At 42.6% G+C, this 288358-nt stretch overlaps 3 protein-coding genes and 3 long non-coding RNA genes across 8 annotated transcripts; 3 read left to right on the top strand and 3 right to left on the bottom strand.

The window, feature by feature from the left end:
* The first annotated feature begins 18488 nt into the window (after window positions 1-18488).
* Window positions 18489-124600, top strand: FAM193A (family with sequence similarity 193 member A). The gene is made up of 22 exons (XM_030563092.1): window positions 18489-18557; window positions 55353-55418; window positions 60692-60937; window positions 73819-73985; window positions 74220-74387; window positions 76322-76556; window positions 80162-80286; window positions 84510-84654; window positions 88786-88863; window positions 89531-89643; window positions 89836-90078; window positions 95601-95754; window positions 95848-96027; window positions 97164-97412; window positions 100754-100952; window positions 102748-103020; window positions 103477-103759; window positions 105990-106176; window positions 108205-108435; window positions 114960-115797; window positions 121723-121804; window positions 123718-124600. Exons 3-22 carry the CDS (start codon window positions 60848-60850, stop codon window positions 123809-123811), a joined length of 4134 nt encoding a protein of 1377 aa, XP_030418952.1. The 5' UTR covers window positions 18489-18557; window positions 55353-55418; window positions 60692-60847; the 3' UTR covers window positions 123812-124600.
* LOC115651858 lies at window positions 38678-51590 on the bottom strand. The gene is made up of 3 exons (XR_004000472.1): window positions 51286-51590; window positions 46029-46030; window positions 38678-38689 (listed from the first exon to the last, which is right to left on the bottom strand). It is a non-coding gene; the product is annotated as an uncharacterized LOC115651858 (long non-coding RNA).
* Window positions 124601-131484: 6884 nt separating the features above from the next.
* On the top strand, window positions 131485-136295 carry LOC115651857. Of its 2 annotated transcripts, XR_004000471.1 has the most exons (5): window positions 131485-131788; window positions 132400-132543; window positions 132998-133096; window positions 135281-135441; window positions 135680-136295. It is a non-coding gene; the product is annotated as an uncharacterized LOC115651857 (long non-coding RNA). The 2 variants fall into 2 exon arrangements; XR_004000470.1 differs by lacking the exon at window positions 131485-131788 and having other exon boundaries at window positions 132211-132543.
* A 57432-nt stretch (window positions 136296-193727) lies between these two features.
* On the bottom strand, window positions 193728-204462 carry TNIP2 (TNFAIP3 interacting protein 2). Its single transcript, XM_030564322.1, has 6 exons — window positions 203858-204462; window positions 199413-199715; window positions 196837-196926; window positions 196212-196475; window positions 195640-195759; window positions 193728-195000 (listed from the first exon to the last, which is right to left on the bottom strand). The coding sequence occupies exons 1-6, from the start codon at window positions 204353-204355 to the stop codon at window positions 194716-194718; spliced, it is 1560 nt and encodes a 519-aa protein (XP_030420182.1). The 5' UTR covers window positions 204356-204462; the 3' UTR covers window positions 193728-194715.
* On the bottom strand, window positions 201179-202012 carry LOC115652379 (histone H2B 8-like). The gene has a single exon (XM_030564323.1). It carries the CDS (start codon window positions 201695-201697, stop codon window positions 201320-201322), a length of 378 nt encoding a protein of 125 aa, XP_030420183.1. The 5' UTR covers window positions 201698-202012; the 3' UTR covers window positions 201179-201319.
* A 1109-nt stretch (window positions 204463-205571) lies between the features above and the next one.
* LOC115652165 lies at window positions 205572-211552 on the top strand. 2 transcript variants are annotated; one of them, XR_004000569.1, is made up of 4 exons: window positions 205572-205658; window positions 209005-209127; window positions 209230-209447; window positions 211475-211552. It is a non-coding gene; the product is annotated as an uncharacterized LOC115652165 (long non-coding RNA). The 2 variants fall into 2 exon arrangements; XR_004000568.1 differs by having other exon boundaries at window positions 210121-211547.
* Window positions 211553-288358: the final 76806 nt, after the last annotated feature.

The raw sequence follows: 288358 nt of genomic DNA on the forward strand, positions 1-288358 counted from the left end.
CCAGGCTTAATACTTTCCAAGCACAGTGTGAATTAGTTAAGGTCCATCTGGCATCCACTTCCTGATTTCTCAGTTACACACCGTTGTTTTTATCAGTGGTGCATCCAACTGCCAAAGCGATAATGCAGATTACTAAAAGTGCCTGTCTTTCCTGAACGTGATTGCTTGGTATGTGCTCTTGGAGCCATTGATATCCACTTTGAAAAGAAACGTGTGGCATTTTCACGTAAACGTTTAATGTACTGTATTTCTCATAGTAGCAAGTTACATTATTGAAGCACATTTTATGGTATACATTGCAAACTGTATGTACACCTGCAGTGATTTAAAGAAATGCCATTTATTTAAAATGAACTTGAACAATTAGTTGCAGATAATACATTTTTCTTATCTGGTACATCTGCACTGCAGACTTAAGTTTTGAAGGAGATCACAAAAACCATTTCAATAGATTTTTTTTCAATTAGCTTTGACAAACTGTTGTGCGTCAAGCTGTGTTGTGAAAGCTCTTCACTGAAGTAGGAAACACAATTTAGGATAATTTCTTAAGTTTCCACAGTGTCTGACTGCTGTTCAAAGGCGCTCAGATACTATGGTGGTAAGTATAGTCCAAAGACTAAGATCTAAGCACACAGAGTGTCCTTGTCCTAAGGAGCTTACAATCTGAGGGCCAGATCCTTCAAACGCTTAAACAGGTGAGCTGTTACGAGATGGGTAGACTCACTCAAATCAATGGAGCTATTTACATGGGTAGAATGACTTGTATGTATGTACAGGATCACGTCCTAAGTCGGCTGGCCAGAGCCACGTGCAGCTCTTCAGAAGTTAATAGACACTGACTCAGGGGCTCGAGCTACAGGCACCTACCTTCCAATGTGCCGGGGGGAAGGGGGATGCTCACTGCTCAACCCCTGGCTCTGCCCCAGGCCCTGCCCCCACTCCACCTCTTCCCACCCCCTCCTCTAAGCCTGCCATGCCCTCACTCCTCCCTTTCCCACCCCCCAGAGCCTCCTGCATGCCAAGAAACAGCTGCTTGGGAGGTGCGGGGAGGGAGGGGGATGCAGTGATTGGCAAGGCTGCTGGTGGGTGGGAGGCGCTGGGAGTAGGGGTGGGGAGCAGATGAGGGTCTGCTGATGTATTACTTTGGCTCTTTGGCAATGTACATTGGTAAATTCTGGCTCCTTCTCATGATCAGGTTGGCCACCCCATCCTAAGTGCTCAACATTATAGTTTTTAACATACTGTATACATTTTGCCACGTGTTGCCCTTCTGATTTCTCACTCTCTCACACACACACACACACACACACACACATATCCCACCCTTGGCAAACTAAGAGCTACTCAGCTGGATGGGTATGTTGGCTCTGTGATATTCTGATTTTTAAAAACAAACTATTCCACACAACAGTGCCCTGATTTCTCTGTGAGGTTTTGCCAATGGTTTATTTGACTGTAGATGCTAAATATGAGCAGAGGGATTAAGCTCCTTTTTATCTATACAAGCAAACAGTGCAGCACGCACACACACACACACACACACACACGCCTGAATTAATTAGCCTGCCTCTGCCAATGCTCTTGATACTGCTATAGCAAACGAAGACTCAGATAAGTGAAGCTGCTCAGAAAATGTCTCTGCCTGCTTCACTAATGCACAAACTGCCTTCTTGCAGTGACATAATTACCTCTTAAAAGCACATAGTGTGCAAACATCTCAGTGTTTTTTCAGCCTGGACCTGAGGTGCTGAGCAACCTCAACTCATGTGTAAGCCAGTGAGGGTGATACTCAGCACCCTGCAGGAGCAAGCCTCTTACTTGTAAATAATGCTAGATTCTCCTCCTTCATAAGACAGATCACACATGTAAAGGGAGTCTCACATTCTTGGATTTGTGCCCGTCTCTGCCAAATGTGACCTGGCCTAAGGGGGATTCCCTTGAATGTTTTCCACTGTGGGATTGAGAGAAGCCGTAAGCTATGCTACCCTGTATCAATGCACAAACTCAGAGTTGGCTACAATGTAACTTTTAACTGACTATAAATATGACCAAAAAATCCTACTTCACAAATGACATTAAGCAAGCAGGACTCTGAGCTGCTTTTAAAGTATTTTGGGTGTGAACAGGCGAGTGCTTAAGTACTATCACCCCTATTATGAAATTTGTGGTGCACAATGTCTTCTAGGAGTGCATCATTACAAACTAAACCACCCCAAAGTTCTCTGAGGATTATCCAAATAAAGTTAAAATATGCTCCGGATTTTAGGAGACATTATAAAAATGGCTCTACACTCTAGTCCATTCAATATCAATAATCTCATCAAATAAACAAAATATTTAAGTAGATGCAAAAAACCTTACCTACTGGGGAGTTTCAAGCAGGGTCGGAAATTCACAGCTATCTCATTGCTCTGGCTTGGGCCTGGACCAAAAACCAGCTCCAAACAACTTAAAATGTTGGGAAGGTTCACCTCATGATCCAGTCTTGGTCCATCTCTACAAAGCAAAGTCAATGTCATTGGTTTATAGGAATAAGCGTTTCTCACTCCAACTGGCAGTTTCTTTGTGATGCAGTATGAGGTCCTAGTTCAAGATGTGTCCAAGAACTTCACTCCACATGTTGGAACCTGCATCTTGCATGGTTATAATTATAAACAATTCAGAAGGTGAATTGAAAGGGGCTACTTCCCAACCTCTTCCAGGCAGGGGGAAGATAAAGAGAGAGACAAGCAGATTCCAGAAAAATCAGAGAAGAGGAAGAATATTAAAATACCTAAATCCTGGCCCTGTTAAAGTCCAGAACAAAATTCTCATTCACTTCAGTGGAGCCAGGATGTCCCCAAACCAAAGGACTGTTACTGCCATGTTAGTCAGAACTTCCTTACAGAACATCTGACTCCAGAGGAAGTCACCAACTCACAGGTCTCTAGTTGTATCTCATCCAGCTAGGGGCTAGTTGTTGAAATTTGAAATGCAGGAAAAACACACACTGGACAGAAGTGAAATGGGCACTGAGGCCCAGATCCTCAAAGGTATTTTAGACACCTAACTCCCACAAACCAAGAACAATAGGTGTTCAGCTGCCCAAGTGGCATGCTGGGGCCCAATCCAGTAGACAATCTTTGAAAAATATCTACTAGGTCCAGCCCCTCAGGCAAATTCACACAAAACAGCTCGGGTATGTGGGCGGGGGAGGATGCCCTCCCTCAGAATATTTAGCCTAGTAGTTAGGGAATTCACCTGGGATGTCAGAGACCCCTCAAGACCCTTCTCCTCCTGATATAAACATTAGTGAGAACTCATGGTGAAAACATGAGACTAAAGCTATGTCTAAACTACAAAGTTAAGTCGACTTTAGTTACATCGATGTTCATCCACTGCTGTAATTAAACCACCTTTGCATGTCCACACAACATGTATTGTAATGGCACAGTGCTTCCAGAGTTGGTGCCCATGCATCGAGAGAGAGAGAGCAGTGTACTGGGGATAGCGCAACTCAACCCCATCTGCCACTGGTGTTGTGGGAAGTGATTGCAGTGCCTCAGGGGGGTGGACTCAGTGTCCCATGATGCAGTTTTCTCCACCTTATCCTTCCATGGGCTTCCAACTACATTTCACACCACTTTTCAACAGCCCCTGTAAACTGTGTACCTGCCATTTCTGTCTGAAAGCATGGATCCTGCACTGCTTCTCCAGTCTTGCGATAAGCATTATGAACACATGACTGATCCTGTGGTATTTCATGAGCTGACAATCTGATAATGACGTCGTGGTGCCTGCCCTGCTGTGTGCCATGAACAGAAACAATTAAAGATTGCTGTTGACATTCATGGAGCAGCTGCACATGGTGGACTGTCGCTACTAGGCTTGGAAAACAAGCACTACATGGCAGGATCGCATCATGATGCAGGTATGGGATGGCAAGCAGTGGCTGCAGAACTTTCAGCTGTGCAAAGCCACTTTCCTGGAACTGCCTGAGAAGCTTGCCCCTGCACTCCAGCACAAGAACGCCAAAATGAGAGCTGCCACAATAGTGGAGAAGCAAGTGGCAAATGCTGTGTGGAAACTGACAATTCCAGACTGCTACCGATCGGTAGTGCAGCGGAGCGATGGATGGCATCCAGGTCACCTTGTGATGGAGTACATAGGCAGAAAGGACTACTTTTCTATGGTATAGCAAGCTCCGGTGGAGCACTGGGGTTGTTTCACCGACATCAACACAGGGTGGTCTGGGAAAGTGCACGATGCATGCATTTTCAGGAACACTGCCTGGAAGGCAATTGTATGGGCTGAAGGAAAAGGTGAGAACGGATGTGTTCTACTTTCAGTTCAAGCAGGGACCTCAGCACGTATGTGTGGTTCTGGAGCAGCTGTATCATCTGCGCCTGCCCCTGTTTCCTATCCAGTCACAGTTTCTCATTGATAGCCTCCTCCGTCCTCTCTGCTCACAATCCAAAGCATCAGAGGATTGCAATACAACTGTCTTACTCCTCATGTTCCGTCTTCTTAACAGATGGAGCCGCTTAGCTGGTGTGCAGGAGGAGACCCTCAAGGGCACATCTCCAGAACCTAAAGAGACCATAGACAGAGGCACTTTTGTGAGTACACTCACAGCCTTGATCCAAACAAAACACCACTTTCTCACTTTCCCTTGGCAGGCACACAGCATGGTAGGAGCCCCAAGCATGGTGCGGGTATTTTAGAGGTGTATCACTACAGGTGCCAACAACCACTATTCTGAATACTGGTACTGTTTTCCACAGGTGGGGGTGCTGGAAGCTGATATCTCACTCCTGAAGGCAACCAAAGATGCAAGGGTACAGCTCCTGCATGCATGCAGCTGCAGACCAGGTCCCTGTGCTGCTCATCTATGTGCTGTTTTGGTGTCTGCAGAGGTAATTGCTGATTGGCACGGCAAAGTTTCTGACTGCAGGGGAAGAAACAGGCAGCCTGTCATGGTATCTTTCCCCAATCTGAACCTTAGAGTCCAAAAATTGAGCATGAATTCCTCTAAGTTTAATTACCAGTTTAGATCTGATAAGCTGCCACCAATCAGGAATTTCAGTGCCTAATACACTCTGGTCTCCCCAAAACCTTTCCTGGGGACCCACAAGACCCAGATCCCCTGGATCTTAACACAAGGAAAGTAAACCCTTTTCCTTACCGTTGCCTTTCCCAGCCTTCCCCTCCCTGGGTTACCCTGGAAGATTACTGTGATTCAAACTCCTTGAATCACAACACAGAGAAATTAGGTCTCCTGGAGAGACAGACAGATTCACACTCTGTGAATCTAAAACAAAGAGATTCCACCCTTCCCCTCTCTTCTCCTTCCCTGTTAAGTACAGACTCAATTCCCTTGAGCCTCAACAAGGGGGAAAAATCAGATAAATCTTAAAAGCACAACTTTTAATAAAAAGAAAGGAAAAAAAGTAAAAGTTTATCTCTGCAATTTAGATGGTAAAAAGTTACAGGGTCTTTCAGCTTATAGAAACTAGAAAGAAGCCTCCCCCCCAGCAAAATACAATTTAAAATACTTCCAGCAAACTACACATTTGCAAATAAAGGAAAACAAATAAAAAGACTATACCGCCTTTCTACTTTTGTAGTCACAAAATTAGAATAGAAGGTTAGAGAGCCTGTAGGTACGTGTGGTCACTCTCAGAGCCCAGAGAGAACAAAGCAAAACCCAAAACACAAACAAAGGCTTCCCTCCACAGAGATTTGAAAGTATCTTGTCTCCTGATTGGTCCCCTGGTCATGTGTTTGGTTTCCTGTTTATTAACCCTTTACAGGTAAAAGAGACATTAACCCTTAACTATCTGTTTATGACACAGCTCTCCCAAGAAACCTTCGGCAGAGGATTCCAGAGTACCTCCAGGAAAGTTTTCTAGAGATCTCTATGGAGGATTCCCAGGACATCCTCTCGAGGTCCCTTCCAGTCCTAGAATCCTAGAATCTATGAATTTCCAGCTGATGGCACTCAGTTAGTCAGCTGATGGCACTCAGTTAGAGTGAACTGCAAAGAATAGGGCAGACAATCCCCAAAGCTGGTGGGTATTCCAATACTTAGATTTACCAAGACAGCACAAAACGGCTTCTTTATTACCTCACTGGTTGCCTAGTAACAGCAACACATAAGAACATAAGAATAGCCATGTGACATTATTGATATAATCTGGGACCATATAGAACATAGTTGCAACCAAGGTCCTGTAGTGGAGCCAAATCTTATGTAAAGGGGATCATATAAGGTGTCTAAGACCAGGTTATGGGTTGCTGGTTATGATTATGCTGTCTATATGTATGTATCATTTTGTAGTTGAAGTTATGAATATTGGCTCTGTACTGTCTGTACTTCAAACTTATGCTGTGCTTCTGGGAGACATCCCAGACGAGTTGGTGTTAGCTCTGCCTAGCCTGCTTGATGGCCCATTAAGGACCATCAGCTACACAATTGACCCATTGAGAGAAGGCAGATAAGCCTTGTAACTCAGCAAAGTATGCAGGGACTTGCCCATGTGACTCCAGACTCCATTTTGCTGTAATTTTCCACAGTAAGAACAAAGAAGTGTTCTTACACCTGGAAAAGCCTGGAAAAGGCTGATGCCTCATCTCCATCTTGTCTTCAATCCTGCTTCTTACCTCTGGAGGGACTTTGCTACAAACTGAAGCTCTGAACAAAGGACTGAATGACCCATCCCAGCAGGGGATGTACTCCAGAGACTTGATTTGAACCTGCAGTTTACTTCATCACTGCTACAAACCTGAACTAATAACTGTGCCATTACTGTATGTAATTGATTCCATTTAACCAATTCTAGCTCTCATCTATATCTTTTTCCTTTTATGAATAAACCTTTAGATTCTAAAGGATTGGCAACAGCGTGATTTGTGGGTAAGATCTAATTTTGTATATTGACCTGGGTCTGGGGCTTGATTCTTTGGGATCGAGAGAACCGTTTTCTTTTTTGGGGGTATTGGTTTTCATAACCATTCATCCCCAGGACGAGTGGGATTGGTGATTATACTGGAAAATTGGAGTGTCTAAGGAAATTGCTTGTGTGACTTGTGGTTAGCCAGTGGGGTGAAACCAAAGCCCTCTTTGTCTGACTGAAAGAATAGGAGTACTTGTGGCACCTTAGAGACTAACAAATTTATTTCAGCATGAGCTTTTGTGAGCTACAGCTCACTTCTTCAGATGCATAGAATGGAACACACAGACAGGAGATATTTATACATACAGAGAACATGAAAAGGTGGAAGTATGCGTACCATATTTCAAGATTCTAGTTCAAAAGGCCATTGAAATAGTTAAAATTCTCTAGAACGGCTGATGACCTTTTGGTGAACTCCAATAGGAAAGTGGAAGTTCAAATGTTGGATCTTCTTTTTTCCAGTATTCAGAGGCCCAGAATGTGTGAGTGCCAAATTTCAATCTTCTAGTTCAATGGGAACAGGACATTAATTGTGTCACAGTCATCTTTATTGTATAGCTACGTTTACTATGAAAGATATAGATGAGAGCTAGAATTGGTTAAATGGAGTCTGGAGTCACATGGGCAAGTCCCTGCATACTTTGCTGAGTTACAAGGCTTATCTGCCTTCTCTCAATGGGTCAATTGTGTAGCTGATGGTCCTTAATGGGCCATCAAGCAGGCTAGGCAGAGCTAACACCAACTCGTCTGGGATGTCTCCCAGAAGCACAGCATAAGTTTGAAGTACAGACAGTACAGAGCCAATATTGCAAAACAGAATTCCGAGAAAATGACTTAGTATCGAATTACTGAGGCAGCTGAACGCTGCTACCTTGACTACTAGAGGGGTCAGCAACCTTTTGGAAGTGGTGTGCCGAGTTTTCATTTATTCACTCTAATTTAAGGTTCCGCATGCCAGTAATACATTTTAATGTTTTTAGAAGGTCTCTTTCTATGTCTATAATATATAACTAAACTATTGTTCTATGTAAAGTAAATAAGGTTTTTAAAATGTTTAAGAAGCTTCATTTAAAATTAAATTAAAATGCAGAGCACCCTGGACTGGTGGTCAGGAGCTGAGCAGTGTGAGTGCCACTGAAAATCAGCTTGCGTGCCACCTTCGGCACCCGTGCCATAGGTTGCCAACCCCTGGACTACTACCTGGTTCCAGCTGGTTTGGTGCGCAAACACCTTTTCTTCCACCACCAGGGCCATCCCTAGGAGGGTGCCCCACGAGGGACAAATTAGCCTGGACCACCCCCCACGTACGGTGTGGCTCCTGCTCACTCTGCCCCTCATGCCACCCAACTTTCCGTCTGCCAAGGACAAGGGTCTGAGCAGCCACCTGTGTGCCTGGGGTCCCAGCTGCCTCCCTGCCCATGATGGGGCTCAGGTTGCTGATCCTGCACCAGGGTCTGGGGCTGCCGGCTCCGCACTCTGCGGGGCTCGGGCTGCTGGCCCCATCTGCCCGGCCCTGTGCTTCATGGGGCTCGGGCTGCTAGTGCCTCTGCTGACCGGGGCTCGGGCTGCTGGCCCTGCGGGGCTCGGGCTGCAGACCCCACGCTGACTGGGCTTAACTGCCCACTCAGCACTCCACAGGGCTTGGGCTGTCTGCTCTGCAACTGGGTCACACCTGCTGCATCCCATGCCCAGGGTCCTCTGGCTGCCATTAAGGAAATTTTTCTGGTGAACCCCCTGTAACATTGTGCGAACCGTCGGGAGTTCACAAACCACTGCTTTAGGCTGATTGGCCAAGTGATTGACTGCATGAGCTAAGGGATCAGTTATAAACTGAATGTCATCAATGGAGTAAGCAACCTGTGCAGAGTCAGCAGCAAAGAAAAGTTCCTTCATGACTAAATCTCCTACTTTCATGAGAAAATGGAAGCACTGCAAACTGAACAACTTCCCATCGGTGCAGAACTGGATAAATACACCTCTACCAATGTCATGAAATGCATCCCTAAGCATAGCCCAAAAAAAGGATGGAAAAAAGCATGGGATCCAGCATACAACCTTGTTTGGTGTCATTGCTGATTAGAAAGGGGTCCAATATCATGCCATTTTCTACTGCTCTTGCCATTGTCCCATAATGGAAGAACCGAGTGACAAAAATAAACTATGAAGGGCATCCAAAGATGAACAAAAGTTTCTAAAGTTCCTCATGATTTACAGAGTCAAAAGCATTAGCTAAGTTGATGAACACTATGTACAGACCGTGTTTTGGTCCAGGCACTTTTTCTGAAGCTGACAGGATGTGAAGATCATGTGAATATTGTCCCGTCCAGATTTAAATCCACATTGAAACTCGGCGAGGATGGTTTCCACAAGATAGGTATTAAGTCTATTCAATATGACGCATGAAAGAATTTTCCCAGCAACAGAAAGTAAGGAATGCCATGGTGATTATCACAGTTTCCCTATTGCCTTTATTTTTATAGAGATGGACAATGCTGACATCCTTGAAATCCTGTGGCACCGACTCTTGCTCCCAGATAAAGCAGAAGAGCCATGTGAGATATCCTACAATGTGGGAGCCCCCTGCTTATACCACTCTTGTGGAATGCTACCCAGTGCAGGTGCTTTCCTTTGTGACATCTGCTTGATTGCTTCTCTTGTCTCATATAAGGTGGGTGCTAGTGCATGCTCTTCTTTTAATGGACTTTGTGGAAGAGCAGTAATTGTTGGAAAGATGCTAATTCTCTGTTTTTATGTTCCCGTGTTTATTATTTATTAGTGCAGAATAATGTGGAAGGGTCTTTCAGCACTTGCACTGTCGCCTGGCACACAGAGCCTGCAATATTAATCTAATCCAGAAAACAGTCTACACTAGCCTACCAAAACCAAACTCTTTAAATTTGTCTCCACTGGGATTTATTATTATTCATATCCCAGTAGTGACTACTGGTACCAACTCAGATTGGGGCCCCATTGTACTAAGCACTGTACAAATGCATGGAAAAAAACAGTCCCTGTCCTGAAAAGTTGGGTCAAGAAACCGAGACTTGCCCAAGGTCACACAGCAGAGACAGAATTAGAACCCAATCCTCCTGAGTCTTAGTACAGTGGACTCTCCAGGGCTACTCCAGGTTCTAAGTCATTCTTCCTCAAAGGATGATGTGCTGGAAGAGAGCTGCTGTTCTTCAAGGCTTCTTACACCAGTACTTCAACGTTATAATTCAAAGAATTTAGCAACCTGCTTGAAAAAAATGACCATTCTGCACAGTATGGTCATGTAGCCAGGGGTGCAGCCAGGTTCTAAGAGCAGGGGGAACAAACATAAAAAAGGCGCCCTCCCCGGCTCCTCCTCTGGCCACACACCCCTTGACTCCTCCTCCGGGCACTCTGCACCCCCACCCCTTGGCTCCTCTGGCCATGCTGCGTCCCCCCTCGCTCTTCCGGCCACGCCCTCCACATGGCTTCTCCAGCCATGCTGTGCCACCCCCATGTCCCCCCCCGGCTCCTCCAGCCATGCCAGCCGAGCTGAATTCTCCATTTATGGACAGAGACAGAGTGGCTGGTGCTGGGCGTCGGCTACACAGGTGGAACAGTGGCGGGGGGCTCTCACTCCCACTCCTGGGCCAGGCACACACCAGCTGAGGAGCCTAGTCCCCTTCAGAGCATGAGAGGAGCCTCCAGCCTCTGAGGCCGCTGACACCCACCTGCCCGCATGGGGTCTGCGGTGGCCTCACCTCTGCACTGCTATGGTGCCGAGCACCCCACTTGCCAGGCCCCCCAGGCAGGGGGAAGGGGGAAGGAGGCTGAATGTTCCAGAGCCCGGCAGGGTTCTAGAATGCTGGAGGGTTCTAGAATGCTGGACGGCAGCTTCAGTCCCTTGGACATACTATCTCCCATGGCAGCCTGCCCCCTGCCTGCCCCCTGCTGCACGGTGAGTCGGCGGGGACACACTTCCACCTCGAGAGCAGCAACGCACTCCCTGCTGTAGCAGCAGCACTATGCCAAGCGTAGAGGCAAAAGCTGACACCAGCGCTGGGGAAAATGCACCTTGCCTTGATAATAATGGGGTGGGGGCCGCCCCTCCCATGACTCCTCTGGCCGCGCTGTGGCCATACTGCACTCCCCCCTCGCTCCTCCGGCCATGCTGCCCCCACCTCGGCTCCTCCAGCCGTGCCACCCCCACCCCTCACATGGCTCCTCTGGCTGTGCTGCCCCCTCCTTGCCTGAGGAGCGCAGCACCGGCCCAGCAGGCCAAGCTTCAGAGTGCAGCGTGGGCCCCGCTCACTGGTGCCATTGTAACCCCTAACTAAGGCACTGCTTTTGGAAAATGTGCTGAGGGGAAGTGGCTGCTTCCCCTGCACCCCCCTAGCTACGCTACTGCATGTAGCTTCTGGGCGTACATCCAGGTTCTCATCAGACATAAGATGAGTTTTTGTTTGTTTTGTCCCAGACTCTCCCAGCATCAGGCAAGGTGCTCTTGGCTAAGGTATGTGGCTACAGCACAAACTTGCAGAAGAGATTAGGAGAATCCAGAATTTGACTGTCTTTAGGAAATGCTACAGAACCTTCCGCTTCAGAAAGATCTTTTGTAGGTGACACTCACAAAACTGACACCTCCTTTCACCCATTAAATCCTAACTAGCCAATCAGCCAGACAACCAAAAAAGAAACTAAAATCTAAACATATCAAAAACCATAACTCTACCTCATGCACAGTCTTTACCCTAAAAAGGGAGATGTGTCAGAGACTTCATGAAGTCCACTTGGGACTTCACTACTGATATCAATGTTATGTAAAATGGACTGAGATACTATGGTGATGGACAGCAGGATAAAACTCTTAGTTAGATTAGACAGCATTTACATTGATGCAGGTATATCCTGTAATACCTTCATAATGTCCTGTCTGATGTTGTGTGATGTGGACAATATTAGAACATGGTCACTGCAGCACTTGTCTATGACTTTAGGACTCTTCACAAACAGATATTTAGGACACAGTTCTTTGGCATGTGGGGGAAGCTTTTTTGGCCACAGAAAGCTACCTTACCACAAGGGGATCCTTAAATGGCAAAGAGCTGCCATAGTGGCACTTGAAATTCCCTTCTCAGGCAACAGACTAGGAGGCATGGCCATGGAAAAAGGTGAATAGCTGGCCCCTAGAGCTGGTAATCTCCAACTGCTCTAATTTATGGGGTGAAGTGGACTAGCACTAAGAACGTGTGTGTGTGTGTGTGTAGAGATATGCTCCCTTCCCTCCTCCCCACCCCATACCATAGAAAAAGGGGTTTTCAGAATGAAATTGCTGTTAAAGATGACTGAGCTTGCTGGGTAAAATGTCATTGGCTCGCCTGAGTCAATGGGTGTCTCATGAAGTGAGCTCACCTAATTTTCAATAGTCCAACCAATGACTAACTCAGGTTGACCTTCCTGGACCTTACACTCACACATATTAAATCAAGAAACCTCTCTATTACGGTACCTAAACACAAACTGTGGTCAGCAATAGGCCCTGACCTGGCCTGGCTTCTTGAGTTGTGGTAGAGGCCAGTCAGTCTGTTGGTCCATTCCCTGGCTCCACCCAGGAACTGCCTTTTAGAAGCTGCCAACCCTTTATATTTGGCCTGCTGGGTCCTGACTGGCTGCAACCTGCTCCCAGCCCTTCTAGCCCTGGGAGGGATGCAGCAAGTGGTGGGGACCTCCGGAGACTGGGGCTGGAGTGGAGGAGAGGAGGGACCTAGCTGGCAGCAGTGGGCAGTGCGGGCCTTGGGAAGAAGCAGAGCACAGGTGGGGCCACTACGGCCCAGGTGTCTGGCACCAGGGCAGCGGCGGCTGTGCCAGGGCAGGCTTAGCCTTCCCTGCCCTATTATACTTGCCGCCCATGGGAAAAGACCCCCACATTTTCAGTGAAACCAAGAAATAATTTGGGAAATATAAATAAAGCCTTTACATAATGTACAAAACAGTGGAGAAAAAAATTACAGCTTTAAAATCCCATCCAGATGCCTCTGTTACTCTAAACATCCGTGAACTCTTGGACATCTGACTAGTCCCATTGACTTCAATGGAACTACACCTCTACCCCGATATAATGCGACCCGATATAACACAAATTCAGATATAACGCGGTAAAGCAGTGCTCCGGGGGAGCGGGGGAGAGGGCTGCACACTCCAGCAGATCAAAGCAAGTTTGATACAATGTGGTTTCACCTATAACGCGGTAAGATTTTTTGGCTCCCGAGGGCAGTGTTATATTGGGGTAGAGGTGTACTTATGGCTGTGTTTGCAGGATTGGGCTGAAGGGCCTGATCCAAGGCCCACTGCAATCAAAGGAGCCCTTCCATTGTAATCACATTGTGGCAGACACTAATTTCTATATATATCTGTACAGCACCTAGTACACTTTGGGTTGCTATGAACCAATTATTTATTATTAATTATGTAGATAGTAAGATCTTTGGGGGCAGGAACTGTCTCCTTGTTCAGTGTTTGTATGATGCCTAGCCTAACTGGGTCTTCGTCTATGGCTAGGGCACTTAAGAGCTACAATAATACAATTAATAAATGATAAATTATAAATAACAATAGGCAGTAAGAGACTTCTCTTTACGTATAATGATGGACTCACTGAGTAGTAAAATTCTACAGATCTTTGTCAGGTGTATCATAGGACACAGCCACAAACCTTCCAATTAAACTGTAAAAGCTACATTGTGCTTTCCTATGCTCATGTGAATTTTGAAGACAGAATCTGACCCTAATTGAGCCCTGTGGAACTCTGCACACAGCTTTTTATAGCCCATATGCCCCAAAGACTAATCTACAACACTGTGGAAGACTGACGTGTTCAGGTGGCAAAACATTGGAATGCACGACAGTATTCTTACAATCCCTTGGTTCATCAGTCCTACTGTTTGTGACTGTTTCGGGTGCCATTCTGAGCAATTTTGAAATTATTAGCAGTCTAAATAATATTGTTTTGCACAGGAATTCAAAGTGTAAAGCTCTGGTGAAAAGCAATAGTGAGGCAAATTAAAGTTAATTCTCTCAAATGTTTTAGGCGAATGATTTTATTTTCTTAGTGATGATGCGCAGCACTGCAATCAAGCTGATTCAAGTAAGGGCAAGAAACAAAGGTGTAGGTCTTTTGAGCAGTCACAGCCACATGAGTTTGGTCACATCATCTCCCCACCCCATTTCACTCTATACACATTTCAAATTCGCCATTAAATTGGCAAAGTGATTTCTAAAGCAAGCCAGGCCTGCATCAGGAGCTAAGATTGGACTGCAAGTTACAAATGAGGTGTAGTGGCAGAGCTGTGTAGGAAACCACACAAGTCTCTCATTTTCATGGGCAGTAAATTCACTCACAGATTTAAAAAAAAACAACCAAAACCACAGCTCTGCTTTTCAGTTTATAAATATTCACAGCCCCATTCAGGCATGGGAACTGATTTTAATTTTGAAAACTGAATTAAAAAAACATGACCTGCTGGCCCTTTATAGTCTGAAGAGTAAAAGCAAACATGGTGATGCTTCTGTAACAAGGGAATTAAGCATGCTGATGACAGAATATTATTACTCTTACTGCTGCAGTGTTGGCTGCTTTTTATTATAATAGTTCCCCAGATTAATGCATTTTATCTGCAACACATGGGGAATATACAAACTGACAGAGCTGTAATCATTTCTTTTGGAAGCACATGGTTGGATGAATGGGGACAAGTGTAAATAAAATCACTAGGAAAAGATAAAGCTGGCTCCAGATCCAATTTAAATAAGAGCATGCCAAAACATCAAATGAAAGATAGGAGCTCTCTAGATTAAAAATAATATCCTATGTAAAAATGATGCTTTATGAAGTAAAATCATAATGTCTGCTGTTATGTATATTTTTTGCCTGAAATAAAATGCTGTTTGTGAAGGTAGGACAAGGTGGGCAAGGTAATATCTTTTATTCGACCAACTTTTGTTGGTGAGAGAGACATGCTTTCGAACTTACATAGAGTTCTTCTTCAGGTTTGTGACGGTGTGCATTTTGTATAATGCTTATTGTTTGTATAACACTAACATTCCACTAGGACAGGGGTGGGCAAACCATGGCTCATGGGCTGGATCTGGCTTGCCAGTCATTTTAAGCTGCCCCTTGAGCTTCCACTGGGGAGCGGGGTCTGGGGCTTGCCCTGCTCCAACCAGGGAACAGGGTTGGGAGCCACTGCTTGTGGAAGCAGCTGCATGGCCCCACTCCAGCACTCCAGCTGGGTAGCAGGGTCGGGGGCTGCTTCACGCAGCTCCCAGAAGCCACAGCATGGCCTCCCTCCGACTCCAATGCACTCCAATGGCCCTGTTTCAGTGGCCCACTCCAGCGCTCCAGTGGGAGCTGCAGGGGTGGAGCCTGTGGACGTGGCAGTGTGCAGAGCTGCCTGACCGCACCTCTGCATAGGAGCAGAAGAAGGGACATGCTGCTGCTTCTGGGAGTCCCTTGAGGTAAGTGCCACCTGGAGCCTGCACCCCTGAGCCTCCCCCCATGCCCCAACCCCCTGCCCTAGCCCTGATCTCCCTCCTGCTCTCCAAACCCTTTGATCCCAGCCTGGAGCACCCTCCTGCACCCCAAATCCCTCACTCCCAGAGCCTACACCCCCAGCTGGAGCCCTCACCCCCCCCATACTCCACTCCTCTGCCCCAGTCCGGAGCCCCCTCCTGCACCCTGAACTCCTCATTTCTGGCCCCATCCCGGAGCCTGCACCCCCAACAAGAGCCTTCACCGACTCCCGCACCCCAACCCCAATTTTGTGAGCATTCATGGCCCGCCATACAATTTCCATTCCTAGATGTGGCCCTCAGGCCAAAAAGCTTGCCCACTAAGACAAAGGCCTAGCTCCAAAGAACTCACAATCTAACTAGCCATCATACAGAACAAGGTGGGAAGGGGATATGATATCAGCAGTGAGATTCAAGGGTGAAATACAGCACATGTGTTCCTTCTTCAATAATTGCATGTGTGAACATAGAGATATCTTTTTCAATAGACTGAGAAAGGCTAGTCACAGAACAATTTCACTGTAGGCAGAAGGTTGGCTAGAACGGAAACACCCTTTGCTCATTACAAGACAATGAAACAACTGTGCACTTTCAATCCACACCACTATAACCTAGAGTTGCCCTTTTTGTGAGTAGGAGAGGCTAAGTGTAGTCATTGTGCCAGTGGGGCCAAAAACATTAGTAAACTGTGATGCAAGATTGCTTTGAGTGAAAAAAAAATCTGCTTCCAACACTCATCTTCAGATTATCATACATTGTCATCTTGAATTGCATCAAAATATAACGCTACGGTAGTCTGCCACTGGCTACAATACAGTATGATAAATCATCAAAACATCATGTGGTCCTATCAATCCATCTGCATGCTGCAATGCTATTTCATCATATTGTGTCAAAATATAGTGATGCAATGTCACATGATTCATGGGCCTTTGTTATGCCACAAACATGGATAATCCCAGAAAAGTATGCCGACCTACTAAGGGGTTGCTGATTTAGAAATCCACTGATAGAGTATTAGCTAGAGTGATGGGCTTGCGGCATGTGTATCACTGCCCTCACTGGATGGAATTAGAATGTCTCCACTGTGTGTAATAAGCCTGTTCCTACAAAGAATTAATGGAGATTTTCTATAAGCACAAGTGATAGGGGCCTGTACTTTTGCATCAGGAACCAGCTGTGATTTATTCTTCTGTTATAAAAAGTTAAGAATGTCAGTGTTGGAAGCACAGTGATAAGTAGGAAGACCCAGATCCATAAAGGAACTTAGACACCTGAATCCCAATTTTAGGCTTCACTGCCATGCACAAAATTCCTTCTCGGCTGCCACCTAACCCTGTAGGTGCCTAAACTTATTTGGCACCTAAATTCCTCCCTCTGGGCATGTACACTGCTGCCTCATATGCTCAGACACCTATGTCCTGCCTAAGCCCCAGCGTGAGCCACAAACAGGAAAACAGGTGTTTTCCTGCCTATCCAGTAGGCAGCCTCTAAGCACCCCTACAGGATCAGGTCCCATTCAAAATCTGGCAAAGGGAGGAGGTGGCATTCGTGCCCACCTTATAACTGTGAAGATGCTGTAATAAAAATTAACTATTGAAATGATTTGCTATTGTGTATTTAACAGTTTAAAATAATGCTTCATTTAAAAAAATTGTTTTGTATTATACAATGCATTTGCAGAAGGCTCTTAGTAGTGTGGTTGAGATTTTGACTGCATTTTCACTGGAAGACTCTACCTGTGTAAGCTCCAAAGGGTCAGACTTCAAGTTAATAAATATATATTTCTGGAAAACAAGCCCTATATTTAAAGGTGTAAAAAAATCCACGACAGCTTTGATGAGGTTAAAAGGTGTCATCATCCAGTGGATGTTTGATGGGCCGTATTTGCGATGAGTGTAGTTGGTTTTAGCTCCCATATTCCAAACTCATCACTGTGCTTTGCACTAATTGGAAGACTGAGTAGAGGTCAAACCTGCATGCACCGTGGACACTGAACTACACTGAACGGAGATGCATTCAAATCATGTTCACTGCATGGGGGTTCCATTCTGGTGAAAAACACTGCTGCAGCTCAGCTACCTCAGACTTCACATCTGGAAACTGTAGTACCATTAGAACCACCCGTATTAGGTGCACAGCTGGGAAACGACATTGCACCTAATAAAGTAGCTACACTGTGTTATACACAGAACTGTCCTGACATACCCTCTGCCTGTGCAAGGGACTCTTGGAGGGCTGCCTAAGGATTCTACCCCTTTAAAAGCCCCTGTATCCAACAATCACGTGGTGCTGTTAGACTCCTCCACTCCGCTCCTTCTTTGAGGCTCTGTAGTCCCCTGACAAGGGTGGCAACGTTGGTCAACCGAGCTAACGGCTGCGAAGAAAACTACAAATCCCATCGAACGCTGCGAAGCGAGATGACATAACCGACCGCTCCCGGATGGGCAGCGCAACGCACGCCGGGAGTTGTAGTTCCATCCCCTCCTTCTGCTAGAATGCGTTGCCGAAGTGGCAGCAGATTACGACTGCATTTCCCGGTGTGCCGCGCGGCGCGGGTTCCCGTCAGCGCAAGGGGGAGCCCCCCGACGTAAGGGGGGATCACTTTCCCCTTGTGTCCGCCATATTGGACGGTAACTCTGGTCAGTGGCGCTGGGGCCAAGGGAGTCCCCGTTACAGTGACAGTTCGCGCGCCCCTGCTCCTCGGTGCCCGGGGCGGCCTGTGCCCCGGCCTTCCCCGCTCCCCCTTCCTGGCGCTGACGGCGGCTCCGACCTCCTCGCTGCCCCCTCCCTGCCCGGGTGTCAGACACGATGAGTCCGGCCGACGCCAAGCGAGGAGCCAAGCGCAGAAAGACCAAGCGGGGCGGCGGCCTCGGCAGTACCGGCGGCCCCGGACCCAGCGGCGGGGCAGGAGGTCTCAGCAAGAGCGGGGCCGCCTCGGCATCGGCCGCCCTGCGGGCTCCAGCCCAGGCGGTGGCTGCCACGCCGAGCGTGGTGGGCGGCCTGCTGACAGCGCCGGCAACGGCCACCGGCAACGGAGCCCTGAGCGGCGGCGCTGGAGGGGCCGGGGCGGGACATGGCGAGGTGAGGGGGGGCGCTTCGGGGGAGGCCTGGCCGCACCCACCCCCTTTCCGAGAGCAGGGGCCGCCGCCCCTGGGTGGGAGCCTCTACCAGGGTTCGCTCCGCGGCCGCAGTGACAGGCATCCCGCCGCCGCGGAGCCCCGCGCACGCCAGCGGGAGGCGGGGTGGGGGAGCTGGGCAGTCAGCCACGGTGATGGGAAGAGCCCCTTTTGGCTGGTTCGCAGCCCCCCCGTAGTGGGGAGCCCCGGAGTGTTGCCTGCCCCCCACCCTCGCAGCGAGGATGCGGGGCTGGGCACGGCCCTTTCCCCCCACCCCACCGGGCAGGGCGCTGCAGCATGGAACGTCCTGGTGGGGAGGCTCGGGGAGCAGTTTGAGCATCCCACAGGGCTTCCCATGCCAGGCCTCCCATCTTTCTGCGTCCCCAGGGCTTGTGCTGAAGCTTGCTGGAGGAGGAGCGAGAGAAGAGGTTTGAGGCGTTGCCACCTAGGACACATGTTACCTCCTTAAAGTGAAGTTCCCTTTTCTCCGAAAATATTTTCATTGAAAAGTTGCATGTTCGTTGTTAGTGGGGTTGCAGGCTTGCATATTGAGCTGCTGAAACAATTTGGGCATGTTTGCTCTGTATTACTAGTTTCACTTTAGTGAAGTTTATTGTAAGCATACTATATTGTGCAATGACACCTGTCTTAGGTGACTGACCAAGGGTCAAGCAAAAATCAGTTAAATTATTGATTATTTTTTGAGAGATACTCTCCTGTCTTGTTAGTTATGACAAGAACGGAGGGAGGTTGACTTTTTTTCTTTAAAGGTTGAACAGATTTTTGTTGAAAAGTGCACTGAGGTTAGATTTAGGTGCCCCACTTACAGGGGGGGTTGCCTGTTGGCAGTGTCCTTACTTACAGGTTTCAGTATATACCTCATTTGTCACTTTCATCTTCCTTCTCCATAAGGAAATTGTCAAACACATGGAAGAAGAAAGAAGAAATGGTTTCTGTGGTGTGAGAGGGATCCAAAGTACTTAATGATGTAACCAACTGGATTTTAGTTCTGTGTGTGGTGTTATCTCCTGTTTGTTTTCCTAAGGCAATGAGAATTCATCAATGATAAATATAAACTTACAGACGAGTCGCATCTTAGGTGCATTTAACACGCGCGAATTCAGCTTTGCGTGGTTGGCAAAAACGAGGGGAAAAAAAGAAATAACAATATAAAAACCGCATCTGTAGTGCGGGCAATTCCGCCTGCCATTCAACTCGGTGCGTGTTTCGCTATACGCAGTTTTCGCTTTACACGCTAACCACGAAATGGAACCCCCATGTAAGATGAAACTTGCTAGTATTTTCTTTATAACCACAGCCACCTTGCCCTCCCTCCTCAAAACCCCCCACCCAGCATCAGCTGCAACTTTGCTTCATAGCTGTCATAACTATCATGCTAATTCAGTATTTATGTCAAACATAATTTCCATTTGGGACAATAGGTGCTAACACAACTTGTGAATATCTAGAAGTGATATAGATTTTACTGCTACATTGAGAGGATGCCCTCAAACTCTACTGTTATCCTAGAAAATATCTAGTGAGACGCTGAAGTTCAATTTAAAAATCAGTATAACACTTTAATAGAATGCAGGTGCTTCAGGGGTAGTGTCTGTCTACTACAGTGTGTAGCTCAATGGGCCCCCAATGTTGGCTGGTCCCTAGGCACTGTGGTAATACATGTGATTGGTAATGCCTGAGGAAAATGGAGAACATGGTAGATTGAAGTGATTAAACCAATGAAGGGGTTTACTGTCCCTAATAACTTGGGTTGTCTATAAATTGTGCATCTGCAATATGCAGAATCCAGAACAGTATTCTGCAAGTGGCTTTCTTAAGTTCGTAACTGACTAAGAGATCTCTTGCAAAAGCTGATCTCAGGAGAACAGAATGGGTTGGCCATCCTTCTGCTTAAGGGCTGCCGTTAGATTTTAGACTTGATAGTTATCATTTATATGTCTCACTTTTAAGATAGACCACTATTTTTTTGAAATTGTACAGTATTAAAACTTTAAATAATTGTGAAAACACTTTCACATGTTACTGTATGCACTCGTTCATAGTAGAGAACTTAAAATAATTTGCCCTTAAATGAGAGTCCTCTATTATACAAGTCCATTATTTTGTAAGTCAGTTCCAAATATGACAAATTTATTTTACTACTTTTCCTTGTACTTTTAAATACACTCACAGGTTATTGCAATGTTTTCACAACGTTTGATTAACAGTATGTTACTAACGATTCTGCAAGCTGGTTGGCAAATATCAGTTGGATCAACTGGTTAAGTTGGAAGTAAACTCATGAGACTGGATTTATATATACAAGGTAGCAGACATTACAATTAATTTATGAGAGCAAGCATAATCCACTATGCCATGTTACTGAAAGTCATGTATAGTTAATAGTTTTATATTGGCTCACTTGCCTCATGTCATATACACTGATTTTTCTTGACACATTTAAAAAAATTTTTTTGTGGTAATGCAACAAAATTGCCAATACTTTGTCATTTAATGCCATAGTTGTTTGAAGCATATAAGCTAAAATAACTTGACATTTTCTAAATGTCACTCTTGCTCCAGAATGTAATACTCTAAATAGTTAATCACTCTGAAACTAAAAAATATAGGATAAAGACAAGCTTTGTGATTGTCATTCACCGGGGTGATGACTTACCATGAGTTGCTTTCCTTCTCTCCATAACCTAGAAGCTCTGTATGCCTTTCATGAATGACCTGTACAAATCAGGTGCGGGATTTATGTTGGCTGAGTGAAAAGAAAATGGCATGCTAGTATCTCTATGGTTGTAACCAGATTTGCATTACTTTCATCTTGTACAAAATGTTGCTGAGTGTCTGAGAGGTAGTACGAAAAATCAAAAGCCATTGTTCTAATTTACAAACTTTAATGGCTTCTGATCTCTCAGAATATATATTATAAAGTCCTGTTACTGCTGACTGCTTAGCTGGGACTGCACCCCGGAATATAACGTAGTCAAGTTGCTAGCCCACTAATGCTGCTCTGTGTCAGTTGTGTGCCCCGTATATTAGGTTCTCCATTGTTGGAAAGGCTATTGTTATGTTGCTGAACTATGGCGCAACCTCTCATTAGAATTCTATTAGTGTAAACTCCCTTTAGAATACATGATTAGATTTAAACTACACTTTAGCAAACTTGTGCAAAACAGTTGCTAATTATCTGGTGATATATTGATAAAAGATGTTTTATAAGCAAAGTTGGATTGAGTTTTAAGATACATCCAATTTTATATTTCCAATTAAAAAGCCCTTTTCTTAATTTTCAAATTCTAGCTAGGATTTTCATAGCTAATGAACATCATAATTAAATTGAGATTTTTATGGTTCTTAGCCTGAGTCTCATTTCCGTTTAGTTTCTTCATTAAATATATGCTAAATCTTCTCCTGCGATACGAACAAACAATTCTCTAAAAAAAAATCATATTGGAAGTTCTTTTGGCCCTATATACATACATGAAAACATCAGAATTCCTGTCTTCTAAACAATATTCTGCAAGTGTTCTGCAGAAACTAAAGATGTTTTGCTTGGTGTTCTTCTAGTAAGGAAACTTGTTGGTGACACTAGTTTAACTGGAATTGGAAGCTACGCAATTTACACTTGCAGGGTAGGATCATAAGACTTTACATATATCTTTGTAATATAAAATATGGCTACTGGGGATAGTGTTGTGGAATGGAGAATAAAGTGTCACATTAAAATAGAATAATTTTTTTATCTGAAGTTTGAGCATATAGACCAGGCATTTTAAAATTTAATATTTCATTTATTATGTGAAAAGAAAAATGAGCGTTTTTAAAAATGTGATTATACTGTGTTCTGTGATGATGAAATATTAAGATTTGGATTAATAGTTGGAATTTGACTTGAATCTGTAGGATATATTTGGAGTTGCTTTTTATTGGTCTCTGCACAATACAGGATTCTGTGGTGAGGAAACAAGTTGTAAAGTTGGCTTTGTGTGATAGCTGGGTGTGAAGAACTGTCTGTGACTGACCTGTTCGAGTAGACCTTACTACAGATCTGAGTGAATTTGTGTGCTTTAACTAGAATGAACAATTTAGTAAGCCAGAGAGGGGAGAAATTGCCATCCTGCACACTTAGAAATATTGTCTGTAGATAATGTGTACTAATATGATCAATCTTTGTACAATTAAGAACCTTCTGACACAGACAAACTTAAAATATTTTGTCAAAACTCTGTTAGGTATACTCCTTTTACTTTCTCTCAATATCAAAAGTATAGGCTTAATGTCCCCTTTATACTGACATAAGAATGGCCTTACTGGTTCAGACCAAAGGTCTGTCTAGCCCAGTATCCTGTCTTTCAATGGTAGCCAATGCCCGGTGCCCCAGAGGGAATGAACAGAACAGGTAATCATCAAGTGATCCATTCCCAGCTTCTGGCAAAAGTAGCTTTTGCTTTATTTGTTCCCTGGGCTAATTGATTCTAATTCTATCTGATAAATCTAAGACATGGGAAGAGTATATGTATGTATACATGACATTGATGGATATCAAATCCAGATCTGTTGGCTGCATTTTTCTCTCACTATACATGTGTTAGCGTGAGCAGATATCAAGAGTAATCAGACTTGAACTGCTACATTAAACATACAAACAGCTTGTCTAGAACAAATATTAACACAATTGAAGTTTCACATGCGTCAGATTCTGGCTCTAATGTTTCATATTACTAAGGTATCCTATGGCTTGCAATATGCAGTCAGAAGGAACATTTGTCTGCCTTGTTGGACAAAAAATTTCTGAGAAAGCTAAAATTAGATTTTTTTTGTATTTTCTCTACTTTCAAATATACAATGCAGCTGCCCCAAAACTCAATTTTTTGGAAAAAACTTAAATCCTGTTGTAGGTCACTACATAATGATTAGATTCAAATTCACATGAAAAAATGGTTTCTGAAAATTAATGGGTGCAGATAGAAAGCAAGGTAAGGTATTATCCAAATCTCAGTCTAATCACAGTATAAACTAATACGGTTAAATTTTTAACCTTTATTTTGTGTTTTGTGCATTAACAAAATTAAAAAAAAAAATTACACTTTTACCTTTCCTTTGGTAACTTGGGGGGGGGGGGAATTGGGCCCCCTTACCTTTCCAGTTTACAGGTAGAAGCAACTCATAGCTGTTTAAGAGGAAAATGTTGGGTCCCTAAGGCAAGGGTTCTCAACCGTGACCCCCTTCTGACAACAAAAATTACTACATGACCCCAGAAGTGGGGACCGAAGCCTGAGCCCGGCTGCCCTGAAGGAGAGGGCTGGGGCCAAAGCTGAAGGGCTCAGCCCCAGGCAGGGGGGGCCTGCAACCTGAGCCCTGCCACCCAGATCTGAAGCTGTTGGTCCTGGGAAATGGGACTTGGGCTTTGACCTCGGGCCCCAGCAAGTCTAATGCCAGCCCTGGTGAGCCACAGTTAGAGAACGGCTGTCCTAAGGTATCTATCTGTGATTAGAGAACCTTCCTGAGGATAAAGATCCATTGAAGTCATGCTTTCAAGGAGATGGGGAGATGATTGGGGGCACAGACCTGCTGAGGTTGTACAGGGTTTCCTAGATGTGTTCTGTGATGTTCTAGGAAGGATCTTTGTGGAACCAGAGAATCCATGGATTTATGATTTTTAGTTCAGCTCCTCATTCCATGGTAGAGGGATCAACCTTCACCTTTGATGGAAAGTGAGGAGGCTCTGCTTTTTCTTCCTTTTGAGGTGCCCTTTGCTGGGTTTATTGCAGTAAGGGGCAATCTAGCCTCCGATTACCAAAATCTGTGAAGAAATATTCTATCTGGAATATTCCTAGAATAGTTGATATCTGAGAGTGCTGGTGTCCACTTCCAGTAGTATCATAGTCCAAAAGTTGGGAAGCTGGGACCTGATATTTCCAATGCTTATTTTTTAAAAAAAATTTATTTAGAAGGGGAACTGCCAAAATTCCAATGCTGTGTTCTTACAAGACAAGACAGCAATAAAATAAGTATTCCACTATTTCTTTTTCTGGCCTGATTTTTACTAAAATTCATACTGAAAACTCCCCAATCAATTATTTGGTATTAGACTGTTGTCTTATATTCAGGACATGGCTGTGTTAAAATATGTAAGGGGGGGAATTTTTCTACTATGGTGGGGAACTTTCCTGGCTTCTGTATTACCCCAGTGGAATTGAGTAGCAAAAGGATCTGACTCCCTACACCCGCATGCCTTGAGGACTCCTCTTTCACTTTGTAACACTGATAAGACTTGACCCAGGATTCCTGGGAGGCTTAAACCGCAGTCTCGTTGTGGTCATTTAGGACAGGATAGCACAGTGCTTTTCAACTTTTTTTTTTTTTTTTTGCTGATACCTCAAGCCACCATGGGCCCCTACCATAGAAGAATACTGACTGAAAAGAATTAAACTATAAGTGTTGCATGTGCTCGGCCCAGCATTTGATGCAGTGTGATGCACTAAACTGTGGGTTCCTATGGTAATGACAACACTTCCAGGTTTTGACCTGAAAGTGGAGGTATTCACATACTTTTGAATGATCAGAAAACCAGGATCTGAAACTTTATTTTCATAATCACCTTTCACACACCCCTTACACGTAGTCTGCGGACCCCTAGGTTTGAAAACCACTGGGCTAGTATGTCCCCACTCTGGGATATTCTCTCCACAGTGGCCACTTCCCAGCCCCACTGATCACTACATTAAGTTTGAACCAAATCCAATTTATTAAACAGCAACTGTAAGAAAAATAAGGGAAAAATGGAGAAGGTTAAAGGAACATGGAGCCCTGCACTATGGGTGTAGAGAACACCATAAGCAGTAGTCTCTGTGACTTAAGAAAAGTTCACAGTTTATTCCTCACATATTCCGGGCCTCTTTCCCAAGGCCTGGCTGTGCTGCAGTGATACTGCAGATCAGACACTTGCTTTGGTCAGAGCCAGATTAATCTTTTGTGGACCCCAGTGCCCGGACTGTGGCCCTGCCCCTGCTCAGCCTCTTCCCCCACAATTCCCTGCCTGCCGCTCGCTCCTTCTTTCCCTCTCTCCCCCATGCGAGTGGCAGACAGAGCTTGGGGGGGGGAAGAGGCTGAACTGGGGTGGGGCCATGGTCTAGGCATCAGAACCCCTTTTGTATGTGGTCCCAGCGCCGTTGTAAACCCAGTACTGGCTCTGGTGGTGGCCGCATGCCCTCAGGCTCCAGGTGGCAGGGCCCTTCTCCCCAGTGTTGGCCCTTCTGTCAGTTTCATGTCCCCTCCTCTAGTCCAGCCTGCAAGGCCCTCATGTCTGGCAGCATCTCCCTCTGCTTGGCCCTCTCTGATTAGGGCCCCACCTTGCTCTCTCCTGCCACTCACTGTGCCTGACTCCAGTGATACTTGTGGCACAGCTGGCATCTGCTCCCCAGCTCTGGCCCTGCAGCTCCCTGCTGTAGCTCAACCCTGGCTCACCATCAGAGCTACTGGTCTGTGCTACTCCAGCTCCCCAGCTCTGCCTCCTCTGGCTCAGTGCTACTGTTGCTGCTTTGCCCCCAGCTCAAGTCTGGCTGCTGAACTCTCCTTAGTTCTGCTCTAGTTTGCCACTGGCAGTCCCAACTCACATGGGGTATGGGTCCCAGGCTCAACTCCCTCATTGGCCTACCTGCCTGTCAGTCTTGCTGACTTGGAGCACTGGCCTCTTCCCATTTACCCTGGGCACTGTCAGTCTCAGGATCCTGATTTTTCTCAGTCCTTCCCCTTTCTCATGGTATTGGGAGAGGACCAACCAAAAAAGAACACACTAAGTTTCAGTACGGGGCCAACAGTCCTGTTACATATCCATTTGACCAATATACTAATTCTGAGTTCTAATCGATTAAATATGTAGAGCAAATGAGATATATAACACTCAAAAAACATTTGTAGTCATTACTGATGCATATATTACTTTAGACTGACCACTAATTGAGGCCAATTTTTTTCTTTTTTTTTAAAAAAGCACTCGTGTTCTGTACTGAATTGGGCCTGATTATAGTGTTGAAAATGCCCATTCTATTACATTTCAGTCTTTATAAAGAGGTAGAAACATGAAATTTTTAGCCGTTTCTCTAAAAGCTGTCTTTGGAATGAATCAAATTAGAAAAATATATTTACTAAAACACTGTTTTATGATACTGGAGATTGTGCCTATTTAGTTTCCACCCATTTACTCAAAAAGTGTATTCATGGCATCTTTCTAAGACATGTAGCATGCATTTGTTTTTTAAAAGTGGAGAATGTTAATTCTGGGTCCACTTTAAAACTAAAATTCCATTGATACTATGTTTCTTAAAATTTTGAAATAAAAGAAGTCTGCTAACTTAGTTCACTCCTTGTAATAGCCTACAATTTTACTCAGTATTTTTCTGAAGCAAAGTTATGATAGTACAGCCATGAAATCTTGCTGTTGCTAAAATCTTTTTCCTGAAGCCAGTGAAATAAGATGGGGAGGGAGTATAAAGAGGTAACAGGGAGTATAATTGAACTTCAAGAATTGTCTTCAAGTGCAATATTCTGCACAATAGAGGTCTTTCAGTATATATATAATGACCCATTGAACTGAGCCGTGATAGCTTTGTAAAAGAGCTAATTTTAAAGTACTTTAGAATAGTAAATAATAAAACAGACATTTAATTCTGTTCACTCACGAAGTATGAAATTCATAATTTTTCAGAATTGAGATCTTTGTTCTTCATTCCATTTCAGATCCCTTAGGAGGAAAGGAAGGAGCATTACTTGTCTAAATTATTGAAATAATTTGTTGCTTTTGTCACAGTGTGTCAGTTTTGTTCACTTTCATATTTAGAATCAGTAACCATTATTTTTCACTGGAGGTTAGAGCTGAAATTCATATTCTTCTAAGAAGTGTACCTGATCTAGAAGGATGAAGTAAACTACTCATTACAAGTACTTTAAGCTGACTTATTTGAAGAGCTCTTGTCTAGAGAGAGTGAAATTTTATCTTTTTCTGCTAGATTAATGAGATCCAATGGCTGGAACAGCAGAAGCTAGAGAAAGTCACAGTAGAAATAAATGTCTTTTTTTTTTTTTTTTTTTAAAGTGTGGATATTGACCATTAGCATAAAGTTTTCCTGGGTCATCACTTCTGCAGAATATTTCTTATTTTTTTTATTTTTGCACACGCCTACACACCACACTAGCATGGGATGTTAAAATTATATCAAATATATATATAATAGATTTATATTAAATATACATGCCCTTAATACTGTATGATTGCTAAATGTGACCAGAATGTAAATTTATCCAATCATGGTATGCCGGAGTTTGCAGACAGATGGCTCTAGTGCTGCGGTAGCTGGTGGTAGCTTTCCAAGCTGTGACAGACTGAGAACTGACAAGGTTGTTTTCACTGCTTCTCTTGAAATCCCTGTGGCTGCTGTTAAGTAAATTCTAAGTCAACTCTGAATTTTGGGAAATCTGTAAGCAACGGGAGATGCAAGCACACTGAAACTGTTCATTGGAAAGCATAACTCACAAGCAGGCTGGGGAAAGGATTGAATATTGGGCACATCCCTCCACAGCATCCATTAGCGGGTTGTGGAGGGTGATATAGTAGCAGAAACCCCACTCACAGTTGCAATACCTGGGAGACATCAGGGAGAGGGGAAACATAGAATGCTCTTCTGTTCTGGCAATGCAGGTAGTGGGAGGAGCTTCAAAGGCAAGATGGAACCACTGATCAAATTCCAGGGACAGCATCCTGGCAGGAATTGAATTGTAACAGTCCCTTTTCCCAGCAGCTGGTGGTTTTCCCCTGGATGAAGGGGACGAGGGGGAGGTTATATCTTCTGTATATTATGTTTGATTTAGTCCCCTGGCTGTTAGGAGTCTGGTAAAATCTCTAAGCCCTGTCTGAGGGGCTCTGTAGGTGATTGAGTATAGGGATGGATGGGCGGGTAAGGAAGATGGACTAAACTGAAGAGACTTCGGGGGCAGACTAAATAGGCTTTCTACCTTGATGTAGGGAAAGAGATAATAGGAGAGGGGGAAGAGAATGAAAAGAGAAAACACTAACAAACCAGGAAAAGATGGATAATAATCAGAGATAAAAAGAGTTGATGAAACCAGGAAGGGAAAGAATCTAAACAGAACTAAATTTTTTAAAAAATTGTATTGAAATGTGACTGACAGTGCTATAGAGTTCATAGATTCTAGGGCTGTAATGGACCTCGAGAGGTATAGAGTCCAGTCCCCTGCCCTCAGGGGCAGTTAAATGCTTTATTCCTTTGTTACTGGGGATATGGCCTGAGGGACAAGGGTGCATGTGTCATGGCATTACAGGTATTTTTTTTTACGTTAGCTAGTAAGATTAGCCTTTGGGTTCATAGGTGTTAGATAATAACAGAGCTTAAAACATTTACCTCTCAGTGCCTGTGTATTATAACTAATCACGGCCATTCACTTGGTAAAACTAATACAGATCCAAAATGGGCAGAGAGTCTATTATATTCTCAGAAGAATTTTTTTAGTGTGAATTATGAGTCTTCATAATCTGTGCATTTAATTATTGGGGTTTAGCATTCTGTTACAAATAACTATTTTTATATCTTTGAAAACAGTCAGTGTTACTGTGACATTCTGCAAAGTATTCTGAGTCTCCATTGACTTGTATTCCATTTAAAACCTCATACTGTCAGAATGCATCTATGGCAGTACAGTGCAAATGAGAAGAGGTGGCATTGCTGGCTTTGGAATGCATACTGTCCTCAACCACTTGTTATCTTCAATGCTTTTTTGAGGCGAGGAAACTGGTGTCAAGTATCTTTATGCTGAGGTGGCTTCTGAGCCAATAAATAAACTATAGCTGTTGTGACTTTCACTTCTCTTACACATCAAGAACTAAGTGTTACTGCTCTTAAATGGGGCACTAGTTTTTATTTGAAAATTAGATCTGCTTCATTTCTTACTTAACCAGTATGCGGAAGTGGTAGTTTTAACTCCCAAAGGTAAGCATACAAAAAGCTCTGAGGATGGTGCTAGAATCAAACGTGGTGTGAAAGCATATATAAACTGTTTACAAACTATCATTTTTCTCTAGTTTTTAATTATCTTAATCCAAAAAAAATTGTGTGGAAACTCCACCTGATTAAAATGCTTTGAGTTAATGATCTTTTGAGAGCATATTTTGATGCCTTTTATGGCAGTTAAGGCAAAATATGGAAACAAAATTTTGGCACAGTAGTGTAGATATTTAAATATTAAACTGAACAATTTACATGGCTCAAACTTTTTATAGCCGGGGTTAGAATGACCTGTGAAGCTTTGTGATTTTAATTAGAATGCTACCATTGAGTATGAATTTCTGGACTTCTGTCACTAATAGAAAATTGTTATCTTAAGTAAGACTGTATGAACATCATGGCATGTGTAGTACATTCTCTCCTATATGTATTCCTGTACATTGTTATTTTTGGGTAGAAAACCACTTATATAAAAGACATCATTTGAGTTCTTATTAAGCAAAGGTTTTGAAATGGCTACATAAAGACTAAAGCTACTGTAGTTCCTTGCTAGCCCTGCTCATTTAATCTCATTTGTAGTATTTAGCAGCCTTTGGAAACAGAATACTTGCCTTATAAAACATTCATCTTGCCACCAGCTTTTTAACCATGTCTGGGCTAGTGTACTGCTTTGTCAGTCTTTAGTGTTTATAACTTACATGAAGTTAGTGACCAAGTAATTGCTTAGCTTTCTGAACTGTTACAACTACTCCAGGCTGTTGATCCTCAATAAGCTGCTGCTACAGCAGGTGATAAGTTAATGGTATTGTTTGGGGTTCATTAGAAGTGCTTCATGCTCTTGTTGTAAGATAGCAGCGACTTGTGTAGATATAGGTAAATTGCTACAGAAGAAAGATGTTTAGTGTTGGAAGCACAGGTCGTCTTCAGTTTGACTTACTGTAATATAAATCAGTTTTGAAGTTTTACTGTGTAGATGTATAGGAGATAAAGGACTTCTTCACTCCTGAATGGGCGACAGGATGGTTCACTTGATGGTTACCTGTTCTGTTCATTCTCTCCGGCGAATCTAGCATTAGCCACTGTCTGAAGACAGGAAACTGGGCTAGATGGACCTTTGATCTGACCCAATATGGCCGTTCTTATGTTCTTAAAAGATATATTCTCTCTTCCCAATCCCCAAGATTATTCTTGTTGCTGCAGTTGTATGTTTGGTTGTCTTTATTCTGTGTTCTCCTCTCCACTGGGCTGTTGTGAAGGTTTATCTCCATTACCCTATTCCTTTCCCTAACTTCAATTTGTGGAGTTTTCTTGGTTAAGTAGCATTAGTGTCTTCCTCTGCTTCTGCTCATAACTACTCCAAGCAATAGTGGAGGGAAACTGATTTTTTTCAGTTTTATTGTTACCCATAGGGTTCTGAATAGGTGTAGTGAAAATGAACAAGACTACTCCTTCTTAGTCTACTGATGCTCAGAACTTTCCCAAGTTGTTATAGGGGCACTGGAGCTGTCTGCAGATTTAGGAAGACAAAAATGCATCCGATATACTTAGCTTTCCAAATGTGAACCTTCATCACAATGATAAGAGTTGGAATTATTTTAAAAAGAAAACTTCGATTCTGCAGAAGCTGATGATACTCTCAAGGAGATCTTATCACTTTTTATAGGATAGAGGGTTTTTTCAAACCATGAATTCTGATTCTATATTGAGAACTGGCTACCATACTTACTTCAAGTTCATGACTACAGAATATTGTAAACATTCTATGGTGCAGCTGTTACACCTCTCTTCTGCTCTGCGCTGCGCCCACCGCCCCGGTAAAATAATCCCAAAAGAATAGGTAACATAAACAAATATGAGTTATCTATTATATTACGTTTTTATCTTGAGGGGGGGGAGGGACACAGTTTCATTGGTTGCATAGTTTAGAGTTTTGTGATCCACCGAGGTGATAAACAGTAATATTCAAGGTCACCGAACAGCTTTAATGCTAGTCTGGATTTCAAAATTCTAACCTTTTACTTTAGTGACAACTGTGGAATAGGTATTTAGGTCTCTTCTAAAAATCTCTTCCATCTTATCACTACTTTTTAACATGGCTGACATTGCCTCATAGCAGTAGTGAATAGGAACAATCTTGGTTTATGCTTCCAGATCTATTTGTTTGTTTTTTAATCAGAGGAAAGTATTAGATCATCTGTTCTTCAGCAGGTTATTGAAACACAACTGGTAATCACCCAGTGAAGATATGTTTCTGAAATATCTATGGGTACAGTTTCCCAAGAAAAAATTAAAAAACAAAAAACAAAAATTGCTTTTTTTTTTTATAAAAAGCAGTTGTCACAATTGCAAGAAATCTAACCCTACCCCACCCAAAAGACTCACAACTCAGAGTGATTGGTTTGGCAATGTTCATGCTTCATCATGTGAAACAGCCACATTTGCATTCATATAACTTCTGATTCTTAAAATGGAGATCCACTGCCTTAGATGGCAGAGTCACATGTTAGAGACTTCAAATTCAGTAGCACAAAACCTTAAAAATCCAGAAATCAAGAGCTAAGATTATTTAGCAGCTAGACTGAGTAGATCTGTGGAGAAGGGGAAAGGAGAGGGAAGTAGAGCTGCCCAGTGAGGTGTCTTGCTGGTAATCCCAGTCTCCCAACCCAGTGTCTAGCCTGCTTGCCTCATTTCTTTTCCTGTTCTTCTCTAACAGCTAAGCCTTTGTTTGGGAACAAGGAGCTGGGCTATGTAATTGGCCTGGGAATGACAACATAGTGTGGGGCCATGGAGACAGCAGCGATTCCACAGCCCAGACCTGTTTCTTCCTTTGCCCTTCCTGACATAGATTAGAATGACCCCATGGCCCCCAGCTCCCTACCCATTTTTCTCTCTCTAATATTGATAATGTCAGTGTGGTTAAATATCTACTTTGACACCTACTTAGTAAAAACCTAGAAAATTCCCCTACAAGATGTCACTAATTTGCACTGTAGTATATTTATCTGACAGTAAATTTGACTTGTAACTGCACATCCTTTAGTGTAGTCACCCAAACTGCCAGTTCTGTCAACATTCACAACTACACTAATCTCAATTTGCATACCTTGCTATTCGAACCTCATAATAGCCAAGCAGTCAAACTCAATTTTAGTCTAAAATAACCACCCACAATGCACAAGCAGAATTCACCACAATTACATTTAAATGCCCAACCTTAACTTTGGCCTTGGATAGAGTAAGAGAGATATGTTGTGGTAAAAACTGTTAATAGTCTCTGTACATAAACGTCTGTTCTGAGGTTTCATAGATTGATAATTTAAGGTCAAAAGGGACAATCATGTTTGACCTGTATATCGTAGGCCATTAATTTTCACTCTGTTTTCCCTGTAGTATAGAATCATAGAAATGTAGGGCTGGAAGGGACCTCATCTAGTCTCATTCCCACCCCTCGTTTCCCAATGCTGAGGCAGGATCAAGTATACCTAGACCATTCCTGATAGGTACTTGTCTAACCTGTTCTTAACTTTCAGTGATGGGGATTCCACGGCCACCTTTGCAAGTTTATTCCAATACTATATCTAGATTTTAGGGGAAAAAAATTTAATCTAAATCTCCCTTGCTGCAGATTAAGCCCATTACTTCTTTTCCTACCTTTAGTAGACATGAAAGCCGTTGATTACTGTCCTCTTTATAAGAGCCCTTAACATACCTGAAGGCTTATCAGGTCTCCCCTTCAGTCTTCTTTTTCAAGACTAAACATGCCCAGTTTTTTAACCTTTCCTCATATATCAGGGTTTCTTAACCTTTTATCGTATTGGTTGCTCTTCTCTGGACTCTCTCCAATTTGTCCACTTCTTTCTAAATGTTATGCCCAGAACTGGACACAGTACTCCAGTTGAGGCCTCACTAGTGCCAAGTAGAGAGAGACTGTTCTCTCCCATGTCTTACATATGACGCTCCTGTTAAAACACCCCGGAATATTAGCCATTTTTGCAGCTGCATCACCTTGTAGACATAATCAATTTATGATTCACTCTAACCCCCAGATCCTTTTCTGCAGTACTACCACCTACCCAGTTATTCCCCATTTTGTAGTTGTGCATTTGATTCTTTTCCCCCTTCCTAATTGAAGTACATTGCACGTTATTGAATTTCATCTTGTTGATTTCAGACCAATATTCCAATTTGTCACAGTCATTTTGAATGGTAATCCTGTCTTCCAGAGTGCTTGCAACCCCTCTTAACTTGATGTCATCACAAATTTTATAAGCACACTCTCCACTCCATTATCCAAGTCATTAATTAAAATATTGAATGGTACTGGTCCCAGGACAGACCCCGTGTAATTTGACTAGATAAATCCTCCCAGTTTGAAGCAAAACATTGATACCTACTCTTTGAATGTGGTCTTTTAACTGGTTGTGCCTCCACCTTGGAGTAATTTCATCTAATCCATATTTCCATAGTTTGCTTTTGAGAATGTCAGGGGGGTCAAAAGCCTTTCTAAAATCAAGATCACATCTCCTGCTTTCCCCAGCCACTAGGCCAGTAACTCTGTCAAAGAGAGAAATTGGGCTTATCTGGCATGCTTTGTTTTTGCCAAAACCATAGTGGCTATGCCTTATAACTCTATTCTCTAGATCAGGGGTTGGCAACTACGGCACGCGTGCCAAAGGCGGCATGCGAACCAATTTTTGATGGCATGTGGGGTGGGCTGAGCTGCTCAGCCTGCTGCTGCTCTGGGGGTTCTTGTTGCTGGCATCTTGCCAGCTAGGGCCCACTCAGCATCTGCTGCTGGCCTGGGGGAAGGAACCCCAGACCGGCAGCAGGCTGAGATCCCAGCTGGCAGGAGCCAGTGGCCGAAACGTGAGAGCAGGGTGGGCTGAGCTGCTCAGCCCACCCCTGAAACCCCAAGAGTTGGGCAGGCTGAGGTGCTCAGCCTGCTGCTGCTCTGGGGTTCCGGCTGCTGGTCCCTTAGAGCTGGGGTCCCCGCCACAGCCCCACTCAACTTGCTTCCGGTTGGAGTTCCAGTGCAGGCCCACTGCCAGACAGGGTCCAGGCTTCTGGCCCTGCTCAGCCCTACCAGGCACCAGCTCCACTCACCTCGGCTGACGATCTGGGGTTTCAGGCGCTGATCTCCTGCCAGCTGGTTATCAACTAGTAACTCAGAAGCCTGTGTACAGCTTAAAGTATCCAAATACATGCCACCAGACATTGGAAAACTCAGCAAGGAAAAGCAAGGGCAAGGATCACACTAAACTAATAAGATCTGCATTTTAATTTAATTTTAAATAAAGTTTCTGAAACATATGAAAACCTTGTTTACTTTACATATAATAGTAGTTTGGTTATATATTATAGACTTGTAGAGAGACCTTCTAAAAAACGTTAAAATGTATTACCGGCATGCAAAGCCTTAACTTAGAGTGTATACATGAGATTTGTCACACCACTGCTGAAAGGTTGCCGACCTCTGCTCTAGACTGCGGCAAATTGTTTATAATTTGTTCCAGTATCTTTCCAGATATCAAAGTTAGGCGGATTGGTCTGTAATTCCCCAGGTCCTCTTTGTTCCCATTTTTAAAGATAGATACTGTGTCTGCCCTTCTTCATATGTTCTTGAAAATAATCTCAGATGGTTCAGATATCGCTTCAGCTAGTTTAAGTACCCACAGGTGAATTTTGTCAGGCCCGTCTTGCTTGTTTGCATCTAACTTGTCTAAATATTCTTTAACCTGTTCTTTTCCTATTCTGCGTTATATTCCTTCCCCCTTGTCATTGATAGTAATTAGTGAAGACTGAAACAAAGTAGGCATTAAACATCCCAGCTTTACTGATGTCATCTGTTGTTAGCTCACATTCCCTATTAAGTAGTGATTCTACACTATTCTTTGTCTTTTGCTGATGATGTATTTCTGGAACCTCTTCTGTACATAGGGATTTCCCTGTGTACATAACCAAAGTGCTCTCCATACCTCCCCCCATCCCCGCCTAATCCATGAACGAAATGAGTGAATGAAAAGCAGATGCCAGCTCTACTTCCGTTTGTTTGTAGCTGAAATTCTTCTTATACCAGCAAAAGAATGAACTAGATACCTTTTGTCTTAAATTGGGAGTGGGTCAGGTGCCATCTCTAAACATTGTAAAGGAAAATTCATGCAGAAACATACTCAAGTTCCCTTCTCCTTCATCAGGCTCATCTGCACTCATTAGCAGGATTGGCTAGACAGTGCTGGAGTCTCAATCATGTCCTGGCTCATAGCCTGGCTAGAGTCCCCTGCTGCACTCCCTACGCCCTTGCCCCCCTTCCTGGCCACTGTTCATGGCAAGGGTTTCTGTCTTGGGTTCCTCCAAGGTATCCACATGGTCTATGGGTTGCTGATGGGATCTTCGTGAGCTATGGCGTGCAGTTCTAAAAGCAGTAGGTCTGTTGGGCAGCACCAGATCTATTATTGGCCTCCCTGGCCTTATGGCACAGCCCCTTCAGTTTCATGCAGTACTGCTGCTGTTTCCCATCATAGCCCTTTACCGTATGACTCGTGCAATCTTCCTGTAGATGTTGATGTTTCTGGTCTGTAGCTGTGGTTGCACAGCCTGTCCTGGGCCTGTGGGAAAAGAGATCCAATATTTCCTGTCTCTTCCAGGCAGGAGTATGTCTAGTGCATAGAGCCAGCATGGTCAGTCGGTCAGTTGCTCACAACATGGGTGAGCTGCTAGATGTGGTTGCCAAGATGGGCAATCAGGAAAAAGCATTTAAAAAATGTGAAGGGCTTTAAAGGGGGTTGTGGCTTCCAGTCTTTGTAACTCCTGAGTGGTGAAGTTTAAAACTGTGACCAGAGCGGTCACTATCGCAGGGAGTATGGGGCATTGTGGGATTGCTCCTGGAGGACTGTTGACACGCAGGTCATGAAGTGTCTACACTTGGACTTTATAAACCTCAGTAGGTCGACCAACCATGGTTCTGTGCAGTTTGGAGAAGTGCTTTTACTGCATAGCTATAATGGGGAATCTTATGTCAGCTGGAGACAAATTTGGGTGTCGATACACCCAAATAAGTCAGTGGAAGGTGATTTATGGGATCTAACTTTGTAGGGTAGACCACACTTTAAATCATAATTGGGCATCTGAGTTGACATCTTAGACCTATTTTTAGGCTTTTTGCAGACTTCCATAGACAACTGTACATCCGTTACTCGGTGCTCACATTTTTTTTAGGTTTTCTTCACAACTGCTAGAGACTTCCTTTCTTTTTGGATCTTTTTTATTGGTTTTTATTTTTGTTTAAATGAAAGCATGCTGGCATTTCCAAGGTAACAAATCAGTTTAGCCAGCCAATAGATTAAAGAAACAGAAAAGCCCTTTCATTCTCAAGGAACATATCTCAACCCTCTCTGAAAACTGTTATCAAATACATGAAGTAATTAACTTACTGATGTCTACTTTTGTAAGTAAAATACCTCCTTCTGTTGGTATGGCTTCATAATTTTAACTCCTGTGTTCCATTTTGGGAGATTGCAGACACTTAGCTTTTTATTTAGTATGCCTAACCATAACTTCTGGCAAAATCATCTTTTCTTGGCAGAGGGGCTTAGGGATCTGCCTTTTAGTCAGAGAGTTTTCAGTTACCCCATTCTCCAGTAACCATAGCCTACATTTTCACCTGTCCCAGCATCTGAAAATTAGGCAGAATGGAATTCTTTCCTTTTTGTCTTGCCTTATACTTTGTGTTAAGAACATAAGAACAGCCTACTGGGTCAGACCAAAGGTCCATCCAGCCCAGTATCCTGTCTACTGACATTGGCCAATGCCAGGTGCCCCAGAGGGAGTGAACCTAACAGGTAATGATCAAGTGATCTCTCTCTCCTGCCGTCCATCACCACTCTCTGACAAATAGAGGCTAGGAACACCATTGCTTACCCATCCTGATTAATAGCCATTAATGGACTTAACCTCCATGAATTTATCCAGTTCTCTTTTAGACGCTGTTATAGTCCTAGCCTTCACAACCACCTAGCCTTCACAACCAGGCAAGAAGTTCCACAAGTTGACTGTGCACTGTGTGAAGAAGAACTTCCTTTTATTTGTTTTAAACCTGCTGCCCATTAATTTCATTTGGTGGCCCCTAGTTCTGATATTATGGGAACAAGTAAATAACTTTTCTTTATTCACTTTCTCCACACCAATCATGATTCTATATACTTCTATCATATCCCTCCCTTAGTCTCTTCTTCTCCAAGCTGAAAAGTCCTAGCCTCTTTAATCTCTCCTCATATGGAACCTGTTCCAAACCTCTAATCATTTTAGTTGCCCTTTTCTGAACTTTTTGTAATGCCAGTATATCTTTTTTGAGATGAGGAGATCACATCTGTACGCAGTATTCAAGACGTGAGCGTACCATGGATTTATATAAGGGCAATAAGATATTCTCTGTCTTAATCTCTGTCCCCTTTTTAATGATTCATAATGTTCTTTTTGCTTTTTTGAGTGCCGCTGCACACTGCATGGACGTCTTCGGAGAACTATCCGTGATGACTCCCAAGATCTTTTTCCTGATCAGTTGTAGCTAAATTATATTGTATGTATAGTTGGGGTTATTTTTCCCAATGTGCATTACTTAACATTTATCCACATTAAATTTCATTTGCCATTTTTTGGCCCAATCATGTAGTTTTGTGAGATCTTTTTGAAGTTCTTCACAGTCTGCTTTGGTGTTAACTATCTTGAGCAGTTTGCAGATGATACTAAACTTAACCACCCCTTTCTCCAGATCATTTATGAGTAAGTTGAATAGGATTGGTCCTAGGACTGACCCTTGGGGAACACCACTAGTTACCCCTTTCCATTCTCAAGTCCTCTACGTGCTCCTCGAGTCTTGGTGGGTACTTTGTGATTTGGATGGTATTTCTTAAATTCAGGCAACTCAAGTCACAATCCAATGCACTTAACTCCCTAGTGATTAAATTGTCTTGGGGGGGGCAGGGTCTTTTCTACAGCTCGTTATAATTTTAATATTTGGAATTCTGTCTCATTGGTTTAAAAAGTCTGTTTTGAGCAGTCTTATCTGTCTCTGTCTAGGGTAGATAAGTGGCTCAATATATTTAGATGAGGTAGGCTTTTTTTAAACTGGTGGGTTTCTCTTATTACAGGGATGTTATGTATGTCTACAAGCTATTACATTGAGAATAGTAAAGTTCCATAGTTAAGTATTTGAGTCAGAAAGTAACATTTTAAAGTTGTATACATAATCTTTCTTCTTCTTCTTATGCTGCATATGCATTGTTAATTTATAGAATTTTTTCTTCTAGTGCAGACACCTAGCATCTTGTAACTTTTTTCATTTTTGCTCACTTACATCATTTTCATAGTAAGTACAGTCGAACCTCAAAGATATGAACACCAGAGTTATGGACTCACCTATCAACCGGACACCATGTGAAACCGGAAGTAACCAATCAGGCAGTAGTAGAGCCAAAAAAGACAAATACTGTAAATAAATAAATAAATAAATAAAACACTGTACCGTGCCTCTGTTGCACCTTAAAGGTAGGCACATCTGGGCTGCTTGTCCTCACCCACTGGATAAAGAGCTTAGCTACTACCGAAGCCTGGCCCAAAGTGTCAGCTGCTGGCTCAGGAGCCCGAACTGCTCTTTGTTCAGTGTTATGAACATTTCAGAGTTATGGACAGCCTCCATTCCCGAGGTACCCATAACTCTGAGGTTCTACTGTACATCTGACAGACTTTGTATAGCAGTCACCTGCTATAATATATGTATTTTAATAATTTTAGTCCCTTCGTCTGGAAAACACGCATGTGCTTTAAATATTTTCCTGAATAGGGACACTTACTGAACTGGATGTCTAAGTTAGCAGCCATGTAACATTTGTTTACTTTTTCCTGGCAATGCAGTCTTTCTCAACTCTTAGCCGCAACGTAAGGAAGCCCTATATGCCATAAAATTTAAATTATTCTATTACTTTATGTATTATCAAATCAGTATAAGTGTAGGTCAGTATTTCATACACATGAGTTTTGTGGAGTAATGCACAGTACTGTAAGATGCGGCAGATGTGTTTTAAGGTTTGTGTAGAAACGGAGGGAATGTTGAGCTGCTTAACTAGACCAGTGCATGGTCACAGGAAGGCATAATTAAGATTGTTTGGACAACTTTCTAACTGTCAGTTCTTGGCTTTAGCTTGCCTCGCTATCTTAATGTAATTTTAATGTGATTTCTTAAAAAAATACCTTTAGAAGCTGTTTATAATATACCTGTTCTGTTTATAATATTTTACATGATCTATTCTAGGAATCATTTTTAGTTTTGCTAAACTATATTGGTACAATTTTTCACGTTTATTTAAAACTCACTATGAACTGAAAACATTAACAAAAATTATCTTCATCTGTATCTGTGTGCTGACACTAACAAGGCTCCCCTTCCCCAACCCATAAAGCATTAATTTCACAGGTTAGTGAAGTTTTGAAATGGCATCACTGCAGCAGTGGTAGTGAGAGAATGAAATGTTGCAGGATTAAATGTTTTTTATTACAAAAACTAAACAGTAAATTTGGAATTAAAATGTCATTTCAAGTTCACAAAGTCTGTTAATTTATACAGGATTTAAAAAACTTTCAATAACTTGTAAATATGATTAGACTTCTGGTGTATCAGCTCTGAAGCTGTTTTGTTAGAGAACTAACAAAGTTGGTAGCACACTTATGAGATGGTTTTGAATCTTTTTGTAACAACATGCTTGTTTAAATGTCTCTGGGGAAATATTGGTGTTTTTTTTAAACTAGATATAAAATCTGCCCCAGTGAAGATAAAAATGTGATCTCTAAATGTATTAGTGGCTACATACTGCTAATAGGCTGCTGCTAGGTAACATCTGACTGTTTCCCAAAGGGCTAAGTAAGTTACCTCCTCAGCACTCCCAGGCCCCGTCACCTCGTATCTGTGTAATGGAGAGCTATATTTAGGCTCTCTCCCTGGCATTTTCCTTCTTTTACTTTCAGGTTAGGTGATTCTTCATTGCTTGGTGCCAGAGTTTGTTTTTCCTTGAGGCAACATTTCCTCTGTGTCACCAATGAACATGTATTTCCTGCAGGCTAAACATGCTGGAGGGCTTTGGCCACGTATACTGTTTACATCACAATAGATGGAGTGTACACTAGCATGGCAGACCTGATCCTGGCATATTCAAATACGTCACACAAGGTATACATTTATATAGTAGCCATGTCAACATCTTGCCAGTTACCATAGTTGTTTCACTGGATGGTTCAGTGATCAGAACATTAACCTGGGCCCTGTGAGATCTGGATTCAATTCGTGGTCTGCCACAAACATCCTGTGTGACCTGGGCAAATCACACTGGATGTTTGAGGCAGAGCAGGAATTGCATCTGCCTCCATTCCCTATTTGTAATTAGAGATAATGGAGCTTCCCGACCTCTCAGGGTTGATATGAGGATAAGTATGTTAAAGATTGTAGAGCACTCAGATACTATTGTGATGGGGTGGCTATAAAAGCACCATCGATAGCTATCCTAAATGTAGAAAATAACTTGTGTACATTGGATATCATTGTGATAACCAAAGGCAAATTTTTTGTGGCAATTGATGTATCCATGTTTAACAGTTTTACTGACATCTTGAAGTGCGATTAAATTCTTCACTAATTTTTATTTTTCCCTTTCACCCAGGGAACTCAGCTTTTCCCTACTGAACTTCTTTTAGTTATCTCAGACAAAAAAGTCAGATCGGCTGCTTTTGAGAGTAATGTAGTTGTGGATGATGATGATGATTTGGTTGGTAGGTGGTTAAGAGTAGGTCTTCCACTGCTCTTCTCTAGATACAAGGGCCTCATTTCCTGACAAGAGCCCTCATCTTTCCTGAATGCTGTGCCTTTTTTAAGTAAATCATTAGAGAGCTGCTGTTGGTTCAGATCACTCTCCATAGGATAGATAGTCTTTTTTTTGTTCAAGCTTTATATTTTCATTTTCTCTGTTCAGAAGATTAACAGAAGCTTGGGATTTTGTGTATGGTGGTTTTGTTTTGTTTTTTGTTTTTGTTTTGTTTTTTAAATTGTTGGAACTTTTTTTCCCACACACCATATGTATCAATTCTTGCTGCTCAGGCTATTGAACTAATAACCTAAATTATTTCCTTGAATCATAGTAAAGGGATGGTCTAGATAATGCTTATTCCTGCCTTCAATGCAGGGGACTGGACTAGAAGACCTCTTGAGGTCCATTCCAGTTCTTTGATTCTAAGATGTTAGGAATTATTGACCCCGAAAAGCATGGTTTCTTCACAAGAGATGGTCCCTTAAACAGATTCTCTTTCACAGCTTAATTCTTATGGATTGATTTTTAACATTAATATGCAGAATGAAACCTAAGTCACCCTGGCATGCTTCAAAATAATTCATAAATAAATAGACACTACTTGCAATATATTGATTTAAATGTCTGCTGAAATCTTAGTGTTTTTGTTTTGTAGCAGATTTCACTGACTGTTAGGAACTCTGAAGTCCCTTATACAGCTAAAAGAACTTTGTAATTTTATTAGATGCCTTTAGAACTTAGTCTTTTGGTTGGCTGTAGTCATACTTGACATTAGCAACCAGTAAATATTCTTTTTGGCTCTTTTTTTTTGGTTTTGTTTTGCTAGTTTCTACGCTATAGTAGTGAGACACTCTGGCAAGAGTATGTGTTAGCAGAAATAACTCTGCCTTCTGTTCGCCATCTGAGGTGAGCAATTATCACCCAGAAATGCACTGCCTATAGTGTCGCCTTTCTTAATTAAAACATCACTAGTTCTCAGTCTACGTTTTTATGGACACTTTTTACCTATAACGTACAAACACTGTTTTTCAGAGCTCTTTATTTGAATATGAAGAACAAAAACCATTATTGCAACAATAAAGTATTATTGCACTACTTTGTCAACAAAGTATGATAATATATCAGAGCTGAAGCTCTAGTTTTGATTGCCGCTACTGAAAAGTTTATTTTGGGATGTTGGCCCTTTAAGGGATGCAGTAGTCTTAAATTGGCCCCAAATTTAAATGCTCTAGAGACTTTTATATTACTGAAGAGCAAAAGGAATGTAATAACTAAAATCAAAATAAAAAAATTTAAATGTTTTTTTAAAACTGTGGTTTTAAAGTGGCTAGAAACTATTAGCCTGTTAATGAAACTGACTCAGGGCCGGCTCCAGGCACCAGCTCAGCAAGCAAGTGCTTCGGGCAGCCAACGGAGAGGGGCGGCATGTCTGGCTTTTTGGTGACAGTTTGGCAGTAGGTTCCTCACTCCCTCTCGGAGCGAAGGACCTGCTGCCGAATTGCCGCCGAATAATGAAGCGGTGGCGGTAGTGCCGTAGATCGCAGATTTTTTATTTATTTTTTTTTGGTCCTGCTTGGGGCGGCAAAAACTCTGGAGCCTGCCCTGAACTGACTTCACTGATTTTTGTTTGTATTTTTCATTGTACAAGCTGAGAGAAATATTAAAAAACAGTGTTGTGACAAACTGGATTTCTTAGGCCTTGCACTCTTCATAATATAGGGTGTAATTGTAAAGAGATCTTTGTGTTTTTTAATGTGATTTTTTTTTTTTTTACTATGCATCCCTACAATTGGGCAACTTGTGGCTGCAGGACCTCTATAAGACTTAAAAGCTTTCAGTAGCACCAACTATTAAATAATGCAGTTTTAACAAGCAAAAATGTTAACTAATTCCTCACTTTTGGAGAAGATGAGGTGGTGATAAAGCCTTGGTATGGTTAACGACCAGTCCCTGGCAGGGCAGACAGACAGTAGCTCTGTTGTCTTCTCTGAGAAGATTCAGGAGAGTAGTCTTGGGTAACTGCTTATCTAACCTGAGGGCTTTAATCTGTCAACCCTCTTTTAACTTGTATTTGAGATCATAAGGGTAATGGGTGACATGAAGAGTTGTCCCTCCAGAACACAGATTAGTCAACTCCCTTTTTCATGTAACCTGGTTTATATATATAGCTTAATGTCTTGTTGGGATTGTGGAGTTTTCATGGGTGATTTTTAAAACATGTATTGTGCTTAGAAAACTGATTTGCCCAGTGAGGAGGAACCTTTCCCAGACTGTTTTCTGCAGAGTCTAAACATTCATTTAAAACCACCTTATTTCTTATGGAATTTGGAACATTATTTTTAGAATGACCAGTGTGTGAGCCCATGCTATGTTTCTAAGTCTTACAAGTCATAGCTTCCAAGGCAAGAAGGGACCAGTGTGATCATCTAGCCTATTGGAGGGCAACCTGCGGCTGGCGGGCTATGAGACAGTTTGTTTACATTGACTATCCGCAGGCACGGCCGCCCACAGCTCCCAGTGGCCACAGTTCGCCATTCCCGGCTAATGAGAACTTTAGGAAGCAGTGGTCAGCACATCCCTTCAGCCCACACCACTTCCCACAGCTCCTATTGCTGGGAATGGCAAACTGGGGCCACTGCTTCAGCCCAGAGTTTGTTTGCATTGATACTATTGGGAACCCTGAAAACAGAAGTGAAATCTATTCAGTTCCATTCTACTTGTGCTTCAGAAGACTGAGTGGCATCAGAGTTAGGCACTATAGCTCGTAGCTGGGCAGAAACACTCAAAAAATAAAGCCTAGAGAAAGAGTAGAATATTGGTGCTGATCTCCTGTAAACATTGTAACACCTGTGATGCCTTTGGCTGCATCTGTGGAAGATCAGATGTACAGCAGAGTACCTGTGGCATATTATTGGTACCAGAGTCCACAATGTGACTTTACTTCTTCTGGTGGTCTCAAGTGGATACTGAAGGTGGTCGTAAGTAGATGAAGAGAAATGACTGGGGACAGGGTGGTTCCTTGTTACTTGGTAGGTGGAGACTCTTATCAAAGAGCACTAGTTCAGACTAGTGCTGCCCTATGGATTGTTGGAAAAAGATGATTGAAGGTAATGTGCTGTTATCATATTTACTTAATAACACAGCACTCATGTTGGAACAGTATGAGCACTGAGAGCAGGCCTCTGGTTGTCAAGACTTGCTTTTTGTGCTTTTTCAGGGAGATTTACTGGGCTTCCTACCCTGAAAGGAGACGTTGACTTGTTATCGTAGTGAACACAGTTCAGTGTTGTCTCATCCATCCAAGAGGATGCATGGATCTGTTGTAGGTAGTGTCTTAAATATTCCTGAGAGGTTTTTAGGAGCTCTAAAACCATGTGTGACTTGTGCTAAGCTTCAGTCAGGCTGGTAAATGTCAACAGGACCAGTTGTAGATAGTGTGTTTCTTATTTTAGTCTTGTAAGTCCCTGTAGATAAAAACTCAATAAATTTTCTTATTTCTGATCCAAAAACTTAAATTTCTGTTTGTACCGTTCTGCAAAGTATTAGTTAGAATTGAAGCTGATTTAGCTCTGAAATAGGATTAGAGAGGAGAGAGCTCAGCCTCAAAGTAGAAATGTATCAAGTTTGTTTTTAAAAGCATAGGTTATGTAGCAAGTGGCATTAATAAAATATTCTGATTAATGAGTTCATCTGACGTCATTTTAATCCTGTCTTTATCACAGAAAGAAGGAAAGACTCCTCTATTGTCGTAACAATTTTTTTTAAAAATGCTTGCTGGATAGTAGTTTTACTAAGTTGTTTCCCCTCTCAGTAAAGATAAATGTTGAAATCTATTAATCCTGTGTGATTTTTAGAATATCCTCAAAATATAAGGCCATATGGGTCAGTCTTACATTATTTTTACCAGCTTGAATTTACACTTGATAGCATATCATTTCCTCAGGGTGTGCTACCTGTCCTAATGTTATTTGATGGGAACATACTCAACTCCAACTTTTATAACTTTCTTATATCAGAGCGTTCACTGATTGAATAGCACACATTTTCCTTTTTTCCTAATGTAGTATTAACCTCAGCACAATCTTTGTTCATAAAGAATATATGCACTCGTGGCTACTTAAGAGTGGAGCAGGCTGTTCTTATATGACTGACAGATCATGTGCCACCAGACTCCTCGTTGTTTTTGTGGATTCAGACTAACACGGCTACCCATCTGATATGACTAACACTGCTATTTGGCTACTGTCACCTTAAACACTCTCTCCATAAATAGTTTTATGTTTTTTGTAATAATGTAGTACTATTAATATTTATAAAAAAGCTTTGCTCCAACTTTCTTAAACGTGTGTCTTCCATTGAAAAAAATATTGGAAATTGAAAGATTAACTTAAGATTTTCAGACAGCAGTAGACAAATTTGTAAGTTGCAAAATCAAATTTTTCTATAGAAGTGCTGTAGAGCTTAGTAACAAGAATGTCAGATTAAGAAAGCCTCTCTGCAAGTTTTTTGTTCTCCTGCCAAATATGGATAAGTGACTGACTTTTCATTTTCTGGCACATCTATTTGATTCGGCATTGTTTTATCATTTTAAAATGAGCTAAGATAGCATTTCAGAATCAGTAACTTGGTGTTCAACTCACTGAAACTCTGATAAAATCACCGCTTCATTATCGTTGATAGCAGTCAGCAAATTATGACCCATGTCTAACCTTGTATGTATTACTCCTGGGAGAATTCTGCACATGTGCAGAATTTACATCCCCCACAGATTTCTTTGCTTCCCTGCAGAAAAATGACTCTGACAGGAACACAAAGGGAAGCCACAAGAGCGGTCATGCGACCCTCTCCAGCGGTATGTTTCGGGGACCCAGGGCAGCTGGCAGAGAAGTAAATCACTGTGGGGCAGGAGGCGGAACTGAGGAAGACCCAGCTGGTTGTTTCTACCCTGCACTGGGCTCAGCTGCTAGTCCTCGCTGGGCCCAGGAGAATGGGAGTTCTTTTTTTCTTGCACAGCATCGAGGGCCTGGGTCAGACCCACCCCTAGATTTCTACCCCAGCTGAAGGAAGTGCTGCAAACTCCCCTCCCCTCCCGCCCATTCCTCCTCAGCTGCAGGGGGAGGGATCCCTATACAGGGAGCTGCTCCCCTATCTGCCCAACTCCTGTGCATCCAGACTCCCTCATTGGAGTTGCAGCTAGCAAGGGATGTTAAGAGTAACAAGAAGGGTCTCTACAGGTATGTTAGCAACAAAAAGGTGGTCAGAGAAAGTGTGGGCCCCTTACCGAATGGAGGAGGCAACTTAGTGATAGAAGTTGTGGAAAAAGCTGATGTACACATTGCTTTTTTTGCCTCTGTCTTCGTGAACAAGGTCAGCTCCCAGATTACTGCACTGGGCAGCACAGTATGGGGAGGAGGTGGCCAATCCTCTGTGGAGAAAGAAGTGGTTCAAGATTACTTGGAAAAGCTGAATGAGCACAAGTCCATGGGGCTGGATGCGCTGCATCCGAGGGTGCTAAAGGAGTTGACTGTTGTGATTGCAGAGCCATTGGCAGTTATCTTTGAAAACTCATGGCAATCAGGGGAGGTCCCAGATGAGTCGGAAAAGACTAATGTAGTGCCTATCTTTAAAAAAGGGAAGGAGGAGGATCCAGGGAACTACAAGCAAGTCAACCTCACCTCAGTCCCTGGAAAAATATGGAGCAGGTCCTCAAGGAATCAATTTTGAAGCACTTAGAGGAGAGGAAAGTGATCAGGAAGAGTCAGCATGGATTCACCAAGGGCACATCATGCCTGACTAACCTAATTGCCTTCTATGATGAAATATCTGGCTCTGTGGATGTGTTATTCCTTGACTTTACCAAAGCTTTTGATACAGTCTCCCACAGTATTCTTGCCAGCAAGTTAAAGAAGTATGGGCTGGTTGAATGGACTATAGGGTGAATAGAAAGCTGGCTAGGTCATTGAGCTCAGTGGGTAGTGATCAACGGCTCCATGTCTAGTTGGCAGCTGGTATCAAGCAGAGTGCCTCAAGGGTCAGTCCTGGGGCTGGTTTAGTTCAATATTTTCACTAATGATTGCACCCACAGCAAGTTTGCTGATGACACTAAACTGGGAGGAGTGGTAGATACACTGGAGGGATAGGATACAGAAGGACCTAGACAAATTAGAGGATTGGGCCAAAAGAAATCTGATGAGGTTCAACAAGGACAAGTGCAGAGTCCTACACTTGGGATGGAAGAATCCCATGCACTGCTACAGACTAGGGACCGAGTGGCTAGGCAGCAGTTCTGCAGAAAAGGACCTAGGGGTTACAGTGGATGAGAAGCTGGATATGAGTCGACAGTGTGCCCTTGTTGCCAAGAAAGCTAACGGCATTTTGGGCTATATAAGGAAGGGCATTGCCAGCAAATCGAGGGACATGATCATTCCCCTCTATTCGGCATTGGTAAGGCCTCATCTAGAGTCCTGTGTCCAGTTTTGGGCCCCACACTACAAGAAAGGTATGAAAGAATTAGCGTACAGTGGAGGGCAACGAAAATGATTAGGGGGCTAGAGCACATGATTTATGTAGAGAGGCTGAGGGAACTGGGATTACTTAGTTTGCAGTAGAGAAGAAAGAGGTGGGATTTGATAGCTGCTTTCAGTTACCCGAAGGGGGGTTCCAAAGAGGATGGATCTAGACTGTTCTCAGTGGAAGCAGATGATGGAACAAGGAGTAATGGTCTGAAGTTGCAGCGGGGGAAGTTTAGGTTGGATATTAGGAGAAACTTTTTCACTAGGAGGGTGGTGAAGCACTGGAATGGGTTACCTAAGGAGCTGGTGGAATTTCCTTCCATAGAGGTTTTTAAGGTCAGGCTTGACAAAGCCCTGGCTGGGATGATTTAGTTGGGAATTGGTCCTGCTTTGAGCAGGTAATTGGACTAGATAACCTCCAGATGTCTCTTCCAACCCTCACACACCTAATCCCACTGCTGAGCTTCAACCACCTTCACCTGGACCCCCGAGAGTCTCATTACTGTTGCACCCAGAACTCCCCAACAAGCCCCTGTGCATCCAGATTTCCCCTCCCCCACCTGGACCTGGATCCCCCGCTGAGCCGCTCACACCCAGATTGCTCCACACAGAACCCTCTTAACCCACACTAAACCCCTCCACACTTGGATCCTGCCTTGCTGAGCCTGCCTGCCACACATGATGCACCTGTCAGAGAGGGGCAGGGTCCCAGATTGTTTCTGGGGCAGACTCGGTCCTTATCCTGTGTCAGGGTTGGGTGCAGCCTCACCACTGAGTCCATATCCCTGGGGGAGCTGCACAGTGATCTCCCACCTCTGTGCAGCCAGTGGCCTGTGCTCCCTAGTACCATGCTGGAGCTGTAACATTTATTTGTCAAAATTTTCAGAATTTTAAAATATTGTGTGCAGAATTGGGTTTTTTTGTTTTTTGTTTGTTTTTGGAACAGAATGCCCCAGGAGTATGTATGTATAAATGCCAATTACCCAGTTAGTGTTCTCCAAATTCTGCAAGCTAGATTATTGCAAGCACTGTGGTTGTAGTTGGGACTATCTATCTTTTGGGTTTGATTTTTTTCATGTTCTATGTATATATTCAGATTATACTACTGAATAACTTATCCTGTAATTGTGCTCTAGAAGCTAAGTTTTAACAAGAAAAATTAAAGGAATGCCAACTTAATCATGCTACTAAACATTTTGTTACAAATAACATTAATACAACGAATGGAAAGAGGGAAATTCTTTTATTCCTGTTTTGTACCTTTGATAGCACTTCCTGTGTACTCAGTTTCACTGTTCCCCTCCTGTTGGGGAGTGCCTCTGTGTCTGAGGCTGGCAGTACCACCTACTGGCAGATATCCAGGGCCACTTTGCCTAGCTGCTGCAGTTCATGGGAGTGTTGCCCAGAGTCAAGAGCCACTCTGCCTAGTGGCTACAGTCCCCGGGGGGGCATGGGTAGGAAACTCAAGTCCAACCAACTCCACTGGGTTCCAACCCAGGGCCTTTCAAAGCAGTAGGACATATACATGGCCTAGGACCTATTACCCTTACTCACACTCTGTGGGTCGCTTCTTACCTGTTTCCTGTACCTCCGCTGGTATCACAGTTCAGTCTTCCTGCCTGCCTCCCAGGTTCATCTCTGGAGCTCCTTCCCCTGGCGACAGTGAGTCTTTGCCCTCTGCTCCCACAGTCCATGGATTTCCAGAAGCTTGGCTAGATAGACTGTTGCAGCAGCTTCTCAGCAGGAGGCTGCTGAACCCAACTGCTCTCCTCCTCAGTCAGCCCAGACTGAGCTGAGCTGCTCCCTTTTGAAAGCTCCCGCCAAGCAGAGATGAGGGGGTGTGGCTTCCTGTGTTTAGTGCAGCTCCTTCACCCTTGCCTTACCAGTGCGGGATTGTGCCAGGGTGTATTACCTCCTCATAAGAATCTTTCTCACAACAGAGGAGAATTTTCAAATAGGTAAATCTGATTGTAAAACTAGAAAAACTAGTGAGCGGGGACTGGGCTGGGCTTTTCATACTGCAGAGGGGATGCAGAGCTCTCTCCTCCCTCCTTTTTTAGGCAAGCAACCAGCTGAATGCCAAAAACTTAACCTAGCTACCACACCTTCAGCTGTTAGAGCTGCCAGATTTCCTGAGACAACTAATACAGTTCTTCATTGTAAATACAAAAATCATTAATACACTGAAAAAAATATAATTTGTGACTGTCTAATTAAACATAATGTCAAAATGGAGATCACCGCACCCCTCTACTGTTTGAATTGGACTAAGGGAAGGACAATGCTGAATAATTTGTCTGTGATCACTGGGCCTTGTAACTGTCACTAATAGCCTGTAACAGTAGAGTTTAACATTATCAAGGTGCTAATCTTTGCGGCATCTCTTATGAGTTGGCATGGAGCCACTTTTTTTTTTTTTTACTGGTAGGAGGGAGAACAGTTTGTAGAAATCTTCTTCAAGGCCATCCAGTAAGTAGGCATCATTGGTCAGAAATTCTTAGTTCTATTGATGTGCAAGAATAATGGACTCTAGCTCATACTGTAAGTTTGTGGCCTCTGTTGTGCTAGCAGGAGTAAAAACATATTCTCTTCACTTAAGTGAGCAGATCTGACACAATAACATGCTCCTCTTGAGTAAGAGGGGTGGTGTTTAGTTAACTACTTATCATACTAATCTCACTCAATATTACATAGTGGGGTGAGGAAAACAAGAAAGGATAAACAGAAATGAGAAAAGGGAATGATGAAAATAAAGTGAAGACCTGTCTGAAATCTTAGAGGGTAGGCAATGCCCAAACAAAGAGAAGAGAATGGGGCTCAATCTCCTTCCTCTCGCCCAGTAAAAAACCCACTGAAAAGAATTAACATTTGAAAGTTCCCATCTCATCCTCCCCCAATGTACTTTGCTTCTCTCACAGAAGACTGGGAGTGGTTTGGTCATTACAAAACCTAAATCTAATTTCCCCCATACTAATTTCCCCCTACTGTTATTCACACCTTCTTGTCAACTATTTTAAAATGGGCCACTCTCATTACAGCTACAAAAATTATTTTTCCTCCCTCGGTATCCTACTGTTAATTGAATTGTCTCATTAGACTGACCTCACACTTTGTAAGGCAACTCCCATCTTTTCATGTATTTATACCTGCTTCTGTATTTTGTACTCCATGCATCTGATGATGTGGGTTCTAGCCCACGAAAGCTTATACCCAAATAAATTTGTTAGTCTCTAAGGTGCCACAAGGACTCCTCAATGTTTTTGCTGACAGACTAACACAGCTACCACTTTGAAACCTGTCACCATGCAAGGCACTGAATTTAGCCGTATGAAGTAGAAATCCATCAACTTCCTGAAAAAACTTGTGCAGATACTCTTACCCGGCAGAAGAGTTTGTCCTATCTCGAGGCCTCTCCTTCTTCCCTACCACTCCCACAAACATGATACAGTTCTGTGGTGATCCAGAATCCTACTTTCAACGTCTCCAACTCAAGGAATATTTCCAACACACCACTGAACAGCACACTAACTCAAGAAAGCTTCCTACCAACCCTACAAGAAGAATTCTGCATGGACTCCTCCTGAAAAGTCAAAAAAGCAGACTGGACTTCTACATAGAGTGCTTCCACTGACGTGCACAGGCTGAAATTGTGGAAAAGCAGCATCACTTGCCCCATAACCTCAGCTGTGCAGAACCCAATGCCATCCACAGCCTCAGAAACAACTCTGACATATCAAAAAGGCTGACAAAAGACGTGCTGTAGTAGTCATGAATAGGTCAGAATATGAATGAGAGGCTGCTAGACAACTCTCTGACACTACGTTCCAGAGGCCATTACTCTTTGACCCTGCTGAGGATTACCAACAAACTACACCATCTGCTCAAGAAACTCCCTAAAGAAGCACAGGCACAAATCAACACTGACACACCCCTAGAGCCCTGACCAGGGGTATTCTATCTGCTACCCAAAATCCATAAACCTGGGAATCCTGGACACCCCATCGTCTCAGGCATTGACACCCTGACAGCAGGATTATTTGGCTATGTAGACTCTCTCCTCAGGCCCTATGCTACCATCACTCTCAGCTGTCTTTGAGACACCACTGATTGCCTGAGGAAACTACAATCCTTTGGAGATCTTCCAGAAAACACCATCCTAGCCACTATGGATGTAGAAGCTCTCTACACGAACATTCCACACGAAGATGGACTATAAGATGTCAGGAATAGCATCCATGATACTATCATAGCAAACCTGATGACTGAACTTCGTGACTTTGTCCTCACCCACAACTATTTCACATTTGGGGACAACTTATACCTTCAAGTCAGCAGGACTGCTGTGAATTCCCGCATGGCCCCACAGTATGCCAACATTTTTTATGGCTAACTTAGAACAATGCTTCCTCAGCTCTTGTCCCCTAATGCCCGCCCCTACTCTACTTGCGCTACATTGATGACATCTGGACCCATGGGAAGGAGGCCCTTGATGAATACCACCTGGACTTCAACAATTTCCACCCCACCATCAACCTCAGCCTGGGACAGTCCACATAAGAGGTCCACTTCCTAAACACAACAGTGCTAATAAGCGATGGTCACATAAACACAACCCCATACTGGAAACCTACTGACCGCTGTACTTACCTACATGCCTCCAGCTTTCATCCAGACCACATCACTCGAAACATTGTCTACAATGGGTAGGCAGCCTATGGCATGCGAGCTGATTTTCAGTGGCACTCACACTGCCCGGGTCCTGGCCACCTGTCGGGGGCTCTGCATTTTAATTTAATTTTAAATGAAGCTTCTTAAACATTTTAAAAACCTTACTTTACATACAACAATAATTCAGTTATATATTATAGACTTATAGAAAGAGACCTTCTAAAAACATTAAAATGTATTACTGGCACGTGAAACCTTAAATCAGAGTGAATAAATGAAGACTCGTCACACCACTTCTGAAAGGTTGCCAACTCCTGGTCTATACACAAGCTCTAAGATAAAACCACATTTGCTCCAATCTCTCCGAGACAAACACCTATAGGATCTCTGACAAGCATTCTTAAAACTACACTACCCACCTGGTGAAGTGAAGAAACAGATTGACAGAGCCAGAAGGGTACCCAGAAGTAACTTCCTACAGGACGGGCCCAACGAAGAAAGTAACAGAACGTCTCTAGCCGTCACCTACAGCCGCCTACTAAAGCATCTCCAGTGCATCATCAAGGATCTACAGCCTATCCTGAAGGACTATCCCTCACTCTCACAGACCTTGGGAGACAGACCAGTCCTCGCTTACAGACAGCCCCCAACCTGAAGCAAATACTCACTAGCAACTACACACCACACAACAAAAACACCAACTCAGGAACCAAACCTGCAACAAACCCTGGTGCCAATTCTGTCCGCATATCTATTCAAGAGACACTGTCATCAGCCACACCATCAGGGGTTTGTTCACCTGCATATCTACCAATGTGATATGTGTCAGCAATGCCCTTCTGCCATGTACATTGGCCAAACTGGACAGTCTCTACGCAAAAGAATAAATGGACACACATCTGACATCAGGAATTATAACATTAAAAAACCAGGAGGAGAACGCTTCAGGCTTCCTGGTTACTCAATAACAGACTTAAAAGTAGCAATTCCTCAACAAAAAAAACTTCAAAAACAGACTCCAACATGAAACTGCAGAACTGGAATTAATTTGCAAACTGGACACCATCAAATTAGGCCTGAATAAAGACTGGGAGTGGTTGGGTCATTACAAAACCTAAACTTAATTTCCCCCATACTAATTTTCCCCTACTGTTACTTTCACCTTCTTGTCAACTGTTTGAAATGGGCCACTCATTACCACTACAAAAGTGATTTTTCCTCCCTTGGAATCCTACTGTTAATTGAATTGTCTCGTTAGACTGACCTCACACTTGGTACGGCAACTCCCATCTTTTCATATACATCTCTTCCCCAATAGAACGCTACCCAATATAACACGAATTCGAATATAACGCGGTGAAGCATCATGGATCCCTGGTCTCTTTAAGGTGCCACCTGAGCCCCGCTGCTTTATCACGTTCTATCTGAATTCTTGTGGAGCCCCAGGCCATTTAAATCACTGCTTGAGCCCCGTTGCCAGAGATCTGGCGGTGATTTAAAGGGCCTGGGGCTCTGGCTGCTGCAGGCAGCCCCAGGCCCTTTAAATCCCCACCCAAACCCCGCTGCCAGAGCTCCAGCGGTGATTTAAAGGGTCCGGGGCTCCCTGTAGCAGCTGGAACACTGGGCCTGTTAAATCCCTGTCGGGGAAGCTCTTGTGGATATGCTGTACCAGACCAAACCCGATATAATGCAGTCTCACCTATAAGGAGATGAGTTTTTTTGGTTCCCGAGGACGGTGTTATATCTGGGTAGAGGTGTATTTATACCTGCTCCTATATTTTCCACTCCGTGCATCTGATGAAATGGGTTCTAGCCCACGAAAACTTATGCCTAAATAAATTTGTTAGTCTCTAAGGTGTCACAAGGACTCCTTGTTTTTCTTGTTCTTAGATAATTTCATAACCAGGCCATCCTCTTTCTTGAATGTTGTCATTGACTTCTGGTTGTGTCCTATTTTCACTTGATTCTGGTTTAGTGACATATAGTGTCATTTGTGGCTTATCGAGCAATGCTTAGTTCAGGGTCTTCAGTGTGTATGGAGAAGAGAGCGGAAAATTAATCTTTCTAAAAGATAACTTCTGGTTAAACTTTAGACTATGGGCTTAATGCAGATGTTACTGAATGAAATTCTATGGCCTGTGTTATGCAGATCAACCTAGATGATCCAAGTGGTTCCTTCTGGCCTTAAAATATATCTAATTTCAAAATGTTTTTCCAAGGGGAAGAAACTTGCTTAGCTAATACGTGAAAACCTGTTTTTCTAAGCTATATTATGCAGAATCTCCAAAAAGGTGAAACTCTTGTAAATTGACATGATAAAAATACAAAATCCAGAACAGTTAATGAAAGGTCTACATGAACCCGGAAACTTGAAAAAATAGGCAATCATATTTTTGGTCCTTATATCCATTTCACTGGGTGACTTTGCTTTATATTTGGTGTTTGAATTGCATTTGCAATAGATCCATTCAATTCCTACTCATACGGCAGTACTTTGAAATGGCCACATTATTAACTTCTGTATCTGGAGAATTTTAACAGAAGGGGAAAAAATGTGTGTGCCAAGTCCTCTGGAAAAAGGCTTATAATGCTATAGATATAGGCTCAGTTGTGGTCGTAGCAAGTGTCATTCTCTGTAAGATGCAGTAGAAAACAAAAGATACTTAGCTGTTATAATCAGTGTATTCTCGTTGTTTTCTAGGTTTCATTAAATGGTACCCAGTTTACAGACAGTTCCGTTGGATCAGAGTTCACAGGTGTTTCTCAGGTAGGTACAGTCAAGTTTGGTTGGTCCATAGTCATTGAACGATTTATGGAAGAACTACTGAAGTGCAAAAATGAGGCGGGGACCTCATTACAGCGTTCAAGCCAAAAATATAGGTTTTAGGGCTTGACTCTCTTCACTGAAGTCAGTGGTAGCCCTGGTCTACACTAAAAAGTTAACCGACCAAGCTCCCGTTGTAGACAGGGCTGTGTTGAAGGGAGGCTTCTCCCTTCAACGTAGCTATCTCCTTGTGGGGAGATGGAGTACCTACGTCAACAGGAGAAGCTCTCCCATCAGCATAGGTAGCGTCTTGACTAAGCACTGCAGCGGTGCAGCTGCACTAGTGCAGCACTGTAAGTATAGACTAGCCCATAAAATTTCCACTGACTTCATTGATGCCGAATCAAATAGTAAAGTATTATAAACCCTAATAAAATTTTTCTTTCCATGAAACAATGTAAAAAAATTCCTGCAAGATTTATATCCCAAAAGCAATGTTTGGGATACAACTGACTAAATGGTTTCGTTGTGCCAGCTAACAAAGTACTTTTCACCATTCATGCTGTCATTTTTGCAAACTAGATTTTAAAATAATTATTGAGCTAATAGTCTTTGAATTGGAAACATGCATAGGGAAAACTTTAAATGATTATCTCGACCAGCATCATGTTAATTTTGTTCTGAAGACCAAAAAAAAATTCTTCTTGGAAACAAATTTAAATGGAATATTTATTAATCTATTTAAAGCTGATGTTTCTATTCTTCCAAACTTGTTAACAAATAACATTATAAGTAAACTTGTACAGACATCAGATAATCTTCCTCATTGAACGCTGTGGCAGGTTTTTGAAATTTGATTAGCAAATGCAAACTTTTTCCCCCGCAAACTTTTTCCCCCACAAGTGTATACTTTTTTACCTAGAAAATCTGACTTGTGAAATGCACATTTGTATGGATCTAGATTCAAGTTCATGTAATAGAAAAAGAGCTCAGCTGTTATTGTGGATGCTTTTACATACAAGTATGCATGCACTCTCCACCTTTGGGCTGAAAGCATGAGGGATTTCAGCCTCATGTTTCTGAGAAAGTTGCAAAGATATGAAAGTATGGGTTTAGAATTGACTGACTGCTTCAAGGTATGTTTGAGACTAGTTGGAATTTTACTGTGGCAGAGGTAACAGGAAGCTGGCATCTTGGATTGCCCATAATCAAGATAAATGTAATTTTGTTAAAATACAAAATAGTTTAGAAACTACGACTGTGTATAAAGTCACCCCACCTATCTTTCTGAATATCAAGAGATGGTTCTCATTTTATGAACCAAACATTTGTAATTCAACTTTTAAAACTGCTGTAAAAGCAGATTCATTTGTGAAATTCTGGTTTTGTAAACCAGATGGCCAGCCAGCCTTCGAAATTATTGTTCCTGCTGTTTATTGTAATGGTTTTCCTTTAAATAATACTGACTAGTTTTATTTTTGCTTGTACTACAATGCAGCAATCTAGACTGAATCTACAAATCCTTCTATAGGAAGGCTGGAAGCCAGCTTCCCTGGCCCTCACCTGTTTAAAAGTTTGAAGGTCCGAATGTGTTGATGCATACCTTTTCATTATTGTTTGAGATCTTTACACTTCTGTCTTCCTTTTTGGAAGCAAGAAATCCTGCTGCTGCTGTCCATAAGGCTCTACTGGTAAATAGCTCTGCACAGATCCTCATGGCAGCATCAGGGAAGCAGCCTGACTTCTGAAAAAAATATAATCTTTAACAAGGAGAACTGCAGGGCCAAAGAGATGAGCAGCTAGGCCACCTGCTGCAAGCTTTTCAGACTGGTTCCAAGTATCAACAAAACTCAAGTCTTGCATGCTGAGGTGGGTCCAGGAACAGGGCTGCTAGGAAGAGTGGCTGACTAACCTCACTGCTCTTGAAATCTGTTGTTTGACTTGGCAGAGACAATGAAGGGACAAGCCCAGCCCATAAGGAGACACAGAGGAGGCCCCTTCACTCTCAAAAGTCCTCCAATGGAAGTTTGCATGAGGAAAAAAGAACACAATGCTTTTCTCCTTTTCCTCTAATGCAAATTACTATGGAAGGAAATGGTGAGGTGTCTGCAGCTTGCAGGTAAGATCAGGAGGAGGCAGGTGACCTTGTAGACAGTCAGTTTTACAGGTATTGGAGAAAAGCTGGCTAAACACCTTAGGACAGTAGAGGGAAACCTGTGGCCTGCAGGGCGCATGCAGCCCATCAGGGTAATCTGATTGTGGGCCGTGAGACATTTTGCTGATGTTGACCATTTGCAGGTGTGGCCCCCCGCAGCTCCCAGTGACCGCGGTTTGCCGTTCGCAGCCAATGGGAGCTGCAGGAAACGGCGTCCAGCATGTCCCTGAAGACTGCTGCTTTCCATGGCTTCCATTGGCCGAGAACAGTGAACCGTGTCCGCTGGGAGCTGCGGAGGGTCATGCCTGCAGATGGTCAATGTCAGCAAAATGTCTTGTGGCCCGCAATCAGATTACCCTGATGGGCTGGATGCGGGCTGCAGGTTGCCCACCACTGCCTTAGGACCTTCCACTTCTGGAGAAAGTTTGGAGTAGGTGAAGAGGATTGATAGTACAACATGACTATATGAAATCACTGTGTTCTTATGAAGGCCTGGGCTTGTTAATTCTTCCCCCACAGCCACTTTCCAGAATGGCTGTAGGAAGCTTCTGATGCTAGTCTCAGCTCTGTGAATCTTCTGTTCCTGGCATTTGGACTGCCTGATGCTGCAGTGAGGAAAATACAGGCAGATTCTGTTCAGATATCAGCATTAGGGGATGGAGGTTGTTGCTGCAGTGAGGAGGGGAGTAGGATTAGTGGGACACAAATAAGATTGGTTTACATCTTGATATGATCCTCCTCCTTGTGCCGAAGTGAGTGTCAGAGATTTACCCATGCTCTAACCTGGCGAACTTTCAGTATGTTTCGAAAACAGTACCGGTTATTTGTTAATGCCAAAGCATGCTATTTGGCTATGTGTTTTAAAAAGAATACAAACACCAAATGGCATTGAGAATCCCTAGTGCTTCCATGCTTTGAAGAAAGGCTCTGAAATTTGATAGGGGTTGGCCTTGATGTCAGAAATGTGCCCCTTGCTCTTCCCTGGAAACACCACCCAAATCTCATTCAGTTACAAGCTTTTGAAAAATCTGAAATTGAACAAGCTCAGTAATGGCTTATTGTTATAGTTTGGCTGCTAAATTCTTTGAAGATTCCATCTGCACCGACCCAGGGCTGGAGGGGATGAGCAGGACTATCCATGTAGTTGTTGCTGTCAGCTGCTGCAGTGCCAGGAATTAGAACTGAAAGCAGGGAATGTCTGTGTCTCCAGTACTATGGGTGCCAGAGAGAGTAGGTTTAGCCAAGCAGGTTATGGGGAGATGGAGACTGAAAGCAGTGGAGCCTGGAACTGATTATAGAGACCGGGAGGCAGGCAGAAACCAGCTGCTAGAGGGAGACTGAGATCAGACAGATTGCCCAGCCAGACCCTGTGTCCCCTACCTGGCTAAGAGGCTGTGACTGGCAAAGAGTGGGGGAAGAGAGAGACTGGGAGCTTAGGATGTGGGTGGTGCAGGGAAATGGGAAGAAGCGGCAGGGGGGAAAGGCAGTTGGATGCGGAGATTGGGATTGGGTGCTGGGGAGAATGGATGACTGAAAGTCAGTGAGGTAGGGAAGGAAGACTGGCATTGACTCGATGGGCAGAAGAAGTCAGGCTTGTGGGGAAACCGGCAGAAGGGTCTGTGACCCTTAGAGAACTCTCCCTTCCATAATCTTGATTGGAACCCAAGATTCCTGAGTGTCCCTATTCTTCCACTGTCATGAGTTCTCAGTGCGATGCTGTGGCTAAAAGGGCTAATATGATCCTTGGATGTATAAGCAGGAATCTTGAGTGGGAGTAGAGAGGTTATGTATTTTACCTCTGTATTTGGCATTGGTGTGCCTGCTGCTAAAATACTGTCTTCAGTTCTGGTGTCCACAATCCAAAAAAGGATGTTGACAAATTGGAGAGGATTCAGAGAAGAACCATGAGGATGATTGATTAAAGGATTAAAAAACATGCTTTATAGTGACAGACTCTAGGAATTCAGTCTATTTAGTTTTATAGAGACCAAGTTAAGGAATGACTCAATCACAGTCTGATTGTCTAAATGGGGAACAAATACTTAATACTAGGCTCTTCAAACTAGCAGAGACAGGTATAACAAGATCTAATGGCTGGAAGTTTAAGCTCAACACCTTCAAAATTAAAATTAGGCACAAATTTAGAACAGTGAGGGTAACTAATCAGTAGAACAGTTTACAGGGTCCTAGTGGATTCTCCATCACTGATTTTTAGATCAAGATTGGATGTTTTTCTATAAGATTCACTCTAGGAATTTATTTTAGGAAAGTTCTATGGCCTGTGTTGTACAGGAGGTCAGATTAGATTATCACATTGGCCCCTTCTGGTTTTGGAACCTATGACCAGATAGGTAAGAGAATTGACACTTGACTCTATAGACTGCACCTTTGAAGAATCAGTGCTCGGTTGATTGAGCCTTTCTGGTACTGACCCCTATATACACCATTTTTGGTTAGTGCATAGTAGGCATTTTATTGCTGGAAACTTGTTCCTTTTAACATCCACTGTCCAAAGGAGGGTATTTAGAAGAAAGGGATAGCTTTAAGATGCTAAGCTGACTTCATTCCAAAGCAGTTTGGGGCCCTTTTGTAAACCACTTCAGATTTGTAAAAGCTAAATCCAGTATTTACAGCCAAATTAGTTAAAAGTGTTTGGGCCACAAACTGTTGCTGAAAGAGCAGCTGGGCCTGTAGCAAACAGAAGGGAATGAAGTCTAAGGAGCCATTCTATTTTCCTAATTTCTTTCTGTTTAAAACAAAAAACAACAATAAACATTGAAAATAATGAGAAGTTCAAATTTTCCCTACTATTTTTAACTTCTACTTTGAATCATTTAATAGTGGAAAGCTATAGTACATACCTCCAAAAGTATATTTTTATTTAAATGAAATGTGTAATTATGGGGCCTTATTCATAATAGCAATAAGACCTTCCAGGATCTGTGTTAATAGAATGTTCAGTGTTGGGAGTTTCAATGGACCCAAAGCACGCATCAAGTATTAACACAGACTTTGTTGCTCCTCCTGAATACTTTGTAGAATAAGAAATATAAAGATGACATTTTTGTCTGTTAAGCATGGAAATAACTAGTTATGTGTCTATTTAAATGTTTGTTTGTAGACTCCATTTACTTTTGGCTTGGGTCAAAGGGCACCATATACAACAGGCGAGCATTGTCTTCTTTGTAGAAGTGAACGGAAAGACTCCTTGCTTTCAGAGAGCGGGATTAAAAATTCTACCAAAACAGCACTTTCTACATCTCCAAAAGCAAATAGTATGCTGCATCTTCCACTGTGGGTGTGTCCAGATTGTCGACGAACAGTCGAGAAGGAGGAGAGGCATGCCACGCTAGAGCAATCTCTTGTGGTAAGTTTCAGTGAATGAGTTGACTAAATTGAGATGACACCATGATGGGCTAGACGCTTGCTTTTTTTTTTTTTAATCTATGTAATATATCCATTTGCTGGGGAGTTTTGTTCTAGAAATGAAACTGAATGTGTCACCTGGTTCACTAACTTTGAAAAGGAGTCTCTTAAGAATCTTTTGGGCTATAAGATAGAATTCAATCTTGGATCCTCTTACGTGATTTGTGTTAAGCCCTTTCAACTTTTCTTCTCCTACTCTTTGCCTTTTCCCTCTTTTCACTCAATTTTCTTTTTTACCTTCTTCCATTCCTTTTTATATGATTTCCCCCCCGCCCCTCCCCCAACTCTTACCTTGTTTTGTCCATTTATGCGTCATCTTTGACTTTATTTTCCCACTCATCTGTTCTTCAGGCTTGTCTTTTCAGTCTTCCTCTCAGGTTACTATTCTTTCATTGCTACTTTTCTTCAGGTTTCTGGTTTTATCCGTTCTGCTCCCCTTAGAGAGGCTTTTAGACATATGCCTTTTTGCATGATATGCAGCCAACAAACACCTGTGCCATCTGCAGCCTACACATTCAGTATACTAATTTGAGACTCAAGTTTTAATTCTTTAATTTTAACGACTTTTAAATTGAATCTTCCTTTTTAGATAGTAGCTCATGTACACCAAGTAATACAGGAACAATGCATATATACCATGAAGAAATATATTAGGACAGAGGTTTTCAATGTGTGGTCCACGGGTCCCTGATGGTCCACAGACTATCTAAGATTTCCAGAATGGGTCTGCACCTCCATTTGACATTTTTTAAGACTCTATAAATGAAAAGAGGATGAAAACCGCTGTATTAGGATATAAGAAGTTGAATGAAGGATCCAGAAAAGCCCCAACTAAGTGATTTAGTGTTCTGAGCAAAATTCTACTAGCTCATAGAATAGAATTTTTATTGAAGTCTCAGATTTTAGATTAGGATGAAATTCTGTAACGCTTCCAACTAGCTTGATATTGAAGGACCAAAGGGCATCTATTGATAAATCAACAAGCCAGTTTTAGAATGATGATCTGTTTTATACAAAAGGAATCTAACTCAGCTATAATTTTAGTTTTAAGTTAATGAGGTAGACCTAAGCATATTTTACCCATATTAACCATAAACAGTGTTTGATGTACTTGTCATTAAATGTTGACTAATGAGATGAGAATTACCGTAGACAGGCCATCTTCAGAGAGGAGGTAGCTTAATTGTAGGCCTCTCCTAAAAGTTACAGAAAACTGTGGGCTCAAAGGACTGTCTTGGCCAAGTCACAAGGCCTGGGCATTGTTTTTTTTTTAAATTCATCCTAAAAAGAATAATGAGGGAGAATAAACAGTGAACCAAACACCAGGAACACCAAATTTTGAAGAATGATAGCAAAGAAGTTGAACTCAATAGTATCAAATTCCAGTAAGTCAGGTGAAATAAAAATATATAAGCCCCTAGATTTAGCAACCATTACACTTATCACGCTGTTTGCAGTGGCTCATGACTGTGAGTGCCAACCTCAGGGTAGAATGTCAAAAAGCTAGGCAGAAACCGCAAACTGGTTGAATTATGTATAATTAGATGTTACTGAGTTGGTGACAAGTGTGTGAACTCCTAAAGCACTGTAACAGTTTTACCATGGAGTCATAGACAGTCCCCTTGGGCCTTCCAGTCCATCTTGCAAACCAGGCAAGCTGAACTATGTGATAAATGGTCATGTTACACCCAAAATCCCAAGAATATTCAGCTTACTTCCAGTCCCAAAGGACCAGTCACTTACCAAGTCAATTGTACTCAGACCTCAAACCAAAGACAATGCCTGTAGCCAATATTGTAATAAACTAACTAAAGATTTATTAACAAAGAAAATAAATGAGTGTTATTTACAAGGTTAGAACAGGAAACACACACACAAATGAACAGCAAGGGGTCCAGTGGCACCTTAAAGACGAACAGATTTATTTGGGCATAAGCTTTCGTGGGTTAAAAAACCCACTTCTTCAGATGCATGGAGTGAAAATTACAGACACGGGCATAAATTTGCAGGCACATGAAGAGAAGGGAGTTACCTTACAAGTGGAGAACAAATGTTGACAAGTTCAATTCAGTCAGGGTGGATGTGGTCCACTCCCAGTAATTGATGAGGAGATGTCAATACCAAGAGAGGGAAAATTGCTTTTGTAGTGAGCCAGCCATTCCCAGTCCCCATTCAAGCCAAAATTAACAGTGTTAAGTTTGCAAATAAATTGTAGCTCAGCAGTTCCTCTTTGAAGTCTGTTTCTGAAGCTTTTCTTGTTGAAGGATGGCTACTTTTAAATCAGTTATTGAATGTCCAGGGAGATTGAAGTGTTCTCCTGGCTTTTGTATGTTACCATTCCTGATGTCTGATTTGTGTCCATTCATTCTTTTACATAGAGTCTGTCCGCTTTGGCCAATGTACATGGCAGAGAGGCATTGCTGGCACATATCACATTAGTAGATATACAGTTGAATGAGCCCCTGATGGTGTGGCTGATTGCGTTGGATCCTGTGATGATGTCGCTAGAGTAGATATGGGGACAGAGTAGGCAACGGGACATGTTGCAGGGATTGGTTTCTGTGTTAGTGTTGTGGTGTGTAGTTGCTGGTGAATATTTGCTTCAGGTTGGGGGGCTGTCTGTAAACAAGGACTGGCCTGTCTCCCAAGATTTGTGAGAGTGAGGGATCGTTTTCCAGGATAAGTTGTAGATCGGTGGTGATGTGCTGGAGAGGTTTTAACTGAGGGCTGTACATGATGGCCAATGGTGTTCTGTTTTCCTTGTTGGGCCTGTCCTGTAGGAGGTGACTTCTGGGTATCTGTCTCACTCTGTCAGTCTGTTTCCTAACTTCCCCAGGTGGGTATTGTAGTTTTAAGAATGCTTGATAAAGATCTTGTAGATGTTTGTCTCTATCTAAGGGATTGGAGCAAATGCGGTTGTATCTTAGGGCTTGGCTATAGACAGTGGATCATGTGATGTGTCATGGATGGAAGCTGGAGGCATGTAGGTAAGTACAATGATCAGTAGGTTTCCGGTATAGGGTGGTGTTTATATGACCATCATTTATTTGCACTGTAGTGTCCAGGAAGTGGATCTCTTGAGTGAACTGGTCCAGGTTGAAATTGATGGTGGGGTGGAAATTGTTGAAATCCAGGTGGAATTCTTTAAGGGCCTCCTTCTGGTTGGTCCATATGATGAAGATGTCATCAGTGAAGTGCAAGTAGAGGAGGAGCACTAGGGGACGAGAACTGTGGATACAAACTAACATGACTACGTCTCTGATACTTGACACGCAAATGAGTTAGTCTTATTTATAAAAGGTAATGTAAGCTTCCGTGATAAACAGCTCGATACTTCCTTTAGGGCTGACCCATGCCAAGCAGCATAGGGATCTCTTGCTTATGTTTAGGAATCTTTGCTCCTCCGAGTCTAGACAGCATGAAGAGACCATGTCAGGATTTTTATGTCCCCTCATCTCAGAATCCAGTCTGAAGAGATGAGTTCATGTATAGGTCCCCCTTTCTTGGAGTGAGTGAGAAATACAATCACCAAAGCTCTGTCCTCTGATACTACACAGTGCCTCATTTGCCTTCAATGGGCCATTTTGTGTGCAGGGTGAATACTTTACCTTAATTAATTCTGCTTTTCCTGTTTGGTGAGTTACATAATTACAGAAATTTACAGTGCAAACACTCAATATAACTTTATACCAACGGATACAGATATTATAAATAGGATTAATATATGCAACATTCTACAAGCATTCCATAAAGCATAAATACCAAACACATTCTTATAACACTAATATCTATTTTAACTATACTAACCCCACACATAAGCCAGACTCGTTTCCAACTATGCATTTATCAGTGTTCAGTGAGGCTCTGGGTCTTTGTGCCTGCCAGCATTGCAACATTTTTAAAAATGTATTTTAAAGGTACACCTCTCCCCCAGTAAAACATGACCCGATATAAGGCCAGTTCGCATACAATGTGGTAAAGCTCTGACACGCCGCTCTGAGCAGTGTATTAAGGATACTGGGCTGGGGCTGAGGCCAAGGGGTTGGATAAGGGGCAGAGGGTCTCGGGGGGCGGTCAGGAGCTCCCCCACCCCAGGGTTTGGGAGGCAGGAGCTGGGGTGGGGGAGCACTTTTGGAGGCCCTGCAGGCCCAGAGTGGCCCAGGGGATTAGCAGGGGGTCGGGAGCAGCCTGCTCCACTTCCCTTGCCCCGGCCCCAACCGCGGCTCAGGGGAGGGAGCTTAGGGGAAGGGATCCCCCCTGCACTAACCGGCAGCGGCAGAATCGGAGCAGCCCGGCCCCAGCCCTCTCCACTCCGCCAGCTCCCAGCTGCAGTGCTTTGCTTCCTGCCGAAGGTGAGTGCTGGGGGTCGTCCTTTCCCCAACCTCCCCACACTCACCGGCAGCAGGAAGCAGAGCAGCCTCGCTCCAGCCTTTTCTACTCTGCCAGCTCCCAGCTGAGGCACTCCATTTCTGGCCGCAGGTGAGTATGGGGGGCGTCCTTTCCCCAGCCTCCCCGCACTCACCGACGGCGGGAAGCGGAGCGCTGCAGCTGGGAGGTGGCGGAGTGGAGTGGGCTGGGACTGCGTTGGTGTGAATTGGGGTCAGAGCAGTCGGGACAGGGAGCAGTGGGGTTGGGTAGGGGGTGAGGTGCTGGGGGTAATTAGGGACGGGGCGTCTCTGGAGGGGGTGATCAGGGAACAAGGAATGAGGGGGGTACAGCAAGTTCGATATAACGCGGTCTCACCTATAATGCGGTGAGATTTTTTTTATCTCCAGAGGACTGTGTTATATCTGAGTAGAGCTGTATCTGATTAAAGAAGTGTCTCAGAGTTGTCTGAATTAAACTTAATGAAGTTATCAATTACAGTTAATTATCAAACAAATTGTAGGTGGCGGCTAACAATTCCAGACTTAGATATGATATCAGTCAGTGGGGGCTCAAATGTAGATGGCCTCTTACAGCAGCTCCATGGTCTCAAGGCTACTAACTGTTATTACCAAGCACCTGAAAAACAGCATCTTTCCAGCAGCACTGTCTGTAGAGTAACATCTGGTTATTGGAAACAGCAGGATTTTATGCATTTAGCTAGGATAGGTTATCAAACTATAGAAAATGAACTGCACACTGTCAAATCCAAACCATAGACTAAACAGGCTGCATGATTAATTCCAAACCAGAAATTTAATTTATAATATATCTAGCACTTTACATAAGAACAGTCATACTGGGTCAGACCAAAGGTGCATTTAGCCCAGTATCCTGTCCTCTGACAGTGGCCAGTGCCAGGTGCTGCAGAGGGAATGAACAGAACAGGTAATCATCGAGTGATCCATCCCATTCCCAGCTTCTGGCAAACAGGCTAGGGACACTATTCCTGTCCATCCTGGCTAATAGCCATTGATGGACCTATCGTCCATGAACTTATCTAGTTCTTTTTTGAACCCTGTTATGGTTTTGACCTTCGCAACATCCTCTGGCAAGGAGTTCCATAGATTGACTGTGAGTTCTGGGAAAAAGTACTTCCCTTTTGTTTTTAAATCTTATGCCTGTTAATTTCATCTGGTGACCCCTAGTCCTTGTGTAATGAAGAATAAATAACACTTCCTTATTTACTTTCTCCACACCTGTCATGATTTTATAGACCTCTATCACATTCCCCCTTAGTCGTCTCTTTTCCAAGCTGAAAAGTGCCAGTCTTATTAATCTCTCCTCATATGGCAGCCGTTCCATACCCCTAAACATTTTTTGTTGCCCTTTTCTGAACCTTTTCCAATTCCAGGAACAAAGAATCTTATGGCACCTTATAGACTAACAGACATTTCAGAGCATGAGCTTTCGTGGGTGAATACCACTTGGTAGGATGCATGTAGTGGAAATTTCCAGGGGCAGGTATATATAAGCAAGCAAGAAGCAGGCCAGAGATAACGAAGTTAGTTCAATCAGGCAGGATGAGGCCCTCTTCTAGCAGCTGAGGTGTGAAAACCAAGAGAGGAGAAACTGGTTTTGTAGTTAGCAAGCCATTCACAGTCTTTGTTTAATCCTGAGCTGATGGTGTCAAATTTGCAGATGAACTGAAGCTCAGCAGTTTCTCTTTGAAGTCTGGTCCTGAAGTTTTTTTTGCTGCAGAATGGCCACCTTAAGATGTGCTATTGTGTGGCCAGGGAGACTGAAGTGTTCTCCTACAGGTTTTTGTATATTGCCATTCCTAATATCTGATGCCAGCTCTGCCCACATGTCTACACCAGCGACACCATCACAGGACCTAACCAGATCAGCCACACCATCACCAGTTCATTCACCTGCACGTCCACCAATGTAATATATGCCAGCAATGTCCCTCTATGTACATCGGCCAAACTGGATAGTCTCTACGGAAAAGGATAAATGGACACAAATCAGATATTAGGAATGTCAGTATACAAAAACCTGTAGGAGAACACTTCAGTCTCCCTGGCCACACAATAGCACATCTTAAGGTGGCCATTCTGCAGCAAAAAAAACTTCAGGACCAGACTTCAAAGAGAAACTACTGAGCTTCAGTTCATCTGCAGATTTGACACCATCAGCTCAGTATTAAACAAAGACTGTGAATGGCTTGCTAACTACAAAACCAGTTTCTCCTCTCTTGGTTTTCACACCTCAGCTGCTAGAAGAGGGCCTCATCCTGCCTGATTGAACTAACTTCGTTATCTCTGGCCTGCTTCTTGCTTGCTTATATATACCTGCCCCTGGAAATTTCCAGTACATGCATCCGACGAAGTGTTATTCACCCACGAAAGCTCATGCTCTGAAACATCTGTTAGTCTAGAAGGTGCCACAAGACTATTTGCTCCTTTTACAGATCCAGACTAACACAGCTACCCCTCTGATACTTTTCCAGTTCCAGTATATCTTTTCTGAGAAGGGGCAACCATATCTGCACAAAATATTCAAGATATGTGCGTACCATGGTTTTATATAGAGACAATATGATATTTTCTGTCTTATCTATCCCTTTCTTAATGACTCCCAACACTCTGTTTGCCTTTTTGAGTGCTGCTGCACATTGAGTGGATGTTTTCAGAGAACTGTCCACAATGACTCCAAGGTCTTTCTTGAGTGGTCACAGATAATTTAGACCCTATCATTTCATATGTATAGTTGGTACTATGTTTTCTAACGTGAATCGCTTTGCATTTACAGCTTATTGTAAAACATTATTTATATATAGTGAGGATGTTGTTAATCATATTTTAGGGTTAGTAGAAGAGAAATTCTAATTTATTCCCACCTCTGGAATTCTTTGTGAATTCTTGTGCTTGTGTCTTAGACCATAAACTCTTCAAGAAAGGGAGTGCTTTTAGTTTTGTATATGTAGTGTCAGCCCTAAGGGCTTGTCTGCACTTATAGTGCTGCAGCTGCACTGCTGTAGTGCTTAGTGAAGGTGCTACCTATGCTGATAGGAGAGCTTCTGCCATTAGCATAGGTACTTCACCTCCCCAAGAGATGGTAGCTATGTGAACGGGAGAAACTCTTTTGTCAACATAGTACTGTCTATACCATGAGTTCAGTTGGCATAAGTGTGTTGCTCAGGGGACTGGATATCCACACCCAGGAGCAACATAGTTATACCAACATAAGTTTGTAGTGTCGAACAGGGTTGTATAAATAAGCTGTGAAGTAAAGTTCATTTTGTTGTTCTTTGAGTGCTTGCTCATATAGATTCCAATTAGATGTGTGTGCGCCACGTGCATGATCGTCAGAAGATTTTTACCCTAGCAACTCTTGGTGGGTTAGCTGAGGCATCCCCTTGAGTGGCGCCTTCATGGTGCCGGATTTATGCCCCAGCCAGCCCAGTGCCCCCTCAGTTCCTTCTTACTACCCATGACGGTTGTTGGAACTGTGGAGCACAGCTTCGCTGATCTCCACTCTCCCTAGCATTCACTTAGTACCTGTTAATAGTTGTTGATAGTTGTTACTAGTTAGTTAGGATAGTTAGAATTAGTTTACTTAGAGGGGTGGAAGAGGGTCTTCTCCCCTCTCCCCTGTCCCGGTACTCTGGTCCATGCCTGGGTTTCCGGGCTTCAAACCCTGCTTGGCTTGTCTGAAGCCGATTCCAACGGGAGACCCCCAGACTCTTGCCTAAAGTGTCTGGGGGAATCCCACCAAGTGGACAAGTGCTGCATTTGTAAAGCCTTCAAGCCGAGGATTAAGAAGGAATGGGACATTATACTGAAGAAGCTCCTTATGTGGGCGGCACTTAGCCTGATTTCTTCCTCCACTCACCGGGACTTGGCACTGTTGTCTTCGGTGTCGAGTGCTCCTGTGGCACTGACTGGCCCTGTACCGCGTTCGGACTCTACTAAAGTCTTGTGGCGCCAGATCTCTCTGGCACCTCCACCACAGCGCTGGTCCTTGTCTTGGGGCCAACTGCTCCTTGTTTGCTGGCTTGACAGCTACTAACGCTTCCCACACCACAATCGAAGGCACTTCCTTTGCCGGAGGGCACAGGACAACTAACGGCTCCGGCACTGTCAACTCCGATGCCGCAAAGGCCGTCGACTCCGGCGCATGTAAGCTCTCTGGTGCACACTGCGGTTGAACTGAGACTGCCCTCCATTCCAGAGACCTTCTGAACAGCACGGGACCTGATCGCGCTCACAGAGCCTACTTCGCTGCAGCCAGCTGCACTTCTGGTGCGGACGGTGCTGTCGAAGGGAAAACCGTCCCTGATACGACCATTATCGCCGAGCGAAGCAGGATGGCACCGGACCCGGTCCTGATCATGGTCCCGGCACCCATCACGGCATCGTTCACAGTTCCAGCACCGATCTTGTTCTTGGCGCCAGTCGCACTGTGACACTGCTCTGGCTCGTGGAGATCCCGTGGTACGGCCAATACCGATTGGACTTCTGGTACCGATCAGAGTGGCACTCGTCCTGGAGCTGATCCCGGCTCCAGTCTCGCTGGAGGTCACCATCGAGATCCAAATCAGGCCCCCAGTACCGATACAACCGCAGGCACTGATTGCTGTCTTGGTACCGCTCTGCATCACGCCACCAGTCCCCAGCACCATGGCACCGTACAGCACCGGAGGACTCGGCGCCGTCATGTACGGCACCGCCTTGGCCATCTCGCTCTGCCTCGGGGTCGTCACACTCACAAGGTGACTATCACGACCATGGCGAGGGTGGTGCAGGCCAGTGGCTGGAAGAAAGCCAGGACCTGGGCCAGGAACCCCCACAGTGGTCCTTTTGGACCCCCTGGACCTACCAACAGGACCAGGAGGTTCCTTTGGGGGCTTATTCTTCTGCCCCTTCAGAGCCCCAAGTACTGGAGGTCATGGTGTTCCCCCCCCCCCTTCCTCATGGGGGGTTCTGAGTCAACTGCTCCAGTGCCAATACAGGCCCATGCTCCTAGCATGGTGGACCTTGAACAACAAGATCCTCCACAAGAGGACCTCACTATTCCCTTAGTCTCGGGGGTAACTGCTTCATCCTTGCCTGATGAGGCAGTCGCAGGAATTACGGTTTTGGGCCCTCCTTGTATGGACCTCCATTCCCACCATGAGCTGCTCTGCAGGGTGGCGCGCAATATGAACCTCCAGGTAAAGGGGATGGTGGAGGTAGAGGACCCTGTGGTGGACATTCTGTCGGTGGAGACACCATCCAGAGTGGCCGTTCCCGTCATATGGACTATACAGGCCAATGCCAAGACAATATGGCAATCGCCAGCCTCTATTCCACCTACAGCTGAGGGGGTGGAAAGGAAGTACTTTGTCCCCTCAAAGGTATAGGGGTACTTCTACACCTCCCCCCCAACCATGCTCCCTTGTTGTGGCTTTGGTCAACGAGAAGGAACAGCACGGCCAGCAGGTCCCTGCGCCTAAATCTAAGGATGCAAGACACCTAGACTTGCAGCTCAGAGTGGCCAGCTAGCAGGCACTCCTGAGCCAATATGACTATAATTCATGGCTCTCTATGGCAAAATTCAAAGAGTTAGTTCTACAGGAGTCCAGAGAGGAATTTGGGGTTCTACTAGAGGAGGGCAACAAGGTGGCCAGAACCTCCCTACAAGCCTCTCTGGACGTGATGGACTCGGCGGCTAGGACCCTGTCCTCGGGCATAGCCATGTGCCGCATCTCATGGCTGCAGGTCTCTGGCTTACCACCAGAGTTGCGCCAGACTCTCCAGGACGTAGCCTTTGACGGCCAGGGCCTATTATCTGAAAAGACAGACTCAAGAGTCAGAAGGGCAACCAGGCCATCATGCGTTCACTGGGCATGCATACGCCGGTAACACAGAGAAGGCCCTTCAGACCGCAGCCTCAGAGATCCTATCCTCTCTCTTGGCCAAGACAGGACTTCTTTAGAAGATGCAACCGAGGTGGTAAAAGAAAACCAGACTAGGCACCAAGCCAGTCAAGGCCAGGGCCCTCCCAAGCCATCAGCAAGGCCTAAGCAGAACTTTTGAAGGTGCGCCCGAGGACGGAGCTCCAGTCTCCATTCAGAATTCTTGCCCTCCTTTCCAGAATCGTCTCTCCCACTTCCTCAGTGCGTGGTCTCGCATAACATCAGACTGATGGGTCCTATGCACAGTGGAAAGGGAATACTCCCTCCAATTTGCTTTGTCTCCCCTCTCCCACCCTCCTTCCCTGTTCCTCTTCAGGGGCCCTTCTCACGAGCACTTCCTTCTACAGGAGGTCCAATCACTCCTACATGTGGGGGCGATAGAGGAGATTCCAAGAGAGTCAAGGGATAGGGGCTTTTACTCCCACTACTTCCTAATCCCCAAGGCCAAGGACAGGCTTCGGCCCATGCTGGACCTACGTGGACTCAGTAAATTCATAGTAAAGTTGAAGTTCCGCATGGTCTCACTAGGGACCATTATTACTTCCCTAGATTCTGGAGACTGATATTCTGCCCTCGACATGAAGATCGCATACTTCAACATTGCGATCTACCCAGTGCACAGACACTTCCTTCGCTTTGTCATCCACTCTGTCTTCCGGAAATGGAGCTTTCCCCTGATAGACAGCCTCCCGCAAGAATCGGAAATGTCAGGTGTTCTGCTCTCTCCAAGGATGCTCCCCAGGTTCCCTGTCGGACGCCTTCCTAATACAGTAGAAGTCTCACCTATACTACGCCTTTCCTCCATTCCCGCTAGTCCACAGGGTCCTGCTCAAACTGCACAGGGACAGAGCCTGTCTGATTTTGGTCGCCCCAGCATGGCCCAGACAGCACTGGTATTTCACTCCCACTGTGGCCAGACCTGATCACTCAAGACCACGATGGCTCTGCCATCCTGACCTGCAATCTCTTCAGCTCACAGTGTGGATGCTGCACGGCTAACTCAATCTGAGCTGTGCTGCTCTTGCTCTTGGTACAGCAGGTCCTTTTGAGTAGCAGGAAGCCCTCTGTGAGGTCCACGTACTTAGTGGAAATGTTTTTCCTGCTGGTGCGCTCAGTCATACGGTCCCTCTACAGGCATAGGTACCTATCACCTTGGACTACCTCCTGTCTTAAAGCAGTAGGGCTTGGCAATATTATCTATCAGAGTACACTTGGCAGCTATTTCAGCTTTCCACTCTGGTGAAAACGGGTGTTGTCTTCTCCAATCCCAGAGTCACTAGATTTCTCAAGGGATTGGTGCGCCTGTTCCCACGAATTAAGCAACAAGTCCCTATGTGTTATCTTAACCTGGTCCTCTCCAGACTCCTGGATGCCCCATTTGAGCCGATGGCTTCCGGCTCACTCCTTTATCTTTCCTGGAAGATAGCCTTTCTCAAAGCTATCACCTCTGCGAGGCTGGTGTCTGAGCTCAGGGCACTCACATCGGAACCACCGTATACGGTGTTCCACAAGGACAAGGTACAGCTGTGACCCCACCCAGCCTTCCTCCTTAAGGTGGTGTCTGCCTTCCATGTCAACCAGGACATCCTCCTCCTCCCTGTCTTCTACCCAAAGCCGCACGCCTCTAGATGGGAACAATAGCTGCACTTCCTGGACTTTCACAGGGCCCTCGCCTTCTACATCGAGCAAACAAAACTTTTCAGGAAAATGTCACAGCTGTTTGTTGCTGTGGCAGACCAGATGAAGGGTCTTCTGATCTCCTCCCAGTGCATCTTGTCCTGGATCACATGCATTCATGCGTGCTATGACTTAGCTGGTGTCCCAGCTTCCAGTCTTACCACCCACTCCATGTGGGCTCAGGCTTCATCCTCTGCTTTCCTAGCACACATGCCCATACAGGAGATATATTGGGCAGCGACTTGGTCATCGGTGCATACCTTCATCGCCCACTGTGCAATAGTTCAGCAGTCCAGGGGTGAAGCTGCATTTGGTTCAGCAGTCGCTCACTCCGCGACATCTCACTCCGACCCCACCTCCTAGGTAAGGTTTGGGAATCACCTAATTGGAATCGATATGAGCAAACATTCAAAGAAGCAAAAACGGTTACTCACCTTTGTAGCTGTTGTTCTTTGAGATGTGTTGCTCATATCCATTCCAAACCCACCTTCCTTCCCCTCTGTTGGAATAGCCGACAAGAAGGAACTGAGGGGGTGCTGGGTCAGCTGGGGCATAGATCCGGCACTGTGAAGGCGCCGCTCCAGGGGGCGCCTCAGCCAACCCACCGAATGTTGCTAGGGTAAAAATCTTCCGACGATTGTGCACACGATGCGCACACACCTAATTGGAATGGATATGAGCAACACATCTCGAAGAACAACAGTTACAAAAGTGAGTAACAGTCTTTTATTAAAGATTTGCCTGCTTGTCTACCTTTCACATTTCTCTGTTTTGTAAGGTATGTTTTTTTTTTGTTTTGTTTTGTTTTTAAACAGAGCCAAGATTTCCTTTTGCACATGCCTCTTGGAAACAGTGGATCACAGCAGGAATCTGTAGGAGGAGGGAGAATAACTGTTGGAGCACAGACAGTACCCTCTGCAGATCTCAGTAATTCCTCTCCTTCTGATGTAGCATGTAACTGTGAGGCCTGTAATGAGCGCAGGTGAGACTTGCAGCGAACTTAGTAATGTTGCAACTTATTCATATCTGCTCGTATTTTGCTTATTAAAATAAGAATTTTTGTAATTCAGTGGTAATTCTATTTTTAATTGGTTTTCTAATCTAATTTAGTTGATGGATAGGCACTCTGTTGTTACTGAAGTGCATCTTTGAAATAATGTGGTGGTACAATAACCTTAGTTTGCATGCTATATTAACCTTTCTGGCATTGTTGCAGAGAAATTTCAGCAGAGACTGAACGTGAATCTCAGCAGCTTCAAAATTACTGGTCAGAAGTAAGATATATGGTCCGATGTGTATATCGCCAAGCTGGCACCCCATTGGCAGATGATCAAGACCAATCCTTGGTACCAGATAAAGAGGGAATGAAGGAGTTGGTGGATAGGTATAAAAAATTTTATGGAATTTTCTTATGTAGATTAGTACTGTTCCTCTAGTTTAAACGATCTTTATTATGAAGCTGCAAATAATTCAGAATCACTGATTTCTTTAATAGAAGTATATTTATCACCTCTTAATCTGTGGCCATACTTTTTAAAATCATCAATCCCTTATGTGTCCAAATATTCAGAATTTGTCATTGGAATGAGGAATCAGAGCAATTTTAACTAAAACTCCTGCATACGTATGTTGAACATTGGCTTGAATGTATCATATGAAATTATTAAACTCTGACGTACTAATCTGCAAGAGGGCTATTGATGCATAAATTATGGATATGTCCTAAAAAATCATCTCTTCAAAAGAACATGAGATTAATAATATTAAAAGCTGACATACTACTCTCAGCTGATATTTCCATACATGATACTTTGTCCTTATTTAGTGCATTGGATTAGAATGAACAGTGGTGGATTCTTAAAACCACGATGACAGTTAAAATATTACCTCATTCAAAAAAAAAGAAATTAGTACATACCAGTGGATTATTCAACTAGGAAAACTGAGATTTGTAGACACTTAAAAATTAGTTGCATATCTGGAATGGGAATCCCTTTTTAGTATGATGTAGAGAAGATTAGCTTAATGTGATCACTGAATATTCATGCTATTGAAGATAATATAACAATTTGAGTGTCTTTAAACTGCCCCAGTATATTGGGTAACTATCTTTAATTTTTTAGCCTCACTGTAAATGTGAATCCTAGAATAGCCTATTGGTCTACTGAATATTTAAAATATTAGTGGGTCAGCTCTCCTGGTACCTGAATGACAGTAGCACTATGAGCAGCGGGGGAGGGATAGCTCAGTGGTTTGAGCATTGGCCTGCTAAACCCACAGTTGTGAGTTCAATCCTTGAGGGGGCCATTTAGGGAACTGGCGTAAAAATCTGTCTGGGTATTGGTCCTGCTTTGAGCAGGGGGTTGGACTAGATGACCTTCTGAGGTCCCTTCCAACTCTAATCTTCTATGATTCTATGAGTAAGAGCTTCTGGCTGGAACTAAGGGCTTGTCTTCACTACTGATGCAATCAATGCAGCAGGGATCGATTTTAGCGGGTCTAGTGAAGACCTGCTAAATCCACGGCAGAGCGCTCTCTGGTCAACCCTGGTACTCCAGCTCTGTGAGAAGAGTATGCAAAGTCAACCGGAGAGCATCTCCCATCGACGCAGCACAGTGAAGACACAGTGGTAGATCAACCTAAGCTATGTCAATTCCAGCTGTTATATACGTAGCTGGAGGAGCATAATTTAGGTTGACTTTCCCCAGGAGTGAAGACAAGCCTGTCCGAGAAAACAGAGTTCTCGCTCTCTGGTTGGGTGCAGCAAGTCAGATACTTTAGTCTCTAATTGCATGAAGGGAGAGATTGCACTAGGACACAGGGTTTCCCCCACCTAGGCAGGTCTCTAAAGATAAACAATTAGAGCCAACATTTATATCTTTTTTACAGACAATAATGAGCAACAGCTGCATATTGTTTATTCATATTCCTTCTTTCCATCTTATTTCTCTCAACAATTTCTGCTCTAGTCTGCATTCCATTTTTGTCTTAACACAAGCCCTAAATTCTAGCAAGATATTGTGTGTTATGGTGGGTAGAGAGAAATGTTTTGAAGGACTTCACCATCAATTGAGTACCATCTTTTATCCATTTGAGAAACTGAGGCACAGAGAGACTAAGTGACTTGCTCAAGGTTACACAAAAAATCGGTTGTAGAGCAGGGAATTGGACCCAGGTCTCAAAGTCCTAGATTAGTTCCCTAACCCCTAGACCATCCTTCCTCCAGAATACTTTCCTAGAAATATTTAGGACACAGTGAGCATTAAACACTATTTTGATTGTGAATTTTTGGTCACAATTATTATTCCAAAAATGCAGGCTTTGTGAAAGAGATCCTTATCAGCTTTATCAACGATTGGAACAGCAAGCTCGAGAATATGTGCTTGAAATGAAGGTTCGTCTGCTCAGGCACTTGTCGCTGGGATCTAAAGTTGCATCAACATTATCAATACCAGGCCCACCGCAGGCACATCAGTTCATCTCACTCCTTCTTGAGGAATACAGTGCACTCGGTCAGGCAGCATGCACAATCAGCACCTTTCTTGTCACTCTGGTAAGATACAAACAAAATTCCTGTGTGCTATTGATCTGTAGAGATAATACAAATTTGTAAGAAGTCGTGTTGTGAGTTCTTTCACAATCCTTTTGCGGATTGCAAAGTATAAGCTTTTGTGTGTTTGGGCGGGAGAGTGAGGAATACACTTAACTTCTATGTCCTCATATTGAAATCTAGGCTGGGACATCTTTAACAAAACAGTTTATTCACAAATGGGTGAGATTGCCAAAACTGTCCATTTGCGGGGGATGGGGGGGAAGGGTGAGCTTCTACATCATCTGAATGATCAGGAGGAAGCTATTAAACAAGTACTGCAAATGGGTAATGGGACTAACTAGTTTCAAAACAAAACTTGTGAGGAATCTATTCAGTTGCCATATTTTGAATTATTTTATTTTAGACAGCCCCATATCTAGGATGGGTAGAATATTACACTAGTGAGCTTCAGTGATGTCTTAAGAAAAGTATTATGAAAGCTTTAATGCCCTTTCAGATGCATTAATTCAGATATTTTGATTCTACATATTTTCTTTTCTCTTCCCTGATCATCAGAGACACTTACTTGAGAAGACTATCTCTTGCTTAGGAATTAATCTGCTCCTGTTACGTATTACAACCAAAGTCATCATTCTCTTCGATATAATCCTTTGCTACCAACCAATTCTGTTGTCACACTTCAGGTTATGTTGACAGGTAGAGAACAAGCAGCTGGCAAAGGTCTGCCAGAAGAGAAGAGAAATACAGAAAATATAAGTAGTAGAAACAGTTCTTTCTAACGTTTTTTTTTCACTTTTCTTTGAGGATTTAGGTATTTACAGCCTTTTTGTTATGCTGTACTCTTATTTCTTTTCATACTATGTACATGCTGAAGACTGCCAAGGGAATTTTGGCAGAGTAGAGTTTGGTTTTGCTGTAGATGGACTGGAGAGGTGTGGGACAGAGTTATAGAAAGGAATGAAATGGGCAGAAAGTGGTAGACAAAAGGGAAGAAATATAGAAGGGGATAGTGTTCAGACCTCTTGGGAAGAAAAGGTTCTCAAAGAGAAAAGGAGATTCATAGAATGAAATATTCAAAATAAAAACATAATTTATTTGTGTTCAGATATACAGAAATATTATAGTTGACTGTTTCCTGCCCTCCCTGCTCTGTGCTCGCTATTTTCTCATCTTCTTTCCCTGCCCTTAGACACAATGCACTTTTATTAGAAATAATTTATTACCAGCCATTCATTGACATAGGCCTATATTAGTCAAGTCTTAGCATTTCTCTCTTGAGAGGATGGTTTTTAAAGTTACTGGGTTGCTTTACTGTTTAAAAACATACTTGACTGCAGAACAGATTTATTGCAACATGAAAATTAAATTGATGCCACTGAAACTAGACAGTTTTTACTTTCCTTTCTAAGAATCCACTAATTTTGTACTCTGGTTGTCAAGAAGATATAGCTAATCAGTCATTTGATGTTTTCATGTTTAGCCACTCTCCTTTTCCTGGTCTCTACTGTGGACCAGTAGTAGTAAAGTCGACATGTGTAAGAGATCAGATTGACAGGAAATGCTTAGAATAGACATGAACTCTCCAACCTACCAGTTTTTGCCCTACTGAAGTGGAAAGGATACTTCATTCTCCAAAGAGTTTGAGTGGATATGGTATTTTTACGGTAACTCCTTCCTTATGTGTGATTGGTTTAGCAGCTCAGTCAGTATTGAGAACAGCCATTGTTCCTCTAATAGGCTTCAGTATTCAGAAATTGAACTATAAGCTGTAGTAGGAACACAGGATATTGTTCCTGTGGTGGCTTTTTATATAGATTTCTTGGGTTGCTACAAGGCCTTCTCCTTAGGCATGCTAATATTTAGAGCTTGGAAGCTGAGATTTAACAGCAGAGAAAAAGCGTAAGGAAGTACTCATTTGGCTTTTTTAGTGCATATTGAATGCATTTTGTTAAGACTCTATTGCACTGTTTGAGATCAAAAGAAATCCTTTTAGCCTCAAATACACGCGTGTGGCTAGATCATCATATTGTCAACTTTGTAATTCAGTCTTCCACTTGGCTAAGGTCCAACCTTTTTGTGTAGCCTGCAGTATGATGGCAGGAAGAGGCTTGAACCTCCATCCATGTGGACTTAATTTCTTAGTGAAATTATGACTGATTTTCCTTCCTTTCAAAGGAGTCCAGCTCTTTGGAGAGGTTCAAGAACAAGCATTAAAGCCTTTTTGCCCCACCAGGGGATGAGACACCATACCAAGATCAAGATGGAGAGACTGTGGTCAGTACAGAAAAGTCCCTCAATCCCCAATTTAGAGGTCTAAAAGAAAAACTTGCCTGATACTTTCTGTAGGCAGTACAAAACCTGATCAACTGAACTAGGGATGTAAGCTTTCTAAAGAAGTTTTGTCAGTTTTGTTCTCCTCAGACCTATGGAACCTACCAGAAGGCTCACTTGTTTTCAGGATAATCAGGCTAAAATTTAAGTTTTGTTAGTAATGTGTAGGAACTAAAATCTTGTAAACTATTTATCATCCGAAGCAAGGGAGTATATTGTTTCATTGCACACCTCAGGAGGGAGAGGCTATAAATTTATGTACAGATGAGTGTTTTCCATTGTTTTCTTTGAGCAGTGCTAGCCGGACTAGAAGTGCTTGATACTGAGGTCTGACTTGGAATACATAACCCCCCATTAGAGTTTAAGATCCATAAAATAAGATGACTCTGTCCAATGCGATGCATGTATTACTGATTACTCAAAGCCATAGTGCAGGAGATTCACTTGCTGGTGTGACAGCCAGAATGCCTTCATTTACTTTTGCTGAGTGTGAGGTCCGGTGACAGAAGACAGACACTCGTGTTTGTTCCAAAAAAAGAAACGCTTGCTGAATTGGTGGTTAGGGGATCTCTCGTAGAGGGTCTGTTGTTCAGCTGTCAACACTGAATTACTATAACCATAGATGTTAACTCTTCTGTTTAGAAGTACCTCAAGGTTGGAAATGGGTAGATGGTTGCTAGTCCGGAAATCAAGATGCACATTTAGTATGCTAAACAGATGAGTAAGTAGGTTATTGCTTGCTTCAGGAAGAACATTTCTGAGTAACCATACTTAGAAAGTACAACTTCTTCAGTGTTTTAGTTAAACCTTGTGGGAAAAGCAGAACTTACTAGGAGAGCGGTATCTCCTGCTTGACATGGTAAAGAAGAACCTAACATTGATAAGGGATAGCAAATCAAAACCCCTGGAAAAGTCTGGCTAAGATGATATACTCTCTGTTGAGATAGAAATTGAACTGTGAATTTGTGGAAGGCCTTTCAACAAGATAATGCCTTCTTCTGATTCCCCCGCCCCTTTCCTATTCCCTGACTATGCAGAAAGATGAGAAGAGAAGCTAGAGTGACTTTTAGAAGTCAGTGGTGGTCCTGATTCATAGATCAGTGGTAAAATAATATATTTGTTAGTGTTAAAACTGGCTAAGGTCTAAGCTGAATAACCCATCATCTGGGCTGGTGGGTTTAAAAGGTTACTAGCTAAAGAAATTTTCTTTCTGGCATCTGAAGAGTTCTTTAGAAATATGTTAGATTTATAGAAAATTTAAATATTTTTAATAGGAAAATGAACACTTGAAGAAATTTCAGGTGACGTGGGAATTGCACAATAAGCATCTATTTGAAAATCTGGTATTTTCTGAGCCACTGCTGCAGAACAGCTTGCCAACACTGGTGTCACAGCTAAGGTAAAGTGTCTTTCAATATATCTATATACACACGTTAAGTAAAGAGAATAATAGTTTAGATAGTATCTGTAACAAAATAGTTAGATACTTTTGATAAGATTAATGGTAAAACTGTGACTTCTTTTTTTTTTAAAGAATTCGATTCTGTGATTATTTTTTTGGCTAAGCAAACCACTGAAATATCTCTGCACATTCCTCACAAACTACTTTAAGATGAGGTGTAATGAAAACATCTGTTCAGTTGGTGCACTTGCATGTAAATTGGGTTTTCTTTTCATTACTGCATGTTTATTTAGAATCTTTAGCTGGTCTACTACTGTAGGTACACTGAAAAACACAAACCTTACAAATGTAGAGCTCAATCCTGCAAAGGTTCACACCTGAGGATGGTACATATTGTCATGATTGGATCCATGAGTGACTTCACAGTATATCCCTGGTGGTAAGTGTTAGCAGAATTAGGCTCTCGTAAGCAACCCTCAGATGATGATATCTTTAGCAGTGGCCTACATGCCATACTAGAACAATTACTAATCATTTGCCACTATCCTAAACAGACACACCAAAAAACATCAAACAAATTAATGGTCATAACATATTAATATTAAACAAAAGCAATCAAATGGACAAAACCCTGTTAAACACAGGTTTCTAAAGCATTGCTGCTGCTCCTCTGAGTTTTGCTTTCACAGAGGCCTTTAAAAATGAGTTACTTTCTTAGTCTATGCATCTGTTGTTTGTATGTGAAATTGGTGGTGCACTCTAGGGAATGTAGTAGCACGTTTGAGTAATAGATTTGATAGATTTGCAAAAGCATGTGTTTTGACCCAAATATGCTAGGAATATTTGCTGTCTGTCTTGGATCCCATACAATTGAAAGATTAAACTCTCTTTTTAGTAACTATTGCCCTACATTTGTCTTAAATATATTTGTAAGTGTGTACATGCTAAGTATTGTATTATAACTCCTGATTTTATACAGGTATAAATACTGCAGAATTGCCAATGGAAAATGTTAAATCATGAGTTGGCCTTCAGAAATGAAAATTTTGAAAAAATTATGTTTTGGAAGTTTTATTTGCCTTTTGATTTTTTGAACCAGTGTAGGTTTCATTGGGGTTAAATTTTCATGTTCTTCTCTGCAATCACAAAGGCTAGAAACTTGCTATTTTATATAGGAGGGGTGAGATTCTCTAGAATTACCATTACTTCAGGAGCCAGGACATGAGTATAAAAATAAATTTCATGAGTATCATGATAAAATCATGAGAATTGGCAACACAGATTACTGGTAGAATTTTAAGCACCATTGAACATTCCATATAGTTAGCCTATATTCTTGATGCATTTTTACGTCTTCATGATTTTTGGTATGTAGAAATTATCTCCTAAAAAGACTATAGCTGAGGTTTCTGTAAATAAATAAATAAATAAAATACCTTGATCTTGGGTGAAATGAAATTAGTGGCTTTGGTTTAATACTGGACAGTAGTTGTCTGCCATTCACTTTGTTCTTAGTTATTTTAGATACTCTATGTTGGGATGGAGAAATTTCTTACAATTGTTGCCAGATGGTGGTAGGCAGTATTACATAGCAGTTAGAACAGAGAACTTGGTTTGAAGTCCTGACCCCATTAAAGTAAACGGCAAAACTGTGTGACCCTCACTGTGATCAGGATTTCATCCTAGGAGTCGAGATGCCTGGTTCTGACACTAACTTTTCACTTAACCTCTTTGCCTTAGTTCACCAATTGGTAAAATGGAAATACTTGATTGAGTGGCATGGCTGTCATGAGTCTTGGTTTATATCTGAAGGAACTCAAAGACCTTTGTAATGAAATGCACATTAGAAGTGTGTAACATACTATAATCTCTACCTTACTTGGTTCTGAGACCAAAGTTCAGGATGCTGACTTGGTAGTTTGAGGATGCTTGCAATGATGATGTATGGCAGACCTCAAAGGAATAAGCAGGAATAAAACTGCTGATTCCACAGTAGTAGGGGAGCAGGAAAGCCTCTGTCTTCCATTCCTGAAAATTCTCCTCTGAGGGAGAAGTGTCTTTTAACCTATCAATCTTAGAACAGATGCTGCCTCTAATGAGTAGGAAGTGAGTTTACTCCTGAGGGAATTCTGCACACTGTTTTAAAATTCTGCAAATTTTATTTGTAATAAATAAATGCAGAGGCTCTAACATGGCAGTGGAGAGCACAAGCCAGTGACTGCACGGAGGTGGGAGATCACCCTGCAGGCCTTTGCCCCCATCGTCCCCATCCCGGGAGATGGACTCAGCAGTGAAGATGCATCTGACCCTGACACAGTGCAAGGGCTAGGCCAACCCCAGAAACACCCAGGGCCTTGCCCCTCTATGCCAACCATACTAGATGTAGGTAGGCAGGTTCAGCCTAGCAGGAGCCAAGTGCGGAGGGCCTGAATGTGGAGAGATGCAGATATGGGGTGATAGGGTTCTGTGTGAGGCAGTCTGGGTGCAGCCAGCTTGGTAGGGAGTCCAGGAGTGGGGGAATCTGGATGAACAGGGGTTCATGGAGGGCGGGGGCAGATTCTGGGTGCAGAGACAATGTGACTCTGCGGTGGGGGTTAGATGAAGGTAGTTGGGGCTCTGCACGGGGGTCTGGGTGTGGAGGGCTTAGCTAGAGGGGGAGGGTCCAGGTGCTGGCTTGGTGGGTTGCAGGTCTGGGTGCTGGCTTAGTGGGGCTCAGTGGGATGGGGATCTGGATGTGGGGGACTTGTCAGGGTGGTTTGGGTGGGGCAGGGTTGAGTGCAGGGAGTGGTCTGGGGGCAGAGGTAGGGTCCAAATGCAGAATCATAGAATATCAGGGTTGGAAGGGACCTCATTAGGTCATCTGGTCCAGCCCCCTGCTCAAAGCAGGACCAATCCCCACTAAATCAACCCAGCCAGGAATTTGTCAAGCCTGACCTTAAAAACCTCTAAGGAAGGAGATTCCACCACCTCACTAGATAACCCATTCCAGAGGGTGAGGCTTGTCAGGGCATGAGTTCAGGGGCTTGGTGGGGGGGTTCTGGGTGTAGGGGGTGTGGCTTGGTGGGGTGATCTGGTTTTGAGGCGGGTCTGGAGGCACAGGGGCTGGGTGGACGGGGGAAGCAGCTATCCGTAGCGAGAACCCCTCCCCTATGGCTGAGGAGCACTGGGGACAGGAAGAGAGTCGGTGGTGGTGCGGAGTTTCCTATAGCCTGAGAGGTTTCTGGGGGTAGGTCTGACACAGCCGTGGCCACTCCTTGTCGGGGAAAAGGAAGTCTCATCCTCCCCAGCCCAGCTAGGACAAGCAAGGTAGGAGCCACTGGCTGAGGCATCCCCAGCCCTGCCCCCTTCCTCCCAGCGATTTAGCTCTCTGCTGACTGCTTCGGGTGCCTGAAACAAAGCATGTGTGCTGCTGGGGAGCAACAGCATGACCATTCTTGTGGCTTCCCTTTGCTTCCCAGTCAGAAAGTCATTTTGCTGTGGGGAAACAAAAAAGTCTGCGGGGGACATGAATTCTGTGCATGTGCAGTGGCACAAAATTCCCTCAGGAGTGTGAGGTACTATGTATAACCAGGTTTTGCAATAGCTTGATTTCATGTCTGTTTCCCCAAGTGGAGGGCCAACAGCCCTAGCTATTAAATAATTAGTGTCATGCTTAATCATTGTGCTGATTAACGCTTCACCAGACCTGGGTGTCTTTGCTATCCAGCTCTTTGGTAGATGGTCATCTGTACTTAAAGCATATGTGGTTCAGGAAGATAGGTATATCAAGCAATAAAGCTGGGTGAATAAGTATGGCTCAGTTGTGATGACCCCATTTTGCTATGGAAATGTTACGCTTCTTATGTACTCACTACTATTGCTTACACTAGTTACAGAACATCAAGAGTGAGCTGTTGTCAGACCTTCGTTAAAAATACAGATCAACATGTTTTGTGGAACTAATGGCCAAATAGCTTCTGTTTCAGTTACTGTAGTTATATTCATCACCTAAAGCCTTTTTTATCCTAAAGCTATTTTAAGATTTAGTTGGAGTTGGTCGTGCTTTGAGCAGGTGATTGGACTAGATGACCTCCTGAGGTCTCTTCCAACAATAATCTTCTATGATTTTAAGTGGTGGTGTATATCAGAAAAATTAGTGGACACCAGTGAATCATTCTGATTCTTAGGTGGATGCCTCTGCCTCTATTTCATACTCTAATAATTGCTGTTTAAATTTTTAGGCTTGGAACAACACACGATTCCTGTAGTGAAGATATGTATAGTACCTTGCTACAAAGGTATCATCAATTGGAACAGGAGATGGGTCAAGTGGCTGAAGCCTGGCTTGAATGCCAGAAAAAAATAGATGATTATGTAGATGAACAGGTAAGGACCATATAAGGTATTGCCTGCCTTGCAGTAAATGTAAAACATACAACATTATATACTGCATACATGTACTCCAAAAGTCCTGACCTTTAGTCAAGATGGTATAACAACTATGGAATACAGGTGCTGATAAAAATGAATTATTACTTAGTCTGAATTCCCGTAGCATACACATGATACATCAGTGTATTTTAATTATTACTTTTGATTAAGAAACAATTGTCTTTATAAGATGAGTTTTGTTTGTTTAAAAACTTAATCCCCATGTTTTGTGTACATTGTCAGTAAAGTTACTCATTTCTGCGTAGTTAACAACCACTACAATCCACTGTGGGATGTTGCAAGAAAGTCTGTTAGCAGTGTCTTTGTTAAGGTCTTGCATAAAATTTTGAGGATAGTTTCAAAGCATCTGAAGAAAATTCTTGTTGCCAAACTCTGCCCCCTGTAAAGCTTGCATGCTCTAATCCTAGGTATACTAAACATGAAAAATTGTCATTTTGTTAAAGAAAAGTAGGCACAGCAAATAATGAACATTTGCTAGTGTTTATAAGAATCAGACAGAAGTAACTGTGTTCACAGTAATTGCCTATCTGATTTTACCTTATTTGAATTCTCTTGTAATATTCATGTACTAACAATGAATACAAATGGTTAAAGGCTGTATTGCATCTTTATTTTATAAAGTATAATTATAGGCATCAGAAAAGAAGCTCTTGAGCGTGAAGTGGAACCTATTTCTGCATATGTAAATGGCAGTGTCTCTTCTAAAATTCAGTCTTTCTGGGGCTTGAGAGGTGTAGATCTTTGCAGGATCAATTTATAAGCAGGAAATAAGCACCCTAGGTATCACTACAGCAAAAATATCCATCATCTTCTGACTTAAAGTGTAGCACTGGAAAGGTGGGCCTGTCAGAACAGTTACTCCTCAGGAAAAGACTAACATAGACCATCTCAAATATGTCCAGGTTTCTTCCCACAAACAGATTTTAAGATGATCCTGTTGACTTCAAACGTTAATCTGTTATGCTATCAGCAGCTGGTATAAAGAACATTTAAAAGTCCTAAAAAGGAATTACAGCATGTGATCCTCATTTATTTAATGAAGTAACATTATTCTGGAAACAGAGCTTCTTTTTCTTTAATGATTAAATTCTCACAGAAACACCAAAAGCAGTTTCAGGCTATTATGGTATGATTAATTTGCATACTGAAATATTCAAAGGCTAATGACTCTGAAGTAGCCTTTATGCCATTGCTTTAAGAACATGAATATGAGGATGTCTGGTAGTACTAGTGCTAATGTGCATTTGTCATACTTTGCAATCTTTATCCATTTGAAAGATCATATTAGTTTGTGAGAGTCCCTATACTTAAAGCCCTGGATTTTGTCTTGAAGAACACAGCCCTTGTGTAGAGAGGAGTGTGGAATCTAACCAGGCCAGGAAGAGAAATTATGCCTGTTTGAGGCACAATCACAGGACTGCTGCTTGAATATGAGGTCCTGGTAATCTGCTCAGTCTTGTATGCCAGCCAGGCTCCATAGGCTGGTGCAAAGTGAAGGGGCCAGAATAATGACCCCACTCCCTTTCCACCCCTCTTCACTGGCTTGCTCCCATGGAGAGGAAAAATACAGCAATTATTGTTGAGATGCACAAGTGTGTAGGAGAGGCTTCTTGCTTGTCCATTCACTCCTGTGTGCCTAAGCGAGGGCATCTCACAGTCTTGCCCAAAACAGTGAATACAGTAGAAGTAAAATTATCTCTCAAATTAGTAGAGATTAAATGCATTCGCTATAGTGTTGTGGTTGCAAAGCACTGTACAAATGTGAATGGTTGATCCACACAGCACCCACGTAAGGTAGGTAAATAAATATTTCTAGGTGCCTGGATTTAGGAGTGATAGGTGCTACTTGAAGGGATGGATAAGTAGGTAGAATAACTGATACAGAAATTAAGTGACTGCCCATGTCCAGAGCCAGGAATAGATCTTGAGCATTCCTTATCTTTGGCCATATAGTACATTTTAATCCCTCTGAAAAGTGGAACAAAGGATGGTCCATAAGTGTTCATGCTTACTATTTCTCTTAACCATTTAAAAGCATTACATGAATTACCATATTGCTTTTAGTGTAAACTAACATATTCCCTTCAGAGCAAGGGAATTCAAAATTGAATAGTAATAATCCAAATTACATTTGATACTATCGTCAAAGAGCAAAATCATGCTGAGTGACGTTCAAATTCAAGTGTTGAGGTGTAGCGGGGATAGTTCAGCATGGTATTTCCTGAGTGAAACAATATCCTATTGTAATCTTTTAAATTCACATTCATGTTTGAATTCTATGTTCAGTCCTTGAAATATTAATTTAAGGTGATATTACAAATTGAGGGTTATGACATGAGCTAATCATAATAAATTCTGGTTCATTTGCTGCAAATTTTGTTCCATGAATATGTAACCTCTGAAAGGTTTTGAATTTCTAGTACTTGTATGCTAAGTGTTAAGTGTTGAAAGAAACCTGGATAGGTGCTTTTCCTGACCTACTGAACCAGTTCTTTCAAATTGATTTGGGAAACAGATAGAGAAACTGTTTTTGTACTTCACTGTTTTAAAAAAAAAAAAAAAAAAAAATTACTGTATGTAGTATTGCATGCATGTTGGTCCCAGGATGCTAGAGACAAGGTGGGTGAGGTATTAGTCAAATAAAAGATACAGGTCTGTCGCAACTTACGCACATTTAACATGCGCGATTTCAACTTTACACGTATGGCTGGAGGGGGGCATGGCCTCAGGCGAGAGGGCATGGCCTCAAGCTTTAAAGATCCTGGGGCACCAGCTGTGGCTGGGTGTCCCAGGGCCTTTAAATCACCCAAAGGGCTCCCAGCTGCAGAGGTGGCTGGTAGCCCCCGGGGCGAACTAAAGGGCCCGAGGGTCCAGCCGCTGTGGAGCTCCAGGCCCTTTAAATGCCAGCCCCAGCCCGGCTGCTCCCCATCGCAGCGGGAAGCCCAGTGGAGCCCTTTAAATCCCGCGCACAGCTCCGGCGGCCAGGCCGGGGCGGCATTTAAAGGGCTCCTTCGGGCTGCGGACGGAATTTAAAGGGCTTGGGTATATAATTTTGAGTATACGCGGTTTTCGCTTTACGCGATAACTGCAGAACAGAACCCCCGCGTAAGATAAGACTTACCTGTAACTTCTGTTGCGGAGAGACAAGCTTTCAAATTTACAGAAGGCTCTTCTTCATGTCTGGGTGCTCTCTCACCAACAGAAGGTGGTCCGGTAAAAGATGTTATCTCACTCACCTTGTGTCTCAAACATATACGGATTTTTCTTTTGTTTGTTTTATGTTTGTAGCATTGTTTGTTAACTCTAAAAAGTGTACTCTTCAGACACAAAATGTAATCTGATTTTAATAGTGCTTTTCCAGTAATGTGCCCCAAGGTGATCTATAATTAATAAAAAAGTATCTTGCTGAGTTAGTTAAACCATAGGCAGGGAGTACGTTTTAAGCTCAACCTTAAACACTGACAGTATAAATCATTACATGTGAATGGCTATAATTTTAAACTTGATCTTTTCTTTTTATATACACTTACAAAAAGAAGTCCAGCTTCAGTAGCAGATATTCTTCTGTGATTGAATGATGAGCTCTAGGTCTGTTGAATACCACAAGATTTGCTATTGACCTTGAGCATATATCTGGGACTTGCCAGAAGTCCTGTATTGGTAGAGCTTCACACATGGATCAGGAGATGAGATATTGGGTATCTGATGCAGAACATTTTAAATGTTATCAGAATTTTGTATATAGTATAAAATGGAGCTTAATGTCTGTGTAAAGACTTAACTGGAGTGTGGAGGGTGCAAGGGGGGAAGATTGCCAAAATGGTTTTATATTTGCATAGAGTTTAAAATACAGTGGCTTTACTAATGAAATAAGAAGAGCACTTGGATAAGATAGAATTTATCTTTAATATAACTTTAACTTTCTTTTTAATTACACAAGATTCTTGTGAGTTTTCTGAAATAAACATGGACAGGATGAATAAAATAAAATGTGATGGGGACCGAACAAATACAGTGTAGTATTTTCATGTTTAAACCAATGCATCTTCTTCTATCCTGTTTTAGATGGCAATGAAAACAAAACAGCGCATGCTAAAAGAAGACTGGGAATTCTTTAAACAGAGGCGTTTTATTGAAGAGCAGGTAGGATTATGGTGTTTTAGCAATTTATATTAGTAATTTGAATATTTTCTGTATACTGTGAGAGACAGACACTTGCAGCTGAAAGAGTCATCTGTATATTGCACTAACCATATGTGCTCTAATTCTTCAACCCTATGCCTAGAGCTCACTTGGATAAATGGGAGTTAAGCACAGATCAGCTACAAAATTGGGCCCCTATGTTTTTTCTAAACTTTAAGGGCAATTGAGTTTGTTATTACATGTTCATCCCTTTGTGTATATCCATAAAAGGAATGTAACTGCCGAAGTGAAAGAACTGTGTCGTGATCTAATAAAAATAATATACAAAACTCCAGTTATAACTGGGTCAAAGAGATTGACTTCGCCATGTGATTTCTTTAATATGGAAATACATTTTCTTTGAGCTAACATATTTTTGAATGCCAGGTGTTTACTGCTTCTAACTTTTTAAACTTTTATAGGTATAAATGTTTTTGACTTTGGGTATTGTGATAGATGATCAAAAGGATACTTTTATCAAGTTATTACTTGCCTTATAATTGTCTTTTTAAGTTGGGCATTATAAAAGGAAAGGCTGTTTTTTGCCATTAGTTGTGCTATAAACTGGTTACAATTTTAGTGAACATTTATTTGCAATACTAAAACAGTGCCTTAAAATTTATTTTAGTTAAATAACAAGAAAGCACTAGCTGGTGAGAAGAACTTCACAGACACAATGAGGCATATGTTGTCATCACGTTTGAGCATGCCTGACTGTCCCAACTGTAATTATAGAAGAAGGTGAGCTGATGTTTTTAATTTGAGTTCATAATAAAACATTAATCTTTTGGGTTAGAGAAAAGGGGATATCAAATATTATAACTGGCACAGTGAATTTAATAAAATGGAACGCAACTTCAATACCTTTAAACAATACCTTTTTAAAAATCTGTGACACTGATAAATTTTATTACTATCTTGATTCTTGAGCAGATGTACTTGTGATGACTGCAGCCTTTCACACATTTTAACATGTGGCATCATGGATTCACCAATAACAGATGACATCCATATTAACCAGTTACCACTGCAAATTGATTCTACTCCGGATTATCTGTCTGAGATCCGCCCACCTAGTATGTCTTCAGCAAGCTCCGAATCAGGTTCCAGCTCTCCTATCACAATTCAGCAGCACCCAAGACTCATCCTTACAGATAATGGCTCTGCACCAACTTTGTGAGTTGCTGTTTTTATTGTAAAATTTGGAATCATAAGGAAATTGAGAGAACTACTGAAGACAAGTTACAGAAGGTTGATAGTTTCATTTTAAATTACTGTCCTTGTTTAAAGATTTAACTCTTTTATATTTGCAGAAGTGCTTGGCCACATTGGGGAACTTACTCAGAGGTATCAACTGCCTGAATTCATTACAATGAAGTAGAAATTCTTGAACATATGTCTTAGTTTTATGCCTCCAAACAGCTGTATATTCTGGAGTTCAAGGAGACATCTACGACAGAACACTGCTTACACATTTAGCCAGAGGCAGTGGCAAGGGTAAACTTTCTGGATGGTGACCTGTTAGCTAGAGGACTTGTCCGTTCCACACATTTTGTTACATCATTTGAAATCTTGCTTTAGACATCTACCCTAAGTGAAATCAGGGTGGATTGATTCAAATCACTGATTTTAATCATTATTTAAATCAGCAAGCAGGAAATCTTGACTTAAATCATTGTTTTAAATTTGTTTTGCTTTTGAACTTTTTAGGTATTTTTCCAAAGAAAATTTGATTGAGTGGTTGGTAACCATTAAAACATGTTGGTTTGCTTTTATGCCATATTTGTTGCTGCTCTTGCATACCAAGAGGATATGCTATGTCTATACACATTACATTAATAGCAATTCTTACTTATATATGAGGGAGATTCCCAAACCTGATCTGGTCTTTTTAGGTGACAAATCTGAAGAACTGACACGGATTGAGATGTCACTAGAGGAGGTTTTGGAACAAATTGATAAACTAAACAGTAATAAGTCACCAGGACCAGATGGAATTCAAATGTGAAATTGCAGGACTACTAACTGTAGTCTGTAACCTGCCATGTAAATCAGCTTCTGTACCAAATGACTGGAGGATAGCTAATGTGACGCCAATTTTTAAAAGGGCTCCAGAGGTGACCCCGGCAATTACAGGCCGGTAAGCCTGACTTCAGTACCGAGTAAACTGGTGGAAACTATAGTAAAGAACAAAATTGTCAGACACATAGATGAACATAATTTGTTGGGGAATAGTCAACATGATTCTTGTAAAGGGAAATCATACCTCACCAATCTACTAGAATTCTTTGAGGTGGGGATCCAGTGTATATATTGTATTTAGATTTTCAGAAAGCCTTTGACAAGGCCCCTCACCAGAAGCTCTGAGGCAAAATAAGCAGTCATGGGATAAAATGGAAGGTTCTCTCAGGGATTGGTAACTGGTTAAAAGATAGGAAACAAAGGGTAGGAATAAATGATCAGTTTTCAGAATGGAGAGAGGTAAATAGTGGTGTCCCCCAGGGGTCTGTACTGGTCCAGTCCTATTCAACTTATTCATAAATGATCTGGAAAAAGGGGTAAACAGTGAGGTGGCAAAATTTGCAGATGATACAAAACTACTCAAGATAGTTAAGTCCCAGACAGACTGCAAAGAGCCTCAAAAGGATCTCTCAGAAGTGGGTGACAGGGCAACAAAATGACAGATGAAATTTCATGTTGATAAATGCAAAGTAATGTGCATTGGAAAGCATAGTCCAAACTATACATATAAAATGTTGGGGTCTAAATTAGCTGTGACCACTCAAGAAAGATCTTGCAGTCATTGTGAATAGTTCTTTGAAAACATCCACCTAGTGTGGAGCGCCAGTCAAAAAAGCGAATAGAATGCTGGGAATCATTAGGAAAGGGATAGATAATAAGACGGAAAATATCATATTGTTTCTATGTAAATCCATGGTACACCCACATCTTGAATACTGTGTGCAGATGTGGTCGCACCATTTCAAAAAAGATATATTGGTTTTGGAAAAGGTTCAGAAAAGAGCAACAAAAATTATTAGGGATATGGAACGGCTATGGTGAGATTAATGAGACTAGGACTTCTCATCTTGGAAAAGAGACGACTAAGGGGGAATATGATTGAGGTCTATAAAATCATGACAAAATGAAATATTTTTTCACATGCCACCCAGTCAACCTGTGGAACTCCTTGCCAGAGAATGTTGTGAAGGCAAAGGCTATATAACAGGGTTCAAAAAAGAACTAGATAAATTCATGAAGGATAGGTCCCTCAATGGCTATTAGCCAGGATGGGCAGGGATGGTGTTTGCCAGAAGCTGGGAATGGGCGACAGGGGATTGATCACTTGTTGATTACCTGTTTGGTTCATTCCCTCTGGGTCACCTGACATTGACCACCTGTCGGAAGACATGATACTGGGCTAGATGGACCTTTGGTCTGACCCAGTATGGCCATTCTTATGTTCTATATGTTATGTTAAAAATGGTGAATAATGTATTATTTACAAGATTAAATTTTTACTTGTAATTTGTGCCAAGGTTAGATGGGAATTCAGATGTGATTAAAAATGTACAAAATCAGCATTTTAAGGTTGGTTTTTAATTAATTAAATCTACCTTAAGTCTGTGTGATATATAAGAATACTTATCAAAACAGGTTTTGAGTTTTAAAACTAACTGATTTATTAAACAAAGGGAGTATTATTTGTAGTTAGTGAATTAAACCAATTGTTTCTGGTCACCATGTCCTTCAAGATTTTAGCAGTAGCAGACCTCATCTTCCTTCGCCTACATTTTATTCATAGGTTGGAAAAGGAAAACAAGCTTTCCTGCTTTTTCAACTCTTTTGACTTATTAACTTTGAACTAGTCATTGAACTGAACAATTAAATAAACTGAAATGAAGAAAAGATTTTCTCTGCACCTGCAGAAGAAGCTAGTGCTATCAAAATGTGGCTTAGCATTTCAACAATGTCTGGTTCCAGGTGCTTCACCAGTTCAGGGATTTAACTTCCTTTAAAACTTCGGCAGAAAACATGTACTGCGTAGTGTTTTGGGGTTTTTAAAATTTTTTTTATGCTTAATCTAAATCATTTTAATAGATTAGAGTAGGGCCTTAACATAAGTTGTCATTAGGGCTGGCTTCAGGCACCAGCTGTGCAAGCCGTGCTTGGAGCAGCCAATGGAGAGGGGTGGCACGTCTGGGTCTTCGGCGGCAATTTGATGGTGGGTCTCTCACTCCCTCTCAGAGCAAAGGACCAGCTGCCAAATTGCCACCGAAGACTGAAGCGGCAGCGGTAGAGCTGCAGATTGTGATCGCGGCTTTTTCTTTTTGCTGCTTGGGGCGGCAAAAACCCTGGAGCTGGCCCTGGTTGTCATGAATTCAAATTTAACTTTAAATAGGTTTTATTTTTAATGTAGTTTAAATAAAAATCTGATTTTTAAAATTTTCTTTTAAAATTGGTTTTAATCCTCTGTGAATGAAGTATTGTTACACATGCACCACATGCCTAATACAACCTTATCTGTCATGTACTAACCAGACACTCCTCAGACAATCATAACTGGTACTTTTGTGGTTTGCCTTACAAAGAGCAACTATAAACCTGAATATAAGAACTGCTTAATGATTTTATTTTTTTTAGTGTGAGAACAGGTGTTTTTTTGAAAGGTTAGTCACCTGATTACAGGTAACTGACTTCTGACTCTTCTGTCAAGACTGTTGAGTTGACATTAATTTGAGACTTAGAGCGAAGATTGTTGTGCAATGAAAAAAGTTCTCATCTCCTCTGAAAATCATAGTGAATTTAGGAATGGAGGCATATGCTATTGCTGCCTGACCCTTCCCCAAACCAGAAAGAGGTAAATGATTTTTAAACTGGGGGAGTAGATTGAATTTCTTCCCCACCCATCAAGCGTTGATAGCAACTAACTAACTACAACACCCTGTTACAGTATGTGACACGTCCGCAACCATGAAGAACATTAAGTTGATTCTGCTATAGTGATCAATAGTGAAATAGCTAACAGGTATTTTAGGGAGTTGTTATTAAGATTCAGTATTAACATTTTATTGAAATGAATAGGGATAGCGCAGATTTGTCAAATATTGTTTCAGGCTAATATCACTTAACTGATTTATACCTGGGTCTCATTTCAAAATTTATCTTTGCATTTATTACGGCTAAAGTCTTACTACTTTCAAATGAAAGCATAGATTCTGGAACATAAAAGGGCATTTATGTGGCAAATTATGCAGTGGCACAATTGCATTATACTCAATGTTTCTGATCACTGTAATTATTTTTCTGTTTGAAGCAGTTAAAGTGCCAGAAGTCAATTCAGCTTTTTTGTTTGTTTTGACACACATTAAATCAGCATGTGTCCAAAACATTGTACAAGTATTTCAATTTTCCTGTCTACTTAAAACTATCATCTATATCTGTGTCTGTTTGTTGTGTTGATGCTAGCTAATGCCTGAATAGACCAAGACAGCTGTTTGGGTAGTTTTACAATGTTGCATTGTGGTGTTATGAAAAATTTCAGTAGGTTTTCTTATCCTGTATTTGAATTATCTATACCCTCTAGTTCTTCATCTTTGTAAAAGTTTCAAAGATGATGGAGGGCTTTTGTAATATTACAGATCTGCTTTTGCCAATATTTTGCTATATTATCTCAGAAGTTCTTAAGCTAACTTCAGTTCTCCAGGAATGAAGATCAATAATATTAACTGTCTCATGAGATGTTAATTTAAACAGCACTTACTAAAGGCAATGTCATCTACAGACAGAGGCTAGTTCACTCTTCCTTCAGGGGAGGATCATTCTGTTTCTCAAATTAGGGCCTAAATAATCTCTTAGATATTACTGTCCCTGTGGCACATGTGACTTATGGCTAATGGTACTGTATTGTAATTAAGTCTCAGCAAAAAGTCTTACTGGAATGCAAAAGGACATAATAATACACTTAAAGAGCTCTTTTATGTGTTTGAGTACTGTACAGAAATTACCGAATTAAACTTTGCAACACCCTTGTGAGGTAGGTAACTAAGCTTGCATACTTTTTGTCTAGTGGTGTCAGGAAAAATTTCTAGTCCTCTATTCAGGAATTGCGTGAATAGGCACTATGAGAAGGCCTGAAGGATGAATGCTTTTTTTAACATAGTCGTAACCAAGAATGTGCTGTTAGGAGAAAATTTTAAATGATCATTAATCAAAAAATGAGATTGTTATACTTAGTAATTCATGTAGGGAATTCTGGCTTAACGCTGTCAGTGCTTGAAATATTTGTAACTTTTACACATTACACATTTTCTACAAAGAAACTCATTTGAAATAAGGCTTTTGTCTCATCAAAGGAAAGACTGGATTTTACCCTTCATTATGTTTTGGCATGTTGGAGTTATTGGATTTCTTGATGGCATAGTATTAGGGAAAAATTACATATAAAAATACTAGAAAATCTTTTTAGCCCAGACTTTCTGCTGAGGAGTTTAGCTATTACCTTAAACAGGCTAGATGGTAGGTAGTAAGTCTTGTGATTTTAAAAAACAGCCGTCTAACTATTTTGAAGCAGATCAATTTAAATTGAAGTACAAATTATGTATCTCTATTTTATTTCATTCCAATGTTTTGTAACTACTTTCACAGTGGCTTAGGTTACTGATTATCATCATTTATATAAGCCTCTCTTTCCCCAGTGGTAGTGATGATGAAGATGTTGCACCATTATCAGCAAAATTTGCTGATATCTACCCATTGAATAACTATGATGATGCAGAGGTCGTAGCCAACATGAATGGAATCCATAACGAACTAAATGGTGGAGGGGAAAATATGGCATTGAAAGATGAGGTATAGCACTCTAGAGACACACAATTCATGTAATCTGTCAAATGAAACTATCATTGGAGACTGGTTTATCTCTTTTTTACTACGGGTTTTCAGTCTCCTCAGGTGAGCAGTACTAGCAGCAGTTCTTCAGAAGCAGATGATGAAGAAGCAGATGGGGAAAGCAGTGGTGAACCACCGGGGACTCAGAAGGATGAAATAACTCTAGGAAAGAGAACATTAAGGAAAGATGAGGCAAAAATGGATAGTCCACCGCCGTCTTACCCCAGTCAACAGGTATAGATCACTGAAGTCTTATACTCGTTGTAAATTACCTTTGAAATCTTGACTATTTGAGACTATTTGCAGTGAAAATAGTTTAATTAGAAGGTAAGTTGCAGATATAGGGAGTCTTTTTATCTGTGTAGCTGTCTTTATGAGACTTATATATTCAGCTGTAAAAATAATTTAATAATTAGAACCTAGTGATGACTGGCCTTCCTGAAACCTAAATCTGAGACCTTTTGTAAGGAGTTGTACTCTTTGCTACTGCTGTCTTATAAAGACTGCTTCCTGGCTGAAATAGTACTTTAGTCAGTATGAACTTAGGATGAACTCACTGTTCTGAGCTTTAATGGTGAGAACATTTTAGTTAAGTGACGGAAAGTGATTTTTCCTCACTGGTTGTAGTAATTAATGGATATTTTAATAATGTATCTAAAACTGATTTGCAAATGTAGGGAGTATAGGATAGTGCTTCATAATTACTTTATATGGATGTCTTGCATGTAGATCTGTTGTGACTCAATATTTTATTGGATTGCTAATTTGTTTACTAAAAATTCCCAAATATCATACTTGGATTTCTGCTCATCATGTAATGGTTTCTATTTCAATGAGTAAATAAAAAAACTTAAAGTCAGTTATGTGTGAGCTAATTTTTTTTAAGACAGTTGCTACAAATCCAAAGGAACCTGTATGTCCTATTGAAGAAAACAGCCATTATACTCTGTTATAAATCTGCTTGCTTGCATTCATAATGCCATATTCTAACTGGATCATTTCCACACTGATAATCAAGCTTTTCAATAGTTTGCTTGTGGAACAAAATCAGTCACCTTCATTAACTCCTTCCAAGCAAGAACCAAACCACGCCCCATGCCTTTGTAGTCCTGACCATAGGAACCACCATAAAAAGGCTTTGAATAGCTCTAGGTTGCCTTTGCTACAACTCTGGACCTGTGAACTCTGATGAATATTGAACTTTAGTTTTAAAGCTGTATAAATGTGTAAATTGCTCCTTACCCATTCTCCTTTATTATGCAAGACTAAACAATATTTAGACTTGGCTGTTTTGTGACATTTAAAAGAAATAAAACGACCTGAATTCCTTGTCTGACAAAACGAGGAGAGTAACTTTTTATTCCTTACAGGCTGACCAAGGTCCAAATACTTGTGAATGCCATGTTTGCAAACAAGAAGCTTCAGGTCTGACTGCTTCAGTGCTCGCAGCCGGACGTCTTCCTGCTGGCCATCAATTTATGAAGCCAGAAAAACCTGCACATCCTGCACTTCACCTTTACCCCCATATACATGGACATGTACCATTGCATACGATTCCTCATCTGCCTCGTCCACTTATCCACCCGACCTTATATGCTTCCCCCTTTACGCACAATAAGGTAAGTGTGACTGAAAAAATGCTTTCTAGTTTCAGGAAAACAATTGTAAATTTGTGTTCATTACAGTAATTTAACTTCAGACCTTATTGGCACATTACACTTAACTTTTTTCCTAATTTATAAAGGTATCTACTCATACATTCTGTAAAAGGGAAATCCAAAATTGAGAATACCCCAGTTCTGATGGAGTTTGGCCATCACTGGATTACCAGTTGCAATCATCAGGCTAATCTTGGTAAAGATTTTCAGTTTCTTATCAGTTGGAATGGATATAGGGACAAGAAGAAATCTTTAAAAGATCAGCATAGTTACATTTAATGTAATATGGATGTGCTAAATTTTAAATTTATATATATTTGAGGTCAAAAGTGAATAGAAGAAAGGCAGCTGTTGTTCCTTTTCAACATTGCTGTCCTGGATTTGGGTCAAAATGATGATACTGTGAATAAGGTCAAGTGTAGAGGACTACTTGTTGAATGTTTTTGTGCTTTTAGGAGAGAGTAAATTCAGCAAAGCACTTCAGCAAAAGAGCATGGTTAACTAGCAAGATAAGGGTATTGTAATTCATGTTCATCTGGAGTCAAACAGTCTGACACTATAGTGAGTGGGGCCAGATAATTGCCTGGTTTGTTTTTCAGAAGTTCCTCTGATTTAAATGTTAGGTTTTTTTGCACTTAATGAAGACTGAAACAAAAAATGTGATTCACCCTTGCAGTACAAGTCTGCTCTGAAAAGGGATTCTAAAAATTAGCTCTGTGGAGTGCCACATAATTTTATTCAAAATCAGTTAGTTAATTTTTCATGTGTAAAGTATTCTAATCGGCCTCATAAACTCAGTCTGAACTCTGCGAGGTAGCAAACAGCGCCGGGGGGGGAGAGGGAGGTTCCTTGTGCTCTCATGCATAATCACCTCTGAAATGACAGGCTAATAGGGTTGTGTAAGTAGTGTGGAAAGGTTAAGTTAGCCTGTTTCATGCTGTCTGGAGTGGCTCACAATTGTGAAGGTCTATCTTAGGGCACGCTGTCAGAAAACAGGGCAGACACCCACGCTGGTGTTATGTTCTGTAATTAGATTTCACAAAGCCAATCACAAATGTGAACTCCTGAATCATTATACCAGTCCTGCTATAGATGATAGACAGTCTCCTTAGGCCCTCCGGTCTACCTTGCCACCTAGACAAACTGGACTTTGTGATTAAACCAAAAATCACAATACACTCAGGTTGCTCCCAATCCCAAGAGACCAGTCAATCAATTGGTATTCTCAATCAATTAGTATTGTAGATCTTACACCAGTGACAGCTCTGGTAGCCAATTGTATAGTAAACTAACTAAAGGTTTATTAGCTATGAAAAGGAAGTGAGAGTTATTGAGAGGTTAAAGCAGGTAAAAATATATGTACAGGTGAGTCAGTCTGTAATTCCAAATGGTGGCAGTGATAAGAACAGATTTTAAATTTTTATTAAAGTTAATGTTTAAAATTGATTAGAGACAAGGTAAGAGGGAAGGTACTGTACGTCTAGGGTCAGGCTTGAGCTATGAGGGATTACAGGTATCAGTTGCAAGGGTGAGGAGACATACATATCACATAACTGGCATAGACTCAGATTGGGGTGCAAGAGATTTTTAAAGTGTCAGTGGATAAGTGGGCTCGGGTATGCCAAATTGCCAGTTTCCCCAAAGTCTTTTCAGGGTTCTCAGATTGTCTGTGGGGAGCTCTGCTTTGTATCTGATATACTTCCCTGTAAGAGTCCAAACACACAGGATCTTTCCCTGAATCCATGTTTATAGCTGCTTTCATAGAAAACAAGTTGGCAGTGTTACTACCAGTGTGGGCTTTTCATTTGATGACCAATAGTGAGGAATGCATTTTGAATCTTTAACCTCCCATCATCTTACCCAGTGACCACTTGCTTTGAAATTAGCACTTTTCTGTTAAAATTTATCATTTAGCATTCCACCAAACTTCTTTCCCATTTGCTGGATTATTTAGTTACAAGGGCATACACAATGTGAATGTTGGGTACTACATTATAACCGGATACAAATAAGTGAAAACAATGCAAGTAACATCCCATTACTTTTCATGATGTTTAAACATCATATACAGTCTTGTACATCTAACAATCACTTTGATCTATACTAATACACAAGTGAATTGGCCTGTGGCTCTGTCATGAGCTGGCACCTGGTCTGCTAATGTCACAGGATGAATCACTTTTACTGTCAGTGGTATGTGAGAAAGGGAAAAACACAGCTTCAGTTTCAGTTTCCAAGTTGTATATGCAGAGCTGGCAATTGGAAAAACTACAAATATTTAGTTGAAAATGGAGCAGACTCAGAAAATGTGGGACTCTGCAATGCTACTTTTAAAGTGTAACTCTCCAGATTAGAGGAAACTTGCACTCACAGATCTTAGTCTGATTCAGATGGAGGCTTTAATGTCTGGTCCAAAGTGAATGAAATGTGTATTCCTGTGATGAAAACAAAGGTAGTTGGAATGCAAAAATCTTAATGTATCGTACAAAAAGATCACAGAGCACGTCAATTGGTGTATATTCAGATGAAAGTAAACTATATTGGTAACATCTGTAGAAGAGGTGTGAAGTGAGTATATTAGAAAAACTTCAACTTATTTTTTCCTCTTACTTCTTATCCCTGAAGAGTAGGGTTTAGTCGGTTTGGGACTTTTTGACAAGAGGTCAGGCAGAAAGGGGGTTCTAAATTAGGGTCTGTAGTATTGTGAAGCAACTGAATAAGCACAGATAATAGGTTAAAAATGATGAGTCCTTAAAGGTTCCTTTATGCAAATATAATTTTTAATAAAAAGCAAAGACCAACAGAAACACAGTATGCACATAACTTTTTATAAAAGGAAAAATTTTCAAATATTTGTCAGCTGGTTCTCTTTAAAAGCTATATATAAAATGTATATATACATGCAGTTAAGGTACAACCCACACATATGCATTTATAAATACATCTCTACCGCGATATGATGCTGTCCTTGGGAGTCAAAACATCTTACCGCGTTATAGGTGAAACCGTGTTATATTGAACTTGCCTTGATCCACCAAAGTGCGCAGCCCCACCCCTCCGGAGCACTGCTTTACCATGTTATGTCCAAATTTGTGTTATATCGGGTGGCATTGTATCGAGGTAGCGGCGTATAAACAAACCTGCCATAATTGTTACTTCCGGAGACAAACTTTTATTAGTTTTTAGTTTACATAATTTCTTAGAGTCATAACACTTTATTATAATAACTTGAATATTGATGGTGGAATAACTGTGTAGGCAGACAGACTATTAATTAGAAAATACTCTTATAATTTTTGTAGGCATTACCGCCAGCACCGGTTCAGAATCATACAAACAAGCATCAGGTATTCAATGCATCGCTCCAAGATCATATTTATCCAAGCTGTTTTGGGAGCACTCCAGACTGGAATAGCTCTAAATTTATAAGTCTTTGGGAATCAGAAATGATGAGTGACAAGAACTGGAATCCAGCTACCTTTTTGCCCGAGACACTTCCTGGTGAGGGTTTGTTATAATTTCAAACTGAATAGCTATGAAAACTGCATTATGAAACTGAATGTGGCACTTTGTCTCGCAGTGGTACATTTCATTATCATTTTTGAGAGAGCAGTTAAAGATTTGCATAGACAGGGAGTCATGGTAGCTATAGTGACTGAAAACATGAAAGTAGAAACTCTTTAATCTCATTGCAGGGGCAATTTTGGTCTCCGGTATATATAGAGAAATTTATAGAGATGCTTGCATTTTCACATTTGTGCAGCTACAGAAGGATGTGGGTTTAGAGAGATGCTTATAAGGCAGAGATAAGAAGTAAAAATCCTGAGTCTCCTATCACAAGATCTTGATCTTGTTTCATAAAATTATAGGAGCACTGCTAGACTAGCATCACAACAGCTGCCACAAATTCCTTCCTTTTGTCGCTGTGATGGGAGAAAAGCTAGAAGAACCCAGAGTGGATGACTTTCATGCAAAACAAGCTTCAGAATATTTTCATGTTACATTATGTTGTAGAATCACTTCCTTAGACCTTTGAATTTATTTTACTTATCATACAAAGGAACAATTTATAGATCAGCTGTCACTATAGGGTCAGGTATTTAGGGGCTTGTCCAAATTGGAATTGTGTACATGTATGTTTCATGAGAGATCAGTATGCCTTGCTTCATTAAACTAGTAAGTCTGAGGGAATTCCAATTGGCAGTTGGATACAGAAAAGTCTGTGCTGCTTTGCAGCAACATTCCTGAAATCTAAAATATGATTCAGGTGATATAGAACAGAGGAAACTTAACTAATAAAATAGTATATATACCGGAGGCCAAAATTGCCCCTGCAATGAGATTAAAGAGTTTCTACTTTCATGTTTTCAACCACATGCATCCGATGAAGTGGGTATTCACCCACGAAAGCTCATACTCCAATACGTCTGTTAGTCTATAAGGTGCCACAGGACTCTGCTGCTTTTACAGATCCAGACTAGCACAGTTACCCCTCTGATACTAGTAAAATAGTAGTAAATGTATGCATGTACCTGCTTCTCTTGTTTTCATTACAAATATTGCATTTTTATGCAAGAGTTCTTCCTGTCGTAAAACATGACTCACTGAAAAACTGTCTTGTTTTGAGACTTTATTTTGCCTTTTGTTTTGGTTGTCTCTTGTCTGGCCTGTTTCTAATTTGTACCCAGCTACTAGTAGTATTAAAAAACTAATAAAATACTCCATCCAGGTCACTAGTGGGGAAAAAAAAAGTGAGTGAGTAATCTCCGTTATGGAAAGTCACACCCCAAAAAACACCAGCACAAACTGGCACTTGGAGTCGCCAATAACTAAGTAAGCATTTGGGCTACGTTTTCTTCTCACTCTGATTGAGGTGGTATGCTGTCAATGCCTTTTGCGTTATATGGCTAAACTGGGCATGAGACTCCAGAGCTGTCAATCTTACACATTTCACAAGTGTAAATTCACTTAAAAAAATTAAAAGGTTGAACAAATATGTACAGTAATGGAGTATGCTGCTTATTACCACTACTGATATTTAAGAACATATTTAAAATTTTAGTTTATATGACAGATCAGCCTGAGAATTTATATTTAGTTACACTTACATAGACTAACATTCAGCGAGAACATATTTACTTCAGTAGTCCTACCGGGCCAGTAATAACATACATGGCTAGATGTGGAAGTACACATCAGAGTTCAGAAAATTATAACATGCTTAAATCTGGGCAAGTGCCATAAACACAATTCTGGTAATTCTAGAAGTCTTAATTTCTGTGTGTTTCACTTGAAGGGAGTGATCTATTAGCACCAGCACTCTCAGAAATAAGACCTGAAGCACTTCCTACTACATCTAGCAGTGAAGCAACAGCAGTTACAGATAGCAAAGAGAAAAAAAATACTGCAAAGAAGAAATGTCTGTACAATTTCCAGGATGCCTTTATGGAAGCTAATAAAGTTGTCATGGCAACCTCTTCTGCCACTTCTTCTGTCTCCTGCACAGCTACTACAGTGCAATCAAGCAGCAACCAGTTTAAAGTATCATCTAAGAGACCTTCATCAATAGGTAAGAACTATAGTGCATGTGAAGTTACTTGAAGTCAATTGCTAAATTAATGAGCCACAAAGGTTTTAAAGTATTATTATTCATATGTATTTAAATGGTTTAAACAGCTTATTTTAATCAAAACTCACCTATTAATCTTGACCTATATTTTTTCTGTAATCTCTTAACCCAAAAGGACTTAATCGTGAGTCCTGAGATTAAGGTTGGTTTGGCCAAAATGTTGGTGTGTGAAAAGGGAAAATACATTTTAAAGCTATATTCTTTAAATATGCTTGAATATCTTTATTACTTAGTTTGTGACTAAAAAGATCACTTATCTGATTTTTAAAGAGCTAAATGTCAAGAATGGCTGGTACCACAGCTGGAATGACTGGTTAGAGCTTGTGGAGATTTCTGTTAACTTCCTTCAAAAAATGAAGTAACTTTTTATTTATTTATTTTTCCTTCCAAATTTAGGAGAAGTGTTCCACAATATCAATAAAGAGGACCATAGACATTCTGCTCCAGTTGCACCACGAAATAGCCCTACTAGTTTAGCATCCCTTCCTTCACTCTCTCCTGCTGCACTGTCTCCAGCCACTACACCCCATATCCCAAATCTTGCTGCTCCATCTTTCCCCAAAACTGCTGCAACGGCCCCTGGATTTGTGGATCCACATTCAGGTCTTTGTCCCTCCACAGTTGCACCCCCTACTTCAACCACAAACAGCTCTGTAAGTGCGCCACCAAGTGTCTGCAGGTGAGTTTACTTTGTTCATACTTAAATTTGCATTAAAAATAGTAACCAACATGTAAAATAAATTATCGCTCTTGCAGCACCATTTTGTACACCATTATAACGTGAGAGGAGGTCTTGTCCATTTGATAGATGAGCAGAACACTTGAGTTCTGTTCCCTGGCCTGCCACTCACCAGCTGTGTGACTTTGGACAACTCACATCAAATGTGATGTTACTCTCAGGAAAGTGTGGCCATGGTGTTTCTGGGGTAGGGTTGCGTTTTTTTTGTCACATGCAAAATCATACTTGTTCAGCTTATAAATCAAAAGACATGTTTCCTCACTGCGTGTGCTGAAACATCACCTGGGTTGGAAAAGTCCAAGTATGCTTTCTGGTTCATTCGTCATTCCCAGTAATATTTTCTACATTTGGGACTCAATAGATAATTCTGTTGATGATGCATAAACCAGAATAGATCCTATCATACTTTGTAATACCAAAATTGTTATGACAGGGCTAGCAGGAACAAAAAGCAGTGACAATCTTTTTGTTAGTTTAGTTAGCAGACTTGACTCAGAAACCATACAAGGAGTATATTTTATGAGAAAACTACGGTATTTAAACAGTGTTTTGACCATAACTGCACTTGCAACTTTTCTGAGTATCAGTTCCCCATTTAATGTAATAATTAACATTTTTTGTGATGTTTAAAATTTTAAAGATCTTTGAAAGCATTGGGTGAATTGTGCTGTATGAGTACAGGACATTATGGCAGAGTGATTTCATAGTGACACTGATTTTCCAGTGTCTGAAGGAATGTTCTAAAGGCAAACCAATTGAGTCATTCTTCCGAGTACTCTGACTTGTTGTACGGTGGTGATGGTTGCTATGGAGGAGTTGGGAGGCCCCAGCAGTAGTTATGATGGGGCAGCTTGAGAACTAAGCAGAGTTATAGCTATCCACTTGAGTTACTTTATATTAAAAAAAAAAAAAGTTAGCTTTGTAACATCTGGCTAGCTTTGTATTACTGCTGTTTGAACTAGAGAAATTATTGAAGTATAAAAATGATTCTTTGTAATAAAAAGAAATGTTTCTTTGAGCATAGGTTACCTAGTCTAGTGCAATAGAACCTAAATTTCTGTTATCACCACTAGGTGCTGCTGTAATGCAAATAATATTAGGCTGTGTAGGAAATGGGATGGAGAAAAAGACAGAAAATATCATGCCGTTATGTGAATCGTTGTACACCTTCACCGGGAAAACTTTGTTCAGTTTTGTTATCCCATCTAAAAAGGATATAGTTGAAATAGAGGGGGTTCAGAGACAGGTGATGCGAATGGGGAGAGACATGGAAAAGAATTCAATATGAAGAGATAGTGAAAAGATTGGGACTGTTCACCTTGAGAAGAGTTAAATAAAGAACATAGAACATGCACTACATTTTACAGTTTCTTATAATGAGACATTAATTATAAGTACTTTTTTCACACTATGTATAGTTACCTTACGGAACTCACTTTTGCGATCTTTGAGGACGAGCTTAGCAGAAATCAAAAAGGATTGGGCGCTTACATGGATTATATGCACATGTAAAGTTAGAAGCATGAAAGTTATTTTAAATATTTAAAGACATAAATCAACCTGTGTTTCTTGGTGAATAAACTTTCCCTGGGCTAAACTGTTTTATAATTGCCTCCTGCTGAGTTTTATCCCTTCTTCTGAGACACTTGATACTGGACTAGTTGGATCACTGTCTGCTCTTTGTTTTCAGCTGATCATGAGACTCTTGTTTGTAGTAAAGAGTTTGGACACCTGTACAAGCAAGGGGGGAGACGAGGAGAGCAATACTGTGTGACCAACCAGCTCTGCTGACCACCAGTGATCCATAGATCACAGTTTGTGAATCACTTTGCTTTAAGAAATGAAAATAACTATTTTCCACATTATGAATAGAAGTATACTTTTTAGACCAGGATGGATTTCTCTAAACAGTGATTCTTCAGTTTACTCATTCAGTGGACCACTTCATGAGCATTTCATGGAGCCATCTCCCCTTAAAACACCCTAGTCTTATTACTTGGTTTTGAACATACCGCTCTGCAGACTGCTGGAATAGGTTTTTCGGGTGATGCACATTCCACAGTTTGAAAGTTGCTGCTTCTGATTCAAATACATATCTCTCTTTATATACAGATATAATATGTTTCTTTTTTATTACATTGTAATAAACCCTCTGTTTTCTTTAACACAGTGATCCTGACTGTGAGGGTCATCGCTGTGAGAACAGTAATACATATGATCATCAACAATATGATGGAGAGGAGAGCCAAGATGAAGACAGCTGTTCAGAGCATAGCTCCAGTACCTCAACATCCACAAATCAGAAAGAAGGAAAATACTGTGACTGTTGCTACTGTGAGTTCTTCGGTCATGGAGGAGTAAGTGTGTTATTAAAATTGTTAAACAAAAAGTAACTGTTTTCAAGTGTGCTGTCATCTGTTGCTTGTTATAGTATTATAGAATTGGCTGTAATATTAGTAATAGTAAAAATAAATGACCGTAAATTCCTTTTTTCATTTTTAACTGTAAATTTTACTCCGTTATCTTATAATCAGCTTACTGCAAAGATAGGAGTTTTGTAGATAAACAATGCTTTAGAATGCATTTCGTAAGAAGCACTAAAAATAAGCTAGTGACAATAAAACTATTTCACAGCTAGATTTCCAGCACTGTGTGAATTTAGGTAAATTTCCAGCTGTGTGAATTTAGGCAAATTATTTAACCTCTATTAAATCTGTGAAATAGGGTGATGGTACTCTTGCCACCTTTGTGATACACTAAGAACAGAGAAATAACAGAGAGGTTCAATATAAGGGTAGAAGATGAAATGTAAACTGGGAAATTTGTGCATCTAAAAATACCTAACGTGATTGCTCAGCTAGAAGTAATTCAAGAGAGAGCAACAAATGAAGATTTAGGAGGAGGTCAACTTGAAGAAAAGATTAACAATAGGTGCTTAGGCTGGTTTCGCGATGGCTAAAATGGGTATCTTGTAGCCACGTATGAGTCATTGTAAAGTGTAAGAAGAGCTGTGGATGGCTCAGAAGATTGTCTCTGTCTCTGTCACCAGCAGAGGTTGGTCCAATAAAAGATATTACCTCAGCCACATTGTCTCTGGGATGAAATCAAGTTATTTAGGCTTGTTTGTATGTATATATCTATAAGTAATGAAATGACATTGAGCAAAAGAGCAATGCACTTCAAAACATTCTTGCCACAAAAGCTATCAAGCACCTTCTTGGCACTAGAAATCTGCAGCTCTAATTTATATTACTCTGTGACCAATTCTGAAGCTTTAAAGGTTTTGTTTTAATTACGAATTTTTTTATTTTTTTTGGTGAGTGGCATTATCTAGTGCAAGGAAAGCTTTAAAATGCTTCTTTAAATTTAAAAACAAGTTTCCTAATTCTTAGTATTACAAATATACTTATTAGTGAATTATTTTTCAGAATTGTAAGAAAAGTGCACTAAAACACTGACTTGACCAACTTAAAAGGTGTTTTGTAGTAATAACAAAGCTTTATTATTATTAATTGGCTATGGGATCTCTTTCCTTTCGTCTGCTTTTCTTCTGTGCTGAGGGTTTGACTCAAGCCTGTTTAAGTCAATGGGAATCTGAAGACTTATGTGTATACTCCTTGCATAGGCAGCAAACATGAACATTTTAAAAGTTCTGTTTAATTGCAGTTTTTACAAATTGAAATAGATACTTTTAGTGTGGCAATCTATTTTAGGGTTTTACACAGCCATCCGTTACCATAGTAGCTAATCATCTTCCATGTAAAATCTGTAATAATAGTTAAGTACATAGTGGACTTCATGGAGTCTCTGACGCTTTTCCCATTTTGGGGTAAAAACTATGCTTATGGGTATTAAAACAAAATCAGCCATTACTACCTACATTGTATAGCAATAAAGACAATTCAAAGTGACAACCAACCCAGCTCACTGGATTGGGCTGTAGTTTTAGCCTAAAGTCAAACAAACAACTGCATGAAAGTGGTGGCGGCGGCGGTGGCTTATTTTTTTCCCTACCACTAAATATTTACATGGAAAACAATGGCAGCAAAGCCTTACTCCTTTTTCAAATTATATTAATAATCTGTCAACCACTGTAACTAATTCCTGACCTATCACTGGAAACTTCCTTGCTGGCATTTCATATCCCTCTACCTCCCCACCCACCTCTTCCATTGCAAGATAAAAGTAAACAAACAGGTCTGGCTAATAAGACAGCCAAAAATGTGTTGTGATACTGTTGTCTGTTGCATACATGTGCACACAACCGACATTGGGAGTCGGTATAGTTTATGCGCTACCTGAAACTTCATATTGCAAAATTCTAAGCTATACTGTGAAACTTTCAAGCCAGTTTACTGTATTTTTTTTTCTTTTGTGGCCATTAGCCACCCGCTGCACCAACCAGTAGAAATTATGCAGAAATGAGGGAAAAACTTCGTTTACGTTTAACAAAGAGGAAAGAGGAGCAGCCGAAGAAACCAGACCAGATTTCTGAAAGAGAGAGTGTAGTTGACCATCGAAAAGTGGAAGACTTGCTACAATTCATAAATAGCTCTGAGACCAAACCAGTAAGCAGCTCTCGGGCAGCCAAGCGAGCAAGACATAAGCAAAGAAAGGTAAGAAACAGACGCATATTTGTCATAAATTATCTAACTTGAATTTATAAGGCACTGTGTATATAGGTATTTGTGTGAAACTTTCCATTGGCATCATTTTGAATGGCAGACTACTGATTGAATGTGCATTACTGATTTTAAACTGCCAGTGATGTAGCCTGTAGCATACAGGTATATAACATAGTTGGTTTAGTCTGGTGGGTATAGTCATTGTGCTGTTTTGAAAGCTATCTGAGTTTTTTTTACTCTGAGGATTTACCAGTATATCGTAGCTCTCTTTTTTTTTTTTTTAATTGCAAATAAATTGCATATTAGAACTGCACATCACCAAAAGGAGGTATTTTTTTAGTGTCAATAATTTCAGGATCTTTGAGTAACCATCCTGGAGTGCATTAATGTTACACATTAATAATGAGTGGATGTAAAAATCTAGCATTCTTTACTATCAGTCAGCTCCATTAAAATGTTCCTTCAACCATGTAGCATAGGAGCAGTATGTCTGCTGATGTGGAGGAGACTCAAGATATGTAAGTCATTTGTGCACCTTCTAATGGATTTGGAAGCTGCTCTGTGGCACCCTCTACTGTGTTCTAAGTGGAATTAAAGACAGGTTGAGTGAAGAGCCATAGGGCTTGGCTACACTTGCAGGTGTGCAGCGCTGGGAGTTACAGCTGTCTTCATACAGCTGTGTAGGGAAAGCGCTGCAGTGTGGCCACACTGACAGCTACCAGCGCTGCAGTGTGGCCACATTTGCAGCACTGTTGGGAGTGGTGCATTGTGGGCAGCTATCCCACAGAGCACCTCGTCCCATTTTGGCGCCGTGGGTTGTGGGAAGGGGACGGAAGGGCGTGGGTCATTTCGCTTCCTGTCCCAACGCCCTGTGGTGCATCGCTTCACATCCCAGCAGTCACTGTTTTTCTGTCACGTTTGGCGCCATTGTGAGTCTCCCAACGGTTTCTGTGTAGCGCGATTTCTGTGGGAAATGGAGCCCGAGCTGCTGAGGACTTTGCTGATGAGTGTCGCCAGCACATCACGTTTGGCAGTTGAGCTGTTCCTTCAGCTCCAAAATGACAGTGAGGAGTCCGACGATATCAAGTCGCCTGACGCGTATGACACTAAATTGCTTGTGGCATTGAGGGACATGCTCAGCACCGTGGAACGCCGCTTTTGGGCTTGGGAAACAAGCGCTGAGTGGTGGGATCACATCATTGTGGAAGTCTGGGATGACGAGCAGTGGCTGCAGAACTTTCAGATGAGAAAAGCTGCTTTCATGGGACTGTGTGAGGAGCTCGCCCCAACCCTGTGGTGCAAGGACATGAGATTGAGAGCTGCCCTGCCAGTGGAGAAGCGGGTGGCTGTTGCAATGTGGAAGCTGGCAACTCCAGACAGCTACCGATCGGTCGCGAACCAGTTTGGAGTGGGAAAGTCGACCGTTGGAATCGTGTTGATGCAAGTTTGCAGGGCCATTAATCACATCCTGCTAAGAAGAACCGTGACTCTGGGGAACGTGCAGAACACTCTGGATGGCTTTGCACAAATGGGTTTCCTTAACTGTGGAGGGGCAATAGATGGGATGCATATTCCTATTCTGGCACCACCCCACTAGCATCCGAGTACATTAATCGGAAGGGGTATTTCTCTATGGTTCTCCAAGGCACGTGTGGATCACCCTGGGTGTTTCATTGACATTTACACAGGCTGGCCTGGAAAGGTGCATGATGCATGCATCTTTCGGATCGGTGGCCTGTTCACGAAGCTGCAGGCTGGGACTTTTTTCCCAGACGGGAAGATCACAGTAGGGGACGTCGAAATGCCCATTGTGATCCTTGGAGACCCCGCTTACCCATTAGTGCCTTGGCTCATGAAACTGTATACAGGGAAGCTTGACAGGAGCAAGGACCGGTTCAACTACAGGCTTAGCCGGTGCCGAATGACTGTGGAGTGTGCTTTTGGCCATTTAAAAGGACGCTGGAGATCTCTTTATGGGAAGCGAGACTTGGGGGAAAGCAGCTTCCCTGCGGTTATATCCGCGTGCTGTACCCTCCATAATATTTGTGAAGGGAAGGGTGAAACATTCAGTGAGGAATGGACCTCCGAGGTTCAACGCCTGGAGGCTGAATTTGCACAGCCAGAGAGCAGGGCTACTAGAGAGGCCCAGCACAGGGCTGTAAGGATTAGGGATGCCTTGAGGGAGGAATCTGAGGCTGAAAACCAACAGTATGTGCCTTGCACGGGAGTGAAGTGCAGTGGTTACAATGATTTGCAGTGCCTGTTTTTTTCTGGGGCTACGGTATCTTTCACTTTCTGCAATAAAAAAACCTGTTTTAAAAGCCAAGAATTCATTTATTGAAAAGATAATAACTAAAAGGGCAGGGGAGTGGGGTGGTGAACTGTACAGTCAGAGGTTTGACTGTGTCCTGCCTGGAGTGCTGTGCAATGGCTGCTGCACTTCAGGAAGAAAATGCTGCATGGTGATGGGGGTTGAGTGCGCAGAGGGTAAGGGCGTAGTTCTCAGGGCTGGTAGGTGAACGTACAGGTGTTGGGGGCAGCTAGTGGTGGTAAGAACCTGGATGCTGGAGAAGGGGGTTTTGAGCTGACATTGGGGCACAAGGGAAAGAGCTTTGGGACTGGGGGGGTGGCACGGTAGTGCTCTGCCTGCATGGCTACGGGTGACTGGATACAGTCCATTTGGCGCGCCAGGATGCTTATCAGCTGCTTCATGCTTTTCTTAGCCACTGCCGTTCTGCTGCATTTTTCCCCTCCAGTTCTGCAGGTTTTTACTCTCTCTGGCAGACTGATTCATAACTGCTTTCACCTTCTTAGCTTTTTCGTGGCTTCTTCCTCAGGTTTTGTAGCCTCTCAGCAGTCTCTGATACAGCCAGTCGAGAATTCAAGGACATTGGTATTAGAAAGACAAAAATTGAAACATTTAACAGAGAGGCAGCATTGTGTATAATCATTGTGAAGGAGTTTACAGTCTCACTTTAGCATATTTTCCACATACCAAACAGAGCACACAGAACCCACAGCAGCGAAGAAATGGTGAGTAAGGGGGAATGGGTGCAGGAGTTAATCCTGGAAGATATCTCGATGCTGCAGGTCACCTGGGAAGGGGAACTGATTGGTTCAGGGCTGTACTGGGATTTCTATGCTTTGGGGAAAGCAAACAGCTGCAGGGGGAACTACACTGAACGCTATCCCAACATTTTCCACAGGAGTTTATCCTGGAAGATATCTCGCTGCTGCGGGTCTCCTGAGAAGCAAGGGAGGGTCTTCTACAGCAGTGTGAATTCTGCCCTGGCCCCTATGCAGCTTGCCTGTGTGCAGCAATGGTCCCCCCACCCCTCGCGGCACAGTGACGCAGACGCATTAGCCTGACTGGGACAAGGACCACAGTGGCTCTCTCTATAAACTTGCGCAAGCGCATTGCCCACGCTCTGGCTGAAACTTTTGAAGAGATTACCGAGGCCGATTACCGCAACGTGATAGACCACATCTAGGCATGCATGCATGCAGCCATAACCCCACCTCCTCTCCCGAAACATTTTCATCCTGAAAATAAAAGCTGCTTACCGGGAACCCGCTCATCTGCTTCTTCTTCACCAACAAGTTCCAGCTGCTGCGACTGGCTAGCTTCCTCCTGGCTTGAGAAGAGCTCCTGGCTGCATGCCTCCTGGGACTCCGGGGTGTCTCCCCCCACCCCAGTACCCTCACTCTCGGTTTCCTCCACCCCCACCTCCTCTCCCCGCTCTGAACTGTCCATCGTGGTCATCAAACTGGCAGTGGGGTCACCCCCAAGTATCGCGTCCAGTTCCTTGTAAAAACAGCAAGTCACGGGGGCAGCACCTGAGCGGCGATTTTCCTCGCGGGCTTTGCAATAGGCACTCCACAGCTCCTTTACTTTAACCCTGCACTGCACTGCATCCAGGTCATGGCCCCTTTCCAGCATGGCCCTTGAGATCTGCCCATAGGTATCGTAATTCCTATTTCTGGAGCGCAGCTGTGACTGCACAGCTTCCTCCCCCCAAACACTGATGAGGTCCATCAACTCGCCATTGCTCCGTGCTGGGGCTCATTTGGCGCGTGGAGGCATGGTCACCTGGAAAGATTCACTGATTAATTGCACTCCGCACCTGGCTAAGCAAACAGGAAGGGGATTTTTTAAATTCCTGGGGGATTTAAAGGGCGGGTCACCTGAGGCCAGGGCTGTAGAGTGCGAACTGATGAGCAGAGTGGCTGAACAGGCATTCTGGGATACCTCTGAATACCTCAGAGGCCAATTACAGTGCTTTTGGTGGCCACACTTGCGGAGCAGCGCTGCATCACCAGTACTGCAATCCTTATACCCGAGGCAGAGCAGGAGTACAACCAGCGCTGCAGCCAGGGAGATGCAGCGCTGTATGTGCCTTGCAAGTGTGGACAGTGAGTAAGTTGCAGCGCTGGTGGTGGGTTTACAGCGCTGCAACTCTCCAGTGTAGCCAAGCCCATAGTCTCCCTGGTTGGCTGGAGGGTAAATATTCATAGAATCATAGAAGATTAGAGTTGGAAGACACCTCAGGAGGTCAGCTAGTCCAACCCCCTGCTCAAAGCAGGACCATCCCCAACTAACTCATGAAATTGCAGTATGAAGTCTGAACTTAGCTAGCTTTTAAATGCCAGTTGACAAAAAAAAAAAGAGGAAATATATGGAATTATGTCCTTCAAAAATTGTGAAGATTTGGTTGTGAGGTGGTACAGGAAAATTGGTTTAAATTTTGGTCTTAATTAAACAGAAAATCTGGGTCTCTTGTTGAGTTGATATCTTCACACACCTACTTCAGGATATACAGGTTCAAAATAAGGCTTAAGTTACTGTGTATGTTTGAAATCAGGAAAATAAATTTTATAAGATCACTAAATATTCCACATTTTAGGTGATACTTTACTTTGCATATTTGGATTGTTATATTTTGCTATAAATTTGTGGTATGGGGTATTTAGTAGGCTGTCCAAAGTTGTTTTTAACATAGGCCATACTAATGAAAAATAGACTATTTTTTCATAAGTCCCAAAGTTAAGAAGTAGTTTTCTTTAAACTGCTTGTTTTTAACATTGTCTGTTAATTCATTTTAAAAACACAAATTATGCAAATACAGTGCTGTGTACTCCAGAAGAAAAGAATCAGAAGATTTTGTAGGATTTTTTTCAAGAAAACCCCTCAAAAAGCCCCCAAACTTACTAAACTCTTTAAATGAATGAGTCACATATAAGTGCTTCCAAAAATGCACACAATTTTTGCGAGATCTGGCTGTCAACTAGCAAATGGCACTGTACAAGAAGCTACTGCTCGTAATATAATTGAGAGGTAAGCAAACTTAGCACAATAAAAGCTTGATTATTTTCAGTAATAACTGAGAAGACCCATTTTGAATTAGTAATCAAGAAAACAGTTTTTAAAAATTAATAATGAACGACGGTCTTTTGATTTTTTACAACTTCAGTGTTAATTTGCTTCCTCATTTACAAGTAAAAAGGACTGTGATTCTCATATAATGTTACTGGATGACATTATTTTTATTGATGGTTGGTAGAATTTAAAGTACTGTGGAATTTTCCAATTAAGAGCATATTTTCATATCGATTTGTTAAATGTTCAATGGAATACTATGATTTTAATATTATAAAAACAATACTGAAAAAAGGTGTGATCCACTTTAGTAATATGCATAATACCTTTATCTAGGTGCATTCACTAGATTTTCAGGAGAAGGGCCTCTTTGTGGTCAGGAATAACACTGTCATGTTTCTTGTGTCATATTTACACCTATTGGTACTATATATGAACACCCAGCCTTTATCCACCCCAGCAGCCTATTCTTGCTTGTGATATTATAAAGGATATACAGTTGTGCGCTCAGTTGAATATTGTCTCTTTAATGTTGTTATAAAAATGAGCTGAAAAATGCTTTTTTCCTGCTTTATATTGAGCAGATTGCAAGTTATTGTAAATGGAAAATGTGCTATAGCTTCATGGACAATATATGTAGGTAGCTGCTAAATGTGTTCATTTTAAATTGTTTGCCTATTCTAATACTATTCTTGAGGGGTACATTTATGTTCCATACGTGGGCTTGTCTACACTACTGTGCAGGATTGATCTAAGATAGTGAATAGTGTAGCTGAAGTCGACGTACTTAGATCTTCTTACCGTGGTGTCTTTACTGTTGTAAGTCTGCAGCTGATTCTCTTCCGTCGACTCCTCTTATGCTCCTCGTTCTGGTGGAGTACCGGAGTTGATGGGAGAACACTCAGCGGTCAATTTATCGCATCTATACTATGCAATAAATCGACCCCTGTTGGATCGATTTGCTGCCTGCCAGTCCGGCTGGTAGTGTAGACAAGCCCTGTGACTTCTAAAATTCCTTAACAAATCCCTTGTAACATGGAATGTTTAGAAATTAGCTGTTGAGATGAAGATCTTTTCCCAAATGTCTAGTTCTTAGAATCTTTGTCATCATTTATTTAATAAACTGCTGCTTTTGTAGCTAGAAGAAAAGGCTCGTCTTGAAGCAGAAGCCAAAGAGAGGGAGCATCATCAATTGCTTGAAGAGCAGAGACGGCGGGAAGAGGAGGAGGAAGAAAGACTAAAACAGGAGCTGCAAGAACTTCAGCAGTTACAGGCTGTAAAGAAAAAGAAAAAAGACAGAACAAGTAAAGACTGTCAGAAGATGGAAATGCTTACTCGAAACTGCCAGGCAGTGAAGGAATCAATCCCAAACCCCCCAGAAGACATTCAGAATGGCATACTTGAGCAATCAGAAAAGGTAGAAACCTTATCTAGTTCACTGTCTAGGCATGTAAATCATGTGGAACAGAGGCCAGTTCCTGAGATGGTCTGTGAACTGTCTGATCCCACAAACACTAGAGACTCAAAGTTGCTTTTCCAAAAAGAGATGAATGTGAAACAGCATGAGCCCCTGTCATTTCTCTTTGATATAATGCATCATCATAAAGAAGGTAATAGTAAACAAAAACTAAAACAAATAAACAAACCCTATGCTGAACAAATGAAAAAGCATGCTGAATCCCCCAAAGCAACAGAGATTCAGTCTAAGACAAGAAACCAACTCGAATCCAAAGTGAAAGCAGCAGAGCTCCCACTGCTTGCAGAGCCGAAAAAAGAGGAGAAAAAAACAAGCAGTAATAACAACAAAAAGCAGCTGAATCACGTAAAGGAAGAGAAAACACCTGTAGTGAGTGAGTCCCCTTCTCCAAGTGAGCAGCAACAAAACAATAAATTGATACTTGCAGAATCTCCTCAGCCAAAAGGCAAGAACAAGAAAAACAAGAAAAAGAAGGGAGACAAAGTCAACAATTCCATAGGTAAGTGCATAACTAATAATTTTTCATATAGATTAGTTTCAAAATGTTGGGAGAGCTTTCCAATCACTCATGTCAGTGTAAATTGAGAGTAACTCACTGATGTTAAACAGGTGTGAGAGAAGAATCCGATCTCCTGCATCTGTTGTCAGTCACTATAATGACATTTTTAGTTAATTCTGCTATTTTTCTGTGCTCTTAGCATTGATATTTAATCTGATGTTCAGTATTAATAGAGATGCAAATAGCTAACCAGTATGGAATAAGAAGTATGGAAAAACATGTAAGAGATTATTACAGCTAGTGTTTTTTGTATCCCGTCCATACACTTTGAGTCAACTAAACAATAGCATACAAGTACCATCTCTTTCATAAGACCTATATGAAGTGACAGACTTGAAATATAATTACTGGATATTTTGATGGCAAACCCCATTTTGGAGAAACTCTTTAACTAGTTTTCAAAGCATGTTTTTAAAATTGATCTCTACTGTGATAGGAAGATTGAATCAGTAGGAATATAGAGTCTAAAACCAGTCACTCTCATATCCCGTGGTAAATCAAAGAGCCCAGGATTCTGCAGACAGGGAAGAGTTAGTTATGCATACATTGATTTCACTTAAAAACAATCTTTCTCCATAGAACATCTCTGTACTGGAAAGGTGATTATAAAGCAAGTTCAGTATTTCATTTTATTCCTCTACAAACAGTTTCACTGTGCATTCACAATGAGTAAATATACTGTGAAGTAAAATAACTGAATGTGAAAGTTTGCCATCCAGATAACACACACCAGATAAGAATTGCTTCATACATGTATTTTATGCATTTTTCCTTGCTAAGAAATTATTAATTATAAAGCATGTCACTATATTTCTCACACAAGATGGAAAGATGTACAATTCTTTTCATAGAGTGATTTTTAGCACTTCTTAAAATGTACAGGTGACCAGGTTACTTTAGTTTCCCTTTGTAATCTCAGAATAGGCATATCATGAATAGGTGCAGTGCAAGCTTCCCCTTACAGTGCTCTGCTACCCAAAATACCACCTCTACGTGCTAGCATAGTTCAGAATCTGTGTCTATTCAGTCTTTGATGAGACTACTAATTTAGTGGTATGGACATTTTCTATGTGGAGTTAGACTGAGAATGCCAACAAATTTTCCATAAATCACCAAATAGCTGTGTGATAGCAGTGCTTGAACTAAGCATCTATGGCATAATGACACTTAATTTTAGCATTTATGTATTTCATTCTTGCGGCTCTCTTGAGTATTCTACAGATTAAAACTTGATATCCTTAGAGGGTGGTGTGGGGTATGTTCCAGAGCTTCACAAAACTGAATTATTGTAAGTTTCATTACCAGAGCACAGAACAAATGCATAGTGATCATGAGTGCAGGATGAGGAGCCCAGGTTTGTGTTCAGTGGTCTTATGCTGGGATTGAATGAAACCTACCTCAGATCTCTCTCAGATTCTTCCCATTCCTTCACCCTTTTGTTTCCCTTCCCTGCACATCTAGTTGTAGTTTGCTGGGGATTGGGCTTTGTTTTTTCTTTCCCTTCACATTGGCCTCACTTCCCAAACTCCTCTATTTCCCACCCTTCTGTGCATACTATCCTTCTCAATTTGCAGAGGAGAATCATAGACCATGCCACCTCTCTTCCTCCTCCTAGATATATTTGATGGGAATTAATGATCACTACTGGTGAGGAACTGGAAGGTGTGGAAGGCTCTATAATAGAGCTGGGTGAATAGCTGAATTTTTTGCTTCAGCCAGCCAAGTGAAAAATCACGAAAAATTTGGTTCGATTCCAGAAATGTTTGGAATTTGTCAGCAGACTTTGTGCATGCGCAACACAAATGCCCTAAACACTGGAGTAAGTTGTGTGTCTGTAACCTTTAGTCCAGTGGTTAGGGCACTTTCCTGGGACACCCAGCTTTGAATCCCCATCCTGGAGCAGGAACGTCAGCTCAGATATTTCTCCTTCCAGGTACGCATCTTAACCATTAATCTATAAGGTATTCTGGGGTGGGATGTTCTCAGTCTCTCCTCTTGAAGCTATTCCACTTTGTGTACCTATGTATTTATTGGGCCAAAGACAGAGTGACTGTCTAGTGATAAAGGCTGTCCCCTGGCAAGTAGGAGTCATGGATTCAAATCTTGCTGCCTAATTGAGCACAGTGGGGTCCTGGTCCTGGTCCTGGACTCGGGCTCCTAGGTGCTGTGATTATACAAATAATAAATAAGGAAAGCAATTCTCCAGTTAGTTTTTATACAAAAACAGGCTTGTTCATAGTAGATTTAAAACAAGGAGACTTTAATTTTGCATATTTTTGTAGCAGCTTCAAAACTTGCTCTAAAAAAAAGGGAGAGACTGGAGTAAGTAACCACGAAACCCCCTAGGTACCCCAGGATTCTCCAGAGTGCCAAAGCCAGTAGTATTGCTAGAAAAAAGTCTTATGTAATTTAACAGGTAACTAAATCTCTAGCCTTTGAAGTTTACCCTTCTGTGAACCAGACAGCCCTGTAAATACATAACATCTCTCCAGTACTCTCATTCTGCATGGTTTCATCATAGTGAGGAACTATTACATTATCCTACAATAAAATGATGCTTTGTTAAATGAGAAAGGATCCCTCACTGGAAGCAGCTCTAGCTTCTTCCCTCAAGTTTGCCTACTGATCCAGTCCTACTATTTTAATAATCATTTTCTAAGACAATGAAGCTTGCCTATCCTTCTTCCAATTATCTTCATTTAAAAACCCATCTTTTAAGAAAAACCCATCTTTTAAGTTGGAATTATCTTTTCACCCTTCCTAATTTCATCTCATCTCCATTTTAAGATCTGAATTAGGAGATGTGGAAAATTACGATTCGTGAACTCGTGCTTGGCTCGTTTGCTGACCACGTTATTCCAAATACAGTTTACAGATTCACTGTTCAGTATCTCAGAGCACCTGCTGATTATCATAGAATCATCAAAATGTAGGGTTGGAGGGGACCTTGAGAGGTCGTGTAGTCCAGGCCCCTGTGCTGAGGCAGGACCAAATATACTTCGGACATCCCTGGCAAGTGTTTATCTAACCTGTTCTTAAAAACTTCCAATGATAACATACCAAGATTTTGTAGGCATCACGACAGAGTTTTAATGAGGGGATTAGGAGGAGGATTAGAGAGTTTTCTTCTCAGCCCTTTTGGCAGCCCATTGTCTTGGAAGATGCAGTGCAAGGATCTGTGCTAACAAAAAGACCTAAGTCTGTTGCTGCTGTTAGTTTTTAGCATATTTACTTAGATTACATGGAGAGAGAGACTTTTTAGACAAGCAAAATGAAATTGTAACATAAAGCCATTTTGTGGGCTCAATTCCTGTCGAAACAACATTATAGTCAACAGTAGTCTCCAACCATGGTTAAGATACAATTAAATCTGGCAGGGTAGACTGGACCAAATTATTTGAATGCCCTCTAAATCATGTTCTAACAAAGCATATGCCATAGCATTGTTGTATAAGAAATGAAATAGGTTTTTGTTCTAACGAGTCTTCTCTCTGGCTGATTCAGAGGAATGATTTTAATCCATGTATTCTTTCTCCCTGTTGAGTATCTCCATCATTAGGCTGCAGAGTCGTTCTCTCTCTCAGGCCCAGTGAATATTTAAGTATCTATACAAAGAGAAACAGCTTCAGCAGGAGAGATTGTGGGGAACCCATTCTAGAACAGCTCTAGTTAGTATGCTCACCTGGGAGATCTGAGTTGAACTCTCTGCTCCAGAATGTGGATTCAAACCTGGGTTTCCCATATACCAGCCATATGCCTTAAGCACTGGGCTGAATGGCACACATGCACATTCATGAAGCTAATTAGGCAAAATTCACAAAATAGTTTTCAGTTGACCAAAACAGCAGGTTGGGGTTTTTTGTTCGTTTGTTTTTTTTTGTGGGGGAGCGGGGTTGTGTTTGGTGAATGAAGTATTTATCTGAAACATTTTGTGCAGCTCTGATCTGTATCGTGGGGTGGAGGATGGGGGAGAGACATGAAGGAGAGGGCGGCCTCTGCAACATATTATCTATTTCTGCTGTTTTCTCCTTAGATCAAGTACTACTTCCTTTTTAAATGTAAAATCACTTTCAGAAAAAGTGATCGGACACTGGCCCTATTTTACAAAGCAGCAATTTTATTCTGTAATTACTTGTTGAAGATGCTAGACTAGTGCAGAACAAATGAGGCATCCGTTAATATTACTACAACTATTCAGAAGCGATACCCTGATCTGCTCTTATTCTGGATTCAGCCATCAGTTTCAGCCCTATAAATCTCCAATTACTCATGGGTTTCGTTTAGATTGGTAGTTCTTGGTTATGTTGTTCCAAAGTTAATCAATTGCCGATTAACTGGAGTTAACTAATTAGTTTTAGTGCTACATGTTTCACAAGCACTCGTTCCAGATCATGCTTCAGCACAGTGTAAACTGAACCATGACCAGGAACAAATGATTGTGGAGTGGGATAGATAATAAGACAGTAAATATCATACCGCTGTATAAATCCATGGTAAGATGACAACTTGAATACTTCGTGCAGTTCTGGTTGTCTCATCTCAAAAAATATATATATTAGAAATAGAAAAGATACAGGGAAGGGCAGGAAAAAATGATTCAGGGTATATAACAGCTTCAGTATGAGGAGAGATTAAAAAGTTTGGGGCTGTTCAGTTTGGTAAAGAAACAACTAAAGGGGGCTATGATAGAGGTCTATAAAATGATGAATGGTGTGTAAGAAAGTGTTATTTACCACTTTGCATAATACAAGAACCAGGGTTCATCTGATGAAATTATAGGCAGTAGGTTTCAAAACAAACAAAAGGAAGTACCCATACTTTATCACAGAACACACAGTGAACCTGTGGAACTCATTGCCAGGGGATGATGTGAAGGCCAAAAGTATAACTGGGTTCAAAAAAGAAATTTAATTAAGTTATTGGAGGATAGGTCCATCAAAGACTATTAGCCAGGATAGTCAGAATGCAATCTCATGTTCTGGGTGTCCCTAAGCCTCTGACTACCAGAAGCTGGGATTGGATGTCAGGGATGGATCACTTGATATTTGCCCTGTTCTGTTCATTCCCTTTGAAGCATCTGGTATTGGCCATTTTTGGAAGATAGGATACTGAGCTAGATGGATCATTGATCTGACCGTATGGCGGTTCTTATGTTTAGATTAGCATTCAAATCATGTTAGTTAACTTGAGTTACAGCCTGACCAAAAACTAGCCTAGACAAAGCCATAATGAACTGTGGTTTTTTTAAGCATCCCATCCTAGGCCAGTACTATTCTTTATAGATCCTAAATAGGTTCTGAGGTCAGACAATGTTTAAATATGGATATTAATCATGATAAAAGCACAGAAGATCACAATCATAGCTATATCATTATTCTGGTTTCATACACTATGACCCAGAGCCAGTAATACCAATACTACAAAAAAACATCTCCCAAAGTATTTTTAAATCAAATGTGAATTAGATTGTTGCAAAAACTGCCTCTCGGGTGTGTAGATTCATCAGAGGGTGATGAGGCTAACAAGTTCAGGGCAGCCAATTATTGTATATTTTTCACTCCGAGTAACCCTTGCTGGCTGATCAGCTCTTCAGTTTCCCAATCTGTTCTGTATTTGAAGTCTCTCTTGCATGGGCCAGTCCTGTGGAATGTTTTGTAATCAATGTGAAGAGTCAATCTGCTGCTGATTCCTTTTTGTCTTTACTATTGGAAATAAGTTGTTTAGTTTTTTTTAGCCTTCAGCCAAAAGAAGTATACAAAGGCCAAGCAATCCTCAGAGACCTCACTTCAGTCTGTCCAAATATTTTTTTCTTCTAGAATAAAACAACCAACTGAAACTAATTTGGTGTATCTTTCCATTTTGCAGATGATGTGTTTCTGCCCAAAGACATTGACCTAGACAGTGTGGAAATGGATGAGACAGAACGGGAAGTGGAGTATTTTAAAAGGTAAATAAAAGTGCTGTCAACTCTGCATGTATGCTTGTTGTGCTGCTTAATATATGTGATCGAAATGAAAACAATTAACTCTTTTTATAAAAGCATGGTTACTGTAATGAGTGTCCAAGCTATAGCTTTATGGGTAGAAATTATAATCATGTGGCCTTAGCACAGAAAATGGAGAACCAGACAAGAGTCAATAATATGTATTTGCCATACTGCAACAGACATTTATCTATGGCATCTGCTATTCTATCTCCATCACTGACATTACTTATTACTTTGGAGGAAGACTAAACTTTCCCACAATGCACTTAGCTATCTGTTCAGTGCTGTCTGTTTAGTTTTTTAAACTGTTGATCACCATGGTATCGGAACACTTTGTACTGTTTCCTCTGAACTCTGGCAAGCTATCCATTTACACCAAGAAGACGCATTTAATGGGCTCACTAATTTTCTATCATTTTTTAAAAAATTATGTTTGAGATTTCCTTTTATAGATATAATGGAGAGTACTGCCTGAATTAGTCAGTATTCATAGAAAATCCAGTTACAAATATTGTTATACAGTTTGCCTGTACTCTTTAGCAATTTCTAGCAATGAACTATACTACGGCAATGAACTGTACAGGCTGACTAGGAGTTGTGTAATTGGTACTTTTTACTGCCTCTTTAATGTCACTTTATCCCCATTTTGGAATTTCTCTAGCAAGTTGCCTTTAAATCTCTTCTATTCCAGATTAAAGAAAAGCTTAGTCCTTGCAGTGTAACTTTTGCCTTGCCTCTCTCACTGTGTCCCCTCTCTTCCGTGGACTTTAATTCTCGGGCCTGATCTACACCTAAAACTCAGTCAACCTAGCTACATCGCTCGGGGCTATGAAAAATTTAACACCCTGAGCCCTGTAGTTAAGTAGACCTAACATCCAGTGTAGATTGACCAGGTCAACAGAAGAACTTCTGTTGACCTACCTACCACCGCTGAGAGGTGGATTACCTACATCAACAGAAAACCCTCATCCGTCAATGTAGGAAGCTTCTGTACTATGATACTACAACATCACAGCCATAGCAGTGTAGATGTACCTTTAGTGAAAGCAATTTAGCACACCAAAGAGGAACTAGATACTACTTTTGTGAGTGTTCTCTTGATGCTCACATTTACTACCACAAATGCTAAGAATTGCACAATCACACTCAATGGAGAATATAGCTTGCTCTTGATACAGGACACAGATACATATTAACAATAGTTGGAATACATGCTTACCTGTTGTTTTGAGTTCTTGAAACATTGTCTCTTTCATGAACTATATGTCCAGTGAAACTCGGTAGATAATGTGTTTGTTTTTTACTTTTATCCAGATAAATGGACTATTGTCTTTGTCCTACTTTCAGCCACTTCTTGGATACTTTCTCATAGAGTTTATTTGTGTCTGAAATATAACTTTTAAAAATACAGATTCACTACAGTCAGGAGAGGACCACTGTATAGGAGTAATGGTGTCCTGAATACAGATGATATGTAAAGCAGAGGCACTGACCACTTAATTTCATTAATTATTCTAGACTGGGGTGGGCTTTTTTTGTTTGTAAAAATAGGAGTGTTGGCTCAGTGTCTAACCAGATTCCAGTTTGGATAACATCATTTTGTTTGCCTTAGTACTTCCTGTTCTTTGTTGAATGCAGTAGTCTTCACTATGTCTCTTAAATGTTAGTGTTATTGTGGACTGTTGAAATGGTTGGTATATTCCACACCAGTGGTAGTTACATTTCAGTGGTGGGTGAAGTGTTTCCTCTGTGTGATTTAGTGTTTTATGGTCCGTTGGGGTTAAAGATGCTATTTAAATGCAAACTATTATTTGTATCTCTTTGTTGGTAAGCGGTGTAACAGTTTCACTTTCTCTTGCTTGTTTTGTTTACAGATTCTGCTTGGACTCCGCCAGACAGACAAGGCAGAGACTTTCCATCAACTGGTCCAATTTTAGCTTGAAAAAAACCACCTTTGCTGCTCATTGAAATGACACAGTTTGGGGAGGGAACCCTGCAGGAATCAATGAAAGACAACTCCACTTATCTGTCCTGCTGTGCTGAGAGCTTATCTGGTCTTGAGCCAGTGCTGCCTTGCCTTGTCCCCAGTGCTGTGTGGATCTGCACTGAACCCCTTGGCCTGATAGTTCTTGCAGACTGAGAAATTGCCACTTTCTACCTGAATTTGTTAGCTTGTGTGCTTGTAGTCTGTGAGTGAGACTTACTTGATTGTAGCTGTATGCTGTTGGAGTTGGAACAATAGATTTTTTTTTCCAACTCCTTCTGATTGCCTTGGCCTCAAAGACTTAAACCTGCTTCCTAGGCTTGGGTGGAGGCCAAAATACTAGTTTGCATCATCTGCAGTGGCTCCTGTCACTTCTGCATCTAGCTATGTTTTGTCATTCTGACTTCTGACAAAGGAATGGACCTAGTCAGCTGCGCTTTCATCTGCTCCAGAACTCTCCTGACACGGTTTCATGAAAAAGAGGCTCTCATGGGACAAGCATTTCCTCAGTTCTTTCACAATCTACTGTTAAAGAGTGTACAAGTTACGCTATTTGTGTTTTGATTTTTTCCTGACTTGTAGCCAGCTTGTGTAAGAAAACTTGCAGAATGAGAACGTTTAAAAAAGAACAATACTCACACTATCAAATCTGTTATAGAGAGTATAATTGTATTAACACTGAAGCCTAACTGGCTACTTTTTTAACATATTGTTAAGTAATATTAAAATCATGTCTTTCTTTTTGAAAGATGGAATACATTAGTATGGCAGAAGGCTTGTGTCTTGCTTTTTTCTGCTTGGGCACAGGGAGTGGAGGAACAGAAAGGGACTGGTGAGTAAGCTAGACTCTTCTAAACGTAAATGCATCTTGGATAAGATTGTCAGTGAGAGCCCTGTGTGGTTTAGTGTGTTTGTCTATGAACGCTTGTATTGAACCCATCCAATAGCAGTATGCACGCTATCTGTTGTAAGTGTGGTGTACTCTTGTGAATGCTGGAATTCATACCATGGATTGTACAAGCACTCTGATACCTCTCTTTCAATAGATATGTGAGGAGAGAAACTACACAAAGCTGTAATACCACTGTAGAAAATACGGTATATGGTATGGCTTCTGTGCTACCACAATACAAATGTTAAACAACAATAGTACAGATCACCAATGCCTTTTCTAGCTTGAAGGAATAACTCAAGGTTCTGATTTGATTGAAGATACGGTTATGTAAATTTAGTGCTTATGAAAGTGGCTATGGAATGATAGCCCTAAAGACTGAAATCTTCTCTTTGTTTGTAGATGAGAAACAGTATAGACTTTCCACTCTTGCTTATCCATTATATCTCATCTTATCCTCGAGGGACTGCTTATTGAAATGAAGACACTCCTCATGCACACCCATTACCTGGTTTCTCTATTAGAGCTACAAACAATTCTACTAATTAATGCCAATTATTTTGGATAACTGATGGGAGAATTAAAACTAGACTCGAACAGCTTTTGGTCTGTTCCAAACTGGGCTAAATTTTACCCAGTTATGTAAAAATGAAAGGATTCTTGTCCTCATCAGTCCTTTGTACTATATAATGCACTAAAGAGTACCATTACGCTGAAATCTAAAAGATTAACCAAGACCCAACCCACCATTATAAAGATTGTCTATCTCAATGTGAAATCTAAGTTCTTCAGTACCAGGGTATAACACAAGATGGCAATGTGGATAACAACTACTTGCAATTTAAGTTTTGAATGATTTACTCAGTAATGAATTATTAGTGTTAAATGGAATGTCGGCGTCTTGTCATGTGACCAGGTAACATTCAAGATTCCAAATACTATGCAATTTTCTTCTCTTCCCCGCAATAGGTGTGCTGTTAAGAGGGCAAATATTGGGTTTTCTAAAATCTGTTAAAAATATATGTAAGTCACTTCCTACACTTAGAATGTTTTAATAAAAATTACCTTCCCTCCCCATGTATTTAACATGGTGCACTCAATAAGCTATTAATATAACATGCTTTCCTTTTCTCTATTTTGAAAATATTCATTTTATAAGACTTAACAAAAAGAATTGCCCCACACTTGAATTGTTATATGTAACTTTCATTCTTAAAAGTTGGTACCTCAATGCTCTTCACAGCTGACCAGAATATACAGATAAAGCTTATTCAGTTCCATCCAGTCCATGGAAAGCATGAAGAATGAGTCTGAATGGATCACCTATTGCTCCTTTATGATGGAATTTACAGGCAAGTCACTCCTTCACCCTACCCCCAAAACATAATTGTTTCAGTAAGGACAATCAGAGATGTGAACAGGGCTGGGATCCAGGAACCCTTGAGTACTAATCCTTGCTCCAATACTTATTCTATGACCTTGGGCAAATAACTTAACCTCTCCGTCTGTTGCCCTGTCTGTAAAATGGGTATGATAATACCTTCCAAGCATACAGTGAGGCTTCATTTAGGTAATGTTTGAAAAGTTCTGTGAAAATGTAAAGTGATATCTAAATATTTAACATTGTTATTAAGGCTTGTTAAACAATATTACTGCCTGAAACAACATTGTCTTTGCTTAGAAATAGAAATTTTCTGGCTTGATACATAAATATATTTTCTATATTCAGGTCTATTTTTTTTATCCTGAATGTAACTAATTTAAAAGTTTTATAACATAATTGCAGCGCTTGTAAAACACAATTTTGCATCCAGTCTGCTGTGGGGAGGCGTTTTTTTCTTTTTTCTTTTTTTTTTAAACTCTATTTCTTACGTCATTGTCTGACAGGCTCTATCTGTACTAGAGGTGTTTTTCAAACAATTTCCCACTGTTGCTCATGCCAGTTCAGTGCTACCAGTATTAGCAGCTTTGAAAGCCATAATGTAGACAGACCTCCAGCTGACACTGATGTTATAAGCACTGCCACTTAGCCCCCTCAGAATGGATCTAACCTGTAGTTCTTGGCCTGTCCGCATGATGGCTCTTAGTATTGCTAACAGCAATTATGGTGAATTCTTGAAACATTTCCCAAATGCAGATGGGAGTTATGAACAGGGGAGTCCAAACAATAAGGGGACGGAATTGTTCAGGCCTTCATTACTCCCTAGATCCAAATGGGGTTAAATGTGGATGTTCCAAGCCTGTACCCACACTAGCAGTGTTCATTAGTGACAGTCAGGGCTGGATTAACACAGGGATATTAAGGACTGCAGCCTGTGCCCTTGGATTTTGAGGACACCCCAAAAATATGGATCATTTACTTCATTGTTCTTCAACTGGCAGCCTGCAGGCCAGCTCTGACTTGCGAGGGGCTTCTGTTTGGCCTACTGGTGGGTATCTGCTCCCTGTTCATGCCTCCTGGGAAGCAGCAGCCAATCACAGATGCTCCGCAAGCAGCTAAGCTCAATCCCCCTTTCCTCAGGAGCTTAGCCTCTATTTGCATAAGAAGGGAGGTGCAGAGAAGCCATCCCTGCTCACAGGAGAGGAAGACGAAACAGAAAGAGCCCTGCATCTCCACACCTTCTTCCTTTCTCCTTTCCAGCGAGCAGGAATGGCTTCTCCCCACTTCCTCCCTCTCTGTAATGCCCAACCTTGGAGAAGCGGGGGTGAAGAACCCCTGGAGCTGCCCCCCACTTGGAAGGTGAGGGACATGCTGCAGCCCAATAGAGAGCCAAGTCCTTTGGTCCTAGTGATTGCCTTTTGGCCCACTAAGATTTAGACATTGCCTTTCTGGCCTTCTAGAAAATGTAGTTGAATACACTGCTACAGGTTATTAGCTAATTAAAGACATAGCCTCACTGTGTGTATAACTGCCAGTTATGTGCCTAAATAAAAATAGTTTTATGCCTTGTAACTAGGGCTGTCTTAATTCACAGTTAACTCAGTTAACAAGCAATTAACTCAAACAAATTTAAGAAAATAATCACAATCGCAGTTTTAATCACATTGTTAAATAGAATACCAGTTGAAATTTTTTCTACCTTTTTAAGTATATTGATTGCAATTACAACACAGAGTACAAAGTGCACGGTGCTCACTTTCTATGATTTTTAATTACAAATATTTGCACTGTAAAAAGATAAAAGAAATAATTCACTTCATCCAAGTGCAATCTCTTGGTAGTGAAAGTACAACTTACAAATGTATATTTTTTTTTGTTACACATCCCTTGGCCTGTGCCGCTTCCAGCAGCCCCTATTGGCCTGGAGCAGCGAACCGTGGCCAGTGGCAGCCATGATCGGCCAAACCTACGGATGCGGCAGGTAAAGAAACTGGCCCGGCCTGCCAAGGGCTTTATTTCCCTGAACAAGCGCTGGCCTGACTTTGAGAAGCACTGGTCTACACGACAGCGCTACATCGGCGAAGTTTCACCTGTGCAGCTTTGCTGCTGTAGCACGTTTAGTGAATATGCGCTGTGCTGATGGTGGAGTAATTGTGCTGACAGGAGAGCCCTCTATCTCTGTGAGAGGCGGAAGCTATGTCAGTGGAAGAGCGTTTCCCACCAACATAATGCCGGTGTGGACGGCGCTTAGGTCACTGTGAATTGCATCGCTCAAGGAGGTGTCTTTTTCACACTGCTGAGCGATATAAATTGCATCGACTTAAGCGGTAGCGTAAGCCAGCACTCAAGATAGCAACAGCACTCAACCCAAGGTTTAAGAATCTGAAGTGCCTTCCAAAAACTGAGAGGGACTAGATGTGGAACATGCTGTCAGAAGTCTTAAAAGAGCAACACTCTGATGCAGAAACTACAGAACCCAAACTACCAAAAAAGAGAATCAACCTTGTGCTGGTGGCATCTGACTCAGATGATGAAAATGAAGGTGCCTCAGCCCGCACTGCTTTGGATTGTTATCAACCAGAACCCACCAGCATGGAAGCATGTCCTCTGGAATGGTAGTCAAAGTATGAAGGGGCATATGAATATTTAGCATATCTTGCAACACTAGCTACCACAATGCCATGCAAATACCAGTTCTCACTTTCAGGTGACATTGTAAATAAAAAGTGGGCAGCATTATCTCCTGTAAATGTAAATGAACTTGTTTGTCTTAACCTTTGGCTGAACAAGTAGGATTCAGTGGACTTGTAGGCTCTAAAGTTTTACATTGTTTATTTGAGTGCAATTATGTGTTTTTAAAAAAAAAAAAATTCTACATTTGTAACTTCCACTTTCACAGTAGAAATCATACTACAGTACTTGAATGAGGTGAATTGAAAATTCCATTTCTTTTATCTTTTTTAGGGTGCAAATTTTTATAACAAAAAATATAAAGTGAACGCTGTACCGTTTTGTATTCTGTTGTAATTGGAAATCAATATATTTGAAAATATCCAAAAATATTTAAATGTATTCTATTATTATTTAACAGTGCGATTTAAAACTGCGATTAAATCATAATTAACTTTTTTAATTGTTTGACAGCCCTTATTGTAACTCTTTCACCTTTACAATTGGTATCTCACAATTAAAATCTGGAACTGAAATAATCAAGGTCATTTAACAATAAAATAGTTAACATCAGGCATGCATGTTGGTAAAATAGTAAAGAGAAGGAACTGACTATGCAAAACTATAACAACTCATCAAACTTAATCCAGCCCCGTCGAACAACATAATGGAGAAAGCAGTAGGCTAGTCTAATTTTTTTATAACCCATTCAGAAGGGTGTCTTCAATACAGCCTCTTTTGCTGATACCACCAGCAGTAAACATTTTGGATCTTAAATTTGCTGGTGTAAATGAGACTTAACACAGTGAGGACCCAAATCTCAATGTAACCCATTTGGATGACTTTCTAATTATAACACCAATCCCTTGTTGTGGTCATTGTTGAAGTTAGCATTATTTGCTCTGATATGGATAGTAGCTTTATAAAATGGCTTCAGTATATCACTATCAATATTTCAGTGAAGCAAAGACAACCCCCTTTGCATCTTATTAGATCTTTATTCATTTTAAAGTGGACTCCTTCATATTATAATACACAAACCCTTAAATATTACTGGTATAACTTTTATTGTGCTAGTCTTTTACAATTTCAAACATCTCTCAGCACTAATTAAGTTGTGCAATTTGTAATTATAGGAACCAGACACGTACAATGAATGCATCACACTGTGGTACGCACATAAAGGGTGTCTGAACAGGGTGAGGCAGCATGGAGAGTACAGTACAGCTTTTTTGACTGCCTTATTTTGCATTTACACCTTCAGAAAAATCAGTTTAAAGATTGTCAGTTGATAGGTCTCATGCTTTAAAGGGAAACATTCCATATTAAAAACTGTATTACGAGTAAGTGCTAATTATCTGAACCCCAGTTAGGATTATCTGAGATTCAGGAATGTCCCTCCCCCCTACAAAAAAATCCAATTTTCTAAAATATCAATTTTCCAAATCTGACACATGTCCAGAGCTGTCAGAATAGATGGCTTGTATTTGTTACCTTTTATCTTAATTCCTTATGTCTTAACACATGAGACTACAAATGTTAAGTAAATTGATGTCACTATGCTGTGCATTACTTTGGGCATGTCAGTCTTTTTTGGTGATGAAACTAGACTGGTCAGTTATAACCTCTTCAATCATTCTCACTTTGGTCTTGTCCACACTTGGCAATAGCCAGTCACATGTCAGAGATGAGTTATCTGCAGAGATGCACAGGCCCTTAATGTGTAGACGAGGGCATGTAGTATCTTATACCAATTGAATTAGTCCCATTTATTTCAGGAACGTTGCTGAATTAAGGTTATTCTTAAGTGTGGACGTGTCTCCTTTTCTATGGACTGCCACAGGTTCTGTTTGTAGTAGGTGGCGATGGTTATGCATGTTTCTGTGCCGATTCCTGTGGTGTCTGGATGCCATTGCATAAACTTGAAAAAACTTCAGTTCCTTCTAGGAAAAGGAATAAAACTCTTCTCCCCATCAACTAAAGCCATTTATTTCACAAGTTTCGCATTTCAGTAGTTTTTTTCCTAATACATGCAGCTAGACCTATTTCACAACTTCTTTCTAGGAGAAGACAGATAAGCCAGTCCTTGTACCACACTTTAAGGGTGACATGACTCAGGCTCAGACTATCCCCATCTGACAAATTCCATAGATAAGAGCCTCATTAGTCTGTTTCCCTGTCAAATGCTGCTGCTGTGGTGGTGGTTAGTTTCAGAGGTGATCTGATAGGCCCTAGCACATTTAGGGTATGTCTACACTGCATTGTAAGCCCAGGCTTTGAACACGGGCTCAAGCCTTACCCTGGCCTCCATCTATACACAAATCATCCTAAGGACCACATGGGGGTGGAGGGTCTGAGGCTAAGTCAAGCTGGAACCCAAGGTTCAAACCCTATTGTTTTGCAGTGTAGACAGCCCCCTGGACTCATGCTCTGGGAGTCCCCCCAAAATATCCCACAGCCCATGGGCTGACTTTATTTGTCCTCCGGACAGTCAAGTTTTCCCACACTGCATCGCGAACTAAGGACTAGAGCGGCCACATTTTGGGATGGTACTAGGAAGGCTGGGATATGGGTGGTTGGACTTGAGCCTGCATAATGCAGTGTAGATGGTGGAGCCCCAAGTTGGGACCCAGGGTTCAATAATTCATAACTTGGCGGTTACAAATGAGAACAGATGCTCAAGCCCTATGTTAACAAACCCAGGGTCAGCTAACTCAAGTTCTACTAACCCTGGGTTTATATAACATTACCTTAGGCTATGTTTACCCTGCAATTAGACCCCTGCAGCTGCTTTCTGCCAGCTGACTTGGTCTCCTGGACCTTGAAGGGTCTGTTTAATTGTGGTGTAGCCATTCAGATAGCTGTGGGACCCTCCCACCTCACAAGGTCCTAGAGCTGTGGTTTTTAACCTGGGATACACGCACTCCCTGAGGGTGCAAGATGCCCTTTCTGGAGGTGCGAGGCATGCCAGATTTTTTTTAGAAAGCAAATCATCAAACACAAATTAAGCACAGGCACGTAAGTACAGCTATTTTGTTTCATCAAACCTATGTATTTATTAACATTATACATTTTTAATGATTACTGCATTAAATATTAACTGCGAAATTAAAAGAAATATATAATTCTCTCTTTCATTCTATAGTTATGATATATTTAGGTTTAAAGAACTGACCTTCTTCAATGATTTTTGATAAGGGGTGTGAGAACATATTTTTGAGAACCAAAGTGGTGCAGGCTGCACTAAAGGTTAAGAACCACTGTCCTAAAGCATTTTTTGCCAATTTAAATGAACAATGTGAACTTTCATTTTTCTTAAACTGAATAACTCTTTAAAAATATGGTGTTGTGATAGAGCCCCTTTAACAGGATTGTTTGGGGCTTGTTTTCTTTAAACCTTCTAAGAAAAGGTGTGGTTTGTTCTGTCTGGTTTTTTGTTTTGTTGTCTTTTCCCTGTGTACTTTACTGTGTTTTAAAACTTTTTGCAGGGACCTAAGAATAACATCAACCCTGTCAGAGTTTTCTCCATCCTCCACTTCCCTCTCGTTTCTCTGTACAGACCTGCCTATGCCTCTTCATATTTAATTTCAGCTTTGCTGCTGCTGTTACCAATAAACATCTTCTTGCAGAGTGTGCATGTGACCTTCCTGCAGTCCTGTGCCTGAGAGATGGCCTCATGTTTGGGCACAAGCTAGGAAACACAGCTAGCATCAATGAAGTGGTGACACAGAATCTACCCAAATTGCTGATAAATGCATCAAGTAAACAAACTGGTAAAAAATTTAAGACAAAATGCACCTTTTCTGTAATCAAATTCCATTGTAATAATTTTATAGGGTTACTAGTGGCAGTAGTAGATACAACATATGTGGGGAAACATAACTTACAGGTTGGCAATCTCCCATTTTAATCAGTGCTATTTAGAGGATGCAAATACCTTGACTCGCTGCTCTAAAGATCACTGGTTTTCCTGACTGGTTACAGTGACTTCTTTTAATTTAATAAAAATTTTATTTGTCGGGTTTGTGGGTTTAAAAGAAAAAAGTTTAATTTAAGGCCTCTGCTACTTGGCATTTCCCCTTTCAACAAGATAGATAGATAGAATTTCAAAGTAGAGCTCATGGCCAAATGAATGTATGACAACGTTGTCTAACCAGTAGGCTATAAATGCAGTAAACATTCTGCAGCTTTTACCCTTCTATTTGAATCTTTATTCTCTTTCCTCAGGTACTACAGAGGTGCGTGTGAGATACAAAATCTGCACAGATGGATGGATCTATCATTGCAGGCTACTAGGCAATGTTTCCTTGGAGCTGCCAAAAGACTGTAGGCAACTAGTGATAAGAGCTGAAGTTTGCATCAGCTTGTGTTTTCTTAACCAGCTTCAGTCTCTGTTCTGCTTCCATTAGAAGCATCCAGAGCAAAATTGTTGTATATTTTAAGGCTTACTGTAAATATAAATAACAAGCTAATTCATTGCTTTGAGTTAGTGGCAGAGACAGATGAAGGATTAGTCTTAAGTACAGCAGTTTTATTTGCAGCCCTGTTTTCATCAACTTGATAATGTATTTTCCTGCTTGCTTGCTTTGCCTACTTCTCCAGCCCCTACCAGCTGAAAGATCAAGCTTGTGCCAAACCTTCTCTGAGGAGGATATTTAAATTCTTAAGTCCCCTTCCACCCTTGGAATCCTACCTGCCCCAATGGCTTACACCCTGTAATTTACTGGCCCGTGTAATGTGATGCGTGCTCAAGGAGTGGTGTCAACTATGAAATCCAAAACTGTCATTGAATTCCATAGGGACAGGATTTCACCCCTAGTTTCTGCTCACCACATCTAACGAAGTCTAACCTTCATTTCTAGTACCATCCATACATGTGGCTTCCCACCTATAGGAAATGGGAAGTTGTAGGCATATGCAATGCTATACATTTTTCCCCTCCCAGCCCAATGCATTGAACAATAAACAAAAAAATCACACTAGTGCAGCTGCTACCTTATCTACAGCTTATATCTGTAGTTGCCCAATATAAATATATTCTCTGAGTCAGGTAGGTCACCCAACCAGTTTACACTGGCTTGATTCTTGGAAGACGTGGGTTCTGTTCTGCACCTCAGTCCTGACTTACTAGCTCTCTTGATTTCTGTTAAGCAGAGGGACTGCCAGCTCAAACCAAAGGTGTAATTTGTTTCTTGGTATGTGCAAACAGCAAGGATGAGGCTGTCCAAGTTCATTTTCAAGTGCGACCAAACAAATTTAAATCCAGGACTTCAGTGTTGAGGCTACTGTGTCATAATCCACTAAAACACATCAATGGTCTGAAATCTGCTGCTGTTTTAATAGAACTTGTTTTGCAGGCCACCTCTTCGGGCTCTTCTATTGAAGCCCTCTGACATTCTGGGCATAACCTCATGAGAATGTCCTTGCTTACCTGCCTATTATCTGAGATGGTGCCTTCAGTCCTGAGTATGAGGGGTAGGATTCTAAGAGTAACAATCTCCCAAACATATTTCACTGCCAAAACCTATTTGATTGGAAGCTGCTCACTGTTAATTGGGAATGTCAGAAGTATCTTTCACCCCAGGCCCTTCATTTCCAGAAGAAATAGCAAGAGCAAGGTCTGTCAGTGCCAGATATTTTGGTCTTCAGACAGCTCCACCTGCACTCTCAATCCTCATGTCTTTGCAAGGGGTGCGTGTACGTAAACAAAATGTGTAGATAGGACTACGGCGTAAGAATCAAATTAATATCTTCATCATATTAGAATGCATCCGTAAGGAAATTCTTGTTAATTTTATTCACTGAAAGAATCTTCTAGTGAAGTGACTTTCAACCTTTCTATATTGGAACCCCATGTTACATCAGAAAAAATATATGGATATTCCCTCTTACTCCTCCCTTCCCCAGTCTAGCCATAAAGAAAAGGAGGGTGATCAGATCCCCTGAAATATGTTTAAGACCCACCCTCCCAGAGCTATGATCCATCAGATATGGTATTTGCACTATGCTCCTGGCCCTAGTGTCTGACTGCCTTACAATTTCTAAAACCGAAATGCACATAGTGTCTCTTCTCTGCAGTTCTAGGAAGAGAAAGTTTCAGAATTATTTTTGGAAAGCCAATTCAAAGAAGTAATTAATCCTTTTTAGTACTCTTGCACAATGGTGTGACTGAATTGTGTAAAACATGAATGTTATTTTGTTGGCTGCTGTGAAGTTAAAGATTCAGTGTGTTCTTTTTACCCCCATATCACTTAAAATGAGTATTTAGTTAATTTAGTGATTTATATTTTACTGGAAGTTGAGAAGAGAAATGGTTTGAACATCACATCCTGAAGCATCCTGTCATCTCTGTGATTTGTTCTTTATTATATGCTTCATGGGTGAGGGGCTGTCTTTATTACTTGCATAAGTCTGAATGTATTGGCTGCCCTTGAGCTATTTTCAGTTTGACCATGTGTATGGTATTCTGGGGTTCTCTCTTTAATCAAAACTGTGTCTCCCTTTCTCCAGGAGGTGCAAAATTAAGTCTAGGCTTTAAACTGTAATTCCATGAAGAGACAACTGTTGAGTGACTGCATCTAGTGTAAAGTGTGGCTACTGTGGTGATGAGGCTATGAAATACCTCCATGGATGAATGGCCTAGAGATGAGAACCATGAAGCAAATAAAGAGGTATATGGCATTCTCACACTAGACAAGGAAAGGGGGAATTGTTAAATAGTAAGCCCGCGGCTCTTTGAGTTCAGTATGCTATCCTGCTCCTGAAAGTCCCAATATACCATCTTTCAGCCTCTCTGGGCTGTTTACTCCTGTGTAAAATGGTGGCAATAAGGGGTGCTAAGAATAATTGGTGGTTAAGTGCTTTGAGCTCCTCTCATATATTTTCATTGGAGACTTTTTTGATCCTTAGGTGGTTCCAAATGTTGTGGAATCCTGTGTGTTAAGCTGAAGCTGAGGAAGTAATGATTGATTACCAGCTCTTCATGAGTCTGAGTTGTCCTTCACCTTTAACAGATCTGCAGGACGAAAGATTGAAGTGAAGCAGAACTACTCACTGGCTGCTCTAAGCAAGTATACTCTTACCTCATAAAAACTGTTGTTCTTTCTAAGTGTTGCTCAAGTTCAGTTCATTTGAAGAACCACAGGTTGGAGTCATAGTGATTTGCGCATTGGGGTGTTTTGTTCTTTTGTTTCTTTTTTGTAAATCCATTATTACTCCAGAAAATTGTGCCATGTTAATCCATGTTAATAACTGAGCAATCCAAACTGGTCATAGATGAGCCATCACAAGTGTAGACATGTTAGTGTGTTGTCCTAAGTGTTCTGATAGGTTTCATTTTTGATTGGATTAGTCTTGCTGTTGTGATTCTGATTCATGATCAATTTTGATATGTTTAGAGGCAAACAAGTGTATTAAAATAAGTTTCTGTTTCAGACATTAAAAGTCCCGTCAGCGGTGCTGCCCAGCTAAGGCAGGCTAGTGCCTACCTGCCCCGACACCACACTGTGCCCTGGAAGCAGCCAGCAGCAGGTCCAGCTTCTAGGCAGGGAGGCTATGGGGCTCCGCACGCTGCCCCTGCCCCAAGCACCAGGTCCACATGCTTATTAGCCGGTTTCCTGCCAGCAAGAGCCGCGCAGAGCCGGTTACACGCCTCCGTCTAGGAACCGGACCTGCTGCTGGCCACTTCCGGGCCCAGTGCAGTCCATGGTGCCAGGACAGGCGGGAAGCTTGCCATGGCACCCTGCTGTGCTGCTGACTGGGAGACACTGGAGGTAAGTCCCCTGCCCCAGCCATGAGCCCCCATCAAACCCAGAGCCCCTCCTCCACACCAAACCCCTCATCCCCAGCCCCACCCCAGAGCCTGTACCCCCAGGCCAGAGCCCCCTTCCACACCCTGAACACCTCATTCCCAGCCCCAACCCACAGCCTGCATCCCAATCTTCTGCCTTCTACTCCTCAAACCCCTCCTCCCCAGCTCCGTTGGGTCACGGGCATCAACAGTTTTTTCTTCAACTGGGTCCCCAGAAAAAAGGTTTGAAAACCACTGCTCTGGGCGCCACCACAAGATATATCAATAGGCAACCCACAACATGGGAGCTCAGTGATGTGCTTAACTTATTCAATAGGAGTGTGATGAGTTTTCCTCTTAAAGACACCTCAGTATCTTTGAATTTCGCATCTGTCTTATTAGCTTTTGATAGTCTAAAATTACTAGAAATTTACAGGGGGGAAAATCTTCAATGAAGATGTTCAGAGTCTTTCAGTGGAGAGTGTGATGTTCTTTCAAACTGGGCACAGGGGTTGCAAATCAAACTTCTGTATTTGTAACTTGGAAATGGAGAATAGACTTCCCAGATGAAGACATCAGTTTATGCGCAGCCTCTCACATCTGCTTGTTGCAAACACGTTGTTGTTGTTGTTGTTTTGTTGTTGCTGCTTAAATGAGTTTCAAATGCCTTGAGAACTGGGTAGTTCTGAAAGATAGGATGCTTGTGGATGTTCGTTCTACTGCAGCTTCCCTGAGGTGAAGGAAAATTGGGAGAGGCTGCAAGGTCTGGAGCAAACATCTCTAACAGCTTTGCCGTAAATGGAAGAAAATAGCTCATTCTTTTCTTTTTAAGCCTGCTTCATGTCATCTGAAACTCTGCCTTTGCTGTTTGTCCTAGTTCTGTGTGTGGCTGCTGCTTTTGGACACAACGCGTCTCTTGCACAACACTTCATGTTTCTATATGCCTTGCAGTGTGCGAGTGTTAGGGATGGGTGGGCTTGAGAAACCTCAGATCAACACATCCCTGCAGTCTAGACCATAGTTTTCAATCTGCCAAAGCCCCACCACACACACATTCATGCAGGAAACTTAAAATACAAAACTAAGTGACTCTTCAACTGAAAAGTTTCCACACAGGGGTTTGCCCTAACTTAACTAACCGGTTTAATTAAACTGCTGAATGTTTTGTGTAGTCAAGACCTGGGGATGCCCTACTGCCTATTCCCTCCCACTTGCACCAAAAGGATGTGAGTGATAACCCCAGTTTGTGAGCTACCATATGGGGAAGAGAGGCAGCCTTGCATCAGCTGGGACCTAAATATTTAGCATGCATTCTGCAGACTGTTTATTTTGCTGTGATTCTACTTAATTGCTCAATTCCTTGTTAAAAAAAAAAAAGAAAGAAAAGTTGGGCAATCCTTATGCATACTCCAGATTTGTTTTCAATACTAGCTCTTTCATTTCCCCCTTTCAAGCACCATAACACTATTTGATTGTAGATGAGCAAAGAAATTCTGAATGTTACCATAACATTGAGTCACTCAAGCAAATAGTAACCAAATAAGGAAACAATGCAGTGGATTGAGAAATTTTGGAAGCTGTCATATTTTGACATTTTTATTTTAAAAAAAACAAATCTAGATCTATATTCAGTAGAATGTGGTGTTTTCTGTCAATACCTACTCGCCAATGCAGCATAAACAAAAACATGCCCATTTCCAAGTTTTAGATGGACATTATGCTTTAATATGTGCACAGATTTGGATGTCACTTAAATGCCAATGATCTGAAAATGTGGTGTTTTACCTGTAATGAAATGTGGTATAATTTCCTGTTTCTTTTTTACCCTCTTTCAGTTGCAATTTTTGATGGAGGCAGTGACAAGAAAAAATCAGTGGAGTCAGTTCCTGCTTCTACTGCTTTTTCTTTTTTGAGTTGGGGTTTTGTTTTGTTTTTACGCTTTTCATTTATATTCATTTTCATGTTCTCAAGGTGGCAGTGTCAGAGTTTCAAATACTGCAAGGGGTAGAATAGGAGATGCTGATTTGTTTCAAAATTGTTGTCTTTGGATTTTTAATCGTGGAAACATTTGTACTAATCTGAAGTTTTCTAAAATCATGTTTTTACAAACATATTTTTAAACTTTGAGTCAAATGTAAATTCACTGTGTTCCTTGAAAAACTAGTCTGTGTTCTGCCTGAATCAAAATCATGCTATGTTGTCCCACTTCAGAAGATACTTTCCAAAAATTAGATTGAGGGGACTGAGTCTGATGCTCAAATTGCCAATTTTTTTAGATTAGAATGGCATTAAAATTTTGATTTATAAAAGATTTTGCATGAGACTCTTTGGTGCACTAGAAAGGGTTCAGGTGTCTCTTATTTATGCAGTATCATAACCGTGCAGAGCAAATATAACACTATCCCTGCACAGAGGAACTTGCAGTCTAAGTTTGGCTATTAATTGTTGGTTATATAAGAGAGATGAAAACGAGAATTGGGGCAAATGGAAATGGGTGGAGGCTTCTAACCATTTGTTGTGACTAGTTTCTTCTGGGTCCAGCTTGTTAGTGTCTTCAACAATTTGTTATTTCTTTAACAGTTGCTACGAATTTATAAGATTTTTCTGTATTCTGAAGTTGGTCCTCAGCCAGACTGAGGAGTATGTTTCACTCCCTTAGCGAGGGGCTCTCTGACCTACCAGTTTCTTAATTTCTCACATAATGTGTTGCTTTTTGTTCTCTTTAAAATGTTTCTGGTTCATGCATGTGGGTGTGCGCTCTCTTCCCAGTCTCAGTGAGTAACTGTTGAGCTGAGACCTAATAGCACCTCTGTCATAACGAAGCTTGTTACATATTTATGTTATGGTAGCTAGCCCCTCACTGATATCAAGATCCCATTCGAATAGGCACTATCCAATTTCTGTCCCAAATTGTTTACAGTCTAAATATATGAGAAAATTAAACTGAGATTTCCTGAATATCAGTCCAATACCTTAGAACCAGCCTTCTCTAACATTAATTTATGAATTGTTACTGGTTGAAAACCGCCAGAGTTCACATGGTGAGTTTAGTTTTGTTTCAGTCATTTTATTCTATCTGCTTCTTTCTGTTTACTCCCACACCAGTGTCCCAAAAAAAATGGAAATATCCTTTTTGTTTTGTGCCAGCGTCTGTGGCAGGAATTTTCCAAAAGCCCCTGTGTAGCAGATTGGAAATGTAAATAGTAATATTCTCTGAGGCCTTACCACACCAGTAGGGCTTGGGATTTAACTGATTATATTAGAATTTCAAGTATTAAGCTATTATCTCAGACCTGTTTTAAACCACCACCACCACAGGTAGGTGACTTTGGGTCACACTTTGACAGTTATTTGGGATAAAGCAGGTGAAATGGCCTGTTGCTTGCCACCTTCTGTTGTGAGCCCATCAAATCCTGCAAATTGAGCTGGATCAGAACCAAGTAAATCCCAGATGCTGCAGTAAGTAGTATTGGTTCAGCGGAGGGAGCTCTTTCCTCTGAGACCATTCTAAACTAATGCCCCAGAAGAGTGGCAGGATGCCTTGTGCTGGTCTCTCGTGGCAACTTTTTCATAAGAATAGGAGGCATTAACCTCACTGTGGCCAAATTACAATCCAAAACATTAACACTCTGCAGTTTCCTATGGATGCAGTTCACCTTCACTTCTGCTCATAAATGACTCTCTAGTGTTGCTGAGTTTGTACTGTGAAACTGCTGCTGCTTTCCATCCCACAGGTGACTGCAGTTCACTGGGAGAGTAGAAAGTGTGAACCCCCTGTGTAGCTGTGGGGAACGCTTAGTCACTAATGTTCGGAAAGTAGTATGAGAGTCTCATCCGAAAGGTGCTGTGAGTGTGCAGTATTACCGGTCATTATTAAGTGGATAGATGAAAAATTTTAATGTTAACTAAAGTCTGAGATTCGTGTTTATGTACCACCTGATGGAACATCACCAACCTCTGCAAGAAGAGATGATTTGACTGGCCTACAGGCTTTAACTCTTTCAAGAGTGAAAAGAGACAGGATTTAATGTGGTTTAGGTCTGACATAAATGTGATCCCCACCACTGATTATCAACTGTATAGAATGACACTCATTTTCACCCACTAGATATGTGACTTCCAGGAAGCCACGTGATTTATTTTATACACCTTAGTGCCTCTGTCAGCTTAGAAACTGAGCATGTCCATCAGAGGCAGCAGCCTTGTACAGCAACAGCCTAAATAATAAAGGGGCTCTCATGCTTGGCGAGTGTCCTGCTTTGCATGAACCACATGCTAACTGATATGATCAGCTTAGAATGAGCTCATCCTAGTTCAGCTGCTGAATCTAAGGCCCTTATTTAAAAAACATGCAGAATGGATGTGACCTACTGGCACACAGGGCTTGCAAGCCAGGGTAGTGAAGGGATGATGGTTTGTCAGACTGGTGTAATCACTGTTGGGCTGGGAAGAAGGGTCCTTATACTTTGGCAAAAATACCTCACCTTTTTCCCAAATTCCAGTTGCCCTCTTACCTCCCAAGCCTTTTCTACAGAGCCAGTAGCTCCTAGGGAAGGGGAATGTACATCCCTGGAACACACCAGAGACTGCAAGAGGGAGAGGTGATAGGCATGGTTGATGAGGTGAGCAGGTTTGGGGCATGCCTGTAGGAAACCTGCAAGCAGAATGTTCAGGTTCGTTGTTTTGGATGTGGTGTTTCTATTTTAATAACATGGGATTTTGCCTCTTATAAACCTTTAACACTCAGAATTACTGGTAAATTGACACATTTTTTGCACAATTTCTTTATTTTGTCCTAACCTTTGGAAATGAGGGGGGGGGGAAAAAGCATCCCTGGAAGAAGTCTTTGCACCACCTCCTTAATTTTTTCCTGCTATAGATAAGTCATCTTGTTAGTGCCCGTCAAAATTTTGCAATGGTTTCACTTATGCATTCAAATCGCATGCACTTAAATATCTGACTCTATATAGTCATGCTGTACCAGATTCCTGCAAGAATGTACTGCTTCTAATTTAGTAAAAATGACTCATTAAAATTCAGTTGCCTCATTTTCACTGGAGACAAAGATGTAGTGTTTGTCTCCCTGTTTCCGCCCCAGAGTGGATTTGCCAGGATTGCAAGTTGTTGCAACTTCTCCATTACGGAGACCTGAGAAGGATCAAAGGACCCTACATAGGTACTTACACACTTGCCTTCAAGGTGTCTAGAGATCACTCACCAGTTTCACTTTTGACTGAGCCACTAAAATGCCTTTACTCTAGGTCTTGCCATTGGTGATTCTCAAGGCTGGTCTGAAAAGGAAAATGCCTCTCCTGGCTGAGTGTCGTCGTCATTGTGAAAGTTCAGGTGGTTTGTGGCCCAGCATTTCTATTGGGCCCCCATTTCTACTTTTCTTCTTCTTAGCTCTGCTCCTCCACGGCTTCCTATTTATTGCAACATAGCCTATAGAAGAGGCAGAACCTTGATTGCAGATGAGTCACAATGCTGCAGGTCCAGAGGCTCCCTCACAATCAGAGAGCAGCATATGCAACATCCCCTAATTTAAATAGTCTGAGCAGCCCTCTGAGGCCTCTACGTGGCCCCTTGCCCTACCGCACGCCAGCTGGCATCATTCCTTTGAGAAATTCTAACAGGAAACAGAAAGTTGAATTTACAGATGAATTATCCGCGCTAAACTGAACAGCTGCATTTGCCAGAAGAGAGATCTCTATTGTTTTGAGCATGCCAGTTAAGCTGTTTTTGCAATCTAGGGCTGTTCAAACCAAACTAAAAGCAACTGACTAGTAATAGGAAAGTGAATTTAAAATCCATTGAATTCCTAAAGCCCTCTGATTCAGAAATTCAGATGGGTTTGAATGAGAGCGCAGAGGGAAATGAGTACCGTGTGTGATGCATACAAGATGAGGTCGAGGAAGGATTTTACGCTTCACATTGCATCTCCAGGATTTAAAGATGATGAAACATCCAGGAATACATCCAACCAAAATTGGCAACCCTAGTGGGGTCTTATTTCTCATTGGCCCTGTTTAGGTGTTTAGGAAAAACATGTTACTTACCACATATATCCCCATTCAGTACCTAGCATATGCTAAGGGCTAATCTACACTGGCAACGCTAAAGTGCTGCTGTGGCAGCACTTTAACGTGGCTTGTGTGGTCGCAGCAGAGCGCTGGGAGAGACCACGAGGGATGTAGCATTGTCTCCACCAGCGCTTTACAGCGCTGAAATTTGCTACGCTTATGGGGATGTTTTTTCACACCCCATAGCAAGAAAGTTGCAGCACTGTAAATTGCCAGTGTAGACTAGCCCTAAGATTGTGGTGTTTTTAAACTAGTCCTTCCTCGGAATAGACAAGCTCTGAGAGTGCTCCACAATCCCATGAGATTGCTGCTAACTTGAAGAGGTTGGGGAGTGGTTTCCTAGACAACTTTGTAAACACTCAGCATGATGTTCAGGGGAAAGCTTTTGCATACAAAGAGTATCTAACCACTAGACTCCATCATTAAGTGGCCATATCACGAAACAACATAGCTTCCCTTTCAAATTTTGGACCTGACTCAATCCTGCATGACTCACTCCACTTTCGCTCCCCAGAGAGAGAGTCTTGCTCCTTGTCTGCACGACTCATGGGAACCTGGTTGCAACACTTGTTGTTCCCTAGACTGATTACAAATATGGCTCTAATGTATAGTATGGGATTGGACCTTAATGGTGGCAGCAATATTTTGTAAACATGAACAAGGTCCTGTTCACTACAAACTGGAACCAATTTTGTAACCGAGGCCGGGAACTACAATTGTATCTTCCCTGATATGCTATATTTGGACAAACCCATATGCACCTCTGTAAAACACCCTCACCTGCCTTTCTCTTGGGATAGAGTCATATGAGAAGCACCAGTTGGCAAAGATGATCATGAATTATGAAATTCCTATCTCATTGAAGGGGTTTGGTGACACCATAATCTCAAAGCCCAAACTCGGGGTGGTTAGTTTTGGTGTTTCTAGACCCCACGTAAGAAATTTCAATACTGTGTGTTAGCAACTCTTGATGTATTTTGAACCTTCTGATATTTGGTGTTTTTTCTAAAATCCCCAGCTTCTGCAATCAGGAAATTGCCTCAGATTCCATCTTCCCTTTAAAAAAAAACTAGTAAGTGTCTAGTCCTGATTGCTGCAGATAAAAGCTTGATAACATGAAGTAAGTACACCTTTTAGAATCCAGAAAACAAAAGAACCCCAAATTATTTAATTTATTAAAATATCTGACCTTTGGGGCCTGCCTCCTGATTTTTAAAGCTTTGAGTTGCTAATAGAGCTGAGTGAAATTTTTCAAACAAAACTTATTTCACTAGAAAATGCAAATTTGGGTTAACAGAAACATTTTGCACATTCGTTTTGGTTTAAAAAAAATCTGGAAAAATAGAAACATTTTTATTCTGACACTAAAGAAATAAAACTTCAGTTTGAAACTTTTTTTAGCTTTACTTTTTAAAACATTATAAAAATGCAAACAAAAAACTGAGATTGAACAAAATGGTTGATTTGACCCAAAATTTATTTTATTTTATTCAGTTTGGTCAGCACAACAAAGTATCAGTTATTGCACAGCTCTAGTTGGCAATACTGCTTTAAAATGATTGTTTCAATCATCCTACTGACCCTCCATTTGCCCCTGCTGCATTCCCTTCCCTCTGGCTTCCACTACCTTTTAAACAGCTCTTATTGCCTCCTCAGCTGCCTTCCCACACTGTGATAAAACTCTGGTTCCTATGTGCTTTTCATTCCTCCTGCCATGGAGCAACCTATGCTGTTGTTGAGTCTTTCAGGGATCAGTTCTTTGTTGTTGCTGGAGTCTTTGTATAATAGGCTGGGATGTTTTTATTATAGATGCTTGCATTTCTATAGCACTTTCCCCCTAAAGATCTTAAAGCATTTTACACACATGAATGAATTAATCATCACCACGTTCCTGGAAGATGGGGAGACTGAGGCACGGAGGCTGTGATGTACCAGAATTGAGACTAGAACCCATATCTTCTGTCTGCCAGTACTCTGATCACCAGATCATAGAGGCACTCACCATAGCTTAGCATTCTGTAGCCAGTTTTTAACCATGGGCTCCTTTAATGGCACATCCCAGTGCTACATATGAACAGCTATATTAGCACATGTGCAAATGCACGTTTTACGTCACCAGACAAAGTCCAGAACTGGAAGTTCTATCTAAGTTTGAAAATTAAGCGCCTGTTTTTATATTGCTGTTTTCATTGAGCATTCTTGTGCCAATGCTTCTACTGGAGGGAATGGAGTACTAATGTGAGAAGATACAAAGAAATCTTTAAATTGGCATGATATACTGAGGGGAGGAGGTTTTTTAAAAAAAAAAGTGAGAGTGCTCCTTATCTGCAATTACAGCATGCTTGGTTGCATGCTGTTCCCTTTCTTGCTGCATGCAAGGCAGGGTACTTTGATTGAGGAAATATTAGATAAATGATGCTGGGATTTCCCTGACTTAAATTAGCCACTAATCTTAGAGTGTCACAAACAGCATCTACCAAAAACCCCTGTTGAGTTTCCTGGTGTGCTTTAGTCTGTAGCGGTCACCAATCTACATTTAATGTGTTAATGTTCTGGGGAGGGCAGGCAGTGATGGTGTGACTAGTGCTCCACAGGTTGATTATTGCTTGAATGAGTGAACTTCCAGATTTAGAAGTAGAGAATGAATGGTCTCCTCCTCATACTTTCGATTTTATTACTGAGAGTACTTAGGTAGCAACGTGGCGGCTGCAGCCCCACATGAGTGCTGCCTAGACAGTCATTTCCATTACTTGAGAAAAAGTCCATCTGACGCACCAATGAGAAGTCAAAACTTTCAGTTTACTAAAAGTGAGCAATGGGGAGGATGTGCGTGTGCAGCTGAGAATGTTTGTCTTTATGAACACAGAGAGACTGAGACTTAGACTTTCAAAAGCTTCCATTCCCCAAAGACACACACTGTTCCATCTCAGTTACTTTTGTAGCAGCAGTACGAATGAGCCTTTGGCTGTCAGTTCATTATTATGACAAAGTTTAAGGTTAAGAATCTATGAAAAAAAGAAAGTTACTTCCTTTTTTGCAAAGTAGTGATGGATTTGGATTGCCTCTGAGAAACAAGCTAACTAAGAATGTTCTCAATGAAGAGGTCTCTGGGGAGAATTGATATTAAATAAATAAACCCCCTTGTGTGTTTATCCCTTTCCATGACCATGTGTTTGGGACAAGGTCAGTCTTTCTATCTTTGTGGAGAGAACCTGGCCCAGACGGGGATTATTGTAATACAAATAATTTGGAAAAGTAACCCAGTGCTCCTAGAAATTTTCGCTTATTTTAGACAGCTCTTTCAGAAACACTCTCATACGAGAATTGTTGCTGCTTTCGGTTTATCTAGCGAGATGTGCTGACAGTTAAATGGCTGCATTGCATCAAAATACCACATGACTATGCAGCAAGATGTTCTGTGGGTCCTTGGAAAAAGTTTTTCTGACTGGTAGCATCCAACAAACCAGATTTCAGGATGCTAGGATGACTCAGCAAAAATTAACAATCCCAGAAACAGCAGGGTTGATGGCACCCCAAAACATTGTAGGGACCTGACATACAGAAATTATTTCACTCCTATTTTCATTCTAAATTTGTTCTATTCGCTATGTAGGAATTGAACCCATTAACTTTTGTGGTTTTTGATACTTAGATTTTATAGGATTAAATATCTTGGGTTCTAGTCTGCCACCAAGTCTGATCCTAGGCTGTCCATAACAGAGGAGGGCAGTGGTGTTAGAAGTGCAATCCTCTGGATTATGTCTGCTACAGAAATTGGTATCTCATACCTGCTGTCACCTAAGCTAGTGTTCAGAACATTATTCTGCTAATGTCAATGACATAAAGAAAGTTCAGGGCCTAATGAATGAAGGTGTTTTAACCATTCAGTCGAGATATCAAACGTGCATTGCTACAATAGGGTGCTGTGCTTGCCATCCACTCTCAGACACGGCAGTTTGTTCAGTGTAGCTATGGCCCTGGGTAAAATGAGGTTCCTTTTACTGTCTAATGGTTCCTGAGGTGGAAATTTTTAAAAGGGCTTTTAAAAGTGAGCTTGGAAATAATCCTGGGGTCCTGGCCACTGTTTCCTGTAAAACAAGTTCTGACAATTAGGTTCTTACACTCCATGCAAGAGCTCACGGAAGAGCTGCTCCGTTTGCTTTCACAGTCGGTGCACTGTTTTTCCACTGTGCAGAACACACTGAGATCCGGAATTTACAAGATGCTATTCTTTAATAACCCTTAACAGGGAGGCAGTGTGGAGAAATGAGCACAGGGTTGGGAGAAGGGGAAGTTCTGACTTCTGATCCTGACTCTTCCACTGAAAACATCTGTGGCCTTACGCAAATCACCACAGCTCTCTACCTCCATTCCTAATCATTTAATCGGAAATGATGTATCCCTACCTGATGTGGTATGGCAGTTGTCATAGCTTGTCACTGCAAAACAGCAGCCAAGGCCTGATGGTGTCACTTGTCCAAAATAGTCCCTCTGGAGTACAGGATGTTGATAGGGGCCAATGCGTCAGGCAGCATTCAAGTGTTTGCCTAGGCTCACCCCATTCCTGTTTGGGGTCATTCCTCAGCTTACAGTTGGTCATATTGTCACTACTCTTTGCCACCCAACCTCACTTGATTCAGAGAACACCAGTGTTTTTGTTAATGGTCAGTGCCTGGCGGGAGTTGTTCTGAAGGAACCAGGTTCTCCATGTTCACTGGCATTTCCTGCCATTATGTTACAGTGATATTTTGGGGTAAAGGGATTTTCAGAGCCAGAGCTCTTTCTGGACTTCCACCTCTTGGGTGGTAGAATGTATCTAGGGTGTCTCTTTGATCATGCACCTGTTTTTCTCTCTCCTTTTTACTGAAAGCATCTTGCCTCACTGATTATGGTGCAATCCATACAATGCAATATAGTGACAGTTTGGGAGTCCATTTCAAAGTGATGATACTACAGGATTATATGCTATGGTGACGATTCATTAACATTTGATACACAGCTTTAAGTGTGTAAATGTGCAGATTGCTATTTTAACACCTCCCATTTTTCACAGCAGAATTTTTGGCCTCATAATTTCTGGTTAGTTTCCTTAAACAGATTTCACATTCCCTTAAGGTGTTTCCATTTTGTAGGCCTGATCTCAGAGTTGTTCTCCAAAGTCAGAGAGGAGATGGAAGCTGGTGAAAGTTCCTTTTTCCTCTTGTCAATGTAGGGGAGCAGTATTTGCTGGTTTCCATACTTCCTCCTCCTCCTTTTTGTCAGCTGGAGCAGTGGTTCTCAACCAGGGGTCCGGGGTCCCCTGGGGGGCCGTGAGTAGATTTCAGGGGCTCTGCCAAGCAGGACCAGTGTTAGACTTGCTGGTGCCCAGGGCAGAAAGCTGAAGTCCCACTGAATGGAGTTGAAGCCTGGAGCCCTGAGCCTTGCCAGCTAGTGCTGAAGCAGAAGCCTGAGCAACTTAGCTTCACGGTGACTCTTGTGGAGTGGGGCCCTGGGCAACTGCCCTGCTTGCTACCCCTTAACGCTGGCCCTGGCTTTTATAGGCAGAAAGTGAGTTATTGTGGCACAGGTGGGCCGTGGAGTTCTTATAGCATGTTTGGGGAGCCTCAGAAGGAAAAAGGTTGAGAACTCCTGAGCTGGAAGGCTGCTGTTCCCTGTCTCCTACATCCTCATCTCTGCCCAGATACATTCAACTACGATTATAAGAGAATTAAGTTGCTGGTCTCCAGAGATCTTCAGGTGAATTCCACCCAGGCAGTGGTAGCTCCTTGTGCATGCTTTAGAAAGATTCCTCTTCACAGAGATGTAAGGCAACTGTTTGGAGCTCTGTGCACACTTCCTCTCAGCACTTCTGTTTAGATGTAGAAGCTGGGTTGAGTTCTTGCTTTAGTAAAGCACTATTGTAATTCTTCTTTGACTATGGACTTGGCTTTCTCTGAGGGTAGGTGCTGTGCAGCCTTTAAGTATAGGGTTCTGTGGAAGCAACTTCCAAAAACACAAAACTAGCCAGTCATTGCAATTAACTGAAAAAGTTGTCTCCAGAGTCACTCGTTCCTTTTTCCCTTATCTGTGTAAACAGATGGTCAGAAACTCAGGTCTCCATGCCATGTAAAGCATTGTGAAGTTCCGCATTTGTATTTGCTGCAGTATACCAGTCCCCACACACGTTCCCAATCGGATATAGACATTACCACTGGTCACATTAGACTTGCTTCAAGTGAGTCTACCCACCATGTGATTCTGTGTAGTGCTCATCTCTATCAGCGCAGTGCCGGTGTGAATGGTGGTGTAGCTACAACAGTGCAGATAGCCCCTCTCCTACAATGCCACAGTATGTGAATACCGTGTCTGTTTTACCTTTTGCACTCCACTGCACAGAAGTCAATTTGGACAGACCTGCACATACCAGGTAAGCTATTTTCACAGTGACCAACATCGTCTACTTCTATGACCCAATAGATTTTAATTCCATCTTGTCATGGAGGAAACTCCCTAGGAACACCCTAGGAATTTGCTATTAGCTGGTCTCAGGTCAATGTGCTAGGTATCCAGAAGAGAAGGAGAGGAAGAGAAGGGGAGGAAACCCAGAGGCATCTGAACTTGGTCATCCAAATAGTTTGATGCATGACTGTGTGTCCAAGGAGCTGGCTGCAAAGAACACCATCAGAAGCAGCAAATAGCACCACAAGAAGATGAGACTAAAGGTCTGCTATAACATGGCCTAGGACAGTAATAATCTTTCCTGCTCCAAGTGGGAAGGGTTCATTTTATAATGACCTGGACCAAATTTGTGGGATTTGCTCCTACTACATAGCATGGAAGCACTTTGTGGAATATCATGAAAGTTGCAGAAGAGGTGGGGGAAAAAAATCCTCCATCTAATTAAAGACTTTATCATAATGTGATATGCACATGGAGGCTGAATTAAGGTTGTGTGAGGATCTTTTGGCATATCCAGACTTCCAAGTGCTTGACTTTGCAACCTTAATAAAGTTCTTTTAACATAGTTTATTTTGTGTAATATATTAATATTTTACATTGCTGTGTACCTTTCATAAAACACCTCATTCTGAGGGTAGACCAGTGGTTGTTCACTAGTTTAACAGATGGATAAGTAAAGTTAAATGAATTGCCAGAGATTGCTCAGTGATGGAGCAAAAGGCCTCCAGTCACAATCCCATGCTCTAAACCAGCGGTTTTCAGCCTTTTCATATGTGGACCTCTAAAAAAAATTTCAAATTGAAGTGCAGGCTCCTTTGGAAATCTTAGACATAGTTTGCAGACCCCCAGGTAGGTAGCCGTGGACCACAGGTTGGAAGCCACTGCTCTAAACTAAGCTCCCTTACTTCCTAAAGCAAAGTCCATCTTAGTCCCTGGCTGAAACAAGTAGCTATACAACTACATTATGGAAATGTTCACAAAATGGTTACATATGCCTAATAATTAGCTGCTTCAGTTTTCATTTGCAAGTTTAAGATACAGTACTCATTCATTCAGAAGTAGTTTTTGCATATGCAAAAAATCTTTTTCCATTTCTTCCATATTTATTACTTTGCATGAGATGAGACTTTATAGGGTGTACTTTACAAGGAGTATGGCTACACTACAGGATAAATTCGAATTAGCTTAAACTGATTTTATAAAACAGATATTATGAAATCGATTGTGTGCGTCCACACTAGGCACATGAATTTGGTGGTGTGCGTCCGTGGTCCGAGGCTAGTGTCGAATTTTGGAGCGGTGCACTGTGGGTAGCTACTGTAAAATAATGAGGCCAATAATGTCGATTTGCGTCCACACTAACCCTAAATCGATATAGTAATATCGATTTTAGCATTACTCCTCTCGTTTTGTAGAAGTACAGAAATCGATTTACAGAGCCCTTTAAATCGATATAAAGAGCAGTGTAGTGTGGACGGGTGCAGCTTTAAATCGATTTAACGCTGTTTAAATCGGTTTAACAGCGTAGTGTGGACCAGGCCAAGGTTACTACAATACAATTGCCAAAAAAAAATTTGTTTCTTGCTATTTAAGTGTAAGACAGCAATGAGTTGGAATACAAATAAGCCCTACAGAGTGGGTTGCTTGGGTCAAAACATACAATGATTGCAGCAGATCTCTTAGAAATGTGTGCGTTTACTATAATAGAAAAAGTTCTGAATTTAATTTTCCTCTTGCAAGTCTCCTCACCAAGACTTTCAACCTATTTTTTCCCCTCCTGTTGTGAGAAACAATATTGCACTGGCCACCAGGTGCACTTTGACCCAACAGATTATTTTTGTCTCTAGTGTCTGACTCTGCCACACACAGGGCAAAAAAATGTAATAAACTGAACACTCTCTGGGCCGCCTTTAATTGTCAGCAACAAAATTGTTCAATTTTAAGTTGGAGTTCAGCTCAACGAAAGCATTGTCCGATGTTGTTTTTCCCCACTGGAAAACAGTCAGGCAGTGACTTCTCATGGAGGGTGTGGGGGGAGGGGAATCATATCTTAGTTTGAGAGGGACCAGTCTGGTATAAATCCTTTTCCTCTTCAAATTAATCAGCCTGACATGTAGACCAATGTTAAGGGTAAAAAACAGTGACCTAGATTAACTGTCCTGCTGCTTTTTTTTTTTTTTTGTAAATTACACATTTCTCCATCACTCAGAATATTTTAGCTGGTGCAGTTATGTAGAGGTTTACAGCCTATATTCAGACTCCTTTCTTGAACATGAGCCTTTCAGCCCCAGTTCTGCAGTGCTAAATACAGGATAGATAGTGCTGGCTTTAGCGACTCCGTATACCTCCTGGAACCCCAACACAGTAGAAATATGATAAGCCCTAGAATAAAGGCATTATTGTCATAGGACTCCCTGATGACATGCTGCTTTGGTGACTTGCTCCTGTGGCAACACCAGCTATCTGGTAATTCCAGTGCCCCCATTGTCACATCATATCTACCTTCAGATAAGGGGATTCCCAGTTAGAACATATCCATATTCCCAACTAATCTGTCTTTGTTCCTGTCCAAGAGTTTTAAATTCTTTGGGTAAAATCCTGGCTCCATTATGGTTAATGGCAAAACTTCCATTTGACTTCAGTGGAGCCAGGATTTCTACCTTTATGTCCACTCCTCACCTCCACTGCAGCACATGCTAGCTCAGGTTTCGTGCTGTGCCCTGCTCTAAGCCTCCTGGCTCCTCTCTTCTCTCCTGATGAATATATGATAGATGCACACAAAATGTGGATTCTGCAGTTCAGGGGTGGCTTTTTTGTGTGTGTGGTTTCCTGTGGAATCTAAGCTTGGGTTTTGCTTTAATGTCTGGTTGGGTTTTTTTGGTTTTTTTTTTTCTTTTTCCGTTGTGAAACTCATATGTACTGAAACTCCAGCCTTGCAGGAAACCATCTTCAGCCAACTCTTAGCAGCACAGAAGTGACCTGCATCCCCACCCCAAAAGAGCCTGAAAGATCATACAAGTGTCATTCTTAGAACTGTGACTTTTGAGGAATGTACATACTGAATATTAACCGCCTCGTATTTCCAGTGTCTGTGCAGCTCAGGCCAGCAATTCATTTGCTCTTGTACATGGTGCTCTTAAAGAAAAAAATGTTTGGACAATGCTCCTACCCCTACTCCTCTTCACCTTGAAATCAATAGAACTACTTGTGCTTAAAGTTACATGCATGTTTTAAGTACATTGCTGGATCTGGGCATTTAGGTGAGATGAATGGTTGTGTGTAGGTGTTTTATTTTTACAGGACTATAAATTTTGGAGACTAGTTGGGACCATTTTGAGGCTGCCATTAATTTAAAAAACGGAATATTACAAAACAACCAAATTGTTCTCGCCGTGTCTTTTTTGGGAATTCCAAAGAAATCATCTCAGGCAGGACTGTCTTCTCTGAGCTTTAAATTAAAACACCACCACCAATAAATCATACCTAAAGACCCAGGTTATTTTTCAATGTCTCCTTAGAGAATTAAGCCTAACACCAGCAAGAAAACTAACAAAGATAATCATATTTTTCTTAAACTGTAGGCCCTCATTTTTCCCCAGGATTGTATATGTTGATAACTCCATTAGAACATGAACACATTTATCCAAAATATAGTCATTAAAAATATAACACTAAATTGCATATTTACAAGCATATGAACTAAAAATAATTCACTTATAAGATTGATGGTCTTCTATCATATCTTTATATAGGAATATGCAAAGTATCCCATTTTCTATCAGTTCCACTTTGTCACCAATAAGTGGTTCTTACCCCTCCTCCCTATGCTAAGCCACAGTAGTCAGCTCTATTTTGTCCATCAATAGATAATACTGTCAATTTCTGTAGTCTTTATGGTTGTGTATTATCCCCAAGAAAAGATTCTCTGCATTGAGTAGTAAAACAATGAACAAAGCAGATACATACAAAACCCCAAATTCTAACCAAGCAAATTGAATTTCTTTTCAGTTATGGTTAACATAACACTCATGTTTGTACAGTGCTTCACTGGTATAAAAATGCTAATGAATCCTCACAGCATCACTCTGAGAAGAGTAATGGTGGACTGAGCATGGGATTAGGATCTAGGAAGTTTAGAGTTCTAATTTTGACTCCGCTACTAATACAGTATTGTCCCCATTTAATTGTAGGGAAAATGAATTAATATTTAGTTTGTGACCTTGTCCAAATTCACTAAGTACAGAGTCAGGATTAGCACTCTGGACATTTGGCTCCCAATCCTGTGCTGAGTCCACTAGAATTGACCATCTTTCTGAAGCTTTGTTCTCTCTCACCCAGGTATATTTACATAGAAATGATCCCAGTCCAATACAACAATCAGTATTTTGTCAACAGCAGAATTATATAGATGATCAAAACTCTGTAGATTATTGACACTATGAGAAACATGGCACAATAGCAACACAAGAGTCATCTCCTTTGCTGTCTGGATCAGCTTGCACATATCTCTTGGCCTCATGGTCTCTTCAGGCCAAGCTCTGCTGTTTCATTATATAGGTATAAATCCAGACTTGCACTGTTATGAAGGGCCAAATTCATCCCTTCAGATCACACCAGAAATCATCTTTTCTCCTTTTCTGTATATTTTACATTCTGTCTCCTCGTATTTAATTCCATTGACTAGATTTAACTCTAAGTCTTTGAGGGAATATATTGACTTTATAGAATGGTCATAGGATCGGGCCTATAGTTTCTGTGAAAGGTGCTGTGTAAATTGAAGTTGTATTGTAGTGGAGTCTTAAATTAATGGTCTTTTTTCTTTTCATTCCAATTGTTTTTCTGCAGGATGGGCCTTTGTTCACATTCTCTCTGAAACAGGACTTTTCCCAGTCTATGTAATGCGACAGAAGAGATCAGGGGGTTTCTTGCCCCTTAACTCCTGGATTTTTCTTTGTATTTTGCAATCTCTGCACTGTAGCAGTTGCCATGTGGCACCTCACTTCTTGCCTGAAGGTTGCTTTGCTTAACTGCTGTTACAGGCTGTTGGAATGTCTGTTTTGCAATGCCAATGCAAAGGAAAAATGGAGACAAGAGTAAGGCTAATATGGTTTTAAAGACTAACTGATTAGGTGAACTGGGGGTTTTTCACTTCTGAATTAATGGTTTAAACCCAGCGAGCCAGAAGGGTAGCAAAGCCAGTGCATTGCAATGCAGAGTCCAGTCCTCTTGCTATAGCTACAGTGGCAAAGTAGCTATTTTAAAGAACTTTAGAGGTAGCAATCAGTGAAAGCTGTCACCAGGGCCAGCTCCAGGGTTTTTGCCATCCCAAGCAGCAAAAAGAGGCGGGGGGGGGGAATGCAATTGCAATCTGCAGCTCTACCACTGCCACTTCAATCTTTGGCGGCAATTTGGCGGCGGGTCCTTCACTCCAAGAGAGAGTGAGGGACCCGCCACCAAATTGCCACCGAAGAGCCGGATGTGCCGCCCCTCACCGTTGGCTGTCTCAAGCAGCTGCTTGTGGGGCTGGTGCCTGGAGCTGGCCCTGCTGTCGCATGAGAGGCTGTTGAATGTCCATTGTGAAATGTTTTTGGGGAATCACTCTCCGGTTCTCCATAGGCATTTTATAGTCACCACTGAAACTGGCTCTTCTGGCAGCCTCAGCAGAGGAAACATAGACTTGACTAGGCACAGAGACTAAACTATCTCTCGCACCTACAAGTCAAGTGGCTTTTCCAAATCAGGATTTTGGGACGTGTTGGCAGGTCAGCGGGTGGAGGACTGCTGAACTGTTGCCCATATAATACCTGCTCTGTGGATAAACAGAGTTCTTCAGTCCCCCGGGCTGTCAGGCCTGCACCTTCCACAAACACCACATTCAAACATGCCTCTTCCTCTCTCCCTCCCCCAGCAAGCAAGGGTAAGGAGTTAGAAAATGAGTGGGGGATTTACTGCCTGCAGCCCCAGTGACAGGGCCTGAGGCTAAGAGTACGGATGTAAAGACAGGACCAGAAGTCAGAAAAGCTCAACACCTCCCCAAACTAGATGCTATTAATTTATGGGCCTGATTCTTTGTTTCACTTGTGTAAATCTGGAGTTACTCTATTTTAAATGGGGGGATTGAGGCACAGGGGAAGAGGGAAGCAGGTACTTAGAGGAAACATGGGGCAGAGTGGGGTGGAAGGCTTGTTTGGAAAAGGGGCAGGTGGTAAGATAAACTTGGAGGTTTGTTACAGGATCTTGGAGCAGTGTCCCCCACCCTCAACTCCATTATTCCTTTCTCTTTCTGTCCTGTCCTATTTCAGCTTCTGTCCTGCGTGATGTCCCCAGCTTTTCAGCCTCTGACCCCTTCACCTCTCTTGCTGATGGGCACTTGGGCTGTTCCTACTCCCACCACGCCCTTAGATCCAGCAGGGAGAGCAGTGAGAGAGGCAGGTTTGCTGCCTGCAATTCCTTTGCCATAGCATCCCTCAGGAAGAGAAACTGCAGGAAGAATCCCTGCAAGATGCATGGCATAACGGGGAAGCTCAGTTTTTTGCTACCCAAGCACACAGGCAGCCTTCAGCGGCATTTCTGTGGGAGGTCCACCAGTCACGTGGATTTGGCGGCCGTTCTGCAGGTGACCTGCCAGTCCCGCTTCTTCCTGCCGAAGCCACGAGACCGGCGGACCTCCCGCAGAAACACTGCCGAAGGCTCCCTGACCGCTGCCCTCACGATGACTGGCACACCTCCCTCCCCCTGGTTTGCTGCCCCAGGCACACACTTGCTGTAATGGTGCCTGGAACCGCCCCGATGACATACTAGAATTGCTGCCTAAAGGTGTGGCAAGGCTGTTAAACACATGAGCAAGAGACGATATGCCTGACACTTGGTAGCTCAAACCATGGGTACAGGCTGCTCTCACTGGTAGGGGAAGGGGAAAGTCCTGGAAGAATTTGTCAAAACTGGCCACAGATTGTTGGTTGTCTGGTCACACTGTAAACCAGAAACAATTTAGCTAGAACAGTTGAAGCAATAAGTAACCAAAGTGGCTGCATAGTGCAGTGAGAGATTATTACCTACTGTACAAGTTACAAAAACTGCAGTAGCTACAACAGATGAGTTGAGGATGGACTTTCCACATTGACTCTGAATCCCCTTGGTTGTCCAGGCTTATGTCAGTCCCTTGGTGTTATTTTAACCTATTTTTTGTACCTATAGTAAAGAAAAAAACCTTAGTGGCTATCTGTCTGTAATCTGCTAACGTGACATCAGTGGTCTTACTGAAGGAATGAATTCGGTCAGTAACGTTTCCATCATTTCTCTGTGAGAAATCATGTTTCTGACAATCCAGCCAAAGGAGGTCAAAAAGTGATTAATTCTTATAGAATTAATGAATAAAATTAATTCTAATTTGAATTAATTCTAATTATTATTGATACTAGGAGATGAATGCTAGGGAGCATATTTGATTTAATAATTCAGCCCAGAGACATTTTCAGGTCTGGACATGATCCCGTAAAGTTCTGAAAACTCCTGAAAAGTTCTAAGTACATCTCTACCCCGATAGAACGCGACCCAATGTAACACGAATTCGGATATAATACGGTAAAGCAGCAGGGAGCCCTGGGCCCTTTAAAGCGCCGCTTCAGCCCCACTGCTTTACCACATTATATCCGAATTTGTGTGGAGCCCCGAGCCCTTTAAATCACCACCCAAGCCTGGCTGCCAGAACTCTGAGCCCTTTAAATCGTTGCCGGGGCTCTGGCAGCCAGACTCTGGCAATGATTTAAAAGGCCAGAGGCTCTGGCCACTGCGGGGCGCTCAGGACCCTTTAAATCCCTGCCAAACCCCACTGCCAGAACTCCCGCAGTGATTTAAAGGGACCGGGGCTCCCTGCAGCAACTGGAGCACCGGGCCCTTTAAATCACCACCGGGGAAGCCGGTCCACTCCAGCATGGTGTACTAGCTCTTGCCGGTACGATGTACTGGACTGAACTGAATATAACGCTGGCTCACCTATACGACGATGAGATTTTTTTTGGCTCCCGAGAACCGTGTTATATTGGGGTAGAGGTGTATCCTCAATCCCCTACTGATGTTGACATTACTTCTGCAGCTCTGAGCACTACATAAACACAAGGGAATAGACTTGTGATGTTAAACTGCAGCTTGAGGATATTGACACCTGAAATTATTTGCTCAAGGATAACGAGAGGCAGTTTGGATTGATGGTTAGACCACAGGACCCCAGTCTGCCTCTGATGCACTGGGTGAATTTGACTAAGTCACTATGGCTTAGATTTTCACAGATATTTAAGTGCTGCTGCGCTCAACATTGCAACACTTAACTGATTTAGGAGTCCAAATCTTATTTTCAGAAGGGATTTAGGCACTTTGGAGCCAAAACCCCATTGACGGTTGATGGATTTAGATACCTAGATGCCTAAAGCACTTTCAAAAATGATATTTGGGCTCCTAAATCAGTTAAGTGTTGCAATGTTGAGCGCAGCAGCACTTCAGTATCTGTGAAAATCTGGGCCAAAACCTCTGTGCCTCAGTTTCCTCATCTTTAGTGGTTAGAGAAATGGGTAAATTTCATTAAGTACTTGGAGACCCTTGGATGAATATCATGATACAAAAGCTAAAGTTTTATATTACAATGGCCTAGGTTACTTAAGACAAAATTTACTACTTTGCAGAGGGCAAGCGCCATTTAAGGCCCACTCAAGACCTACTCTGAAGGTGTACATGGTGCATGGGCATTGTGCTGACCCTCTGCACAGGGGGTGAATTTTACCTAATACTCTTGTTCAATTTCTGTGTTCCAAATGAACCCCAGTGAGGTCTGCAGACCTTTGGTCAAGTCATCATTAAACTGAACATAAAACAGTGAGGGGGGTTTTGGGGGTGGGGGGTTCCTACTGCAGAAAAGTTTGTTACCTGAAAGTTTTAGATATTTGTTGCACTATGAATGGCTAAGTTAGGGTGACCAGATGAGAGACATGAAATATCGGGGACCCGTGGGTGTGGGGGGAGGTTACCGGTGGAGGAGGGAGGGGAAAAAGAGCAACTAGAGCATAGGAAAAATTGGTGGGGGCTGAGCATCCACCGGCAGCTCCCTGCCCCGCCCCCCCACCACATCAGCTCACCTCTGCCTCCCCTGAGTGCGCTACCACATCCTGCTTCTCACCCCTCCCTCCCAGTGCTTGCGCCGCCATACAGCTGATTCGTGTAAGCCTGAGAGGGAGTGGGGGGGGGAGGAGGAATGCAGTATGCTTGGGGAAGAGGCAGGGCCAGGACAGGGATTTGGGGAGAGATCCAATGGGGCAGGGAGGGGGCGGGGCTGGGCCAGGGCTGAGTTGGCACGAGCCCCCTCCGCCTATGCGCCGGAGTGCAAAATATTGGGACGTGGGACAAACAAGTAAATATCGGGACAGTCTCGATAAAATCAGGATGTCTGGTCACCTGATGCTAAGTGCTTGGCTACTTGAAGTGCTACAGATGCACTGCTGTAGTTCCTCAGTGTAGACACCTATCTACAGGTGGGGTTCTCCTATCAGCAGAGTGAATCCAAGAATACTTCCGTCAGCCTAATACTATCTACATTTGGAATTAGATTGTCTTAACTATGCCTCTCAGGGTGTATATTTTTCACACCCCCTGAGAGACATAGTTAAGCCAACTTAATTTTCTAGTCTAGACCAGGCTTCAGTGGCTGTAGTGAGGAACAGCAAAGCTCTCCTCTTAGTTTTCATCACAAACGAGTCTCATAATAAAAAACAATATTTACTGTGACTGGGATGCCCGGGAGCCATGCTGAGGTCACTCAGTTAGGGTGAACTGCAAAGAATAGGGTAGACAATCCCCAAAGCTGGTGCATAGTCTAATACTTAGATTCACCAAGCCACACAAAACAGCTTCTATAATACCTTACGGCTTGCCCAGAAGTCAACAACAGTTTTCTTAAAGCAACCCAGCCTTAGTCCTCCACTGAGACACCCAAATCAAGTATGATGAGGATTACTGAAAATCTTATTCATCATATAAAAAAGTTCTACCAGTCCCAAAGGATCGAACACATTACCTTCTAGATTAATGAATATTTCAGATCTTATCCCAAATACATGCTCACAGCCAATTCTTATTAACTAAACTTAAATTTATTAAAAAAAGAGAAGTGTGTGTATTGGTTAAAAGATCCATTTACACATAAGTACAGTTCTGAGATCAGATTCATAGTAGAAGTAGTGAGCTTTGTAGCTGCAAAGAGTTCTTTCAGAATTAGTCCAAAGATTATAGTCCAACATCCATTTTCAGAGTGATCCAGGTGGGACTGGAGATCTTAGCCTTACGACTTAAGCTTCCCTTGCATGAAGCATCAAGCAGATCTGAGATAAAAAGGATCAGGATCCAAGCGGGTTTTATACAGTTCAAGGCCTTCTCTTGACACCTCGGAGTCCTTAGATGAACAATAGGCAATCATGGCGACTTTGAAGTAGACCTATTTCCTAAGCATCACTGGTAATTAGCTATAGGCATTAACATAAGTCAATTGCCCATTTTCCACCATTCGCAGGTGATTTGCTATACATTTCAAAGAGGGATGAATACAGTGATATCACTATGTTTACAGTTCATTTAAATGTTCAGATTTCCTTTTCATCTCTGAATTAACAGAATGCAGCATAGACAGGGACTGTTTAATTACATTGTTAACCTCTAACAATATATATGTAAACGCACAAAAACACAAACATCTGCCAATATGTTCCCAAAGGTTGAATCTGGGTCAATTAGCCTGCAAGCTGTTTAACCCTTTCTGGCCATGTGTCACATTACTGGGCTAGCTCAACTTGCAAAACTTTTCCAAGTAGGTTTAGTTGAGACATGTATTGAACACCACCATTCGGGAAAGTATGTCCTATAGGATGGCCTTGGCTATCATTAAGGAACGTAGCACTGAGCTTTCTATTTAATGTCCTTAAGCCTTTGTAATGCACGGCATATGATCAAGTCAGGGAATTTCAGAAAATCGTAGAAAGGAAGTGAATATATTGTCTTCCTGCATGGCATGTCCAGAAGGCAAAAGCCAAAAGTACCCTGGCAAAATGGGGGGGAATTCAGGTTCAAGTCACTGTGGGAAGCAAAATTTTCTAGAGAACTGGGTTACGTAGTACCTGGGTTTTCAAAAGCAAAAGTCTTTTTGGCTGTGAAATTCTACAGAATAAGTTCCAATGTACACGTACTTTTTGGATGTGTTTTGGTGAAGGTTAAATATGAAACACATGCCATGTTATATAGAGTGGTTAACCAAAGGGAATTTCACTTCAGCTTACAGATGGGAAACCACAGTCAGTCTCTCTCTTCCTGCAGGTTAACCAGTGGGCATTAGGAAAAAAAACTCTGTGGGGTTCTAAAAATGTAAGCCCAGAGTGCCTTTATTCCATTCATAGGCTTTGTAAAAGTTCTGTCAGTGTGGGTGGCGTGAGCTGGCTCAAAAATACCAAGAATATTTTTAACTAACCTTTATCTTTTGCTAGAAACATCAGGATGTGTAATTGTCATTGATTTCAAGAGCATCTACTGTGGATGGCTTTTAAGGTAAAGGACTTTTGACCCAAAGTATCTGCACTGAATGCTTTACTCCACCAATGTACATACATTGTGGCGTATAATATACCTTCCCCAAATATACTCTGTTTTTAAAACAACAGGGCCAGGCTATAGTTGTCAGCTGCCTGACCCAATGTTATTGAACGGAATTAATCCAACAGTCAAGAAATCTCCTGCAGGACAGGCAGGCTGAAGGTGAACTGTAAAGGGAAAAAAATGGATTTGTGACCTGTTCTGCTTGTGTATAATATGTGGAAGGCCTTGGGAGGATTTTAAAGAAAGAGGAAAGCCGTTAGTTTGTTGGCTTTTTACCTTAGAAATGTCAGGCCAAGACTCCTTGGATTTTGGGGTAATCCTTTTGGAGAGAGACTCAGAGACTCTAGTACTGGAAGGGACCTCAAGAGGTCATCGAGTCCAGTCCCCTGCCCTCATGGCAGGACCAAATACTGTCTAGACCGTCCCTGATAGACATTTATCTAACCTACTCTTACATATCTCCAGAGATGGAGATTCCACAATCTCCCTAGGCAATTTATTCCAGTGTTTAACTACCCTGACAGTTAGGAACTTTTTCCTAATGTCCAACCTAAATCTCCCTTGCTGCAGTTTAAGCCCATTGCTTCTTGTTCTATCATTAGAGGCTAAGGTGAACAAGTTTTCTCCCTCCTGGTGAAGAGTAAGTGGATTGGGAATTCTTTCTGCCCTTAATTTAAAGGTCAGGGTTTTGTTCCTTAACAAATAAAGTATTTCTTCCTAATAGTTATGTGAAATATACCCACACGCACAAAAACACACAAACGGAGATTGTTTCAATCTGAATAAACATAACATCCTCTCTCAGATAATGGGTATCGCAGATGTCACAAACCTACCTGTAGTCACCCACAAAGACTAGAATTTCTAATGTATGAAAACAAACAGAAATTGATTTCAGGCCTTCTTGAAGAAGCAAAAGATGGTGTCAACTCATTTTTTTGTTCTGGGTAAACTACCTTTAAATGGCTATTTTCTGAATGACCCACAAAAGATACTCCTTCCATAAATGCCAATTCAAGTCTTTGTGGAAGAAAACACTCTGGCAATGAGTAGCTGAAAGGGCATGGATTAATTTTTACAGGTCTTGGCATTTTATTGAAGAAAGATAGTTGGATGGCTTTTAGGGTTACTAGATACAATATGAGAAGTAATTGGTCCTTTCCCCCATGACTTAATTATTTAAAAAGGGGAAAGGAAAATGAAGTTTAAAAGTCTCCAGTGGAAATATTGAGTTCTTTTTTAAAACTAAAGGGAAACTCCAAGTTAATAGTACATGAGATTCTGGCCACTTGAGTCCACCTAATTACAAAAACCAAATCACTAAAATAAATTAAAAAGTTGTCTTAAATACAAGAAGAGGAAATAACAAGCAAACAGGAAGCTGAAATTTTGACAGTTTAATGCTGTGCAGGACTTAAAGAATCAGCTTTTCATAATACTCCCAAAATGCAGGTCAAGAGGTAGACTGGAATATTGGGTGAAATGCTGGCCCTGTTGAAGTCTATGGGAATTTTGCCATTGCCTTATACTGGTTTCACCTACTGTAATTTATTTATTTTCCCTCCCCAAGAAAATAGAAAACAGATGATTTGATAGACTGTGTTTACATTAGCAGTTTCAGTGATATGCACTGATGTATTTATATCATGGCCCCAATCCTGCAACACTTATGCATGTGCCTAACTTGAAGCATGAATTCTATTGGGCTAAGTTGCAGAAGTGTTTGGAAGACAGGCATATAAATGTGTATATAAATAAAATTCAACATTCAGAAAAGCCTGAGGAATCAAAATTGAAGGAATTACTATAATGTTGTTTGGTGTTTATAAATCAACTTTTAAATAAGGGTTTTATTTTAAAACAGCTTTTAAACACACAGATTTCCAGTGTTTTCTGTTAGGAAACCTAATCAATCTGCTCTTCGGTCTCATTGTCAAATGAGGTCTCTTCTGTGAAAAATCAGCCCATGAGATCCAGCAGGCTGACTTCACTGTATGAAAATGCTGAACCAAAACCAGGCATATCTAAAAACTGGTGTCAGAGCTTTGTCCGAGTAAGGGCTACATAATTTGATTTCATTTATTAAAGACCTCTGTCTGCCACACTTGCACTGCTGCAGTGGGTCTATTTGTGGAGTAATGGGTTATTCAAAACATGCAAAGGTGTTAGAACCAGCACTAAATAGTTCTAATCTTACATCAGATAAGTAATTTTCTACTGTTTCAATCACTCCTGTTCCATTATGTTCTTTCCTTTCATGATGTATTTCATTTTGTCTACTTTTTCCTTTGTGATCTTATTCTATTTGTTTTTGTTTTTGTCAGGTTTTCTTACACTTACTGTCCCTTGCCGTTCTTACACCAACCACAGATCTGAAGCCGCCTTTGTAGCAACTCTGACTGACTTCTAGGTAATCTGCCAGCTTTGAAGCTGACCTTGGCTTCATTGCAGCTGAACAGCCAGCATTGCATAATGAGTGCAACGGAATTGGTATGTTGTGCCACATACTGATGTATTTTTACTAACCAAGTGGGTGTCAGAATAGCATGAGTGCACAATTCAACTGTGGCAGCATTCTGCAGTTTGCATTCACCACCCTAATCCGTCCCAGAACAGTGTGCTGACAGCGTGAGTGCCCCTTTATACTATTCATGTTTTATTCAGTTTCCAGCCCCCAGTGAGTTTCAAAGTAATGACTCCAACCACTATACTTAAGCACTACAGTATCACTGTTGTTAAGAGCTGCATAGGAGCTGAACTCCCACACTGACAATTCCCCCAAAATCTAGAAGTGGCGCTTGAGGACTGGACCACAGAGTAAAGAACCCAAATGCTCTGGTTTTTAAAAGCTGGCCTGGTGGTGTTCGTTTTTCCCTGCTGTTCCAGGTTGGCTAGAGCTGTATAAATAGGGCCCTACCAAATTCATAACCATAAAAAACGCATCCCGGACCATGTAATCTGGTCTTTTGTGTGCTTTTACGCTATATTATACCAATTTTACAGGAGAGACCAGAGTTTCTCAAATTGGGGGGTCCTGACCCAAAAGGGAGCTGCAGGGTGGTCACAAGGTTATTTAAGGGTGGGGGGGGGGGGCGAGTTTCATGGTATTGCTACCCTTACTTCTGTGCTGCCTTCGGAGCTGGGTGGCTGGAGAGCAGCAGCTGTTGGCCGGGCAGCCAGCTCTGAAGGTGGCATCCAGTGGTGAGCTGGAGCCGGTTCCCACAAGTTCCCAAGAACCGGTTACTAAAATTAGACCTCCGTGGAGAACCGGTTGTTAAAGGGCCAGGGAGTGGGCAAAGAACTCTGGTCCGTGGGCCAGACCATCCTGTTGCTCCCAGGATTCCTAGCTGGGGAGACTGAGGCTCCCCCGGCCCTTTGCCCACTTCCCCCCAGCTGCAGCATGGCCAGCCGCCAGTATCAGCTGGGCAGCTCAGCTGAGCTCTGGAGTTGTCCTGCTGCCGCTTTTTGAGAGGCCCAGCAAGATGTGTGGAGGGGTCCTGCTGCAAGCTCCAGGGCTGGCCAGAGGGGAGGGGAGGGAGCAAGTGGGGCAATTGGCCTGGACCCTGGAGGGGCCCCTGGCCCCACGAGGATGTCTCCCCCAGGCCCTTCCCCCCTTCCCCTACCCCAAAGAGGCACAGCATAGCCAGCAGCTGGGCAGCTCAGCTGAGCTCTGGGCTGCCAGCAAGGTAAGGGGGCTGCAAGCTCCAGGGCCGTGGAGGGGGGCAAGTGGGGCAATTTGCCCCGGGCCTGGCCCCATGAGGATGTTTCCCCCGCCGTCACCCCCTGCTCAGAGCTGCAGCATGGCCAGCAGCTGGGCAGCTCAGCTGAGCTCCTGAGTCATCCTGCTGCTTTGAGGTGCTGGCAAGGTAAGGGGGGAGGGGGCTGCAAGTTCTAGGGTTGCTGGGGGGCAAGTGGGGCAATTTGCCCCAGGCCCTGAAGGGGCCCCTGGCCCCACGGGTATGTCTTCTCCCACCCTGGCCCCTTCCCCGCTCCCCCTCCCCCTTAAATCAGAACTTTTTATAGGGAACCGGTTGTTAAGATTTTGGCAGCTCATCACTGGTGGCATCTCACGAGCAGCAGCACAGAAGTAAGGGTGGCAATACTACAAGCCCACCTACAATAACCTTGTGATGCCTATTCGAGTCCTTTTTACACCAATGTGAAGTTTCAGATTTAAATAGCTGAAATAACGAAATTTACTATTTTTTAAATCCTATGGCCGTGAAATTGGTAGGGCCCTACCATTTCAAGGTAAATCACCAAACCCAGACTCCACAATTCAATGATTTGTGGGGGGCCCATTTTGGGGAGGCACATAGAAAATGAATAGAGAGGCTGCTAGGCAGGCAGACAGGCAGGTAGGCCAGTGGGCGGAAACATCAGCTAGTTGAGGCTGGCCAACCTATGTTCAGTAGCTGATGCTTTGCCAGGTGGCCTAGAAGAGGAATTGTAGCTTTGTGCTAGCTGAGCACAGCAGAGGAACAAATTTCCAGCCTGGAAAAGGAGTTGATAGGACAGGCCTTTGAGGAGGGTGGGGGGCAGCAAGGAGACCCAGCTTTGTGAATTAAAATGTTTGCAGTATTAGGAGTGCCTGGTGCATTGAAACTACAGGATTATGAATATGGGGCAAAGGATCTGCGTGTGTGAGAGCAGAACATCAGGAGCTATGGGTGCTCATTGGTTGATCCAGCCACATTGTCAACAGGGTTCAAAGGAATTTTAAAAATCTGCACATATGTTCCACAAACAGTTTGACAGTAAATTTATCTTTAAAATGCTCTTGAGGAATTCAGCCAACTTTGCTGAAGTGGGGAATCTTCAAAAAGATTTTAGTTATTTCATATCTGGATTTTGAGTGACCGTAACTTTATAGGCTGCAGAGTTGCACTTGACTCTAACCAAGGGGAGAGGATTTCCAGCCTTCTGGAGACAATCACTTTGTTCTCCTTTGCCGCTGAACTAGCAGTGAGAAACCAATGAAAGCTTGAGCTGGCTCTATCTACAGAAAGTGTTTTGTAGAAGTTGCAAAGCCAGTGAAGTCTCTTGTTTTTGTCTTTTTCTTTCATGTAATTAAGAATTTTAACGTGGCTTGCTCACAGAAGAAAATGGGTGTGAAAAATAGAGGACTTGGGCAAGTCACTTACTTTCTGCCTCAGCTTTCCCCAGAGGGAAACTACTTTCCTCTTACCCATGTGATGGATTAATAACTCCTGTAAATAGGGCTTTGAAAGTAAAAAAAAAATGCTTAAAAGGTCAGTAGAAGTGTATGTACCATCCAGGCCACACACATTATTTAGGTGTGAGCTGCTTTATCCCCACTGCTTTTAAATGTCCACCTATTGACTGCAAACAAGTTGGGACTTTTGGCTCCAGAATATATTCAACTTTCTGATCTAGAGTTCTGGCACCTTTTTCTTGTTTTTCTTTCATGCATTAGTAGAGAACCCGTGATGATAAGCTAAATTTCTAAAACGAGACCTCTGCTATTTTTTTTCTAAATTTCATAAAATTTGAGGCAAATAAGGAAGTTAAATTGCTAGAGGCCCTGAATAGTGAGATGCTGTAAGTCGCTGATTTCACTGTACTGTGTTCTTGGAATGAAGGAACATTCAGAGCATGCAAGTGTTTAACTAGTTAATGGTGGTGTTCGCCTACCTGTGCTTGACAAAACAAAACATGTACTGTATAATTTCCAAATACCAGGGTTGAAGAGTACACAAAAAGGGAAGAATCATAAGCCTTTAAGGAAATTCCTGACAGACCAGGACATTACGTACCTGTCTAGAGTTAAATCATGTTTAAATATTGTAAATCCGGTTGAGAAAGGTAAGTACTACAAAAAGCAACTATTTTCCACAGATATTCGCTCCAATTTTTTACTAACCGCTGGGCTATTGGGTAAAAAAAGGGACACCATTGCCTCCTTCATTGTATGAATGGTGTTTTCAAATTTATTTTGCAAAACAGTTAAAAAATGCCTGAAATCAGAACAAAATAATTAATTTGACCCCAAACGATCTGTGTGTGTAATGTAAATAACGGGTGGCATATATGTTTGAGAAAACAAAAAAAATTGGATCAGTTTGAAACTAACACTTTTTTTATTATTATTTATTCGTTCAGCCAGCGAAAATTGATTATTCGGCTGATACTGGCTGGAATATTGTCATCCTTTGCAGCTGGCTGGCACAGTCAGTAAATGTACTAGTATTTTTTTCAACGACTGTTACTTTCTGTATAAATTCTGGAGTAGGTTACGAGTGAAAATTCATTCATTGATCTCATTTTCGTTCTCAATGAGCATGTGTCAACATCACAAACCATCGGGTCCCATGAGAATTTAATTCTGAGAGAAGGACGTCACTTCTCGACCACTGAAAATCACTAACTTCAGCATGTTTTCATAAACATTTTCCTCCTCAAGTAAAGCGTTCTCTTCTGAGGACCTGCCAAATAGGTGCAGTTTAGATTAACAGCTAAAATTGACTCATGGTATTTTAGCAGCAGTGCTATCTAGGTCCCCTCACCACAATCAATGCCTTTAGCTGTCCTCAAACACTGAACTATGCATAGTGACAGGTTTCAGAGTGGTAGCCGTGTTCGTCTGTATCAGCAAAAACAACGACGAGTCTTTGTAAGGTGCCACAAGGCCTCCTCATTGAACTATGCATAGTATTTTAGCAGGAGCCCTACATATGCACATTCTATGGGGACCACAGTCACCACACCTGAGGATTTGGTGATAATTATAGAGAGACTTAAATTAACGGTTCTGGTGCCAAGAAGAATGTTGACAAATTGGAGAGGGTTCAGAGAAGAGCTATGAGAATGCTTGAAGCAGTGGTTCCCAAACTTGTTCTGCCACTTGTGCAGGGAAAGCCACCAGCAGGCTGGGCCAGTTTTTATACCTGCCGCATCCACAGGTTTGGCCGATCACGGCTACCAGTGGCCACGGTTTGCTGCTCCAGGCTAATGGGAGCCGCTGGAAGCAGTGGCCAGTGTGTTCGTTGGCTCACGCCGCTTCCAGCATCAGTGGCCTGGAGCAGCGAACCGTGGCCACTGGGAGCCGCGATCAGCTGAACCTGCGGACGCAGCAGGTACACAAACTGGCCTGGCCTGCCAGGGGCTTTCCCTGCACAAGCGGCAGAACAAGTTTGAGAACCACTGGCTTAAAGAATTAGAAAACGTCCTATTCTGATGGCTCAAGGAGTTTAACAAAGAGAACAAAGGGTGAGAGAGACATGAACACAGTTTAAGTACCCTATATATGAGGAATAAGATCTGATAATGGGCTCTAGCAGAAAAAGGTCTAACAAGATCCAATGGCTGGAAGCTGAAAGTAGACAAATTCAGACTTGAAATAAGACACACTTTTTTAACATTGAGGATAATCAATCATTGGAACAATTCACCAAGGACTGTGGTAGATTCTCCATCACTGGCAATTTTTGAAAATCAAAATTGGATCTTTCCCCCTAGATCTGGTCTACTTCAAACAGGAATTAATCAGGGGAAGGTCACAGTTGTCCCTTCTGGCCTTACAGTCTAAGAACTGGGACTCAGGATTTGGCATTTTTGTAAAAAATTCACAACCTTACAGTAAACCTGCCATGCAGCAATTATTTCCACTCTTTTCTTTTCCCTCATTTCCCCACAGTTTAGTGGGGTGGTCTTTCTGGCCAGTTCTCTTCTGTAGTTTTTTCATCTCATTTTGTACTATGCACTGTTGTATGAAGAGCATGAATCACATCAAACCACACACAAACCAGTGGGTGATAATGAGAAAATCCCTTTAGTTTATAGTCAATGGTGCTATGTCTCCCCCACAATCCTCCCATTCAAATTGTTGTGTGAGTCTGTTACTCACAAAGACGAAGGACTAAGGGCACTGACTAAGACCAAGCAGACATTCTAGAAGGCTCACCCGTATAGCTCTGCTACCATATCATAATCGTGACCTCCAAAATCTGCGCTTCACTAGTCTGGGATGCAAATGCTTAGAAATTCTACAAAGCAGAGGTTTCCAGACTTATAAACATGTTTACTATTTTTAATAATTTTTATTCAGGCACTAATGGGAAAAAATAAAGAAACACAAAATCCCCCCATCCTCACTCAGCTTCCCCACTCCTCCTTGCTTTTGCTCTGCCAGCCCTGTTTCCTCCTGCAGCTGGCCCTTCTTTCTGTGGCTGGGTTGCAATCACTCACAGGCTGCTGACTGTCTGCTGGGCTCGCTCCAGCAACTTTCTTCATGAGTTCTGTCCAGATCCCACTCCCCACACCACTGCCTGCTGCCCAGGGGCAGGGCAGGACTGGATGAACTTTTTGTGGGCCTGGCGCCAAACACATTTGTGGGGTCCCCCTGGGCCTGGGGCAAGAGCACAGTGGGCAGGGTGGATTTGATTTAAATCACTAGTCAGGAAGACTCGATTTAATCATGATTTTCTACATAGAAGTGCATTGTTGTTGGTGTTATGACCTTAATACATACTCTTCACAACTCAGAGATGGATGTAGGTTTCCCTTTTAGAAGTTACACACTATACATTTTTAAACAGTGATTTTTATTTTTTTTTTGAAAACTTTTCAGGTGAGTTTCACAGCTATATCAGAAAATGAATGATCGATTGGTTATTTCATTTACCAAAGATAATTGAAGCAGATATTTATGAAGTAATTGGGAGGTGAACTATCTGCAATTCAACAGGTTAATCATTAATATTTGGAGGATTTTCTTGCCAGGCTGTATTAGGAGGAGAACATCACCAGACAGACATTTAAATTGTTTTATTTAACTAAAACAACAACGTTAAGTATTCTGGATTTTTTTCTTCAACAGCAAACATAGTATTTTAACAAAAAGCATATGTCCTTCGCTGCTCACATTTATTTCCAGACTTCTTCTTGTCCAGATCTATTCAGCCCCTAACAATCTTGTATTCATTTAACTTTTTGAAACTTTTCACTTTTAAAGAGAGGTAAGGGATTGACTCTGATTGCAGAGGGACAATAGAGTTGAGGTCTGTTATTTCTCACCTCTATATATTTATTTATTTTAAAACATTTTTGCTATTAACAAGCATGTTACCTCTGGAGACAAAAATCCACAGGTTTGAGAACTGCAAAACTAAGCATCTTTGCTAGACTGAGCACTGAGTCCCATTGGGTAGATATAAATTATTTAGGTTAATCTTTCTACAGAAGCCTGTGGAACCCCATAAAATTGGGTCCCTAATCCATGAACTATCAGAACTCATTTACAAATTTTTTCTTAAACATTACATGAATATATTGTCTCATAGTATAGAATTAGGATTTATAATCCCTATTCCATGATGAGATAGTTTTAATTAAGATAAATTATATCTTTAGATAGGTTTTCCTCAAAAATCTGATTTAAATAAAAAATCGGATTTGTATTTAATTTTTTTTTAAAAGTCATTGATTTTTATCCACCCTGACAGCAGGGCATGGTGTGGAGGGGAAGGACTGGTCTCCAACTGGAGCTAGGCAGGGGCTGGGGGCAAGAGCACAATGGGGCATAGGGGGAGGATTAGTCCCTGCTGACTGGAACAAAGCAGGGTCTGGGGGCAAAAGCCCAGTGGGGCAGAAGCTAGGGTTGGTCCTTGGACCAAGGGAGGGACCGGGGGTAAACTGCAAGTACAGCAGGGCTGGGGAGGGAGTAAACAGGACCCCATGCCCCTGCTCACATACAGTGGGTACCTACCTTCTCCCTGGTTCTAGCCCATTTTCTTCCTCTCTGTCTGCACTGAACTAAGAGTGGGAGTGCACTGAGCAGAGGGCTGGGGGTGCAGGGTCTGGAAGGGAGTTAGAGTGCAGGAGCAGGCTGGGGTGCAGCATCAGGCCAGGAGCTAGGGTGAGGGAGAGGGCTCAGGGTTGGAGCAGGAGGTTGGGGTGTGGAGCGCTTAGCTGGGGCAGCTCCCATTTGGTGCGAGGGGTGCAGGTGGGAATGGGGGGGTGCAGGAGCTCCTGTTTGGTTCTCAGGGTGGGGTTGGAGATGGGGGGATTCAGGAGTCAGGGCAGGGGGTGTGGGGGGCTGGGTATGTGGGGGGTGCAGGTGTCGGGGCTGGGTATGTGGGGAGTGTAGGTGTCAGGGCTGGGGGTATGTGAGGGGGGTGCAGGAGTCAGGGCTGGGGTTGTGGGAGTGTGGGGGTGCAGGAGTCAGGGCATGGGGCTGGGGAGGTGTGAGGGGGCGCAGGAGTCAGGACAGAGGGCTTGGGGGTGTGGGCTGGGGTCATGGGGGTACTCCCAGCCCCCTGCCCTTAGTGGCTGACGGCAGGGGACTGAGAACACTCCAAGGCCCCACCCCGCCTCTTCCCTTCCTCCACTCCTGAGCAGCAAGCACATTGCGGCTCGGCTCCTCCCCCTTTCTTGCACCAGCTGTTTGGTGGGCGGGAAGAGGTGGGAACGCAGCATGCTGGGGGAAGAGGCAGGGGAGGAGCTTGGCTGCCAGCTCTGCTGCAGAAGGAACCCCAGGAGCCGGCAGCACCAAGCATCTGCCCCCGCAGGAAAGAGTGGAGAGCGGGGAGTAGAGAAGAGTGGGCCGGGCCAGGGCCCTTTGGAGTAGGGGGCCGGTGCCATGGCACCAGTGGTGCCATGGTAAATCTGCTACTGCCCAGAGGGAGTGAGTTTGTGGGGGTGAGAAGCACTTCCAAGGGGAGGGGTTGCTGACAGTCTGCTCACTGGCTCCAACCCCTTCTTCCATGTTGCTGCTGCTACCCCACTCCAGATGCTCAGGGGAAGTGCTGTTCTGTTCATTCTTTCTGAAGCATGGGGTCCTGGGCTAGATGGCCCATTGTTCTGACCTGTATGTCCATTCTCATGAGAGCACAGAGAGATGGGGTGGAGAGAAAAGCACTTCTAAGAAATGTGCAACCTACCTAAACCCTTCTTGTGTCCCAAAGGTGGGTTGGGATCCACCATCAGGGAAATACTGCCATAGGGTGCTGTTCAACCTGTGGAAAAGTTTTGAAACCACAATCAACAGACTGAAATACAAGATGGGATAGACTTGGAAGCCTGTGAAGTCTAGCCCAGCTATCTAACTAGTGACAGTATCCCCTAATAACCATTCAGAAATTCTGGTAGTACAGTTCTCCCATCACTTCCCAGAATCCCTACCCGAGCTGATTCAGTTCTTTTGGGAATTGCTAAAATATCTTGTCTTGTGTGCCTTATGTGTCCATGCTGATGTGTCTTGTGTGATAGCTAAGGATCTCATGACCTCTTTGACAACTAGTGCACAATCTCAGGTGGTTTCCTACTCCACTCATACAGATCCATATACTCTGATTTTATTTGTATGTGATGGGAATGGACCCAATGATCCATATATACAGAATTTCCTAATAAGACCCTTTCTATTTCTCCTTTATTTCTAACTTGATTATAGAGAGGTGGCCGAATGTCCATGCCACCATGTTGCAACCAGCTTCCATTTTACAGCCTTATTTTAGCCTCCTTTAAAATGGATTTGATTTGAAAATTGCTCCATTTATTCTGAAGGCAATTTAATTTGAAGAAAACTCATCTGTTTATACCTATTTATGAGTTACAGGTCACTACGTGATCTGAAATTTTGACTTTTTTTGTCTAAATTTTCATTTTCATCATTACTGGTACTGAGTACAAAAAAATCTTATGACAACATAACCTTAGCTCCAATTCAAAATAATTATATGGTCATTACTTTACTTTAAAATATTGAGATAAAAATCAAATATACACAATGATCTGCCTTAAACAGGCTGACTGTCTATAATTCCCTTTGTTTTCCTTTTAAAATATAGGTACTATGTTTGTCCTTCTCCAGCCCTCTGGGACCTCACTCATCCTTCAGGAGTTCTCAAAGATCATTGCTAATGGTTCTAAGATTGTTTCAGCTAGTTCCATAGGATGAATTTAATTAGGATGATGAATTAGGACCTGCCAACTTGAATACATCTAACTTACCTAAATATTCTTTAACCTTTTCTTTCCCTGTTTGGCTTGTGTTCTTTCCCCCTTGTTCTTAATATTAATTGTGTTCAGAATATGGTCATCATTAACCTTTTTTGTGAAGACTGGAACAAAATAGGCATTATGCGGTCTTCTTCGTGTCATCAGTTATTAGCTCTCCTTCCCCGCTAAGTAGAGGACCTACACTTCCCTTCGTCTGTCTTGTGCTCCTAATGTATTTAATTAACCTTTTCTTATTGCCTCACGTCCCTTGGTAAGTATAACTCATTTTATGCCTTAGCCTTTCTGATTTTGTTCCTACATACTTGTGCATATTCTCTTGTACTCCTCCTCAGCAATTCGTTTGTTTCCATTTTTTATAGGGTTCCTTTTTGATTTTTAAGTCAGTAAAGAGCTCATGATGGAGCCATATTGGACTCTTACTGTCCATCCTATCTTTCCTTCACATTGGAACAGTTTGCAGTTGCGTGTTTTAATATTGTCTCCTTGAGAAACTGCCAGTCCTCCCCAATTTCTTTATCCCCTTAGAGTTTCTTCCCATTGGACCTTGCCTACCACTTCTTTGACTTTGATAAAGTCTGCCTTTTTTGAAGTCTATTGTCCTTATTTGGCTGCTTCCATTCCTTCCTGTCCTTCATGATCACTTTCACCCGAATTGCTTTCCACATTCAGATTCACAACCAATTCCTCCCTGTTGGTCAGAATCAAGTCTAAAATGGCTGTCTCCTTGGTCACTTCCTCCTTTTTTTGCAACAAAAAGTTGTCCCTGATACACTCCAAGAACTTATGGGAAATTTTGTGTTTTGCTGTATTACTTTTCCCACAGATGTCTGGGTAGTTAAAGTCCCCCATTATCACCTGGTCTTGTGTGCTGGATATTTGTTTGTCTAGAAATGCCTCGCCCACCTCCTCTTCCTGATTTAGTGATTGATAGTAGACCCCTAACATGTCATCCCATTTTATATTACCCAGAGACTTTAAGCTGGTCTGCCTCTCATCTCCTTCTAGACCTTAGAACAAATCTATATATTCTTCTTGTATAATACAACACCTTCTCCCTTGTTTTCCTTGCCTGTCCTTCCTGAACAAGCTATACCCTCTTTATGTACATGAGTTTTGTAAGTGATGTGAAAGTCTTTACACATGGGCATTGTAAGAGGTGTGATTTTTGTCACTTAGCAACCTTAACTGGTTTTTGCAATTTTCTTGGTTTTGGAATACTTTCTGTTTCTACTGCTGCTCTTTTTTTTAGGTGACATGTCATGGAATGGAGAAAACAAGGGTCAGAGAGATCAAGTGGCTTACCCTAATGTCATCCTACGCATCAGTGTCACACTTAAGAATACAGCCTAGAAAAATGTTAATCCTCAGTCCTGCAGTCTTTAATCAGAACCTCCACTGACTTCCACTGAAGCTTTTTTCTGAGTAAAAACTGGCTCCATGCCTATATCATTTTTCTGAGTGGTTAAATTCCCAGCAGGCCACAATATTACATCCAGTATTTTCCTTTGTTTTTTATTGTGTTTTAAGGGCTTTTGTATTGTTTGTATTCACTTTCTAAATAATCCTTCATGGTCATGGTTTCTATCCTCTTTATCCCTTTTATGCTTCGGGTCTCTGGATTTCTAAGATAACTATTTGTAAATAAAAGTTACAAGCATGCACAAAAGTACATAGCTTTAGATCTCCTAAATCAGTCCTATCTGGCTGCTGATCAGCTAGTTTGCTGTACAAGGTTTCTATTTCATTTTATTTTTCTTACTTTACTAGTTGACAAGGTTTTTCACCTTGCTTCCATTGGGATTTAAACCACTGACATAGCTTCGCAAGTTGCAGACTTCTAGTGACTTGCATTGATGCAGCTTCCTCTGGCTTCAGCTTGGAGAGCATTATCCTGGTGTGCCTACATAAAGGATTTGTACTGGTGCAGCTTCAAGTCTCAGTGTAGAAGGCCTTGCTTTTAGCAAAGTTTAGCTGTAATATAGGAGCAATCTCCCAGAGGAAAAGTCTTATGACCTATATGATACATGCCCCAAAGAGTAGCACTAACTTTCTTTATGACAAAGCTTCAGTCTAAATTCTTTTAGGGATCAACAGGCCCATTAATTAGGGATAGTACAAACTCCTGCAGAATTATCTGCAACCAATGAAACACTAATTACTCTAATGATAACGGGGAGGGGGGAATATACATTCTGACATATAGCCTTTCACGTTAAATGACTCTTCATAGCTCTTCCCTGTTAAGATTAAAATCTTAATTTCATTCAACCGTTGAGCTAGCAATCTCACTTGTTCTTTCTATATAACAATGATCTTCTTATGTGAATCGCTTAATTGTTGATTTTTATTTTTTATGAAGATGCATATGTGGAAATACATGGTTGTAAGAAATATAGAAGGTTGAGTCAAGGCATGTATCTAGGAATCAAGCATTTGAACGATGCAAGAGTCCTGTGCTCACACTCAGGTGACATTGTAAACAAGAAGTGGGCAGCATTATCTTCTGCAAATGGTAACCAACCTTGTTTGTCTGAGTAATTAACTGACCAAGAAGTCGGAGTGAGTGGACTTGTAGGCTTTAAAGTTTTACGTTGTATTTTTGAATACAGGCTTTTGTACATTAATTCTACATTTGTAAATTCAACTTCCATGATAAAGAGACTGCACTACAGTACTTGTATGAGGTGAATTGAAAATACAATTTATTTGTTTTTTACAGTGCAAATATTTGTAATAAAAGTAAATATAAAGTGAGCACTGTATACTTTGTATTCTGTTGTAATTGAAATTAATATATTTGAAAATGTAGTAAAGATCCACAAATGTTTCAAAGAAATGGTATTCTATTGTTGTTTAACAGCACAATTAATATTTTAATCCCGCAATTAATTGCAATTAATTTTTTTTAATTTGCTTGACAGCCCGAGCAGATATCAAAAAATAGCTGGTAATGAGAACCCAGTGAGGCATTTGCTGAGCTGGGTAGCAGGAGAGGTTCTGACAGGGATTCTCCATCCTTACTGTGATCAAGTCATATGATATTTACCACGTCGCATTTTTCAAAGCACTCTGCCAACTTTATTTATCTCTGTGAGGCAGGAAAATGTTATAACAAATGGTAGAAACTGAAGCACAGAGAGAAAGTGATTTGTTCATAGCCATGCAGTGTGTGTATGTCAGAGGTAACCTAGGATTACAATTAATGAGTAGCCCAGCCCTATGGTAAGTCCACAAGGTCATATTAATGGCTCAGTCTAGCTAATTATGACAAAAACCATCACATAATTGCACTAAATGGCCTCGTGGGTAGGTAGAGGGGTAAGGGAAGTCACTTACTGATGTTAATGTGGTAAACAGAAAAGTGCAGAGGCACTCACATGCTTCTGCCAGTGCAAGTAGTCTCAACACTTAACATATGATTCCATGGAGTTGGAGGCTGTGGAGTGCAGAATAGCATATGCACCTACTTTGAAAGCCAAGCCGAAGCCCAAACCACCTGCTTGGTAGACAGTCGTATAACAACTTAGAATCCCAAACAGGAAATCCTCAAAAGATCCAGAGAAAGCACAAAAGAAGCTTTACGCCCTCCCCCCACTTATTTGTCCCTTTGTCCAGATGCTGTGAGAACCACATGCATTGCTCTGCCGCTATGCTTCTTCCCCAACAAGGGAGCCATGTTTTTTGCTTCTCTTTACTGGATGTTACTAGCTACCTCCACTGCTGGCTATTTTTACCCCAAAGTCTCTCCCTCCACCCTCAAAGACCACATAACTGCAAAGCCCTTTTCTGCAAAGCCCTTCCCACATGCATTTCTCCAAAATCAAAGACCCCCAGTGACCCAAACGACAAGGAGTCCCCAGACTTAAAATGTAAGGCTGCAGCTTCTAATGTAGCTGTTTACCACAGCTGAAATTGCAAGAACCCTCATCACAGCCAGGGGCACAAATGCAGCAACAGAAATGAATGCCAAGGCTGGGATAAGTACCATCACCTCACCTTCCTAAACTGCGAAAGCCACTTCTCCTGTTCCAATATTTCCCAGTCAGTTACCACATAATGTACGTGGCAATGGGGTTTTAATGCACATGAGAAAGTACAGCACAAGGAGGAAAAGAGAGTTTTTACACTGTTTTGCAACACTGCAGCTTCAAACTTCCTCAGCTGTGCTAAAAGGAAGTGGTTTTACAGTTTTGTTGCCATTTCAGGGAGGATGAGGCTCCAGTAAACTTTCCCTGAGAGAGTCATCTGGGTACCATGAATTTAAAAATGACTATTTTGTTCATTATTTCTAAAGGAGATCCAGTTGCCCTAGAAAACTGAGGCCTAGAACAAGGATTAGGATAAATGGTGGAGTTAATAGTGAAAGCGATAGTGAGGGAAGGCCAGTGAAATGCCAGTTTACACGAGTTGTGTGTTGCAGACACTGTTACAGGTTGTAACAGTTGACATTCTGTGGGAGTTGCCTCTATTGCCATTTAATAGATGTGTAGGTACTGAACAGAATGAAGTCTAAAAGTCAATCACAGAATAAGTCATGGTCCTTTCTTGGCATGTCTATGATGATGTATATGTGCAAATCCACTTTTTCCACTGAAAGTTGTAGCTAACCCAAAAGCTGTCACCGTACGGCTGGTTAGGGGATTCCATGTTCAATTTTAGATGGGTGTATCTCGTGGGAGGGGGAAGCCTGCCTTCCCTCGCAAGCCTTTTTTAGTCAAAGTTACAGACTTTAGCTTAATAAATGACCTGATGCAAATAATACTCTTTTTTAAACCCCTCCCTTGGCCCTCAGTCTGGCCTGACTCCACCCCTCTTCCTTCAAACGCCTTTCAAAGAAGTTCCACTTACTCTCTGTTGAGGCCTGGTCTACGCTTGAGAATTGCACCATTGCAACTTGCACAAGTGTGATGTGCAGCTACACAGCACTATTGCATAGGTACCCTATCTCAGGTACACACAGTGCAATGGATCGACATACAACTTCCCCTGTAAGTATTGTGGGTCCTGTATAGTGTTGCATCTCTCCCACAATGCCCCACACATCTCTGTGGATAATGTACATCATCCATGGTACGTGAGGAACATTTGTGCCTGTTCTGTTGCCTGCTTTGAATAGCTCTGTCTTGCTCGAGGGTCCATAGTCCATCAAAAAGGCAGAGACTTTTCCTTATGACGCCTTCACACTTTCAGATTCATGGTGGAGGGTTGCCTGGCCATGGCTAGCAATTTGAGGGTATTTTGATGAGTGCTGCCACCTACAGGAGGAGGGAAATAAGAGGGTAAAGAACTTAAAATTAAACAATTGTTGAATAAATGAATGAAAATAATAAACTACTTTTTAACTGGGTTTCTCTGTTCTTGTTTTGTTTATTTTTTTGTCTTTTCTCTTTAGCTAAACTAATAATTTCCTTTTCTATTGTGGTTCTCTTTAGGATCCAAGGCTGGAAGTGGTCAACAGAGGATATCTATCCAGGGCTGTCCATGCAACCCAATGAGTGCCACCTACCTCCCCACTTGCTGTATTAGGGCCCCTCTGGGATGGACTGTCTGTGGTCCACAGGGTAATAGGTGAATTTACTTGGAAAATATTTGACTTGGAAAATGTCCTTTAACTAATGATCCATGCCAGTTTTGTCTTTGCAGCTCTCAGGAGGGTAGAAAATACTGCTGAGGCTGTACCTCCAATTCTGGGGCAAGCCCTGATAAAGTAATTGTGTGTGTCAGTGTGTCCTTCTGCTAACTGAGCACTGGTCTTTGTCCTGTGTTTTGCAGTGAATCCCAAGAAGCAACTAAAAAACTATTCCTATGTTTTTAAACCAGGCCAGTGCTCTGAGGTGTCAAAGCTGTCACTGAAGGGTAGACGGGAAAAAAAAAAAACAACCTAAATATACTGTTGCAGCTGCCACATCTGCATTTTCTGCCCATACAGGCACTGTGTGGGATACAGTCACTCACAATGTGTTGGAACAGCTGTGCACTGTTAAGACATTGTGTGTAGTTTTAAAGCTGTACGGAGGGAGTTGCCAACATTTTGAATTGTAGACAAGCCTTTGGGGAGACATAAGTGCCTCAGAATTGCTGGTGCAAGGGGATAGTGAGGTAATAGTATAACTCTATTACACCACCCTACGTGCACTGCACCCCACCTTAACTCTTTGTTGAAATATAGGCTAGAATCCTGTCTTTTCAGAAAGCATTAGCCAGTTAAAGCTCTGGGCTTTTGTATGTATGTACCCTGATAAGTCCAGGTTAATAGTTCCCAGTCAACTCCCAAGGGAGAGCACCATATACTTTCTTAGTAAAACAAACACATAATGCTCAGATAAAACATTATCAATAGTATAAAATGTTGTAAATATTTGTAATACTGTACTATGAACAACTTTTAAACAAAAGCTGTTAGGCTCTAAATCTATTGGTGCTCCTCAGGCAGACTTCCTGCCTTTACTGCTGTTACATATATTCAAATATAAGTTGCAACATAACATCTACACTTCTATCCTTTTGCACACACACAAACTCACTGCCCTCTGATGTTCCTTCAGAGATGATTTCTTGGTTTTTATAGAGTGGCCATGCTATGTAGTGTGTGTAGCCCAGACTCTTCACAGCTTGAGAAATGACAGCATCTCAGTCCTTTCAAAATACTGCCAAGCGTAGTCCTGCATCCAGCTGCTGAGTCCCCAGGGCTGTCTTTAATTCCTGTGTTTACAGCTTTCTTCCCCCTTCACCTCCCACTGGCTCAGCTCTTAAATGGTAACTGGGTGTGACCCACCAGGAAGATTGTCCACAGTGAAAACTCATTCAACAGTTTCAGAAGCAGCTACTGAGTTTTTCTAGAAACTGTTACACTCGCACCCTGTTTGTGGATATTTCTGGGCACTTTTAGCTGAGTTGTGTTGTCTTGCCCTGCCCTCCACACGTGTGCAGAGAGATGATATTCCAGCTACCATCCATGTCCCCTTCCCACTGCTTCTTTACCTTTCTTTGGGCCAAATGCTGCAGTTAAAGCATGTGGATTATATTGGCATCTGAGAATTGTCTGTGCTACTTGCTCTTTGTTCAAGGCTGAAATTGGTTCACGTGTGTGTGTGATAAAAGCATTCACTCTTGCACGCACAAACAACCATCCCCTCCAGTAAGCAGGTACTGATTTTTGATCATGATTGATCAAAACCCAGTCATTTAATAGATAGTCAATAATGAAGCAAGGGAAAATTCCATGTCTGCCTACTGGATGTAGTTGGTTATGTAAATAATTATATAGTGATACACTGCTATGCGCATGTAGTGGTTTGTATAGTGCACAAATACACATACAGTCAGCCTTCATGTGTCAAGCTGAGTGACTATTTTGTGTCCAGGCTCTGCCTATTGTTGTTTATTCCATGAACTGGGAATAGCAGTGTATAAATGTATTGTGCTAGATCATCCAGACTGACTTAAATGATGGCTCCTGAATTCACTTAAAATAAAGGAGTTGTTTAGACATTCCTTCAGCTAAACAAACTGTAGAGGAAAGGCTGTTCCTATATGGACTGGAACGCATTAGCCAAAACACTGTGTGCAGAATCCTGCTCACAAAACATTGTTTTTCCCTCAAAGAGCTGTGATGGATTTTTATTATTATTATTATTATTGAATACAGAGTTCACCACAATAGTGGGACTGTGTAATCAGGCTTGATGAGGGCTCTTCTCAAAGCTGACTCCTGCAAAGAAGTTTAATAACCTATGGTCATTTACATAGCTAAATTTCAAACAACCCTGCGTAGCCCTCAAAACACATCCATTGCTCTCCAAACCCACCACATAATCATGTTATCATCCTCATTGCCCACCTGTTCTCTGTGTGAAGTCATCTCTTCCTGCTTGTTCTCTTCTCGACTTAGACCTGACCCTGCAACTGACTGTGCAATATGCTCTGTTTCAAAATTAAGACCTGTTTACAGGACATTAGTCTATAATGGGAGCTATTCTTCTAGATTAGTATTTTTTGCTAATTGAATGCTCAAGTTAACATTAGAAAAGTGGCTATAGTGGTCATTCAAAGTAAACTTTTCAGAGCCTATTTTAATGTACTTTCAGCATCAGTAAGCTATTAACATGATTTCATAGGTTTCTTGTGTATAGGCCTTGAACTTGGTTCTGTTATGTAGAGTAACAGCCCTCACATACCCCTGGTCTCCTTGTGACTAAGAATATCCCTAACCAGCTTAATACTGGAAAGTGGGTAAGTTTCTTTTTAAATATAAGAATGGTTCATTAGAGTAGTTTACCACAGGGGGGAATCAGTCATGATTTCATATACTTATCGTAAAGATATATTTTTAAAACTTACCATCCCTACCACCGCAGGTCAATACTTCTTTAAACTACATATTAAAAAAATATAGCTAATATAAAAAAAGATAGTATGCGGTAGCATTTGATTTAAAACCTCCACCTATAGCCACAAAAATGCAAGGCATCAGACAAACTTCAGGCTTCTGCTTCAGTGCTTCTATAGTATCTCACACACAGTGTTCATCACACTAATTGTTACAATGCACAATCAGTACATGTATTTCTCCCTCCTATTTACAGGCTTGTTAGCATAATACCCAGGGGATATATACTCCTGGAGAGCTGCTGTACTCCCAGCATGAAGCAAAACTTCCCCAAACGTACCTAATCTACATCCCCACTGATGTACCTGAGCAAGGGAAAAGATGTCCTATATAAAGAGACAACCATATCTAGCCCACCACCCTCTTTTTTTATTTTGTACTGATTCTGTCCATGATTTAAAAATGTAGTCAATCATGTTGTTGTGTCTTAACCTGCCTTTTCCTCATAAGAGCAGGAAGTACAATTCAGACAATCTCTACTCAAAACCCCACATGTACTTCAGTCATGACTGTGATATTTATAATAATTTGTATCATGATAAAGCCCAAAGTCCCCAAGGAGACTCATTGTGCTAGGCAATGTGCATACATAATGCCCCAAGAGCTTACTGTCTAAGTATATGACAGGCAACGGGTGGATACACCAAGCAGAATGGGGGAAGCACAAAGCAGTGATGAGATAGTTACAAACACCAGCTTTCCTAAAGTGATTTGAAAGCATCATGAAAGAGAGGGTGGGATTTGAAAGATAACAATGTAGTGGTGGCTACTTAATCTAATTCATACTCTGTACTTAACTAGCCCGTTTAATCTAGGGTGACCAGATGTCCCAGTTTTTGGGTCTTTTTCTTATATAGGCTCCTATTACTCCCCACCCCCTCTCCTGATTTTTCACACTTGCTGTCTGGTCACCCTAATTTCATCCGAAGATCTAAAAGCACAGGAAGGCCGTGGAAGTTGTCATAGCAACATGGTGATAGGAAGTGTTACTATTGTGGTACTTTGAATTCTCACATTAAATCATTGATCTTACAGTGAAGGATTTGTTACTTCTCCTTTCTGAAATGAGAACCCTTGCTGGTATGAGTGAGGCAGGTTACTTGGAATTTCCCTTGCCTTTTTTTTCTTTTTTTAAGCAGATCTGTAGAAACCACAGGAAGTGGAAGTTTTTTTTTAACAAAAAAGTACCATAAAACATAGGTAACTGATGCCTCTTGAATCACAGGTCTTATTCTTCTAGCAAGTTTTATTCTTCTTAGACACAACTGTGAATTTTTTGTACCAAGAGAGTTCATTTTCCAAATCACTGTGAGGGGAAGTTACATATACGTACGTGTGAAAGGAGAACTAAAAAGCTTTTAGTGGGGAGTGAATTTTGCTAATAACTAAACAGTACAGACTATTGTCTCCAGGATTGTTCTTTTTAGGACTGCACTTATACAAGACAGTCAGCATACTTCAGGGTAGTGAGGACTAGCCAGGCACCACCATATTGCTTTGTGGTCTGACGCCCTCCATTGTTGATGAGGTTAGTGCAATGGCTAGTTCTTCACAATGCCTGTCCCTTCACTGAAATCTGTCATTCCTAGGTTGAACATGAGCCAACTGCTCATCATCCATCTGTTGTGAGAGGAGAATGGTGGGCTCTGTGATGTTACGCTCCATAATGTTTTATGGAAATATGCTTATGAGTGTAAATATGATGTAATTGGAATATGCTTTATGTAGGTCATCATTACAAAGCTTACAATCTACTGACTGTGTTCATCCTATTTGTATGTACATATCATTCTCGTATCTGAAGCTAGAAAGATAAAGTATAACTCTGAGGTACTATTGTAATTATGCAAAGTGTGGGCCATTGATGATGATTTAGAACAGGAGTAGGCAACCTGTGGCATGCATGCCAAAGGCGGCACACGAGCTGATTTTCAGTGGCACTCACACTGCCTGGGTCCTGGCCACCGGTCCGGGGGGCTCTGCATTTTAATTTAATTTTAAATGAAGCTTCTTAAACATTTTAAAAATCTTATTTACTTTACATACAACAATAGTTTAGTTATATATTAAAGACTTATAGAAAGATACCACCTAAAAACATTAACATGTATTACTGGCACATGAAACCTTAAATTAGAGTGAATAAATGAAGACTCGGCACACCACTTCTCAAGGGTTGCTGACCCCTGATTTAGAATCTTGGTGGCTTTCATTGACTAGGACAATTGGTTGTAAATGGCTCTGTTTACTTGCAAGCCTTCCTGTGTTTAGGTAAGCCAGCCCAGGAAGAATGGTCGAATCCATCTTAAACCTGGTGCTTTTCCATTTAGAAGAAGGGGTGGGGATCCAGAGAGACAAAAGATTCCTGCCTTGTGCCAAACTTATAAAAGGGGGTCAAAGAGAACAGGTCCCAGTCATGTGAAAACCCCTGCTTTTCCCCTAAAATGTCTGCTGGAACTAACAAGGACTGTACTGGAAAAAAGGATTGGGCCCAGACTAGGAAGGAGTCTAGTCTGTGAAAGAAGCTTATTGGAACATCTCTGAGGGTGAGATTTACCTGTATTCAGTTTCTTAATGTATTAGGCTTAGACTTGCTTTATGTTGCATGGTGACTTACTTTGTTCTGTCTATTATTAGAAACCACTTAAATCCTACTTATTATACTTAATAACATCACTTGTGTTTCTTAATTAACCTAGAGTAAGTGATTAATACCTGGGGAGCAAACAGTTGTGCTTATCTCTCTATCTATGTTATAGAGGGTGGACAATGTATGAGTTTACCCTGTGTAAGCTTTACTCAGAGTAAAACGGAATTATTTGGGGTTTGGAATCCCATTGGGAACTGGGTGTCCGGGTGCTGGAGATAGGTGACCTGCTGAGCAGTTTTTGGTTAAAGTCTGCAGCTTTGGGGGCATGAACCAGACCTGGGTCTGTGTTGCAGCAGGCTAACTAGTCTGGCTCAACAAGGCAGGGTTCTGGAGTCCCAAGCTGACAGGGAAAACAGGCTCAGCACGTTAGGTGACAGTCCCAAAGGGGTCTCTGACAAAACACATCACAGGCCCATCCAGTTATTCGGATGTCATTGTGAAGGCAAAGGCTGCATCAGTGAAGGAATTGTGAAACCGAGAATTATTGGCATAGTGGAGTCATGGAAGTTTGTGGAATGTCATGATTTCTCACTGTCAGGGTGACAAGGAAAAGGTGCTTATCATAACTCTGGGATCTGTGTAATAGGAGTGAAAGGATTCAGTGTAGTCCTGCCGATTTCAGCCCATAAAAATCTCACAAGTGTCATCAGCATCATACAATCTTACCAAAGTCTGCTGAGAGATCTAGTGATATCAGCACATCAGTCAGAAGAAAGTCACCCCTCAGCACTGGCAGGACCTCTGCCATGCCTTGGTGTGAAATCTTCTTGTGAAGGATCCAAGCTGATACACTGTGTCAAGTAGCTGCACAAGGGGACAAGACCCACTGTGAGAGGCTGCCTGGAGGATTTCCATCACTACTCCATGGTAATAAAGGTTAAAAGTGTGAATGTTCTAAAACAGCTTGTTTTAAAGCTAGAACACAATCGGACTTTGGTATTTTAGAATAATGCTTGTGCATGTTCTTGTGATAATTACCTGGCTTGTGTTCAGCTCTTCCTGAGCTGATGATTTCTGCACGTTTATTCTTTTGATGCATTCTTCCTCCTCCAAAGGTTTATTGGAGCATAAATGTAAAATACCCCCCCACACACACTTGCCCTACAACACTCTTATGTTCAGTTACATGAGGGGGAAATAATCATGCAGCATCCAGCAATGGAAATCGACATTAAACAAGAAACAGAAACATCAACTGGAACATTCATTTCCTCTCCCTGTCCCCACCCCCCTTTTTGTTTTTGTTTTTTTGTTTTGTTTTTGAGTGGAACTATAGAAAGGCCCTTGACTAAGGACTTCATATGTTGCTTGCTTCTGTAATGAGCCATCCATCTGTGGAGGTTTTGATGCTGCTCGCATCCCCAAGCCCTGTGTTGGAGGGCCCAAGTTGAGGTGGAATGGCTGTCCAGGTAGGTTCATAGAATATCAGGGTTGGAAGAGACCTCAGGAGGTCATCTAGTCCAACCCCCTGCTCAAAGCAGGACCAATCCACAAAGCAGGTTGTCAAAATCTGGGAGGAGGGGCAGAGTGGGCACCTTTGCTGCAGGAGTGACTCTTGTGCGCTGTTGGGAGAAGAGAGAGATTTGTGATGAGGTCAGTCAAGTATGATCAAAGGCAGCGTTTGCACTTCTTGGCAGGCTAAGAACACTTCCAAACAGGGGCCCGGGAAGGACAGACAACATTTCCCACACTACACCGCAAAACAATTAATAAGGTGGTGCAGCTTAGTACAGCACTAAGTACTACGTGGGATATGCCCAAGAAGTCTTAGCAGTTCACCCACATTAGTTCAGCACCAGTGTAGATGAGGCTATACAGATATGACTTGTGTGGCTTACAAGTGTGGACGCTCCACTGGGCTAGGCTAACCCAGGTCCCACAGCTGGATTAACTCCCACAGTGAAAATGTACCTGTAGCCTGTCGTCTCAGTGAGAGAGGATGGAATTGCAAGGAAAGGAGGTTGGGGTAAAAGGAGGGGCTTTGCTTGACACAGGTTGGTGACTCTCTGGTTTAAAAAAAAAAGTGGGGGAGACAAAGACAGAAGAGTAGATTCCCATTTAGAAACCCCTGCCATCTTGTGCACATGTGGCTACATCAAAGATTATCTTTAGCTTCCCACAGTAATGCTGTCTCCAGGAGAAAGGAGACCCAGCTACACATTTGCTTGGTTGTAATGGCCAGTGCCCACTATCCTGATGCCCATGATGGTCTCCATGGTAGAGGGAAAAGGTAAGTACTTTTGCTTTTATCACGGCTGTGGAATGGAATTTTTATGTACCTGAAAACATTGGTTCTGCCTTGGCTTTTTGCTCTTGTCACTCAGGTTTCTTTTCTTCTAGTTTAATTTGTTGTGGAGCTTCAGAAAACCATGGTGCTCTGCGAGGGGAGTGGTGGGAGAGGGCATGGTTAGGGACTAGTGCATAGCACTGTTCTCAGAATACAGTCCGTGTTTCACCGTATTATCATCTCTGTGGCCTGTTGGTCTAGTGTGGTTTTCTCTGAGGATGCATTTGAATTTAACTAGATTCATGAGAGGATCCAAGATTGCTGGGCCATCATTCACTTTGGGTGCTTGCCTTTTTATGTAGGAAGGTAGCAGTCTATCTCACACTAAGGAGTAATTCACAGATTTTAAGGCCTCAAGCAACCATTATGACCATCTAGTGTGACCTTTTGCATGTCACAGACCATATGATTTTACCCATGTGATCCCTGTGTTCACTCCCATTTCACATAGCTATAGGGCAGTAGCATGCCCACCTCAAAGCATAGGAATGAATATTGTGATCAAGTGAGATAGACGGGTTTGTACCATTGCATCAGATGTGTTGTGGTTTATTATTTTTATATCTGTTTTGCTAACTACAGGAGCTGTTAATCATTAACAAAAGATGTCAGTGCTTCAATAATATCTTTTTAAAATGAATTAAATGCCAACAACCCAGCACTGCTGTACAACCACACCAGAAACAAGTGTCAGCAGGACACTGGTGGATGGAGGGGAGGGGAAGACAGGCAATCAGAGCTCCCTTTCAAAAGCTTATATTTGGATTTATTGCAGCATAAGCCACCCCACTCCAGTGTGGGCATAAAAAAGCTAACTGTCTGGAGCTGAGAAGCCTTTGCTATTGGAAGCTTTTAAGTCCACACTTATCCAGTATGGAGTTTCTTGCACACCTTTCACTGAAATATCTGTTGCTGTTCACTCTCATGGATAGGACCCTTGTACAAAACGAACGAGTGTTCTGATTCAGGCAGGGCTTGGGAGTAAGAAGCTTTTGCAGGTGAATATCCTCAACTTCAGCAGAATCTAAGCTCTAAGAAAAAGATACTACCTCTTTCAGATGTTTATAACCTTCCATACGTAAACCAAGAGGATACTGCTGCAGTCCTATCTTCAGGAGTCTACAGTGAGGCAGCTCTGGTGCTTCTATACCTGCTCATAGCTTTACCTAACTGCAGTAGAGTGAAAACTGAATGCCTTGTCAATTTTTCCCTTCTGCTGTTCAGAACCCTGGGAAAGCAGTGAAACAAAAATCATCCAGGATATGCATTGTTAGTACTTAGGAAGCTATGAGAAGTAGACACTGGAGGTTTTTTGTAAGGCGGACCCCAAAAGGGAGGCAGGTTAAGGGATAGATTCCTTCTCAAAGGCTTCGCCTAGGTTGGCACACGTACTCAGTTGTCAGCTGTATACATGCTCACGCATGCTCCTCTAACCCATTTCTGGATGAAAGACATGGAGCAGCTCCTTATTCTGGACACATGGTTATGCAGTGGAGTAGGCCATCAGAGAGATGCTAGCTGGAATGTGGGCAGAACTTTCTGACAGGTCAAAGACAGCTGACATTGAGTCAATAACAATTCATTCAGCTTACAGGGTACAGATATGTTGAATGATGGTATTGCCATGATATGCTCTAGGGAGGGGCAAAAGAAGCATGATGTGGTGGGATCACATTGTTTTGGAAACGTGGACTGACCAGCAGTGACTTCAGAAGTTCCAAATGTGGAAAGAGCCCTTTGTGGAGCTTTGTGAGAAGCTTGCACCATACCTCCAGCGACAGAACACTTGGTTAAGGAAGCCATACTAGTGTAGAAATGGGTGGCTGTTGCCCTGTGGAAGCTGGCAACACTAGACAGTTATAGGTCTTCTACAAACCACTTTGGGGTTGGACCACTCCACTGTGTTGAGGTTGCGCAGGTTTGGAAGGCAATTAATACTGATCTACCCAGGGGTGGTTGCCATAGGAAAAGTTCCAGAAATAATATCTGGATTGGACAGGATGTGGTATTGAACTATGCAGGGGCCATCAATGGCACTCATATCCCAATAATTTGTCTACTACAAAGGGCAAGTGAGTATATGAATCAGAAAGGTTACTCTTCACTCCTTCTACAAGACCCAGTGGATCACAGAGGCAGATTCATGAGTACAAATGTGGGAAATAGCAAAAAGGTTCATGAGGCCAGGGTGCTGAGAAGATCAGGACTGTACTTCATGGGAGGAGAAGGGACTTTATTCCTCCATATGCTATTGTTCTCAATGGGGTGTGTGCCAACTGTCATTGTGGGGGACCTCACATGCCCACTCCTACCTTGGCTCATGCAGCTGTATTCTGATGTCAATGGCCCTCAAAGAAAGGAATTCAGTTAGAAGCTCAGTAACTGAGACTGGTTGTGGAGCGCATGTTTGGTAGACTGAAATAGCGTTGTGACTGGTGATCTGGATGAGTGCATAGGCAATGTGGCAAAAGCCATTTGTATAATCATCGCCAGCTGCACACTCCATAATGTTTGAGGGTAAAGAGGAGTGCTTCCACCTTGAGCAGGCTCAGGACAAGTCTCCGGATCCTACTTGTGCATACTGGTCCCGGTTCCCAACAGGCAAGGGACATCAGGGATGATGTCTTCTCCCTTTTTGTGCCAAGATGTGTCCACATCCATCTGCCTGTGCTGAGGGACATCATCATCACCCTCCACAGCTGCTGGAAAAACGCGAGGGACTATTGGCACATACTTGTGGGGCTACATCTTTGTGAGGGTTTCTTCCCCTTAGCCATTTGTTCCATTGCACATCATAAAGACAATTGTAACAGGGCTCCTCCACTGGGTTGGGTTAGTGTGGAGGGTGCCATCCAAGACATAATGCAGGTATTGGGCAATGCTTTTGTCTTCACTATTCACACTTGTTTACAAACCTTTTATGGGGAGTACTCCATCTCTCGGTGGCCTTATATCTGTTTGCTTGGAGGGGGCAGGGCCGGGTATGCAGCCATTTCTTTTAAATCAGTCTGTCAGCCCTGCTAATTGCACTTAGCAGCTGTTATGGAGCACTAATCCCTACTAAAATTAAAGACACCATAAAAAAATTGGTAATCTTTCAAGGGAGAAGAGAACTATTGTGACTAACGTTTCCTCAGACAACCAAAGGGTTCAGTTCCTTTCCTCTTCCTGAACCTAACCCCACCAGCTTCTGTTTGTAAGAGGATGGTCATATGAAGTGGGTGGGAGGATACACACTGAAACTGTAATCTTTCAAGGGACCAAAGACAGGCTAGCTGCTACTAACTTTAGACAAACTGTATATTTTCTACAACTGTCTCATTTCCAACCAAAACCTTTCTAACCTGCCCCTCCCCTCCCCTCTCCCTGCTTTTTGACCCTGGGATCATCACTGCCTAATAGTGGTTCAACAGAAATCAAAACCATTGATTTATAGCTGTCTCTTGCTGGGGGACCAGTTTGGGGTGGGATGGAGTGGGGAAAGTTGGAGGAGTCTGGTAAGGGGATGGGGTGTGACAGTGCTTCAGCAAGGCAGTCTAAACTCACAGTGAACATAGCAGTGCATGGCATTTTATTATGGGAGGAAAAGTCAGTGCACAGTGCTTCAAATGTCCTGGGTCATAAAATCAGGTATGTAGCACCAGAGCAAGAGGGGATATTGGAGGTATGGTGGGGTCCACTGTAACTTACCCTGGGTTCTGATTCCTACTGTGGCTTGAGGTCCATGGGGACAGGGGAGTGCTTCCTCAACCGGTTCCTCTGGGGGTACAGGTGTGAAATCACATGCTGCTGCTCCTCCTCCAATCTTTCAGGGTATCCTTCATGGTCCCCGCTGCCTCCTCACCTTGACCCTCATAATGCCGGTGGGGTTAAGGAGGGGGTTGTGAGCCACTTCAGGCTCTGTATTGCATCCAGTCAGGCTCCTCATAGAAGGGGCATATATGACAAGCCTTCCCAGAATGACTGTTGGAGTCTTTCATCCTTGTACAGGAGCCTCATGTGCTCCATGCGTTTCTAGCACTGGGCTGGAGTCTGATAATTGCCTGCCTGCTCCATCCTCTGTGAAACCTCCCATTGCACGTGTATATTCCTGCTTCTCCACGAGGAAGCATGGAGGACGGCGTACTCCAACCACACACTATCAGCACCTGGGTGTATTAGCAAGCCAGGCAGCTGTATTGGTCTGTAAAGAGTACAATGGAAAGCTGGTCTCATGTGGTCAGTGCAGCTTGCTACCACCAGTGAAAATGGGGGATAGGGACCTTTGTAGATTAGGTAAGGTTCAGGAAGAAAAGGGTTCAGTGCATTGAGGGAATGGAGGTGGAGGTCTATTGAAATTTGAGTTCTGGTACACTCAACTTACACCCATCCACACTGCAGCCTAGCATGGGTATGCCACAGGCATATTTATCCACTCCCCTCATGCATGCTAGCTTACTCACCCATGCTTTTGGGGTTTAGGTGTGGGCAATAGGGGAGTTCTGGCACAATCACACACGTAGATATGTGTACAGTCACTAGTGTTGATATACCCTTTGTGGGTTCATACTTACCAAACACTTACCAGCCAGAAGCTTGATAACCCCTAAGGCTATGTCTACACTGGAGACATTACAGTGATACAGCTGTACCACTGCAGCTGTGCTACTGTACGGTCCCATGTAGCTGCTCTCTGCGGACAGAAGAGAGTTCTCCTGTCGGCATAATTAAACCATCCCCCATGAGCAGCAGTAGCTATATTGGCAGGAGAGCATCTCCCAATGACATTGCAATGTCCACACCGACATTTCTGTTGATGCAACTTATGCCGGTCAGGGATGTGTGTCCCCCACCCTGACTGACAAAAGTGCTACTATAGACATAACCTAAATAGCATCCAGGGACAGCATGTGGGTGAGACCTCAGCAGGGAAGGTTCTAGATTAACATCTGTGACAAGCAACCCCGATTCCACACATTAGCAACACCCTGATTCCTGAGAGTGCTGCAGCCTGAAGACAACTGCAGGCCCAGCTGAGGGTAATTATATGCTTTCTGTTGGTGGGATTGTGAGCACCTGGGCAGCAATTACTAGACTAACAAGGTAATAGGGAGAACAGAAGGGGAGTAAACAGGAAGCAATGGTAACTCAGGTGAGCCTGGGCTGAGGAGTGAGGGCTGCAGAGAAACCTATTCTTGCTGTAAGCCTGCAATTCATGGTATAACTATGTAAGAACACACACCCCTCTCTCTTGCTGAAAGATAAACAGTCCGGTGCACGTTTCCGATTGTGAACCCACCTGAACTGGCCACGAGTGCAGATAACTGGCTAGAGACAGAGGTGCCCTCTGAGTCATGCCAAACCCGTGGGGAAAAATGCAGAAATTGGGCTTGTTATTGGTTTAATTCGCTTGTGAGTTGCTTGTTGGCTAGTTTTTGGCTTGTTTCTTTTTTTTGATCGGCTCCTGGCAAGCAGGGGCAAATGGCAGGGGGAAGAGTCAGGGGTGCACAGTGGACCCCCCCCAGACCCAGACTGCAGGCCGGAGGGGGGGGGTTCTTAGGAATTGGTTTATTTTGGCCTTGTTTTGAAATGGGATTAGCTTGATGTCTGGCTTATTATGGAAGTCAGGGTACTTATTTACCACATGAAAGTTGGCAACTGTACGACCTGTTGAGGCTCGGCCAGGAGCAGTAACTCCCTCAGCTGAGAATACCTGAGATGGGACCTGCGCAAAAGCAGGAGATCTGGGCACCATGAATGAGATGCTGTGCTGGCTGGTGGAGTAACAGGAGATGCAGCAGACAGAGGCAAGCAATACTGAATTGGCAGGCGGACCAGCAACAAACTTTGTCAGAATTCGTCAAGGAGCAGGCCCAGGTATAGTAACAGATCCTGCAGAGGCAAGTGAGTGCCAGTGAGGGGACTGGAAATGAAACAGTGGGTCTAGGACTCTGTAAGATGGCCCAGGGTGATGAGCCTGATGCCTTTCTGTGAACATTTGAACAGGTATCCAGGAGGAGCAATCCCTGGACAAGACACAGGGTACAGAACCAGTTGGCAGGAGAAGGAGAGAAAGACAGCAGGACATTGACATGGAGGCCTTCGTGGGCAAACCCACCCCAAACAAGGGGCAGAGGAGGAGAGGGATCCAGAAATTGCGGCTCTGGAGGGACAATTCAGCCAGACCTGTCAGAAGTGACTGATGCAATGATCTATGTGTAGGGCCCTTCATTTTCATCTTATTTAATTTTTCCTGGGAATTTATTGGGGGTAGTGTAGTAATAAGAGGTGAAAACTGGTGGAAAAAACTTAATTTTTCTGGGTAAATATCAGGGTTTATTTTGGTGGATGGAAGGACAAGGGAAAAAAGTATTTAGTAGATTAATGCTTTGATAAATGTAATTCAATGTGGTTTGCTGCAGAACTAAAACAGAACTCAAAACACATCTCTGAATTTAAGAAAACAATATAGCTCTAATCTCCACATAAAACTTTTCATTTGAATAAGTTGTAGACTGACCTATTAGTCTATAAATATTTACATTTAATAATTACTGACATTGCAGCAGCCTGAAGAAGGCTGCAGGCCCATCTGAGGCCAATTATACACTTCCTGTTGGAAGGATTGAGAGCACCTGGGCAGCAATTGCTGGGCTAACAAGGTAACTGGGAGAATGTAAGAGAGGGAAAAAGCAAGCAAGGGCAGCTCAGTAAGAACCTCACATGGTGAGCCTGGGCTGAAGAGTGAGGGCTGTAGGGAAACCTATGCTTGCTGTAAGCCCACAGTGCACGGTATTACTATGTAAGAGAATAAATACACACCTTGGTGAAAGAAACAGCCCAGTGTGTGTTTGACTGTAAAACCATCTGAACTGACTGGGCAGTGGTTCACTGGATAGTGACAGAGGGGCCCTGTGACAGCATCTCATCTGGACAGTGTCTCCTTCCCTTCAGTCTCTTATTACTAGTTGTGAGATACCTAGTATCTCCAAGTGCTGTGATGGGCATATGACAACAGTTAATAGGACATTGGGGCAGGGGGAGAAAGAGAGAGAGAGAGGAAAAATAGACAAGTACGCTACAGCAAGGAGAAAGACAATGTCAGACAAGCTGTACTCTGACCTGTTAAAGGAAATGGGGATGAGTGGAGAGGAATGAAGTGAAGCAAGGTAAGTAATGATATGCAAAACGCACACTATACAGTACTGAATAATGATCCTTTAATTTGGAGACAGCCTGCTGGTGCAGGGTTTTTTCCCTACCCACTTTACTTAGACTCCAGCCTTGTCATGGTGAGGTACATTTTTTCTAAGCCCAAGCTCTATATATCTGTTAGGTACTTAGATGGCCCCCACTGCCACAGTAGCTGAGCACCTCACATTCTTTACTCTTTAGTCTCAAGAGCCCTGTGAGGTACGGAATGCTATTTTCCCTCTTTTACAGATGGGAAACTGAGGCACAGGAGGTAAGTAACTTGTACAAGTTCCTCAGTCTGTGGCATGGAAGGAATTGATCGTGGGAGACAACCTAGTTCCCAAACGAGCACCTTAACCCCAGGCTCATTCTTCCTCTTCAATTACTTAGCACTTACTCTTGGAAAATAGTGTATGATAAGGAATCTATTTTATGTAACAGCGGCTTATGTATAAAGTAATGTGGCAACTCTTATTTGAAGCCAGAAATTAAGTCCAGCTGCATTTACACTATTTTCCACTGAAGTAGATTACTAACCCAGTAAAAGCAACTACACCCCCAATATTTTATTATAAAAATAAAAGTTTGACAATTTAAAAATATTTGTATACAAACTGTATTCACGCATGTACAGTCACTTTCTAGCACAGAAGAAAATAAGTACAATCCCTGTGCAATGTTTCAGTGCAAAAAGAGAGGGTTTAGATCAGAGTAACTAGTACCTTAACATTTTCCTCACATTCAATGCAAGTGATAAATAAAAACTCTGTCAGACAGAGACATGACTGATTTCATTCTGTTGTATTAAAATGCCTAACAGACTCAAGGTATTGACAAATGAGATGTCTCTATTCAACTGTACCCCAGATATGGCACAGTGAAGCTTTTCCCCCCACCTTACCTTTTTTGCCACTCTTCCCTATATGGCTGTATCTGTGAAAAGGAAGGTATCCAGATTTCAAATCCAGTTAAGATACTGTCACTCTTTACCCTTTTTAAATATTTCAGATTGCCACAAGTACAAAGAATCAGACTTTTGCTTGTAAGTCTGTCTGCTCTAGCCCATCCAGCACTTTTGGCTTGTAGCAGGTTTGCATCTGCTACACTCACATTTGTTGGAGTGTTAATTTGTATATTTCCATTCTTTGCAAAATGGCTTGATTTATGTTGAGATCCCTGGTGCAGTCCAACAGCTGGTGGAATGAAGTAAGAGGTAGAAATTTCTCATTGTGCTGGTTCCTAACATCCCACATTATGGCCATTTAAAATGAATTATTTCATTTTTTTTTTGCCCTTATTGTAGATTAGTAACCAACTTCTTTCACTCAGCTGTCCTCAAATAAGTTTTGGCATCAAATTTCTCTAAGCACTGAATTTCTGCTTAGATAAGTCAGTCAAACATCCAAACCGGATGATAAATATTAAAAATAACCAACATTAATTGGTACTGTAGTATACATCTCAAAGTGCTGTTTTCTTAGTATCAAGTAGTGGTTGATTTGATATTTGATTGCACTTCTCAGGTCAGATTATTGACAACATTCAGCAACATGTCTGAGAAATTCATCACTGAGTTCATCATTGAAGAACCTCATGCAATGAGGGCACTGAAGTTCACCCTGTCCTCTTCTCTCTGACCCTGAACTCCCACTGTCTGTGCGTGTAGCAGGTTGTTCAGATTGTGAACCTGTTCTCCTCACGCCTGACTGGGCTTGGCTGTTGCCCAGTAGATGTTCGACATTTGTCTGTACATACACACGATGATTTTGGTTCCCAGTGTGAACTCTAACATGACCAGTTGTGTCTCTTGATTCCTAGAAAATTAAAATAATTTAAAAAAAATCAATATCAGAAAAATCCAATTTTGAGCCCAAAAGGGTTATCTAAAATTCTAGTGTTGACAATATTTTGATAAGGCTGACAAGATTCAAAAGGTGATGCATATAAAGATTTTTAACTGAAACTCAAAGCAATCAGAGCCAGAGACAAAGGTGATTAAGTTCCAAACAATCATAAGACCCACATAAAATAAGTGATTGGGGGTCAAGTATCATATGTGCAACAATAACTGATATTAAAAAACAAGCGAGTTCCACCTATTCCCTCTTTGTACTGAACTGGTACAGTGTCTAAATCCATGAGAAGAAATAATATTTCCAGTTGTGCTGATTCAATACAGAAGGGAAACTGGGACTAATAAGAGGCATTATATAAATAGGAGAAGACAACTCCTAATTCCTCTAGAACTGAAGTTCTGAAATACGGGTATGGGATTTAGCAGTTACAGCTCTGACACCTCTGAATTTAAGATATTTGAACAAAAAACTGTCCATGATTTATTGGTATGTTTTGGAGTTGTTTTTTTGTTTGGGGTGCATCTGATTTTCAGGTTGAGTTTCTCTTCTTAATGAAAACAACTTGGTTTAATATCTTGCCTTTCTAGATTTCTTTACCTGTCTCCTGGTTAGCTGGTGCTGTAGACAAGCAACTTCTGCCTGAAGTTCCTGTATTTTACTTTGTGCACGCTCTCGATCTGCTCTTTCAGATGTGAAATCATCCTTGTAAACAAGTACCTGAAAATGAATCATTTAAATACATTAGCCATTTACTGAGAGTGGTGAGTTAGCAGAGGTCATAGTTTGTGAACGAATTATATAGATTCGCCCATCTCTAATATTTAAACTAATACTCCATAAAATTGGCTCAGAGTGCAGGTGGTATTTTCTACAGTATGTCTGCACTTAACAGTACTAGATATACAGAATTTACAAAAATACTGATATTTTGTGTTGGAGGAAAATAAAGCTATCACAGAATTCCTCCAATACTGAATTTTACTTGCAAGTGTGTGTGCCCCTTTGTGCTGCTGCCACCTTTGCAATTTGCACAGACACCCTATGTCCAAGTGCCAAATCAGAAAAATCAATTTAAAGTTAATAATTCAATGAACTTTTTTCCCATCTTTTGCTGAGAAAATCTTAATTCCTAAATCAAGCAAATCTGATCAAAGAGTAGATCTAATGACCTGTTGTTCCAGCATTTGTACACGCTCACGATCTCCATCTTTAGCCTTCTTCACATCCTCTAACTCTCGCTTTACTTTAATGCATTCATTCATTTTTTCTTCCAGTAATTTGTTCAACCGAGAAATCTCCTTCTGCATCAGCTCTGAATTTCTTTGCTGTTGTTCAGGTTGAGACTTCAGTTCTTTCAGCTGCAGGTGGAGTCGTTTCACATATTCTTCTCTACTAGCATCATACGCCTGCCACTTTGTATTTAAGTCTTCCACCTGAGAGTACCAGAAAATTCAAAAATAAAAATATACACCTTAAAAGTGTTGCAAGCAAAAGCTTTCAGAGAAGGATTACGTTGAGTGGTGTTGATGTGTTAGGACAGAAACAGATTTCTTAAACATGTTACATTCTGACTCAATTTTTGTGTGTTTAATGGCAGCTAGGTTATATATTGAGGATTGTATTTGCCAAGGGAACAAAGATTACATGCTAGCTAATATTTTTTATCGAGACTATTCAGGGTCTGCATAAAGGTGCCATTAGGGTTAAGTTAAATTAGGGTTTGTTAGTGGGAATTTTCTGTAGTTGAAAATGTATAATCAAATCCTAATTCTACAAACTAAAAAATGTACTTACATGAAACACTTTTTGTTGTAACTTCCTGTTTTCCTCCTGTAGTTGGCAAATAATTGTTTGGGGTGAAGTTTTATTCTCTGAAAATTGTAGCTGTCAGACAAAATAAGCGTTACTTTGATTAAAAAAACCACAAACCTCTAAGACGTATTCACAGCTTCATTTTAAAAATAGCACAAATATCCTCCATTTTTCTTCCTTAAGCTATTCAAACATGTTTTGAATTAGCTCATTAAAAGATCAGTTGTTGGTAAGCTTTTTAAGGAATTAAATTTGCTTTAACATAAGGGAAATAGCCCACCTGAAAAACCACAAAACAAAACCCACCAGCAGCTACAAACACTCATTCACTTTGGCTTGCTGCGACTTTAAGCAAATGAGAACAAAAAATAATAAAGTTGCTTGATAAATTTGTGACCAGAAGTTTTGAGCTTTTGATTTAATTACATGCCTTTGGACATTAAGAAATGTCATCTGTTCAAAAAAAAAAAAAAAAAAAAAAAAAAAAACAAAAAAAAAAACAACACACACCAAAGTACATGAGTAATAAAGCATTTTTGTAAAAAAATTCCCTAGAATGAACTAAGACTCACATCTGAATTTCTCTTTGACAGGGAAGTCCCCACTGTACAAGGTAAGCTAATTATTAGACTGAAAACTTACTACTTAGAGAGATGGACATTTCAGTTACACATAAAATATCACACTGCTGAAAATGTCAAGTCCCATTAAACAATCTGTTTTTCTTTCCATCCAAGTCAGTCTCCAGCTATTCACACAGTAATATTTTACATTACTGGAGCATCTTTCATCCCAAAGGCTCCCAATGCACTTTACAAATTTAAACTCTCTACAGGGATCACTGAAATTCACAGCTCTTTTAAAAGATTCAGTAACAGCAGCTTAGGACAAGAAGTGAACACTACCTTCATCTGCTTTAAACTTCAAGAAGAATCTTGATGAACAAAATGATTAAAGAATGTCACCACAGCATCTGGTTTAATATCCCATTTCTTATAGGGATTATAATGTATATTCAATTATCAAGAGTTGCCAACTCATGACTGTCATGAATCAACTGTTTTTTTTTTTAAGTAGTTCCTCATTTTGGGAACAATAGGGTTTCTCCTGTAAATTTTTACTATTATTTAAGACTGCCATCTCCCAAGGCTTTCAATGAAACTGAAGTCAGACTGCTATCAGTGAAGTGGGGATTCTTGGTAAGTATTTCTTGGCTATCACTGTAGCATCTAAGCACCTCTCAAACACCACGGAATTTACCTGAGCAAGGCTGTGTGGCTTTATATTACCTCCACTATAGATAGAAAAGCTAAGTCACAAATGAAATTTATCCACAGCCACACACTAGTCTGACAGAGCAAGGAACTGGTTCTGTTTCCTGGTTCCCTGGCCAGTGTTTTAATCCTTCCCCAAGAGAGAGGAATCCTCTTCCACAACCTAACAGCAAGAGTGAGGCCTACATTGTGTGTGCAGGGCTGAATTTTAAATGGCAAATGATCACACACCAAGGCTCAATGAATCAGAAAAAAATTAATGCAAATTTTAAAAATCTTATGATATTTAAGCCAACTTGATTTTTGTGGTCCAAGGATACATCTACACTGCAATTAGACACTGGCAGCTGACTAGGACTCACACAGTGGAGTATGTATTTGGGCTTGAGCTGGAGGCTGTGAGATGGAAGGATCTCAGAGCGCTAGAGCCCACAATTAAACAGCCCTTTAGCTTGCGCCTCATGAGCTTCAGTCATCTGGCACAGGCCAGCTACGGGTGCCTAACTGCATAGACTAGTGATCCTCAAACTGTGGGTGAGGACCCCAAAGTGGGTTGTGATCCCATTTTAATGGTCACCAGGGCTGGCGTTAGACTTGCTGGGACCCTGGGGCTGAAGTCAAAGCACAAGCCCCACTGCCCAGGGTGGCAGGGCTCAGGGTGCAGTCCCCTCCCCCCTCCAGCCTGGGGTGGAAGCCCTTGGGCTTAGGTTTCCCCACCCCAGGATGGTATGGCTCACGCTTTGGCTTCCCCCAAACAGGGCAGGAGGCTCGAGCTTTGCCCCATCCCTGCAGGTCATGTAGTAATTTTGTCAGAAGGGGGGTCATGGTGCAATGAAGTTTGAGAACCCCTGGCACAGACATACCCCCAAGGGCCTCATTTTTGTCTCTTGTCCAAGGAATGTCACCAACAGCACAGCACCCTCTAGTGCTCTGCTCTAGTCTCCACTGATTTACTGAATAGTAAGTGTGTAAACATAATATTAACGCTTTGGGAAAGGATGCTTATGGCACCTACCAAAAGAGGCTCTGACTACTAGAGATAGTTGAGGGATGGCAAAAATGTACATGACATTTGGACAGAAATGATCAAAAACAGCTTCCATCTCTCAATAACAAATACCAACAGTTAAGGTTGTGAGAAGATTCTCCTTTCCTCTTCAGTGTAGCTGAAGTGATTGGGGAAAGTGAGAAATAACTCTTAGAACTATTACATTAACAGTTGCTTACAATTTAACATCCCTCCCTCCTAATTATTCATGTTGACAGAAAATATATTAAGTGTACCTGATTGGATCTTTCAATGGGAATATGCTCCACTAAATACCCTCTGTCTTTTCTCTTTTCTTCTAGACATTTTGCCAGCTGCTGACACATTTCTGCTGTGGATGCCAATTTACGTTGAAGTTGGTGAGTTTCATCGGTGAGTGAACGACACAGTACTTCACTTGTGGCCTGGACTTTCTCTCTCTCTGCCAAGCTTCTCTGGAGTTGTAAGATTTCTCTCTCTTTTTCATACTGTGGCTGGCTTATTATCTGCTGTATATCTCTGTCTTTATCTTCTAGTTGCCGATTCAGCTTCTGCACTTCCTAAATATTGGGGGTAAAGTTGACGTATTTGAGAACACAAAATGAACTCTCACGCCAAGAGGCTTATAAAAGTGAACTCTCTCATCATTGTTTAAGAATAACTTAAGTCTACTGTTCAGGAATGTCATTAGTACCATATTTTGTTACCATTAAACAAGATCACTCATATAAAAGTCACTTTTCATCAAGTTTCCTGAATGTGGCCTTGGTCTACAATGTCTTTCTAGTTCTCATTTTACATTTTCATGAACGTATGGTTATGCACATATCCTAGGTCAGAAAATAGTTGGTATGCAGAAAAGGTTTGCCAATACACTATGAACGGCAGATTGTTTCCAACCTCTTATTTGATATTTCAGGACAATCACTACAGGCTTTTTTTTTTTTTAAAAAAAGGAAAATATTTAATTAGGGTGTTTATCCCACTCTCTCAAAAACATACTACATACTTATACAAGGATGACATTTTATGCACTATAACTTATGCTTCTGATGCAGGCAGCATAGCTAGCTTGTAGTGTGCCAACCACTTTTAGGGTGCAATGAAAGACCTCTGTTTGGCTCTTGTACTCCAGGTGTCCCAAACTATAAGCTGGTAGAAAATAATTTATTTATGCTATCAGAGACTATAAATTTCATCAAAGCAAATGGTATGCCTGATCCTGAGAGACAGCAAAGATAATTCTACACAGTAACTTGATCAAGAACAGTAATGACAGAGGAACAAACCCCACACAGAATGTGTAACTCTATCCTGGAGTGGGTTATATCTGCCTGACAAACACCTGAGGGATCTGCATTTTCTTAACTTCGGCAATGCTTGTATATCTTGTTGTACCAATAAAGTTTCATGGAATTGGAAGCTCTGTAACATTACCTCCCTTAACACATGGAAGCCCCTCTCTGAGTGATTTGAAGTTTGGGATTTGTTGGGGTCCAGAGGGCAGCCAATCTCTGGCATCATCATGTACTTAAATTGTAAATGAAATTTAGAGTACCTGTATATTAACACGGACCCAGCGAGCACTAACTTCATATGTTTCCACTTAAATTGTTAGTGGGTGAAAGAAATTGGAGGACAACAGCTGTAAAGAAAGCTGATGGAACATCACTTCCCCCAGAATCTGCTAGTACCAGGGGTAGGCAACCTATGGCACGGGTGCCAAAGGCAACACGCAAGCTGATTTTCAGTGGTACTCACACCACCCAGGTCCTGGTCACCCGTCCAGTGAGCTCTGCATTTTCATTTAATTTTAAATGAAGCTGCTTAAACATTTAAATGAATCTGCTTAAACATTATTTACTTTACATACAACAATAGTTTAGTTATATATTATAGACTTAGAAAGAGACCTTCTAAAAAGGCTAAAATGTATTACTGGCATACGAAAACTTAAATTAGAGTGAATAAATGAAGACTCGGCACACCACTTCTGAAAGGTTGCCGACCCCTGTGCTAGTATGTCTACACAGCATTTTGGAACGAGCAAGAGTGAGCCTCCCAGCCCAGACGTGGGCTGTTGGGGGTGGGAGTAAGGACAGAAAAAGAGATCAGGCCAGTGCTCTTAAAAATAGCTGTCTAAACAGCACTTGGAAGTTGATCTTTACTTAGAGCTAGTGTACTTGGTAACAGCCTTTGTACCGTCAGACACCGAATGTTTGGCCAACTCCCCTGGCAGAACCAGTCGCACAGTGGTCTGGATCTCCCGAGAAGCGACGGTTGAACGCTTGTTGTAATGCACCAGATGAGATGCTTCCCCAGCGATACGTTCGAAAATGTCATTTACAAAAGAGTTCATGATCCCCATGGCCTTAGAAGAAATGCCGGTGTCTGGATGAGCTTGCTTCAACACTTTGTACACGTAAATTGAATAACTTTCCTTCCTAGTTTTTCTGCGTTTATCTCCCTTCTTCTGGGTCTTGGTCACAGCCTTCTTAGACCCCTTCTTGGGAGCAGGAGCAGATTTTGCTGGCTCAGACATTTTAACAGCTAAGTATACCCTCCAACACAACAGGCTCTGAAGCCTAGGGAATGGGGTGGGCTTCAGAGCCCAAGCTCAGCCCAAGCCACAACTTCAAAGAGCCTTCTATACAGCTATTTTTAAAGTTCTAGCACAAGCCCTGCTAACATAAGTCAGTGGACCCAGGCTGGAAGGTTCACTCCTACACACTAGACATACTGTACCTACAAGTTGTCCTGGATCCCAGGATAGACCAGAAGTTTTAGAGGCAAAAGCCACAGTACATCTTGCAAAATATGTCCCATTTTTTGGAGGTGAAGGGGTGGGGGTGGAAGATTGCAATGCAATATCCCCGCTAAATTCCTCAGGAGATCAAATCTTGATTCTCCAATGGAAGAATACAATGGAAAAGCAGAGCATGAACTCAGTTTCCAAGCCCCATGTGTAAAAACCTGTACTGGGGCATTGCCAAGCTAAAAGCCAAGATAATGGTGACACTGGGTTACCTCTTGAGAGCCTTGTAATAAATTGCATTTAAAACGTTCACTTCTAAAATCCAAATTTATACTGACTAGTGCAGTTTTAAAGCTGCAGCAGAAAGCACTTTTCATTTTCTAATTACTGCAGTTAACATTTAAAATGACATGCTGCCATGTACTTACTGTAGATTGGTGTCTTTGAGGACTTAAGGGAAAGAATACACTGTGTCTGGGATTCAGAACAAACCCACAACTATATCAAACCCAATACAGATACTGAATGTTTTAAAAGGATTCGACAAGCTTAAAAATCCCCTTGAAGAACAAAAGGCTATTTCAAGCTATGCTATGTTGGCTGGTGTTGCACTACCTAGTAGTTTATGGCATAAGACATTGATCAACCTGCCTCACTAGGTACTCAGACGGCAGAGTGCTGACAGAGCTGTAAATACCTAGACATATCCCAAGTTGCACACTGTACAGAACAGAGACATCATGTTTTATTACAAGTCTCAAAGCCTGAACAGGCCTAAAGAGAACTGCAGCATCTGGGAAACATTCTTGTACCATATTATGTCAAGAGATTACTTGTCACAAGACTATTTGTTTCAGTTTCCAATATTTTCTGGTTTGGAACTCCCTTCACATGCACCAGGCTGCTTCGTTACCAAAGAGAAATAGTTAACAGTAAAACACTTTTTCCAAAGTGTTAGATGTTTTTAACCAGAAAGGAGGAAAGCTGAGATTCCTCTCTTTCCCCCACAACGGATTGCCAACTAGTTGCAATTGTTACAACTGAAATGTTAAGGTCTGGTGTACAGATGGGCTGATGAACAGTTCAAGAAGCAGACAAAGGGGGGGAAAAGGAAGAACTAAAAAATCTTATTGAAATGCCTTTTAATCAAGATATATTGGAACTGTGGATTTATGTTATGGAGTGAAAAATAACCACTTGCAATAAAATATTTTAAAACTTATTTGTGCTCTTTTCCAATAATCTTCCACTCTGCTTGTGCAAACTAGTGAGATTACATAAAGATGTACACTAGCTAGTGTGCTAGCTGTAAATCTCATCTTGATAGCAGCAGGAAAAAATTAGATTACATTTAAAAATACCATTTAGATGTACCATATAGAAATTGCAGAGACAGACATCTCTGGCAACTACTTTTTGCTTGACATGACATGTTCCCACAATTCTATCAGTGCCCCGAAGTGCATGGTGATTATACATTGGTTATATTAAGTGATGCTGTCTTGAAAGTATTTGCAGACGGTGTGGCAAATTTGACTTCTGGACTCTAATCCAAGCCCCTTGACTCGCTTGCTGTGTGACATTGGGCAAGTCACCTAAACCAAATCCACCATCTAGAGCATCTAAACTTAGGGTCCTAAATCGATATTTAGGCATCTAAATTAGTGACCTAAACTAAGGGGGACAGATACCACACATCATAGCACCCAAGCCCCTTTCAAATAGGGTGTTGAACTTTGGGTACTCACGGTTGAAAATCTTAGCCTTCTCTAAAAAATGGGTTTAGAAATAACTCTCTTTCATATTAACTGGGGTTAAATTGTCCTGGCTCACAAGTGTGCAACTTTTTGAAGACAAAATAGAGCTCAGCGCTTTGCAAGGGACAGCCAGGGGAAGGCACTCTTCTCTGTAAATACAAACGTTATTTTAGTACATTTGTGTTTTTACCTGGCTCAAAGTTTCCACCTTCTGTGCTGAAATTCTCTCGCTGTCTTGAAGCTGCTGCTTCATTTGGCTAACCTGATCTATTAAACTTTCCACCAGAGATTTAGCAGGTTCAGCAAACTTTCCCCCAGGTGGCGATGGCTGCTGTTCCTCTTCCTGTGTTGCTCCCAGTTGGACAGCCTGGTACTTGGCCACGCTCGCCCTCAGCTCCCCGATCATCGCCTCCTTGGCTGAGAGCTGCAGTTGAAGGTGCTTCAGCTGCTGCCCGGACTCATGATACAGGTTGCAGATGGCTTTGTACCGAGGCACTTTGCTCTTTAGGCTCTTGTTCTCCAGGTGCAGCTTCTCCACGGTCTCCTCCAGCTGCCTGCACCGGGCTACCAGGGGGTCCGTGCTGTTGTCCTCGTTCACTGAGCACATGGTGGGGGAAAGAGAGCACAGATCACCCCGCGGCCGCTTCTCTTCCTCCAGCAGGGTGAACAATAACCCCCCCAGCTGCATATAAATCCAAGGGGAGCCGGGCACGGGCCGAGCCGCTGCTGCTAGTTCCTCTCCCTTCAGCCGCCGCCGCCCGGGAGCAGATGCGAGCCGCTGGGCGCGGCCCCCACCGCCTCTTATCGTCCGGCCGGGCGGGCGGGCAGGGGCTGCTCGGCGCCGCCAGCGGGGAGGGGCCGACCACGGGGGGCGGGGCCCGCAGCCCAGCGCGGGGCGGGGAGGGGAACCCCGGGCGGGGGAAGGCGCGAAGCGAGCCGGAGGGAAGGGGGCTGAGAGCTGTCGCTGGGATCCCGCGCGGGGCTCTGGCAGCCGGGTTCGGGAAGGGGGCAGCCCGGCCTTGCGTAAGGCCCGCGGCGTCCCAGCCGGAGCTGCCCCCGGGAATTTCCTGGCGGGGCTTCCCCGCAGCGGGCGCTAGGCGGCAGCTCCCGGCCGTTCCCCGCGGCCCAGCCAGCAGCGAGGCGGCGCCTCTTTCCGGCTCCCTTCAGCGCCGGGCTTCGGCCTGGGGCGCACGCGCAGACGGGAGGGGCGGGGCGAGTGTGCGCCGGCGCAGTGAGCATGGAGGGGGGGGGCGAGCTCGCTGGGCTGCCCAGTGACTGCCGGGGCTGCCCCGCCAAGGATGCTTGCGCTCGGGGGGAGCCACCCTGCCCCCGGGGGAGGCCGCAGGGTTGCCAGTTTGGGCTGGCGGTGTTCGTGCAGGTTGCACCACATGGTGTAGTCCATGGAAGGTTACGCTTCAATTCCTGGAGAGTTGGCAACGCCACGGGAGGGGTGGGGCGCATGGCATGGCCCTGTGGGGATCTGCCGTGTGCCCCTGGGCAGCGGCAGGCGTGGTGCCCCTTTGCTGGGACAGTTTGTTAGTGATCCCTGTGCCTAGGCGGGTCAGTACATTCACAACCCTCTTATCTGCGGAAAGAGTTGAGGGCGCCAGGAGCTTCATGAAATGCCTCAGCCACACACGAGTTGTATCAGTGTCACTACAGTATCAATTGGCCTGCTGCTGGAATCGGCCTCGCTCTCCTGGTCGGTGGCTATTGAAAGCAATCCGGGAGATTTTAACAGGCTGCAAAAAGTCCCCGGCGGGCTAAGGCAAGCTCACTACCTGCCCTGGTTCTGCGCAGCTCCAGGACATGATAGGGGCGGCCAGGGGGTCTGCCCCTGCCCTGAGTGCTGACCCCACAGCCAGTAGCAGTTCTCGGCCAATGGGAGCTGCGGTGGGTAGTGCCTGCAGGCAGGGGCAGTGCGCAGAGCTGCCTGGTTGCCCGTGAGCTTAGGAGCTGGACATGCTGGCCCCTTCCGGGAGCCTCCCAAGGTAAGTGCCCAGCCAGAGCCGGCACTCCTCAATCCCTCCCGCACCACAGTCCCCTGCCCCAGCCCTGAGCCCCTCCTGCACCCAAACTCCCGGAGCTCGCATCCCTGTACCCCAACCCCTGCCACATCCCAGAGCCCCCTCCCACACTCTGAACCCCTGCCCCAGCCTGGGGAAAGTGAGTGGGAGTGAGCAAGCGATGGGGGGGTGGAGTGAGTGGGGGTGGGGCCTCAGAGAAGAGGCAGGGCAATGGTGTTGGCATTTGTGCAATTTGAAAGTTGGCAACCTTAGTAGGCCAGACCTTTAAATTGTGCCCCCTGCCCCCAGCAGGCACCAGTCGTCTTTGGCAGAAGCCCCTAGCCCCAATGTAGGGCAGAAGCCTCAAACTCCCCCACTCCCAGTAGGCGAAGAGTGGGGGAACAGGTGGGATTCTGCGAGCCACATTTTAACTGTGAGCCGCAGTTTGGCCACTCAGGGTTATTGCCAGGCAGGAAGGGGAATAAGCTATACAAGATGTGGAGCACCTTTAGATCAGTATAAATATGCCCGCGCTCAGCGGCTGTATGGTATAACATCAGTTAAAAATACATCCACACTTTTAACTGAAATAGTTATACCAGTACACAAACTGTGTTGACCAGGTCTGATAAATCTAATTCAAGCCAAAAAAGCATTTCATCTATTCCTTTGTAAAACGCTGAGAAACTCCAACCTTAACTGTAAAGCCATAACTACATGGCTCCGTAATACTGACAATGTGCCAGACTCATTGACCTCCATGTTAGTCTAAAGCTATGGCTACACTAGAGAGGTTACAGTGGCACAGCTGCACTTGTGCAACTGCGCTGCTGTAATTTCTCTAGTGTAGCCGCTCTAAGCAAATGAGAGAGAGCTCTCCAGTCAATCCACCCCCAACGAGCAGTGAGAGAAGCTGTCCACACCAGTGCTTAGGTCAGTGTAATTTATGTTGTTCCAGGGGTGGCTTATTCACACCTCTGAGCAACATAAGTTATATCGACATAAGCGATAGTGTTGACATAACCTCAGAAAAACCAGACTAACAGCCTCGGCATTTGGCCCTGTGAAAAGGGACATACAGGAGTCAAGTTAGTCGTTATATGAAACCAGAAGCACATCATTCAATTGCCTCAAAGAATGACAGGAAGGAGCTTGAGCTTAATTAGAAAAGTGGTGTTTAAAAATACTTTATTGGCACAATTAGCTAGACAAGTATTGCCAACATGTAAAGAGTCAGAAGACCTTCTGTAACATATAGATACTGTATACCAAGCATTTGCCCAATACACAGCATTACAATGTGTTTGATGTTTAATCCATTTTGTCCATTCAATACCATTGAGAATATCTCTACTGCATCATGATCAGGGACAATGAAAAATTATGAGACTGAAAAGTTGAGGTAATTGCAAATTCTTCTTCAAGTAGTGTTTCTGTGAGGGCTCCATTCTGAGTGCACTCTCTCTCCCTCCACCTTTCATTGGCGATATCTGTTTGACCCACCCATGAGTTACTCAGTCTTGTGCTCTATGCTGTTGCTATATAGCACTGTATGGGCAAACTGCCTTCGGTTCCTGCCTCAGCCTGAGACAGAGCCTTAGCAGTTGTCCACGTTAAGTTTTAACTCAATTCTGTCCCCTTAGCTCTTTTAGTAGCTAGTTTATTATACTTGTTCTTAATAGTAGTTGGTACTTAGTAGTAGTTTTAGCTGTAGTAGTTTAAAAAAGCTTAACTTCCTGCAACTTTTTATATATAGTTTTTTAGATAGTTTCTCACCTGGGAGTTTTACTTTACTGGGAGGGCGTGCCTGGTTCTCCCAGTTTTGAATGTTGTCTGTCATGCCAAGAGGCAATCCCAATGAGTGACAGACACTCCCAGTGCTTCTGTTGCCTTGGAGAATCTCATATTTCCCATAAGTGCAACTTCTGTCTCGCATTAAAATCTAGAGCCAGAAAAAACAGAGAGATCACATTTCAACTCCTCATGCTGGAGGGCTCACTGCAACTGGCCCATGATCCAGGCCAGGAGATCCCCCCGCCCCCTGTATGCCAGTCTCCAAGTAAGTCAGATACCTGTATCATCTCCACGGCTCACTCCCCAAAGACCTAAGATTCCTCTCATAAGACTTCCAAACACCATACCACAAGTTCTCCTGGTAGGAGGTTGCCGGTGGAAGTTGAAGTTGCCAGTGACTCCAGTCACTCGGCTCCCATTGGTCTCTGACCTGGTACTCATGATGCTGCTGATTCCTCAGGTATTGAGGGCTCTGTTAAACCTAGAGACCCCAAAATTTTGGTCTCTGATAGACCATTGGTACTGACAGGGGAGCGAGGCAGGAAGAAGAGATCTACCTCTTTAGACTCAGTACCAAAAAAAGACCACTTGGTCGCCATCTGGACTCCCATCAGGGCATTTGAGATTCATAGTACTGTCAGCTCTCTCTGCTAGCATTACTTTGGCTCAAGCTATGGACATGGCTATGGGCACAGGTGCCCGAATTATGACCCCACCTCCACACACCATGCAGCCCCTTTGCCCTGAGCCCCTGCCCCTTTGCCCCAAAGCCCTACCCTTGTGCTACCCCTTCCCCTCAAGATCCTGCCCCTGCACTGCCTCTTCTCCTAAGGCCCCACTTCCACACCACCTCTTCCCTCCAAGACTCTACCCTCTCACTCACTCCTCTCTGCCCCCTCTCCCCATCACTCACCCTTTGGGCTGGTAAAAAGTGGGAGGTGCCATGGCTCCCTGGACCCTCTGGTCCAGCACCCCTGAACTCAGAAGATATTTTTGGTAAAAACTTGGGGTGTGGTCGTAATGTGACCTTGTCTTTGAAAAATATTATGAAAGGGAGATGTGCCATAAGGGCCCCTATTTCCCCAACTCGTTGAGCTGACATGATGGCTACCAGAAACACTGTTTTCATCGACAAATGTTGGAGTGAGCGGGTAGCCATCAGTTCAAACAGAGATCTTGTAAGATGTTTAAGAACCAGATTGAGGTCCCAAACCAGCGTACGATGTTTGACTAGTGGAAAGAGATTTATGAGCTCCCTGAGGAACCTCATCGTTGTTGGATGCACAAATACAGAATAATCTTCTTTTGGAGAATGGAAACGCGTGATGGCTTCCAAGTGGATGCTAAAAACTCAGCAACAGCCCCAAGTTTTTTAGTTCTAGAATGTAATCCATTATGTCTGCAGCAAAATGAAGGTGTCAGTGTAATGTGTTTGTGGTCACACCAGCAAGCAAATCTTGCCCATTTTTATAAGTAAATGTAAAACATACATGCTTTTCTGCTGTGTAATAGCACTCTTTTTACTTCCTCTGAACAGGTCATTTCTAATCCCGTGAACCATTGACCAGCCATGCTTTGAGGCAAAGAACTCCAATCTTGGGGTGAAGGATCTTCCCACGTTCCTGAGAGAGAAGATGAGGAGCTACCTGAAGAGTGATTGGTGAGTGAATGGCCAGCTGTATCAAGTAAGGAAACAATGTTTGTCTAGGCCGGGTTGGGACTCTTAGAATAACTCTGGCTTTGTCCTTTTTTATTTTTTTAGTAGGACTTTGGATATTAGAGGAGTTGAAGGGAACGCATACAGTAGACCTGATGACCACTGAAGGTGAAAGGCATCCCCCAAGGATCAGTGGTTCAGCCTGCCTCCAGAGCAGAACTGCCGGAATAGTGATGAAGTATGATGAGGTCTATCTCCCACTCATGGTCTCGAAAGAAGTGCCTGCTGAGTGTGTCTGCCATCACATTCTGAACTCCTGGGAGGTAAGCTGCTGTGATGATGATCTGATTGTGTATGCATCAATTCCAAAGTTTGACAGTCTTGGCTCAAAGGGTGGGGAATCTTGCCTCTCCTTGCTGGTTGATATAGGACATGCATGACATGTTGTCCATCATGACTTTTATGTGTTTGCCCCTGATTACTGGTAAAAACTGGAGACATGCATATTTGACTTCCCTGAGTCACAGGAGGGTGATATGCAGAGTGGTTTCCTGAGGCATCCACCTGCCCTGGGCCCTGTGGGTGTCCAGATGTGCTCCCCATCTTAATAGGGATGCGTCCATTGTTATGATAACTGCTGGGGGAGGGCAGGTGAAAGGGACTCCTGCACAAACATTGTGAGGGTATTTCCATCAATTTAGAGATTCCTTTATGAAAGTGGGTATGGAAAGTAGTGTAGTTAGACTGTGTCCCTTTGCTGAATAAACAGTCCTGAGCCACTGTTGAAGTCATTGTGTTCACAATCTTGCATGGTCCATGACAAAAGAATTAGCTGCTATATGCCCCAACAGCTGAAGACAGTTCTTCACTGGGGTTTGAGGGCTGATCTGGATTAGGTTGATTATGTTGGAGAGGGCCATGAATCTGTGCACTGGGAGGCAGGTTTTTTGCTGCTTCTGAATCAGGATGAGCTTCTATGAATTCTGACTTTTGCAGGGGGTCCAGGTGGATTTTTGAATGATCAGTTGCAGGCCCAATTTGAGATAGAGGTCTATGGCTTTGCAAGTTGCCCATGAAGTTGACCTTTCAGAAGCCAACTGTCTAGGTAAGGGAGCACCAGTATTCCTTTTCTGCGGAGCTGTGCCACTGCTACTGACACGACCTTTGAGAAGATCCTTGGAGCAGATGACAGGCCAAAAGGGCACTCCCTGTACTGAAAATGGGCCTGAGAGTAAAACATAGGAATCTTTTTTGTGTGACGGGTGGATTGCTATATGGAAATAGGCATCCTGAAGGTCAAGGGCTGTGAATCAGTCCCCTTGGTCCAATGATGGAATTATTGCTGCAAGTGCCACCACTTTGAATTTTTGTGCCTTCACAAAGGTGTCACAGGAGGGGTCTCCAACTGCCACTTTTTTTTCTGGAACCAGGAAATATCTGGAATAAAACTCCTTCCCTCTGTGCTGCATGGGAACTGGTTCTATAGCATCCAGGAGTAGAAGAGAGTCTATTTCCTGTTGTAGCAGATTCTCATGGGAGGAATCTCTGAAGAGGGACAGGGAAGCAGGGTTGTCAGGTAGAAGAGAAGTGAAGTGGATGGAGTACCCTATGGAGATGATTTCCAAAACCCACTTGTCCATAGTGGTGGACTTCCAAGCCTGCCAGAAGTGATAAAGGTGGTTGTCGAAGGGAGGAAGGCAGGTGAAACGTTGCAGATAGTATTGAAAGTTTTTGGCAGCTCAGAACCTGGATCATGCCATCTAAATTGGTGCTTCAAGATGGAGGTTGTGAGGTTGAGGGTTGGGAGGTGGGTGGTTTTCTCATCAGGAACCTCTGTCCCATGCATTGAGGTTCATATGACCTGTGCAAACTTGAGAATTGGGTGGGCTGGGATCTCTGTGCTGTCTGAGTCCTGCTAAACTTTCTCTTTTGTGTAGATGTATAGATCTCCAGAGAACATGAAGTGGCCCTGGAGCCCTTTAACATGTCAGAGATTCACCAGTGCTGTCAGCAAGCAGTTTAGTGACATCAAAAGGCAGGTCTTCAGTCATGTTCTGGACCTCCTTTGGAAATTCTGAGAGCTGAAGCCAGGAGGCCCTGCTCATGCCTTCTGCTGTAGAAATCTAATGAGTGGCAGTATCAGTAGTATCGAGAGAAGCCTGCAGAGAAGTTCTGGCAAGCAGTTGGCCTTCTGCAATAATTGCCTGGAATTGCTTTGTGTTCTGCTGGTACATGTTCAGTAAGGAAGTTCAGCTCAGCATAATTGGTGTGGTTGTACTTTGCCATTAATGTCTAGTAGCTGGTTATTCTGAATTGTAAAGTAACTGACAAATATGATTTTTTTTCATAGGTTGTATATCATGAGTCAGCGACCTTTCAGAAGTGGTGTGACGAGTCTTCATTTATTCACTCTGATTTAAGGTTTCACGTGCCGGTAATACATTTTAACATTTTTAGAAGGTCTCTCTCTCTGTCTATATAATATATAACTAAACTACTGTTGTATGTAAAGTAAATAAGGTTTTTTAAATGTTTAAGAAGCTTCATTTAAAATTAAATTAAAATGCAGAGCCCCCCAGACTGGTGGTCAGGACCCGGGCAGTGTGAGTGCCACTGAAAATCAGCTCGTGTGCCGCCTTCGGCACCTGTGCCATACGTTGCCTACCCTGGTGTAGATGTAGTGTGGTGCTGCCTTCCACATTCGTTAACCACCTCAGCCACCAAAGAGGAGAGGAATACGAATTTCTGAATCCTCAGAGAGGACATAATGTTTTTTGTCCACTCTCTTGCAAGTAGGCAGAATTGAGGCCAGGGAGTGCCAGATAATCTTTGCAGGGTCCAGGCATGCCTCAGTAACAGGTAGGGAGATGCAGGCAGATGAAGCTGTATTGAGGATGTCAACCAACTTATGATGTGGTTCTTGATTCTTGAACCTCCTCAAAGGGAATCTGCAAAGAATCCACGAGCCTCTTGATAAGATCCTGGAACTGTTTAAAATTGTCAGCCAGGGATGGTGGAGGTGTCCATTAACCAGACCCTACAAGCTGGGAATTGCATTCTGCTGGAGTTGTTGGACTGGGGGAGGGGATAGCTCAGTGGTTTGAGCATTGGCCTGCTAAACCCAGGGTTATGAGTTCAATCCTTGAGGGGGCCATTTAGGGATCTGGGACAAAAATCTGTCTGGGGATTGGTCCTGCTTTGAGCAGGGGGTTGGACTAGATGACTTCTTGAGGTCCGTTCCAACCCTGATATTCTATGACTGTTTCCATCTGATAAGGTCTTCACCAGGGCCCAACAGCCTCTCCCAGGAGTGGCAGTCACCCCTGCACCACACCACCCGCCAAGGCTGTGTCCTCACGCTGCCAATGCCACATCCCCCTACTGAGTTCCTGCCCTCACATAGCCCCTTCTCTCTGAGGCCCTGCTCCTGTGCCATCTGTCCACCCACCCCACCCCCAAGATCCCTCTCTCTCCTCTCTGCTCCCTTCCCCCAGTTGCTCACCCTTACAACCGGTAAAAAGTGGAAAGGCCATGGTCCCCTGGTGCCCCCTATTCCAGCGCCCCTGGCCTCTGCAGTCCCAGGTTGAGGTTTGCCCTGTCAGCCTCCAGTGTAGCTGTATGAGGTTCAGGGGTGGCAGCAGTGTGGGAGGCACTGAGGGTCTGCTGTGAACCCCTAACAGGGTATGAGGTGGGATAGAAGACAGAAGCTTTGCCTACGGCAGTAGACTGTCTTGTGTGGCCTCTGATACCAGACAGTCTAGAGTCTTGTCTATAGTCTTTCACTCAACCTGCTAATAATTCATGTGAAAACTACAAACTGCTGTGCCTTCACTAGGATTTTACCCAAGTTGCTCATTCAAGTTAAGAGAACACCTTTTATTCCTAATGAAGCCACAGCATAAGCAGTCATGTTTTTTAACTCTTCCTTTCTAATTTGCAAGCTCTCCTATTGTGAAGACAGTCTTCACAATGTAACCCTGTTGTAGGTAAACAAAAGCGATGCCAAGGTGACATTTTTTTCAGTTGCTACTAATGTGGGAAGACTGGGAATTAAAATAGAAACATTCAAAGAATTAAAAGAACAAGGAAATCCCCAATCTCTCTGTAGCCCAGTTAATGTGATGGAGAAGTTGGTGGCACAGACTATTCTGCTTAATGTTAGCATGTAAATGACCAAACTTAGGGAGCATACTAATAAAATTTGCAGATCATACCAAACTGGGAGGTGTTGTCGATGATAGTGAAGACAAAGAGGTCATATAAAGGAAAATAGGTTTGGAAAAATAGGTCAGAAATAACAAAATAAGGTTAATCAGTAACAAATACAAGATACATCTGAAGAAAATCCAAACCACTGTTATTCAATGGAAGGGATGAGTGTGGATAACAAATTAGATAAGAGTTTGCAATATGATATACTAGATGTAATCTGAGACTGCATGTTGAGAGGCAGCACAAAATGGAGTTGAGGATGATAGTCCCTCTTTACAAACCGTAATAAGGCCATGCTTAAAATGCTTCATTTAGTCCTAAAGACTTCAGTACTAGAAACATAAATCAACTGGAAGGAATTCAAAGGAGAGCAACACAGGCTTATAAATATAAAAGATGGTTTCACTTGTATAAATAAATGATGGAAAAAGCTGGAAAATTCCAGAGTACTATAAACATATTATCATTAAATGGAGAGTAAATCATTTTAAAATGTAACTATATTAAAACTACAATTAGCAATCAAACGGGAAGCTACTATCTTGACAATTTCAGAATTCAAAGTAGGATGCAGGCCTGGTCTACGCTGCAGGGTTAGTTGTGTCAACCTTGCTGTGAAAGTATCTTCACTTAAATTTGAATCCCACCAATATAAGTGCTTCTTTATGCTGATTTAGTAACACCAATTCCCCAAGTGCCATAGAGTCACGGTCGATGTAATTAGTCAGTGCAGACACTGTGTCGCTTATGTCAACTGTTACTGACTTTCAGGAGCCATCCCACAGTGCCCCACGCTGACAATACAATCAATACAAGCACGTTGGTGAGGACGTGCATCACTAACACAAAGAGCCAAGTGCGCGCACACACAAGCAATTTAATAACCGCAGTGGCTGGATGCAGACGTAAGTTAGGTTGACATAATTTTATAGTGTAGACATGGCCTCAGAATCAGCTTTCCCACTAGAAAGCTGTGGAGAACTGGAGAGGTTCAGTGTTTTTGTAAGGTGAGTTCAGCAATTAAAAAAAAAATGTATACAGTTGTTAAATAATTGTTAAGTAGTTAAATTGTACCAGAAAATCTTGACTCATATGGAGTTCTTAGTCAGCATGAGTTTTGCCTGTGTAAAGACTGTGGAATTTGGCCCCTAAAAACTACATTACAGCAACACTGAAACTTTTCAGTTCCTAGTACTTGCTAAGGAGAGAGCTAGTGTTTTCAGTCCTAGAGCCTGATTCTGGAAATCTTTATGTGCATGAGTAGTCTGGTCTTCCTTGTACTGTGACTCTGATGTAAGCACCTCCATTTAGAATGTATTCCGTTTTCATTTCAGTAGACCAGATCACTTAAAAAAAATGCAGAAAGACCCAGGTAGATCACTGCTCGTCCTTCAAAACTAAGCAATTCTGAAAAGCCCCTACTCAAACTGTAACATACTGTTCATTACAAAGATTCAAGTTAGAGCCCTGACATTTACAGCAGCATTGCACAAGATTAGAGTTTTTACCCTGAGATGGGCCTCAGAGTCTCTGGAATGGATTACTTATTTAAACATTTGTTTCTGTGGCAGTAAATTGACAGTGTGATTGGGTCATCTTCAGTCTCATAAAAATATGCTATTTCATTTGCCACAGTTTTATATGACAAAACATGTGACTGGGCCTGGCAGTTTCATTTTTTCCTCAGGGGAAAATGCCTGTCTGTTCCGATGCGCTTCTTTACTTCCCCACTTTCATAGATCCGGCATTGTACCAACAGGGCCAAATCTGAACTCCTGCTCTCCCTGACCTCATCTGTAAAGGCAGAACCCTCTCCTTCAAGTCTCTGCTTATGATCATCTGCCATTATACCGGCAACAAATCAGCCAATTAATAATAGGATGGAGTAAGCCAGAATTTATGTTATCTATTTAGATTATAAAAAAGGAAGTTTTGCAAATCTTTGCTGAATTGGGGCCTAAATGAGCATGGATAATGAACTAACCACTCAAGTCCAGGGGACTTTCCCTCTGGGTCAAGTTTAAAACTAACGTGAGAATGATTCCATTGCTGCTGTTCCTGTTATCCTGCTGTTCCTGTGCACTTTAAAAAAATGATACACAATCTAAGGACCATAATATTTTCAATATTCCACTGCTTGCATAGGATTCCTTTATTTGAAATAAAATGTCATAAAGATGTTCAAAATCAAATACTGTATCTCATCATTAAAAAACCCCTAATGATTGCCTACAGAATGACCTCTTCATTTGCTCCCTTTCTCATTACAGCACTGTGAATGAAAACCCACAGTTCTTACTCAAGGACGTACTTCAAAAGAAATTTGGCCTGAGTAAGGATTTGACCCTGTATGTTTTTGAGAATGTCCTTGAATGACTATTTCCTTTGTGTTAAGTCTAGCACGCAGACCTATGAGAACACTACTCCTGGAGAATTAGTCAGCACTTACATGTATCTGTGACTGTGCCTGTGTTTCCTGGATTTCTCTAAGCTTATCAGATGCTTTTCATGAGGTATATTCATGAGCTGCTGCATTGCACATTTGTGCTTTTTTCAGTTTTATGTAACGAAATGCTGACACTGGTAGTGTAATTCTGAATGGTATATAATTGCATGATCATCAGTCACTCTCCACTATGCTCTCCATTATGGGATGAAACACCTTTTTTTTTTCCTTCAAGTGCTCAACCCTATGTGTAGTCCCCTGTGAGTATGCATGCACTATATATATAGTAAATAGTTTAGAATTTTTACTCTCTAGTTTTTGTTTAAGTTTTATAGTGCCATAGTTACATAACTTTCCCATCCCAGGGAATTCCCCCCCACCACCACCAAGGGGATTGGATTATGTCCAGAACGCCAGGTTTCTTCAAAACCTGTGTTTATTGCCCATGCTGCTTCTTGGCCAGCAATGACCATTGACACTGCCTGTGCTGCCTTGAGGAAGCCCACATCATGGCAATGTACAGTATCTGCGGCTCTTTCCCCAGTTGTACCCATGTGGTGTGGGAGTTTTGACTCAAAAAGCACCTCATGAAGAAAGCCATGAGGCTACACCCGGACACAGGCCAGGGAACAATCCGCCATATATGAGACTGATTCAAGGAGTGCACCTCCTGCCATGAGATCTGACTTAGGAACAAGAGAATCTACTCACTGGCCTCCCACCTTGTTGGGATCTTGTCGGAAAGGCAGAGAACCACAGGTGCTGGAACAATTTGTATAGTGGGAGTGCTGAAATCCATTGAACAAAACTGTAAACTCTGCATATGATGGAAACCACTTCAAATCAGGGAGTGCTACCGCACCCACAGCACCGCTAGTTCCAGCATCTATGCAGGGAACGGTCTCAGAAATACAAAAGCAGATCTTCCTCTAAGTCCACTTCAGATCTGACCCTGCCTAGTCAAGCAAATCTTCCTGCTCAGCCCATGAGGTCTTATTACATCCTAAGTCTCAGGGTCATGACAAGAAACCCCATAAATCCAGGACTGCATTGGTACTGGACTGTGCACCAGCGGCAAAGATATCTTCAGTACCACTTAAACCCAAATACCAGGAATCGATGGCACCGACAGAAGGCAACCATGAAGAGCTTCAACCACCAACAGTTCCAGCACTGTCTTGCCTGACAGTGACACAAAGTTTAACTGCTCTGGCTTTGTTGGTTCAGGAGGACTGGACCCCTTGCATTCCAGGAGGAACAGAGACTTGTGCTACACCAGAGGATGTTTTTGCTCTCCCTGATCCCCAATCTCCATTGCTATCAGGTTCTTCCTTCATCAGAGAGATCCTGACTCCACCAAGAGATGCAAGTTATGAGGAGTCAGTCCCCTATTCCATCTACCAGCCAAAGTTTCCCTCTTGTGGAGCCAACGCTACTGCTGATAGCCAATTCTGGATCTTTCTCAGTGAACTCTGAACCACCTAGACAGAGGCCTGGACCTATCTGTAACCAACCTCCACCTCAGCACTTGGAACTGAAGGTTCCATGGGGACCTCCACAATCCCCTTTGATTCTTCTTACCTCCTTCTTACAAGCCAGATCCAGTGGTTCTGCTGGTACTGACAAAATTATCCTCATGGTCTTTGGATGAAGAGGTCATTCCAATATCCCCTTTCCTCGCAGATGACCATAAGCAGTTCTAGGAACTCTTGTGCAGGGTTCCAGAGGAGCTCCAGATCTCCCTAGAGGGATCCACAATATAAACTTTTGGGCATCGTACAACCTTCAGGAACAGCCAAATAGTGCTTCCTGTTAGCAAAGCCATTCTGGAACCAGCTAGAGCACTCTGACATACTCCAACCACATGCACCCCTATCCCTAAGACAGCAAAGAAATGCTACTTTGTCCCAGCCAAAAGAGTAGAATTTCTTTTCTGTTATCCTCCACTAAATGCTCCAGTTGTCCAAATTGCCACAGAGAGATTTAGACAGCAACATCTTAGATCTACTCTGGTTGACAAGGAAGTGAAGCACTTAGAATTGTTGAGAAGGAAAGGTCTTCACATCTACTAGCCTTCAGTTCAGGATAGCCAATTACCAAGCGCTGTTGACTAAATATAATTCCAAGTTCACAGACTTCATCAACAAGCTTCCGCAACAAGATGTAGCTCAATTTCAGACTCTCATTGAGGAAGGCAAATTGGTCACTAGAACCTCTCTTCAATCAGTGGTAGATGCAGCAGATACATCATCAAGGTCAATGGCAACAGCCATTGTGATACGCTGTGAATCATAGCTTCAAGCTTTAGGGTTTCCAAAGGAGGGGCAGTACACCATGGAGGACCTGCCCTTCCATGAAGTCCATCTTTTCAACCAAAAGTCAAATGAGTCCTTATGTACTCTAAAGGACCCCAGGGCCATCCTCCATGGCCTAGGAATATATACACCTTCCCCAAAGAGAAAATTTGTACAAGCCTAGAAAGATGGATCAACAATTGTACCATCACCAACCTTATGAGCCACCCCATAAGAGACAGAGTTCAAAAGTCCCATTTCCCTGCACCCTCTAGCTAATTCCAGCCCTCAACTAAATGATATTTTTGATGGGAGTTCAAGAGCTGCAAACCACCAATGATGCCATCATCAACCAATTCCCACATATCATTTGGGTGTCATGTCGCACTCTTTTTCTACAACTGGCATGCAATAACAACAGACAAATGAGTATTAGACATCATCCATTCTGGCTATGGGATCAATTTAACTTCCCTTCCCCCTCCAAATCCCATCCCTGCCCTTTCTCAGAGGACATTCTCATGAGGAGACTCTCAAACAAGAAGTAGAATCCCTCCTCCTGAAGGAATCAGTAGAGTGAGTACCTCTTCAATACCAGGAGAAGGGTTTTTACTCAGCATACTTCCTAGTACCAAAAAGGAAGGCAGGTGGAGACCCCTCCTTGATCTCAACCACTCAACCACTATATTTGCAAACTGAACTTTTGCAGAGAGACACTGGCATTTATAATCCCATCCCTGGAAAAAGACATTTGGATTACAAGTCTTAATATGAAGGATGCGTACTTTCACATGGACATCACCCTGCTCATAGATATTTTCTCAGGTTCATAGTGGGCCTCTACCATTTTAAATACAGAGTGCAACTGCTCCCCGGGTCTTTACCAAAGTTTTTCTAATCATAGTAGCCTATATCAGGCAAGGCGGCTTCATTGTCTTCCCCTGTCTCAACAACTAGTTTCTAAGACCCATCAGGAAGCCTACGAGTTGACTTGGTAATGCTTCAGCTCCCATCTTCCCTAGGGGTCAGCATAAACTTACAAAAGTATGTCCTCACTCCGACACAGACCATAGACTTCATCATCGCAACCCTAGATTCACTCATGACAAGAGCTTAGTTACTGATGGACAGATTCCAAGCAACAAACAACCTGATTTATGAGGTTATGTGCAGCCCTTGAACACCAATGAGAGTATGTCTTTTTCTTCTTGGACATATGGCTTCATGCATTTATGTTATGCTGTTCACCAGACTCCATCTTCATTCCCTGTAGGCATGGCTTCAAACAGTTTACTCACCAAACAAACAGTCCGTGAATACCATAGTAACAATTCCCACCAAGATAACGTTATCTCTACTGCAGTGGAAAAATCCCCTTTACGTATGTGTGGGCATTCCTTTCCTTTGCCCCTCATCAGACAGGGCAGTCATTATAGATGCCTCCCTCCTAAGCTGTGGAATCAACATGGACAACCACATGGCACAAGGCAGTTGGACACCCTGAGAGGCCAGGGTGTACGTCAACGGTCTGGAATTACAGGCAGTCCAAGAAGCGTGAAAAGTCTTTCTTCCATTCATCTAGTGTCACCAGGTACTCATAATGTTGGAGAATATGACAACTATTACACCAAACAGGGAGGAGCATGATCTATTCCCTTGTGTGAAGAAGTGGTCACCCCATGGAATTGGATGATCAACATTCAGTCTTTTCCCAACCTCCTGACCCAGGAGAAGTGCAGAATCAAGGATCCAAACCACCAAGCACTCCATCTCAAGGCTTATTTTTTGAAGGGCATCACATCTAGAATGTTCATGCTCTGAAGCCGTACAAAACATCCTCACTAATAGCAGAAAAGATTTAATCAGGAAATGCTGTTTAGCCAAGGAGAAGCATTTCTCCATCTAGGCACATCAAAACTTGCATTCCCAGAGTCAGTAGATAGTCCTCTTATTTTAGACCATCTTCTCTCTCTCAAAACAGCTGGTTTCTCTGTCAACTCTTTAGGGGTCTGCCTGGCAGCAATCAGTGTTTACCACCCACCTTCACATTGATGCTCCAGTTTTTGCTTATCCACTGAGTAGCAGTTTCTGGAAAGGCCTAATCAGAACCTTTCTGCCAGCAAGGAAACCTATTCCTCAACTGGACTTAAACCTTGCTCTTTCAGAACTCACTAAGTTTCCCTTTGAACCAGTTACACGTTCCGTGTCTCTCCTATTTATGAAAGTTGCATTTCCTGTGGCCGTCACCTCAGCTAGAAGGTTAGATGAGCTCAGAACACTGATGGAGGATCTGCCTTACACTATATTCCATAAAGACAAGTCTCCTTACATTTACATACGAAGTTCACCCCCAAAGTAGTTTTGGAGTTTTACCTGAACCAGTAATGCATTTACCTATATTTTTTCTGCAACTGAACATATCTGAAGAGGAGAGGAGACTTCAGTCCCTTAACATGCAAATAGTCTTAGTCTTTCACCTGCAAAGGACAAAGCCAATCAGAAAATTACCAGATTGTTTATCGCTATAGCAGAAAGAGTCCAAGGTTAGGCTATATAATCCCAGAGGATCTCTACGTGGATTTTGAGTTGTATCCTATTCTGCTGTCAACTGGAGTGAAAGCTCATTCTACAAGACCACAAGTTACTTCAGTGGCATCGCTTCAAGAAGTATCTCTACTTTACATTTGCAAAGCAGCTACATGGAGGTCTATCCATACATTTGCAAGATATTCTGCTTTAGTGCTGGATTCCTCTACTGATGCATCCTTTTGGACAGCGGTCCTTCGAGCAGCCCAGCCGCCTGCATCATTGCACCCTCCTCCTACTTGAGTACTGCTTGTCAATCACCCACATTGGAATACACATAGACACCAGCATTTGAAGAAGAAGAGAAAGTTACTTATCTCATGGTAAGTGGAAGTTCTTCTAGATATGTGGTCATTATATTCCTTCCTTCCCCTCTGCTTCAGATCTTACCTGGATTTGCAGTAGAAAAGAACTGGAGAGGTGGTCCATCTGCTCCACCCTTTATGTTGGAAGCATGAGGAGAGTGAGGGTGCATGTGTGGACCAACAGACATTGCTGTCAAGAATGCTCCAACTCTGGGCACATAGGGTGTCAGTGTATCCACCGTGGAGTACAGATAGGGACCGCTGTGACATAGCAGGGCACAATCCAGACTAATGCGTAGTGGTGTCACCTCTGCCCTATAACCTGGAGTGCCCATTACAATGCCTTGCTGCTGTAGTCTCCAACCTGGACTGCTCACAAACAGCCTCCAGCATGTAAGTCACTCCCAGCTATGTTGGGAGTGTGTGCGCTACAACCAGCCAGCCAGCCAGCCACACCTTGGCTCTCACCAGCCTTGGTTATACTGCAGTTGACCCCAACATAGCCCCAGTCTTGGATTTCCCCCCAGAAATGTATGTCCCATACTGCCCAGCCCTCTCCTGGAAAATACAAATATATTAGGTCTGTTATTCCTTTAAGGGAATAATATGCCATCTTATTTTTTTAAATAGTTATCCAGACACTTCAACTAAAATACACTGAATTAGATGAAACAACAAAACAGGTTTATTAACTACAAAGAGAGAAATTTTAAGCTAATGCAAATAATGAGGCATAAAAGTCAGAAATGATTACAAGAAAAATAAAATAGGCACCAGTAACCTAATTTAACAAATTATATTAGATTAAAAGCAAAGTTTTCTCACTGCGTGCTTTCAGCAGATTACTGACCACACTGTCAGATCAGGATCCCCTACCCCCAAGTCCAATGGCAGTTTTCCTGTGTCTGCTTAGGTGCGATGCCAGAGACAGACAGGGAGAGAGAGGAGGGGTGTATTGGGATGTCGGCCCTTTCTTTTTATAGTCCTGTCCCCACTTTGAGAAGCATTTCCAGCCAGGAGAAAGGCGCCAGGCAGTCTGTGTGGAAGGAAACTACCCGTTTCTGTAGTAAGGCTTTGTTTACACTGGCACTTTCATTGTTAAAACTTTTGTCATTCAGAGGTGTGAAAAAACACCCCCCTGAATGACAAAAGTTTTAATGATGAAAAACACTGGTGTGGACAGCGCTTCGGCAGCAGGAGCCACACTCCTGATGACGAAGCTACCGTCCCCTCGTTGGAGGTGGTTTTATTTTGTCTCTGGGAGAGACCTCTCCCGGCGATACAGAGCAGCTGCATAGCACAGTTGCAGCAGCTCAGCTGTGCTTTTGTAAGGTTTTCAGTGTAGACATAGCCTGAGATGTAGACTTTTTGCCCTTGCCCCCTTTCCTGCCAAAGAATGGCCACTTAGCAAGTAATGGTTCATCAGCATTATTTACACCTGGCTGAGGCATCAGTCTGCCCTTTGTCTCTGAGGAACTGGTTTGACTACTCCCCAGACTTACTGACAAAACATAATTTTAGTCATGATCTCATCTTATGTTTATAACTTCACATATAACACTGCTATGTGCATTTTGCCATGATAGTATTGATCAGCAAATTATACGTTTTGAAATGATACCTCAAATGATACCTTGTACAAACATTATTACAATAGCGTGGAGAGTGTGAACCCAGGGGTATATTCTATCACAACCATGCATCTCAAAGCACCTCGAGTTACCATACGGTAAGTAATTTTCTAATCTGGCTATGTCTTTTTAGCCTCAACTCAAAATCTGAACTAGAGCTCACTATACACCTTTGTGATGACTACCATGTGCAGCAGGGTGTCAAAGGGACACAGTCAAATTTAGCCCAAATATAGGTTTTGTAAAAAAGTCAATTATTTTCAAAATCTGACCAATGGAAATGTTACCATGAAATTAAAAGATCAAATAAAAGTTATTTTTAAATACTAAATGTTCCCCTACAATGTTTGCCACCCAAATAGTGCAGCAGTGTCATAATACATGAAAAATAGAAAGTGATTGACTAGAAACAGAACTAGCTAGTTTATTTTAACTGGAAAATGGGAAAACTAAATAGCATAGTATGTAAACTGATATTTTTAATCTTTTAATAATCTAAGGTATTATCTGTAGATTAGGCAAGGAATATTTTGGAAATATATTGTGAATAGATTCTAATTTCACACGCATGTAAATCAGGAATAATTCCACTTAAGTCGGTCACGTCTGTGTAACCCCTATGTACGCGATGTTTAAAAATCATGGGCCTTATTCTAAGTTCATTTTTTCCTGAATTGTGACTGTAAAAATAGTGATGTGGAGTTCCATGTGTGATCAGGTTTGCATATCAGAAATACAAAATGTTTTTCTAACTACAAGACTTACAAATTCAACCCGAGTTCAGAAAGTCATGCTGGATTCTTTCTGTGCTGCGTATCATCACCAGTAATAAATGTTCTACAGGCCAAATTATGCCCTCATTGATACTTGTACAACTTCATTGCCTTGCTTTGATTTGCACAGGTGTAACTGGTGGAATGTAGTAAGCAATCCTGTTGACACCATGCCATGAAGAATGAACTCCAGCTCAAATTTCCTTTAGCTGTTGGCTCTGCAGTGCAACCAGGAGTAAAAAGCAGTAAAATCTTGTTGTTATCACTGAAGTCAGTGCTTATGACTCTGAATACCAACAGGGATCAGATCTGTTGAGTTCAGAAGGTCCCACTTTTCAAAACAGAATTGCACATTTAACGCGACAGTGTGCTTTTAATGCTGAATGGCATCATAAACTTGTCCCATTACCCACACGTTAATCATAAGCTCCGAGTGGCCAGAAGATAGTTACGTTTAGAACCGTTTTAATGACTGAGGAAGGGGATAGTCACCAGGATTCCAATTATTTTATAAATGGCTAGATCAGATAGTCAAATAGTTTTCTTACAACTGGAACATGGAACGCTTTCAGAGATCAGTTTGTGGTCATGCATGGTTACTGGAACCTGATGAGCTCATCTTTCTTATGTGTTTCTACGTTCCTCCCCCTCCCCCCACCACGGCGTACGTTCTGCTTTTGACCTGAACACTCCTTCTTTGGCCTGGTATTCAATTTACAAATTGGTAATAAACCTGAATTAAAATTTGTGCCCCCAAACAATTAAGACACAAAAATAGTAAGTCCAGAGAGGAAAAAAAATGAAGTGACGTTTGTATTCATCTCCTTGACTTGAAGAAAACTAATTTACAAATGACTACTCTGACTTCTGGCCATCAAATAGAGACCTGTAGAAGTACTCAGAAAAATGCAACTGACCTTGTGATTTAGAAGATTGACTACAAGATGGATTTCCTGGGCAAACGAGGCATTTCAGGAGAAACAATGTTTCGAATAGACTTTCTGCATGTAAACCACAAATTGGGGTGTAGCAAGCAACCATGGATATAAACTGGCCATCAGGAAGTTTAGATTTGAAATTAGACAAAGGTTTCTAACCATCAGAGGAGTGAAGTTCTGGAACAGCCTTCCAAGGGGAACAGTGGAGGTAAAAGACATATCTGGCTTCAAGACTAAGTTTATGGAGGGGATGGTATGACAGGATAGCCTAATTTTGGCAATTAATTGATCTTTGACTGTTAGCAGTAAATATGCCCAATGGCCTGTGATGGGATGTTAGATGGGGTGGTATCTGAGTTACTACAGAGAATTCTTTGGCTGGTGAGTCTTGCCCATATCCTCAGGGTTTCGTTGATCACCATATTTGGGGTCGTGAAGGAATTTTCTTCCAGGGCAGATTGGCAGAGGCCCTGGGGTTTTTTCACCTTCCTCTGCAGCTTGGGGCACGGGTCACTTGCTAGAGGTTTCTCTGCACCTTGAAGTCTTCAAACCATGATTTGAGGACTTCAACGGCTCAGACATAGGTTAGGGGTTTGTTGCGGGAGTGGGTGGGTGAGATTCTGTGGCCTGCATTGTGCAAGATTTCAGACTAGAAAATCATAATCGTCCCTTCTGACCTTAAAGTCTATGACTCTATCTGGTACTAGATGATGAAATAGTTGTTGGAAATGTGGCTCTTGCAGGAGTTTTGGTAGGAATTAGATAAATGGAGCCCAAAACTGGAATAATTGACAACACTTTCTAGTCAGCACCCACACCCTTCCCCTGCAAGAGCTGGAGCAAAAATCATGTAGAGCCTTGATTCAGTGCCCAATTTTAGTGCAGGAAAGAATCCTGACACCAGCCCTACTTTAGAGATAAGAAGCATTCCAGCTTTCTAGGCCTCTTTGTAGCAGAAACCCCACCAAAATGGTTCTATAAGTAATATATTAGTACCAGCAAGTTCCAGTGGAGAGTTTTGAATTCAAGTCATTAATGTGTCAGACAAAAGTGTCACCCTTTTAAGAATCTGAAGCTTGGGCGTGTTGGAGCTGTGTGAGAGGTATTGGGGAATGTGTCTTCAAGGGGTGAGCTTCCTAGACAGAGAGGCTGGGTGGGATGCTTTGAAGCTGTTATAGTTATGTATAGCCATTTAAAACTGGATACTGAATAAAGCAGATCTCTTGCAAGCCCTCTAAGCAGTGAGTGATCATTGAACATTACATGGTACAGGAGTAAAAAGAAACTAAGAAAAATGCCCTGAGTGGAAGAATTAAGCAATTAAAAGCCCCATCATGATTGAAACTCTCAGAAACGTGGACAACAACTTACCATCTTCATCATAGCAAATTCCAGAAGGGCATAATTTCTTTGCACATACAGCATAAGCTGGCTTGCCGTCTGGCAGGGTGCATAAGGTGGCCTTGTCATATATTCTGTTTATTCCATCACTGGCAATCATAGGGTGCCACTGAAGCTTTTGACTCCCACACATGATTGTTGTAACTGTACAAAATAAGGCAAACAAAAGTAAAAAATAAAAAGGGTTAAACATTTGAATAAACAAGTTATTACCTTGTTTAAAGCTTTTATCATACATTGATAAAAATATTAATATCTGCCAAATTTATTGTATTAATTTAGTCACAAGGAATTTTGCATTACTTTATGTTTAACATTATTTTAAAACTCTGATATATGGAAATAAGAAAAGCCCATGTTTCAAATATTAGTGAGCGGTTAGGGTTAGAAGCAGAGTGTGCATTTCTGTTGCTTGGCAACCATGTCTTCAGGAAAGTTAGGAATAATTCCAGCTATTCCATTCCTGAAGGGTTAAAATAATTAATTTACTGGATTTATTTAAAGTAAAGTTTTTACCTTATTTTCTTTTTGTTTCTTATTTTGTTCTGTTTTCAATTACTTTTCTTCTGGAGGTTTCTGTAAAAACTATAACTTTTAACTTTTAAAACAGAGAGAGACGAAGTGAGGAGAGGCAGTAGAAAGGGTTGCTATCTGCAGTACCACAAGGGCCAAACTACAACAACAGATTGGAAAAGAATTGTTATGCTTGGCTATAAAGTTCTGTTAAATGTATACATACTATACATATATGCCCATATACACTACAAATATATATGCCATATCTATATTATTCATATATATTAATTATTTGGGAGTACCTCTAAAGCTCAGTCATAATATTACATTCCTCAGTCCTGGTCCTGGGCCTAACATTCCCAGGCCTGCCATAAGGGACTAAAAAATAATTGGATAATAAAATCTGTCTATCAGTCGTATGTGGGAATGTGCAGACTAAAAAGACAGATGAGGCATAAGTGTATGGATGGTAAAATGAGATAACCCAGTGGGCTAAATACTGTTATGTGGTTATCTTTAGTCCATGCATTATGCTTTTCCGGGATGATGGGTAAACATCTTCCCCATAAAAAGACAAAAAGTGGGGGAATGTAGTAAGATGAGGCCCTGAAACATAATCCCTTATATCAGAGGCCCGATATGAGGCTTAAGGCCTGAACTAAAGTAATGGTCAAGACTTTGCTAACATAAAGCAAAGTTAAGCTGTGAGCCAGAGGCAGGCCCTGATCACAGAAGCTGGCAAGGAAAGGGCTGATGCTGCAAAAAGATACATACCTAAAAGGTACTGGACACTAGATATCAGAACACTAGGGTGAACAGATGTCCTGATTTTATAGAGACAGACCTGATTTTGGGGGCTTTTTCTTATATAGTTTCCTATTACCCCCCACCCCCATCCCGATTTTTCACACTTGCTGTCTGGTCACCCTACAGAACACTCCAATACTTGCACATTCCACACACACAACAAGGAACAAGCTGACCCATCCCAAACACAGGGACAAAAGGGTAATAGATAGAGTTGTTTTGTTCAAGCCAACATGTACAACGTGAGAGGCGGCACCTTGCTACATAGAAAGGTTGCACCTCAATACGTCAGGAGTGATGTGTAACTTGTTTGTATCTGTGTATAAGAATGCATCCCTGGAGCGGTGTCTTTGTCCGGCCTACGGCGCAGTGGAGTGTCCCGCCACTGACTGAGCCAGTCCATTGTCAGGGGGCACATATTTGTAGTATGTCCCTGTAGAGTCTGCTGGAAACTATTACTGTGCTTCATTTGACAATAAACCTGGCTGGGTGCCTTCGAATCTTATCGGAGTCTGTGGTCATTGGAGGTTCTCTCGGGGTCTGCTGTGCCAGCGATTTGCAGAGCCGGGGCGAGACACAGAGGGAACACATGCACACAGCTGACAGTTGTCAACATTGAACAGAGCAGAGCACCATATTGGTGGTATCTGACAACAGCAGCAGCTGAGTTCCCTCACAGAGTTTAGTGAATAGCCAAGAGGGGGAATTCAGTGGGAACCTGTGACAATTATACTTACTATGTGAGAATGGGTCTTGAATGGGTCCTGTTCTGTTCACATGCAACTCCCATTAAAGTCAATGAGATGCACTGTCATCCTTACACATAGTTGCAGAATCAGGCATAATATGACTATTGAAGTTTTTGTAAGGAGTGTGCACGTCATAGTTTCTTTGTGTCTACTCAGAGGAGATGCTGGTTTTTCTGCAGGTTGACTGAAATATTGAGACATGCTTTTAGTTTATGTTTAACAAGATTATACACACTCTGACTTACTGGGTGAAATACATTCTATTCCATGAAGATGTTTTATCTGTCATTTTAAACCATGTGGATGACCATTGACCAGCCCAATATTTTTTGAAAATGAAACAGAATCTTCCTGCCATCTTTCAGTTCCTGTGAACTGTCCAAGAAGTGTCTCAGCTTGAAAAAACAGCTGTGAATGTGACAAATAATGACCACAGGTCTCAGTTCATTGCTCACTTTTGTGGGCAACCCCCAAAAAGTTTCAAAACGGTATGTTTTCTGTAAACCGAAAGGAAGTTCAGTGTGGAAGTTCACTCTTGCTGTGGTGTGAGTACCCAAATGGTTGATTTGGCTTGAAAAGAGAAGTGTTTTTTGAGCATTATTGATTTTCAGAAGTGCCATGTCAGTGGACAGCAAAGATTATGATTCCAGAAGGGAGTGGGTGGTAGCGGGGAAGGGGAAGTAAGAAAACAATACAAATGAATAACTGGTAGCAGTAACAGCACTTGTCAGCACTTTACAAAAGTAAGTAAGCATTGTTACCCCATTTCATGATGGAAAACTGTGGTGCAGAGAGGTGAAATGATTTGCCCAAGGCAGAATGTAATAATCACGATAATCAAAACAAATGTTGCACGTTTCGAGCCTGAACATTTTAGAAAGGAGTCTTCATCTGAGAAGAGGTAATGCTTGATCTATAAAAAGCAAACAAAAAGTCTGTGGCAGGAAACTCAAATATATGAAACAGTTGTATATACGTAACTTCACATAGTTCAGAAGGCCTTTACCAATTCTGACTAGCAGAAAAATCAGGGTTTTCAAAAATCAGAAAAGAACAACCAGGGATAAGAGGATAGGGTAAATAATAGCAACATGCTTCTTTGTCAGATGCTAAGCTCTGAGAGTTTACTTAATATCTGAAAATAGAGCTAGTCAAGCCAACAGGGTCAGGCTTGAGAACTTTTGTTAAGGTATGCTGGCCTCCGTAAACTTTTTGGTATTAAGCTCTCTATACTCAGCAGCCTGAATTTGGGTTAGGACACCATGGTATACAAAATTGCATTTCATTTATGTTCATGAATAATACTGTAGGAATTGGGAAACCACATGTGACCTGGGAGATAACTCTAGTTAACTAACGAACACTACTCCTTCATCAATGCTTTGTGAAATATGTTCAATAAATCATATAAGCAGCAAAGTCTGAAGCATTTCCTTCAAGTACTATGGCTTAAGAATTATAACCATTTGAATTATAACCATTTTAATAAGATTTACTCAACACAACAAAAACCTCATGCTTAGTTTTATTCCCAAAAGGTATTAAATTAGAGAAAAAACTCTAGAATGTTCATCAGGAATACAGAGCCCTGTTCTTCCACATCTTATGTTCTTCCATATACAAAGACAAATCTAAGTCTCTACCCCAGTTTTTACATAAATACTTCAGAACCAGATCGATCCTTACAGAACTGTTCAGGTGAGAAGAGTGTTCAGGAATGCTCTGATCCTTTCTCTGGATCAGAGCATTCCTCAATACTCTTCTGCTTACCTCTGCTAAGTCTTAAAGGTGAATCAGTAGTCTGTCATGACTACATGTCCAGTTCTGCAGAGATCTAGTCATAATCGTATGGATATTTGCCCCTTGTCCATACCCGAGAAGAAAATGTTACTCATCACGATCTGTGTGAAGTATCCCAGTCTAAAGTCTTCCTAGAAAGGGTCCAATAGCTTGGCAGACGCCAAGTGTAGCTGCAGACGGCACTTTACCAGCTTCTCAATTACTTTGCCCCAAAATGGAGAATGGATGGCATGTGGAAAATAGAGCTTTTTACTTCTATGACATCTACTTCAAATCCAATAGGCAATAGTTAGCAAGATAATTTGGGTCAGGTGATGATTGTTGAGTTATGGCTGGATTGTTGTGTGTCTTAGGGTAGGGTATAGACTGTTCTTTTCAACGAAAGTGTTGACAATCCCTGTTAACAGAAAGAGTAGGCACTCTTTACTGTATTTCACCAGCCAGAAACCGCATGGTTCAGAGTTGCAAATGGTGGCTTGAATAATGTTCAAAGCTTGTGGGACTTGCTGTTGTGTGAACATGTCACATTTTTAGAAAGGTATGTCATTTGCACAGCGAGCCATTCCTGGAAGCCAAATAGGTCATCCTAAATTCAAGGGATATTTTCTGAGAACTACACTGGTAATTCTTTCCCATGAGAGGTGCTGTATCCTGAAACTGAGTGGAAAATTTCTGGGTAACAATGTGTTTTTTCAGCCTGGTTTCAGTGGTTTTCAGTTCTTCTGGACTTAATGGTCACTATGGTGAAGGAGAAAAAGGATCTCTTGGCTCTTCCATGGTGGTAGTCTAGGGCTGCAGGATTTCCTTGTGCACAATAAAGTTTGCAAAGCACTTTGAGACCAAGTGGAAGGCAAGACACAAGCACAAAGTAGTAGTATTATGGATCCCAGTCACTGTACTATTGCTGTAATTCGTTAGACCTTGAAGACACAGCATATGCGTTCAGGACTGAATTGACTGTAGGAAAAAGTGGAACAGACGTTGAACTGAGGCATGTGGGTGAGCAGATATTAAAGTTAGTAACAATAAGACAGGCCCACAAGCAGCCAAATGTGTTTTTGTGGCTACATCTTAACCATAACTTTTGTGTTTAACTTGTACTCTCTCTGAGTCCTATTGTACCATTCTCAGGTTCCTCAAAAGGAAAATCACCCTTGATAAAGCCCAGGACCAAAATGTCAGATATCTGTTTCCCTTTTGCCATATTAAATTAACATATCTACAACTACAAATGATTTTATTTCCTTCCTAGCAAACAACAGGAGCTGCTGAATACACATATGCATCACTCTGTTTTTATTTTTGATAACTCATTTGCAGCCAGTAGAGAGAATAATTACTCATGGAGTGCACCATTATGAGGCGTTGCTGTAGCCGTGTCAGTCCCAGAATATTAAAGACAAGGTGGGTGAGGCAATATCTTTTATTGGAATAACCTCAAAGCTTGTCTCTCTCACCAAGAGAAGTTGATCCAATAAAAAGTACTACCTGACCTACCTTGTCTCTGCATCATTAAAGGAACATATAAGAAATCTTGGAATATTTCATGCCCCTTGAAAAACTAATGCTTTTTGATTTTGTATCTTATTCATAGCAAGTTTTATTGAAGAATTCTAAGGGCTTTGATTGTAAACACTTGAATTTAGTGGAGAATGGATGGCATGTGGAAAATAGAGCTTTTTACTTCTATGACATCTACTTCAAATCAAAGCAAAATCAGTAATGTCCACCGCAAAAAAACACCACCACATCTGACACCCTTGATTGGGATTCTCAGCAGAGATCGTCATCATGGCAAATCCCAGAGGGACTTGGCCTCCTGACAAACTGAGTGCCGCTCACATCAATCTCTGGGTAGGGTGCTTAAGGAGGCCTGATGCTATGTTCAGTTTATGTCCATCACTGGCAATCTTGTTGCACCACCAAAGCTTTTGATGCCCATGTGATCAATGGCCACATAGCGGCATTCCTAAGTACAGACCCTTGGAATTCATTAGTCTTCCATTCTAATGATATGTCCATACCAAGAAAATTGCCGAAATCAGAGCAGTGCTGATGGAGGCAGGTTCTGGGTTTGACTTTGAATATCCTCATTTCTGATATTATCCTGCCACTTGATATAGAGCAGCTGATGAAGACAACAAGAATTGAAAACATCAATCCTGTGTTCTTCAGCCTTCCTCAGTGTCTTCCTTTGACTTCCATATGATAGAGTTGTTATAACTATGGTTCTATAGACCTGCAACTTCTTAGCAAACTTGATGTCATGAGATCCCTACACAGGCCCTACTGAAGGGCTCAAAACATGGCACCAGCTGCTGCTAAATGATTGCCCATGTCTTTCAAGCATCCACCAGCACTGTCTGTAATGCTGCCCAAATATTTGACAGCTGCTACCTGCCCCATGTCCCATCCAGTTAGGTTAATATTGAGCTGTTTGTAGTCTGGAGCTGGAGACTACTTCATGGTAACGGCCAGGGGCCTAGGGCAAGTCTACATTTAAAACACTGCATCAGCACTTATGCAGCTGCACTGCTGTAGTGCTTTAATGAAGATGCTCTGCTGACAGGAGAGAGCTCTCCCGTCAGCGTAGTTAATCCACCTCCCTGAGTGGCAATAGTTACATGAAGAAACATGTTGCTGTCTACAAGAGAGGTTAGGTTGGGGTAAGTTCCAGCAAGTTCTTGGAATGTATTGAAGACAATTTTTTAATTCAGAAGGTGGAAAAAGCTACTAGACGGCAGGCTGTTCTATATTTGATTTTGACTGATTTTGACAAATAGGGAGGAACTGGTTGAAAATTTGAAAGTGGAAGGCAGCTTAGGTGAAAGTGATCACGAAATGGTAGAGTTCATGTTTCTAAGGAATGGTAGGAAGGAAAACAGCACAATAATAATGGATTTCAAGAAGACAGACTTTAGCAAACTCAGAGCAGGGTAAACGGGGCCCACGCCCAGGGCACCATAGCCAGGGGGATGCCACAAGGGGCTCATCTCTTCTCTGGCCCCTCCCCAGCGCTGGGCCAGCAGCTTCTTCCTGACCCCCTGACCCCTCCCTCCCTCCCTCACTCCTCAGCTGGCCGGTTGAGGGCTTCAGCTCTGCCTCAGCCCTGTGGAGGTCAGAGCGCACAGCTGGGGCCGGTCACTGGCAGCGCAGTCCACCACCTGCTGCCCGGAGCAGAGCCAAGTCCCTCCCTCCCTGTGGTCCTGTGCTGCTCAGTCTGGGGTCAGGAGGAGTGAGTGGGGGGGGGGGGAAGCCGGGCTGAGCAGTGGGGGAGGGGAGGGAGGGAGACTTAAAGTGACAGTGCACTCACTGTCTTTCAAACTTCCCTAACACACACAGATTCTCACACCCACATACACTCTGTCTCTCACGGTCACCCAACACAGAGTGTCACACTCCACAACAGACACTCTGTCTCTCACACAATCACCCAACACACATTCATACACACACACACACACACACACACACACACACAGTCTCACACACACAGACAGGGCCGTCCTTAAGATTTATGGTGCCCTAGCCGGGATTATTAAACTGATGCCCCTGTGCCTGTCTTGCTCTTAGCAACACAAACATAAGCTTACACTATTGGAAAACTTACCACATGCATGTTATTAAAACAGTTTAACTTAATTAAGCACACTGTAATGCTGATGGACTAGCACTAAAGAAGTAACACTGTAGAAAAAATTCTGATTTGACAGAATGATGCAAATAATATAATTTTTTTAATTTGTCAACATTTTATTGGAAAGTTATATGAAGAGGTATTGAAACAAGGATTTGTTTTTAATTAAAAGCAATCTTTCTGGCTTTTTTGGCTGCAAAATCAGTAATAATGTCATTGTATGACAAAGACAAAGTGATGCCTTGTTTGATTGCAAGAAAAGCAAGACCAAGCAAGTGTTCCTGACTCCTTGTAGAGCGGAGATAGTTTTTAATGAGCTTTAGTTTTGAGAAACTCCGTTCTCCTGATGCTACTGTTACAGCAATTGTCAGTAGAATACGAGTGGCAACGTACACATTAGGATATATGTCAACAAGTTTGCTGGTATGAGTAAACTGTACAATGTCCATCATCGATTTTGCATGTGGCAACATTTGATGACAGTGTACTCAATTCTTCATGCAGTTCAAGTCCATTTAAATCAAAATGATCGCCATGCTTCAGGAGGCTCTCTAGGTCAGGAGTCCCCAACGCGGTGCCCGAGAGTGCCATGGCACCCACAGGGGCCTCTCAATGCACTGCGTGCTGGCCGGCGGACGAGCATCCGCCGAAATGCCACCGAAATTCGGCAGCATTTCTGCGGTGATGCCTCTGGATGATGCTGCTTGCCGCCGAATTTCGCGGCATTTTGGTGGATGATCGTCCACTGCCATGGTCCTTCATCTGGTGACTGCCAGACAAAAAAGGTTGAGGACCACTGCTTTAGGTTCTTGCACATTGTCATTAGTTGCTCTTGTTTTCCTATTTCATTGAATTTAGTCCTGCTCAGCCTGCTACCAGCTGAGTGAATGGTACCCCAGGCCAACAGTGGGTTGAGTGGCTCAGCCAGGGTATCAGCCACCAGTCTGCTCAGCTGGCTGCCAGCCTGGGATTCCTTGGGGGTCCCCAGACCAGCAGCGGGTGCTGAGTGGGGCCGGCGGCTGGGACCCTGGATGGCAATGGGGCAGCAGCCGGAACCCCAGAGCAGTGGCGGGTTGAGCCGCTCAGCCCACCGCTGCATGCCATCAAAAATCAGCTCGTGTGCCACCTTTGGCACATGTTCCGTAGGTTGCCAACCACTGCTCTATACATTAGTAAGGAGATGAGCATATTACAGTTGTTGGAGGGCTCTATTTAGCACTAACAGGGCTATAGGAAAGTCAGTCAACATTTTTTGTTTCTCTGATGAAAACTGGCCCACTCCCTTGTCACAAATAATTGTCAACAACTTAATTTTCTGTTTTTGGCTAAGATATTGATTTTTAAAAAAAAATATTGAAATTGAATTCAGGATTGTTAGCAAGCATTTTTGGTGAACATATTTGTTAAATGACAATCTAAATGGCAACACAGTACTGCTTTCGTGCCTGGCTCACCCCCTAGCCTGCTGGTCCAACAGCTGCAGTAGAGGAGGAGATAGGTAAAAAACTGCAGGACCCCAAAATCCACCTCTTCAGGTGCAGAGTGGCAACAGCAGCAGCAAACCCTCAGGTCCGATCACACGCCAATGAGCACCACTGCCAGCCCAACAGACCATGGTGAAGTTAGCACAGCATCTGATCTCAGGGACAGGGCACCCATGGAGCCACAGCAGCTCATCCTGCCCTGCACAGCTCCCCCAGGATGAGATGGATCGCTGCCAGCCCCGGGGGAGAGACGTGCTCCCCAGCTAGGGTGACCAGATCCAGATGTCCTGATTTTATAGGGCCAGTCCCGATATTTGGGGCTTTGCCTTATATGGGTACCAATTACCCCCACCTAGGGTGACCAGACAGCAAATGTGAAAAATCAGGACGGGGGTGGGGGACTGGTGGGGAATAAAAGCCGATATAAGAAAAAGACCCAAAAATCGGGACTGGCCCTATAAAATCGGGACATCTGGTCACCCTGCAAGTGAGTTCCTTCCCCCACCCCTTCCAGAGACCCCAGCAGCCAATCCCCTCTCTCAGACTGTGCTGCATTCAGCTCTCTCTAGGACCCAGCAGCCTGCTCTTACATGCTCCACTGCTTCCCATCTCTGGGCTCACAGCAGAGCAGTGCCCCCAGACCTAGTGGTGCCCTAGGCGGCTGCCTGTTCTGCCTATGGCTAAGGACGGCCCTGCACACAGACTGGCTCTCACACCCACATACACACTGCCTCTCACAGTCCCCCAACACAGATTGTCTCACACAAACACACACACAGCCTCACACTCAACACACACTCTATCACACAATCCCACAACTCACAGTCACACACTGTCTCTCTATCTCTGTCTCCTCTCTCTCTCACACACACACACACACACACACACGCACACACATTCTGTCACGCACGCACACACGCTTGTATTATTACTGTTGTTATTACTGCTTGGTACTTCCTGTCAAAATGCTTGTGGTGAGCTAGGAGTAGCTAGGGGCTGCAGGAGGGCTGTGGGCTCTGGCAAGATGTAGCCCCCATGACAGCACAAAGCCTGCCTTGAGCCACAGGCCAAGCACCAGGCACTACAAGCCACCACAGCAGCACAGAAATAAGTGAAGTAATACACCATATACCATGCCACCCTTACTTCTGCGCTTCTGCTGACAGTGGCCTAGGAATTTGCTAGTTGTAGCAGTTAGTCATTGTGACATTATCAGATTAAAACATGACCACATAAATCATTGTTGCAACTACTGCTATATATTTGCAATAAATCTTGTACAAAATGTGGCATGTAAGATGTCCATGAAAAGGTTATGATTTCTCAATATGTTTATGCTATTTGTGTACATGTATCATTTTTGTATTTGAAGTTATGAGTATTGGCTCTATACCTGTATTTCAAATGTTTGTTCCTGGGGTAACACCCACAAGGTAGTTAGCAAGCACATCTTGAAGGGACTAGTCAAAGTAAGTGGCTCATCAAGGGACACCTAACTCAATGGAGCATAGAAGACACCCATTGAATGGACTTTCCTATAGACTTTCCATATGAAATATAGGTAATGGCCTGGAGGTGATAGCGGAGGTGCGGGAGGGGGTGGGGGGAGGTCAGGGAGCCTGTAGGAGACAGGGGTGATGATGGGAGAGGGAACGGGAGGTGCCAAAATACAAGTTCACCCAGGGCACCATTTTCACTAAGGCCAGCCCTGGTTCGTAGGTAAGATCCCATGGGAAGCAAGTCTAACGGGGAAGAACAGTTCAAGAGTGTTGGCAGTTTTTCAAAGAGACATTATTAAAGGCACAAGAGCAAACTATCCCATTGCATAGGAAGTATAGGAAATATGGCAAGGGGCCACCACTGGCTTAAACAGGAGATCTTTAATTATTTGAAATGCAAAAAAGAGTTGTACACAAAGTGAAAACCAGGTCAAATTACAAAGGATGATATAAACAAATAACACAAATATGTAGGGACAAAATTAGAAAGGTCAAGGCACAAAACAAAATTAAACTAACTAGAGACATAAAGGATAACCAGAAAACATGCTACAAATACATTCCAGAAGCAAGAGGAGGACTAAGGGCAGAGTAGGCCCTTTACTCAAGGGTGTAGGAGAAACAATAACAAAAAATGTGGAAATGGCAGAGGTACTAAATTACTTTTTTGTTTCAGTTTTCACCAAGAAGTTTAGTAGCAATTGGGCATCTAACACAGCGAATGCCAGTGAAAATGAAGTAGGATCAGAGACTAAAATAGGGAAAGAACAAGTTAAAATTTAGACAAGTTAGATGTCTTCAAGTGCCAGGAACTGAAGAAATACATCCTAGAATACTCAACGAACTGACTGAAGAGATATCTGTTCCATTAGCGATTATCTTCTAAAAGTCATGAAAGACAGGAGAGATTCCAGACGACTGGAAAAGGGCAAATATAGTGCCAATCTATAAAAAGATAAATAAGGACAGCCAGGGGAATTACAGATAAATCATCTTAACTTCAGTACCCAGAACAATAATGGAGATAATAAGGTGATAAGTAACAGTCAGTATGGATTTGTCAAGAACAAATTGTGTGAAATCAACCTAATAGCTTCCTTTGACAGGGCAGCAAGCCTTGTGGATGGGAGAAACAGTAGATGTGGTATATCTTAATTTTAGTAAGTCTTTTGATACTATCTCACATAACCTTCTCATAAACAAACTACGGAAATACTACCTTAATGGAGTTACTACAAGTTGGGTGCATAACTGGTTGGAAAACCATTCCCAGAGAGTAATTATCAGTGGTTTACAGTCAAGCTGGAAGGGCAAATTGAGTGGGGTCTCACAGGGATCAGTTCTGGGTCTGCTTCTATTCAATATCTTCATCAATAATTTAGATAATGGCATAGAGAGTACACTTATAAAGTCTACAGACAATTCCAAGATGGGAAGTGTTGCAAGTACTTTGGAGGATGGGATTAAAATTCAAAATGATCTGGACAAACTGGAGAAATTGTCTGAAGTAAATAGGATGAAATTCAATAAGGACAAATGCAAAGTACTCAACTTAGGAAGGAACAATCAGTTGCACATATACAAAATGGGAAATGGCTGCCTAGAAAGGAGTACTGCAGAAAGGGATCTGGGGGTCATAGTGGATCACAAGCTAAAATGAGTCAACAGTGTACTACTGTTGCGAAAAAAGCAAACATCATTCTGGGATGTATTAGCAGGAGTGTTATAAGCAAGACAGTAGAAGTAATTCTTCCGCTCTACTCTACACTAGTAAGGCCTCAACTGAAATATTGTGTCCAGTTCTGGGCATCACATTTTAGGACAGGTGTGGACAAATTGGAGAAAGTCCAGAGACAAGTCATTTAATCATTTTTGTTAAAGGTCTAGAAAGCATGACCTATGAGGGAAGATTGGAAAAATTGGGTTTGTCTAGTGTGGAAAAGAGAAGATTGAGAGAGTTTTCAAATACATAAAAGGTTGTTACAGAGAGGCGAGAGAAAAATTGTTCTCCTTAACCTCTGAGGATAGGACTAGGAGCAATGGGCTTAAATTGCAGCAAGGGCAGTTTAGGTTGGAGATTAGGAAAACCTTCCTAACTGTCAGGGTGGTTAAATACTGGAATAAATTGCCTAGGGAGGTTTTGGAATCTTCATCATTGGAGATTTTTAAGAGCAGGTTAGACAAACACCTGTCAGGGATGGTCTAGATCAGGGGTTCCCAAACTTGGTTCGTGACTTGTTCAGGGTAAGCCTCTGGTGGGCCACGAGACGCTTTGTTTACCTGCCTGGGAGCACAGGAAACTTTTTCCTGTTCACTTGTTATACACTAGAAGGAAAGGCCACCATGCTATATTTTTCACTCCTAAGCATTTGACAAACATTAAGGAATTAATCTCACTGAACTCCTGTGAGGTAAGGAGGTAGGTGCTGTTATCCCTACTTTAGCCAGAGAAGCTGAAGCATCAGAGGAGTGACTTGCATCAAAGTCACGCAGAAAGTCTGTGGTAGAACCAGAAATAGAACCAAGGCCTACTGATGGCTCATCTTGTGTTTGTCTTTCCACCAACACCACTGGATCCTGTGTGAGACTTGAGTACCCATGCCCAAGGGCTTTCCCCACCACTTTAAAAACACTCTGTAAATTGCTGCACAGACTTACAGCATAAACCTGCAGTTCAGTTTAGGAGTCAAAGGAATCTCTTTTCTTCTTTGGCTTCACAGAGGTGCACAATTCCCCCTTAACACCTATTGGGAGTTAATCATGTACATAGACACCTGCACATTAATCTGAAAATAGAGGACAATATAGTTCTATATTGTGGCATTTGGTCTCTCAATTGAACTTATTTGTTCTGAACACTATTTTCCAAGGTGTTCTTTGCACTCAGGATGTCTGAAATTCTCTCACCATTGCTAGCACTGTTGGGGCTCCACCGGTGCTAGAGCAAACCTAGTTTCAGAGAAACTTCATTATGAGCAAGGAATGTGAGTCTGAAATTGATTCTTAGTCATAGACATTTGAAAATTAACAGGATGCTCAGCGTTTCTCATTTGTATATCATTGCAAAGCAGAAGTACTTTCCCCTCTTATTCATGACTGTGCGATCATGTGATCACCATTCTGAACTAGGCTGCTGACACTGAACTTTAGAACAACTCTTGTTTACTCACATTCAGGTGATGATGGCAGAAAAATCCAGGTTCATAGTAAGACTGAAACAATAATTCTTTACAGTGAGTCAGAACAAACAAGGGTCAAAGATAGCGTTAAAAATAAAATGCTAGAAGATGAATGAACGTTAGATTTCAACGTTATAGATTTCTTCCAAAAAAAGCAAGTTACAGTTGTAAGAGTTTATTAAAATAGTGATGTGGCCATATAGAAACAAACCTCTACTAGGGAGGTTGTGGAATCCCTGTTATTGGAGGTTTTAAAAAACAGGTTAGACAAACACCTATCAGGAATAGTCTGGGTATACTGTACTTAATCCTGCCAGAGCATAGGAGGATGGACTAGATGAACTCTTGAGGTCCTTTCCAGCCCTCCATTCCTATATGATTCACTTTTAATTATGTTTACATTTGATTACAAAACATTTTGTGTTAAATTAGTGTTTGTGAAAGACTCCAGATGAACAGTCTTGGGGACTGCTTACATTTAGCCGCAGAATTGTGGCAGTGTAAGCTTCCCCATACAGCTCTGAACCTGCTGATGCGGCAGATAAACAAACTGGCCTGGCCCGCCAGGGTGCTTAGGTTGGCGAACCACGTGCCAGAGGTTGCCGACCCCTGGTCTATATGGTAGATTCAGTCTGTTATCTCTCTTCTAGGAGTACCAATTACAATTGTATTGGGGTAGTGGTTTTTGTGTCTCATGGTGATGGCAGACCATCTCCCTAGACCATGACTCCCCTAGTGGACAGAGCACTGGCTAGCCATACCACCTAGTGGTCAAGCCTGTGGTTGATGGTAGCACCTCGTGGGTTTAAGACTGAAGGCAGGTGGTAGTGCCTATTGGGTTCAAATGCAGGGTTGGCAGTAAGGGAACCCATCCCTTCCATTCCTCTAGGTTCCAAGCCAGGGCCCTTGGGCAAGTAGTTCAAGTGTGTGACCAGAACCAGGATATCACCCAGCCTACTCCTGGGTTACTTCCTACTGTGTCCATGCCCCTCCAGAGGCACTGGGAAGGCCTGGCTAACGGCACAAACAAGAAGGGGTCAGAAGGTTCCATCCCCACTCACAAGCAGACTTTCTTCTGTCTCTTCTGCAGTGGCTTGCTGCTCTGAGTTGACATCTGCTTCTGGACAGTGTGGGATACCTTCTGGATTTCTGCAGGAGTTAGTACAAATCTGCTTCCTTGCATTGACCACCCTGACTCAGCTGTACTGCACCCCTTTAGCTCCACCTCCATTGACAGCATGCCCAGCAGGCATGGCTGGGCGGAGCCTCCTGTGACCAGAGCTGCTCTTTAACCCCCTGTTCCCTAATGTGGGGTTTGTACATGCCATCACATACCCTGCCCATCAATCTGAGACCTGCAGGACTGTCATCTGCCCTCCATTCCCCTCCATCTTGAGAAAAGAAATTTTTATTCCAGTGTGTCTTCCTCCCTTGATGATGGAATGCCGTGAAATCATAGGGTTGTAGGGAAAGGTAGCCCCTCAAGATCTGGGCATTGGTATCCTTCATGGATTCAGCCAATGGAGAGGGGCATGGTCCTTGACTAGTAGGATGGGCTCCCAGTAAATATTAATGTAGCTCATCTATGTCCCACTTCACACCCAGGGCTTCCTTTTTGATGGTTGAGTAGGTTACTTCCCAAGGGAACAGCTTTCTACTCTTGTAGAGGACTGGGTGTGCTTTGCCATCAGCATTCTGGGATAGCACTGCCTTAAGGTCCATTAAAGTGTCTTGTCTGTACAATGAACTGTTTCAAGAAGTCAGGATGGAAAAGGACAGGCTTGTGGGTTAGACAGTCTTTGCATGCACTGTCACAAGCGTCTGTCCATTTGACCTTTCTGGGGGCTACTGTCCTTTACCAAGTCTGCAATTGTGGCAAAGTCTGGTACAAATCACTTGTAGTAGCCAGCCAAGCCCAGGAACTGTCATACTTCCTTCTTGGTCAGCAGTACTGGGCAGTCTGCTAGTGCCTAAACTTTGTCAATCAGTGGGTACAGCCAGCCTTTCCCCACAGTGTACATGAGGTGCTTCACTTCACATTTTCCTGGCTGACACTTGGCCAGATTTGTTGTGAGCCCTGGCTTTTCAAGGGCCCAAATGACAATGATGATGAGCCTCACATAGTCCTCCCAGTTGCAACTATAGAGGACTATGTCATCAATACAGGCAGCTGCGTACTGGTTGTGTGGTCACAGCACCTGACCCATTTGCTGCTGAAAGGTGGCTGTGATCCCACAGAACCCAAGGTTACAAATTGGTGGATGCTGAATAGAGTATGGAAGGCCATTTTTTCATGCAACTTCACCAACAGTGGCTATGCCAGTACCCCTTCATCATGTCTAAGGTGGAGATGTGTTGAGCAGTCCTCAGCATCTCCAGAAGCTCCTCCATTTGGAGCACTGGGTACATGTCAAACCTGGATATTGTGTGGACTTTCCTAAAATCTATGCAAAATCGAGTTGACCCATTCATTTTTGGCACCAGCACAATAGAGTTCCTCCATCCACTGTGGGACTCCTTGATGACTCCTAGGTCTACACAGCCTGTAGCTCTCTATGTACCACTTCCAACACTCTTCTTGGCAAAGGCTTGTGGATCTCATAGACTTTCTGTCATGTCTGACCAGAGCTGCACCTTAACACCTTGTTCCTCAGTGTGGGGTTTGTACACCCCATCACAACACTGGGAACTGAACTGAGACCACCAAGCTCATTTCATATAAGCCGCCCCCTGTCAATACATGGCAACATCTTTTAGTCTACCTGTTATCAACCTGGGCTAGATTTGAACTAGTGTTCAGAGATGAAAGATTCTGGATCTCATTACTAGTCCCCTACTCCAACCTGCCTTAAAAAGCTTCAGTGAGGGAAACTGAAGCTGGAAGCTTCCAGTTATTATTTGTATTCCAGTAATGTCTAGGCACACTAATCAGTTTAATCAAGGATCAGAGCTTGATTGTCCTGGGTGTAGTATAAACATAATAAAAAGATGGTCCCTGCCCCTAGAGAGCTAGGTACCAGGAGCAAGCATTGCTAAATACAGTTTTGGAAGAGCATGGGGCAGTTTTAAGCCTATTCCTCATGGCAAGTTGCCTCAGAAGACACAAAAGGCAGGAAGATCATAGTAGGGGTTACCAGAAGAGATATGAGCAGAGAGAGACAATTCCAAATAAATTATTCACAAACAGGAAACCTGGCTTTTGCTATTTACTTGCATCAAAAGGTTTTTCTTATTTACAACAACATTTAGAATTGTTTTCCATTATGTGATTCTCAGTGACAGAAAAAAACAACAAGGAGTTCTTGTGGCACCTTAGAGACTAACCAATTTATCTGGGCATAAACTTTCATGGGCTACAGCCCACTTCATCAGATGCATGGAGTGGAATATACAGTAGCAGGTATATATATATATATACAGAGTACATGAAAAGATGGGAGTTGCCTTACCAAGTGGGGCGGGGGGTGAGTCTAATGAGACAATTCAATTAACAGTAGAATACCAATGGAGGTAAAATCACTTCTGTAGTGATAATGAGGGTGGCCCATTTCAAACAGTAGACAAGAAGGTGTGAATAACAGTAGGGGAAATGAGTATGGTAAAATTAAACTAAACTAAAACTAAAACCTCTCCACTGCATCATCAAGGATCTATAACCTATCCTGAAGGACGATCCCTCACTCTCTCATGGGAGACAGGCCAGTCCTCGCCTACAGACAGCCTCCCACCCTGAAGCAAATACTCACCAGCAATTATACACCACACAACAAAAACACAAACCCAGGAACCAAACCCTGCAACAAACCCTCATGCCAACTCTGTCTGCATATCTATTCAAGAGACACCAGCATAGGATCTAACCACATCAGCCACACCATCAGGGGCTTGTTCACCTGCGCATTTACCGATGTGATATATGCCATTATGTGCCAGTATTGCCTCTCTGCCATGTATATTGGCCAAACCGGACAGTCTCTACGCAAAAGAATAAATGGACAGAACTCTGACATCAGGAATTATAACATTCAGAAACCAGTAGAACACTTCAATCTCCCTGGTCACTCAATAACAGACTTAAAAGTGACAATTCTTCAACAAAAAAACTTTAAAAACAGACTCCAACATGAAACTGCAGAACTGGAATTAATTTGCAAACTGGACATCATCAAATTAGACCTGAATAAAGACTAGGAGTGGATGGGTCATTACAAAAACTAATTTTACCACACTAATTTCCCTCCTACTGTTACTCATACCTTCTTTTCAACTGTTTGAAATGGGCCACCCTCATTACCATTACAAAAGTGATTTTTCATAAGAACATAAGAACGGCCGTACTGGGTCATACCAAAAGTCCATCTACCTACCAACAGTATCTATCTACCGACAGTGGTCAATGCCAGTTGCCCTAGAGGGAGTGAACCTAACAGGCAATGATCAAGTGATCTCATCTCCATCCTCTGACAAACAGAGGCTAGGACACCATTGCTTACCCATCCTGGCTAATAGCCATTTATGGACTTAACCACCATGAATTTATCCAGTTCTCTTTTAAATTTATCCAGTTCCTCCCTTGATATTCTACTGTTAATTGAATTGTCCCGTTAGCCTGATCCCCCACTTGGTAAGGCAACTCCCATCTTTTCATGTAATATACATATACATATATTACATGAAAAGATGGGAGTTGCCTTACCAAGTGGGGGATCAGTCTAATGGGACAATTCATATATATATATATATATATATACACCTGTTACTGTATTTTCCACTCCATGCATCTGATGAAGTGGGTTCTAGCCCACGAAAGTTTATGCCCAAATAAATTTCTTAGTCTCTAAGGTGCCACAAGGACTACTTGTTGTTTTTGTTGATACAAATTAACACGGCTATCACTCTGAAATCAGTGACAGAAAATACTCCAGGTACTTGAAGAAATGGAAATAATAAAATCCTGGAAATCTTTAGGCTTTCAGAGAACTGTCATTTTAATCTTTAGACTTTTCTCTGAACTGCAAACAAAGAAAAAAAATCAAGCAAATTCTGAATGCAGTAATGCAAGAGGGACCAGATCATCTTTTACAGTAAAGTTTGTAAACATTTCCCCATTACTAATTGTTCCTTCTCTCTGTCTCACTTTCGTATTTTTGGCTAATCTAAATAGGAGACTATGACATGTTCAGTTTTCAGTAAATTAAAAGGAAGTGCATGCAGTGAATTTACCAACTCCATTAGCATCACACCCCACACTTAAAACTGCTAATAGAACTACTTGCCCAATCTTTGCGAAAGGCCAAACTCCCTGAAGATTTTTCCAATGAATTCTAAAAATATCTGTGGTCTGTTTAACAAGTGTGTTTAGTACTGTGCTTAATAAAATGCTGCTTAAAATAATGCAGATGCACCTCACAGTTAGATCCCCTTACCATCAAACATATGTTGTACATAAACTGTCTGCAGACCTCCTTTTAGACTTCTTAAACACTGTTATTTTTCCTGATAATTGATTGTAGATTATAATGGTCATTTGGTATAGTTTACATGGCACCATTGGCATAGATAGCAATTTATAAATGTGTTTATTATTATTAATAATAATTCTTAGCACTTTTTATTGCTAGACTTCAAAGTGCTTTTCAAGTCGAGTAAATGGTCTCGTCTTCATTTTATAGATAGGGAAACTGTGGGGATCAGAGTGATTAAGGGGAAATTTGTAGCGAGATCAGCACAAAAACAGTGGTTTTTAAACAGAGATGAGCACAAGCTGAAAAGATCAATTTAGGTTCAATTCAATATTTTATCAAAGTTTAGATGTTTGAATCTGAACTTTTGGTTCAGATCATCGCTAAGGAAGGACTTGAGAATCAAAATTGAGGTCCTCCATAATAGCTGTTATCTGTAAAGAGAGATAATCCAGCTTTGCTGAGTAATAGTGTAAGGACAATAGCCAGTTCTGATGAGATCATTCATACCTCCACACTATTTCATGTGTTTTTCTCTAGAAAGAAGATTAAAGCAAGATCAAGAAAAAATGCAAAACTGATAAAATGGAGAATGTGCCCTCATGCAGGTTTCTTTTGTGTCATCAGTTTCCCATCACAAATGGTACATTTCTGTACACTGCCTCTTAGTTTCCTTCTTGATTACCACCAAAGTCTAATGCATTTTCAGTGATGTTATTTACTGTAGCCTTTGTAGAAAAACTTCCAACCTCAAGCTGGAGAAAGAAGCAAACTGTCTGCCACTAGGTTCAGTTCTCTCTCTCATATGTCGTTTCCCAGGTCATTTCAAATAAGCATTACCTCTGCGTCAGAACCAGTTAACATAAGCTTACCATGGGAAAGCCATTGAAACTAAATTTATTGCTCAGCAGAGACCTTACCCGCGCCCTGAAAATGATGTCCTTTCTCACAATTGCTCAGCTTTCTGTTTCTATCCTTCTAACTCTTTCATTTTCAGTCCTCTGCCATTTCCCTTCTGTGCTATTACTAACTTTAGTACCCAACATCCTGGCTATTAAAATTTAATATTAATTTATTTTTTAACAAAGGAAAAGACCCTGACTACAGTTTAGTTTGGAAAAGAGAAGACTGAGAGGGGACCTGATAGCAGTTTTCAGGTATCTAAAAGGGTGTCATCAGGAGGAGGGAGAAAACTTGTTCACCTTGGCCTCCAATGGTAGAACAAGAAGCAATGGACTTAAACTGCAGCAAGGGAGATTTAGGTTGGACATTAGGAAAAAGTTCCTAACTGTCAGGGTAGTTAAACACTGGAATAGATTGCCTAGGGAAGTTGTGGAATCTCCATCGCTGGAGATATTTAAGAGTAGGTTAGATAAATGTCTATCAGGGATGGTCTAGACAGTATTTGGTCCTGCCATGAGGGCAGGGGACTGGACTCGATGACCTCTCGAGGTCCCTTCCAGTCCTAGAGTCTATGAGTCTATGAGTCTATAAGAATTCAGAAGCTGACCAAGACTATGCCATGGGCCAAGGGAGAAGTGATGTTATTTAAATAAATAAACAAAATCTCAATATCTCATCATCACCATCAATTTCAGTAAAAAAGTAGATCAGAGGAATGTAATACAACTGAGCAACAAATTAATACGGAAAATCTGAGTCATCTTTCTTCATAAATGGTATCTAGCTATCAGGTTTATCCTAAGCACCCTCCACAACAGTATCTAAGTGCTGAGCAGGTAAATCAGATCTCTCGCCCTGATGCTCATAGCTGAGTTCAGTGGTGCAGTTTCCTTGCTTTCCTTATGTCTAGCCAAAACGGAATTGCATGACGACAAATGGGCAGAGGCTCACTGTTGATAAAGATGAAGGTGATGCATATTGGCAGGGGGAACTGATGGGAGTTGTGGCTGTTACACACGCGCGCGCGCGCGTGCCTTTTCAAAACATTTTTGGATTCTTGGTGTATCTCGAATCCCAGGCAGTTCACACTGTACCATATGTCTCTTTTCTTCCATGGCTAGTAAAGATGAGAGATCACCAACATAGACATCACCACAGTCATCCTTCAGACTGGAATACTGCAATGTGGTCTACTTGAGCTATCCTGGACGTGCTCTCCAAAGCTTCAGCTAATGCAGAATGCAATATCCTACTTGCTTAGTGCAGTGCTTCAGTGGAGAGTGTATTGCACCTGTGTTCCAAGAACTGCACTGGTTTCCTATCTGATTCTAGATACAGTTCACATCTATAAATGGTTTAGGGTTCATCTGCTTCCAACTGTCATGACCACACAATTATGGTGATGTCACAGTCCCTAGACTGGAAGCAAAGTGGTTTCATGAACCTAATGAATGAACCTAAACTCAGGTAACTTACTGAGCTTCAGAGCATGGTACAAGGCACACCTTTGTGGTCAAGCCTTGGTCTGCCTTTTCATTACCATCACAGTGCTTTCCCTTATGGTGGAATAGTCCTGGGACATGGGCTTTTCATACTTTCTGTTGTGGGGAGTTTAAAGTAATGTGCTATGTACATTGAATGGTTACCGTATGCCCATAGGTCACAGTGATGATGATCACATAAGTCACTTCTATATTTGATTACACGCATGTGAAAGTGACTGAAAGCCAGAGAGCAAGTTGTTGTTGGATCGTTACTGATGTGTAACTGACTACACAGTTTTTCATTAGTACCACAATTCCCTGTACTCTGATTAGCTATGGGCAGCTGCTTTGCCAAATCACTGTGTGACAGCTATGGAAATCTCCCACATATCTTTGTTTATGAATTATTGTGTTTACGAATAGGTTTATGAATTATTGTTGACCAGAGGTTGTATGTCATTCTTCTCCAGGAACTAAGAACGGAGGAAGGCGCGGTGTGATGACACAAATTCACCCAGGTTATAATACTTCCAGAGAGGCTCACACATACTAGTTCAAACTGAGTTCTCTAGAGACCAACATATAAGAAAGGACTTTCTGATAAATAGCCTAAGTTTAAACTGACTCGGGGTCTTCTTTCTGATCTAGCAAACGGATAGGGCCTCTTGTCCAAGGGAGGCCTCAGTATTTCCTGGAAAGGGTTGGCGGGATTTTCGCCTACTGAGATCCCGTAAGATTGATGGGTGACCTCTGTTCACCATGCGTATAGGAATTCTTAACATGTGTATAGGAACTTTTATTGTTTTTTCAATGTTTTCCTCTGCAATGCTTGGACCTTAAGAATAAATTTGCTTGCTTATAAAGAGCTGTGTGGTAACTCATAACTGCCATTGTTCATAGCCTTTGAAGAGTAAGCCAAATGCAAATGCTGGCCTGTTTAGGTAGTCTGGCTTTCTGGGAATATCCCAGTGCAGGCAGGAAACTGTGCAGCCTGGGAAAAACCCCACCAGGAGAGAGAGAAACATGGGTCTCTAGCTAAGACTGGTGATGGCTAAGGAGCCAGGAGTCTAGCGTCTGTGGCCTCAAGAGAACACTGAGTGGGAATACAGGTGCAGTTGCCTTGAACTGTGACACACTGCATGTTTATTTCTCAAATACTATGCAGTATGCAAACCTCTGTACTTTGATTGACTGACAGCAACTATTAGTCAACCAGAGTGCAGCGATTTGAATAATTTTTCAGTAAATGCACTGTGAGTTTGCAAATCTCTCTACCCAGGCTACTATAATCTCTCTGCTCTGATTGGTTCGTCTCCTATACTCTGAACTTACAAGCTGTCTTCAAGCAATGAAGATACTGCCTTAGCTTCTCACTGCCTGTTGGTTAGGCAGATGACAACCTGGGACGTCAGGGACTACTGACTGATGCAAAATGTGCCCATTTTACTTTCTTTATCCTTCGACTCCTCCAGTCTTCCTCCTGTCTGTTAAATTTACCTGTTGAGTCTTGTCATAATCCTAAATTGCAAGATGTCTGAAGCAGGGACCTTTTTTGTTTTACTTGAACGTATAAAGTGCCTAGAACAGTGGTTCTCAAACTCTTTTTTTCGTGGACCACTTGAAAATTGCTGGGGGTCTTGGAGGACCACTTAATGATCTTTCCAAGTGTTGCCTGTACCATTAGCTAAATATTGTAAAGCATTTTGGATAAAAGTGCTATATTAAAAAAAACAATAATAATGAACTTTTTTTGTTCTACAAATAAAAGCTCACAACTCGTATTTTAATATCAGTAGTCTTAACCTTTCTAGTGCAATGGATGTGCCCTCTCTCCTCCACCGCGGCAGCCCCCAAGCTGGGCTGGGAAGGAGGGGGAGTTCTCTCCCCCGTCACAGCAGCCACAAAACTGAGGCTGGGAAGGAGGGCTGTCTCTCCTTGGCAGCCGCAGCCCTGGAGCTGGGGAAAGTCTCCACCCTCTCTGGCTGCCACAGCCCTGTACATACCAAATTTCCCCCACCTCACTGCCCCCTCCCTACCTACCCCATATTCCCTCCAAGGCCACCACCTCACCTTACATGTGCATCTCCTCCAGGGTCAAGGCACCTAATTAGTGGAGCCACGTCTGCACAGCTCCACTAATTAGGAGGGTGGCCCTTCATTTTCTCCCTTGTATGGCCAAGCCAGGCATGTACCTTAGAGGAAACTATCCACGGACCACCTGAATGGAGCTTGCGGACCATTGGTGGTCCAGGGACCACAGTTTGAGAACCTCTGGCCTAGAACAATGAAGCTACAATCTGTGATTCAGCTTCTAGGCCAAAAAAGATTTTAATTTTTTTTAAAATCCATTACCATTTCACTACTTTACTAACCTATTTAAGATGTTTTGTAGGTTTTATCTTCTCTTTAATTAAAATGTCCATGTAATAAAAGAATATCCCCGAAGTGCTTTGTATTAACTAAGCAATAACCATATTCTAGGTTAATAAATTCCTCATTTTTTAGCCTGGGTGTTTGTTGTAAACATGTCAGTGGTTGGCCTTTGAGCTTAGTCAGCAAGGAGACAGTTCTTTCCTGGTTAATAGGAAGCAGCCTGAAATCATCATGTAAATATATATACAATCATGTCATTGTGTGTGTGTATACATATATTTTAGGAAAATAAGCCAAATGTTTAGAAAAATAAAAAGCTTTTAAAAATCAAGACTGAAAAAAAATTATCAGGCAGAAAAGACATTGTCTATCATGCCGCATCTAATCTCTTGCCAAGAATCTGATTTAATAATAGAGCAATAACCTTTTTTTTTCTTCATTATCAGATCCTGAGTCTCTACAATACATGAGCACAGAATAAATATACCAAGAGCCCCATTTCCACATGCTTGCTTTTCTTGGTAAGACTGCAGTTCTCTGTCTTGTTTTTTTGAGTTTGGGTTAACACCAGAAGATAAGTGAAGTGTTGCAATACTGTCTGCGTGCAAGACAATCCTTTTAAATTTTATTAACCACTCTGAGTCGCAGAGCTGGCCTATGGATCATGGGAAGCCCATGGCAGCCCCTCTCCCAAACAGATAAAGAAAATGTGAGCTGGTATAAACTGGCCGCTCAATTTTGTGATGTGAAATCTTTTACTGTGCTTTTACAAGTTCTAAAAGGGCAGGAAAAAATAAAGTGATTTCAGATGGAGGGAGGGGTTGCCTGTTTTATGGGTTTTTGTTGTTGTTTTGGTTTCTACACTGTTAAGAAAAAAAGGAGAGATTGATAAAATGAAGGAAGGGAGAGTTGAAACAAATGTGTGGTTGTGGTTGTGGTGGGGAAGGGAAGTCTTATTTCTACCCTTTGTCCAAATCCTATAAATCCTGTCTGTGCCCTCACTTGTCACATCTCAGATCCGCAGAACTGGCCATACCATTTTTGTTCAGGCCTATAGAATAATCTTTTGCCACCCTCCTCCCAACAAAATATAAGCAGTTCCCACCCACCATAGTGACACCACTCTGCACAAAGGTGGCAAGAGATTCTGGGAGGGTTAATGAGCTTCTTCTGTGGGATACACTCCAAATCAAACTGGCTCATTTGATACAAAGTGTGTGTGTTAGAGGGTCAGGGGATCTCTAGGTTCCCACAGGCTCCTACTGCCGAAATGGGGGCCCAGCTGCTTGTTCCATTCAACCTAGTGATCAGTTCATGCCTGTTCATATATTCAGGGCTCTTTACAAGAAAAAGGGCTAGGCCAGTGTTAATTTTTCCTTTCTACCTGATCCCTATGTGGGTGGGGGAGAGGGTGTCCCTGGCTTCCCAGGGCCCATAGGTCAGTTCTTTGCATCAGAGAATATAATGAAGTATAAAAGAGCATCCTCCTTGCAGGATTTCAGGTCTTCCCTTGCCCTCTAGTGGTAGGCCAGACTCAATGCAAGCTACGGAAGTGCAGTCTTAAAAACCAGCCCTGCCTGTTCTCTCAGGCCTTTGTCTGAGGGTGTGGGAGCCGCTTTCTTTGTGTATTTGCACTGTGCTCATTCACCCTGGTAGTGAGCATGGTATAAACACCTAGAAATATTCAGGGGGTTAAGTTTGTTTATTTTTTCTGTTAAAATTGGCACTCTGGTTCTAATGTAAGAAATGGTGCATGCGCCCAGAAACATTGTAACAGACATTTGATGTACGCTGAAAAGTAAATAGAACTGCTCTATTATCTTTTATTATTATTATTTATTCGTATTGTATTCCATGCCACAGGGCAATGAAAGCTTGTCCTGGCTTGGTAAGGCTGGCTTCTAGCCCCACCTCAGGGGATTTCTGGTTCTAAAGAGGAAGGGAGCGTAGGAAATGAATAGGGTAAAATTTCCAGGTTGAATGACCAAGGAAAACCCCAGTCTTTTACAGCCTACATATGAGCCCTACTTTGACTAAACAGCAGAGGCTGTACACCCCCATTCACACTGGAAAATGTGCTGTGCTCAAAAAACATTTTTAGAAATGGATCAAAAAATCAATTTCAATTCATCAGCCAGAATGGCCAGCCCTGTCATTACTGCTTAAGAGCCTTCCCTCTTATCTTTTTCCATTCTCTCTCTTATCTAATCTAAATTTTCCAGGCCTTAATTTTTGGCTATTTTGGTGCCTTTTTATTTCCTAGAAATGCAATGTCAATAGCTATCTGTGAATTGTATCAGAATAAATTTGAACAGAAATGAGTTGTTTCATTAGGAATTAAATTAACTCCAAAGTTTAAAAAAATCACGAAGTTCATGATAGCTTATTAAATAGATTTGTTTATAATACGTGCCCTGTGTTCCCACATTTTGCACAACCAAGAAGTAAACCTCAGATAACATGATCAGGAAGGGATAGGAGCCGGTATTCACAGTGGACACCAGGAACAAGACATGAATTCCATTGACAATCCTTCTAAAAGAATGTTGCCATTCTCTCTCAGAAAGAACCCTACAGGGCCCAGGATATCTAAGCACTGAACTCATTATAAACTTTGTAATGGATTCTGCTTGTCACCTTTCACTGGTCCCAGCAATCTTGGAAGGATTTTTCTTTTCTTTCTATGTTTTAGTATTTGCATGGTTTCTGTAGGGCATGAAGACTTTGTGGCAAGCTCTGAAGACAGTTAGGCCTTCTCTTGGTGATATCTCCTCCAGTAGCTGCAAAGTTGAGCATCCTTGAATGCTAACTTTATCTGTAGCACTCAAGAGCTTCAGCCTTAGCCTTGTTAGCTGCATTGTTCCAGAGGATCAGGAATGGAGAAGTGGTCTCTGATACAGCTGTGCCCTCACTTGTTGATAGCTGTGTAGATTAAGACCAAGGCCTGACCCAGCCTGCAATGCCTCCACTTCATTCTTCAAGTCCATTCTTAAAGTGTATTTCTCTCAAAAGATCTTCAAACTATAGTCCCCTCTTAACAGAAGCATTAACAAAGGAGCAGAATATAATTCTCTTTCAGGAAAAAAAAACTGACAAGATATACTCAGCCGCTCTGCTGCTTTTACAGGCCATGAACCACTCTTGTCTAATTAGATAGTAGTACGCTCTTTGGGCAAATACTTTGTCTTTTTAGTTGTCTGGAAAGTGCATCTCTCTCTCTCATGTGCAACTGTCACCGAAGTACCTGAGCACTTAGCCTCAGGGCCGGCGCAACCCATTAGGTGACCTAGGTGGTCGCCTAGGGCACTAACATTTGGGGAGCAGTGACCGCGGCGGCTGGATCTTCGGCTGCTCCGGTCGTTGGCGGCATTTTGGGGACGGGACCTTCCGCCACCTCTGTCGGGGCGGCATTTTGGGGGCATGACCTTCTGCTGCCTCTGTCAGGGGTGGCATTTCAGGGGCGGGTCCTTCCACCGCCTAGGCTGCCAAAAAAGCTGGCAGCGCTCCTGCTTAGCCTATTGTTGAGACAGTAACTAATCAAACTGTGATTACCTTAGTCTCAAGAATGGTTTCCAACCGCCATTTAAAAATGTTATTTTCTGTTGCTGCTGGCTGGCAAGCTGTTACTTGAAATCATTATTAAGGTTTTGTCTATGCTAGCAAGTTGTACTGTTTTAACTATACCTATATAGTTAATGCAGTACAACCTCACTTAGTGTGGATATAGCTTTGTCTCACACTGGATATATAGCTTTGTCTCATATAAGAACATATAAGTCATCTTTATACCAGAATAGCTGCATCCACATGAGGGCATTTACTGGTATAATTATACTGTTAAAATCCACTAACTGCATATAGTTATACCCGTATAACTTTTCTAGTGTAGACCAAGCCTAAAGTCAGGAATGTTTTTAGAGAACAGCATTTTCTCCGGTATAAACAGGGTTTTAGGCCCTGTCCTCTAAACAGATTTTTATCCTGGTAGAGAATTGTGTTGCAAGACAGTTAGGAAGCTATTATGTTAAATTACAAACCCTGCAGACTTCAAATTTGATGTGTAAATGGGCTGTAAAATTCTGGCCACTGTGCAAGTCATATCTGCTTTACCTCTTGGGGTAAGGTGAAAGCCTGCTCATCTCATGCCACAGCACCTTATAGCAGGTGATTTATATAGTGATTTGTAGCACCAGCTGAACACAGGAGTTAGATGTTTCCCTGAGATACCACAGTGTAATTACTAAAAGTCAGATGTTATGAACTGCCCTTCCCCCAGAGCAATTCAGTCAAGTTCGAGAGCGACCATGTGGTTTAAACCACTTATTGAAAACTACAATAGGATCTAAAAATATGATCCTGGCCTACAATTACAGCAAGCAAGTAAAATATCACTCCCCATGGTCAGATGAACCATTTCCTCTGTCTAGAGGAGTCTGTCACCTCTACACCACACAGAGAAGGTCTTAACACACTCATATATATCATAGGCTACACTAGGTTGCCAGGTGTCTGGTTTTTGACTGGAACGCCCGGTAGAAAAGGGCCCTGGCGGCTCCAGCCATTAAAAGTTCACTCGACAGCGCAGCAGGGCTAAGGAAGCAGCCAGGGGGCTCCACATGCTGCCCCCACCCCAAGCACTGGCTCTGCAGCTCCCATGGGCCAGGAACCACAGCCAGTGGGAGCTGCGGGGACGGTACCTGCAAACAGGACAGTGCACAGAGCCGAGCCACCTGGCCGCAGCTCTGTGTAGGAGCCGGAGGGGAGAGCTGCCTGACGTAAGCGCCACTTGGAGCCTGCACCCTGACCCCCCTCCCGTGCCCCAACACTCTACCTCGGCCCTGATCCCCCTCCTGCCCTCCAAACCCCTCGGTCCCAGCCCAGAGCACCCTCCTGCACCCCAAACCCCTCATCTTCAGCCCCACTCCAAAGCCTGCACCCCCAGCCAAAACCCTCACCCCTTTCCACACTCCAGCCCACTGTGCCAGCCCGGTGAAAATGAGCAAATGAGTGAGGGCTGAGAGAGCAAGTGACAGAGGAAGAGGGGAACGGAGTGAGAGGGGGCAGGGCCTCAGGGTAGGGGTGGGGCCTCAGAGGAGGGGCGGAGCAGGAGTGTTCGGTTTTGTGCAAGTAGAAAGCTACATATGTGCCCTGTGACATACACATACACAGCAAGTCCAGACATGCCCAACCATGGCTCCCCCTACTGCTGGAAAACATGAAACACATACTAAAAAGATAAACATTAAAAACAAGAAGGGTAGAGGTGCCTCACCCAGGGGGACACAGGAGCATCTAATGGTGCGGCCTGTATGGGGGCTCTCCAGTCCCCTAACACAGGGGATACTGATATGTTGTTTTTTTTTAAATCCAAGGTTAGTTGGAATGGAAAACCCAAATCTTTTTCCAGCCTGGGTGACAGGCTTGCTCAAAAGAGGAATATATAGTTGACATAATGGTCTAGATAATACTTAGCCCTGCCATGAATGCAGGTGACTGGACTAGATTACCTCTTAAGGTCCCTTCCAATCCTATAATTCTATATAAACAAAAAGCTCATCTTGGCTAACTGAGGGTTTGAAATGGAGAAGGCCAGGGAGAGCTAAGGAAAATAGCCCTGATGCTGGCTTTCCACCAGTGTACTGCCATTGACTTGAAAGGCCTTACTCCTGATTTACTCCAGCGCAAAAAGGTAGTCTGTCTACAGGGGAAAGTCTTAACTCCATGACAGTATTTGATGTTCAAATGCCATTCGTAAAATACCAGCATTTAATGGTCCCTGCTATTTAATGCAAATATATTTTGCACAGTCTTTCATACAAATTGCATCTCAACCTGAGGTAAATAATGCAGGCCCAGATTGTGTCTTCCCAAGGACAAACCCACATACAGTGACACAGCAGGGGTTCCCTTGTAAAGCTCTCCCCAGTTAGGGTTGGGTCTATAGAAAAGGTTTTAGGGACCACCTCCAAAATCTGATGTATGCCCAAGGAGTGCAAGAAACTCCAGAGATCTGTAGGAGACCGGGGCCATCCAAGCAGAGGCTGTGTGCCTCTGCACCATGTCTAGCCCCAACACCCACTCGCTGCAGCTCCCTGGCAAAGCGCTTGTGTAACCTACATAAAGGGGAGGTAAGTCAATGTACTTACTTAATTTATTTACCAATTTATTCTGTGCTACAGAACTCCACTATCTGATATACAGCAATTGCACAGACCATGAATTCATATCCTTGTGAGAGACTAGATTTTCTATGGGCACCCTCTACATACTACAAGTGGGAATTATAATCGGATTCACTTTCTTTCTCTTCTTCATTCAGTGGCAGTCTTTTCCGTAAGACAGTTACACACACACACACAATTAACAGTTTTAAATTTCTTTTTAGCGAATAAGCCTCCAAAAATAAACCATTACAACACAGAGTAACAATGCTCCCTTGCTAGACTAACATCACTAACTAGAAATTTGTTATTTTACTTTAAAAAGAAGAAGATAGTTCAAGGCTTAAACCTTAAATTACATATATTTATCTCTTACAAAATAAATAGATTTTACGTCTATTTGACGTCTGACAATTGGAGATCTGCTTTCACATAGGCCCTGGGTATTATACTGACAACTAGATAACACCTTTAGTTGTACCACCTAACCAATTGTTTCAGCATCCACAATATGGAGCACATACACAAGACGAGAAACTAACAATTGCATAGTTGTAAGGCTCACATGGTGTCTTTGGTTCCATGGTGTAATACAACTTATGAAGAAGTTTGGCCTCCAATCTACAATTCCTCCTTTATGGTGTTTTCTCAGCCTACATCCAACTGATTTTTGTAAGGTTACAGGAAACTGCACTGAGATCTGACCCACAGATTCAGTCTGGGCTATACTGGCAGCTTTAGCTCCTCCCTGCAGGGCTGAGCTGGGTCTGACTGGTGCTTAACAATGGCTCCCAGTTTTGTACCCCTTATAGAACTCACTGCTGGTTGGTTAGGAGCTTCCAGCCTCTAACTAAGGGCTTGTCTACACTGGCACTTTACAGCGCAGCAATTTCTCACTCAGAGGCATGAAAAAACACCTCCTTGAGCACTGCAAGTTTCAGCACTATAAAGAGCCAGTGTAGACAGTGCACCAGCATTGGGAGCCGCACTCCCAGCACTAGTAGCTATTCCCCTCATGGAAGTGGGGTTTTTAGAACGCTGGGGCTCTCCCAGGGCTCTGCTGTGACTGCACAAGCCACATTAAAGCCCTGCCGCGGAACGTGTCCTTAGAGTGTATGTGTGTACATGCAGGAATGTCTTCCCTTAATGAAGCTTTCCAAACTAGCTTCAAAACAGCTACTGAGCATTGCACCACCCAGTTGTGCTGAAGAGACCTCTTTTAAAGTCCCTCCTCCAAGCAGAGGATGCCCAGCAGGCTTTTCAGGGCAGGGTTTTCCAGGCCCAGAGGTGTTCCTGCACCCATAACTGTCTAGTGTGGGGTTTATTCACTGTCACACTAGCAAACACTATTTGGAAAATACCTCAGCTTTTTTAGAGATGGAGGAACTTGCATGGACATGCATGCACACACACACACACGCACTATCTACACTGCAATAAAAGACCCCATCATGGCTGCAGCTGGCCTGGGGCATGGGCTGTGGGACTATAAAATTGCATTGCAGATGTTTGGACTCGGGCAGGAACCTGGGATCAGCAGCCCCACGAGGAGGGGGAGGGTCACAGAGCCCAGGCTCCAGCCTGAGCCTGAACATCTACACTACAATTTTTAGACCTGCAGCTCAAGCCCTGCAAACCCGAGTCAGCTGACATGGGCTTTGAGACTTGGCACTGCAGTGTTTTTAGCACAGTGGAGATGTACCCACAAAGACCTCACCCCAGGAAAGCTTTATCTATCTACATCTTCTTAGCTTTTTTAACAAGTGTGCCCCTAGAAGGCAGCAATAGGGGTATGGCTACACTGCAGTCAGGAGGTGTGATTGCAGCACTTGTAGAGATACCTGAGCTATCTTTGATCTAGCAACAGTAACAGTGAAGCCATGGCAGTATAGGCAGCTTTATGGGCTAGCCCTGGCCTCCTGGGACACTGGGTACATACCTGAATGTGGTGTTTAGATGTGCTTGTAATTATTAGAACTGGGAGCACTGGCTGAAAGGACAGGAAGGAAGGGGGAGGAGCTGAGGAGGCTGAGTGAGAGTTACAGAGTGTGCAGCAGCAGCAGCAGCAGCTTGGTGAAGAGGTTTCCACTGTAAAACTAAAGTTCTGTTGAAGCTTCTTACTACCTTGCCTGCTTGATACAACATTTTGGTGATGAGGATGGGATCTTTTGCCTCTGCACCCTTTCTGCAAAGTCCAGGTGAGCCTCCAATTGCTTTTACTGTCTGGATCCATATGTTTGAGACTTGTCTGCTTGCAATCAGTGCTACAGAGATTTCTGAAGTAAGAAAGCGTGCTCTGCTAATCCACTGCCTTGGAGCAGAAGGGCAGCGTATATTTTACACTTTTCCCCTTGCAGATGATAAATATGAGACTGCACTCACTGCATTAAAGAACTTTTTTGTGCCAAAAGTGAATGTAGTAGCTAATCACTACAGATTTTGCCAGCGTGAGTAGAGACCAGAGGAGACTGTAATGCAGTATATTGCTTCCCTGAGGAGTCTGATTGTAACTGGTGACTTTGGGAATACGGCAGATGAGATGATTAGAGACCTGCTCATTTAAAAAACAACCATGTTTTGAATAAGAGAATGCTTACTTCTAGAACCACAACTTACACTAGAAAAAGCAATAATCATTGCTACTCAGATTGAGCCCTCGTCCAGACTAACCCGCGGCATCGGCGGGTTAAAATCGATTGCTCGGGGATCGATATATCGCGTCTAGTCTGGACGCGGTGTATCGATCCCCGAGCGCGCTTACATCGATTCCGGAACTCCATCAATCCGAACGGAGTTCCGGAATCGACACGGAGAGCCGCGGACATCGATGCGGCGCCGTCCAGACTGGTGAGTACCTCGATTTTAGAAATTCGACTTCAGCTACGTTATTCTCGTAGCTGAAGTTGCGTATCTAAAATCGATTTTAATTCCTAGTCTGGACGTGGCCTGAGTCAGCTACAGCTGAAGTGAAAATAATGAGCAAAGATACAGGAGGCACAGCCCATGCTGTGACTCCTTTGCAGAAAAGTTCACTATTGCTGCAGACAAACAATTGCATGAGGAAAACTTAAAAAAAGCCACTGAATCTGCAAATGAAAAATACAGTAAAAGCATGCTTTCGCTGTGGATCCCCACGGCATCTTGCAAGCTACACAGGATGTCCAGCAAAAGTAGCTCAGTGCAATCATTGCAGAAAGATTGGGCTTTTTGCTAAAGTATGTCGCAGTAGCCAGTTCAATCAACAGGTGCATGCAGTTACAATACTAGATGTTACTGTGGTGAATGTGGACAAAATCACTACTGCACATATTGCAGAACAGATAAAGTGCACAGTAAATGTTTCTGCCATACCTTCAGGCAAATCACACTCTATTCAGCTAATGTTGGACACTGGCTCAGCAGTATCTACACTACCTGATTCCATGTATTCGCATTACTTTAAAGATGTGCCTCTTACTGAACCCAAACTTCAGTTGGTGTGCTATTTGAAAAAACATATTCCAGTACATGGCTGCCTGCCAGCAATAGTTACTTTTCGTGATTGCTGTGTAACTGCAGAGTTCTATGTTGGTGGGGAAGGGATAGCTCAGTGGTTTGTGCATTGGTCTGCTAAACCCAGTGTTGTGAGTTCAATCCTTGAGGGGGCTATTTGGGGAACTGGGGTAAAAATCTGGGGACTGGTCCTGCTTTGAGCAGGAGGTTGGACTAGATGATCTCCTGAGGTCCCTTCCAACCCTAATATTCTATGATTGTCTACAAAGGCACTCCTATTCTTGGCAGAGATTTATTGGCTGCTTTAAATCTCAGGATAGTTAATGGACTAATTGATCTTCCTCAGCAAAGCACTCTTGCGGTACACACACCAGTTTCAGCTGGGACCCAACACCAGGTTGAGGAGAAAGTCAGCTGTGCTTATGGGTTTCTGCATAAAGTTAAAATGCAGAAAAATGTGATGCCTGTACAACAGAAATTACAACGCTTACCATTTTCAGTCAGGGAAGCTGTGTTCATAGGAACTTAGAAAACTTGTTCAAAATGACATTATTGAAGAGATTAATTCCTCGGAATGAGTTTCACAGGTGGAGGCATTCGTCTTTGTGTGGACTTAAGGTAGCCAAATAAAGCTATTGTGATTGACAGCCATCCTCTTCCTCATGGAGCAAAGATATTTTCTACTCTTGATTTGCAGAGCACATACCACCAGGTTATATTGCATGAAGACAGCAGAGACCTCACAGTATATATTACACATGAGGGATTATTTTGTTTTAAACGTGTTCCATACAGTCTCCCATCAGCCCCAAGTGCCTTCCAAAAATGATGTCATTGATTCTGAAGAATCAACATGGAGTTCAGTGCTATTTGGATGATATTATCGTGTTTGGAAATACTACTGAGGAGCATGACAATAACCTGCAGTCTGTACTAAACAGCATCAGCAAAGCAGGCCTCAAGCTCAATAGGTCCAAATGCAAATTTAGACAAACTGAACTCTCCTTTCTGGGGCATACAATTTCACAGGCTGGACTAAAACCTGATCCAGATCATATCCTGGCAATTTCAAATGTTCCTCCTCCAACAGATTTGCAAACCTTATGTTCCTTCTTGGGTCTTACCTCCTGGTATGCAAAATTCATTCCCAATTATGCTTCTGTCATTGAACCATTATGAGAATTACTATGGAGAAGTTCAACCTTAATTAGTGTGGACAGCGGATGCACAAGCTAGTTTCGAAACGATGAAAGACTGATTGTACATAGTCCAGTATTTGCACTATTCAGTCCCACATTGTCCACAATTGTAACTACTGATACTTCTGATTATGGACTTGAGACTGTCCTCACACAACTTCATTAGGACAGCACAGAGAGGACTGTTGCATTTGCTTCAAGGACACTGAGCAATGCTGAGAGAAAATATTCTACAGTCGAAAAAGAAGCACTTGCTTGTGTCTGGGCTACTGAAAAATGGAGAACTTACCTGTGGGGCCACACGTTCAAGTTGTACATAGACCACAGCCCTTTTACAACGTTGCTCACCACGAAAGAACTGAGAAGAGCAGGATATCGTATTGCTAGATGGTCTGCAAGACTGCTCTCTTTCAATTATGACCTGGAATATAAGCCTGGAAATAAAAATGTGGTAGCTGATTGCCTTTCTCGTCTGCCCTTGCCTTCACCAGATGGTCCACCGGAGGATGAGGATGTAGTAGTTGCGCTTATTACAAGCACTCTTACTACAGTTACAAGAGAACAATATCAAGCTGCTTGTTCCGCATGTCCAATTCAACAAAAACTACAGGAATTTCTGACAAAGAGATGGCCCAGTAACCCTAAAAACCTTGACCCAGTTTTGCTGCCTTATTTTAGAGTTCGGGATGAACTTTCTTTGCTCAATGGCTGTGTGCTACGAGGCACACACCCGCTACTTGTTCCAGAAGAATTACAGTCAAAATTCATACACCTGGCACACGATACTCATCAAGGAATTGTCAGAACAAAACAATGACTACGGGATCTGTATTTGTGGCCAGGGATGGACTCTCAAACGGAAGCACTCATAAAATCCTGTGTCACTTGCCAAATGCATGATAAGACAGCAGTGACATGTACCCCTCCATTACAGCCTGTTCCTCTTCCTGAATCTGCATGGGAAAAAGTGACGATTGACATTTGTAGGACCCTTTGATACTGCTCCAGCTGACTGTCATTATGCCATCACTTTAATAGACTATTTCAGTAAATGGCCTGAGGTAGCATTTACATCGCAAATCTCTTCTGCTACAGTAATTAAGTTCCTCTCTTCAGTTTTTAGCAGGGAAAGTAATCCCAAATAACTGATTTCCAATAATGGTAGTCAATTTTACTTCCCTGGAGTTTGAAACCTTTCTAGCAGAGAGGAACATTTTACACAGAAAGTCATCCCTATATTACCCTCAACTGAATGGGAAAATCAAGTGGTTTAACAGATGTTTGAAAGAGAGTTTGCAAACAGCTAAACTGGAAGGGCGATTGTGGATACCCTTCACTACTGATTCATTGCAAGCAAACCAGACTACACGACATGCCGCAATGCAAAGATCACCCGCAGAGTTACTGCATGGGAAACAGATGAATACTAAACTGAACATTGCTGAATTGTTAAAGGCATGACCTGAGGCCCCAGACAAGGATGATGAGAGAAAAACAGTTGAACAGAACCAAGCAAAGTATAAGCCTTTCACAGATAATTGGCAGGGTGCTAAGGAACCAAAGTTTGAGTGTGGTTCCTTTGTTAGAATACGAAAACCTGGAATTTTACACAAAGGGGACCATAAATTCACAGCTCCTTTTAAAATCATAGAGAAGAAGGGAACTTACACATATTGACTTTCTGATGGGTGGGTATGGGATGCTTCTTATCTTGCACCTGTCTATGCACCAAGAGGAGATTATGCCAACACACAGTCTGCATTGGATGACTTCACTGTAGAACCAATACAACAAGACATTGCACTGGAACCGGGGCTTGAGAGACGGCCTGTCAGACCCAGATGACCACCTGTCTGGACTAGAGACTATGTTATGTAGTATCTACAGTGTTTTCAGTGTAATATTTCTGCCAATAGTATAGTGTCTTGTTTCCTATTTGTTCCTGTGGTTAGAACAACAATGTTTATTTTAATTGGGAGAGTTTCTTAAGAGAGGAGGGAATGTGGTGTTTAGATGTGCTTGTAATTATTAGAACTGGGAGCACTGGCTGTTAGGAGTCTGAAAGGACAGGAAACAGGGAGGAGTTGAGGAGGCTGAGTGAGAGTTACAGAGTGTGCAGCAGCAGCAGCTTGGTAAAGAGGTTTCCACTGTAAAAATAAAGTCCTGTTGAAGCTTGTTAATACCTTGCCTGCTTGATACAACACTGAGCCTTCACGGCTAGCTCAAAGCTAGCTTGGGCATGGCTGCACATGCTTCAATCAAACCTTCTGATTGCAGTGTAGACATATTTTCAATAATGAGGGCAAGGACCTGGAAGCAGAAAGAATTTTAGTGCCTAGGATCTGGGTAAGCTGCAGGCAGAGCTTAGAATGTCTGCAATGGAATGTAAGCCCAGGGTTAATGGAACTCGAGTCAGTAGACCCTGGGTTTGAGAACCCAGTGCTGGAGCATCTACGCTGATTGCTGACCCTAGGTTGAGAATTTTTGAACCCACGCCCCAATATGGGGCTCCAACATATGCATGGCAGTACACAGGTCTAAGTCCAACCAAACATACCCTAGATTTCCTATTGCCCTTCCAAAATGTGACTGCTCTAGCTCTTTGTTTGCAGTGCCATGTGGGAACATTTGACTGTCCACCCACACACACCGTTTGAGCTCTCTGCCAATACATCCTACTGAGCCATCATTTTGGTCTGTGTGCTCCCAGCGACCAGAGCCAGAAACATGGAGGCGTAGCCATTTGAAGAACTTCTCTTGCTTGTGCTTTCACTCTTAGGGATATAGAAAGCTGGTGGATATTCTGGCGGCATTTTCTGACCCACTAAAGGCACCCAACAGAGCTAATGATAGAGCAGGAGGAGGAAGAGGAGGAGGATACGGACGTGGCAGACTCAAACTGGCTGATGCTGCCCATGACACTCACGATAGCCACTTGTGGAGCAGGGCCACAGGCAGTGCTTAATTTTCATCAGGGCTTGCCAAGGCTGAGCCCCTGGCACCTTTAGGCTTGGCCGTTCACAGCCCCTGCACCTCTGGGCTTGCTGCATCGGTTATGAATGTAAAAAAATTGCTTGAACGCTGGCACCTCTTTCATCACAAATTAAGCAGGGCCACAGGCACAGACTGGTGGGACCACATAGTCATACAGAACTGGGATGACCAGCAGTGGGTCCAGAACTTTCACATGAAGAAAGCGACGTTTCTGGAGCTGTGCGAGCAGCTTGCCTTGCCCCTCCAGCATTAAAACACGCACATGAGGGTGGCCACACTGGTCCCAAATTGGGTTGCTATAACTGTATGGAAGCTGGCTACTCCAGGCTGTAGGAGGTCCGCTGACAACCAGTTGGTGTTAGAAAGTCGACAGCGGGTAAAGTGGTGATGGAGGTTTCTCAGGCAATCAGGTGCCCAGTTTACCCAAAAGTGGCAGTAACTGGTGGCTTTGAGAGAGTAGGGTTCCAACTGTGCCAGGGCCATTGATAGAACTCATATGCCATTAGTGTGCCCTCCTGATGGAACATATGAGAACATAAACCAAAAACTACTCTATCATTATGCAGGACCTCGTGGACTACAGAGGCTGATTTAGGAATATCAACATGGGTTGTACCGAAAAAGTTCATGATGCCAGGATTTTCTGCTGATTGGAAGTCTACATTCAAGGACAGGCCGGGACACCACCAAATGTCATTGTCATAATGGAGTTACTGTTCCCACTGCTATTCTTGGGGACCCCATGTACCCTCTTTTGCCTTGGCTTATGAAGCCATATCCTGATATCAGAGGACCTGGCAAAAAAAGGTTTAAATGGATCTCAGCAAATCTAGAATGGTGGTTGAATGTGCATTTGGCAGATTGACATCCCATTGGAGGGGGTCTACAAACCCATTTGGATGCCAGTGTCAATAGTGCTGTGCGTATTACTGTGGCCTGTTGTGCTTTTCACAATCCTGAGTCCAAGCCCAAGGCTAAGAGATTTGTATGTAGACAAAAGAGGGCTTAGGGCTAGTCTGAGCTCAGGCTTACATTGCAGTGTAGACATTCCCTAAATCTCCACTTCTGAACCCTGGCAGCAGGATCTAGAATCCAGTGTCCTGGGTCCAGAAGCACCCAAAGCCCAGAGGTGTTTGGATTCTGACTTCCAGTTCAGAACAGACGATAAGCAATTAAATATTTAATTGCTGGCCTATCACTGATTACCAGCCTCTGCTCAAATCCAGTATGTTGAACTCCTAACCACTGCTACATTCTTGCACTATCTAGGATAGCCATGGCATTAAGAAGATGAGGTTTGCTCATTTGTTTTGTTATGTGCAGTCTTATATGATGCAGTTGGTTTACACATGGCCTGTAATCAAAATACACTTCAGTTGTGGGTATTTTTCAGTTTGGTTAATTATGTTCACTGCATCTTTCACTGATAACTGGTGCTGTTACAGTGTTGGAACTGATAAAAAGCTGCCAATATTCTTTACTTCCAAATAAATGTTCCATAACCTCTTGCAAGCCATAGTAAATCTACACTCCACATCACTGAGTTAAACATCACTACATAAGTTAGTGCTGCCACTTGCTGGCTGTTTATCATCTGTGCAGACGCCAAACCCTGCAGCTGGATCCCATAACCGGGGTGGGGAATGTGTGTGGGGGGAATAGATACAGTAGTATCTAGCAGTCAGAGGTATTAATGTAAAGGCAGCATCTAGGAGTACCTGGTACAACGTGTCAGGCAAGCAGCAGAATGAAGAGGAAAAAATAGCTAAAAAAACCAATTAATGTTAAGTTTCCTTATGTCCATGCCTTTGACTCCCTCTGTTTTGAGTAAATACAGTTTGAATTGAAGCTGATGAGGATCATTTGCAGAGCCCAAGTTCGTGTTCCCTTTCAGACCAACTTATTGCTTTGGGTCTTCATATTTCCCTCTGGAGATGTCCATTATTTTGTGTAATTCTTATAATATTTCTCTGCAGCTGGCACCATGGCTGAAACATGAGCAACTACAGTAACATACTGAAATTAATGTATGAGAAAAGCCCATGTTCTACTTTAGGGGATGGTCCCTGTGTGTATTCCACACCTGGGGTGCTCCATGTGCCTGAGACTGGAGATTTCTAGCAAGTAGCCTCCCTTGGTCAATGCCTGTGTAATTGCTCCCCTTGCGGCCCGCACTGCCCCTTACACTCTCCAGTACCTCCTTACCACCACATGGTCTCAGTTGGAATCCTCTGTGCCTGAAGCTATCCTCACATCGTCTTTCTTAGTGTTTTTACAGTTTAGTTAGAATGGTTTAATTTCTCCCCACCTCTGGATCCTCTCCATGTGATGTAGGACTATATCCAAAGTCCTAGGGTTTAAGAACTGTGTCTCCTCCCCCTACTCCTGCTCAGTCAGTAATGAACACCAGTGCTGCCTTTACTGCTTTGGGGAGGTTCATGCTTCCACTAAGTGCAGCATCAGCTGCCCCTTCCCTCCCTGAACCTGTGAGGGATGAGTTCTTACTGAGGCAGTACCTCATGGAGATGGCCATGGGAACCCAGTCAGATCCAGAGAGGGGAGACCCCTCGTACAGCAGCTACAAGCAACACCCTCCGGAGCATGAAGTCAGCAGCAGAGGCCAGAGCTGCTAATCCTAAGGAATCTCTACTTTGGCTCTCTCACAAGAGTAAGGGGCACATTCCTAAACACAAGGAGAGCTCTCCTTCCAGGTCTGCTCCTAAATGAAAGGATCCCTCCCAGACTCCATCCAAGTTGGGTGAGTCCTTGCAAGCAGGTCCTAAAGACTTAGATCCACCTAAACCTCCTAATCATGAGGGTAAGGCATGAAGGAGAAAGGATCCATTGCATTGGTACCAACTATGGCTCCAGCTCATAAATTGAAGAATTAACACCGGTCAGCAGGGACTGGGAGCTCCAGGTTGGACTCCTCTTGTACAGTATCAACTTGCCCCTGGAAGGGCCCGCCAACCACCATGACTATGGATGTGTCGGATCCGTCGGTCCTGACCACCAGGACTCCTCACACTCCAGGACAGACTGAAACCTATACCTCTCCTGACGATATTTTCACCCTTCCTTACTGTAGCGGTGCCTTCTCCCAGCCCCTCCACAAATGCTGTCAGAGACCAACTGAAGTGCAGCACCAGTGTCCTTTTATTGTTTGTGTTCATTCCCACCACCTATTCTTTACAGCTATTTACAGAGACCAACACTCTGGGAGACTGCTAACTTCCCAGCTAGCAAAGATCTAGAGCCCACACTCCTCCCTTTCCTGTCTCCTAGCCAGCTTTATAGGGCAGGCTGACTACCCAGGCTTGCAGGTGGACCACTCTGGTAATTAGGGCGTGGCCCCTCAGCCAGCCCAACTACTACTCTTCTTCCCTTGGAACAGGGCCAACAGGGGCGAGGTTTGTTTCTCCTAGCCAGCACCCTGTTACACTTAGCCTAATCTCCTCTCTTTTTGGGTCCAATCCTCTGGAGGGACATCTCAACACCAGAGTGAGAAACCACCTCAAGGAGAAGGTGATACTCTCCTATCCTGTCCACAGGCTGGAGCGTTCGTCCACCAGCACCGATGGTGGAATCAGAATCTACCATTTCATTGGCCAAGTCAGATGTTCCAGATGAGCCATCAGTTTTACATAGGGAGGCTAGTCCAGACAGAAACTCTAAGAGGCCTTGGTTCCCTCTGCCACCTAGATACGAGTATCTTCTAAGGGACTGATAGCATCCAACACCTTGGGGTCCCCCCCACAAGCTGGTCATCCCTTCATAGTGGTCCTATTGGGGCCCATGGGATCCCTACACCAGGAACCCCAGATTTGTACATGAATCCCACATGCTCTTTCCTCCTAGCCAACACCAGATGGCTCTGTTGGAATATGAGGGGAAATAAATTGAACAAGATCCACCAGTAACATTGGTTCTGATGGGTGTTTCATTCTCCTTACCCCATGAGGCAATTTCCCCATCCTCACCATCCTTAGCTGTTGACTACAGGCAATATCAAAAGCACCTGCAGAGGATGGCGATGGCGACTGGGCTCCAGATTCTATTATAGACAGCAGAGGCTCCTGGACATCTTGCAGCCCTCTGGTCCCAGCCAGGTGGCCCTCCCAATAAAAAAGGTCATTGTGCAACCAGCCAGGACAGTTTGGCATATTCTTGCTTCCTGCATCCCCACCCTGAAAAGGGCTGAGCATGTTATTATGTACCAGCTGAAGGAGCAGAATTACTGTTTGCTTTTGCTGCCCTCTGACTCTCTCGTAGTGCAAGCAGCCACTGGGGGATCCAGGCTACAGCCCCCTAAGGCAATCGCATAGGCACTTTTTATTTTATCCCAGGGGTGCTCCATCCCCAGTCTGGCCTGAGGCCCTGCCCCCACTCTGCCCCTTCCCCCAAAGCCTTGCCATCACTCCGCCTCTTCTCACCCCCACTCCGCTCCCTCCCCAACGCCCCTGCCCACCCACTGATCACTGCTTTCCACCCTCTCCCAAGCCTCTCCCCCAGCCACAAAACAGCTAATGAGTGGCGCCGCCGAAGAGTTGCTGCTGGCGGGTGCTGAGCATCCACTATTTTTTTCCATGGGTGCTCCAGCGCCTATGCCTTCAGACAAGGGTCCTAAATGCCTGGAGGTTCTAGGGAGGAAGCTACTTTATTCCACCAACTTCCAGAATAGCTAACTATCAGGTCCAGATAGCAAAATATCATTTCACAAAGTACTCCAAAGTCTTGGAGTTCAAAGACAAACTCCCTCAAAAGGATAGGACCAAATTCCAAGCCCTCATTGATGAAGGGAAAGTGGTAGCTAACACCTCTCTTCAAGCTGCAGTGGACACGGCTGATACCACAGCTAGAAGTATAGCTCTGGCTATAGTGATGAAGCGTGAAACTTGGCTTCACTCCTTGGGCTTCCCTAGGGAGGTCCAGAATACCAACTGAAGACTTGCCCTTTGCTGAGTTTAATCAATTCAATGAAAGGGTTGATGAGTCTTTATACTCCATGGGCATTTATACCTTGGCCTGAAGAAAAAAACGCCACAAACAGGTGTATGAGCCAAAACTTCTCCCTCAGCTGTTCCACCACCAGGGCCCTTATGAATCACCATGCAAACATCAGAGGGTACAAAAGCATAGATATACAGCTTCCTCCACCGCAGTTAGAGCTGTTCAACCCCATCCACCAACCAGGGATTTCTTTCATGCGACACTTGCAAACCACTTACCCATATTGATGCCATTCTCTATCATCCCCAAAAACTTTGATGGCCACCTCACCCTTTTCACCCACAACTGGAGAATAACAACAATGCCTGGCTACACATTCCAGCTACACAACTGAGTACCGTGCCCCCCCCCACCGCCCTGTTATAGGGTTCATTGTTTTTTTGCTCTCAATTTTAGAGCAGCAAAGAGAGAGAAAATAGAAGGGGTGTGTATGTGTGCTGAATAGAGGCAAATTGGGCTGAGCCAGTCTGCCTTCCTCTAGAGCATGATTTTAAACTAATTTATTTAATGGTGTTCTTCTGGCTCATAACTCATTTGTGGAATAGCCATGGCTGCATGCCCTGGGAAGCAAGCCACAACTGGATTATTTTTCTATTAAATATATGCAGCCTTATTATTGAATGTGATAGACTGTGAACTTGGTTCCTCAAGGGACTGGCCATGTTTATAAACAAAATTGTGTTGTGGTGCTGATTGCCTTAGAAATATATACAAAATAATAATGAGGCTTCTTGGTTTGTCATGGCAAATTATATGAAGCAGAAAAAGTAACGATTTTAATAGTAGACAGTGCTAAGAATCACAGGTCACATTAGTTTCATTTGCCTAAATTTTGCAAACAAAAAGTGCTCAGACCCCATTAAATAACATTTAACCATTAGCTGAAAACAATTTAAAACTTCTATCCCAATCCCTGTCAGTTCAGGCTTCACCTTCAGCTCTACTTTCCTGATTCAGCCTTGGCAATGCAACAGGAGCAGTTACTTTTTAATATCAGTTATATACATGCTCCATGATTTTTTCCTAAAAAGCAGAGTGTATCACCTCCTTCTGCTCCTTTTAACAGCCACGTGTAAACAAAGGCAAACAGCCTCAACTAGCTAAGAGGCAAATCCTAAGAAGAAATGCTGCCTCATGTTCAAAGGAGAGTGGCTGGATGAAATAGTCAAAACAGAATCTCAACAATCTAGAGGCAAGATTCATGTACAACTGAGGAAAATATTCCAGGACACTACTGATGTGGGCTCAATCTGCAAAATTTATGCTGAAGCTAGAATATCCAGTGACTTCTGTACAAGAAAGAAATGGGAAGATGGATGGAAGTTGGACTACATGAAGAGGCATTTATCAAGCAAAGGTCATGAATCTGCTGTACATATTCTTAGAAGCATAAATTCTCGCCCACTGGGATTTGACTTGCAAAGTATTCTATTAGAAACCACTAATGCCAGACAGAAGAGACTTGAACTGATGGAAAGACAATGTTCAAAGCCAGAAGAAATAAAAATTATCATAGACAATGTTCTGCTTGCAGTACAAATGAACAGCTCCATGAACTCTGTGCAAAATATAAATGATCACACGGCAAAGTATCTGCATGTACCAGTGAGCTGGTGTAGCAAAAACTATGCTTTTGAGTTTTTGGAGTCAATCAACAGTGTAGTCCACGCAGAAATCATGTTGGAGACTCACCTGTCTTCCTATTATCCACTTACTATTGATGAAAAAACAGATATTTCCATTAACAAGATGCTTATAATTTACTTTAAATGCATAGCTGCAGCATCTGCAGTGCGTAAGACAGTGTTTGGTGAAATTATTAAATTATATACTTGTAATGCGCAAGCTATTACAGATGCTATAAAAGATTTCTACACTGTGAATAAACTGGACATGATGAAAATGGTGATATTCACTTCAGATGGTGCTTCTGTCATGCTAGGGAAAAACGATGGTGTTGCCACACAAGTCAAGCAGTGCATTCCATATTTAATAGAACAACACTGTGTGGCCCATCGAAAAGATCTGGGGTTAGTCGATGCATGGAACAAAGTACCAATGATGAAGAAAATAGAGACACTTTTGGAGACCATTTATACAGTCTTCTGCTGATCCTCAGTCCGAAGAGGACACTTTGAGGAAATGGCAAATGTCACAGAAAATGAGACTATATCATTTAAACCTCTTAATGAAGTGAGGCGACTATATAGACATTTTGCTGTAAGTGCTTTGATGAACAATTATGAGACCCTTCTTAGATACTTTGAACATCAAAACTCAGAAAATAATGACCCAATAGAAAAGTACTGCCTGAATAAACTCTCTGATACTAATTACATCACTCTAACTGCATTAAATGATGTCTTATATGAATTAGCAGAACTGACCAAATGCTTTCAGAAGAACTCTTTAACAACAGTTGAAGCTATACTGTTAGCAAGGACCCAGCTCCACAAGATGAGAGGACATTGTCTCGAAGAAACAGTCTCTTGGAGCAACAGTGTAAAAAATCTAATTGCATCAAGCACAAGAGATGAACAATTCAGCGATTAATCTATTCTATGTTTCATATCCCTACTGTGTGATCATCTAAATCAAAGGTTTCCAGAAAAGGAACTAAATGAATGGGCAGCTTTTGACTTTGCCTCACTTTCATCACAGCAAATCAGTTATGAATTTGGCAATGAAAACATTAGCAAGCTAGTTGACAAATACAGAAACATTTTGGACCTTAGTCAAATGAAGTCATCTGCCCAAAACACCACGGAGGAGGAAAAGTTCATTGTGAGACAGTACAATGATTAAAAATACGTAATTGTGGAGAAACATGAAGCAAAGTTGATGACAAATTTCCAGGAAATGATGACTTTCAGTCTACAAAATTCAGAACAATACAGTGTAGTTTTACAGCTGGTGGATATATCTGCAATCTTTCAAACTTCCAGTGCTGACTGTTAGCCTGGCTTTATCCTTATGAATAATATCAAAACTAAATCACAAAACAGATTGAAAGATCACCTGGATATGCTAATAAGGATCAAATTTCACACTTCAAGTGGTGGAGAAGTAAACTTTGACACTGTATATAAACACTGAAAGAGTGGTAAAGACAGAAGAGAAAAGGTTCGTGACCAGTTACAAGTATCTGCCCCATCATCTAGCCTGCCAACTACTGGCTTGGGGTCTCATTCCATTACATTGATTAGTGGTCTCCTAAAGTAATTTCTTTCATGTGTCAGAACAAAAGAATGTTTAATTTTATGTGTCACAAGTCACAACAAAAGGGAATATATGTATAGATACAGATATAGCATACATAAAGACACTAGATAAAAAAATATTTTGTGTGTCAAGTTGTCATAAACAGATGGTTAAGGGTTAATGTCTCTTTTACCTGTAAAGGGTTCAGAAGCTTAGTGAACCTGGCTGACACCTGACCAGAGGACCAATGGGGGGACAAGATACTTTCAAATCTTGGTGGAGGGAAGTCTTTGTTTGTGCTGTTTATATTGTTCGTTGTTCGCTCTTGGGGCTAAGAGGGACCAGACGTACACCCAGGTTTTCTCCAATCTTTCTGAATCAGTCTCTCATGTTTCAAAATAGTAAGTAATAGCTAGGAAAGGTGGATTAGTCTTATGTTTGTTTTCTTAACTTGTAAATGTGTCTTTTGCTGGAAGGATTCTTACCTCTTTGCTGTAACTTTGAATCTCAGGCTAAGGGGGGGAGTCCCTCTAGGCTATCTGAATATGAGTACCCTGCAAGCATTTTACATCCTGATTTTACAGAGATAATTTTTACCTTTTCTTTCTTTAATTAAAAGCTTTCTTTTTTAAGAACCTGATTGATTTTTTTCCTTGTTTTAAGACCCAAGGGGATTGGGTCTTAACTCACCAGGGATTGGTGGGGGGAAAAGGAGGGGGGTAGGTTAATTCCTCTTTCTTTTAAGATCCAAGGAGTTTGGATCAGTATAGCCTCTCAGGGTAACCCAGGGAGGGGAAAGTCTGGGGGAAAAAAGAGGGGGGGAAGGCTAATTTCTCCTTGTGTTCAGATCCAAGGGATTTGGGTCTTGGGTTCTCCCAGGAAGGTTTTGGGGGAACACGAAATGTGCCAAACACTATATTTTTGGCTGGTGGCAGCGTACCAAATTTAAGCTGGTAATTAAGCTTAAAAGTGATCATGCAGGTCCCCACTTTTTGGACGCTAAAGTTCAAAGTGGGGGAAAACCTTTGACACAAGCCAAGAGATGTAATCTTTAATTTCAAGCATAAAGAAATCGTAACAATTATTTTATTTCATGCATCAATACTAATGATAAAATATTTTGTTTCCTATGTCAAGAAAATGGATAATTTTATTTTACGCCTCAAAGAATAAGATACATGTAAGATTCTAAATAGCTACTGAAAAATTTGCAGTGTTAATTTTCTTTTTATTTGATTTCATATTAAATAAACATCTTAATCAGTGCACCTTGTTAATTATCCCTTGTTTTAATATTCTTTCTTCTTCTTCATGGTAACCTTTTAAAAATATATATTATATCTAGGTTTTTTGTTTCTACTGGTGACGCACATCCTCACATTACCTCGATATTCGTGCTGCACATAATAAAATTCATTCCACACATAGATGGAAAAAAATAGAGGGAACATTGCCAAGGGAGTGGGTCGGGAGCCACTGGATGGGGGCTTCCACTGCTTGGCACTGCTGCCACAGAGCCTGGCAGCTGGGGCTCACAGCTTCTGCCACCTGGGGGGCAGAGAGGGATTTTTCCAGGGGCTTGCCCCTCTTCAAGGACCACTTTCACAAGGAGATATTCCATCTGGAGGTGGGCTTTCTCCTACCGCAAGGGGCTATAGATCAAGTGCCACCTCAACATCAAGTGCCACCTCAGCATCAATACTGCCCATATTTCATAGAAACCCCCCCCCCAAAAAAAGAGGATGGAGACCACATTATTGACCTGCATCAGCTGAATATCTTTAATCACAAATCAAATTTTTTCATGGTTACACTGGCATCAATAATCTACTCTCTGGAAAAGGCACATGGTTCATCGGTGAGAGATGCTTGCTTTCATGTGAACATTCATATCTTCAGATTTCTGGTGGGACAAGACCACTACCAGTTCATGGTACTTCCATTTGAGCAGCACCCAGGGCCTTCATGAAAGTCCTCTCAGAGGTGGCAGCCCAGATGAGATGAAACAGCTATATCATCTTCCTGTATCTGGATGACTGGCTCCTAACGGATAGATCCAACCAAGAGGGTCAGTTGGCAACACTATCCTTGTCCACCTTCTGGCATCCTTAGGAAACTGTGTAAACAGAAAATCTACTTCAACTCCCACAAAAATACTAAATTTTATAGGAGGACCCCTAGACTGAACCTCAGTAAAGGCCTACCTACCTATGGACACATTCCAGACCATGAACAGCCTGACAGAATAAGTCACTCTCAGACCTCAAACCACCGTCAAGTCTGCCCCTCTCTACTAGGCCACATGGCCTTGTGTACTTACATAACACCATTTTCCAGGTTTCACCTCTGTTGCCTACAGGTCTGGCTCCACTCTGTTTACTTACCAGACAGAGACAAATGAACACCAAGGAAATAATTCCCTCCAAGGTCATGGCTTCTCTTGTACGATGAATGAATCTGGAACAAGTGCATGGAAGAGTCCCTTTCCTTCTACCCATGTCCAATGCAACCATAATCACAGATGCATCCCTCCTAGGAGGGAGAGTCCCTTTGGGCAGTCACCCTGCGCAAGGCACGTGAACTCAGGGCCGTCCCTACCCATACACAAAGTACGCAGCTGCGTAGGGCATCAGGTTTGGTGACCCAAATTTCCAGGTGCCCTACATAGCTGCGTGCTGCTCCAGCCCCTGCCCTGCCTCTTCCCCATGGCCCCTGCCCTGCCCAAACCCTGCCTCTTCCCACCCATGCTCCGCCCCAGCCCCACCCCCACTCCCACTCCCCTGAGGGCTGGGCCTGCATTCACTGGCGATGGGAAGTGCAGCAACTCAGCCCCAGCCGTGCCACCAGTAAGTGCTGAGGGACGGTTCCTCCCTGCCCCTCAAACCAGCCTCCCCATGGAGGCCTAGGGCCCACACACATACCCCCCCACAGAGGGCTGCACAGGGCCCCAAAATAGCTAGGGACAGCCCTGCATGAACTCCTCAGGAGTTCATGTGCATATCGTATGTCCATGTTGCATATCAGTCTCCTAAAATTAAGGGCAGGCCACCAACCCTACAAATAATGTCAGCCAACATGACAACTGTCTTCTATATAAACAAACAAGCTGGAGTGAAATCTCGTACTCTACGGCAGTGATACTCAGACTGAGATCACGAGCTGCAAGTGCCTCTTCAATGTGTCTCCTGAAACTCTTTGCAGCACATATTAAAACACTGTGTGATTCAATTATTAACCAGTCTAAATTATTACCAATCAGGATGTTTTTACTATGTTATTAAGCAATTGTAGGTGATAAAATAATACTTCATCAGTCATTTTGCTGTGAGAATAATATATATACACTGCAAAACTCCGTTTATCCAATCGAATTGGAACCAGGGCCAGATCTGATCATCAAAAATCTGGATAAACTGGAAAATGGGAAAGTGCAATGCTACGGTGCCATCTAGTGGCCACAGGAGAGAGCGTCCTCTTTTGATCTATGTGTGCTGTTTGTCCAGTCAACATGGAGAGCTGGATAAATAATAATAGGAGATATACCAATCTCCTAGAACTGGAAAGGACCATGAGTCCAGCTCCCTGCCTTTCACTAGCAGGACCAAGTACTGATTTTGCCCTAGGTCCCTAAGTGGCCACCTCAAGGATTGAACTCAGAGCCCAGGGTTTAGCAGGCCAATGCGCAAACCACTGAGCTATCCCTCCTCCCAGTAGAGAGTTGATTAAATGGGATTATATAAATTAAATATTTCCCCTGTCATACAGTTTAAATGTGAATATATACAGTTGTACTATAGTAAATGAAACAATAAATTCACACTACTGTGGCTCTTTTGGGTAAAGTTGATTGATTGTTAATTTGGCTCCTGGACCACTGAGATCTGAGTATCACTGTTCTATGCATAGAAGCAATACGTTCATGGAAGTGGTGCATAAGGAACCACATCACAGCCTCTGCAGCATGCACAGAACTCTCTAGAAGACAATCTCAGCAAGCACTTTGGCACAGACCACAAATAGGAGATACACAGTTCCATCCTGAACAAAATCTTTGTGGGGAACACCATCCTGGGACCTGTTCACCTCCCAGACTTACAATAAATTCCCCTTCTGTTTCAGAGTAGCACTGGGTCAGGACTCCAGGGGAAATTTCTTTCCGTTATCCTGGATAAACCACCTGAGGTATGCCTTTCCTTCCACCCCACTGCTTCCACAGTTTCTGCGAAAGATCCAGTATGACAAATCTGGAGTCATTCTCATAACACTGAACTCGCCCACAACATTTTGGCACATGAGGCGGGGAGCTCAAATCATGACCCCATACCCTCTCTCTTAGGTCAAAACTCTGAAAGCTCTCAATTCTGCCTTCTTCCTGTTCTACTCCTCTTATGGTACTGCTCTGCTACCTACCCCAATAAAGGAAAACTAACAACTTAAAATGCCTTGTTCAAAAATTTTAAGTAACACTTAACTTTCAAATGCCGAACAGCAAATGTAACTTTACTTGTCTGCATAGTAAACATTGGCATTTTCATCTGTTTGAATAATCAAAGTGGTGGTTTCTGTGCCTTCTTGGTTGCAAAGATTTGAACTGCTTCCTGATGAAAGGCCACAGTTTGGGCCAGCTCATGCTCTATTGAGATGGTTGCAAGACCGACCAGCCTCTCTTGTGTCATTGTGGAGCACAGATGTGTTTTTATTAACTTCAGCTTGGAGAAGCTGCATTCTCCACTGGCAACTGTTACAGAAAGTGTTAGAAATATGCACAGAGCAACAAAAGCATTTGGAAAGAGGATGATCATCTTATGTATGCACATATATTCCAGAACAGCCTTTGGAGTTGATCCTGCTGAAACGTATCATGAAAGGGCTTTCAGTTCATCACCTAAATCACTTGCATCAATATTGTGCATGTCATTATGTGTCAACACTATCTCTAGTGCCCTGTTTTGCTGCTGGAGGTCTTCTTCGGGTATAGCGAGGAGTTTTGGAATATCATACAACATCCCAAATATACTGCTGTGTTCCTTGAGCTGCATGAAATGTTCTTCAGCTGTCTGTATTGCACAGTCTAGGACCTGGTTAAAGAATTCAACTTTGAATTGTTGTTTGGGGTCTCTGATGGGATTATCCCATGCCTTGTAATCAAAATGTCTTCTTCTTCAGTGATTCTTGTATTCTTGAATGGGTGGGAAAATAGCTTCAGTGTGACATTCCTCTGCCAACGTCTGTGCACCCTTCAGAATGTTTTGAAATCTCTCATTTGAAAACCTCACCCTAGGTTTTGGGTAGCAAGCATTCTCACAATGGCAATGAGCCTTTTTAGAAAATTTTGCCAGTAAAGAGACTCTGATGCAATCTTCTCTTGATGCTGATCATCTATGGTGGCCTTTAACCTTAGTCTCATCTCAAGCTCTTTCCACCTATGGAATGTTTTCTGGTAATTTGCTGCCTTCTCATGGCATACCAGATTTCTAGCCAGATTTTTCCAGTCCTTTGTTCCTTTAGAACCCAATGTGGCTGGAACATTAGACTGGAAGAGTTTGCAACAAAAACAGTATGCAGCATTCTGGGGTTTTGAGTACATAAGCCATGGCCTTTCCACTTTGTCACCACTGGAGATTTCATACCAGTAATGTGTTGGATGGAAACTTCTATTTTCATTGTCTTTGGGGAACATGAAGTTTTTCACTTGCTGTGGCCCATGCAGTACAAGGAAGTCCCTCAGGCTACTGCTCAAGTGGGTCCACAGTCCTGGATCATCTAGACTTAAGGAAGTAAACTCAGCAGCAGCTGTTTCTTGCGCCTTCTGATCTACACTTTTCTTCAGGAATGTGCATCATTATATCCTTTTGAGATAGAGATATGGATGCTGCAGTAGCTGCCAGGTCACCTCCACTCTGACTAACTGGAAGATCAGGCATCTCCTCACCACTCACATCCTCACTGGGGCTGGAAGGCTCACCGTGAACATTTGTGTCTATGTATCTCAGGAGAGCTCCTTCCTGCTTAGATAGAAAAGCTTCCTTTGCTTGCTTGCTTTTTCTGAATGCTGCCTGTAGCGGGGTGGTCACCCACTCCTGCCCTGAAGGGTTTGAAATCAGCCCTGGGAGAGGGCTGAGACTGTAAGACGGCTGCTGCTAGGAAAAGCAGCAAGCCTCGGTTGATTGGGAAACCAGCTACAGATGCAGCCCCGCCCCAGTCAGGGCCCAGCTGACCCTTATAAGCGAGCAGTGGGTCAGGAGCACACAAAGTCTCTCTCTCTAGATGTGGAGAGGGATGGGCCTGGCTGCTAGGAGCTAAGCAGAGTACCAAGACTGGAGCAGGGCTGGGGGAATGCCAGAAGAGCTGAGGAGCTCCAGCCTAGAAACCCCCCAGGCTGCAGGCCTTGTTAAAGGCCAAAGAAGGGTACTGCGGTTGCAGAGGGCAGACCAAGGGTAGGCAAAGGCAGAGGAAGCAGGTCCAAACCCCCTTGCTAGTGGTGAGTGGCATTTACACTGCAGTCTGCCCCAGTGAACGGGGGCTAGATCAAGACTGGCACTAGCCATAGTCTAAGATGAGGTGGGGATAGAGGGTGGGGGTTCCCCGGGGAGGGAGATCCAGATCTGTGGGGGTACAGCCAGGAGGCAGCACCCCGGCCTGAAAGAGGCACCAAGGTCCAGGAGGGACTCAGGCCCAGCGGCAAGTGGTACACCGGCCTGCAGAGGGCACTCCTGAGGCTGGAAACGCTAATTCCCAAAGGGGCGTTTTCTTCTTTCACTCATGTTCTGTGCCAGCTATAGTGACTCTCAACACTCAGTTGAAGGAGACAAATAAGCAGGCTGGTAGCGGGGCCTGAGTGAGGGAAAATATCAGCGTCTTAAGGGACTAATTGGCTCCTACTATTTCAGTTGACTGCCTGTTCTCCTCAAGTGGGTTCAGGGAAGCAGCAGGAAACAGGAAGCTCCCTGAGAAGCTGGTGTTTATCAGTCCAGCTCCTGGGGGTGCTAGAGAGGTACATAAGAGGCTCCTCCTGCTCTCTCTCATAAGAAGGTTTCTTTTGACTGCACCTGAAATGTATTCCTAAGGTAGTTTTTGAATTTCACATAAATCAACCTATTCTCTTACCACTATACCTTCCAAAACCTCATGTTTCCAAGATGCAGAGGAGACTTCACATTCAACGTCAGATGGGCTTTAACATTCTATGTGCCATAAACAAAATCAATTAGGAAGACACCTAGATTATTTGTTGCTATAGTGGAGCAATCATGTGTACAAGAAGTATCTATTCATCAACCTTCCGTGTGGATCTCTGGCTGTATTACTCTTTGTTACTAGCTGGTATGTATTCCTACCCTGGCCAGGGTGAGGGCCCATTCCACGAGAGCACAGGCAACCTCAATAGCATCTCTTCAATAAGTACCTATACTAGACATTTGTAGGGCAGTTATGTGGAGCTCCATTCATACCTTCATGAAACATTATGCTATAGTCCAGGCCTCTTCTGCAGATGCAACTGTTGAGACAGCAGTATTACTTCCCCACAATCCTAGTAAACCCCCTGCACCAGGAAGCAGCAAGTGACAGGAATGGAGCAACAAAAGTGGGTCCTCCAGGGCTGCCTAGAGAGCCTTAAGGAAGCAGACAATTAGTGACCAGCAGGCTCAGATAAAAGGTGCTGCTGGACCTTAGCAGTTCAGTAAATTTCTGGCTGGGACCAGAGGAGTGAGGAAGGGTGCTTCTTTCTGGCCAAAGGTGCATGATAAGTAGCTAGGGTTTATGGCTGGCTGAACTTACACTGAGATTGAAGGGCGACAGGGGGGCAGGAGAGAGAGAGAAAGAATGAACCTGAGGATGCTGGATCCTGAGATAGGGCTGGAGATAAAGCAGCCTGGTAGGAAAATGCTTTCAGAAATAGCAGTGATGAATTGGAGTAAGCAATTTGTGGCTGCTATTCATAGGATCCCTGTATTGGAACCTGGAGTAGTGGACCAGCCTGGGTTCTCCTACTGGCCACAGATAAAGTGGTGTAAATCCCAAGAAGGATTATTTGGGAGCCTGAACAAAGGGCTGAATTTAAAGGGCCTTAGTGCTGGGGCTGAAGACCCTCACAAGGGGAAATAGACTTTTTAATACTTTGGAAGGAGTTCATTTGGATTTTGACTCAGCCAGAGGGTCAAGCCACTGAAGACATGCCAAGTTTGGCTGACACCCTGCATTGGGTGCCAAGGAAAGAAAAGGACTATGATACTCTTTCTAGGTGCTTGGAGGCACCCAAGGTGAGTGCCCCTTTACAGATAGTAATAGTTCCATAGGTTGTAACGGCCCATTTGTAACATAGGATTACTGATAATCTTTGCCTACTTCACAGGGGTGTTGTGAGGATTAATTCATTAATGTTTGTAAAGTGATTTGAGATCTGTGGCTGAGGGCACTCTAGTAGTGAATAGTATTATTTTTGGTACCTAGATACTACCATGATGGAAGCTCTTGAAATAGATAAACTTCTTGCAGTAGTAGGGCTACAAATTCCAACAATTACCCCAGCAACTGATCACTCATCTGTGTTTCTCTATATTCTGAGATAGAAGAACAGCATACATGCTATGTTCCTTATTTTCCATATTAATTTGCATAGCACACTACCTTGAGTGGAACAACACCTGGGGTCTGATTCTCCTTTCACTTGTGTAGGTGTTGCTGGTGGACGTTATGGCAGATGGCAGAACCAGAACTATATTCTTTAACTGAATAACCGTGGGAAACAATATGGGTTTTGTTTTATGAAATAGTTTGAGTTCACAAATATTTTCAAAGTTTTGGTCCACCTGGTTTGCCCTTTGTATTCTACATGGTTTACCATAATCTAGGTGGCTCTATAAGTGAAAATTGTGTATCTAGACTTTCATCCATTGGTCTTTACAAACATGAAGTAAATCTTACAATGCAACAAGATTATTTTTATTTCTATTTCAAGGAGGTGAAAATTGAGGTTTGTAGTACCCTGGTCCAAAGTCACATAGCAAGTCAGTGGCAGTGCCAGGAACAAAATCACACTTTTAATGCTAACTTTAAAATAGTGTCGCATGGAGTGCTAGGGACTCTAAAAAAACAAGATTACCTTTTGAGGACTGGAGGATCAAGCACAAGCAGCAGAGAGAAGTCTGAATTTGTCTGCCCTGAATTTGTTTGATTTTCTGAATAAAAATAATTTGAGCATCTAATGCTACCAAATTAGTTCAATGGCCCTGATTCTGAGCTGTGCTCGGAGGCATTGAATAGGAGTGGTTGCAGGGACCTGTTTAGAGATTCGAGGCTTAGTGCTTCCCAGCTTCTGCACAGCAGTAGCTCTTGCTTACTCCAGAGGAAGATCAGGCATAGCAGAGCTCTGTTCCACTACACTCTGACCCTCCCCTGCCCCCAGAATGCCCTGAGACACATTCCTCTTCTCATAGACTCATGGACTCTAGGACTGGAAGGGACCTCGAGAGGTCATCGAGTCCAGTCCCCTGCCCTCATGGCAGGACCAAATACTGTCTAGACCATCCCTAACAGACATTTATCTAACCTACTCTTAAATATCTCCAGAGATGGAGATTCCACAACCTCCCTAGGCAATTTATTCCAGTGTTTAACTACCCTGACAGTTAGGAACTTTTTCCTAATGTCCAACCTAAATCTCCCTTGCTGCAGTTTAAGCCCATTGCTTCTTATTCTATCATTGGAGGCTAAGGTGAACAAGTTTTCTCCCTCCTCCTGATGACACCCTTTTAGATACCTGAAAACTGCTATCAGGTCCCCTCTCAGTCTTCTCTTTTCCAAACTAAACAAACCCAATTCCTTCAGCCTTCCTTCATAGGTCATGTTCTCAAGACCTTTAATCATTCTTGTTTCTCTTCTCTGGACCCTCTCCAATTTCTCCACATCTTTCTTGAAATGCGGTGCCCAGAACTGGACACAATACTCCAGCTGAGGCCTAACCAGCGCAGAGTAAAGCGGAAGAATGACTTCTCGTGTCTTGTTTACAACACACCTGTTAATGCATCCCAGAATCACGTTTGCTTTTTTTGCAACAGTATCACACTGTTGACTCATATTAAGCTTGTGGTCTACTATGACCCCTAGATCTCTTTCTGCCATACTCCTTCCTAGACAGTCTCTTCCCATTCTGTATGTGTGAAACTGATTGTTCCTTCCTAGGTGGAGCACTTTGCATTTATCTTTATTGAACTTCATCCTGTTTACCTCAGACCATTTCTCCAATTTGTCCAGATCATTTTGTATTTTGACCCTGTCCTCCAAAGCAGTGCAATCCCTCCCAGTTTGGTATCATCTGCAAACTTAATAAGCGTACTTTCTATGCCAACATCTAAATCGTTGATGAAGATATTGAACAGAACCGGTCCCAAAACAGACCCCTGCGGAACCCCACTTGTTATACCTTTCCAGCAGGATTGGGAGCCATTAACAACTACTCTCTGAGTACGGTTATCCAGCCAGTTATGCACCCACCTTATAGTAGCCCCATCTAAATTGTACTTTCCTAGTTTATCTATAAGAATATCATGCGAGACTGTATCAAAGCCTTACTAAAGTCTAGGTATATCACATCCACCGCTTCTCCCTTATCCACAAGGCTCGTTCTCTTTCCTTTTATGCTGAGATTGGAAGGGCATCGGATGTATAACGCAGCAGAGGTGCTTCCTTGAGAATTATGCTAATGGTAGTATCCACACCCAGGGGGAATTATCCATTGGCTGTCTGCAGACACTTTAAGGACCAAAAACTCTGGCATACTAACTTTTTTGCAATGACACAGTTGATATATGAAGTATCTATGTCCAGGATGTTTCATAGTGGTAAACGGGTTTTGTAAAATGTGCCTGTCTGTACTGATGATGATTAGCACACCTATCGTTTTTTAGATTTAGAATAAACAAAGCACAAGCTCTGAGTGCTCTGCCAATAACTTAAAATTACAAAACCAAAATGTAATACCATCAGTTCACCCTCCTACAAAATCATTGTCCATACTCAAATGCTGCCAGCTTCCTGCATGCACCAGTACTACTTCAAGTCACCTACGCCTATTCAAAAGCCATGTTAAAAACCTGCAGCCCCCTTCCCCCCTTTTTTTTCTTCACCATCAAGGCCCTGATTGAGCAAAGCACACACTTAACTCTCTTTGCTGAATCAGGGCAGATATTACTTTGCTCACATTAATTGATCCTCACAACACCCTTACCTGAGAATAGGCAGAATCTGGCTTTTTCTTCACTAGATAACAAATGTGATAGTTATCTTGCTCCAGAATGCTAAATGGAGACAAAGCTTTGTAGTGTGTACTCCGAGGTAGCTAGGTGATGTCAGAAGGCCTGGAGTTGACCTTGCCTAGTTTACTGCACAGTAAAACTCCTCTGTTTTTACAATGGGATAGCTAATGCACTTTAATTATTCTGCAGTAAAAACACGCCGTTTGTCAGTGAAGACAGACTAAGGCTATATGTACACTACCCTAGAGTCAAGTGCACATTGTTATCCACACCCCTGTAGTTGTAAGTGCTGAGCTGTAACTCCCCTCTTTGGACTCTGCAGGCAGGAGGTTCCTAGTTTGTATGAACATAGCCCTGTTTGAAGAGGATTACACTAACATTTAGTTTGCGCCCACGGCATCCACATGAGGGAGCTGGATCTCAGTACTTTGGTGAAAAGAACAGGAGTACTTGTGGCACCTTAGAGACTAACACATTTAGCTGAGCATAAGCTTTCGTGGGCTACAGCCCACTTCATCGGATGCATAGACTGGAACATATAGTGAGGAGATATATATACACATACAGAGAGCATGAAAAGGTGGGAGTTGCCCTACCAAGTGCACACTGCTGCGCAGACCCCGGCAGTCAGAACTGCAGGACAGTGTAATCAGGCTCAAAGCTTTACCAGAAATCAAAAAGGTAGTCAGCATCAGAAGCTGAATTAAAACCCAGGAATTGCTACTTCCCGGTCCTGTGTCCAAACTACCAGCACTCAACTGTGTGACAAACACTGCATTGACATGAATGGTTAAAGTGACTCTTATGGTATCTTTTCTGTCAACCCAGTGGAAACTGTTCCTTCCTGTTGCAACTGGGCGGGTGAACCTTCAGCAATTCCTGTTCTGTCCTTTTGGCTCTCACTCAGTTCAGAATGGTGTTTGTGTCTAAACACATGAATTCTCCCAGTGAAGTATTGATGCCTTGATATTTTTGTTTGGTTATACTTGAGTTGCCAGTTGCTGCCTTTGCCTCCTATTTGGGTCTTTGCAAGCATAAGACCATTTAAAAGTATTCTGCAAAAGAGGAGAAATTGGGCTTTTGTCCTTTTTGCTTCCTTATGATGAAAATGACCCAAAGAGTTTTTGTAATGGCTTTAAAAAAAAACAACTGTTTAAAAGAGCACTATTAAAGTGGCACGGTCAAGCAATCAAATTAGGAAATGTCAGAATTAAGGTTCCTGTGCAACTGAAATTCCCCCACCCCCACGCCCACCCCCCACTTTGCATGCATTATGCTACAGCCTTTAGTTACATGGTCACATAGTTTCCCTCAGGACTCCTGCCTTATTCAGTGAATAGAACATTTCTTATTTAACACACAGCATCCAAACTCTATGCAGAACGCACAATTATTTCTACCTGGGTGTTTCTATGATGCTTTCACCATAGTATGAGTGGTTCATACACACTGGTGAGTCTATTTTCACAACATCCTGGTGAGGTGAGGTGGTATTATTATCCCTATTTTATTGCTGGGTAACTAAGACACACAGATTAAGGCTAAAATTATCCAGTGCCCACTAATTTTGGGTGCCCAGTTTGAGATACGTAGGCCCTGATTTGTTTTCAGAGTACTAGGATTTTATGGCAGTTTGTGTTCACAGCATTCATTCAGAACTAGTGACAATGATATCCTATACAACAATATTCTGTTATTGGGAACTGTACCTTTAAGTGGTTTAACATCCCAGGGTGGGAGCTTGGGGCAGAGTACTACAGAAGCCTATGTTCTGTTGTAGAGAAGCAGTTGGAACTGGTCAGTGAATAAAGATGATCTTTCAAGCACCTTGGAGTGATTACTGAACACCACAGTACGGATTTGTGTGGGGAAAATGGGTATTTGGGTACAAAATTATCCATTTTTGTTTGTCCAGATATAGTTGCATGCAAAATTAGCTGTTTGGGTTTTCACTAGTGTAATTTAGTGACTTAGTGCACATGTACCACTTACCTCTGGAATAGCAGACCTGCTCATGTATTTGTCTATATCACATGCAGCGTAAAGGCTGCAGTCTGTAGATGATGCAAGCTCTAGTACAGGGGTGGGCAAACTACAGCAGGTGGCAGGGCCCTGGGGTCAGGGGCTGCACCCGCGCTCCAGCTGGGGATCCGGATTTGGGGCCGTGCCATATGGCTCAGCCCAGCTCCGGAACTCCAGCTGGGGCACCAGGTCGGGGCCGCACCACGCGGCTCCCAGAAGCCGCGGCGTGGCCCCGCTCCAAGGGTCATGGGCCGCTCCTGGCCTAGAAGCTGGAGAAGGGACATGCTACTGCTTCCGGGAGCTGCTTGAGGTAAGCGCCGTTTGAAACCTGCACCCCTGAGCCTCTCCCCATACCCCAACCCCCTGCCCCAGCCCTAGCCCTGATTCCCCTCCCACTCTCCAAACCCCTCGATCCCAGCATGGGAGCACCCTCCTGCACCCCAAACCTCTCATCCCCAGCCCCACCCCAGAGCCTGCACACTCAGCCAGAACCTGCACCCCTTCCCACACCCTTGCCCCAGCCCTGATCCCCCTTCTGCCCTCCAAACCCCTCGGTCCCTGCCCAGAACACTTATTTACACCCCAAACTCCTCATCCCCAACCCCACCCCAGAGCCCGCACCCCCCAACCAGAGCCCTCACCTCCTCGCACACTCCAACCCCAGTTTTGTGAGCATTGATGGCCCGCTATACAGTTTCTACTCCCCGGTGTGGCCCTCAGGCCAAAAAGTTTGCCCACCCTTACTCTAGTACTTCTATAGAATAGTACAGCCTTAAGCTGACGAAGTAGAAACCTGTGGTTTTGGAAGCAAAGGTCCTGGATAGTATTCAGAGTGCCACAAAAGTGCTGTTTAATCTGAGTGCAGTGTCAGTTGTTTGTGACCATTGACTCTAGATGTATATATTTTGAGGGTACAACTGAGGTGCCTCTCTGAAAATTTTAAACAGAATAATAATTTTGCAATGTCAACAGTCTGAGTCCCCATCCAAGAGTTTCATGTCTCAAGTCTCAGGTAGGACTGGCTAGGAGTAGGTTGGTCTTGGAGTTTAGAGCATCTATTCATCAGGCAGAATGCAGACTCTAATAGTAGGTGCGAATCTGCTGTCATTTACCCTGTGTATGCCCTGGGTCAGGAGTGAACATTAGCTAAGCCCTGACTGCGTAGCTGTTCCAAGTTCAGCTCTCCCATTCCTCTAACTGAGTGTCATATTCATAGCAAGCCAAATACTTCAGCAGTCCTAGGACTGGAGTAGGGAATATTAGAGAAAACAAGGAGAAAAGATCTGCTGGCAAATAAGTCCCTTATCCCAGCTTGCCTGCCTGAGATAAAAACAGTGTAAACACAAACTATGAATCTTGTGACAGAATAAAAGCAGTGACGGGGATTTTTTTTTATTAAAGCAAACTAAAAACCATGTGACTGTCAAACAGCATGATGGAGATGATTTTCTCTCTGATACAATCTTTATTGTCATCCTGCTTTGAAATTCCTTGGAACTACACAGGAGCATAATTGAAGACAGAGACAGATAATCTGTTTTCTTATCTATTTCCAATAAATGATGTCTGATAAGTCATGGGCAGCACCTGGTGTTGATGCTGTTCCCCGGTTGTGCGTTTGGCGGGAGAAGTTTTCACTTTATTATGCCCCATGCAGGTTCTGGGGCAGCTGAGGAGGCAGTATGTGCTATTCAGCTTCCAGGGTCAGCAGCAAAGCTAAGATTTTTGTCATGGATATTTTTAGTAAAAGTCAGGGACAAGTCACAGGCAATAAAGAAAAATTCATGGAAGGTGTGACCTGTCCCTAACTTTTACTAAAAATATCTGTGACAAAATGGGGTCCTGAGTGTAAGGGGACTGTTGGCCCCTTACTAAAACTCATTGTGGAACGGGAAGTTGGTTGGCTACCTCTCAGTACCAAAATAAAGGGGAAGGGACAGTCCGTAGGGGGAATGAGGAGAAGCCAATGCTCCAGGTCAGTCTGACTGACAGAGTGGGCAGGCCACTGAAGGAGTCAGGAGGCCAGGGGTGTTCCATCCTCCGTGTGAGCTGGAATTGCCTGGGCCAGACAGAGTGGGGCCGAGCTAAAGAGAGAGCAGGGGTCCGAGCTGAGCTGGGGAGCAGAGCCGTTCCAGCCAGAGAGAACCAGAAAAGCAGCCCAAGGAGCAGGTCAGCGCTGGGAGCAGAGTTACAAAAGCAGCCCAGAGAGCAGACCTGTGCTGGGAGCAGAGCTGCAGCAACCAGAGCCAGAGGGACTAGAAAAAGCAGCCCGGGGACTGGAGGCAGTGCAGCAGCAGCAACCGTGCTGAGGCAGAGTGGAACTGGAGCTATCCAGAGCCAGGTCCAGTGAGCAGCTGGAGAGAGCAAGTGGGGACCCTGGGCAATGGGCCTAGTGCAGGGAGATGCCCCCAGCCAAGAGACCTTTCAGGCCAGACTTGGAGGGGGATCATAACCCTGCCAGGGCTGGGGTGGTGCTGGGAAGAAAGGTCCTGCCACTTAGAGCCTGAGAGCATGTGGCCACCGCCAGAGCAAGTGTCCAACCTGCAACATCCCTGCAGCACAGCTAGGGCCTGAGAAGGAGGCCTGGAATGTGTGCGGAACAGACTGTGAACTGCCCTTACATTCCAGAGATGCTGGTTGTGATGTCCCCATGCCACAGAGTGGAGTTTTGTGTTTTCCTTTAACCTTTCCCATTTGACCTTATTTTTAAAAATTGATTGCTGTTTAATAAATCGTATTTGCTTCGAACTGTATGGAATGATCAGTGGGTCAGGGAAGCATCCAGTGCAGAGAGAACACCTGAAGTGCGGACACCTTAACCCCTGCCCTAAGTGACCATGACAAGGTTGAGAGTCGAATCCCCCAGGAATCCTGGGCCCAGCCTTGTTGGGGTTACGATGACTCTGCCACACAGGAGAGAGGAAGGAGAGTCCTCGAGGTCAGGCAGGCCTCTGGGTAAAGGGAATGGGAGTGAGGACTCTGAGCCTTTCACTAGCCCATTTCACTGGTGTGGTGCAGAAGCCAGGAAAGTTCCACACACGAGCAGGACCATTCCCCTGCTTATATGAGGGTCCTCACACTGCCTGCAGCAGGGCAACTTCACGGGGCCTAGGAGCTCCAGGGGCCCCCACTAGGGGTTGGGTGTTGGAGCTCCAGGGTCCCCCCGCCCACCCATGGCTGGGAGCTACGGGGGCCTCCGCCACCTGCAGCAGCTGCGGGCAACGGGCTACCTGCAGCTCCCAATCACTGTGGGCTGAAGTTAGGGGGGTCGCTGGAAATCACAGAATCCGTGACTTCCACAGCCTCTGTGAGTAAATCATAGCCTTGTTCATCAGTAATCTTCCTGGACTCCAGAGAGATTACTGATGTGTTCATCAGTAATCTTCCTGGACTCCAGAGAGATTACTGATGAACCCAGAAA

Source organism: Gopherus evgoodei, chromosome 5 (assembly GCF_007399415.2).
Source record: "Gopherus evgoodei ecotype Sinaloan lineage chromosome 5, rGopEvg1_v1.p, whole genome shotgun sequence".
Classification (NCBI taxonomy): domain Eukaryota; kingdom Metazoa; phylum Chordata; order Testudines; family Testudinidae; genus Gopherus; species Gopherus evgoodei.

Excerpts from the sequence above, each read along its gene's own strand:
- TNIP2 (XM_030564322.1), bottom strand. The coding sequence starts at position 204,355 with ATGCAGCTGGGGGGGTTATTGTTCACCCTGCTGGAGGAAGAGAAGCGG. Across the intron at positions 195,760-196,211 it reads TACAAATGCTGGAACAACAG|GTACTTGTTTACAAGGATGA; the intron begins GTCATTAGATCT and ends ATTCATTTTCAG. Across the intron at positions 195,001-195,639 it reads ACCAGCTAACCAGGAGACAG|GAATCAAGAGACACAACTGG; the intron begins GTAAAGAAATCT and ends TTAATTTTCTAG.
- FAM193A (XM_030563092.1), top strand. The coding sequence starts at position 60,848 with ATGCTGCATCTTCCACTGTGGGTGTGTCCAGATTGTCGACGAACAGTC. Across the intron at positions 95,755-95,847 it reads ATATGGCATTGAAAGATGAG|TCTCCTCAGGTGAGCAGTAC; the intron begins GTATAGCACTCT and ends ACGGGTTTTCAG. Across the intron at positions 108,436-114,959 it reads CAAGACATAAGCAAAGAAAG|CTAGAAGAAAAGGCTCGTCT; the intron begins GTAAGAAACAGA and ends CTGCTTTTGTAG.
- LOC115652379 (XM_030564323.1), bottom strand. The coding sequence starts at position 201,697 with ATGTCTGAGCCAGCAAAATCTGCTCCTGCTCCCAAGAAGGGGTCTAAG.